The sequence below is a fragment of the Engystomops pustulosus genome, chromosome 7, assembly GCF_040894005.1.
Source record: "Engystomops pustulosus chromosome 7, aEngPut4.maternal, whole genome shotgun sequence".
In the NCBI taxonomy this organism is placed as follows: Eukaryota; Metazoa; Chordata; class Amphibia; order Anura; family Leptodactylidae; genus Engystomops; species Engystomops pustulosus.
In genome coordinates this window covers 141908960-142130263 of record NC_092417.1, presented here as the reverse complement: position 1 = coordinate 142130263, position 221304 = coordinate 141908960, and the positions used below count along the sequence as shown (strand labels likewise).

At 42.2% G+C, this 221304-nt stretch overlaps 4 protein-coding genes across 11 annotated transcripts; 2 read left to right on the top strand and 2 right to left on the bottom strand.

Annotated features, from left to right (window-relative positions):
- Window positions 1-34954: 34954 nt before the first annotated feature.
- Window positions 34955-134103, top strand: MYRF (myelin regulatory factor). Of its 6 annotated transcripts, none has more exons than XM_072118040.1 (28): window positions 34955-35432; window positions 91612-91696; window positions 96246-96569; window positions 99197-99258; window positions 101799-102078; window positions 103094-103188; window positions 106335-106458; window positions 106571-106766; window positions 107047-107123; window positions 107459-107521; window positions 107910-108020; window positions 108177-108267; window positions 108776-108976; window positions 109130-109238; window positions 109338-109447; window positions 110507-110652; window positions 110762-110834; window positions 112570-112658; window positions 113111-113179; window positions 122835-122915; window positions 123000-123073; window positions 123154-123306; window positions 124140-124367; window positions 125449-125536; window positions 126078-126152; window positions 126240-126342; window positions 128814-128918; window positions 132738-134103. In XM_072118040.1, the coding sequence occupies exons 1-28, from the start codon at window positions 35387-35389 to the stop codon at window positions 132819-132821; spliced, it is 3342 nt and encodes a 1113-aa protein (XP_071974141.1). In that variant the 5' UTR covers window positions 34955-35386; the 3' UTR covers window positions 132822-134103. The 6 variants fall into 6 exon arrangements, with proteins under 6 accessions (XP_071974141.1, XP_071974140.1, XP_071974138.1 ...); XM_072118039.1 differs by lacking the exon at window positions 34955-35432 and adding an exon at window positions 59349-59454 and having other exon boundaries at window positions 103094-103167; XM_072118037.1 differs by lacking the exon at window positions 34955-35432 and adding an exon at window positions 59349-59454.
- TMEM258 (transmembrane protein 258) lies at window positions 133920-144828 on the bottom strand. Its single transcript, XM_072118046.1, has 4 exons — window positions 144673-144828; window positions 139251-139360; window positions 135719-135847; window positions 133920-134104 (listed from the first exon to the last, which is right to left on the bottom strand). The coding sequence occupies exons 1-3, from the start codon at window positions 144673-144675 to the stop codon at window positions 135721-135723; spliced, it is 240 nt and encodes a 79-aa protein (XP_071974147.1). The 5' UTR covers window positions 144676-144828; the 3' UTR covers window positions 133920-134104; window positions 135719-135720.
- A 78-nt stretch (window positions 144829-144906) lies between these two features.
- Window positions 144907-148243, top strand: FEN1 (flap structure-specific endonuclease 1). Of its 2 annotated transcripts, none has more exons than XM_072118045.1 (2): window positions 144907-145060; window positions 146935-148243. In XM_072118045.1, the coding sequence occupies exon 2, from the start codon at window positions 146982-146984 to the stop codon at window positions 148128-148130; it is 1149 nt and encodes a 382-aa protein (XP_071974146.1). In that variant the 5' UTR covers window positions 144907-145060; window positions 146935-146981; the 3' UTR covers window positions 148131-148243. The 2 variants fall into 2 exon arrangements, with proteins under 2 accessions (XP_071974146.1, XP_071974145.1); XM_072118044.1 differs by lacking the exon at window positions 144907-145060 and adding an exon at window positions 145158-145384.
- A 16958-nt stretch (window positions 148244-165201) lies between these two features.
- FADS1 (fatty acid desaturase 1) lies at window positions 165202-182971 on the bottom strand. Of its 2 annotated transcripts, XM_072118035.1 has the most exons (13): window positions 182857-182971; window positions 182469-182678; window positions 177388-177498; window positions 177106-177303; window positions 173648-173749; window positions 173395-173523; window positions 172106-172166; window positions 171943-172019; window positions 170345-170442; window positions 169119-169215; window positions 167691-167770; window positions 167487-167612; window positions 165202-165505 (listed from the first exon to the last, which is right to left on the bottom strand). In XM_072118035.1, the coding sequence occupies exons 2-13, from the start codon at window positions 182655-182657 to the stop codon at window positions 165454-165456; spliced, it is 1320 nt and encodes a 439-aa protein (XP_071974136.1). In that variant the 5' UTR covers window positions 182658-182678; window positions 182857-182971; the 3' UTR covers window positions 165202-165453. The 2 variants fall into 2 exon arrangements, with proteins under 2 accessions (XP_071974136.1, XP_071974137.1); XM_072118036.1 differs by lacking the exons at window positions 182469-182678; window positions 182857-182971 and adding an exon at window positions 180032-180181.
- Between the last annotated feature and the right edge of the window lie 38333 nt (window positions 182972-221304).

The window sequence follows — 221304 nt, the reverse complement described above, 5'->3', positions numbered from 1 at the left end:
TCTCTTTTTTATGGCAGAAATCTGTGTAATGTTAAATTTTGTGCAAAAACTTTTTCTGCCCTCACCCCATATGTAACCCTAACCCCCCCCCCCCCCCTGTGTACCTAAGAAGTATATTGACCCCATATAGCATACTGCCCCCTTCTCTCACCTTTGTCTTCTCTGTCACAGCTGTGTGTAGCTCTGAAGCTGGCAGGCGCATTGTGATGACATCATCGCACTGCTGGCTTCAGAACTGCATGCACTGCTGCAGGGAAGGGCGACTATCAGATGAGTCTCCCCCCCTCCCCAACTGTTCGGTTGCAGTCCGAAATGCCACATTTTTGGCCCGGAGCCTGTGGTTGGGGGTTGCTGCTTTCAAACCTAAGAAATGGGCGTCTAGAGTGACGCAAGAGAAAATTGTAAGCAGATTTTGACTACAAAGTCAACACTTTAGTTCCTTCCAGTGATCAGAGGTTCAGTGCACAGAGCGATTTTCACTGACTGGGCAAGAGGCCTTAACGCAGATTTCATGCAAAAGTTTCCTGTCAATTAAGTAAGAAAACTGGTTAAAAAAAAAAAAAAAAAAGGTGGACCTGCCAAAGTGTAGGACCTGCTGTATATTCTGCGGCTTGGTTGCTGTGCAATGAGACATACAGGCAGTCCCCGGGTTAAGTACAAGATAGGGTCCGGAGGTTTGTTCTTAAGTTGAATTTGTATGCAAGTTGAAACTGTATATTTTATAATTGTAGATCCAGACAAAGAAAAATTGGCCCCAGTGACAATTTGAGTTTAAACATTTGCTGTAATGGGACCAAGGATTATCAATAAAGCTTCATTACAGACACTTTACAGCTGATTATTGCAATCTGAGACTATAGTAATAGCATCCAGAAAGCTTCACCATAGGTCAGAGGGGTCAGTCTGTAAGTCGGGTGTCCTTAAGTAGGGGACCACTTGTACTGTGCTCGCCTCACCATGGACTGGTGTAAAAGACCTCTATGGGGCCCCACAAATTGTTAATGTGTATTTGGCCTTATAGAGCATTCCAGAAGGTGTGTTGGCAAGTATGCCTCAGCTGGTCAAAGCTGTTTTTAGGGGACAAAGAAAACCTTCACAATATTACACAAGTTGTAGTGGAACAGCGGCATGGCAGATTAGTATACAGGCAGTCCCCGGGTTACGTACAAGATAGGGTCCGGAGGTTTGTTCTTAAATTGAATTTGTATGTAAGTCGAAACTGTATATTTTATAATTGTAGATCCAGACAAAAATAATTTTGGCCCCAGTGACAATTGGAGTTTAAATATTTTTTGCTCTAATGGGACCAAGGATTATTAATAAAACTTCATTACAGACACCTTACAGCTGATCATTGCGATCTGGGACTATAGTAAAGCATTCAGAAAGCTTCACCAGAGGTCAGAGGAGTCTGTCTGTAACTATGGGTTGTCTGTAAGTTGGGTGTCCTTAAGTAGGGGACCGCCTGTACGTTCTGCACTATGTAACTCTGGCTTCAGTAATAAGGCTGCTATAGAGATGTATGAGCTGCTAATGAATAGTCCTTTAATTAAAAAGTTTTTGGCTTCCACATGAGTGATGTACTAGGTATCTATATTCTATAATTCCTAGTGGTTCTGCCACATGAGTGATTGCATAAACTGTATCTGCTGTTCCAGCATTGGCCAGTAAGTGGCGCTAGAAGCTGAAGTGCATTCACATATCCATAACTGAGTTGTGGAACTGGAAAACCCCTCACACCATTATCATTACTTGTTTCCTTTTAGCGGCTGCAGGAACTTCATGTTCGATACTTCAGTCACATAAACTTCCTTCACATTTTGATATTCATCTGTCAGGGTCAATTAACTCCAGTTTTAAGTGAATATACAGATAATGATTTACTTGTATAAATTGTACATGATGGCCTTGATTTACTGAGGATATACACGGAAACATCTCTCATGACTGAATGAATTTATACATGGAAAAATCCACTATTGTCCAGGTTTCTTTTTTCCTTGTTCTGTTTTACTCAGAACTAAGACTCGATCTTGTTGTTAGACAGGTTAAAGATTCTTTAGGTAGAGAATCTGAGGTAAAATGTAAAGCTATCTGACTGGCTGCCGGTAATTTGGCGGGAAATTTCTCCAATGGCAGCAGATGTCTTTGAAGTGATTATTTGTTAATGTTCCCCCCACTATTGCCTCTTTACATACTGGGATTTTGACCACTAAAGCATGAGAGGATAAGGAATTTTAGAGACTGTCATTTTGAAGTCTTGAATGTTCATAACTAGACCAGAATGTTATGGTGAAACCATAGTAAATTCTGATTATTTATGGCTGTTTTTAAGTAGCCAAGTGCTGTATGCGAAATTCGTCTGTATTGCCCCACAGAAAATATTGCACTGGAATCCAGATTTCAAGCATATTGCTATCCTGAACGGACTGCATGGCATCTCAACCCCCACCTCCTTCAACCTATTTGAAAAATAAGACACAAATAAATGGCTAAAATTAGGCTGCTGTGTGTATTATGAGTTACACAAAGTACTAAACACTAAACGCACCAACATTGGGGGGAAAGAAAAAACTGGACCGCACATCCACACATCATACAATGATCTATTGCCACTGTTGCTACATTTACAAAACAAACATGAGGTTCTTGGTTAACATTTTGATTTTGCATAAGCCTACAACCACTTCACCCTGACCTCGTTTTAGTAAGTCCCTATGCAGCTAAGTGCTGAATCACATGGCATCCACCGCTGCCACAACACCGCACCAGCAGGGACCAAGACCCAGTTGCCCCCCAGCACACCTACTGGCAGGCACGGCTCCGGGTCCCCACCAGCACCACACAGAAGCAGCAGATGCCGTGCAATACCACACAGTGTGAACAGGTCTTGACTACTCACTGTTCCATGTGGTCTCAGACACTAGCTGAGAGGAAGTAGAGGGCCACTATATCTCCTGCTAATTTAAAAACACCTGGATCGAATGGGGCAGACTGCAGTCTAGTTCTTTTTTCTCTCCCAATGTTGGTTTAGTTTTATTCTATCCCCTCATTTGTTTTGTTTTTTTGCTTGGTACCAGCACTCTGTCCCATAAGAACCAGATGTTTTGAAATTAGCAGGAGACTGCATATAGTGGCCACCTACTTTCTCTCAGCTAGGCCCTGTATATATGGTGTAGAATTGCATCATAACTGCTGCTTCTGTGGTGGGGTGCTGGTGGGGGACCCAGGCAGAGCCCTATCCATATCCTAGCCCTGCATATTGCAGCAAACACCCACCCATAACACTGGCACTGACCGTGGGTGTTAACCATGTAAATGCTTCTGGCAAAGCTGCCAGGCGTATTTAAATCATAGCCGGAACTGAGGCTACACAGTTAAGCTACTACACGCCCCAGTAGCCTCTTGTGTTCTGCCTACCCTGACATCTTCAGGTAGCTGCGCGCACTCGTTTCTGCGAAGCTGGGTTCTCCGCATGTGCAGTACACCTGGCTTCTGAGCCGAAACTGCGCAGCTGGAGTTCTGCTCATGCACAGAACCCAGCTTCACAGATGAGTGTGCGCAGCTACCAGGAGCTGCACGCTGAAGATGTCAGGGTAGGCGGAACACAAGAGGCTACTGGGGCGTGGAGTAGCTGGAGCAGAGGTGAAAAAGGCCACTTTTTTGCCATTTTGAAAAATATAAAAAAATTCAAAGACCGTACAGTCCTTAAAATGGTAGCAAAAAAAATTGCAAAAAATGACACCACACACAGTTCCACAGTATTGAAAGTTATTTGCACCAGAAGATGGTAAAATGAATCTGTTTTGTACAGGAGCTTTTAGGTTTTATAATGTTTTCATTTACAAAAATTATGTAAATTTAGTATCTCCATGATCGCACCGACCCAAAGAATAAAGTAGACAGTGAAAGCTGTAAAATACAAGGCCACAAGAAAATGGTGCAAATGCATTTTTCAGCAATTTCATTACATTTGGAATTTTTTTTCCCGCTTTCCAGTACACGGCATGGAATATTAAATACCGACACTATGCACTTGCACTAAGTGCAAATTTTTTTTACGCAGAAAATAAGCCCTCATACAGCTTTTCACATGAAAAAAAAAAAGAATTTATAGATTTTTGAAGATGGGGAGTAAAAGATGAAAACACAAAAACAAAAAATGGCCTCAATGTTAAGGGGTTAAAGGGGCATTGCTATGGACCTTTTATAAATAAGGGGAGACTACTGGACATTTGATTAAAGAGTGGACGCTGCATTTCTGATCCTACGTTTATACTCGAGTCAATACATTTCCCCAATTTTTTGTGGTAAAATCTTGTCTTATACGGTAAGTCCACCCAGCAATGACTGAATGACCAAATCCAACTAATAAACACCAACGTTAGAATAAGAAAATCTCTTTCAAGTGGCTGGGTAGGCGCTGATCCTCTTCTTCACAAGTCTTGACACAGAGGCGGCTAGACCGTGACCATCGTCCAATTTACCATGTTTGAAGACAGGTTTGCCCAGATACTGGAATCTTGTAGAAACCACCTGTACCACATGTACTAATTCTAAAACACCCTTGGAAAAGAGAATTAGCCAAAAATAAGATTCTTACAGTGTAACTTTTTGGGTCGATTTGAGGACTGCTGTTAAAAAAAATAAATAAATAAAAATCTAGATGAACTTATAGGGCCATATGCAGCAAACATGTCCACCAGAAATAACACTGCCATCCTTCTCATAAAGCCTAGAGACCACGATATGCCTTCTAAGGTTACCATGGTCACATGGTGTGCAATGAATGCCTTTAAAACACACTACAAGTATATTGATTAAGCTCCCCCTCCTCAATATACACTTAGACCATATCCTTCCAGGACAGAGTTCCACTCGATGTGCTTGTAATGCAATTCTTTCCAAGTGCAACGTTTTACTGCGGCCTCTAAAAACCAGAAAGCAGACGCATCTTGGGAAAGGCAGAATACACCCTGCCATAACCTGGGCCTGTATTCTTATCAATGGTTTATAATAAACTTCTTTTAAAAGTGTCTCAAGTCCAGAACTTTGCTACAAATAAGTACAGAATGTGGAATATGATACCAATATTTATACACAATGATCTAGGATAAATTAATAAATGGAACTTGAGGTTCTAAATGTTGGAATATTTCTGAATTCTTTCCGTTCTTTTATTTAGTTTTTCCCCTGGCACCAGCACTTGGGTACTGCTTAATTTCTCTGAGACCCTATAGAATATAGAATTTCAAGCCCTGATCACACAGTGGGGTACTGCATGGCATCCGTTGTTGCTGTGGAGCTGTGCTTGTAGGATCCTGAGGACTAGAGCCATGGGAGCTTAACATGTTTCTAAGGCTAGATTCACATTGCTGTTGCCCGGCAGGCACACAGCAGCACACGGGGAGAGGAGGAGGGGCTCCTCTCCATAGGGATGTATGGCGCACGGTGCCGTAATACGGGAAAAGATAGGACACATGCACACGTGGTGGCACCGTACTGCTCCCATAGGGCTCTGTGCGCCCATTGCCGTCTATGGGTAACGTATATCGGCTGTATATACATCGGCCATATATACGTCCCCCATGCCCCGGACATCATCGGATGCTAAAGCCATTACCAAAAGCACCCACTAAAACAAGTTCAACGTGAAGAGGTTAGAGAGATTATGCAATTTTACTAAATATAACCAGCAGCATAGATTCATGTAAGCAGAATGGATTTGTTTTTTTTGTTTTTTTATTTTTATAAATGTTGTCATAGAATGTTGACTATTAGACTCACGTTTCCAAACATTATTGCCCTGATGTAAACTACAGGAGGCTTCTAGAATTTATATGCATTTATATGGAAATTCATACAGGAGTGTGGGCTATGTAGTATGCCTCCCAGCATGTCCCTCCTCATACCTAATGTCATATTCACAGTTAATTATTAATAATGCAGATATTTACCAGAGCTGTTGCTTAGGTGACAAGAGATAACGAACAAAAGTGGAGTGTCTGGGAGTTTTCCACCCCTGAAACCTTTCACCTTCTCCCTGCTACTTATCCCTCTTCCCGAACAATGACATGTCTATCTTCTACAACAATGTCCAAGAATACCCAAACACAGCTCCTATGTGTACAGTGCCTGCCTCTGATTAGTTGGTTTTATCGGTAATCAGACACGTGTAAGTACTGAATGAGCTTGGGTACACAATATTATAACAACAATGTTTTGCCATACGTAAGCAACCGACATGAACATTGTTTAATTCCTGCAGAGACAATCTGGATCTCAGGAGGTAGAGGTCCCAACAGTTAGACCTCCATCCAGAGGTAGATAAAGACTGCCTCGGGCCCTCGGCTTTGCGGGCCCAAGGATGTCTTCAAATTTACGGCCTACATATGGTTCCGTTTGTTTTGAGTGGAGGCAATACAGGCAGACTCCGGGTTACGTACAGGATAGGTTTGTTCTTAAGTTGGAATTATATATTTTATAATTGTAATTACAGACAAATATTTTTTGGTCTCTGTGACAATTAGGTTTCAAAAATGTTGGATTGTCATAAGAACCACGATTAATAATAAAGCTTAATTTCAGACACCTGTGATAACTGTTACAGCTGATTATTGTAGACGCAGGCTAAAGTACAGTAAATTACCAACATCCAGAGGTCCCTTTTGTCACTAGGGGTCTTCTGTAAATCGAGTTTTCTTAAGTAGGGGGCCGCTTGTAGTGTCATCCCCTGTGTTTATAGCCTTCTGGCCTTAGCAACTACTTTAAGTGCAGAAATCAGTGCTGCACTACCACCATCTCAATTCACTGAATTGAAATTTGAGGCCCGTTTTTAATTTTGCCCAGGTCCACACTCAAAAACTAGCTCTGCATAACATCACAATAAAATGTACTGCTCTGGAGACATTTTCAAATGAAGCACTTTTGCCTATGATCACACCAGTGCTTCATGCACAAGCCTTTGATGTTTACAGATGGCAGTTTTACTATTCTATTTTTTATTAAAGACTATCCTCAGGGGCGTACAGGGCCTGCAAAGTTGAACCATCATTATGTACTGTAGTGCAAGTTCACTGCAGGGGCCCGCTGCCCGGCAGAGAGGAGGAAGTGCCTGTCTATATGTTCTGCATATGTATGTATATGATGTATGATATATATATTATACATATATATAATATATATATATATATATACACATACAGTGGTGGCCAAAAGGTTGGGTACCCTGCAATTCTGTCAGATAATACTTGTCTTCTTCCAGAAAATGACTGCAATCACAAATTCTTTGGTATTAATATCTTCATTTATTTTGCTTGCAATGAAAAAACACAAAAGAGAATGAAAAAAAAAGTCAAATCATTGATCATTTTACACAAAACTCCAAAAATGGTCCAGACAAAAGTATTGACACCCGCCTAATACTTGGTAGCACAATCTTTAGACAAAATAACAGCGAACAACCGCTCACGGTAACCATCTATGAGCTTCTTACAATGCTCTGCTGGAATTTTAGACCATTCTTCTTTGGCAAACTGCTCCAGGTCCCTGAGATGTGAAGGCGCCTTCTCCAAACGGCCATTGTGAGATCTCTCCACAGGTGTTCTATGGGATTCAGGTCTGGACTAATTGCTGCCACTTTAGAAATCTCCAAAAGTGCTTTCTCTCAAACCATTTTCTAGTGCTTTTTGAAGTGTGTTTTGGGTCATTGTCCTGCTGGAAGACCCATGATGACCTGTGAGGGAGACCCAGCTTTCTCACCCTGGGCCCTCCTCCATCAGGGAACCTCCGCCATGTTTGACTGTAGCGACCATGTTCTTTTCTTTGAAGGCCTCTTTTTTTTTCCTGTAAACTCTATGTTGATGGCTTTTCCCATGTGGTTTTCCATTGAAGACAAATTAAATGAAGATAATAATACCAAAGAATTTCTGATTGCAATCATTTTTTGGAAAAAACTCAGTATTATCTGACAGAATTGCAGAGGTGCCAATACTTTGCCACTGTATGTCTGTATATTCTATATATGTGTATGTATGTATTCTATATATAGGATGTGTATGTACTGTATGTCTAAGTATGCATATATACTTAGGATTTCTATGTGTATATATAAATATATATTTCGTGTCTAATTTATGTATATGTACTATATGTGTTTATAATGTATATGTTCTATACAGAATGTGTGTAAATATACTGTATGTGTGTATAAATGTATGGATTTGTACATCGTTTATTAATAGTGAGGCAAACTGCACGAAGTGCACTAATGTGCAGAGTGCGCCAGATTATTGTAGACCGACGCATGGTCTTTAATAATCTCATGACACTGCAGGCAACGATCTTGCTTAAACTGAGCGCACCAGTTTTTTTTTCTGGCGCACTCAGTTTAATGGGTGTGCACCACAATTATATCAAACTTTCTACATAAATGTTGCGCCTGGTACGAATCGGCCCCAGGAATGCTCCTTTAGGTTCAGAGTCTTGTGTTGCGGGGACACCATGCAGCCGCAACATAATACTGTTGTATACACTTCATAAATACATGTGCAAGCAGTTTGGACATGTATTTATGTGTTAACTATGTCTGAAAACTGTTGCAGGCAGTTTTATAAATCTGGGCCACTGTTTTAAGAAATAAATTATGGGGCATATTTATCAGGGCCTCTGCGCCAAGTCTGCCCGACTACAAGATAGAAGATTTATGGTCAGATCCCAGGCAACCGAAATTGTGTACAGCGGGACTGATAGAGACAGGTTGGACTAATATCTGTGAAATTCTGTATTTTTGTTAATAACAGTGAATTAGAGAATGTGTTATCTTGTTATCCTGAGTACATATAAGAAACTTGTCTTTATGGGAATACCCCTTTAAATATATAAATTTGTACCTGTTTGAACTAGTTACCGTTTTAAATGATTCCTGTCCACACACTCGTCAATCACACTCCAACCTCTTTACCATGGCCAAGACCAAAGAACTGTCTAAGAACACCAGAGACAAAATTGTAGACCTGAACAAGGCTGGGATTGGGCTACAGGACAATAGGCAAGCAAGAAACACAAGATGACTGTCAATCGGTACATGCAATATCTTGCTTTTTGGAGTAAGGATGATTCTTAGAAGGGTTAGGAATCAACCCAGAACTACATTGGAGGACCTGATAACTGACCCAATGTGACCAGGGATCCCATTTGAAATTTACCACTTACAATCTGGTTGTTCCAGAGGAGGGATGGGAGAAAGTCATGTGGCATATGAGAGCAAAATAGGATGATTTGGTATCAACTCCACTCTCTCTGTTTGGAAGAAGATGAAGAAGAAGGATGAGTACAATCCAAAGAACACTCTCCAACTGTGAAGTATGGTGGTAGAAACTTCAAACTTTGAGGGTGCTTTTCTGCAAATAGGACAGGACAACTGGTATTGAAGGAAGAATGGATGGGACCAAGTAGTGTGACATTGTAGACAACAACCTTCTTGCATCAGTAAGAGCATTGAAGATGGGACGTGGATGACAATGACCCGAAACACAGACAGGGCAACAAAGGAGCAGATCCTAAACAAGCATTTCAAGGGTTCTCCAGACCTGAACCAATCAAAAATCTTTAGTTGGAACTGCAATTCAATGTTTCCCATCGGCTGCTCAAAAACATCTGGAGAAGATCTGTAGGGATGAGTGCGCCACAATGTCTGCTGTAGTGTGTGCAAATTTGGTGAAGAACCATAAAAAAGTCTGACCTATGTAGTTGCAAACAAAGGAACCAAGTAGGAAGTTATGTTATTCTATTGTATCAAATACTTATTTCACACATATTTAGCAGGTGGGAAAACTTGCAAAATCAGCAGTGTACAGAATACATATTTTCCACACTTTATGTCAGTGTGTCAAAAGCCTCAAATGTAGAATTTCTGCCTGAATTTTGTAAATTTGCCATGTTCTAGAAAACATTTACATTTTCGTACTTTTCTTTTGCACACTCTCGCAATGCTGGAAGCAAATTTTAATGAGTTGTAGAGGAAGCTGATTATCTATTCAACCTCATCGTATATTGTGGTATATTCAGTCGCCTTGGTGCCACATTTTATTACTTCCTGTATGCTCTATTCAAGCATAAGGTAGATGTCCTTCTTTGTTGACAAATATGATCTATATCTCCGTCCTAAAGCATTTGAAGAGCAGAGTAAAAACTTAGGGACTTTACATGTTTTCCTAATACATGTTATTCAAACAAATTTTAATACTCCGTTGCAATTGTCTTAAAATATAAAGACTTGCGGACAGTGATACACACCAGGGGCCACCCTGGTCTATGACTGCTCTCTATATGAACTTGAGTACCCATAAGTCCTGCTCTCAACATGTAGAGGAATTACGATATGTCGGCGTATCATTGAATCCCCACTTAGCCCTGATGCCCTGATGAGCCACCCTGCTTGGTGTAGTTTTGTGCGAAAACCTGTGAATATTCAACGTTAAATGTTCACAGACAATTGCCCAGGCATGGGGCAGGAACTCCCTGTGCCAACCCACTCCAACAGCAGCTGTGCCCGTTTCACACATCCTCTACACCCTCTTCACCTGGAGGTGACCTGAAGGGAGTAATAATCACAATTACTGCTGTTTCCCAAGTAATTGCGATTATTTCAGGGCTTGTACACCAAACAACTAGTGTACAAGTCCTGATATTTGTCCTCCATTGTGTCTATTTGGGAAATATGGATGACACAAGTGTTTCTTGAACCCGAACACAATTGTGTGAAACCAGACGGACGCATACATGGTCCTGAACTATGAAAAACCACTCTTATAAAGACTGCATTTTGACAAGAAGCAGTTATGGTGTGGCATTTATATTACAGCGTCAAACCAAGTCATTGGGGCAGATTTATCAAGCTGTTTGAAAGTCAGAATAGATCTAGTTTACCCATGGCAACCAATCACAGCTCCTCTTTAAAATATTCATTAGCACTGCTAAAATGAAAGCTGAGATATGATTGGTTGCAATGGGCAACTAGAAATATTCTGATTTTAAGACAGCTTGATATATCTGCCCCATTATATTGAAGAAAGACACTTGAGGAAAGATGGCATCAGTAAACTCAGCATTTGGTTATTTTTATCCATGGGGAACCTTTGGTAATTACTGGGATTCGCTGTTTCCATTTTATTAGTCAAATGTTACAAAATATATGAATGCATATGAATTAGTGGATACAGATGCTGCACAAGCCAGGGACATTTACTCATAGATCCAGGCACCATGACTGTGGTAATCTTCTTATTTTTCTTATCCATGGCTTCCTTCTTTTTAAAATTATAATTATGCTACTGAGCCAGAAGTGCTATGGTGGGTGTTGCCTTAGCACTTCTGTCTTCACAGGCTGTTGCATTGTGCAAGGAGCACATCTCACTCCCCTCTTCTCCCTCTGCATTTCCCCCTCTCTTTTGCTGGCTCTAATTTGTGGAAGAGGGAAGTGCTCTTGCCCGGTGTAAAAGCCTATGAAGACAGAGCACAGTGTGTGCCAAAGGCTGCTAAAAAAGAGAAGAAAGGACAGCAATCCTGGATATTCCTAGAAGATTTGGGTGGTGCTCGCAGCTGGGGATCCGGTGCTCAGAGTCCCATAGACAGCATAAGAGTGGAGAAAGCCACAGCACTCGGTACGGTTCAATTCCAAGTCGTCTTTATTGTAGCATCATCAGGCATAAAATTGCAACGTTTTGATTCCAAATGAATCTTTCTCAAGCATAAATTTCATTACAAGGGTGAACATATATATAGACAAAGTAATAGTGACATCATTTCCTGTGTAGCCTAAACAGCCAATAGGGTTCATGGTCAATATTTAAATTCACACAATATGTGCATCAAAGTAGCAGTATACATTATATAATACATATCTTAAAATATCTAATGCCCCATGGTAGTATATCTATTATCAGAAAAGAAAATACATTAATATAAACAAACACCACCGCGTGTCACGGCCCCACACATGTGTATCATTAAAGTGATTACTTCCATCCTATTGTCAGAGGTCCGGGAGCTCCACGGCGCTTGCGTAGCTATTGCCGTTGTCATGGTAGTCAGGTTACTCAATCTGACTAGTAGAGCCTCGTAGTTCAAGTTCCGGTTTCGGTCATGTGACCGCTACTCCGATCATGTGATCTCTCCATAGACGTACTATTGCAACGCTAATACACTAAGTTACAGCAGCAGCTCTATCTTTCAAGCCAAGAAATATGGATCACACGGAGGTAATTTTAAATACCACATTTAGAAAAAATATATAAGGAAATGGTTATTTGGTGGTGGGATATTAAAAGACAATCCACTATGTCCATGTGGAACCTGACACAAAGATGTCTATTGGGTCAAAAAAAACATTTTTTTATAAAAAAGGCCAAAAAAGATACATTCGGAGGTCCAAACATTCATCTGGGACATACATCGTTTGTAGGTTATAAATTCTGTAGCCTCTAATCTGGTACCCAGGGGGTGGACTAGAAAGGGTTAACAAAACCAAGAACTGGTAATGTCCGATTCCTGCACCTAATTTTCTAAATGTGGTATTTAAAATTACCTCCGTGTGATCCATATTTCTTGGCTTGAAAGATAGAGCTGCTGCTGTAACTTAGTGTATTAGCGTTGCAATAGTACGTCTATGGAGAGATCACATGATCGGAGTAGCGGTCACATGACCGAAACTGGAACTTGAACTGCGAGGCTCCACTAGTCAGATTGAGTAACCTGACTACCATGACAACGGCAATAGCTACGCAAGCGCCGTGGAGCTCCCGGACCTCTGACAATAGGATGGAAGTAATCACTTTAATGATACACATGTGTGGGGCCGTGACACGCGGTGGTGTTTGTTTATATTAATGTATTTTCTTTTCTGATAATAGATATACTACCATGGGGCATTAGATATTTTAAGATTTGTATTATATAATGTATACTGCTACTTTGATGCACATATTGTGTGAATTTAAATATTGACCATGAACCCTATTGGCTGTTTAGGCTACACAGGAAATGATGTCACTATTACTTTGTCTATATATATGTTCACCCTTGTAATGAAATTTATGCTTGAGAAAGATTCATTTGGAATCGAAACGTTTCTATTTTATGCCTGATGATGCTATAATAAAGACGACTTGGAATTGAACCGTACCGAGTGCTGTGGCTTTCTCCACTCTTATGCCAAAGGCTGCTGACGTCACAGCTCGAGTGACCACACCGCACGGAGAGAGGGAGCCAGAGTTGGAACATCGATGGACAGAAGTGGACCTCCCGGGGGGGGGGGGGGCATGGGGGCAGTTGCCGTTTACTGGCTGAGGGACTGTATACTGTGGCCAGCAGGCTGTATACTAGGGACAGGGGGCTGAAGGCTGTATACTGGGGGACAGGGGGCTGCTGGCTGTATGTTGGGGGCAGGGGCTGGAGGCTGTATACTGGGGGCAGGCTGGGACCAATGCATTTCCAACCCTCAGCTTATACTGGAGTCAATTGTTTTTTCCAGTTTTTTTGTGTTAAAATTAGGTACTTGAGTATATACTCAATTATATATAATTATTATTATTAAATATATATATATATATATATATATATATATATATATATATATATAATATATATATGTATTTATATATATAATATTATATACATATATTAATATTATATATATATATATATATATATATATATATATATATATATATATATATATATATATAATTTTGTATATATATATATGTATATATTAAAATACAAGGGCAACTGCATATATTATTAAGTGGGTAAAATTTATATTTATTGAGGTGCAAACAAGATTATAATTTATTCAGGTAATAAATTTATTATTTATTCAGGTAATACAATAATATATTGAGGGGTTTAAGAGCAAACAGCTATGGTATGGGAAGTATGTATGATATATTTTGGGGCAGAGCAGGGTAGTTGAGTTGTAAGGGGAATATGTAATATATGCCAGGGTACTTAGGTCTCAGTTGTGAGGAGTACATGATATTTAGGAGCACAGTGTGGGACATAGTTGTTATCCAGGTGACACTATACCATTTAAAAAAAAATTATGTATTTCCTTTCACTTCATGTCACTTCTAGAAATTTCCATAATTATGTGATATTTGTAGCTATAATTATAACAAAAAGATCTCTTCCACAGTATTTCTGAGTGGTAACTGTGGTGGGTACACCGGCAGTAGGGTAAAATTTTGGTAGATTCTTTAAGATCATGGCCAGGGTGTGAAGAGTACACATGACTGAGATGACTCTGCTATCCCCATGTAATCACTGGAAAGCTAGCTAATGTTTCAGTGATAAGTTATGGCAGGCAGAAGTCATCATAAAGTTCTTTACCTAAAGAAGAATTGTCACCTTTCAGGAGTCTACAAAGATGTAGACCCCAATGGACGAGTTTAGTAAGAAGGAGAAGTAATCGGCTATTACTAATTTTAACACTAAATGTGTTGGCTGATGGAAGCCCTGGTGTGCAGTACATATATTTCCACTATTTAGTTATCTGTGATATATTTACTGCTGATATATATTTACACATGCAGCATATTCGCTGCTGTTATTTATTTGAGTACAGTATATTCATTTCTGGTATGTATCCATATGATATATTCATACCATTATACAATCTTAATTATTAACAATCCCATAGCGGCTGGCTGAATAGAATTCTTTCCTGATTTAGATTATTTTATGTTTGTGTGCAGCGGGCACATGTCATTTTTCACCTCTTCATGACCATATGTCACTTTTGATGTTAGAGCATTATCCTGCTGGTTGTGTTCTTCTGCATGAAGGGATAAACTTGGTTAGCTCCAATGCAAAGTTAAGTTTTTCTTTCACTTCCATCTTAGACTAAGTCTGTTTGCTTTGTGAGGAGGTTTCCAAACCACCGACTTTTGGAGATCAATATCCTCCAATTCCTGCTGTATGAGGTCACTGCACTGCCCAGGGAGGAGCAGAGTACACTGACCCTATGGTGAGTGACCAGAACCGTAGATCACAGTAGGAAAAGTTTAGTCTGTATGGAGGTCAGAAATGTCCAGTGGTTGTAAGGGTGACTGTTAAAGAATGACGTAAATGGATGGTCAAATTATTATACTAGTATACATCTAAAGATAAGACAAGTTTCTTGAGAATTATTACTTGGTTATTATGGTAATTACTTGGTAATTATTTTATTACACCATGATTAAACCATAGATTTGTTTACTGATGTAATGCTATTTATGTTGAGGAAAATTTTAATGAATAGACCAAATGTTAACTTCCTCCATGCTAACCTTTAATCGCCATTTTACTTTTTCAAAAAACAATTGAATTTCAATAACACCTGAATATGGGGCTCAAAACAGTAAATTGTGCTTTAGTAGAGATGGATGTATTGTTAGGCGCCTTACTGAGACCTCTAGACGATCTCCCATGAAACTTTGCCCCTGAATTCACATTTGGAATCACATTTGGAATCTGGTTGCAGTTAGTGATACAGTCTGCCTTCTGCCATGTCCAAGTGGTCAGTAGCTTGTAATCCTTTAACTTCCTCCAATGTGTACAGTTTCTCTAGAAACATTCAAAGCCTTTTCTATCTTTCTTTCATTCTTTTCCTTGGTTGTATAAGATTTTTCTTTTTAGACCATGCTCTTGATTTGCTGCATATCACCTACTGTGTCATCCATCTTCCTCATAGATTGTAAGCTCTTGTGAACATGGCCCTCGTTGCTATTGATTATTATGTGCAACATAATACAGAATTTTGCCACAAAGCAAATAGCCTAAAAGCAAAACACAATGGAGCACATTTACTAAGGTCCTTGCACCCGTTTTCTGTTGGACTTTGCACGTTTAGGGGGCGTTCCGGCGATCAGTCGGACTGTGCACCAGATTTATCATGCAAAGTCCAACAGAAATGTGTAGCAAGCCCTATGTTAAAGGTGCACCAAAAAATGTTGGGCAGTAGGGCAAACTGCATTTAGTTAATGTGCCCCAATGATGGAGTTTTCTCTTTATTCCATACCTAAAATCCATTATTATACATTTTGGCAAGATACTAAATTGAAAATTAAATATTGTGTAAATCATCCCACAGAAAACAAGCACCTAAATGGCTTTATTGATGAAAAAAATAAAATTGTTATGGCTCCAAGATCGGGTGTTTTCATGACGTGCATTAGAGGATTGCATTGTTTTATGCAAAACTTGAAGTTTTATATCTCCAGCGAGAAATAACAAATGAACTGATTCTTGAGTGAGAAGTAAGAATATACATGTCTGACCTAAGATATTGGCACACATTTATCAAAAGTAGTGGAAACTTCACATGTTGCAGCTTGCCTGTGGAGTGTGCAGAGTGCTCCAGATTAATCAAAAGTGGCATGCGGTCTTCAATAATTTGGCGCACCCTGCACTGCTTGGGAAGTGTGCACCAACTTTTTTTTTGGTGCATCTTTAATATAAAGCGTGCAACACAGTTCTGTCGAGTCGCAGTAATAAATGTGGTGCAAGGTCTGATTCTGCACCGGTTCTCCGCTATAGGTGCAAAATTTTGTTGGGCATCGGGCACAGTGCAGCCGCGACACAATGCTATAAACTTCATAAATACATGTGCAAGTAGTTTGCACGTTCTTTTCAGTGCAGAGTCAGACAGAAGACTGGCACAAAGACGTGGGCCATTAAGTACACAGTATTACAATTTAGGCCATGTCCATTTTCACTGAAGTCTCATCACGTTCCAGGTTTAGGAATAAAAACTGTGTTGTGCCTTCAAGCCTTACTCTTCCCATATTGTTGCCACGAGCCTTAGCTTTGTGAATTGGAAGCTGGACGGCAATCCATCTTGCTTTGCCATTCCTTTTCACAGGCGATGTCAGAGTTAACAGCCTTACAATATTCTTGCATCTGTCTTAGTGGCAGGACACTGGGGCAAGTCATACAATCTCAACTCTTCCTGGCCAGATGCAGAGGGCGATTCATAAAAGATAACAGCCCCTGTAATATCTACTGAAGACACTGCTCCCCCGCCCGTCAGGAGAAGGGAGGGTGAGCGTTTTATTCTGAGCATCTATTCTATTCCCCACAGAAGAAAAAGAAACAATGAGGTTTTGTCCTAGGCCTGAAGAGCACGTGTCCTCTGGACAGAGATATATATATATATTTATATATCTGTGCCCTTCTCACAGCTGTGTGGGGAGGAGTCATTAGGGGTAGTAATGGGTCCATTCTTTTGGATGGGACGCAGTAATTCTTGACAGACTATTGTGTTTCTGTCCTCCGAACCCCCCACCACTGCACTAAACCAGCACCACAAACAGGGTCTTGTATGAAAAGTTCTTCCTTTGTCTTATTGACACAGGCCATCTCCGGAAGACTAAATATTTTATACTTAGTATCATTGGCGTATATTAAAAAAATAAAACAATGGGTTCCCCGACCAATTCTGGAATACTGTACACTTTGATCTTGGGACAGGACAGCTCAAAGTTTGTTGATCTCCACAGCCCCCCCCCCCCCAAAAAAAAATTAAAATAATTAATTGTAGAATAGGTAATATGTTCCTTATATTGTTCCTTCACTTTATTACTACTGTCACTATGAGAAAGGGGGGTCCATGTACAGGTTAACGTAGCATATATACTCAAGTCGATGGGATTCTTAATACTTACAACTAGTCTATAGGGTACCTGTAGGATACATACAGTCTTCAGGATTCATGTGACACACTGACAAATAGTGCAGCTGGATTAAGAAACATATGTGCAAATTGTCTATGGGGTTCTACTGGAAAAGTTGCAACACAAATGTATTTTGAGGTGCTTTGTTCCAATGTGTTTGTAACCACAACCCAATATGTGAATATGGATGTAAGGTCCAGCATTAGGTAGGACCTATTAAAAGCAACCATTTCCTCTGCCAGCTCCTATTGTGGCACCTCTCCTCTCCCCCTCATATTGTGGTTCCTCTTATATCCCCCTCAAATTGAGGCCCCTCATCTCCTTCTTATATTGTGACTAGAGATGAGCGAGCACTAAAATGCTCGGGTACTCGTTATTCGAGACGAACTTTTCCCGATGCTCGAGTGCTCGTCTCGAATAACGAGCCCCATTGAAGTCAATGGGAGACTCGAGCATTTTTCAAGGGGACCAAGGCTCTGCACAGGGAAGCTTGGCCAAACACCTGGGAACCTCAGAAAAGGATGGAAACACCACGGAAATGGACAGGAAACAGCAGGGGCAGCATGCATGGATGCCTCTGAGGCTGCTTAATCGCACCATTATGCCAAAACTATGGGCAACAGCATGGCCATGACAGAGTGACATCCAATAATTGACCCTGACACTATAGGGGACGGCATGCAGAGGCAGCGGCAGCAGGCTAGAGAGTGTCATGGCGACATACCCTAAATGGACTCAGGCTTCAAACCAATGGGTGGCAGTGAGGAACCAAAGGAGGTGAGCAAGAATCGCTCAAATAATATCGGTACATGATAAAAGTTTGCCAGTATATTTTGTGGATTACACAGCAGGGTGGCGACAAAGTTAACATGGAAGCCATGAAAACAACCCAAAATTCTGCCTGACACAGCTCGTTTGATAAGGGGACCATGTATGGAGGCAGTGAACTAGTAGTAGATTAAAGGTGCTGCAGTTAAAACTATGTTAGTTGGATCTTGGCATGGAGCTGGCGCTCCGCTGCCAGGCGAGCTTTCGCCAATCCAAGCCCCTGTCTCTAGGCTACTCCCCAAACAGCACTTCTAAGAACCTTTTGTATAAGATCAAGTGTAGTAGCGTTCTTATAAGTTTGGGATATGGCGGGTGAGGGGAATGTAAACAGATGCGCAAGAAGCACTGAAATAATATCGGTAAATGATAAAAGTTTGCCAGTATATTTTGGGGATTACACAGCAGGGTGGCGACAAAGTTAACAAGTTTGATGTGGAAGCCATGAAAACAACCCAAAATTCTGCCTGACACAGCTCGTTTGATAAGGGGACCATGTATGGAGGCAGTGAACTAGTAGTAGATTAAAGGTGCTGCAGTTAAAACTATGTTAGTTGGATCTTGGCATGGAGCTGGCGCTCCGCTGCCAGGCGAGCTTTCACCAATCCAAGCCCCTGTCTCTAGGCTACTCCCCAAACAGCACTTCTAAGAACCTTTTGTATAAGATCAAGTGTAGTAGCGTTCTTATAAGTTTGGGATATGGCGGGTGAGGGGAATGTAAACAGATGCGCAAGAAGCGCTGAAATAATATCGGTAAATGATAAAAGTTTGCCAGTATATTTTGGGGATTACACAGCAGGGTGGCGACAAAGTTAACAAGTTTGATGTGGAATGCCCTGTAATAGCTCTTGGGCGGTGTGCCTTTTATCGCCTAGGCTCAGCAGTTTGAGCACCGCCTGCTGTCGCTTAGCGACGGCACTGCTGCTGTGCCCAGAGCTACTGACTGATGGCGCCATGGCCACGGATGGTAATTCGGAGGAGGAGGTGGAGGAGGGGTGGGAGGAGGAGGAGGTATAGTAGGCCTTTGAGACCTGGACCGAGGTAGGCCCCGCAATCCTCGGCGTCGGCAGTATATGACCAGCCCCAGGGTCAGACTCGGTCCCAGCCTGCACCAAGTTAAGTGTAGTAGCGTTCTTATAAGTTTGGGATATGGCGGATGAGGGTAATGTAAACAGATGCGCAAGAAGCGCTGAAATAATATCCCTAAATGGTAAAAGTTTGCCAGTATATTTTGTGGATAACACAGCAGGGTGGCGACAAAGTTAACAACTTTGATGTGGAATCCATGAAAACAACCCAAATTTGTGCCTGACACACCTCGTTTGATAAGGGGACGATGTATGGAGGCAGCTATATGGACGACTTTTGGAGGTAGCAATGGAGACAACGTGTGGAGGCTGCTATGGAGACAATTTAATTTGGATAGTGCCTGTATGTGGCAGTCCAAAAAAGTTTTCAAACCAGAGGAGCAGGTAGGTGGCCCTTCAGAAAAATGAAATAGATTGAGTGCCTGTATGTGGCAGTCCAAAAAAGTTTTCAAACCAGAGGAGCAGGTAGGTGGCCCTCCAGAAAAATGAAATAGATTGAGTGCCTGTATGTGGCAGTCCAAAAAAGTTTTCAAACCAGAGGAGCAGGTAGGTGGCCCTCCAGAAAAATTGAATAGATTGAGTGCCTGTATGTGGCACTCCCAAAAATTGTTTAAAACAGAGGACCGGGTAGGTGGCCCTCCAGAAAAATTAAATGCATAAAGTACTATAGCTAGAGCCAGTGGGCCCTGGCAAAAAATAGCCAGTTTCCTCTGCTTTAGTGTACAAAGAGGAGGAGAAGGAGGAAAATGAGGAGGAGGAGGAGTGCATAAATTATTCAGGTTGAGCTTCCTTCACCTGGTGGAGATTGGAAATTATGAGAAATCCAGGCTTTATTCATCTTAATAAGCGTCAGCCTGTCAGCGCTGTCAGTCGACAGGCGTGTACGCTTATCGGTGATGATGCCACCAGCTGCACTGAAAACCCGCTCGGACAAGACGCTAGCGGTAGGGCAGGCAAGAACCTCCAAGGCGTACAGCGCCAGTTCGTGCCACATGTCCAGCTTTGAAACCCGGTAGTTGTAGGGAGCTGTGTGATCATTTAGGACGATGGTATGGTCAGCTACGTACTCCCTCACCATCTTTCTGTAAAGATCAGCCCTACTCTGCCGAGACTGGGGACAGGTGACATTGTCTTGCTGGGGTGACATAAAGCTGGCAAAAGCCTTGTAAAGCATACCCTTGCCAGTGCTGGACAAGCTGCCTGCTCGCCTACTCTCCCTCGCTACTTGTCCCGCAGAACTACGCACTCTGCCGCTAGCGCTGTCAGAAGGGAAATACTGTTTCAGCTTGTGCACCAGGGCCTGCTGGTATTCATGCATTCTCACACTCCTTTCCTCTCCAGGGATGAGAGTGGAAAGATTTTGCTTGTACCGTGGGTCCAGGAGAGTGAATACCCAGTAATCGGTGCTGGAATAAATTCTTTGAACGCGAGGGTCATGGGATAGGCAGCCTAGCATGAAATCTGCCATATGCGCCAGAGTCCCAACGCGCAAGAATTCAGTCCCCTCACTGGCCTGACTGTCCATTTCCTCCTCCTCCAACTCCTCCAACTCCTCTTCTTCTGCCCATACACGCTGAACAGTGAAGGTCTGAGCAATGCTCCCCTCTTGTGTCTCGCCAACATTCTCCTCCTCTTCCTCCTCATCCTCCTCCACCTCCTCCGATATGCGCTGAGAAACAGACCTGAGGGTGCTTTGGCTATCAACAAGGGAATCTTCTTCCCCCGTTGAGCGCAAAGCTTCCGACTTCATGCTGATCAGAGAGTTTTTCAACAGGCCAAGCAGCGGGATGGTGAGGCTGATGATGGCGGCATCGCCACTGACCATCTGTGTTGACTCCTCAAAGTTACTCAGCACCTGACAGATATCAGACATCCACGTCCACTCCTCATTGTAGACTTGAGGAAGCTGACTGACCTGACTACCAGTTCTGGTGGAAGTTGACATCTGGCAGTCTACAATCGTTCTGCGCTGCTGGTAAACTCTGGATAACATGGTTAATGTTGAATTCCACCTCGTGGGCACGTCGCACAACAGTCGGTGAGCGGGCAGTTGGAGGCGGCGCTGCGCTGCCCTGAGAGTGGCAGCATCTGTGCTGGACTTCCTGAAATGCGCACAGATGCGGCGCACCTTCGTGAGCAAATCTGACAGATTGGGGTATGTCTTGAGGAAACGCTGAACTATCAGATTTAACACATGGGCGAGGCATGGCACATGTGTCAGTCTGCCGAGTTGCAGAGCCGCCACCAGGTTACGGCCGTTGTCACACACAACCATGCCTGGCTTCAGGTTCAGCGGTGCCAGCCACAGATCAGTCTGCGCCGTGATGCCCTGTAATAGTTCTTGGGCGGTGTGCCTTTTATCGCCTAGGCTCAGCAGTTTGAGCACCGCCTGCTGTCGCTTAGCGACGGCACTGCTGCTGTGCCTAGAGCTAGCGACTGATGGCGCCATGCCCACGGATGGTAGTTCGGAGGAGGAGGTGGAGGAGGGGTGGGAGGAGGAGGAGGCATAGTAGGCCTTTGAGACCTGGACCGAGGTAGGCCCCGCAATCCTCGGCGTCGGCAGTATATGACCAGCCTCAGGGTCAGACTCGGTCCCAGCCTCCACCAAGTTAACCCAATGTGCCGTCAGCGATATATAGTGGCCCTGCCCGGCAGCACTCGTCCACGTGTCCGTGGTCAGGTGGACCTTGTCAGAAACGGCGTTGGTCAGGGCACGGATGATGTTGTCTGACACGTGCTGGTGCAGGGCTGGGACGGCACATCGGGAAAAGTAGTGGCGGCTGGGGACCGAATACCGAGGGGCGGCCGCCGCCATGAGGTTGCGAAAGGCCTCGGTCTCTACTAGCCTATAGGGCAGCATCTCCAGGCTAAGCAATCTGGAGATGTGGACATTAAGGGCTTGGGCGTGCGGGTGGGTTGCACTATATTTTCTTTTCCGCTCCAGCGTCTGGGGTATGGAGAGCTGAACGCTGGTGGATGCTGTGGAGGATCGTGGAGGCGACGATGGGGTTTTTGTGCCAGGGTCCTGGGCAGGGGGCTGACTATCAGCTGACACAGGGGAAGGAGCAGTGGTGTGCACGGCCGGAGGTGAACGGGCTTGGTGCCACTGATTCGGGTGTTTAGCATTCATATGCCTGCGCATACTGGTGGTAGTTAAGCTAGTAGTGGTGGAACCCCTGCTGATCCTGGTTTGGCAAAGGTTGCACACCACAGTCCGTCGGTCATCCGGTGTTTCCTTAAAGAACCTCCAGACTTCTGAAAATCTAGCCCTCGCCGCGGGAGCCCTCGCCACGGGAGCTTCACTACGTGACACATTTGGCGCTGATGCACCTGCTCTGGCCCTGCCTCTCCGTCTGGCCCCACCACTGCCTCTTCCAACCTGTTCTGCTATAGGACTCTCCTCCGTCTCAGAAGCACTGTGTTCACCCGGCCTCTCAACCCAGCTTGGGTCTGTCACCTCATCATCCTCCGATCCCTCAGTCTGCTCCCCCCTCGGACTTCCTGCCCTGACAACAACTTCACCACTGTCTGACAACCGTGTCTCCTCATCGTCGGACACCTCTTTACACACTTCTTCCACTACGTCAAGAAGGTCATCATCACCCACAGACTGCGACTGGTGGAAAACCTGGGTATCGGAAAATTGCTCAGCAGCAACCGGACAAGTGGTTTGTGACTGTGGGAAGGGTCCAGAAAACAGTTCCTCAGAGTATGCCGGTTCAAATGCCAAATTTTCCTGGGAGGGGGCAGACTGGGGGGGAGGAGGCTGAGGTGCAGGAGCTGGAGCTGGAGGAGTGCCGATTTCGGTGACATGGGTGGACTGCGTGGAAGACTGACTGGTGGACAAATTGCTCGAAGCATTGTCGGCAATCCACGACATCACCTGTTCGTACTGTTCTGGCCTCAACAGTGCTCTACCACGAGTCCCAGTAACTTGAGACATGATGAACCTAGGGAGTGTAGCTCTGCGGCGTTCCCCTGCTCCCTCATCAGCAGGTGGTGTCTCACCCCACCCAGGACCACGGCCTCTGACCCCTGCAGTAGATGGACGCCCACGTCCCCGCCCTCGTCCTCTACCCCTAGCCCTCGGGTTAAACATTTTGAAAATGAAAGTTATATAACTTTAATTTTTTTTTTTACTTTTTTTGTGTTTTTTTGTGTTTTTTAGTTTTTTTTTTGTGTTTTTTAGTTTTTAAAACCAAACAATGCGATCCTATTGCTATGGCTATTTTCTAGCCAAGTATGAAAGCACACTGCTATGCCAGATGAGATGACACTGAGTTATGAAAAAATAAACGTAAAATAAAAAGGAAATGGCAGACTGTGCCTAATTGAAATCCAACCCCTAATAAATTATCCCACTTCGGTCTTTGCGATGGATATGTGCGTCACTAAGCGCTAAACACAGCGGTCGCAAGTCTCACTCCAAATTCCTCACAATTGGCTAGTATATGCACTGCAGCAAGGACAGCCACCAGCAGATCAACCAGAAATAAAATATATATAACGCTATTGTAGGCGTAAGTAAGCCGTTTGGATTCTCCTTTGGCTATTTTCTAACCAAGTATGAAAGCACACTGATGAGATGACGCTGAGTTATGAAAAAATAAACGTAAAATAAAAAGGAAATGGCAGACTGTGCCTAATTGAAATCCAACCCCTAATAAATTATCCCACTTCGGTCTTTGCGATGGATATGTGCGTCACTAAGCGCTAAACACAGCGGTTGCAAGTCTCACTCCAAATTCCTCACAATTGGCTAGTATATGCACTGCAGCAAGGACAGCCACCAGCAGATCAACCAGAAATAAAATATATATAACGCTATTGTAGGCGTAAGTAAGCCGTTTGGATTTTCCTTTGGCTATTTTCTAGCCAAGTATGAAAGCACACTGATGAGATGACGCTGAGTTATGAAAAAATAAACGTAAAATAAAAAGAAACTCCCAGACTGTGCCTAATTGAAATCCAACCCCTAATAAATTATCCCACTTCGGTCTTTGCGATGGATATGTGCGTCACTGAGCGCTAAACACAGCGGTCGCAAGTCTCACTCCAAATTCCTCACAATTGGCTAGTATATGCACTGCAGCAAGGACAGCCACCAGCAGATCAACCAGAAATAAAATATATATAACGCTATTGTAGGCGTAAGTAAGCCGTTTGGATTCTCCTTTGGCTATTTTCTAACCAAGTATGAAAGCACACTGATGAGATGACGCTGAGTTATGAAAAAATAAACGTAAAATAAAAAGAAACTGCCAGACTGTGCCTAATTGAAATCCAACCCCTAATAAATTATCCCACTTTGGTCTTTGCGATGGATATGTGCGTCACTAAGCGCTAAACACAGCGGTCGCAAGTCTCACTCCAAATTCCTCACAATTGGCTAGTATATGCACTGCAGCAAGGACAGCCACCAGCAGATCAACCAGAAATAAAATATATATAACGCTATTGTAGGCGTAAGTTAGCCGTTTGGATTCTCGTTTGGCTATTTTCTAGCCAAGTATGAAAGCACACTGATGAGATGACGCTGAGTTATGAAAAAATAAACGTAAAATAAAAAGAAACTGCCAGACTGTGCCTAATTGAAATCCAACCCCTAATAAATTATCCCACTTCAGTCTTTGCGATGGATATGTGCGTCACTAAGCGCTAAACACAGCGGTCGCAAGTCTCACTCCAAATTCCTCACAATTGGCTAGTATATGCACTGCAGCAAGGACAGCCACCAGCAGATCAACCAGAAATAAAATATATATAACGCTATTGTAGGCGTAAGTAAGCCGTTTGGATTCTCCTTTGGCTATTTTCTAGCCAAGTATGAAAGCACACTGATGAGATGACGCTGAGTTATGAAAAAATAAACGTAAAATAAAAAGGAAATGGCAGACTGTGCCTAATTGAAATCCAACCCCTAATAAATTTTCCCACTTCGGTCTTTGCGATGGATATGTGCGTCACTAAGCGCTAAACACAGCGGTCGCAAGTCTCACTCCAAATTCCTCACAATTGGCTAGTATATGCACTGCAGCAAGGACAGCCACCAGCAGATCAACCAGAAATAAAATATATATAACGATATTGTAGGCGTAAGTAAGCCGTTTGGATTCTCCTTTGGCTATTTTCTAGCCAAGTATGAAAGCACACTACTATGCCAGATGAGATGACGCTGAGTTATGAAAAAATAAACGTAAAATAAAAAGGAAATGGCAGACTGTGCCTAATTGAAATCCAACCCCTAATAAATTTTCCCACTTCGGTCTTTGCGATGGATATGTGCGTCACTAAGCGCTAAACACAGCGGTCGCAAGTCTCACTCCAAATTCCTCACAATTGGCTAGTATATGCACTGCAGCAAGGACAGCCACCAGCAGATCAACCAGAAATAAAATATATATAACGCTATTGTAGGCGTAAGTAAGCCGTTTGGATTCTCCTTTGGCTATTTTCTAACCAAGTATGAAAGCACACTGATGAGATGACGCTGAGTTATGAAAAAATAAACGTAAAATAAAAAGGAAATGGCAGACTGTGCCTAATTGAAATCCAACCCCTAATAAATTTTCCCACTTCGGTCTTTGCGATGGATATGTGCGTCACTAAGCGCTAAACACAGCGGTCGCAAGTCTCACTCCAAATTCCTCACAATTGGCTAGTATATGCACTGCAGCAAGGACAGCCACCAGCAGATCAACCAGAAATAAAATATATATAACGCTATTGTAGGCGTAAGTAAGCCGTTTGGATTCTCCTTTGGCTATTTTCTAGCCAAGTATGAAAGCACACTGATGAGATGACGCTGAGTTATGAAAAAATAAACGTAAAATAAAAAGAAACTGCCAGACTGTGCCTAATTGAAATCCAACCCCTAATAAATTATCCCACTTCGGTCTTTGCGATGGATATGTGCGTCACTAAGCGCTAAACACAGCGTTCACAAGTCTCACTCCAAATTCCTCACAATTGGCTAGTATATGCACTGCAGCAAGGACAGCCATCAGCAGATCAACCAGAAATAAAATATATATAACGCTATTGTAGGCGTAAGTAAGCCGTTTGGATTCTCCTTTGGCTATTTTCTAGCCAAGTATGAAAGCACACTGATGAGATGACGCAGAGTTATGAAAAAATAAACGTAAAATAAAAAGAAACTGGCAGACTGTGCCTAATTGAAATCAAACCCCTAATAAATGTTCCCACTTTGGTGTTTGAGGTGGATATGTGTGTCACTAAGAGCTAAACACAACGGTAGCAAGTCCCCCTGCAAATTCCTCACAATATGGTACTAGCTGCACTACTAGTGCCAGCAAGCCCAGCCACAAGCAAACAAAAAAAAAAAAAGTATAACGTTATTGTAGCCCTAAGAAGGGCTGTTGGGTTCTTGTTAAATCACTCCTGCCTAACACTATTCTAATAGAACACCCTAACGCTTTCCCTGACCAGCAGCAGCTCTCTCCCTAGCGGCATCCAGACACAGAATGATCCGAGCAGCGCGGGCAGCGGCTAGTCTATCCCAGGGTCACCTGATCTGGCCAGCCAACCACTGCTATCGACGTGTAAGGGTACCACGTCATGCTGGGTGGAGTGCAGAGTCTCCTGGCTTGTGATTGGCTCTGTTTCTGGCCGCCAAAAAGCAAAACGGCGGGAGCTGCCATCTTCTCGAGCGGGCGAAGTATTCGTCCGAGCAACGAGCAGTTTCGAGTACGCTAATGCTCGAACGAGCATCAAGCTTGGACGAGTATGTTCGCTCATCTCTAATTGTGACCTCTCATCTACTCCTCATATCGTAGACCTTCTCATGTCCTCCTGATATTGCAGCCCCTCATCTCCCCTTATATTGTGGCCCCATCTCCCCATCTTCTCCCCCTCATATTATGACCTCTCATCTCCCCCTCATTTTGTGGTCCCTCTCATCTCCTCCTCATATTTTTGCTCCTCATATTTTGTCTTCTGATCTTCTCCCCATATTGTGGCCCCTCATCTACCTCTCATATTGTGGACACTCTGATATCCCCCTACATTGTGGACTTTCTCATATACCCCTTATATTGTGGCCTTCTCTCATAACCCCCCATATAGTGGATCCTGTCTCATACCCCCCCCCAAATTGTATCCCATATCTCTCATACTCCACATATTGTGGCCCCTTCTCATACCCTCCATATTGTACCCCCCCCCCCTCATATCCCACCATGTTGATGGCCAACCACTTATAAAACTCCCTTCTTGTGGGCTCCCTCTCATATCCCTCCAAATTGTGGGCCCCTCTCATAGCACAATATATTGTGGCCCCCCTCTCATACCCCCCATATTGTGGGCCCCCCTCATACCTCCAAATATGGTGGGCTCCCCCTCATAATAAAGCTTAATAATGTGCCCCCCATTCTTCCTCTTTTTCCTTGTTTCAAATAATTTAAATATAACATTACTCATTCACCTGTCCCCGTTCCCACACAGATCATCTGAGGTGTAGAGTCATTTTGACTATTGAAATGTATATCTATAGAGGTAGAACCAGACATAAGCGGACACCTTTAGCCACATACACATCCTTCAATTTTCCGTATATTTATTTTTCTGTCTCTGTAATAATTTCTTAGTACTTGTTAGCCATAAAATCCATAAGCACAAATATGTGTAATCTAATGGACATTAGGAAGCAGTGGGGACCCTCTTACTTTCTGGGTCCCTTGTAGCCACACAGATTGCTCTAATTGTGTGTCCTCTCATAATGTATCTGTGTTTTAGGATATAAACAGCCATTTGTAGATCATTACTATATATTTATTGTGCAGAACTGATATTTTACAAGCTTCCTAGAAATATTTCTCAACAAGACATAGAAAAATAATCAAGATAAGACTGTATAAAGGTTTAGTCATCCTCCGAATAGAGTAACAGACCTGTCTGCAGCAGTGGGTGAGATTGTCTGAATTCATGATTCATTTAGAGAAAATCATTACAGTCCCTTTCTTACCCAGTAAATGCTTCATACAGGAATGTACCTTCCACCCCTATAACCATGTTTACAGACTCTCCCATTATAGCCCTAATCGATAAGACAAATAGGACACTCCTTTCATGTAGTCAGGTAGTGAAACAAAGATTTCACAGGGGCCACAAAACTATGGGTCGCTCTGCACCATAATAAACTGACAAAGGTGCAATTTTTTTCTTCATAAGGCACCAGAGTTTACAAAAAACTAGAGACAACTTGGTGAGTGATATTTTAGTTTAGATAATATAGATGCCAGCTTACATCACAAATAATTGAATGATAACTTTGAATAAGCAGTCTAATCTCAGCTTTTCAGTAGTCATAGTTGGAACAATAGTTTATTAGTTACAAGAGGTCCCCTTCTCAAAATATTCCTGCTATTTCATGTCAAATTTTAAGTAAAAGTTAACATAATGTGCATGTCAATCCAAAGCTTCAATCATTTCTATAGGACTCATTTAGAACATTATAGAAGTCCCATAAAGTATCAATAGAGTAGTAACCGAATATGCATCTTATGTTTCCGCATGTTATTTGTGGGGAAAAACCTTTGGCAATGAAGAACCTAGTACTTATTATGCTTGGCTTGCGACACAATTTAAATCCTGCGTTTTGTCCGAATCCATCGGATCGTCCGACGACCCACCCCTGATTTCTGTTGCATGAAAGCCGGCGCTGATGCGCCAAAATCCGATCGCGTGCAACACAATCCCCTGCGTGATCCCCGAAAAGTCGGGAAACCCGACGAAAATGCGACCACGTGAAGGTTTCTCAGAAGCTTTTTGTGAAAGAGGGAGCTTGACTTCAGTGTTACAATCTCTGCCTCCTTGACTTTATGCATCCAATTTTTTTTTTCTGAAACAGCATTTTATTTAATTTTCCAACATAAAATTCAAAATACATAACAATAAAGTGATATGTATAGTTTACAGATATGATCAATGCTTCTACATAACATGAAAGTACATCCATGCAACCAGTTTACATCTCACTTCAAAGTTGATTTTCGGGATTTGTGCCACCACACTGGGTCATGATCTGGAAGGTGTTTAGCTGCTTAACAACATACTGGTAGTGGTTTATTAGGCCAATTTCTGCTGACAGGTTCCCTTTAAAGCGAAACTGTTACCACACTAACTTCTCCCAGCCCACTAAAAGTACCTTCTTCTGTATGTATGTCCCCTGGTGGTCTTTTTAGCAACCCTGGTCTTCAGGGTTGCCGTATAAATGAAAAATCATCTTTTAATCTTCTGTAGGAAGCAGTCAGACTGACTGCAGGAGGTGGGCTTGCCTGACTGTCTGCACTCCCTGCTCCATGCATCTACAATAGCCCCACCTTCTAATTGTGATGTAATTCTCTGGCTATCTGGAGATCTAGGAGGCAGGGCTGGGGAAGATGCATGGAGTGGGCAGAGCAAACTGACTGCAGGAGGTGGGATTGCCTGACTGTAGGGGGTGGAGTTACCTGACTACAAGAGGCAGGGTTACCTGATTGTCTGACTCCTTCCTACAAAAGAATGCAAGAGGATTTTTCATTCATGCTGCAACCTACAAATATACTAATAAGACCTCTAGGGGATGTAGATGTTACAGAGAAAAGTATTGTTTGTAGGCTTGGGGGGCTTAGTGTTGTGACCGGTTCCCTTTAAGGGGTGATTTTTAATACTGTCTAGAAAAAAGAGAAAGTATTTTTTACCCGTAACATTAAATCAAAAGGTTTTTTTTTTTTCAATTTCTGCCTGAAAAAGCCCTCTGGTTCTACCATAACATTCTGGCTTCCAGAGGGGGTGCTAAGGCAGTGCTGATTCAGGGATTCCCTTTTGTAGATATATACACATTTACTAATACAGCACATGGACAAGGGTTGCCTTTACCGACATGAGACAATGCCTTTGATCATTTCTGAACTTCTAATCCATTCAAGGGCAGATAAAGCTGAATATACTTCTGAGTTAGCAAATATGTTTAGTTCATGTTAACAAGGTTTCACTATCTACTGTAGTTGTTATCACTCTCTGAGTAAAAGGTAACTATACACCTTACACTGGCTCTATATTTTAGAGACCTGTAGCAGTTGATTCTACAATCCCCACGCATACCTGGTAGATCAGTACATGTGTCCTAGATGGAGAATGGGGAGACAACAGATCATTTCCATGAGAACAAAAAGAAAAAGGAAGTTGGATTTCAACTGTCAGATCCCTATCTAGATTCTCTCATATATAACACCGGGAGAGTTGGGAGGTTGGGAGAGTTGGGAGGTCCCCATACACATGAGACGTTTAACTCTTCCAATGGAAGTTGTCAGGTTCAGTTGATAAAAGTGTATGGTGTATGGGTAGCTATAGATACCTTTTGACTAAACACTTGTGATTTCTTCTATCCTCTGATATCTGCCATTGATATAGTCACATTAGATCTTTTATCATGCACCTGCTACAGTCACTCATTGGCCCCTATTGACCACAAGCAAGTTTGAGCCTAAAAACTTGCTCTGTGCATGTGTGGGATTTCCCAGACCAAACCTAGAATCAGTGGCGTAACAAGACCCCATTGGAACCCAGAGCAAACATGGAATCGTGGGCCCCCCATACCTAAACCCTTGCTTCCAGCCACATCCCGAACATAATACTTCAGAATACACTCATATATACACTAGAAAGACATATGCACACATACACTATACATGCATAACTCACATATATAAACACAGCACCATATATACTCTACACATACAACTACACTCCCATCATTTATTAGGAACACTCAAATACAGGTACACATAAATATATATATCCATACAGCAATACCCACATATCTGTATAATACTAATAATATTGTAGTAATAAATACACCACATACATAAATATATACCAGCTGGGAATATACTTCATATTACTATACAGCGCCAAAAAATGTATTACACTCCCATAAGGCAGATATAGACATCATTTATTGTATAACCAACCTTCTGCCTCTGATCTGTCCTGGTCTTCATCTTGGAGGCTCCTCACAGATGACGATTCTTCTTTATCAGTTACAGAACTTTGATCACTTTTCAAGCCGTGACTTATTCACCACAAGACGTCTTCAGCTCCATGCAGCACATCTCAAAACTGTGCCCTTAAAAACGCCACAGTCACAGTATAATGTTACACGGAACAGTAAACTATGTCCTAATTTATATACGGGGCCCACTAATTGTTATACAGCTACGACATCCTCTTATTTATTTATGTTTACTACCATTCATTAAAATTTAGCAAAGCAGGACCCCCATTAATTTATATGTGACCCTGCACCCCATCATTAATGAAATTAGCAGAGCAGCCCCCTCAGCAATCTGTATGTAGTCAACAGTGCCCCATTAATTAATAGGAAGCAGCACCTCTTATTAGTTAATTCAATTTATTTAGTTAAGCTCCCCATTTATACATTTTCTGTCTAGCAGCCTCCAATTGTCCAGAGGTCTTTCTTTTTCCGGTCCAGGAATCCAATCCCTGTCCAGAATATTATATGATATATTATTTCCTTTATTTATATAGTTCCAACAGATTCCACAGCACTACACAGAGCTTTCCAGATCAGTCTAAAATATACTGTCTAGAGCATTATTATCCTCTCTTATCATATACTGTCCAGAGCCATTACCCCTCCCTCTTATACTATACTGTCCAGAGCCGTTACCCTCCCTCCTTATAATACACTGTCCAGAAGCCAATATTCTTTCCCCCTCCGTATAATATATTGTCCAGGAGCCAATATCCCCCCCACACACACACCTTATAATATACTGTCCAGAGCATTATTCTCCTCCCTTATAATATACTGTCCAGAGCCATTACCCTCCCTCCTTATAATATACTGTCCAGAAGCCAATATTCTGGTCCCCTGTGTCTTCCAATCTTCTCCAACAGGCAGATACATATCCCCGTATCCCCGTACTCTGCCTGCACACAGTGTATGACGCCATCACGCTACGGCCGTGGCATACAGTGGACATATGCAGCGTGGTGGGATGTGTCTCTCTGAAAGTTGCATGCAACCACGATCTTATGGAATCTCTGAACTAAACTCATTGGGACTCATTTACTAAGGGTCCGCAGAGCGCATTTTCGTCGGGTTTCCTGATGATTTCCGTTTTGCGCCGAATTCCCCCCGGGATTTTGCCGCACGTGATCGGATTTTGGCACATCGGCGTCGGCTTGCACGCGACAGAAATGGGGGGGGCGGATCTCGGCGCAGAAGCGACGGATGCAGGAACTCGGGCGCACAATCTTAGTGAATCGCGGCAGACCCAAATCCTCATCGGACAACGCACCACGGGATCGCGGCAGGACCGGCTAAGTAAATGTGCCCCAGAATGTCTGTTCAGTTTAGTGTTTCAAGGTTCAGTCCAGGAAATCCCACAAGGGCACAGAGCGAACTCACTCATGAGCTTCAGGCTTAATAGTAGTGACTGGTTGGAGAAGTCGTGGGGATGTATGGTATACACTACTGCAAATAAACAAATATACTACAGCAAATAAACTAACAATAGTTGGTACCACCAGATCTGTGCTCAGAGACAGTATTTCAGTGCTTTTACTACTTTATGTGAATAAACCTTTACGCATTTCTCAGGTTGCAGGTGTTAATAGTCATAGCCTCACAATTTTAGTCTGGAAAGTTGATTTTCATTTTCTAATATGAATCATCGTTTCATGTACGGTAATTGTATTATTAGGGGCAGGTGACTGAGATAAAAAGAGGTTTTTAAGACAAGTCATTAAGCATGGACTGATGTTTTTCCGTTTAATACATTAAATAATGCTTTGCAACACAAATTATAGAGGTTTCCAGAATCCTGATATGAATGATCTGTCTACAATCATCTATCATCAATGTTAGATAAATAGTGGTTTGACAATTTTTACTCCTGCTGTTTTGCTACACTAATTATGCAATTGGAAGTCTAGCTCCATTCACTGTGTAGTGGTCAGCCCTGGGAACTGCAGTTGAGCTTCTTATAGACTGACATAAGATCTCATCTGCAGTTCCTGCGGCCGAACACTACACACTGAATGGAGCTAGATTTCTGGCTTCTCCCTTCATTGATTTACTTTTCTTACAATAGACTTTTTCCTTGTGTGTAAAACAGAGTTAGAGGGAATGCAATACTAGTAGGGACAGAGACCAATGTGAGGAAGTACATGTGACATGAGTCTCTGTACAGCATTGTAGAGAATGAGGTTTTTTTTAGTCTTTTCTTTTGTCTTTTTTTACCCTGAGCTTCCCTCCCCACACCAATTCCTCCCCACCCGGCTGGGCTGAAGATTAAAAAAAAATATATACAGGCGATACCCTACTTAAGGATACCCGACTTACAGACGACCCTTAGTTACAGACGGACCACTCTGGCCACTGTGACCATTTATGTAGCTCTTTCACTGGGACAAAAAAAATTAAAATATACAGTTCTGACTTACATACAAATTCAACTTACGGTAAGTATCATCTGCCTGTATTTAAACTTCAAATTTCCTGAAATTTCACCCGAGCCCCTACCATCTAGATCCTCCTCCAGATATGAAGACATCCACGGCAGGAATAACTTAAATCTTAAGTTAACTTAATCTTCTTAATCAAACCTAGCCATTCCAAAAAGGAAGGCCTTTGTGAACCCCAATTCTAGCAATTCCTAATCTGGCCAGTAATAAAATTGTGCTTTTCAGCTTTTTCCCCCAGAGTCCTGACTCTGTAACTCATAAATACCCCACAGAGCCACTTGGATTGATCGTGGTAAAGACATACACATATACATATATAATATACATATATTAATTGCACAAGTGTGACCGAACTGATAAAATTGTGATCATATGATAAGTTAAACTGTTTTTTTTTAGGGGTTTCCCAACTCAAGCACACTGCACTTTAAAAGTGTTCTCTGCAGGTTCTCAGGTGATCATCATTGCAGCTTTGATGATTTTTGTGTCCCAAAACTCACAATCTGAGGACAGGTCACCCCTATGCCAATCACTGATTGACCACTAGATGAGACCAGGATTTTATACTCATAAACCAGTAATTGTTGTGTAAGAATCTGTTCTGTAATTCACACCAGTTTCATCACCTGGATAGAAAACCCACATCAAAAAGTGTCAGGTCATTTATTAAAACAGATTTCAACAAATATTAAACTGCAGATCCCTGGTAAAAACCAGAGGTCAGTTTACTAGATACCAAAATAATACATTTTCATGTGGACTTTATGATATATTGCAGAGTATCCAGTAGGGGGAGACAAAAACATCTTGCTGGAAGCATCCTCCCTTGGGAAGGAGCAGTAGGGAGACAAGTTAATAGACTAACACTGACACTGCCCAAAGAAAGGAGAGAAGAATTAGTTCTGAAGGTCCCAGAGAAAGCAGACCAACAGAGAGCCATGCTGAATGTCCAGCTGCTTTAACATAGACATTTCCTAGAGTCAGTGCTGAAGACAAAAAGTGTGGAGTAAGAGAAGTCCTTTCCTTGCGGTGAAGTGTCCCAGACCTGGGAGAAGATTGTCCCTGCTCAGCTGAGATCCTTCCATTGATCCTTTTGTGTTGAGAGCAGCGCAGTCTAGTTTGACCCGAGTAACCTACTGTCAGCAGCATCACACCTTTATTGAGAAGATCTTCTGCCTGGTCCTGGACAAGGCTAATGAGTTGTAGCTTCATGGCAGCTTGGACTGTACCCTCCTAGGACTGTGGGATAACCTCTAGGACAGAGCCATGGAAGTTGTGGATGAGACAGAGGCTTTACAACGCTTCTTTGAAGGTAAGAACGACTGTCTCTGCCCAAAGTCTGTATCACGTTGAGCATAGTTTTGAAGATGCTTCATAATTTATGATTTAGTAGAGGCACATTTGTGTCTCCAGAGCCGGGACTAACTTTACATTATAGTAAATGTGTCTGGTAACACCGAACCACCTGGAAAAGTTTTGGTTTACAGCAATACTTCCCACCAAAAAACAGGTTTTGGTAAATTTTTCTATTGGTTGAACATATTTCTGTTGGTGCACAACCAGAAGACCTAAAGATTGTCAAATCACCTTTGTCCAAGTTATGTAATTTGTCCTTCAAAAACGTATCTCTATCTGTCTCACATGGTCACTGATCCTGGAACGCAACACGCCTGGGGAAATACGTGACCATACTCTCAAAGGACAAGCAATACAACTCACATTATGATATGAATATTGTTCCTAGCATACACAGCCGCCTTTTATGAACAACCCAAGGTGAATGAGATTATTCTCATAAGAGCTAATGGTGGTGTCAGTTCCATTCCGCATAATAGTTTGGAGGAATGTGAGGAACAACCAATTTTAATATGCTTTCATTTTGAAAAATATAGATCACTATGAAAGTGTGTATTTTTTCAGGACGATTCAGTACTGAGGAAAAAAAAAATACATATAACGGTTTCATATATACATTTTTTAATATATCTATGTAACCTTTTTATGTTTTTATAGACTGGTTAGGGGCGGAAACATTGTGACTGTACTGAAAGAGTTAATCTAGACCTAGCAGCCAAATTGATTTAGCGGAAAAATGGCCACCAGTTCACAAGCAGAAATATCGAAGGATCTTACCTTTGTTTTTCCAGTACATTAATAATGACTTCTCTCACTGCCAGGTGGATCAATAACATAATGTATGTCACATGTCTGTTTTTGGAAAAAATTTGATTTTATCAGTAACGATAATGATTTTGTCACTATTAAAAAAAAAATTGCATGTGGAAAACTGAGTCATTTTTAAATGTTTTTTTTTTGTTTTTTATGCCAGTGGAAAGATATTTTAATTTTAATATAATATTGCTGTAAACGTGCGTAAATGGATCTCAACTACTGTTCAAATCACACAATACCAGGAACTTCACTCATCTTTTTGGTTGGGTTTGGAGGGTTGGTGATATATATTGATTATAAAAGGATTGAACAACTTAATCATAAATTAAATTAGATACTTTGATTATAAAAAATGTTGTATTGAAATAAACAAATTTAGATTTATTGAAGGTGGTGGTCGAGGGAGTTTTAGTACCAAAATACTTAGTGGTAATTATTAGTCTACATTTTACAAATTTGCACAAAATAAGTACAACTTGGTAAAGTTTTCAAGTTTTTCCCATGTGACTACGATACAACTATTTATGTAGGTGTAAAATTATTTTAAAATTTTTAAAAAAAAGATTGAATTCAAATTTTGTAATGACTTTGTTGGGACGTTTTGCAATCATTGGATAGAAACAAAGATTAGGGCTTTGTTATTCAAGCATGGGCTTACACTATGTGCATGTATTGTAACGTAGCAGCATAGTCTTATAGTATACACATCTTCCAATATGTCACAGTCTGTAAAAGGTATAAGAATAGTAGTGCTGAAAGAATGTGTGCTTGCTGCTATAGTTACACATACATTTAGCTATTTTTAAGGCACCTGCTGGTAGATCCCCCATTTTTTACGGCAATCTACAGCAACAATATATTTATCAAGATGACGGACGATTAATTGGCTTAGCACATAGAAATGACAAGCCACATGTGGCACAATGTCTCATCTGTCTATGAGAATATAGTCGCATGCATTGTGCTTTATAATGGAGCATTGTGAGGTATATGGCAAGTAAAGAAGGCGCCATTTTGTACAAGCAACAGTATTTACTCAAGGCCTTTAGTATTTGTACATGAAGTTTGTATACAATATGCACAACATGAAAGTACCATTGTCCTTCGATCATTTGGAAGAAGAATATTCTAGAATTACTCAATAAAGATTTCAATGGTTTTCTTTCTAAAGTACAAAAAAATCGAACATTTTTATATTTTTTTTAGATTTTAGGAAATAATTTACACAAACAGTTTTAATCTGAGGTGAATGAGAACCAACCATATAGTAATAAAAAAAGAGTAGCAGTGCAGGTGGTCCCCTACTTAAGAACACCTGACTTACAGACGACCCCTAGTTACAAATGGACCTCTGGATGTTGGTAATTTATTGTTTTTTAGGCTACAATGATCAGCTATAACAGTTATCAGAGGTGTCTGTAATAAAGATTTATTGTTAATCCTGGTGGACTGGCTGTATCTATAGAGACAGTGTATTGTATAGAGACTGTTGGGGGCATTTATGGTGTGTCGGGGTATGATGTAAGTCCTGCCCCTCCACTACGCCAGATAGATCAGTATGCTCCGACCTCCCGATGTATTAGTGGTTTACGCCACTGGCTTACAATTCGCTATTGAAATTGTGCCATAACCTGTGACTGTTCAGGCCTGATAAAAGGCACAATATAGCGAGTCCTCTGGTGCGAGAAAAGAACTGCAAAAAAACAGTCCTAAACCCCTGATGACGCCGTGAGCGGCGAAACATGTCCGGTGGGCTATGTTGAGCAAGTGTGTATGTGTTTTTTAACACCAACAGGTCTAGCATAGGGAAATATAGTTTGTTACTATTTACACAGGGAAATGCGAAATAGTAGCGTGGGTGAAGTTCACATATCGATAAGCCCAAGGGAGAACTGATCAACTCCCTCTGGGGTATTCATAACGTTCTAACGTTTTGACTGTTGAATTCACAAGCCCCTTAGCATCAGCATTCCCCCATATGCTGGCCTGCTTGCACACCTTTTAATGTGTCTTCTTTTTAATTTTCCTTCGGCACCTCCCTGATGACATCAGTAGCTAGCCGCCATTTTAAAACAATATCAAAAGTGAAGCAGAAGAGATTCAGATTCTCTTCAGTGGATGAAAAATGGAAGAATTGTACCAAATTTACAAACTTAAAAAGAGATCATCCCTAATCACAAGTTACACTTACCGTATATTCCGGCTTATAAGACGTCTTTTGAAGACAGAAAAATCTTCTGTCTTGTCTGGGGTCGTCTTATATGCCGGTAATCGCGACCGCCCGCCGTGTATTCACGGTGGTGGTCGGGTCACGCTGCATGGAGAGGGCTCACGGGCTGAGCCCTCTCCATAGCCGGTAAGTCTTTGCTGCATATTGCAGCAAAGGCTTACCGGTAACACCCGCAATCGGTGCTAGCACCAATCGCGGGTGTTTTCACAGCGATGGCTGCCGGCAAAGCAGCCGGCAGCCTCAAAAAGATAGCCTCAAAAAGATCCCATGCGCCACCATCTTACCTGGGATCGCCGCTCCCCGTGACGCTATTTCGTTTTAACCCCTTGAGGAAAATCCCCATGGGGAAATGAGGAAAATCCCCATATACTGCCATACTGCAGTATGGCAGTATATAGTAGGATCGATCAAACAACCTAGGGTTAAAGTACCCTAGGGAGTCTGAAAAATAGTATAAATAAAAATTAAAAAGAGTTAAAAAAAAAAAAAATGATAATAAAAAAACCTAAAATTTCAAATCACCCCCCTTTCCCTAGAACATAAATATAAATAAACAGTAAAAATCATAAACACATCAGGTATTAACGCGTCTGAAAATGCCTGATCTATCAAAATATAATAACGGTTTTTCAATGCGTTTAACCCCCTAACGGAAAATAGCGCCCAAAGTCAAAAATGGCACTTTTTTGCCATTTTGAAAAATATAAAAAAATCTATAAAAAGTGATCAAAAGGTCGTACGGTGCTAAAAATTATATCATTGAAAATATTATCAAATTTTCGCAAAAAATGACACCACCCACAGCTCCGTACACCAAAGTATAAAAAAGTTATTAGCGCCAGAAGTTGGCAAAATGAAAAAAAAAATTTTTGTACAGGAGGTTTTCATTTTTGTAAATGTATGAAAACATTATAAAACCGATACAAATTTGGTATCCCCGTAATCGTACCGACCCAAAGAATAAAGTAGACATGTCATTTGGGGCGCTCAGTGAAAGACGTAATATCCAAGCCCACAAGAAAATGGCGCAAATGCGTTTTTTCACCATTTTCATTGCATTTGGAATTTTTTTCCCGCTTCTGAGTACATGGCAAACCTGATGCACCCCATTGGGATTTGTTGGAAAAATGTTGTATAGTTATACAATAATAATAATAATTGAATATGGAGCAGATTCTTTTCTTGCTTTAATTGCATTTTTAGGTTTGGACGCTATATCCTTTTGGTGTTTTATACTTAAGGGGCTCTTAGCAATCTGCATGCACTGCATATACATTAAAAGTACCATATCATCAGGATCACACATTTTCACCTAATGACAGGATCCTATAGCCTTTTAGTACTATTTCCTAATCTGATTTTATAGTTACCATCACTGGTCACTTTAAAAGTATACCAGCAAACTGCATCAAGCCATGGGGTTGTCCTTATCCTTATGTCATCATTATAATTATCTCCTCTTTGCTCTGCTAGATTTTCTGCCCTTTTTCTTCCCTCCCTCCTCCTCCTGCAGAGATTTGCTTGGAGCATGGTGTCAGCTAACAAAAGCATGGCGGAGGAGGGAGGAAGGAAATAAGAGCAGCTAGCAGAGCAGAGAGAAGATAATCTTGATGATGACACCAGGACTGGGAAGCACCCATAACTTGATGCAGTTTGTTGACAGGGAGACAGATATACGTTTATGCACATTTAAAAGTAAGTGGAACCATTAATGTTAATTATAAAAGCAGATTGGGAAATCGTATTAAAAAGACTATGGGAACTTGTCATTAGGTGAAAAAGTGTGATCTAAAGGTATTTTACCATTATTTTTTGTGTGTCCTTTATTTTCCTCAGCTTAGTTTGTGTAAGGTTCTTTTTGTTCTGCTGTTGGTGTGATTGTCATTGGTGGAAAGCCACCAGCTTTAATGTTCTGCTAATTGAAAGAGGTACACAGAACAATACCATGTTGTGTCATGTTCCATTGGTTGCCTTGTTACAGAGAAATTCTCCCTACAAAGCATAAAATTGCAATATATGGCAACAACATGTGATGGCAGATTTATGGCTTGTATCTAATTTATCAAAAGGTTTTACATACTATTGGAGACGTAAGTCTAATATATAGGGGTTAATTTACTAAGGGTCCCCGGAGCGCATTTTCGTCGGGTTTCCCAACGATTTCCGTTTTGCACCGTATTGCGCTGTGGATTGTGTTGCACGCGATTGGATTTTGGCGCATCGGCACCGGCTTGCACGCGACAGAAATCGGGAGGCCGGCCATCGGACAACCTGACGGATTCGAACAACGCAGAAGCGACAGATGCAGGAACTTGGACGCACGATCTTCATGAATCATGCCGGACTTCATCCTCGTCGGACCGTCCGAATCGGGGATCGCGACAGGACCAGGTAAGTAAATTTGCCCCATACTGTATTAGAAGGAGCAAAATGTTATTTATTTCCTCAACTAACTAACTAACGGCCTGTTGCTTGCAGCTCAGAAAATGGACATGAGGCCTAAGGGCGCATTTGCAATGCATTTCTAAACACATGTGTTTCAAAAAAACACATGTATTTTTACATGTTACCATGCATTTCGCTGGTTTGAAAGCATTTGTCTTCATTGGTAGAAGTGTAAGCAGCTGTGAATAAAAACACTTAGAAAGTAGCCAAAGCATGGTAACGTGTAAAAATGCATGCATTTTAAAACAACTTCTGCAATACTTTTAAAAACATATCACAAATGCCATGTGTGATCGTTAATAATGGAGATGAGATAAACATGCAATTTACAGCCACAGATAGATTAAGAATAATGTAAAAAAATATTTCTTGTATGCAAATTAGGTAGCAATTGTAGATTATCCCAATATCCACTGGATAGAGGACAGGTGTCCTTTTGCAGGGAGGTCTGAAAGCCTGGTTCCATGGGTGCAACTATTACAGTCTGTCAATCCATTTCAAACCTTGACAACAAAAAAATATTAATACCGTAGTTAGTAAGTGTTGAAACACTGTGACACTAAATTAGTTAGACTTTTGGTTACTCCAATGGCCACAGTCCTGTTGGCTTTATTCAATATGGCAAAATTGTCCAGGACCGACAGAACAAGCTAAGAGTGAGGAAGCAAGCGGGGAAACATTTTGCTCAGGCACCTTACTGTGGGAGAAGCTGTCTTAAGCAGCTCACAAGATTTTCGAGTTACTCATAAAGGGAGAAACAGGTGAGGGAATAGCAACTGGCTTTTCCGCCCTTGGTGGCAAAACCTAGCTCTCTAGTGGGTGTACAGTTTAAGTTTTTCTATACAGCGAATTTCCATAAAATCCCTAATTTGAATCACATCATGTTTTCGGGAGGTGTGTAGGGGGTTTCTATTATTGAAGCAAATCTGCCAGACTTTGAAAAAGTTCAGATGTTGTTTGGGCTGCAATGTCAGTATGGTTGTGTTTGGAAATGCAAGTTATTGTGGCTGTTTATAGTATCTGACTGACTGCATCATATTGGTGGAGAGGTGCGAGGTGAGTTTGGATGACCCTTGGCTGGCATTTCAATAGAAACTAGGCCCTCTGGAGGGGAAGAGTTACGGCAGTCTGCAAATATGTGGCATCCCCAGCTCTCAGTTAATTTATGAGATAAGAGGTTGTTAAAAAAATGGGTATTGGAAAAAAATGTTTAAAGAAAAAGAGGAAAGTTGGGGGAGGTGTACAGCTCGGATATTCCAGGAGAGGCCATGTGTACAAAATGTAACCCGTTCATTCCATAGTCCGTCCCTAACACTGACATCTTTTTCTACTTTTAGATGTTTCAAAACCTCCAAGTTTGGACATTCTAAAATAACAACATGGAATCAGAACAGATTAATGGAATTCTCAATGCCGCCTGGTTATATAAACCATGTAAATCATAGTTTGTTTATAGAACAAAAGCGAGTGGGTATTTTAAATGGGATTTGTCAGATTTAGTGAAATTCTCTCAAGCCAAGAGATTTTGAAGTGTAAAAATATCTCCAAATTCCAGCCGTTTATGAAGCTTTTTGATTTTTTTTTCTGCCCCACAATATACTATTCTAAGAAGTTATAAGAAAATTTAGCGGGATGCATAAAACTATATATTTTTTTTAGCTGGAACCTTAACCCTGCAGTAGGTCAAAGGGTGATATGTCCAATCATTCTTCATTGAATTTCTGGACATTTCCAGTGGGGCTTTATATCCATGCACTTATTCTTTGCCGTGCAGCCTCTCTTCTGCTTGGAAGAAAAAAGAATCCACTTTGTTTTTTGTATTCTCTTTCTATGGAAAGTGCGTCACCGGAGGTACACTGTCTAAACTACTAAGCCAACATCCAAATTTGATATACAGTAAAGGGCTGCTACTATTGCACTATACTGCCACTTCTATACAGTTTTCCTGTTGCATGTTAGGAGTTTATCATATAAGAAATAAAAAGATGAGACTTCCCATTTAACTTTTCATTGCACCTGAAGGACAATATCTGGAACTGGCAAGGTAGACCATATGTTCCTACAATCTTGGGGTAATCTGAGATAAGAGTTAGGAATCGCTTTGAAGCTTTGGCGGTTATAATTGTACTGCCATTTGTTGCCTTAATGTTTGTTAAATAAGTTATTTTATTATTAGTGACCTGTTCACCCTTTGCAGCTGGTCCTGCACGTTCAGATCCTTCACACCGGTCACAACATGGATATCACCCTGTTTAGCTTTCACCCTTTTTAATTCTCGGCCCACCTTACGTGTTCCTTTGTTCTCAGTGCTGGATTATTTACCCTGGTTGTTTAAGATGAAGCATGTTTGATAGTATTTTCTATACAGTTTGGGCTGCTGCAGTGTGGTTTATACTAACTTATTATATACCAAAAAGACACATATTTGGCATATCTGGGCAGTATGGTGGCTGAGTAAGTAGCACTTCTGCCTTGCAGTACTGGCGTCCTGGGTCTAATCCCATCCAGGTCAACATCTGCAAAGAATTTGTATGTTCTCTCCATGTTTGCGTGGGTTTCCTCCGGGTCCTCCGGTTTCCACCCACACTCTAATACATACTGTTAGGTTTTTTAGATTGTGAGCCCCATGGTGACAGGGACCAATTTGGCAAGCTCTGTGCAGCGCTGTGTAATCTGTAGGTGATATTTAAATAAAGAATTATTATTATTATGTGTTGCCCTTAAGGTCTATGGATGATTTTCTTTGAGGCTAGAATTGTATATACTCTGATGATTTGACTTTAGACCTACCAAACAGAGGACTGATGCTATTATAAACTCTCAGTTGTGAGAACTATGATGTCATCAATAATTATTTGTTACAATATTTAAATTTAAATCAGTTCTGCTGGTGTTTGAACCTTTTTATTTTGCCCCCGATGCCTACCAGGTTCTGAAAATAATGCAAGATACATGTGTTTTTGATCTAAAAATTGCAGTCAACTTCCTTACCAGACACGAGGATCACCTGGTATAGCTGGTGTCTCTACACCTTGCTTCATTGTGCATGCTATAGATATCGAGCACATACCCAATAAAGGAAGACTGATCTTCTCTTCATCATGTACAATGTGCCTGAAGCAAAACTGGCACATGGCAGTGGTAAATGTCCTGGCCAATGTTGCCTCCAGAACTTTGTAGCTAGTGATGTACTGCATCAACTAAATATTAATGTAATGTAATATTAATGTAATTTGCTACCAAGCAGTCACATATGTATTGTCAAATAGCATCCAGGTTTAGTATGGTGAAGTTTATTGCCTATATCTCCACATGTATGTGTGGGATTGACCGGACCTAGAATCAATAAATTAATCTCGGCATGTCAGTTTAGTAGTTTAAGGTTCAGTCCAGTAAATCCCGCACACATAAGAAGCAAGTTTACCGAACAAATTCCCTTGTGAACAAGGGCTTCAATGCATTGATTCGTGGATGTTTTTGCAACCAATGCTACATACCTGTTTACCCAACTCTCCATACTCCAGTATTGCCTTTGGCAAAATGGTTTTCCTTCTAGTTCTCCCTGCACAGAGATTAGTGCAGAAAGGAACTAGAGAGGATTGTGAAGCTGGAGAGTTATAAAGTTCTCCCTATCATTTTAAAGAGTGTTTAATGAATGATATGGCTGATCATTAAAGCAAATGCTCAAGTGTGCCAGAAGCAGATATTCACTGTGCTGAGGGAGCATGGGTGATGCAATCAACAGCGCTGCTGTATAGGTGATGGTCACACAGGTACAGTACAGGTTTTAGAGCTCTGTCCCTTTAATCAATGAAAGTTTTCACTGATTCAACTTTTCAATAGGTGGTCATCTTGTCACCTCATATTTTCCAGGTGTTGAGTAATAGCCCAGATGCTCAGGGGTGTATGGGAGAGGCAGAGACCCATAGCAGACTTCTGAATGTGGCCCCCTCAAAAATACATGTTTGTACACTGATTCCTTTATTTTTCCTTTATTTATATAGCGCTCACAGATTACGCAGCGCTGCACAGAGCTTGCCAAATCGATCCATGTCCCCAATTGGGCTCACAATCTAATCAACCTACCAGTATGTTTTGGAGTGTTCTCATTTATGCATTTACACACATTTATATACTTATACTGTGCACACATTTATGCACTGATATATTATACATTTATACACTTACACAGTTCTATCCCATTAGCTGCTGACCACATGGGGGAAGTACATGGAAGAATTAGAGATAAGAGATCACTAGTAGCATTGTTCTGCTGTCCCCTCCCTCTCCCCCGATATTTTCTCGGAGCTGTGCTGTGTACTGTGAAGATGTGCACTGTTACATAGATATTATGCTGTACAATGTGTAGTATAATATGTATATAATACGGTAGTGTGTCTTTAGTGTGTGAGGTCTGATGCCAGGGCCCCCTGACACTGTGGACCCCATAACAACTCCTATGGCTGCTACCCCCTGTAATATCATTTACTATAAATGATGCTATGAATATAGATTTTTTTGCTTTTTTTCTAGCAGGTAAAGCTGTTATATTGATCATTTAGTAAAGTATGAAGCAAATATTAACACATTACATAACATATTACAAAGGCTCAGATTGACTGCATTGTTCCTATTGTTCTGAACATCAATGCCTGTGTAATGTCAAATGATAAACAATTGATCGAAGAGGTAAAGGCTCTGGTTTTATAACAATAGATACACTACCACATGTCTTATAAATTGGCATGATGGATAGATGTTCCATTTCCAGCATGAGCTTTCCATATATAAGTTCAGGAATGATTAGTATAACCTGTTTCATTATTTAAAGGGAACCTGTCAACTGAAATTGGCCTAATAAAGCACTACTAGCATATTGTCAAGCAGCGATAAAACCTTCTTGTTTTTGTTTCTTTCATGACCCAGTGTGGTGGCATCATCCCGAAAATCAACATTAAAGTGAGATTGAAATTGGTTGTATAACGTCAAGGAGGCGAAGAGTTTAACACTGAAATCGAGAAGGGGGCTTTCCGAGGAAGAGAGAGCTTGACTTCAGTTTTTAAACTCTCTGCCTCCATGACTTTATACAACCAATTTACATCTCACTTCAAAGTCGATTTTCAGAATGATACTATTTCTTATGACAGGTTCCGTTTAAAAGGGTTTGTTGGTGTTCTTAAATTGGTGACCTATTCTTAGGATATGCCTTCAATATCTTCATGGTCTGTTTAGGTCTGGCTTATCATAGAGCATGGAGGCACAGACATATGGTGGGGTGTTGCAACCGAAGGGTCGGCTACAATGCAGCGCAAAGAGATGGCCAGTATGAAAAAATGTATTGGCCAATGGACTAAAATTTGTGTGGCCCTTGGGATGAGAAATTATTACTCAAATAATTGTTTATTCATGGGTTGGTCACCCATCTGGCTGTTTTATTTTGTGTTATGTGTAGGGCCACCTTCATACCACATTTTGCTCTTCTAGGTTAAACACATATTACACATAATTCACAGGAGACATTGTAGTGTTAAGGGATTTAGGCTATCTGCCACTCGGCTGTATATCTTTCTCTACAGATGGCAGGTATGATAAGTTAATGGGCCTTTGCAGAATCATTTGTTAGCATTTTGTGACTTGAGCCGAGCAAATGTCACTCTGTTTGTTCATTTTATTGTGTTTTCTTTGCTAGAAAAACAGAGCACTATTTAAGTATATAGTAAAGCCATAATCTAACATTATTGAATAACAAAGGTTGGGCTTTTGCGAGCCATGGATACTTGTAAAATTGTGATCGGTTACTCAGTTACCCTGTACAGGTTGGTTACATTTGTGAAATAGAATAAGTCACCAGGACTTCACCAGTTCACCCACCATAATGTGAAGCTCTGTACTACAATGTGCAAGACTCTCATCCATCTTCCAAACCTTCAATCTTAACCTTGAAAATCCACCTGTTTAGAATTTGTTGGGGACATTTATCAGGGCTTCTACATCCGAAAACTGGCATAGAAGCCCTGAACAAATCACACTTACCTGCAAAATGCCAGTAATTATAATTATTTTCCCCTTCATACCATCTTCCCGCCAAGTAGGTTTGGTCAATGGTAGAGTGGACCTGCCTGCGCACTACCTAGACCATGCTAACGTTCACCTCGAACTTTTACAGTTTTTGTGCAAAACTTGGCCAGCTAGCAGCAGTTTTGGCCACCAGGAGGTGGCGGAATCCAGCGGTACCAGAGGGGCGTGGCTTACATCATACATCGGCGCAAAAGCGCTGGCATATTATAAATCTCCTCCTGTGACTATGTACCCTCCCATACATGTAATGTAAGCCTTTACTGAAAGGAATCTTCTTCCACCAGTTCCATGTAATTTTGTGTCTTTATGTGGTTTCATTTGTTTTTGTCTTGTATGTGAGCCCCTCATTGAATATACAGCGACATTGAATTCTTTGTGTTCTATAAATAAATTATATAAATTTAAAAAAACTTATCTTTTGGGCTTCACCCCTTTATTTTTTAAGAGCCTGGCACTGAACATAGTAGTGCTGCAAGGGTCAAATTAGCTGCTGAAAGTTGGGTATGAAGAAAGGATACATTGGGGCCACAAGCTAAAAAGTTTTTCAGTTTAGTTACAGTATCCACATAATAGGGCCACCATATAAACCCAGTTAGCCACTACTGTACTTCCTTGTACCCCCAATTGAAATCTAGTAACAGTGTTTTGAACTTTTGAATTTCAGGCTCCTTACTTATCATTCACTATAGCATTGAATGTGAGTGCCTTACAGTTTTGGTCCAGGCAGTGGAACAATGTTATTCTTCTTGTATATAATAAACAAATATCAACTTTTTCTCACTATTCGCTAATAGCTCGGTGCGTTAGTCTCAACTGAAAGGTCAATGGGTTGAGATGGTCTCTTGAACAAGAAAATTGCCAACCTACATCATGTGAGTGTCACGACAGCTGGAAGAATATGAAATTTAGTCCATCAATCCTTTCTAAAGCCAAGAGGTGGATCTATCGTCAACATGGTGGCTCATCACAAGGTCTAGTAGTTTTTCTGGGAGAATCATGGCAGTGGCTCGTATGCTTTGAAATAGTGAGATCATACACATCCATGCATGAAACAAAGTATGGAATAGTGGTCTCAAATAAGGTGAATAAACCTCAACTTGAATATTGTTACAAGAATCTCAAGTTTGCAAAAACATAGGAAAAGTAAACAGTAGAAGATTTGAAATGACTAATTTGGAGATATGAGATGAAAGTCAATAGACGGACTGGAAGAATCAAGGGAAAGGGGGCTAATGAATTGAGAAATCTGTCAAGATCAGTGGACGAAGCCTGATGATATGAGGTTGTTTCACAGCCAAAGGAATTGAATATTTGATCAGGATCAAGGGTGGTCTCAGTGCTGAGCTATATGTGAATATCCTTCAAGATGAGTTACTTGGATTGGTCCCCAGACCTCAACCCAATCACACACTTCTGGGTAGAGTTGAAGAAAAAACTGTATTTGTACACATGTGATTCCACCGGTATGCATCAACATTGTGAATTTACAGAAGAAACCTGGGATTAGAATTTGATGGAGACCTGCTTTATGATTTATCATGGCTTGTACGCCTAAATGCTGGCATACAATCATGCTTTAGTTGCATATTCCGCTGCATAAATGCAGGAATTGCACCCATTCTGCCCTCCTATTCTAGATTTGGTCTGTTCCAGTTTCAGCCACCGGAAAAAGTGCAGTTCTACATCAGGCCCAGCCTCCTGATCTGCGATCTGCGAGTGTCAGGGGTCACGGTTTGAATCATGACATACCACCCCAAAAATAGTGAAATACTAAATTTAGATTTAAAACAGTATCAATTCAGTTACATAGTTACATAGTTGAAATGAGTTAGGCTTCAATGGAGCACATGAAGTGTAGAAAACTTGCCAAAAGAAGCCAATCAGATTTCAATGTATAACAACATAAGGAAAACCTTCTAAATCGATTTTTAGCACCATATAAACTACAAAAAAGTATGATAAGCTATACCCAAGGCCATCTTGTCCAATTTTTCTACATGTGTTTGGGAATTAATCCTGTTACTAATAGCTTGTGTAGACTCTATGGTGCAGTAATAATCAGGGGGCGTACATGTGCAGTCACTCCTGGGTTTCATGGTCTCAGAGACACCTGTTTACTTGAACCCAGTTGAAGTTCTGCTGCCAATGTTATAAAATGGTATAAAATAGGTAGGGGGAGGGTTTACAGATTTTGAATAATTGGGGTTGTAAATTATGACACTAACTCTAAAAAGTGATCATTTCTATATAATATAAGGATCAAGATGAAAAGCAAAAAGTTGTCCAGGAGGTATGATTTTCTTAAAAAATAGAAAAATGAAGCTAAAAATTATTTTAAGGCTTCCTGGGTCATTGTCGGTCACTGCCTTCTGCTCCTCCACGACACGCAGGGCATACCAGATCAGCCAATCACTGACTGCAGAGCAATCCAGTGCTAGAATACATTGGAACAGGAGGGGCAGGGGTCATTAGGTGTTCTCACTTTGTTTTTTTTTCCATTTTTTTATTTTAGAAAAATTAAGGTTGGCAGCCCCTTTAAAATTAGAATATGATATATGTAGTGATATATGAAAAATGACTTTACCATCAGCAGTACGGTCATTATGAGTACTGTCTTACTCACCACATTTTCCATCCTCAAACAGGTAAAATTAGTGGCAGTTGTGATTTGGTTGTCAGCAGTAAACAGATTCCATAGTCCGGTAACATACTCCAGGTGGCTTTGTTTGATGTCAATGTCTTAGGAAATGGTGAGTGTATACAGAGCCATGATTGAAGAAGCTCCTGACAGACTATTACTTTGAGGGTCTGGATTCCTTGCACATTCCTTGGTGTCATGGATGTCTTCTAGGATGTAAACATTGTTTTGAAAACATGCAAAGGTGCTCAGGATCAAAATGCATTCTACAAAGTCAGAAGACATTTGGTCAGCTTAATTTTCATGTATTTTATTGGAGATTTATTTTGCCATTTAATGAGGTGATTGCAGATAGTAAGAACAACTATTTGTCTTACGTCTGAAACAGTAAACCTTACTTTTAACTACATTGGGGTTTCGTGTATCTTATAAGAATGTTCTAGCTTGCCAAAAGTTTTCTTAAACCTTTCTTTTTTTACAAACAAATGTATGAGTTTGTGCTGTTACTTCGGGGTACTGTTACTCCACAGGAAATTATTCTTTTTTTAATGCGGTTCTCTAACTAATAATGGTAAATATAATACCACACACAACGTCTAAACAAGTGTGATGCTATGTCTGAGAGAAGGCAGACATCTTTTTTAGCATTTGAGATGAACGAATCATTCAAGATTTTTGTACATTTTTTTTTATTTTCAGTTTTAATTAAAATGATAATAATGGAAGCCTAATGGACGTGGCAGAAACAGTCAAAAAGGGAAACCTTGAAAAGTTGGAATTCGTGAACATTAAAAGGAAAACAATCAATGCTTAATCCAAACGGCACTATTCTCTTCTCACTCTTCTAGATCTCTCGGGAGCATTTGATACTGTGGACCACTCGCTCCATTGGCCTGAAGCACACTGCATTCTCTTGGTTTTCTTCTTATCTCTCTGACTACACTTTCAGTGTCTCCTTCTCTTGATCTCCCTCTTCTCCTCTTCCTCTCACTGTCGGGGTTCTACAGAGCTCAGTCCTAAATCCTCTTCTCTGTCGCCAATGGACAAACCATTTAGTATCATCTCTATGCTGATGATACCCAGCTGTATAATATACATAATATCAGCTTTATAACATAATATAAACCCTGTCTTACTGCGGAACACCAGTGATTGTTTCTCTGCTATCTCTAACATCATGTCCTCTCTCTTCTTGAAATGTTATCTTTCCAAAGCGGAGCTTCTTGTCTTTCCACAGTCTACTAACCAAACCAACCCTGACCCCTCCATTTCCCTCTGTGATGTCACCATAACCCAAGGGAAATAGGCCCACTGTCTTGGGTTTGTACTGGGCTCTGACCTCTCCTTTGCACCGTATATATTCAATCTGTTGCTCGCTCTTGCCGGAAGCACCTTGAAAACGTTTTAGAATCCGACCATTTCTTATAATGGAAACCTCTGCAATGCTTATTATCCCTCGTCTAGACTACTGTAACTCCCTACTAATCGGTCTTCCACTTACTAAACTCTCTCCTCTACAATCCATTCTTAACGCAGCAGCCAGGCTTGTCTTCCAGACCAAACACTATGCAGATTCCTCATCCACAAAGCTCTGCACAGTGCTGCACCTCCCAACCTCTCCTCTCTCATCTCAGTCTATCACCCAGCCCTTGCTCTTCAATCTGCCGGGCAATCTTAGATAATTCTCTTCCTCGAACCTCCCACTCCTCTCTCCCGAGCTGCAGCAATTATCCGGAATGCCCTATCCTGGTCTAATACCAAACCTCAAAATCTTCATGAAGGCTCTTAAAACCCACCTCTTTAAGCAAGCCTATTACGTTCCTTAATTGCATGCAGCTATAGCTCACTTTTTGCTAGCCCATCCTGTGTCCTCCTCCCATCTGTTATCCAGCATAGACCAGATAGCAAGCTCCAGGCTTCTCTGTGGTCCCATTAACCTTGGTCTTTGTATATAAGATGGTGGCTGATGGCTGGTTCAAGCTGCAACATTTTTATTTATAAATTATTTTTATTCCATTCCCTTATAAAGAATGGCTGGACCGTTATAAAAGCTCTTGTCACCCCCTCATCCTCATAGACTGTAAGCTCTTGTGTCACCCCCTCATCCTCATAGACAGTAAGCTCTTGTCACCTCCTCATCCTCATAGACTGTAAGCTCTTGTGTCAGCCCCTCATCCTCATAGACAGTAAGCTAGTGTCACCTCCTCATCCTCATAGACTGTAAGCTCTTGTGCCCCCCCCTCATCCTCATAGACTGTAAGCTCTTGTGTCACCCCCTCATCCTCATAGACTGTAAGCTCTTGTGTCACCCCCTCATCCTCATAGACTGTAAGCTCTTGTGTCATCCCCTCCTCCTCATAGACTGTAAGCTCTTGTCACCCCCTCATCCTCATAGACTGTAAGCTCTTGTGTCACCCCCTCATCCTCATAGACTGTAAGCTCTCATGAACAGGGCCCTCACTCCTATTGTTTATATGATAATTCTATTACTTTGTAATGTCTTATTTTATTTTATTTGTATATGATACCCATAATCTGTAAAGTGGAACAGAATTTGATGGCGCTATATAATTAAAGATTATTATTATTCTGTTATCATTGTTTTTGTAAGATTCATCCTGAGAAAATCTAAAAATATTTGGATTCGATTAGGAGCCTGAAAATCACCATATTCATACTGAGTGTATGAATTGACTAATAGTTTCACTCATCTCTATTTATCACGACACCTTTCAATTTTAACCCTGTAAAACTGCAGACAATGTTTAAGTGAACCTGTCACTATGAAAATGCTATTTAATCTGCAGGTAGTGTGTGTGAGCACATATACATAGCATTGTGAAAAAACTTGTATGTTATAGACTTATATATCTGGAAGTACAGTACTAAACAACAGAAGGTCAAGCAATGATATTAATGTTTGCATTTGTAAAGTTTGGGCGACAAATGTAATTAGATCAAGATGTTTAACATTCCGATCCGTTCATCCTGATAACCCTGAGCTCTAGGGAAACCTTTCCATTGTGTGAAGCCAACAAAGCCAGCCTAAAAGGGGTTTTCCCATTAAAAAATGGTGGTTTTAGAAGCAGGATCACATGACCCTGGCAGTATTGATTTTATCAGGAAGTGAGTAGTACTGGCATTTTATTTAGTCATACCATGCAGAATGATGCCTACTTTGTGCTGCTCACCCTTTTCTTTCCAAAGTTCTGGCATTTTCTGTTCTGAAAGTGTTTGACAAAAATCTTTCTCACTAGAGGTGAACTGAGCAGAGACTAATATCTGTCAGTCTATTCCCTCAAGCTGAGGCTAGTTAGCTTGCCCATAGATCCCATAATGCCTTTTGTGCTCTCTCAAAGTAATTTAGCATTAAATCTTTTAGTTTCCCATAAGTAAATCCACTGCACAGTGCACATACAGGATGTATATGGTGACAGCCTGGCAGCTTCCATCACATGGATGAGCAGGAAACATGTCATAAGAAATCCAAGTAAATCAGTTACATGAAGTCTATAGCCTGTGCTGTGTGAGCACTAAGAGCTAATAGCTTATCTGCACAGAACTTATAGGGGCAGATTTACTTACCCGGTCCATTCGCGATTCAGCAGCGCATTCTGTGTGGAGGATTCGGCTTCTGCCGGGATTCACTAAGGTAGTTCCCCCGATGTCCAACAGGTGTCGCTGCTGCGCTGAATTCCCTCGCAGTGCACTGAAGTTCACCAAGCCAGGCCGGGTGCAGGTGAGCGCGTGTCCAGCGACACATTTTTTTTAAAAGTAAGGAGGTTTCTCCCAATCCGACGGGTTTTCCGTCGGCCATGCCCCCGATTTCCATTGCGTGCATGCCGGCGCCGATGCACCACAAACCGATCTTGTGTGCCAAAATCCCGGGGAAATTCAGGGAAAAACTGCGCAAATCGGTAAAATTCAGGCGATTTGGGCCCTTAGTAAATGACCCCCATAGTGTTGAGTAGAAGCTGCAGGAAGGGAGTAGCATAAGCAGTACAGAGAAAGTGATGTAGAATCACAGACTGAGATGGAGGGACTGATAAGGAACAGGGGAGATCTTGTACCTCACTATCTGTGAGCAGGGAGCAACATGAAAGTGACAGATAAACAAACTACAGACTCCAGGGCTTGTCAGCACATAGAGAGGAAGCAGCCACTGAAGCACTGAGGTAATCTGGGGGGTATAGCAAAGAAACTACTGCATATAGGTAACAAAGATAAGAGGCAAAGTTGTTTTAGATCCCAAGAGCTATTGATTTGTGGGGTAAAAAAAAAACCTTAACAGTTACTATTTAAAGAGGAATTATCATGTCCTTAAAGGGAAATTATACTCCGTAAATACACAGGCACACCTTCATTTTATCAAGTGCTTTTTTTCATTTTCTTGCCTCTAGTTTTAGCATCCAATAGTAGTCAACCATCAAGTGTGCAGTGTCTACCGCTCAGTGTTAACGGGAAAGTACATCAGCCACTGACAAAGACATTGCCCACTTGGTACTGAAGTAATATTTGGCATCAAAACTACATAAGGGGTTTCCAGTTAAAGTAAATAAAGTGCAGTCTCTGTATAGGACTGTCATATCTCAGAAACAATGCAGACACTCAACTTCCAAACACTCACAGTATATCTAAATCCAATTGTTATGAAGCTGGTCGGCACCCGGTGACTCTTCCCTCGTGCTCGTGGATAAGGGTAAAATTTCCAATAGAAGAAATGATCCCGGCACTTCAAGGTAGGTCAATCTTAAACAGGTTTTTAATTAACAAAATTTCCAGTGTGGTACAAAGCATATCGCGAAAACGCGTTTTTCGGCTCTCCCCGAGCCTTCGTCAGCTGTCGAAGGCTCGGGGAGAGCCGAAAAACGCGTTTTCGCGATATGCTTTGTACCACACTGGAAATTTTGTTAATTAAAAACCTCTTTAAGATTGACCTACCTTGAAGTGCCGGGATCATTTCTTCTAGTATATCTAAATCCATTAAAGTCCCCCAGTGACCTCCGGTAATCATAAATAAATTAAATTAGTGGATCCATCTTCAAGCTTAGATGAAATCCCTTCTTAATTGTTTTTCTTTAAATCTTGATATAACCATATTCCTTATAAAGGTTGGGAAATAAGGGTATGACCATCACATTAAATTTTACCCTCTAATCACAACCACAGGCTCAAGGGCACCAACTACACTGCTGTTGGCAAATTTAATCACCAGCCAAACCGAAGCAGGATATAGATTGTATTGGGAAACCTACCACCACTGCCCCAACAGTTCCAACAACTCCAAGGACTTTCCCCTCAACCCACCACAGCTGCTATGACTAAATTCGCTAACCAACCATAAATAAGGCTGGGCAGGTGGTACACTACTCACTTCTTCCCTTCACCATTAACTCCTCCTCTAAGAGACTCCCACCATAAATACCCACACCCTTAGTCTTTTTATTCCCCTCGCTCAGTACTCACTCCGTCTCCTCTTATAAAAGTGTTTTCTGGGCACATAACATTGGTCAGTAGTAGATGATCAGTGGGAGTGCTCAGCATTGATTTCGGTGCACTTGGGTCATAGCAGGAAGTATCTCAATCCATAGTGTGTTGGATAAAAGGCAGGAGCAGTTTCCGCCCACTTCTTGTAGTGCTGCCCTCCAGGCGTTACACTACAGATGGAGCTATATGTATCCTGCAGCTACGTTTGGCACTGTTCATCAATGATGGCTCATTGGAACTTTATGTGCCTTTAAGTCTGCCACACGGATGCCTCAAGTTTGTGTCAATCACTGCATTGGCTGCCTGTCTCCTTCCGAATTCAGTTTAAAATAATAACTCTCAATCACTAAGCTCTGCATAATGCCGCACCTCCCTACCTCTTTTCTCTCATCTAAGTCTATCGACCAACCCGTGCTCTTCGATCTGCCAGGACTTCTCCCGAGTCAAACCAATTCTTTGGAACAACCTTCCCCGGACTATCAGACTAATACCCACACTCCAAAGTTTCAAACATGCTCTTAAAACCCATCTTTTTAGACAAGCCTATCACACTCGCTAACTCCCTGAAATGTCAACTCTCTCTTTACTAACCCATTCTGTGCCCTCTCCCGTCTTTTATCGGGCAAACACCAGGTATATACCAAGCTCCAGGCTTCTCTGCAGTCACTTTCACCTTGGACCTTGTATATAAGATGGCGGCTGATGGCTGGTTCAAGCAGCAGAATTCTTATTTATTAAATTATTTTATACTGTTCCCTTATAAAGAATGGCTGGATCATTATACAAGCTCTTTACCTCTTGGGTCACCCCCTCATCCTCAGACTGTAAGCTCTTGTATCACCCCCTCATTCTCATAGACTGTAAGCTCTTGTATCACCCCCTCATTCTCATAGACTGTAAGCTCTTGTGTCACCACCTCATCCTCATAGACTGTAAGCTCTTGTGTTATCCCCTCATCCTCATAGACTGTAAGCTCTTGTGTCACCCCCTCATCCTCATAGACTGTAAGCTCTTGTGTCACCCTTCATCCTCATAGACTGTAAGCTCTTGTGTCACCCCCTCATCCTCATAGACTGTAAGCTCTTGTGTCCTCCCTCTTCCTCATAGACTGTAAGCTCTTGTATCACCCCCTCATTCTCATAGACTGTAAGCTCTTGTGTCACCACCTCATCCTCATAGACTGTAAGCTCTTGTGTCACCTCCTCATCCTCATAGACTGTAAGCTTTTGTGTCACCCCTTCATCCTCATAGACTGTAAGCTCTTGTGTCACCCCCTCATCCTCATAGACTGTAAGCTCTTTTGTCACCCCTTCATCCTCATAGACTGTAAGCTCTTGTGTCACCCCCTCATCCTCATAGACTGTAAGCTCTTATGTCACCCCCTCATCCTCATAGACTGTAAGCTCTTGTGTCACCCCTCATCCTCATAGACTGTAAGCTCTTGTGTCACCCCCTCATCCTCATAGACTGTAAGCTCTTGTGTCCCCCTCATCCTCATAGACTGTAAGCTCTTGTGTCACCCCCTCATCCTCATAGACTGTAAGCTCTTGTATCACCCCCTCATTCTCATAGACTGTAAGCTCTTGTGAGCAGGGCCCTCACTCCTATTGTTCCATGTGACTGTTTGTAATGTAATATTATATTTGCATATGTTCCCTATGATTTGTAAAGCGCTACAGTATTTGATGGCGCTATATAAATAAAGATTATTATTATCTAAGTCTTTAGAAGTATAGAAATGGTGAAGCATGTAGGACCAAGTAATTCTTCTAGTAAAGGTCCCATAGAACTTATGGAGAGAGCTGAATGTGTTTGGCACAGATCACCTATTCAGCCATTTCCAAGTTTTTTATCTTGGTTTCTGACGTGCACACACATAGGAAAGTGTAAATTATAGGGAGACTTGAGGTCACTGCTCTGTAGAGTACTCTTTGGCAGTGAACACAGTTGCTCAGGTCACTGGGGGGATTCACTGTATATTTTCTCAGCAAACTTCTCAGCTGTTTAGATTTAGTTAGGAGCTTTGTGCCCTGTTTTCATTTCTCACATTCTTCAGCTTCTGGCTGTAATATTCATAGGAAAGTATCATCCAAAAGAATTTACATGCACATTATATAGAGTTTATTTCCCCCTGGAAAGGTGTAACATGAAAGTCCTTATAAATATTACAGAAAAAAAGAAACATATACAGGCCTACTAATGAACACCCGACTTACAGACGACCCCTAGTTAAAGGCAGTGCCCTTTCACCATTTTGACTTCTGGTGAAGCTCTCTGGATACTTTACAATAGTGCAAGACTGCAATGATCAGCTGTAAGGTGTCTGTAATGAAGCTTTATTGATAATCCTTGGTCCAATTACAGCAAAAAAATGTTTAAACTCCAATTGTCACTGGGGAAAAAAATGTTTTGTCTGGATCTACAATTATAAAACTTTTCTGTCTGAGTTTTTTAAAGGGGGGGGGGGGGTTCATTAAAACTGCTGTTTTGAACACCAGTCTTTAAATTTCCCCCTGCTGGCACTCCGGAGCCCGTATCCGCAGGGAGGCTCCAGATGCCAACGCCGCCAATTTCGACTTTTATACCAGGTCTGATCTGGTTTTTTGCTATAGTCACCGGTTTTCCAGAAAATGTGGCGAGCTGATCGTTTAGCCTTCACATGATACTGTTAAGTCTATGGAAACTCACCTGTATGTTGACTGATCCCACGGACTGTCCATATTGCATGGGACATTTGTCCTATCATACAAAAATATGATGCAAGGACTCCTTCTTAATCTGCAGCAGAAATAGACGTTACTCAAGCAGCCTCAGGAAGTGGTGATTGTAACGCACATGCGCAAGACTTGCTGAGACTACAGTCATGTTAACTGCTAGGGGAAGCTCTAGAGCAGTGATGGCGAATCTTTTAGAGACAGCGTGCCCAACTTACAACCAAAACCTACTTTTATGTTGCAAAGTGCCAACATGACAATTTAAGCAGTAATCTGCTGTATCACAAGTTTCAATTGTATTGGCGCCCTGAGGACAACAATACAATAGAAAGAAGATGGAGAAATTTGGATTGCAGCTTCCTTCCGGGGTCCCATAAAGAGGAAGAATCAGGGGACCCAGAGCAGGAGCTCCAAAGATAATCCATCTCTGTCCACACATTCTCGCTTCTTGTGTAGTCCTGGCAGCCAAGGAGGTGTCACTTTAAAATAGTCCTGAGCATAGCATGTCCATGGCTGTCTTGGACCGCAGGAGGAAGACTTGAGTCACGTTCAGCAAATTCTGTGCTGGGGTGAAGGCTTGGGTGTCCACAGAAAGAGCTCTGAGTGCCACCTCTGGCACCCGTGCCATAGGTTTGCCACCACTGCTCTAGAGGAAGAACATGGTATGTAAGAAATTCTGTAGGGGACATGCGTTAGCCAGTGAAGGCGGAGCAGGAGGGGCTCTGGTAACACCCCCTAAGCACTTCTGCTTTATTTTCATAACTATAAACCAATATTTTCTAACATTTTTTAAATATTTATTTCTATTAAGCATGTCATCTCTTTTACACATATGATGTTTGCATATACACAGGTTGATTAGTACAGGTGACCTGGTACTATAGGTCACCTGTAACCTATCTGAATTGGACTATCATGTAATCATAGAAAAATTTTGGAAAAAAAACAGAAATCCAAAAACTTTTTGCTCTTTAAAATATTAGTCTTTTACGGGTTAAATGCAAACATTTAGGACATTGAAGTTTTAAAAGTTGGAAAAGAAAAATGCATTTTCTTAATGTATAGATTATATCAACAAGAATTACCAAATTACCTGTGTTTATGGCTCTGAGGACATAAAAAATCCCTATGACTCAGTCAGGTAAGTTAGATAAATGGCAAGAGCAGCAAACTAAGATTTCTTCCCTGGTAGAAGAAGGCCTTGCTACCCTGCAGTCACCCTAGTGCCATAGCTTTCTTTTAGCAGTCTACTACACCAAGCATGGTCACCCAAAGCTTCTTCTTAGGGAAGTAAGGTTTTGCTCTGTCCCTAAGAAGCTTGTTTCAGAAGTTGTAGTCCCGGCGTGAGCTGGTGACAGAGGGAACCTGGGCGTCCTGGTACAGCTGTAACACATGACTGCCCATAATGTAATCCCCTCCCAAACCCAAATCCTCTCCCAGGAACAAGTGGCAGCAGCAGTAGCAGCACTACCCTCTGGAGGGGGCCTCCACTGGATGATAGAGCTGAGAGCAGGTGTGGGAGAGAGGTCAGAACCTGATGAGGAGGCCAGGATGCTTTGGATCAGAGCAGGTAACAGAGGTCAACGACCTTCCGGATGGGAATTTTTATAGGATTGTTTGTTTCCATTACTTACTTTGATCGACGTGTGTTGTTTTATAAGCCACTGCCACATGAACCATTGCCCTTCATTGTATTCATGCTTTAGCTCCAGAGCAGACCTTGTGTTTTGATCTTTATGAATTTTTGGGGGCTATTTTTTGTATCCCTGCATCATAAAATATATAAAGACATAACAGAGCTAGACTTGTCACTATTTTTAGCTACTGCATTGTGTTTGTGTTGTATTAGCTCTGAGACCAGTAGGTTGTAAAGCCACAAATAACAGATCCTGATATTACAGTCAATAATGGAAAATGATAAACTTCACCACATCTGTGTATGTACATGTGTGTATTTATTTTGCTTGTTTTATTTATTCGTATAATATTTTTTTATTTTTCTTGTTTTTTGTAGTCAGACTTTAATTTGTAGTACTTTATACAATAATAAATAGTGGCAGATTACTAAATTTTGCTTTTCTATGTCGAAAATTTCTGCACTTCTACTTTTACAAACTCACATCGTCCACCTTTAGATTCATTATGTGACAGATTTTTTAAAGAATGAACATATCTCCCTGTATTATTGTTAGTGCTTTTTCTATTATTTCATATATTATATTTTATATCTATCATTGTATCTATCATTTGCTGTTACGTTTGATAAATCGATTAACGGGGTTGCACAGTGAAATACTTTCTTGGACATGTCTGCTAAAATGTGTACTCTTTGTGGTCAAGGAGCTGGGAAACCATTGATACCAAGAGAAAAGTAGTCCTTTCCCTGTTCCCAATGATGATGTGATCTAAATAAGTTAATAGGAAGCGTTAATCTACACTGAACTGAAGGCTTCATACTTTAGTTGTTGGGATAAGGAGATAATCCAGCTACCAGACCACCACCAAACAGTGCAATGGCACTAGTAAAGATTGGAAAATTACACCTCCAATCAGGGGTGTAACTACAGTGGTAGCAGTCATAGCAGCTGCTATGGGGCCCCCAGTTTAGGGGGCCCCGAGATCTGTGGTATTGGGTGTATGCTGAGTGTGTGGTGTCTATAAAATGTATGTTTGTGTGTGTATATTATTGTATATATGTGTGTATTTTCTGTATGTGAGTGTATATGTGATGTTTATATGCACCATGGATGTATATGATGTATGTATATGTGGTGTGTCTACTGTATGTATATTATGCTGTATGTGTGTATACAGTGTGTATATTTATTTATGGGGGAAGGGGGCCCAATTCAGAAATCTGCTATGGGGCCCAGTCTCTCCTAGTTACGCCCCTGCCTCCAATGATTGGTTGCCTTGAACCCAATTTGGAGGAGATTTATCAGAAGTATCTGAGAGCAAAACTCTTCTAGTTGCCCATGGCAACCAATCAGAGCTCAGCTTTCACTTTACCACAGCTGCTTATAAAATGACAGCTGTGCTCTGATTGGTTGCCATGAGAAACTAGAACTGTTTTGCTCTCAGACACTTCTGATAAATCTCCCCCAATGTGGTATATTTTCTAAAAACTGCCTAGAAGAAAAACTGTCATTGTTGCTCAAAATGACCAATCACAGTTCAGCTTTCTGTTGTGAGAAGCATGGGGAACCTGTCACCAGCTTTTACCCCTCTAAGTTAGGTGTACCCTCAGGTAGGGTATGATGTAACATTTCTAGAATTTTTTCTGTTATATTACATTCACAACCATGTCCCTATTAAAAGTATCTTCCATAGTCATATGCAAATGAACAGAGAATGGTCCATTTCAGGCCCCTTTCACAAGTTCTGCGCATGTTTCTGATGCGCAGAACTCGCATTGTGCTCTAACATATTGGGGCAGATTTATCAAGCAGTCTGAAAGTCAGAATATTTCTAGTTGCCCATGGCAACCAATCACAGCTCCCATTTAAAATATTCATGAGCACTGGTGAAATGAAAGCTGAGCTGGGATTGGTTGCCATGGGCAACTAGAAATATTCTGACTTTCAGACAGCTTGATGAATCTGCCCCATTGTAATTAATGGGTTTTATTCAGACTTGTCAGACACACACACGCTCTTTTTTTAATGCATGTGAAACTCTCAACATGGTGTACAAGTCAAGCGCATGAAAAACACACCATTCAAGTGCATGGAGGTGCATCACATCTATGACAATTGATCAGTTAAAGAATGCATTGCACTTGCATGTGTCTCAGAGTGTAATGCATTTTACCTTTTGAGGTGTTTTCTGGTGTGGATACTATATTTTGGTGATATTAAGTGACATTCACTTTACCAGTCCTCTGCCACTCCTGTGGAGGTCACTGCTGGAATATACTGGAAATACCAATAAACCTCATCATTTGTTAGTTTTGGCCAGGAACACACCCGGGCAATCACTACAAAATATTTGCTTCAGACACAATTTTGCTGTGTTGCAGAGCTAAACTTTTATTTTGGATTGCAACTATAAAAAACTAGTCGCTAGCCATTCTGCTGTGCTTATGCTACTGTGATTATCCCACGTGAATTCCCACCATGATTAAATTTCCTCATGGACCCCAGAAAGTAGAGACCATGATTAACTCAATGGGGGGAAATCACGATTGGGTGCAACGTCCCAATCGTACTCCACCTGACGTTTCTGGCACAAGCTATAGCTAATGCATCAGACCTGGCCATCTCTAGCATTACCTACTCTCTCCGCCTACTCATCCCTTTCTCCGCCTTCTCCAGCCCTCTCTCCACCTACTCCCCGCCCTTTCTCTGCCCACTCCCCGCCCTCTCTCCGCCTACTCCCCGCCCTTTCATGGGTTGAATCCCAGAAAATTGGTGTCTGGGCCATGATAAAAGGATTGGACTCCATGTGGTCAGTTGAGAGTAACTTCATTTATCTTTTAACCTTCTAAACCTTTTTTGTTGGTAATGAAACTACATATAGTGAGTAATGCTCTGATTATGTGGATCAATTACTTTTTCACGACGTCCGTTGTAATTATTATTCTATTTGTTATATTATCGCTCTGCTTTTTCCTTACCTTTATGTATTCTGTCATGTAATAGTATATTTGTTCAGTATTTCCTTCATGGAGTATGACTCAGTATTTGTGCATATCATACAGTAGTTTCATGTATGATTCTCAGCTGTATAAAACCAGAAAAAGCTACTTAGCAGCTCAAAAAGCTATTTTTTCATTGATCAATGTTATTCAAAGGTGTTCTGCAGGAGAACATACATGGATCACCTGTTTTTATCTTGTCATTGGGCACAGGACTGTACATCACTCATATTAGTCACAATCTGATGCACACAGTGTGAAGCTTCCATTTATATTTTTAACACAAGTGATACAGTGATAGGGTGGCACGGTGGCTTAGTGGTTAGCATTACAGCCTTGCAGCGCTGAGGGCCAGGTCAACATCTGCTAAGAGTTTTTATGTTCTCTTTTCGTGGGTTTCCTCCAGGTCCTCAAGTTTCCTCCCACACTCAAAAGCATACTGGTAGGTTGATTAGAGCGTGAGCCCCATTGGGGACAGAGACTGATCTGACAAGCTTTGTGCAGCGCTGCATAATCTGTGTGCGCTATATAAAGAAAGAAAGAAGAATACAACGTAACAGGGCTTTACCTGAATGTTGGATAGTCTCCAAGATCCAGTAACAGTGTCTATTAAAATATGGTCCTCAAGGGCCAACATCAATGGGGAGAAAGTGTAACAAAACTGCCATCAGCATTTCATCAATTAATAATTCAGATGATAAGAGTAAACTTTACAAAATAGTTTCTTGTAGAAATATGTCCCTTTTTACTGCTTTTTTCTTTTTCTGGTATCATTTGGTTGTATCCACTATGAACTGTTGTATAGTTAGCAGAGTATTTTTCTTTATGTATTTTTTGGTTAGAGTTAAGCATTACCTTCCTTATCTGTCTGAAGTTGATGAACGTCAGAAAGCCTTGAAATACACTGCTCACTACAAGAGGAAGAAGCAGAAAAAGGCAAAGAAAAAACACTTTTACTTAATGAAGTATATTACTGTGATTTGTATTCTTTTCTAAAATAAAAAATAATCTCTTCAAAGGTTCAGTTACGGTTTAGCTTGCCTATTGTTTATATGGAAAGATCCATACTAACAACATTCAGGTCCATATAGCATGTAAATAGAAAAAAAACAGATTACAATTTCTACGATACAATTGTGGATGTACCATTTTCTCCAAAACTTCAGCATCTCTTAATCTTAATAAGACAAATGAGCTGACAGACACTAGCAAAGAACTTCACAGTGAGGAAAAGTTGAGTTGTTATGTTGAATTATTTTTTTATTTGTCAACCAAAAACAACAATCTTTAGACAATAATGTGAATATAACATCTTGTTCGGCCATGTGTTGAGCCTTTTAGGTAGCCCTCCAGTTGGCTGCAAAAGATGACTCTGATACGCAGAACCATACAGTGATATAATATTATGGTTATCGTTCACATCTAAAAAACCTAACATAAAACCTAATCTATCATCAAATCTTCTTTTATGATGTTAAACAAAGTAAAATTGAGGCCACTATAAGTGTCATGATCTGCAGGGTGATCATTATGTACTTCTTTGATGATTATCATTTCTGATAAAGTAGTTATAAAGTAACTTAAATATGTTCTTTAGGGGAATATTTTTATCTTCACCAGGGGTCCTAAAAAGCAATAAATTGATTTAAGCAATATCTGCCTGGACCAATCCACTTTTCTCTATTCTCTAAAGCATTGATGACATTTTGTTTATAGGAAATCTACCACCAGGATGAAGGATTGTAAACCAAGCACACTGACATACTGGTGTGTGCTGCCTTTGACAGGATCTTCTTTTAGCTTATTATTCCCTGGTTTTTACAAAAAAAAGGCTTTTAAAACTATGCCAATGAGCCTGAGGCGCTCTTGGCTCCATAGGTGTTAAAGTAACCTGGAGCCCCTCAGACTCATTTCATAATTTTAAAAGCCTTTTTTTTTTCTTAAAAACAAAGGAATAGGAAGATTAAAAAAGAGCAAACCCTGCCAGAGGGGGCACACACCAGCATGTAAGTGTATTTGGTTTATAGTCCTTGATCCTGGTGGTAGATGTCCTTTAATATCAATGGCATGAGGCATTGGCCATATAGGAGTTGCCTAGAAGAGCGTTTTTTATTTGGTTAAGTTTTGAAGATCTTAAGCACAGTGGTTTCTTCTTAAATGAGTAAACACATTTGGCAAGTAATTCTGAAATAGCTTTACTGTACAAGAAAAAGCACCATGTAGTCCAGGACCGGAGAAATCTATCCTACATCTAACCATTACCCAAATCTTACATTTTTGATATTTCTGCATTTTACACTGATGGAAAGTGGCTCTGTTGTCTTGTCCTGTTGCACTTGGGTCACAAATTCAACCTCTGCAACAATTTTTTTTTAGTCAGAATTTTTGTGATGCTTCTTCCTGACAGTATAGATTGTTTTGTCTGTTAATACATATGAGGTAAACCAGCCTCAAAAAAACCATTGAACCATTGAATGTGAGCTGTGGTTGGGAGTCTGAATACCAGCACCCCCTCTGATCACTTGCATATAAAAGTGGCAAGGACAATACCTAACATAGAGAACAATACCCATATCATAGCTCCATTTTCTGTGTACTGGCCAGGCCAGGCTACTACAGCACAGCTTGCATTTACTTAATTGGTTCCTGTTGTCAATTGGCCCATTTTGTCTCATTGGGGAAGGTTTTATAAGACTGGAACCCAGGGTACAATCCTCTATCATCACCTATGGTTCATCTTATCCTCCAACAAACCTTTACGTCATTATACAAAAGTTGTTGGGGTAAATTGTGGGTCTTCCATAAATATAGGTCTCTCTTTGTTATTATGCATCATGTTAATTGACTGAGAAATCATTATGTAATATACAAATTTGAAGGGCCACGGGTCAGTGATTGGCCAAACCAACATTTATAAGAAATGTGGTTCCAATCATTGCCTGCATTTGGCCAGCATTTGAGCAAACGCATGATTAAAATTATTGCTGGTCAGCAACATACTGTCCTGTGTAAAAATCTGTACAGTATATGTATTGAAAAGGAGGTCTACACACAGTTGGTGCACACTAGTTAGTTGGTAGTTATTATATACAGGCAGTCCCCTACTTAAGAACACCCGACTTACAGATGACCCCTAGTTAAAGACGGATCCATCGGCCTACTGTGAGCTCTGGTAAAGCTCTTTGGATGCTTTACTTTAGTCCCAGGCTGCAATGATCAGCTGTAAGGTGTCTGTAATGAAGCTTTATTGATAATCCTTGGTCCAATTACAGCAAAAAATTTTGAAACTACAATCTTCCCTGGGGCAAAAAATTTTTTTTTGTCTGGATCTACAATTATATAATAGACAGTTTCGACCTGCAAACAAATTCAACTTAAGAACAAACTTGCCTGTACATCTTAGAGAATCTTTTGTTACCTCCCCCTACTCCATCGATAGATGCACCTTTCAATAGACGTTGCTACATCCATGATTTTGGTACCTCACATGCTATTTAGATTTTTGGGCACTACCAACCTAGTTGTTGGCTAAACAAGTGTCCATCTAACTTAAAGTTCTCATCATCAATGATCATCAGATATAAGATTAACTTTATGACTATGGAATTACTTTTAGCAACATATTTTATAAAAACAAGAATCAGCTTTAATGCAGTTGAATGGAAAAGGTCGGTTATCGGTTTAATCCATGTAATAGCAGAGTTTATCTCAGCACAGTGCGAACCACTGATAATATATCTACTGAATGAGGAATGTGTCCTTGTAGAGATACTGATGATAATTGGGAAACACATGAATAATCACTATTTTACTCTATGTTTTGTATTAACTATATCTGTTTCCGGAAAACATTCACGAGCAGGCCCGCTGCTATTTATGGAGCTTATTATTAATTTGTTTTATTTCTACTTATGGAATAAACAACGTAGCTTATATGACTATTCAAATGAGGAAAACAAAATATATATTATATATATATATATATATATATATATATATATATATATTATATTATATTATAATTCTTATTATATTTTTTTAATTAATAATTTCTCAAAAATAGACAAATATAAAGCAAAACACAATGATTGACTTAATTAATTAAAAGGGATGCGAGAAGAGGCCTTGACCACACTCGAAGGGTCGACGAGGATCTGCTATAATCAATATATTCAGCAAAGTTCTGGAATATGAATCCGTACCACTTTCTGGATTTACTAAGCTTTAGTAAGAGGGTTCTGGGCATCTCGGCAATATTTTTTACATGGTACCCAAATGTTTTAGTTTTGATATCTGGCAAGTTATAGACGCATTTTGCAAGTTGCGCCGAATTGCCCCGGGATTTTGGCGCACGCAATCGGATTGCACCTGTCAGAAATCGGGGGGCGGGCCATCTGACAACCCGACGGATTTGGACAAACCGCAGAATTTAAAAAAGGAATTGTGTCGCAAGATCAAGCACTCACATGCACCAGGAATAAGAAGGTGAACTCCGGTGGACCTCAGCGCGGAAGCGACGGATGCAGGAGCACGGCGCACAAGCTTAGTGAATCGCGGCAGACCCGAATCCTCGTCAGACAAGGCACTGCGGGATCGTGACAGGACCGGGTAAGTAAATCTGCCCCATTGAATCACATACTGGACCATGGACTCCTAGTGTTTTTCCTTCAATGTAGATATATACCACCTTTTACATATGGGTTCTTACAAGATAGAATCACAAATAGTTGACTTTGTCTGTATGGTTGCAGTGGTCTTAGGGGAACACACTTTGCTATAGATGTGCTTTTATAATGTCTATGACCCAACCTTTGTCAAATTCTATATTATCAGTAGGTGTAGATACTGCTTTGATGCATGTTCTTGTAGGTATATCTGATTATGGGGAATAGCTTATAAAAATTATATTTTCTTCCCTTTTTTTGACTAAGTTGCGTAAATAATAATGCAAAGCCCTATGTACTGGGTAATACCGGCCTAGCTACCCGCGCACTTCCTGAGCCCGCCTCGCCCTTGGACTTTGCACCCTACTGATAACAGGCGCCCAGGGAGTATTACACAGTGAGAGAATTATTAACCACTCTTGTGTTTACTGCCGTGGACGGGTGTGCATGAGAACACGGAAAAACTGTGTGCCCGTCCCCCCACCTCTTCGCCTCTTTGTAATCATGATGTCACAAATAGAGGATATTGGGTATTTGGAAAGCCACAGATCTTATACCTTTTCATTTCTTTGGAATTGTTAATAGCGCCATCTACCGTTTATTGAATATTCCTATCCTGTACTAGCTAGGTGGATTGTACTTACTGCTTATTGATGTTGGTGATTCTGTCTTGATAAGGATATTGTTAACAAATACAAAGTATTTGATCTATCACAATGCATCTGGTAACTGGTAATATTTGACTTTGTCCACTGCTTTTGATTGTGTAACCTTAACCAGAGATTTAACTTGAAGCCCAGGGGCCCTGGTGCAAAATATTCACCAAGACCCACAGCAACCTTGTCTTGTCTGATAATTGTCTGCTATTGTCCTCTTACATGATAAAAAGGTATTTGAGTTCCCTAACACATCAGGTATGGATTCTACCCTTACATTCTCTATAGCTATACACTTGATAAGAACCATTCAGAGAAGAGCTCTACATTAGGGTGCACCCACACATCATTTTGCTTAGGGCCCGAGATCATCCATACTTCCAAAAGTGTTGGTTGGTTATGGTGTGTCATTACAATGTTGTTGGTTATCATATGTTAATTAACATGTAGAAATGACCCTTGCCTACCTGAGTCATCAACAAGGGACATTCAAAAATACTTTTAAAAGAAATCCAACATGGTGGATCCATCATCAGATTCTTACGGTAGCCATATACTTTTACTGGCTGACATTTATGCTTATTTATCTACACAAACATATTCAGGTTTGGGTTGGCTAAGGATGTATTAGTTTGCAGTGGAGGAGCTGAAACCATCAACAGTTCAAAGCAAATGTTATCCCCTAAAATGTAAAGAATTGGGTTTTAAAATTCAACTTGCATTTTGAAATTAATTACAACAGCTTAGGAGAGGATTATAAAAACCAATAGTATTGCTGCACCTTCTCTCCTATGAGCTATCCACAACGGTCCTAGATGGATCCAGCAAACATCCACTATTAAGTAATCCAGTAGAATAAAAGTTCTTCTTATGACCGGAGCTCAAAACCCAAATGACGATCCATGCACAATTCCTCCTTATTAATATGCCAAACACAAGGGATCACTTTCAGGGATAAGTCACCGTTCAGAACGATGACTTATCCCTGAAAGTGATCCCTTGTGTTTGGCATATTAATAAGGAGAAATCGTGCCTGGATCGTCATTTGGGTTTTGAGCTCCGGTCATAAGAAGAACTTTTATTCTACTGGATAGCTTAGGAGAGGTGATTTGCCTTATTTCATTACTGTTAACATTTGTGTTTACAAAATGCAATATAAATTCCGCGTTAATGCAAGTGTTAACATTGCGTTTACTATGCGCTTTTTTAAAATCATATGTTAACAGTAATGAAATAAGGCAACAGCTGTTGTAATTAGTTTCGAAATGCATTAAAAATGCAACATGTTAAATCTCAAATTAACAGTAGTGTCCACTCCTGCATATAACCCCCTCACGTGGCTTGTGTCCATGTGGATTTGAGACATTTGCAACAAAAGTCTCAAAAAGAAGCCAAAATTTGCACCTGCCAGGATAGGAAAAACTGAACATGTATCACAAGTAAAAAGACAGGATCATGCATAAGGCACAAAAACTAAAGCCAAAAGTCTCGAAAATTCACCTCAGAGAGACCAAACTATGATACATGTGGCCCTGAATGTTTTTTGCTGGAAAAGGGATGATAGAATCTCAGAATATGGAAAGAAGTGGCTTTTGGATATATGACAAAGTGAGATTAGTCACGTGCCATGAATACCCTCATTGAATTAACTTCTTTTGATTGTATACTTAATGGGAAACTCAAGGCAAACATCAAAAACTTGAACTAAAAACTTGAACTAAAGTTTGGAGCTAACCCCCGCCTTCTCTAACTTATTTAACTAGGATACACAGCCAGACATTACAAGGGATTTTCTGGTCAACCCATGGGTTTTCCGTAAGTCACCCACATTTCATTTTTGGACACTTCTTGCGATTCATTACACATATTTTTGGATTCCCTTTCTTCTTTCTGCTGGAAATTCCCAAATCAGAGAGAAAAGTCCGGTCATGGCCCTGATGACGCTGCATTGTGTAATTTTCAGAGCTCAGGATCAATGATCTTGAATGTTTATCCTGTTAGTTAAAACCTGCTGATGGTGTCATCTGTAGTCTAATAGATAAAAGTATGTGAAATCATATCTACATTACAGATTAGGCTTCGTTCTACATCCTGCTTAAGTCTTAAATTATAAGTAATAATTGTGACGATTACCTATATTTACAATGGAAGACTGCAAAACTGAGTTTCAAGTAATATTCCAACATTTAGTAATTAGACGCAGTTTGACACATGTCCGTGGACTTGTTTAGCATGTACATCAGTCCGCAATCCCAACTATGTCATTATCATTCATATGAAACTAGAACCAGGGTTCTAGCTACTATAAATCCCAAGATACATTAGGGTCATCTCCTGCTCCAGTCCAAATTTGACTCATCACAGGCAAAAAGAGACTCTCTTCTGTTCATTTGCAAATGACCCTGGAGGTGATTTGAGGTAAATCAGCAAGATTTTGTATGAGGGAATTCTAGTAAGGATATTTTACACCCCAAGGCACCTTTCACTTATCCATGTGCACATCCAGGCCATAGCACATAGGGAGCGTCTGCACGCAGGTAAATGGATTGGACACGGTGCACAACTATGGCAGCCATGAGCTGGTTGCCATTTTTGTAGCTAGCTCACAGCCGCCATATACGGAGGTGTGAATGGAGTCAAAGATTGGCTGCTACTAGTCTAGTGGGGTAAAATATGATGAAAGTGTATTAAAAAGGAGCTATACTCAAATTGCGTCTTTTGGACACATTGGCCCACATTTATTAAAAGTGTTTGCATCAGTTTTCTGGTTGACTTTGCATTGAAAAGAACGTGGAAACTGCTTGTACATGTATTTATAAAGTGTCTGCACCAGTTTTGTGTCACGGCTGCACTATTCCTGAAAAGATAGAAAACAATGTGAACCTAAAGGGGCGTGTTACCGATTAGTCCCATTTATTACTGACGTGCTCCACAATTCTGTCTGCGCCACATTTCTGCAGCATGAACAAAGTACAGCAAAAAAAAGGTGCCCAGATCCAGAGCAGTGCAGGAGGCACCAGATTAATGAAGACCTTGGGGCACATACCCGGTCCTGTCGTGATCCCTGAGGTGCATTGTCCGACAAGGATGAAGTACGGCGCGATTCACTAAGATCGTGCACCCGATATCCTGCATGTGTCACTTCCCCGCTGAGGTCCACTGGAGATCACCTTCTTCTTCCCGGTGTATGTGAGTGCATGTCATGCAACACAATTTGAATTTTAAATTCCCGCGCTCAGTCCGAATCAGTCGGATCATCCGACGGCACATGCTTCCCAATTTGTGCCACATGGAAAAAAATTCGATCATGTGCGCCAAAAACCCCTGTTAAATGCGGCGCAAATCGGAAATAGTCGAGAAACCCGACGGAAATGTCGCCATTTATTGTGAGCCATTTATTGTGCACACAAGGAATGTTCCATGCTAAACATGTCCATTGACTAATGCTGGCTGATGGAGGCATCCTTTTTGCCTAAGCCTGCTCAGTATATGTTGCATTCAGCAGTAAACACTGGGTGCATTTTTTCATAACAGGTAGATCACTAGGGAAACACCCACAATATACTCAGCGGAGGCCAGGGGTGCATTCAATACAGTTGCAGCCATCCCTGACCTCTGCTGAGCGTATACTGTGACTGTTTCCCAGGTGATGTAACTGTCCAAATAAGGACTGTTACGTCACTCAGGAGACACATGAAATATTGGCAGCAGTCAATTAATAATGGCAGCCCTTAGCGTTTTTTGGAGAATTCACTTTTTCTTACCTTGGATTTCTTAAATAGTGGGGGGTGGGTGCACATTTATGCAATAATTTATTTGGTTAGTTACTGGGTTGTGTAAAGGTACCACAATTATTCTCTCTTTCTATCTCTATTGTAATTTTAGCACTTAACCTTGTTCTATGAGTGATGTCAATCGATCAGTACTGAGTCTTGGTGAAGTCCATTACAACCATTAATGGCACTTAATAAGTTAAACATTTCTGTAGACATAAACAGGAGCTGGGTTCCCATATATCACCATATGTTTATCCTCAGCGGGGATTAAGTCCCAGGTGGAATTCTCGCACATGCTTTTACCTCATAGCACAATTCCCATCAAAGGTTAAGAATATTTGTCATGTTTTCCAACCCCTTGCTGTGGTAATAGTGGAATTTTAACTGTTCTTCATTCTGATATGTAAAGTGCTGCAGAATATGATGACACTATATAGATAAAGATTTATTATTATTCTGTGGTTGAGAAAATATTATAGAACTACAAGTACCAGCAAGGAACATTGTTCTTCAAGAAGCTGCAGGCGGGTGTTCTATCCGTCCATCGGCCTCCTGATTCCAAGTCACCTAGAATAGAATCGCCAAATAATGTGATAGAGCAGATATCAGAGTTCAATGTTTTAATTATACTTACAGTATATACATATAAAATGGAATTAAAGCTGCAGCTTTCAGTAGTAAGCAAGCCCAACTCCTCACCAAGATTGGCGTCCATAATACTGAGAGAGGCGCTGCTTTTAAACTGTACACCAGCATATGATGAAACCCGCCATTCTGGATACATTAAGCGGCTCCATTCTGGCCCATTCCATTGTTGGCTCCCCATTTACGCCCACATGGTGTGAAGGTAGAATAAAAGGAAAAAATAATCGCAATTCATGGTGGTTTGCATAATTAAGACAGGGCTGAGAAACTGGTGTTCAAACCTTGATAAATGTCCTTACTTAGCATGTAAAATTGTACAAGGTGGGCTGTCAATCACTGATAGGACAGATCCAATAACAAGATACCTGTTACTATACATAGCAAAAATAAAAAAATAATAAATGGAAAGAATATATTAAAGGAGTTTTTCCCATCTAACCTAATTATTATATACAATATCCACAAAGTATAATTTCGGCTATTGTGTTAACTCCACTACAGTTGATTGGAAAGAGGACAAGCATGCGCAGCACAATTTCTGCTCAGTGCGGCAGTGGGGTGAGGCTCAATGGTCCTCCATTCGTGCGATAGGCTTTGGTCCCAGAATTTTTTTGTGGCTTTGTCACAAATAGGCTAGATGGGAAAAGCCCTTAAAGTATATAATAATTACTGAATAACAGTTTTAGGCGTAAGGTGACAAAGCAATAGGTTTTGTGGTGTTTCATCCCTTTAAAAATACAGGCAAAGTGGCATTAAGAAGAGAGGAGTTTGTTGAGTGAAGGAATGTCATTGGATTTGTGCCATTAACTAAAGGCATCGTAGGCAAGTAGCAGTGGAAGGCACCCAGCTAGACGATAGTAAGGAGAAGGAGATCTGAGAGAAGAGAGGAACCTTGTTACTGGTGTGACCGGAGCTTTTATTGACAATTCCGATATTCCCATTAGACGGAAGCTGGTCTCTTTAAGCTGCCTACCTCCCCAGAAACAGGTACGATTCCATTAAAAACTCCAGTTACATGCAACTAATTTAACAGAGCGGCTGTATATTGAAAAAAAATGTAATGCTCAAAATGTCAGGACAGTTTTGCATTTGTTCTATACAAGGCCATAAAATATTCCAAAGAAGATGTGGGAAGTGCTGCATAGTAGGAGAAAAACATATAAAACATTCCAGTCCTATAAAAGAGCATTGATAACCTTTATCTGTTTAGTACCTAAGCAAATGGTAGCTGAAGTGTGCAAATCCTCCCTCTTTAGACACCTACGAGGTAAAAAGAAGAACCTCATGGTATAAACATGACCTTACATCACTTGTACAACGGTCACAATTGACCCGAGTGAATTTTATTCCATACCGTTTCTTTACTTCTTGGTTTTATCCTAAGTTGAACCAAAGTTTGAATGGTATGTGTGATGGCGATTTTCCCTTCAAGTTGTAAATAAACCGAATTTTTCAGCAGTACCGCATTTGTCAGAGCTTGTAGTGATGTTTGTCAACAGGGCCTCATCTCAAACCTCTGCTTACACTGCCCTCTTTCATGGCCAACTAAATAGATGCTGTCCTGATGATAATGCCACATTATGGCCCAATACTAAGAATCTTCTCTTTTACAGAGCTTCGATTGGGCACATTTCACAAACAAGCCTCAGTGTTGTCTCTTCTGCTGAACACACTGCTGGCTGACCAAGCAATTCACTATCACAGGACAGTGCCAACCCACACAGCTGGACTGGGATGTGGGGCCAGGTGGTGGCGAAGCAGATGCGGAGCAGTTCAAATATTTCAATGTCCCCAACATTAGAACAATGTGAGATAAACTTTTTAATAGGTTTTACCTCTGTATATATGCTGAAGGTATATGCCTGTAATTTCACTCTAATACAACTATAGTGGGAACATAACAAAACAAGAGAAGGACTTGACTACTCTGATTACAAGTAAGTGTTGGTTCCTATATATACATATATATAGTCTTGGCATCATTTTCCCTCCAACACTGGTGAGAAATCTAACATCCTTTAGTTTTTTCTGGGATCCCTGTTGGCATCTCTTGTATCAGTTACTGGACTATAGAACTCTGCTTGCAGTGCTTTTTGATCTATTTAACACTAGAATCAACTGTGTCCAGCCCCACCATGAAGCTTCTGGCCTGCCACCTAACTAAACAGAAATTAGCTAAACCTTTGGTGAATAGAGCAGATGTTAAGAGTAAACTTTGTAATATACTTCATAAAGAAAAGCAGCTTCTCTGTGCCTCTTTTTTGCTTCTTTCTCCTGTAGTGAGCAGTGTGTCTGACAGCATTTTGTTATCAATCGACTTCAGGCAGATAAGGAGGCTTATGATTATCTCACTCCATACCTAGAGAATATTTCCCTTTAAGGAGATTGGACTGTCTGTAAAGAGTTAAGACAGACTTTATCAGGTTCCTTTATCTGTCAGCTTTTAGTGGATATAGGACAGAAAGTTGATTTACACAAACTTATTTATGAAATGTTATTGAAAGCCCTCAATATCAAACATCAGTTTTATAAAACCGTATTTTTTTGTTATTTCCTTTAATACACCTTAAATGCCCCAGGTAATATATTACCACTATAATTCTCTAGTACATAAAAAGGTTTGGGCTCCACATTGATAAAAATAAATAGGAGGGGGAGGATTCTAAGGTATACAGCTGCATCCTTAAAGAGGTTGTCCCAAGTTTATAAGTTATCCCCTATCTAACTGCCGAGACCCCTACTGATCACAAAAACAAGACCCACAGGGCTTGGCATCTCTGGCTCTCCCAAAGAATAGAATGGAGAGACAGGATCCATACCCAACACCTTAATATCTGAAATCCTGTGAATAGGGGACAACTTACTGTATAAACCTAGGAAAACCTCTTTAAATAGAATAAAGGGTATCTCTTACAACTGGAAGGTAGAAGACCAAGCTTGTGCAGATTGGGAAATACTTTAGAAGACCTTGTATATAAGATGGTGGCTGATGGCTAAGCTCTTGTGTCACCTCCTCTTTCTCATAGACTGTAAGCTCTTGTGTCTCCCCTCATCCTCATAGACTGTAAGCTCTTGTGTCACCCTCTCATCCTCATAGACTGTAAGCTCTTGTGTCACCTCCTCTTTCTCATAGACTGTACGCTCTTGTGTCACCCCCTCATCCTCATAGACTGTAAGCTCTTGTGTCACCTCCTCTTTCTCATAGACTGTAAGCTCTTGTGTCACCTCCTCATCCTCATAGACTGTAAGCTCTTGTGTCACCCCTCATCCTCATAGACTGTAAGCTCTTGTGTCACCCCTCATCCTCATAGACTGTAAGATCTTGTGTCATCCCCCTCATCCGGATAGACTGTAAGCTCTTGTGTCACCCCCTCATCCTCATAGACTGTAAGCTCTTGTGTCACCCCCTCATCCTCATAGACTGTAAGCTCTTGTGTCACCTCATCCTCATAGACTGTAAGCTCTTGTGTCACCCCCTTATCCTCATAGACTGTAAGCTCTTGTGTCACCCCTCATCCTCATAGACTGTAAGCTCTTGTTTCACCTCCCCATCCTCATAGACTGTAAGCTCTTGTGTCACCCCCTCATTCTCATAGACTGTAAGCTCTTGTGTCACCCCTCATCCTCATAGACTGTAAGCTCTTGTGTCACCCCTCATAGACTGTAAGCTCTTGTGTCACCCCCTCATCCTCATAGACTGTAATCTCTTGTGTCATCCCCTCATCCTCATAGACTGTAAGCTCTTGTGTCACCCCTCATCCTCATAGACTGTAAGCTCTTGTGTCACCTCTCATCCTCATAGACTGTAATCTCTTGTGAACAGGGCTTCACTCCTATTGTTCAATATGTTGTATATGACTGTTTGTACTCTGTAATGTAATATTATTTGTATTTTTACATGTTCTCTATCATTTGTATTATACATTGGCACATCATTAAAAAAGTACTCTTTATGAGAACTCTACTAGTGACCAGGGTTATTTTTAATAACATGATAGAAAAATGATTCTTTATGGTGAGAACATCCATGGTAAGAGGTAGTAATGTCAGAATATAAAGAAATGGGATAGATTCTTATTATTCTTATAAATGTCAGACAGCATTGAGAGTCATCCTTAATCTAGTAATGAATGATCTATAGTGCTTCTTAGGTATCCATGTATAAAGGACACTTGTATGTTCTCTATTAAAAGCATTATAATGATAAATTTTAATAATGCTTCTTTATATAGCACTGTCATATTCCACAGAACTTTACACATCATGGGATATATACAAATAAAATAAGACATTACAAATGATAAAACAATAGGAGTGATGGCCCTGCTCACCAGAGCTTACAATCAGGACAAATCAGCTATGATTTTGTAAAAGTTTATGTTGTTATTTGCAAAGTATCTGATAATGAAACCTACAAATGACTTGTGTATTAGGACACATACTAGTGGGTGCAAGAAATCCACTTAAAAGCTTAGAAGTGTCTATTGTGCTATTGTACAAAAGGGTACAACATTTTTCTGCCTCTGTATGTAGGTCCTCTCAGATCTTGTGATGTGACAAGAATGTGGCACAATGAGAATTAGGTGTTAGGTAATAATTAGGTGTTAATTTGAATTCTACTCTAATTACAGCACTTTTCCCGTTTTGTATACAGAATATACTATAGAAAGAATTATCTCTACCATGCAGAGTTATAGCTTGTAGGAGTTATAGAAAGCCAGTCTTAATATTCCCCACACTGGAGCTCTATTAAGAGGTTATGGCCTCCTAGTAATTACAAGAGAAATCTATGCCAGGTTGGGCCTTCTTAGACCAGGTCTGATCTGGCCAAATTTTCTGCTAAAACTGGCAGAGACTTTAGTAAATGCGCAGACTGGGAGTTTAAGCGCCTGCTGCCTGACCGTTTATGCCACTCCCCAACATGCCCATAGGGAAGAGAAGTCAGAAAAGTTTTGGGGAGGGTTAGATTCATGTGCCTTTCCACAAGAAAACTGGCAGAGAAGGCATAATAAATCTCCCGCAAACATTAATGACCTTCACCCAAGAACTTCTTGAGTCTTTAAAGGGCATCTACCAGCAGGATGAACGACTGTATGCAAATGAGCCTGAGGGGCTCCAGGCTCCATAGGCGTTAATGGAGACTGGAGCCCCTCAGGCTCATTTGCATACAGTGTTTCATTCTGGTGGTAGATGCCCTTTAATCTTCTGCTGTTCCAATGTTCCCAGTGGTCCTGCTTTTTATTCCTTCTCAACACGTTCTTCTCATCAGGTTTTCCTTAATATCATAGTAATATATAATAATTTGTACATCATCTGAGTGTGTGTGTTAGATTCTAGTAAGCCATGAAGACCCGGTCTGTACACAGAATACAGGTTTGTCAGATGTTGCATTTCACAATGTGCATACATCTTGGCCAGCTGATGTCTCATTAGTCACTGATCTGTACAGGGAAGTATCCCGAGAGGCACCCAGTATATAACGCCAGCAGGGATTCCCGTAGACATGTTGATGGGAATAAAAGATGAGGTGTTTATAAGATGGACAGATATGTAGTGTCTGTTTACAGAAGACGTCTGTTCCAGCTGTAACTCCACATTCCAATGTCCCCGACACAAGATACTTTGCCTTTAGAGAACATGTGCCCTGGTTATACCCTGTATACCATGACATCACAATGGAGTCTAATCAGGCTGACATTACTGCCCACACACACTCCACCGTGGGATACATTTCTACTAAAAGCAAGTTCTAAAATGACTTTTTTCATATTGCTGCCATCCATGGTTTGCATATGAGCTGTGACTGATAACACTGATAGTAGAGCTGGTCATACACAATAGATATATGTCAGCTGGACCTGCCATGAATGAATGTGTATGGGGGTGAGCTGACTCTTCACAGATGTCAATGGACAGAAGTAAATGTGTAGGATTTCAAATTCACTTTCACTATTTAGAACTCATGCATGCTCGTCCAGGCCAAGTGTTCATGTGTATCCATTATTGTATGGACTTCACCTTGTAGGGATAAGTGGATTCCAAGGAACCCTCAGATGTGTGTATTTGTGTCCCTATACAGGCTGACATTGTCCTATCTCACAGTATCAGATTTAACAGTATCAGATATTTGCAAGTTATTCCTACGTATCTATAAGAAATTAAAGAAGAAGGGAACAATTCAAGTTCTAAAAATAAATGATCCCAAATTAATATTTCTCAGAACACACAAGTATTTATTTATTTTTTATCTTTATATTGAGAGTAAAAGCTTGGAAAGCAATGTACAATTTTTACAATCCGACACGCGATACAAAGCGCCTAGTATTGTTCTATTTTACAGTAAAATGGTACATTGCAGTGATACATTCAAGCTAGACCCACCCTTTTAATAAACAGAAAGATGCTTACAAGAATCTCTAGGAACTTTACAACATATAAATGCAACAAAAACAAAATAAAAGGTGTCTAGTACCAATTTTGTTAAATGTCCATTGTGCGCCCCATTGAAACAAAGGTGAGTAGTTATTGCAGCAAAGAAGGCATTATATTAATGTGGGATTCTATGTTTACCTGATGTTCCCTTGTAATGTTCCATTAAAGTGTTATTTTCGTCTTGGCATATACATTCACATGTTGTCCTTGGATACGACCACCTCTGCTAGAGTGATTGCACAAAGAAACAAATATTTTTTGCATATTAAATGTCTGGGAGTCATTGTATGTCTGACAGCCATCCTGTTGTAATGATCACTGAATCCAGGTGATCGGTCAGGCCTCAATGGCGCATATGTGGCCACTGCTGTCAGAGTGGTTGTATCCAAGGACAGCTATCTTGTTTCGAAAGGGACAACATGGCTACATTTATGGGAAATTATCTTCACATAGGTAGGTTTTTTTTAAATACATCCAATTGATGAAATATATTTATATATATATGGCAGATGAATTGTGAATGCCCTGATGGGAGTACCCCTTTAAATACCAATGTGTGTGTAACACACAAGTATTTACTAATAGGTCCTCTTGGCGGTAAAATATTTTAGGCTGTGGTGTAGTACTAGTGACCTGTTGGATGAAGCACAAACAACAAAATCAAGGAAACCACAACTATTTTTTTAAGTTGCAATGAACCTGCAAAGGATGACCAAATATTCGGAACCCCAGAAGGCATTGCAATAGCTGAGTGGTAAAGGACTAGGAATCTTCTGAGGTTCGACCACCTAGGCCTAGGCTAAACCATTCAGTATAATAAAATATGGCTGATTGCCCAGTCTCTCTGGTTAGAGTATGTCTACCCTTATAGTGTTCACTGTCCATTTTGTCTTTGTTGACCTTGATTAACATTTAAGCTCAAAGATGCCTCCAAAATAATGTACATGTCGTGCTGGGCAGAAGGTGCATTTCTTTGATAGAACTACCAATCACATGTATTGGAAAGTTGCCATTGCTGTTATGCAATAACTTTTTCTATGGAACTTTTGAGTAATGGACACATTATATTACACTTGAAACTGTTTTCTTTCTGAATGACGTAGTATGAGAGGGGAGTTCTCCCTGGGGGTTTCTCCGCATGCTGGGGTCTGTTAGAGGACTGGTGCGGGGGGGGGGGGGGGGGGCTTTATGATTGGTGGCGGTCTGAGGTATGTATATCTCTTGTCTGTGAGCAACTGGTCTTTGTTAGCAGCAGATAATAAAGAGGCCAATTAAGCTGGAATGCTAAGCGTGTGTGAAGGGGATACATGTGCCCTTGACTCCAAGAAATATATACTATTAGTTTATCTTTGGCAAAAGAGAATACAACCTTGAAAACTGAAACATGGGTTAAATGAGTTTTCAGAAGTATAGATACTGCAGGGTAGTAATACTTCCTGGTGGAGTCTACTCGATGGTGTGCCATCCATGTCAGGGCACATTTATCCATATCAACTTGTCTAAAACAGATACTAAAGTACAATATGTTAGGCTATAATTTACAGCATAGCTTCTACATAGTGAGCACCTTGCTGACTGTACTCACAATATATAGTATAGTACAATACTTTTTTAACTTATTTGGAGTGGGTACCTTTACTACAATAGTCATTCCAGTTCAGGATATTTAAAATATCTTTAGCCTCAGAACGTAGTAGTCATGGAGCATCTTTACTGACATCATCATTACAAATATATCATTGCTCTGGAACGTCATGGAATGATAGAGGTAACTTTTTCTGAAAAGTTGGAATTCCCCTTTAATACTTATATCTAAGTAACTTTCCAAATGTGGATAGCACAAAACGTTCAACTTATGTTTTATACTGAATATAGTCCCTATCACAGTGTTACTGCTACCAAATGAAAATCTCAGTGGGAATGAATTTGTTGCTATAAGAGTTTGTATGTTCTCTCTGTGTTTCCTCCGGGTACTCCGGTTTCCTCCCAAACTCCAAAACATACTGTTAGGTTGTTTAGATTGTGAGCCCCATGGGGACAGGGACCAATTTGACATGCTTTGTGCAGCGCTGCGTAATCTGTGTGTGCTATATAAATAAAGAATTATTATTATTATTATTATTAAAGGGAAAGCATAGCCTTTTATATCCTAAATGATTTGGTATCTTTATACTTATATTTTAATAAAAGGACACAATGTATTTGCTGTAAATGACATTAAAAGTGGAAAGAATGGATAATTTGGGGAAAATCAACATCAGTAAATCTTTGCTTTGGCTGCTCTGATACCAACCCCCTCTAGGCTAGGGGCTTACTAAGTGTTTGGATAAAAAATCTCTCTGTACCTTCTTAAAATTTCTGGACTAAAGTGTCTAAACCAATGGGTGCAGGACGTAACATAAACACATTAAGTGAAGGGGGAGTAAGGGATGAGATTAGGAAGGGGTTGGGGGTGGGTTTGGGGGACAGGGCGACGGTGGAATGTGCAGATGTAGCATTTTTAAGCAGAATGTCATATTATGCTGAACATATCCATGGGAACAATGTGCCAGCCAGAAACATTCAGGCATCACAGTGACCAATGTAATGTCCTAGGACCGGCTGTATTATCCCTGGAGACACTGCACAGAGCTAATAATCTTCAGGAATAAAATAAGGATCTTATTCCATATTAACATATTAGAACCAATTTTGTCCTATCAAACTAATATTATGACAATAATAAAAATAATAGTTTTTTATATACTTTTTTATATAGCACCTACAGATTACGCAGGGCTGCCTAGAGTTTGCCAAATCAATCCCTGTCCCCAATGGGGCTCACAATCTAATCAACCTATTAGTATGTTTTGGAGTGTGGGAGAAAACCCACAGAAACACAGAGAGAACATACAAACTTTTTGCAGATGTTGACCTGGGTGGGACTTGAACCCAGGACCCCGGCACTACAAGGCTGCAGTGCTACCCACTGAGCCACTGTTCTGCATAAGTTGCATGTATAAAGTATCACAGAAAGATAAGATGTATGCTGGTTAAACCTAACCACCTCATGTCTATGGGGTCCTCTTGACACTCTCCAGATGTATTGGGGGAGATAAGGGTCTGGTAAAGCCTTTACTTTTTGGGGATATTAACTGCCACCAGAGGTATCTAAAAGGACCATGGATTGCAAATACCGCCCACAGTGCCAAGGACAGGACTCCAGGAATCATAGTGATACAGTGATATATGATGCTAGGAGTCCCTTCTTATTGATATTGATCTTGCTTGTGACCAAAATCTCCAGACTGTGAGGGTGCCCGTGACCCCTCAGTAGCGGGCACCGATTTTACCTCACTTCACCGCCAAGTTTTAGGGTTAGAGTACAAGAGAATACTTCTGAATACTTTTTATCTACCAGTGAAAATATAAATGGTTGTGTCTGAAGAGGGGGAAAATTGGCAGAAACCATCTTGTGATATGTGATCATCCACATTAACTTTATATATGATCTGAAAACCGAGTGTGTAGCTATAGTGGTTACAGTGGTTGTAGTCACACCAAGGACTCTTACTTTAGGGAAACCAAAAGGTTTCTACACCCCATAAAAATGGTTGAAGGGGGATAGGGAGAAGCTCATTCAGATCTTGCTTCCTTGTGAGCCTTTAGTAGGTAATAATGCACTTTTGTTGTGTCTAGACCATGAGATCATAAATTACCATTGACAAATGGTTAGTGTAAATGGGAAATGAACTAATCATTCAAGATTTGATTAGCTGCATTTGCATGCTAAACTTCATTATTACTTTTTATTGGTAGAAAGAAAGTTTTATGTGACCTTACAAAATATCTGATATACGGTAATCATGCCTTGGCAATGTGGATTTTTTACATATGCTGCTTGAGAGGGTTACGAAACTTGGAAAGCTACAAGAATTGAAGATCCATTCGTCAAACCTTGGATTGATGCTTTGTGGTGGTAACGGCTTGTGGACATATATGTTCTAGAACTGGAACTTTTGATTCACTCTTATCTACAACTGTAACTCTCATTCCTATAGAATGTCTCATTTTTGTTAGAAGTCTACCTCTCGTCTGATGTCTCACTGCTTGGGAAACAAAAGAATCCTAAAAATCCTTGTCAAGAAAGGCAGGAGCCTCCTTCTCACCACTACTCCTCAGCTCATTAAAATGCTTGACCTGGCTCCCCTCTCGCATTCACACATCTGCTTCTTGTTAAGGGGTTCCAGGGTGGGATGAGTTGCGTCTAAGGGGTGACTGCATGGGGATTACTCATGATTATGAGATATGGGAATGCCATGGCTTGGAGGGCACAGGTGACAGTCTGTACGGTGGTATATAGTCTGCATGATGTTATAAATTACAGGAAGGGAGACTGCATAGGGCATAAAGCAAAATGATTCTCACTAGTTGAGCTTCATCTGTTGGAAATTCATGAAAATAAATGAAATATTGCAATTTTGGAGAACTTGGAGTCCTTGTTGAGCCATATACACATCTGGCTTAGTTGCAATCATGGTGAAAAGTACCAGATGCCACATCTCATTCCAATAATATGCTGGATAGGTTAATAAAATTGGTTTGTCTTTACTAATCCTGTAAATAGCTGGCAGCCCGTAAAGAGCTCTGAAAGATTGTGTACATGGAATGAAAGGCTGACAGTTAAGAGAACCAGACCTGCCCGATCTCATGAAAACAGATGATGAGTTTAGACCTGGCAGACAGGTCCTACTAACTCACATCCAGGCCTCACTCTGCCAGACGTTGTGGATAGTATCTATCTTACTACATGTAGATCACAACTTGACTTCTTTTGGATAGTTTGAATAGACATGTGTATGTAGCGCTATCATCCTACTAAGTTTTCTTCTAAACAAGAACTTAAAGGGATTCTCCATGTAATTACACTTATCTATCCAAGTGCTGAGGGTCCATCTACAAGGAACACAAGAAATGCACAGCTCCAGTTACTTCAAAGGGACTGATGAAAATTATTTAGTGCGACAGTCATGTGTTCCCCATGTAAATAGACTGGTGCGGATGTGATCTCCATTCAGGTCTGCAAAAATAGAGTCCATGCATGCATGCCATCACTTAGCCTCACAGGAGCTGGATACATTGGGGCATATTTACTAAGGTCCCGCAGCCGCATTTCTGCCGGGTTTCCCTACGTTTTCAGGGATTGGGACGGGGATTGTGTCGCACGCGATAGGATTGTGGGACGGACGGACGATCTGACGGATTCAGACAACGTGCGGGATTTAACATTTAAAATTGTGTCACAAGTTAAGCGCTTACATGCACCGGGAAGAAGGTGTACTCCACCGGACCTGATTGGGGAAGCGACAGATGCAGGATATCGGGCGCACGCTGGTAGTGAATCCCAGCAGACTTCATCCACGACAGACATTCTGGATCGGGGATCGCGCAGGGACCAGGTAAGTAATTGTGCCCCATTGGGCTCCAGATGCACTTTGTATTCTTGAAGCAAAATAACATTAATGGTTATGTTATAATAAAGAATTGTGTTCCCTTTCCCCAGAAACTAAAACAGTCTCCTGTTCCCTAAAATATTCCCAAGTTTATCATCCCAGACAGCCCCCTCATGCTTATTTTATATACAGCCCCCTCATGGTTATTTTATATAAGTCCCCCTATCACCCTATGGATTCGTTAGATAAAGTACCGCTCACTTCTATGGATTCCTTGTGTACAGCCTTATGTGGGCCCCCCAGCAGCTCTGGCCCCTGGCACCTGCCCAGTTTTGCCCAGTGCTGGCGCCGGCCCTGCGTTTCTCACAGCCCAGTCATTTGCTTTCCTTGGTTAAGCTTTATGGACATATGTTTTTTTCAACCATTCAACCATGTGGGCATCTCTGGCCAGTGACCAGTACATGGAACATGTAGTATTACCCAGTGGCCATTCAGTCTTCTCCTTGTCTATAGTGGTCCTATGGGCAGATGGTCAGCAATGGGTTTCTGGTTTCAATGTTGTCACCTGCATGGTGCTTGTATGCTCTTCCTTGGTTTCCAATATGTTCTTTGATTTCTTCCAACACTTCAAAAACATACTAATAATTTGCTTCCAAATGAATTGGACCTAGTGTGTATGTACATGGTAAACAGATCTGGAGTCCTGTCCAGGAGAGGGACTTGCCTATTGTGCAGTCAAGTCAAACTCAGTCATGGGCTGAGAAACACAGTCCATTTCATGTGTATATTGGAATAGGGCTAGCCTGCGAGGTGTCCCTAGCACTGCATGTGATGGCTATATGGAACGTGTGCTCTATAGTATAAAATCTTAGAAAGCCATGTTTCTATAGAGTCAATAAAACATCTATTGAACCATGTCGTTGCTCTCCAGGACTGAACCTTGGTGGTCTTGCAGAGTCAAGTTATTTTGTTAGCCCTGCTGTGCGACTTGATCTTGGTCATCCCCTAATGTGACCTAATCCTGGTGGTCCTGTAATATGACTCTCTCTGGCTGGGGCTTCTACTGCTTGCTCTAAAGTTTTTGTTTTTCCCCTAATCCTTTGGCTGAGTCCCGTGACCATCAAGCGATGTATTAGCCTCTAATCATGTAAAGCTGGCTTTAGGTGAGAGGGAAGGCTCCGTCTGGTAATGTGCACAGTCCCTGCATTCCTCACAAACAAAATCTCAGGAACAAGTATCAAGGACAAGAATATGCAGACTAGTTCCACCTGCTACATATAAAGGCAATGAAGAGCCATGGAGACACAATGGAGGAACACATTCATAAAAAAGTCCAGTCATAAGCAACTTTTGTGAAAAATACAACACTTTAAAATTTGTAATATAGTCTTATTAGCAAAAACATTTTTACAAAATGTTACCATCTTCTTTATTTCATCTACATTTCTTTCACACAGTTAAAAGGACACAATTTTACCCGACAATACTAACAGCCCCCTCAGGTTGGGTTTAAAATATACTTTCTAGAATTTCCTTTTTGCTTCCAAAGTCTTATGTAAATGAGCCGAGAAGAGGCATATTCGTCTGAGATGAGTCACTTTTAGAGGCTGGAGGGGGAAGTGTCACTTCAGACGGCCCTATCTTCAGAACCTATGAATATACTTATGGCATCATATTAAAAATGCTTTCTCGGCTTTCAGACAGCATCAGACTTGTGGTCAGGGGCGTAATTTGAGGGGGTGCAGAGGTTGCGGTCGCACCAGGGCTTAAGAGGTTTAGGTGGCCCTTATGGTGTCACTTTCCCATATGAGAAGACTATTACTATAAACCATACATTATAGTTGGGGGGCCTGGCGCAGACTCTGCACTGGGGCCCATAAGCTTCTAGTTCACTGCTTGTGGTTCTAAGAACTAGAGATACATGTGATCTGAAAGATGACATTATTATAGAATAATCTTATTCTTCTGAACTGACACTTCAACCTCTAAATATGACTCTTCTCTGCTCAATTTCACATGACTTTGAAGGTGATTTTTCTTTATAGGTAAATGGCCAGATATCACATAAAAGAAGGACATTTCAAACCCTATTTGCTGACAAAGTCCCTTTAAATTGACATTGCCCTGAGTTCCTGTCACTTAAACTTTTAAATGACCACATTCACTTAGCCATATTGCCTTTACAACAAAAGGTAGGGAGGCCATGAGTAGTTTACTTTTGTCTTATAAAGTATAGTTCATTCTTACATTTGCTGAAACGTGGCTGATAACAGGCCGGGGAGAATGGAGAGGTTTCCGGCTGTCATAGCAAATGACAGGATCATGTGCCACCACAGCCTGTGGTCCTAGGACCAACCATATTGGGTGGAGGAACTACAGAAATGCTTGCTGGGCAGTGGTGGGGCTAAAGAAAAATTCTAAGTACGTCCAAGGAGGGGAGACTAATAGAGCAAAAAGTTGGAGTTGTTGAAGTTTGCAAAAGGTCCTCTTTAAAAGATTATGGTTAAAATCATGCATACTTTAATAATAGTCTTTATATATCGCATACAACTATAATATTACTTTACAGAGCACTAACAGTCATATGGAACAATAGGAGTGAGGGCCCTGTTCACAAGAGCTTACATTCTTTGCGTGGGTTTCCTCTGGGTCCTCCGGTTTCCTCCCACACAAAAACATATTGGCAGGTTGATTAGATTGTGAGCCCCGTTGGGAACAGGGACCGCTTTGGCAAGCTCTGTGCAGCGCTACAGAATCTGTGTGCGCTATATAAATAAAGAATTATTATTATTATTCTATGAAGGATGTGACACAAGAAGTATAAGTGGTTGTATAATGGTCCAGCCATTCTTTATAATAGAACAGTATAAAATAATTTAATAAATAAAAATTCTGCTGCTTGAACCAGTCATCAGCAACATCTTATATACAAGGTCCAAGGTGAAAGTGACTGCAGAGAAGCCTGGAGCTTGGTATATATCTGGTGTTTGCCGATAAAAGACGGGAGAGGGCACAGAATGGGTTAGTAAAGAGAGAGTTGACATTTCAGGAAGTTAGCGAGTGTGATAGGCTTGTCTAAAAAGATGGGTTTTAAGAGCATGTTTGAAATTTTGGAGTGTGGGTATTAGTCTGATAGTCCGGGGAAGGTCATTCCAGTGAATTGGTGCAGCTCGGGAGAAGTCCATGAAAGGTTTGAACTAAAGTAGACATTAATCTAATAATACTGGCAGATCAAAGAGCTTGATTTGGGCGATAGACTGAGATGAGAGAATAGAGGTAAGGGGGGTGCAGCATTATGCAGAGCTTTGTGGATGAGGGTTATTATTTTAAACTGAATTCGGAAGGAGACGGGCAAATAGTGCAGTGATTGGCACAAACTGGAGGCATCCGTGTAGTGTTTGGTCTGAAATACAAGCTTGGCTGCTGCATTAAGAATAGATTGTAGAGGAGAGAGTTTAGGGAGTGGAAGACCAATTAGTAGGGAGTTACAGTAGTCTAGTTGAGAGTAAATCAGAGCAACAATTAGCATTTTAGAGGTTTCTATTGTCAGAAATGTGCAGATACTTTGCAAGTAATGTTGGCTTAGCAAGAACTTGGCAACGTGAATTATTCTATGTACTAATATATATATACACCCCTGGTAAGAGGCTCCATTATACGAACTGACAGTATTCAAAATGGAAGACAAACTGACTTCATTATAGCCAATAGGATTTTTGGGGCTCTGTTGCTGCCATTTTAAGCATTTTGGGTCTGCATTATTTTTGTTGTTTTGGAGTAGGACAGTGGAATCCTACTGTAGATGTATTTATGACTTATAAGTTATTGTCAGAAACTAGGGTCCCTCATTTTAATCTTATCACAGCCGATGACTTTATATACGGTGATAACATGAACTTTCCCATAAACCCTTTGAACCTGCTGCAGTAATATTTATATTTGATAAATAATGTATGTTATCATCACTTGTTGTGTACATAGCCTGTGCCTACCATCCATCATGTAACACCTGGCAGTCCACAATAGTGAATGTCATGGTGTATGTACTTCTGGTTTATTTTATTTTGTGCATATACCTATATGTGTGTTCACGGCCTATAGGAGCTACAGTAACTAAATAAATTCAAGAGATCAGAAGTTTATTGGGGTTGTCCACTTTCATCAAATAATTGATAAAGTTTGTTGTTTGTGTGCACCCTAGGAGGCAGGGACGTGCCAGACCACAGGTACTGTCGCTGTAGCATGGACGGGTGAGTAACCCTGCAGCCGCTGTGTAGAGATACACAGGGGGTACATGGGTGCACCTGCGGCCCAAGCCATGCGTCACAGGAGCACCTGTGACAGCTGCCACTCAACAGGAAGCTTCATTGTTTACAAGATAGAAACTGGTCCCTTGTCATGTGATGTCACACAGGTGCACAGCTCCCTGTATCACCAAGAGTAATCAGAGCTGTACAATGTGTGACCTCACATGATCATGGACCAGATTTTATCCACTGGAAGTGAACAATAAAGTTTCCTGTTGAATGACAACAAGCAGTGATCAATAAAACAGTGAGGAGTTGATACAGTATCAGTAAAGAAGATTGGAAAATTGTGTTTTGTTTAACAAACAATATCAATTATTTGCTGAAAGTGGACAACCCCTTTAAGTCAAAATCTGAGATGTTTTGTGTGTTTCCAATTAAGTTTCTTTAGGGTGTTCACTCACTTTATAGAGGTATTACTCTGTATTAAATACATGTTCTTTTATCACTATATGGCAGTATTATTTTAAAATGGTCCCTCTGTGACAGTATTATTTATATTCTATATGGCAACATTATAAAATGCTAAATTCCTGTTAATGGATGGTAGTATTATTTTGCCATAGACGGTTACCTTTATTTGTCCATTGTATGGCCATGAGCCACTAAAGAAATACTGGCAGGGTCATTGGAGCATTGAAACTGACACAATAGGGGATTGTCAAGTTACCATATATCTGAAACCCTTTTAATACTATAGAGGAGGAGACTTACAGGAAGACCATTTAGAATGAATATATAAAATATGTCATTCATAATGTTTCGCTGTGATTTGGTATATATCCACTAGGACCTACAGGTAGATATTTTTTACACAATGTGATAAAATGTTTAGTAGAAAAGCATTATTTTGAAGAATGTCCAGTAAATTCATGACTGATTTCATCTATTCCCAGTGGTCCAAAACATTAGTTAATTACTATGGGAACATAGAATAATATTCTACTAAATGGAAATTGGACCCAAATGACCTTCTTGTCTTCATTGAGATATGTCAGATGTTAGTGCTGATGGGTGCACAGAAAGTCTGAAATATATTGGTTGTATTTTGAGCATAACGTGACAATTCGCGAGATTTTGGAGCCAAACAGGCATTCTTACTGGCACCAGCACATATTTTATTTGTTTAGTTCTTGTATTTATCACTTTGAGCTGACTTTTATACCTACACCTCATTGGCTGCTAGCTCTCTCTTTGTGCGGAGAATTGGGACACTTTCCATAACTCTTGTGGGGGAGGTAAGCCATGCTCTCTGGAAATCAGGAGGTATCCAGGGTTGGCACACGCCCTATGAGGATGTAAACATCCCACACACGGGAGGCAGATAAAACAGAGCACATTGTATCAACAACAAGAAAGAAAACACAGTGGAGAAGAGGCTTCTAGAACATTTGCCTCCACCTTAGTCTGATAGGAAAACAATACAAAAGGGTTAACTTATATAGATTTTTTTCTTTTTTTATTTCGGCACTAAGTTTTATTTGAATCTGCATTGACGTAATTAACCCTAAATTTTTAAAATGTACAACTGTAATTCGACTAGCACTTTTTCACGTAGTTGTTACTCTATATAAGATGTATATATATATACGCCATGCTAACCCTGCCCACTTTATCACCATACTTTTTGATGGCCCGATTCTGGAGTGCAGGATCTGATAACACACCCCATCCCCCCCCCGTATTGTCACCCCTTTTATGATCATTGCATATGCACTATTTGCCAAGATTAACATAATCACATTAGACACAATACAGTTTACGGCGATTTTCACATGGAAGCATTTTAGTCAGTATTTTGCTTAAAGGCTACCACTTGAAGTGGCAGGTTTCAGAAGAAAACACCGAGCACCAGCTCAGGCTGAGCTGGTGCCGGTGCTTATTTTTGTTAGTGTTTTAAACCGCGGTATCGCTGTTTAAAACACTTTTTAAACTGTATAGCCGGCGCAGGGAGGTACGCGCTCGGCGCTTACCATGCGCGCGGCTCTCCTTCACTTCCTATGTAGCAGCGTGCACAGTCGCGCGCATGGTAAGCGCCGAGCGCGTACCTCCCTGCGCCGGCTATACAGTTTAAAAAGTGTTTTAAACCGCGATACCGCGGTTTAAAACACTAACAAAAATAAGCACCGGCACCAGCTCAGCCTGAGCTGGTGCTCGGTGTTTTCTTCTGAAACCTGCCACTTCAAGTGGTAGGTTTCCTTTAAAGGAAATCTACCATCTGGAAACTACTTACCCAAGTAGCTTCCATGGTTTATTCCCCAGGACAACAAGATGCTGTATTAGTTGTTTATTAGAGAATTTACAGCCTCCTAATTGCTTAAAAAGCACCTTTTTAATTATGCATATTAACTGCAAGTGCTACGAGGGGTGTTACCATAGCTCCTGCATGCTCTGACTGAGGCATCCGCAATGTCCCCTGAAGCTTCAGAGACAAAGGAGTGTGTAAATTCATTAATAAACAACGGATACAGTGTCACAGTGTCCTGCGGAATGTGCCACTGGAGTTACTTGGGTAAGTAGTTTCCAGAGGATAAATTTCCTTTAACAATGATAATGCAATTGCAGGTAGAGTAGCCAGTCGTCTTACAGCCTAAGTGAGGAGAATAGTAATTGTTCGATATTGAAAGAAATATCAATAAGAAGGAATAAATTAAAGATCCCTGTCCCAAGTATTTTTGTGTACTTATAGAGAGGGGCAGAAGAGTCATTTTGTACTATTGAAGGCAGGGCAGCGGGGAATATCCTGCGCTGACCAGTTGTCTTACAGCTTCAGTGAGGAGGAGGGAGACATGGCCGATGTGCTGGGACCCACAGTTGTGTTTAAAGATTTAATTGTTGTTTTAGATCAAAAGAAAGATTAAAAAAAGAAAGAATTAGAGGTCACTTTTCCAAAATGTTAACTTGTCACTAAACTTGAACCAGATACATTATTGGTATCTCTCAATTTTCAATACTTTTATGAGGTTTCTTACTAACAATTGACTGTTTTGGGTAAGGTCACCATCACCCTTAATACTTAATCCATGAAGACACCTATCAATATGTTTTGAGTTATACATTTTTGTCTTTTTAATTCTTGTTTTGCTTGCTTAATGTTTGCCGACTTCTAATTGTCTTTGTGTTATGAGCAAACTGCTGGTTAGATGGATCTAAGTACAGTAGTATATTCTGTATTTCAGGACATGATATAAATGGCGCTCTGGAACCATCGATTGACACAAGTATCCTAGAGGAATATATCAGTAAAGAGGATTCTTCAGAAATGTGAGTCTCATATTCATTACATATATATATATATATATATATATATATATATATATATTACATATATTCTTTACATTCTGTTTTATGACTAACATTCCATACTGTGTTGTGTTGGGACCTGCATTATTATCATCCGTCATATACTAAGGCTTGTTATTTGGCCGAAATGTGTCAGAGAATCTATTAATTATGGACATTAATAAAGTTCAAGTATTTTATTGTAGACGTGAGTGTAATAAAATAATAAATGTACCTAGAAGCCGCACTATTAGACATTGGACATGCTGCAGCGAGGCATTTCTTCTCATATCTAGGACATTAGGTTATCGGTATAATCACATACGAATATCCTATAATGACCTTTATTAGTGCACAGTATACAAGAAAAAGCATCACGGAATGGAAGACTAGATTATTCCATAATATGTTATTATTAAAATTTTGGAAAATATAATAATACATCACCTTCTTTCTTGATATTGTGGTTTGTAGCCCATGTTCTCCATCATTGTTATCTGAGGTCAGTAACTCAGTCATAACTTTACACCTAAAATTTAATTGGAAGCACAATATTACTAATTTTTTGCCATTCCTATTTATTAACTGTGTTAGATGCACCTATCAACATAAAAAGGTGCTCTAATCCAATGGTGTGATATAGAGCAGCAGTATTGATTGAAATCCAGGGGTTTTTTTGTATTTAGGAGTCAAGTGGGTGGTGCTACCTTTTTAATTATTTCCTTTTTTTTACCGACATGTAAGAGCATTGTCTTGCGACACAATTTGTAAATCCTGCATTCAGTATGAATCAGTCGGATCGTCCGACGGCCTGCCCAACGCCCCCCCCCCCAACGATTTCTGTCGCATGGAAGCCAGCGCAGCTGTGACACAATCCGATTGCATGCGATACAATCCCCAGTTAAATACCTGTCACAGCAACGCAAATCCCGAAAACGACGGAAAACCAAACGAAAGTGCGTCTGCGGACCCTTAGTAAATAAGCCCCAATAGGTCTATAATTGTGTACAAATGCAGTGCACATTAGGAGACTGCAGACTAGGCATCTGACCAGAGGGCTGAGGCCCTTCCTTACCCCAATTATGACAGTCATCACATAATCAGGATGTATTTTCCCGTATAACAAGGGCTCCTGTGGACGCCATGAAATTAAAGCTTACAAAAACAAATACAATTTTAAAAAATCTAATAAAAATGTATTGTGAAAAAAAATCCTTACTTCTCCTGCCTATTGTATGTGAATCACCATTGGTGACTCTGCGTAACTGACCTGTCAATCAAAACAAACAGACTATGGCTGTAAAAATATATGGTTTCTTTTTTATTTAGAGCTCTTTATAAATAATAATCTTTATTTGTATGCTGCCATCATATTCTGTAGCACTTTAAAGATAATGGGGGACATCTACAAATAAAATAAGATATTACGGGGTAATAACATGCTCAATTGAAACAATAGGAGTGAAGTCCCTGCTTGCAAGAGCTTTCAATCTATGATGTAGCTAATTAAAAAAAAAATTAAAATTGGAAAAAGGGAAAAATGAGAATTTCTTTGAAAAAGGATTGCTGTGAAGCGTTATTTGTGATAAAAAGAATGCTACAAACTCACATAAAAAAACTGATGTAGGTTGTTGCCATTTCAAAAGCAAATCCCAAAATGTCTTTTAAAATAATAATAAACCATTTCAATAAAAACAAGATCCTTGGTATTGCTATGTAGTGTTCGTCCAGAAACTCCTTACATACAGTAAGGTCAACAATTCTAATAATCTGCAGTAGATTCATATTTGTATTATGTAGTCGCCCTCTAGTGGTAAAATTGGATTTCACATTTATATATTCATTCTGAGCCGAATGAATGTTCCATGAAAACATGGACTGACCTTCCTCCAATCACCTATTAAACATGAGTAAACTTGGTGAAAATAAATTCAAATTTTAACTTTCAACAATGGGGCTCAATTACTAAGGGTCGCATGCTGCACTTCTGTTGGACTATGCACCTTTTTCGGGGCTAAAACGTCTTGCACAGGTATTTAAGAAGTGTCTGCGTTGCGATTGTGACGCACGTGATCCTTTTGTGGGGCAGCTGCACTGGCCTCCATGCAACACAAATTAGGGGGCGCGTCATCGGATTGATTTGGACTGAGCGCCATATTTACCTTTTAAATTGTGTCGCACGCCCCATGTTTAAAATGCACCACAAAAAAGATGGTGAACTCTGCTGGACCTGAGCAGGTAAGCGACACATTCATGATTTCTGGCGCACGATCTTAGGGAATTGCCGCACACATGCTGCATTATAGACGGGCAATGCACTTTTAGTAAACTCCAGTGAGCTTGAAAGTAAATGTGCCCCAATGTATGTAATGACATCTATTACTTTCACCATACATGTGGCACTCAGAATTGTTCATTACTTTCATAATAAGTACTTACATAATAATTTCTTCTACCTACCAGCATGGAAATCCTAACCTGGATTATCAATATTTGTTAAAGGGAACTTGTCAACCAGGAGGTTGTTTTTTAATATTTTCTTCCATGTTGATTTTAAAAATACTTTCACTGCTTTATACAAGCAGCATATGGCGAGCCCTAGGTGGTAGGATGCTCCAATGGTCCCAATCCTGCTGCCAGGTTATGTAAAATAAAGTTTTATAAAGTCATGGAAGTGCTCTGAAAGCAGATAAAGGCATTTTTAAAATCAACATGGCAGAGGCTATTGGAACCTGTCATAAAAACAACTGCCTGATGACAGGTTCCTTTTAGTGTGCCCTTCCCACTAAAAGTTTGATAGAATCCTGGGAAATTGCAGACTATGGGAAAGTAAACCACATTCATACTTCTGCATTAGGATCATATTTCCTATAAGAAGAAAAGGTTTGGGCATGCGCAATGCAAGATTTTGTCATTCATGCATTCTTAAGAATCCTCTATACACATAATAGAGTTGATCAGGCCAAAATTGGTGAGTTTGGCTGAGCTTTGTTTTATGCGTATGCGCGCTTTAAAGGGAATCTGTCAGTAGTTTTGAACATACAAAGCTGAAGACAGTATTCTGTATTGGTTTGTGTAATACCTCATACCTCAAAAATGTGATAGGCAGGATGTCAATTTGCTACCGTTCTGTTAGTGATAACATATTCTAAGGATTTTAGTCCTGTAAAGGCAGTTACTGATCATTAAGATCAATTTCTATGAATGGATTGGACTGAAGAAAAGTTTACTTTGTAATAAATAGTGTTTCATGTGAACATACCCAATGCCCCAATATATGGAAGGATCTGCCATGCTAGCATTGATTATGCAGTATTTTTTAAATTTATTTTGATATTTTTAAAATGGTTGTCCAGTAGAGTAAAATTCTAGTAAAATGATATGCATCTGCACAGATATGCCTAGCTGAATATACTGAATATACTGAATATGCTTAGTGTATACTGCACTGTCAGAGACACTAAGACACTTTCTTCCCTCCGGGGAAAGGCTGAATTCTTGTATATGCTCTGAATGTGAAGACTATAGGAATGATAGTTAACCTTTTAGAGACTGTGTGCCCAAACTACAAGAAAAAACCTCACTGCCCTGTCATAGCTTTATATGGTACTGCCATCCCGAGGACACTAAGGAAAGTAATATGTGGCCGGGATGGGGCTGCTTAAAACAATAAACTTAGCGGCCGGCCGAGGTGACTTGCCATGTTGTTTAAAGCAACCCCAGCTCGCCACATATTACTTTTTTTTAGTGCTCGGACAACCAAAAATTTCACAGGCCTCCTGTCTGTGCTAGGGTGACAGCCTGAGTGCCCACAGAGAGGGCTCAGAGTGCCACCTCTGGCACCTGTGCCATAGGTTTGCCACTACAAGACAAGACAAGTCATTTTGAAGGAATGATCCAATTTTATTACACTGTATTATGCTAAGCTTGGGGTCCTATAGTGTAGCAGGAAAGGACATTACCTGGCTCTAGGATACTCTCTTTGCTGTGTCAGGTATTGCTCTTTTAGGACCGGTTCTAGGTATATGGGTATATCTCCCTGTGCTGGATATAGTATACCGATATGTATATTCTTAGCTTAGTGAAAAGATAGAATGAAATCCACAGCAACTAAATACACTTGTAGAAATATAAGAATATAAAAATATTCTTTTTTCATTTCATCTTAGATGTTATGTGCAGCTCCAGTGTAGTTTGTTTTTTTGATGTCTCATTAACGTCTATGTTTAACGTCTATGTCTAATGCTATCCGTCCATTTTCACATGTAATAGAATTCATACAATAGATGTGACGTTACCCTTAGAGTTGTGATAGCTGTGTTAAAATTACAGTTTTCTATCCTAGACGTTAGACAAAGCAAGTATAAGACAGTTTATTTTCCTATGTAGAATTTATGTTATATTTATTTGAAATTATACTTTAGATTATTTATTTGTAATGTTCTACATTTTTAAGTCTACTTTTTTCTGTATATTTTATAGCATTTTCCGTATACATTGTAAGATATATTTCTTACTTTTTCCTACGCAGCTGTTTCCCCGAAATCCCTTCTTCCTCCGGCTATGCAAACCATGGTCAGCCTTGTACCTCCAGCGGAGTCCATGGACCTGGGGTCATTTCAAATATAGGCCATGGTGGGACAGCCAACTCAGGCGGGGTCCTCCACATGGGTCAGCAGATGCCAGTGAGACCTGGTATGAGTGGCACATGTGGGGGGCCTCCTTACCAACAGCACCTCAACTGCAATAACAACAATGCCATGGTCAATCCTAAAGGTTACCAGGGTCCCCCCATGTGTATGAGCGGACCTGATCTACCCATCAAAGCAGAACCTAAAACCAGCTATGCAGCCGGGTAAGTTACAAGTAAATTATGAAGGCGAAATAGGGGGATAACGTAGGATTGTGACATGCATGAGAAAACCCTTTTTTACAAAAATGTTTAGGGTCCTGATTACTAATGGACCCAGCTACCAAGTGCCATTTATAGCATTGGTGTTTGCTTATGTGGCCATATTTTCTACAAAGTGTTGGAGGGCCTTTGTTTTAAGGGTCCAGTTTTGTTGGGCAAGACCACTTCCAAAAACATAAAGTAATGAGGTTTATAATTAATCATATATGTGTGGGCACACAGGTCAATAGTTTATGAAATACAGTGTCTTATAGTATTTATAAGGAGATCATAGCATATACTTTTGTGACACTATGGGGGGCATGTATCACTCACATTGCATACTTTTTCTTTTTTTGGTGCGACTCAAGCAGTGTACCAGTGGGCTACCTCAAGGCCCAGATGTTTATACAACATTCATGACTTTTGGTCTCTGAAATTGTCCCATTCCTGTCGCAAAACAGAGGATGCTAGACCCAGACTTACTTTCAAAGCTGCTATTTGGGACTAAAAAGTCGCACACCAAAAAAAAAAGTTGCAAAAGTGAGACTAAACAGGCAACTCATCACATGCATCACAAAGGGAAAAAAGTTAAGATACATTGCAATAATTAAGTAGGCCGACTTCAGGAAACTTGAAAAAGTGTCAGCCGAAAAACTATAATACATGCGCTCTAGTGAGTTATGTTCCATAGGCATGGATGAAGTGAGGTCCCATGTGTGACAAAACAACATATATGTTCAGTGTATATAGAGAGCGGAGTTTAAGATCTCCATAAATATCTGTATACCCTTTGTATGGATAGGTCATCAATATAATTATGCTGACAATACCCTTTAAAACTCTTCATTTTAGAAAGGATCTGCGACTCATGCAGTTCCTAATCTACCTGCCACATGTTTTTACTGTTGCTTATCAATAGTCAGTATGTCTTCCCTAAATTGCTTGGGTTTGATCTCCCACACATTTGACTGTATTGTACATCAAGATTTTAAAGTAGCCTGGTATCAGCAAGACTTTTGTACCCACTCCCCTTGAAGTACCATGATATCAGGGGTGAGCGTTAAAACAAACTGCAATACTTATACCATTTTCTGTGACTGACATTATAGACTGAAAAATCTCAGATGTGTATCAGAGTAGCTTGCCCGCTCCATCTGCTCCATTGCATAAGGGTGAAGGGGGTGACACAAAAGCTTGCAGTCTATGAGGATGAGGAGAGGACGCAAAAGCTTACAGTCTATGAGGATGAGGGGGTGACACAAGAGCTTACAGTCTATGAGGATGAGGGGGTGACACAAGAGCTTACAGTCTATGAGGATGAGGGGATGGCACAAGAGCTTACAATCTATGAGGATGAGGGGGTGACACAAGAGCTTACAGTCTATGAGGATGAGGGAGTGACACAAGAGCTTACAGTCTATGAGGATGAGGGGGTGACACAAGAGCTTACAGTCTATGAGGATGAAGGGGTGACAAAAGAGCTTACATTCTATGAGGATTAGTGGGTGACACAAGAGCTTGCAGTCTATGAGGATGAAGAGAGGACGCAAAAGCTTACAGTCTGTGAGGATAAGGGGGTGACACAAGAGCTTAGAGTCTATGAGGATGAAGGGGTGACACAAGAGCTTACAGTCCATGAGGATAGGGGGTGACACAAGAGCTTACAGTCTTGAGGATGAGGGGGTGACACAAGAGCTTGCAGTCTATGAGGATGAAGAGAGGACGCAAAAGCTTACAGTCTATGAGGATGAAGGGGTGACACAAGAGCTTACAGTCTATGAGGATGAGGGGGTGACACAAGAGCTTACAGTCTATGAGGATGAGGGGGTGACACAAGAGCTTACAGTCTATGAGGATGAGGGGGTGACACAAGAACTTACAGTCTATGAGGATGAGGGGAGACACAAGAGCTTACAGTCTATGAGGATGAGGGGGTGACACAAGAGCTTACAGTCTATGAGGATGAGGGGGTGACACAAGAGCTTACAGTCTATGAGGATGAGGGGGTGACACAAGAGTTTACAGTCTATGAGGATGAGGGGGTTCCGCCTCCAGGGTAGGAACCTCTGATGAGGATTAATATGGAGAGTGGTTAACAGACTAAGGATCAGTTTACACCTGCATTGGGTGTAATTGAGAACGGAATGTGTGTGGAAAGTCTCAGTTCACCTTCTGTTCCCCATTGACATTCATGTACAGAATACTGCTTTCTATTACCATTCCTTTATAATTGTGGGAAAAAAAAGATGCCGGCTGCTGTGCTATTTATTTCTTCTACCACATAAGGAAGGGGGTACGGACCCCCCCCCCCCCCCCCGAGAGAAGGTGTGAACTGATCCTATGAGAAAAAAAAAAATTAATGATGTTTTTGGAAATGACTTTATGCTTCTATCATCCATGTTGGTGAGAACATGTTGTAGCTATGTTACCTTTATAAAATAAAATGTTTCAATCCAAGTGATGAACGAGAGAATAGGTTCCTTCTTATGAAAACAGCCGTAAAGCTCCATGTTCTGAGAACTAGGGGGAATATATGAACAATGCATGAGATAACTCAGAAACATTTTCTTCATCTTCCTCCTCGTCAGCACTTTACCTGACTCTCCCCCAGACTCCGGATCAGAGGCGTACTCCCCCCAGCAGCTGAATGGTAAGTGCCTGTGCAGAATTTTCCCCTCCTTCATTATTGCTTTTATCCAGCTGGTGTTATCGGTCAGGAAAGAGAGAAGGTAAGAAACATATCAAGTGTAAATATACCGGCTATGCTGTTGTGTGTGCAAATGGGAGAGGAACGAGGAGAGTGCGGAGACTGTGTCCGGGGAAGGGACCTCTGATTATTATGGAGAGTGATGTTGCCTGATGAGAAGGAGAAACCTTCAAGATAGACTTTTTGGTAACTTAGTGCAATGAGATCTAAAGAGGTGAGCTGGGGGAGGGGTGACGGTGAAAGTGATGACTCGGATGCTTGGATTCCAAAAATGGGAAAGGCAAAAGATTAAGCTGACCTCTATGTCGTGGAGCTTCGGAAATAGTTTAAAGGACCTTCTAAGGGGAAGTTCACCTTAAGTAGCTTCTGTGGGATTGATATTGCCTATGAACCCACCATAGAGGCAATTCTTCCAAAGGTGATTTATAAAGCGGACAGGTGACTGATGACAGGTGAGAGATCTTCAAGAAGGCATTGGAGGGGTTGTCTAGTGACTCTTCCATAGGTGTTACCGCATGTCCATTGTTTGGGTATGACAAGTGGGAGGGTCTCGGCTGACGGGTCTTTGGGCTGTAGAGTACACACTGCGACAGGTGACACTGTTTGGGTTGGTGTCTCTGCGGAGTAAGTCCAGTGTGTGCAAACTTGAATCTTTGTTTATCAGAGGAAAAAAATGTCTGGAATTCTTTTCCTGCCCCTCCCTAAATTTATCAGGAGAAACGGTCTGGCCCCACACACATTCCCGCTGTTGAGTATTCTCTAACTACTGCTGCATTCATGTTCCCAGATAATATAGGAGATGGGGTCCTGTAATCATCCTCAAGATAGTTATGTATTTGTAACACTGTCACAGTAAAATATTCCATTGTATGCTAGTAATTTATACAAGGTGGACTGTATGTAAGATGCTATGAGAGAGCTGGTGCCTTTTCATTCTGAAGATTTTACAAATTAGCCTAATATATGCTTAAAAACAACACAAAACTGTGAAATCTACCTATTGTTATCTTGTATCTATCTACTTTTTAAAATATTTATCTATTTTCTTTCTATTATCAATTTATCAATCTATTGATCATCTGTTCATGTATCTATCTATTTAATCTGATATACTATATATGTTAATCTATTTGATTTTGCTCTGTCTATGGATGGTTGCTTGATGTGTTGTATACCCAAGACCAATTTACACAGGTCAGTGACCAGAAACATTAGCACATGTAAAAAGAGCACTGATAACAAAACAGATGATCAATCATCACTGTGAGTTATATCAAAGTTAGACCCAAATTGAAGCCTAGTATGGAATCTTTTAATTTCAAATGGAATCTTTTGATTTGTTATTTTCATGTTTTGTTCTTGAAGCTGAACAACAGAGCAAGGGGTTCAGATGTCGACCTAGCCATAAAGGTTTTGGCTAGATATAACTATTGATGGGCTATCCTCCCAAAATATTTTTTACACTGGACATCATCATAATTTATGATCATAATATGGACTTAAGGAGGAGAGGGGCTGGTGCTCCCTGTAGTGATGGGAAGTCTTTATAGTGAACTGGATCATCAGGCTCTGCTCACTATAACGAGCCAACTCTTTTGGCTCCTGAATGGCTCCCTATGTAATTACATAGGGAATCGTTTTAGGCAGCCAGCTACCCATTCCCACTTCACGTTTAGCCCGAAATGCTCGGTTTAAATGGGGGTATTGTCCCAGAATAAGGGCGGGGCTAAAATAGCTGTTGACTCTTAGCGTAGAGCTGACTTCTCTCATTTGTCTGAAAGAGCAGGTTCTTGGTACCGGCTCATTCACAGCCGACCCATCAGTAGCCCCCTGCTCACACAGGAGGAAGGATATGGAGGTGATGTAACAGTGCTCTCTGTGTGTAGCTGAGACAAATAGCAGAGTTGAATATGTTGCTTTGTAGATTAAAAAGTCTCCTACACAGAATAGTGAGGTACAAGATCTTCCCTATTCCCTATTCACCTTCATACCAGTCTGCGAATCTACAGAACATTCCCTTTCCCCACTTCCCTACATGTTCAACGCAGTGCAGAGAAGTTATTAACCCGTAGCATTCACACAGAACAGACTATATACTTCATGTAACTGTTTCACTGCTGGTTTCTACTACTTATTACGTACTGGATGCTCCTCCATATAATGAAAAATGTTCAAGTATCTTCAGAACAGAAAATGCCATTGAAAGAAAAGGAGCAAGGAATGCAATATTGGTAGCGATCTGTTTTTAAAGGAGGAGTCACATATGACATAAGTTATACTTAAAATTCTGTATTTTATCACAGATTCAATGATTTTTACCCCTTTCTTCTAGATTTCTCATAGCGTAGCAGATTACTACCATTAACTCACCAAAACTAGAGCACCTCCACATTTTTGCGTGTGTTGCTATAGGATGGAGATATTTTAATGCTGGTTGGACAAATAGCTTATATTTACCAATGTATTTTCCTTGTTCCTCATAGATCCTCACCTGCTTCGCACTATGACCCCAGAAAACATTTGTCACATCACCCCACCTTCTCGCTTGGAGCACCCACCACCTTCTCACCTTCAGGGTCCACCTCCTCCACATCCTGCACATCAGCAGCACTATCCTAACATGCAACGTGATTTGTACCTGAAAGTGGAGTCCTTAATGCCCCAGTACCCACCAATCGGACCTGGTATCCCTCCTACAGTCCTCCATCATGCACAGCAATCTCAGATGCTTCAGCAGCTTCTCCAGCAGCAACATGGATCAGAGTATGTACCACTATACTGGTCATAGCATTCATCATCCATTACAGTTAAAAGTGGAGACTTCCTGATGTACCTGCTTTAGGACTAGGAGCTTTTCTAAGTTTGCATAGAACATATAGTGAATCTGTAGTATTATTATTCCCTTTAAAGGGAACCTGTCACCAGGGACCTTATTTTCACTAAGACACATTACAGAAACCCATTAACGCTGCATTGCAAATATGCCTTTCTGCTTTCTCTAAGCATTTGCATTACAATATAATTGTGTGTTACCTTGCACCCTGACAGAATCCTCTGTGTAGTCCCAGGGGTTGGGCTTTGGTTTGGATGCATTTCAATAAACAACAAGTGACATACTGTGCTGTGAATATGTACTGAAAAAACTTCAATAACTAAATGAATCCAGACACTGTATGCCTAACCCCATAATCAGCAGGTAGAGGAAATTTATAAATTTGCTACGCTCTTCCTGCTCTAAAACAAGCTGCCTGTGAATAGGACATTCTGTATAATTTTCTCAGCTCCTTCTGCTCTATAACATGCTGCCTGCAAATAGGTTATAATGTACAATCTCCTCAGCTCCTCCTGCTCAATAACAGTAGGCAGTATTATATAGAGATGGAGGAGCTGAGCAAACTGCACAGTCTCCTATCTGTAAGTAGCATAATACACTGGCCTGCAGATAGGAGACTATACAATCATCTCAGCCTGCTCAATAATATGTACAGTACATGTATAATCTTCTCCGCTGCTCCTGCTCTATAACATGCTGCCTGCAGATTACATTTCATTTTCATAGTGACGAGTTCTCTATAAGCTTTGTAAATATAACTTCCATACATCAGTGCTTCTACGTCTGTACGTTTATGTATGTTAATGACTGTCATTATGATGCTAATGTGAACAGACCCTTACACAAAAAAAAGTCTAACAGACAGGAGCTGACAATTAGAAGGAGCTTGTATTTTCTAATTGTCTTAGTGTTAATATATTAACATATTTTTGTTCTTTATTGTAGGCTCCCAGTGCACCCTGCAAAGAAGAGGAAACACTCAGATTCTCCTAATCTGAGGGATCAAGTACCCAGTGGAGGCATGGTGAAACAGGAGCCGGGTACTGATACACACTGACATAGACACACACACATATGTTAGAGCAGGCACATGAGGGTATGGGGGAACATTTCCATATAATAACGGTTACCACTCCCATACCAAGGCCTTGGCTGTGGCCGCTGCCATTTACATATATTAGTACTAAGAAAGACTATGTTTCACAATCAGTCTTTTATTCACTAGGCCATGTGTACACACTGCATTTTGTAGAAAAATTTATTTTTTCTTTACTTCTCTGAAATTATTGCCAAATGATTGGCATTGCCCTGGCAACATTAAGTCAATGACAGTGAAAAGAAATCTGTGCATCAGATAGGAAATTCCCTAACCATTATTAGAAGGCAGAGCATTGTTTAATAGTTATCTGTTCTCAGAAAATGTAAACTGGGGCAATTTGAACATGTTCCAGATTTATCATAGCGGCTCAGGATGATACATTTGAAAATACAGTGGGTACAGAAAGTAATCAGACCCTTTGTTTCATAACATCCAATTGGTAAGATGAAAAAGTTACATTATTACCCCATCTTGACAGAAAATAACAGAACTATATTCAGCCCCTTTGCTCAGTATTGAGTAGAAGCAGCTGTGGAGCCGGTACAGCCAGGAGTCTTAATGCAACAAGTTTCTCCCCCCTGGATTTGGGGATCCTCTGCCTCTTCCTTGCAGATCCTCTCCAGTTCCCTCAGGTTGGATGGTGAACGTTGGTGGAAGCCATTTTCCAGTCTCTCCAGAGATGCTCAATTGGGTTCAGATCGGGGCTCTGGCTGGGCCAGTCAGAAATGGTCACAGAGATGTTCTGAAGCCACGGCTTTGTTATTTTAGCTGTGTGCTTAGGGTCATTGTCTTGTTGGAAGGTGAACCTTCGGCCCAGTCTGAGTCCAGAGCTGTGGAAGAGGTTTTCATCCAGGATATCTCTGTACTTGGCTGCTTTCATCTTTACTTCAATGACAACCAGGTCTCCTGTCCCTGCAGCTGAAAAACACCCCCATAGCATGATGCTGCCACCACCATGTGTCACTGTTGGGATTGACACCAGAAAAGAATTAACACCAAAAAGTGCAATCTTCATCTTATCAGAGCAGAGCATTTCTCATAGTCTGGGAGTTATTTATGTGTTTTTTTGCAGATTGTATTAGGACTTTCATATTGCACATATTGCAGAAGAGGCTTCCATCAGTAGACTCGCCATAAAGACCCGATTGGTGGAGAGCTGCAGTGATAGATAACTTTATGGAAGTTTCTTCCATCTCTGGGGATCAAGGGATCTTGGGGTTCTTCTTTACCTCTCTCACCAAGGCTCTTCTCCGACAATTGCTTAGGTTGGCATGACGGCCAGATCGAGGTAAAGTTGTGGTCTTCCATTTAAGGATTATGGAGGCCACTGTGCTCTTAAGAATCCTGAGGGCTGCAGAAACTCTTTTGTAATCTTTGCCAGATCTGTACCTTGCCACAATTCTGTCTATGAGCTCCTTGGACAGTTCCTTTGACCTCATGATTCTTATGTGCTCTGACGTGCACTGTGAGCCACAAGGTCTTATATAGACAGGTGTGTGCCTTTCCTAATCAAGCACAGTCAGTTTAATTAAAGGAGTAGAACCATTGCAAGGGATCTGAAGGAAATGGACAGCATGTGAGTAAAATATGAGTGTCACAGAAAAGGGTCTGAATACTTATCACCATAAAAATAATGGTAATAATCTTTATTTATATAGCGCCATCATATTCCGTAACACTTTACCAATCATAGGGGACATATACAAATAAAATCATACATTAGTACAAACTGAATGTTGAACAAGAAGTAAGGGCCCTGCTTGCAAGAGCTTACAGTCTATGTGCATGTGATATTTCAGTTTTTCTCTACTTTCTGTACCCACTGTACACTGCCTGTCTACACCAGGTGAGCATGGTCTGTTCCTACGTTTTTTTACTGGAATTGTGCTGTAAATTTGGTGCAAAATGTGATTCTACACCATATCCGGTTTCATTAATTCACATCCCTGTTTTATGTAAGATGTGGATCATACAAGAATTACCGAAAACTAGACACAACATTTTTGCCAGAAATGTGACAAACTTTTGTGCATTTATCCAACATTCTAAATGCAAACACATTGGGGGAGACTTACAAAGTTACAATTGGCCTACTTCCATGGTTTAGACAGTTTTGAGATACTCTTGAGACGTAAGGGCCTGCACCAGCTCCATCTAATATTGTGGTTTCTCATCACCCTCTCACACTTTACTTCCTCAGAATTAGGTAGAACCTTTAACTAAAGGCCTCCCTTATTTCTACCTTATATTGTGGCCTCTCCACTATGTGTCCAGTGCTACCTTAAATACACCTCTCTCTATCAATTAATGCACAACATTAACAAGCCCTGTGATAGAAAAGCTCCAGCATGTATGCCGAGTGTATTCATAGACATATACAAGCAGATGGAGGCAAGCAAGCTACAGCTATCAATTCCACTCCATCCTGCTGAGCAACGTGTACACTCAGTAGAGGCCATTAAAGTATATGGGAAATGGAGGCAAAATATTGTATCCATCCTTGGCCTCTGCTGAGCATGTGTTCAGGGAAGTCCTCAGTGATATAACTTTCCATATAAGAATGCTTACGTCACTTGGGGAAACACCCGGAATGATCTAAGGCCTGATGGGAATCCTCCCAACGTATCCTTACAACAGAGGGCAAAATTGTGGTATGAATGTACCCGAAATCTCTATCAAAAGAAAAAGACACTTGCATGTTTGTATCCCATATATAACTAAAATATATTCCAATGTTCAATAATGTCATTTTTATGACACCAAATAAACCTTCTGATGCACAATGATACAGATTTTGTAGCACAGAATGTCATTTTGAAACATATTTTTTCTAATATTTATTTAAAATGTATTTTTGTCTATTTTGTTCTCACACAATGCTTTGTGTACAACATCACATACAATTTTCACAAAGCCCCTTCATAAATACACTAACATACACCTAATACAGACAGCACTGACTAAAGTACATGTTACTACCCACTGTAATGACATAATATCCAATAACAAGGGTGGTATTTGGGTTTGGATTATGGGTATGACAGTAATTGTCATAGTTTAATTGACTTTCTCTGAATTTGAATCCAGGTCTCATGCAAGATAATGACAGTCTGAATGGTTCCTACCTGGATCCGAATTATCAGTCTATAAAATGGCAGCCGCACCAACAGAATAAGTGGGTGGCCTTGTATGACAGTAACTACAAGGAACTGTAAGTCAAAGCCATTAATTCTAGCTGTACATATTACATATACTGTACAGGAACCTTCCATTTGTTTGCTGAACTTGAATAACATTGTGAGTGATGGTCTTGTTTCTTGCAGCCCAATGCCCACATATAAGGTGGATGCAGATAAAGGCTTTAACTTCTCAGTGGGGGATGATGCTTTTGTGTGCCAGAAGAAGAACCATTTTCAAGTTACTGTGTACATTGGTATGATCGGGGAGCCTAAATATGTCAAGACTGCAGAGGGAATTCTACCTATTGAGTGCTTCTACTTAAAACTTAATGGTGTGAAGGTGAGAATTGTATTAAAGTCTCAATTTTTACATTCTCATTGCAATGCTAGGAAAACTGGTCAAAATGTTTGAGCATATAGAGACCATGGGAGATTAGAGCCCAACTCCCGACGCTTCTATCCAGTAGCCTTTGGGCCAAAGTTAGATATCGTTGTATACTGAAGTATCCTCTACAATCCTGGCCTAAGAGAGGACATAGACATGAAACACCAGTTAGCAGTTCCAATTCTGCAATACAAGGATCATTTGGCCATATAAACTTTCCCTTGTACCGTTTCAGCTGGAGGCGATAAACCAAAGCATCAGTATAGAGCAATCGCAGTCCGATCGCAGCAAGCGTCCTTTTCATCCAGTTACGTAAGTAAAGGGAAGGGCAATAGTTAAGCTACACGTGAAAATGGGTGATATTTGGGCTATTCAGATGGCTGGGGGGTGGTTCAAGTTTGCCATCCAGATCTGAAGCACTAGACTAAGACCGAATTTGGACCCATTAATTTTAATGGAGCCGTGCATGCTTCAGTTTTTTCACATGAATCCCCGGATCTCGTAGAAACATAGAGTTTGTGCTATTCAGACCCGTTTTACTGGATCAGAATAGCACATTTCAGTGGGCAGTCCAAGATTTCTCGGACTGCACTCTAAAGATCACACGGATATGCATCCGTTTCTTTTTTATCCCACTTTGTTCCCAGGGGCACCACAGAGACTAAGGGGCAATGTTTTCAGAAAAACAAGGGCAAACTTGACTGTGTTCAGTAAGTAAAAACGGAAAATTTTACATCACTATTGAATTATTTTTTTCAGTTGTTTTAGTTTTGGTTATTTTTTTAGTTTGTTCTCTCTTTAGTTTTTTTTTTTTTCCGTTTTTCACATTTTTACAATGTTTTTTTCAATGCTTCTTAGCAACTTTCCATGAAAATGAATCTACCAGCAATTTTTTTACCCACCCATTGACTTGAATGGGCAAGTCTGATGCAAGGCTAAGATTCTTTGCAGAAAGTCACATATGTATATTGCCGTATTGATTATTCGGTCTGGTTTACACTCAGACATCATTTAGATGTGAACATCATTTGTGTGAATGGGAACTTTTTTTGATAATGTCAATGGTCTACATTTTCTTTTTCCCTGTGCTTTTCTCAGGTTGTCTCTTCCACCAGACCAGGTCACTAAAGTCACAGTTGGGAGACTCCATTTCAGTGAAACTACAGCAAACAACATGAGGAAAAAAGGAAAACCCAACCCAGACCAGAGGTCAGTATAGCAGCCCAGATACACATAAATCTATAGATTAGAAGGTGGAATACAATGGTCAGATATGATGGAAAAAATTCTGCATGCCTCCACATGAAAACCCAAAAATATTGCATTTTTATACTCACATGTGATTGATGTTTCCATCTTTTTTAGGTATTTTCTCTTAGTGGTGGCTCTCCAGGTCCAGGCACAGAATCAAACATTTCTTATTGCAGCGCATTCATCCGAGCGCATCATTGTCCGGGTAAGTATTGTAAGAGAAGATGACATAAGTTCTGTCAAATGTGAATGCAAACCCTCTACTCTCCAAAGTTTACAAAAGCACAAAAGTTTACAAAAGTGTTGGTGCACAGAGATAGAGGCAGCATTGGCCCAGAAGATGTAAAAAAAAAAGACTTGGTGATTGTTCTCCACATCAGAAAGCTCTATCAGTATTTACCGTAGTTTATGAAAAACATTCTTAATGGAAGGCACAATCTGACAGATATAAAATTACTAGATGCTAGGTAAAGATCCAATGGGCTTCACAAGTAGATTGTAGATCTCCAGTCATTGCCTGTCTAGGTTTAAAGAACCCAATGCACCAAATGATGTTCCATGATAAGAATATTCAGGTTTTCAGGTGGTGAATATGTTGAAAGCAGGTATCCACACAGGAGAGCATATACACTGATTGGGTGCTTATGGTAATAGTAAGCTATTTATTACATTATGAAGTTCCTCCTCCTCTCATTAGGTTACTTTCTCCACAGGCCTCAAACCCTGGTCAGTTTGAGAGTGACAGTGAGGTGCTGTGGCAACGTGGTCAACTTCCAGATACAGTCTTTCACCATGGACGTATTGGCATAAACACAGAGCGACCAGATGAGGCCTTGGTGGTTCATGGCAATGTCAAGATCATGGGGTCACTTTTACACCCTTCTGACATTAGGGCTAAGGAGGACATTGAGGAGGTGAGCTGTATAGATATGGTGGAGCTCAGTACTCAGCATATTGATTCTGTAATGTATACAACTTCTGTAAAAAAGTCATTTTTGGGTGTAAACATTTTGGTGAACTTTTTACCAGTCTTGTGTCATTTGAATTGACATATCCTCTTGTCTTAGGTTGATACAACAGAGCAGTTGAAACGGATCTCTCAGATGCGCCTCGTTCAGTATCATTACAAGCCTGAATTTGCCAGCACAGTTGGACTGGATGACACTGCGGAAACCGGTATATTCAGTAAAGAAAACTGTCTCTCTGTATTCAATGTATCTTGTTATTAGTCAGATGCCATGGCTTTACTTCGGCTTAATATTATCTTTCTTGTAGGTGTTATTGCCCAGGAGGTTCAGGAGATACTTCCTGAAGCAGTCAAAGAGACTGGAGATGTGGTGTGTGCCAATGGAGAGACTATAGAGAATTTCTTAGTAGTTAACAAGGTATGGCCTTTAATAATAATTCTTTATTTATATAGCGCACACAGATTACGCAGCGCTGCACAAAGCATTACAAATTGGTCCCTGTCCCCATGGGGCTCACAATCTAAACAACCAACCAGTACGTTTTGGAGTGTGGGAGGAAACCGGAGTACCTGGAGGAAACCCACACAAACACAGAGAGATCATACAAACTTTTTGCAGATGTTGACCTGGGTGGGACTAGAACCCAGGACTCCAGCGCTGCAAGGCAGAAGTGCTACCCACTCAGCCACCGTGGTTTGGACAACTGCAATCTGTTCTGTGCAAAAAGTTGTGTACAACCAACTAAACATATCTATTATTCCTTATAAAAGAATACCGTTTTTAAATATATAAATTGCAACCCATTTCTTAATAGCAATAACACCAGGCAAAAAACTACTCGGCCTACCTCTATTTCCACTTCTAACCAACAGATTGTTCTACACAAGAATTTTAAGTAACTAAACCTTTGAAGCTATGTTTTTTATTAATTTTCAGAAATGAATATGGCAGGTGATTGTAGTCAACTTTGTAAATACTTCAGCTTTTTATACTCATTCTCCTGCAGTGAGCAGTGTATCAGAAAGCCTTCTGATGCCTTTACACTCCAAAAAGATAAGCAGGCTAATGATTAACTCTATCTATACCTGGAGAATATTATATATTAGAGATTAGATCATCCAATGACTATCTGTAAAGAGTTATGTCATTAGATTAGACTTTATCAGATTCCCTTATCTCTCAGCTGTCAGTGGATATAGGACAGAAAGCTGATTTACACAAACTACTTAAGTAAGGAACAAAAGCAATGGAAAAAGGACACAGGAAAAATGATTTTAATAAATTATATTACATAGTTTACCACTATCATCTGCACTATTTTTTTATAAAAATTGTTAAAAGTTTAGTTACACTTTGACCTATACCTTATCACTTACAAAATTGCTTTGTGGTAGATGCCATCAACATGATTAGATCATAACAGCAATAAAATTTAGTAAAACTGAAGTGACATTGTACATTCTCTGCACCTGACAGGAGAGGATATTTATGGAGAATGTGGGTGCTGTGAAAGAGCTCTGCAAGCTGACAGACAACTTAGAGAACCGCATTGATGAACTGGAAAGGTGGAGTAAGAAGCTGGCCAAACTCCGGAGGCTCGACAGTATGAAAAGCACCAACAGGTTAATGTCCCATCCTTTTTATTTCCTAGTTTGTAGAAATAATTAACTATTTTATTGTTTTTTTTATTTTGATGTACCATAATTTTTTGTCTTCACCCTTTTTCTTTAGTCACACTGGAAGTCAGTTCAGTCGTGCCGGGAGTATCCCTTATAAGCAACGTCCCTCCAAAGTTATTGGCAAGGTTGGTGCATATATAGAGATCTGTACGCTTTCTGGCAATCAATCTGTTTATGTGCAAGAATTAATGTGTTTCTAAAGCTTCTACACAAACCCATGAAATCCTGTGCCAAAGCAATAAAATACCTTTTTGGGTTGCTCTTTAAAAGGTTATAAAACATGGGTGTTTTGTTCCAAAAACATCACCACATCTGACCTTGGTTTGTGCTGGTGCTGCAGCTCAGCTGTATAGAAATCAATGGAGTTTAGTTGCAGTACCACATGATAGCCATTGACAGATGTGGCACTGTTTTTTTAGACAAAAGCAGGCATGTTTTTCAACCTCTGTACAACCACTTTGAATTATTTTGTTGCAAAAAGGTTACCATGAGTTCTTCTGTCTTAGGTATGAAGCATCAGCCCTTTTTGATCTTTTTTTTTCCCTTTCCAATAGTGGGTGTAAAAATTGTATTCAATGAGTGTTTAAAGGACATTTACCACCAGGATGAAAGACTGTATGCACATGAGCATTAGGAGCTCGAGGCTCCATTAATGCCTATGAAGCATGGAGCCCCTCAGGCTCATTTGCATACAGTCCTCCAACCTGGTGGTAGATACCCTTTAACTTTATTCAATGTAGGACATGGAAATGACAAATAGATAAAATGTATACTTTTTCCTACAAAAGTACCAAATTATCAGACATTGCAGCTTAGGAGGACCATTGGCTTAGGTAAGTGGTGGTGAACCTATGGCACGGGTACCAGAGCTAGCACTTCTCGGTGCACTGCCTTCTCGGTGGGCACCCAGGCCATTACCCCAGCACAGGAGTTCACCAGGCAGGAGAAATCTTTGTGCAGTCCCATGCAACATTAAGAGATGCTGCTCTCACTATAAAGCGACACATTCTTGGCTGCTTGGGACTGCAGGAAGAGTGAGGTGTGAACAGGGCTGGATTATCTTTAGAGGTCCTCACACTGGCCCCACAAATCTTCCTGTACCTAGGGAAGATAGCAAAAATGATAGTCCAAATTTACCTTCCTTCTTTCAACTGTATTGGCATCCTCACAAGGCCAATATGATTGAAAGTTGTGGAAGAGCAAGGAGCAATACGTTACTGCTTAAATTGCTGTGTTGGCACTTTGCGATAAATAAGTGGGTTCTGGTTGTAGTTTGGGCACTGGGTCTCTAAAAGGTTCACCTTCACTGGATTATGTGGTCTACATCAATCATTGATAGACTACATACTAATGATAATAGGGTTTTCTCACCTACTCAACATCTGTACATAGTTTGGTTTCCTAGCATGGTCAGTTAAAGCCCCTAAAAGCCCCACGTGACCCCTGGGCGGTAGGATTTCCGGTGGCTTATGGCAGGTGAAATGGGCTGTGCAGACGTTACAGTATGGACACCCCTTCTGTCATACAATATTTCATACTCCCATAACAGTGGTTGGAGGGAAGTGTGGATACATTACCATTATGCCTATTGTCTAAAATGAGAATTGCGGTACATTTTCTTAGATATGGATGGTTACACTGAGATATTTTTAAATGATCATATAGTCCTGAAAAACTTGATTTAAAAATAGGGAGCTACCCAACTATGTGAATGCCTAAACAAGTAAAAAAAACTGTAGATTTAGATAAGCCTACCAGCTGCTTCAAGCTATGTATGTCCATGTTTCTTTAGACATCGTTTTACTCTTCTATAGATTTTTGGGTGACATTATACATTTCATTTACTTTCTTTTTTTGAAGACGGTTCCAGCCCCTGCAGACCAGAGCTGTGTCAGTCAGCGCTTCCTTCAAGCAACCATCATTGCCCTAGTTATTGTTATGGCATTCAGGTATGTAAATTTATAATGTTCAATTATATGTTATCCCTCCAGGGCACTTTTGCAGGGAGTATAGATAATAACTTGGCCACCATTTAGCCTAAGCTTAAAGTCTTATTTAGTCTAATAAATACAATCTGTTAACAAATTTACGGACTTATTCACTTTTCAGTACAAGACAATACTCTCACATGATGCAGGACTTGTCGCATCACATACCTATGTGTGATTACTATGACGCTCCCAGCATACTGTTTGGTCGATAATATACAGCTGCCACATTGTTCTTGTTTTACTTTTATTGGTTATTTGATGCAATTATTTATAGAAGGATTATTATTATTATTATTATTATTACAATGATGTAGAACATACCATAAAAAACGACAAGTAAAGAAACTAGATGCTAATAGTATTTGTATCAATAAGTTTTATTTAATCAACCTCATTTTTATCTGTTGCAGTGTTATCTCTATGACAACCCTTTATGTGTTAAATTTGCGCAGTGAGGATGACATTCTAGACATGGAAGGGTAAATACATTGTTTCTCTAAAAGTTGACAATTGTTAGTGAGCTATGTATAAACTATATTTTGAGTGCTTCACTTGTTACAAACACAGCAAGCAAAGCATGGCATTTAGGCCACATGCACACAAGTGTTGTCTTTGTCCTTTATCCATTTTTTTGTGGCTGGCAGACTAATGCATTCTTTTCGAGGCACTACTGATAAGCTAGGAAACACTGCACTACGTGGCAGTCCAATTGTCGGACCTAGCTTACAGAGGTCCGGCGTATTCATGAAGGGGCGGTCCAAGGAGGTGGTGACTGCAGCATTGTGCCTGGCAGTGACATCCGGCATATGGTGTGGGAGTTGTGGTTCGGGGGAGAAGCTGAGGAGAGGGGAGCGCCTTGGACCACCCCCTCATAAATAGGCTGGACCTCTGTTAGCAAGATCCGCCGATCGGACAGCTTCGTAGTGAAGTGTTTGCTAGCTTATCGGTATGTTCCGATAAAGTCAAAGATTTAACAATATTCTTACTGGGGGAGGGCTAGGGAGCTGCTTACTTTCAGATGAGCAGCTAAAGCGTTTTAATGACCTGACAGGTCCTTTTTAAAGGACATCTACCACCAGAATGAAGGATTGAAAACCAAGCTTGCTGGTTGTGTCCCCACTGGAAGGATCTGCTCTTCTTTTAGCTTCTTATTCTAAGATTTTTTTTTTTTAATGGCTTTTTGAAAGTATGCAAATGAGCCTGAGGGTCTCAGGGCTCCATGGGTGTTAAGGAAGCCTGGAGCCCCAACTTTTCAAAGCCTTTTTTTCTTAAAAACAAGGGAATAAGAAGCTTAAAGAAGAGCAGATCCTGCCAGGGAGGGCACACACCAATATGTCAGTGTGCTTTGTTTACAATTAGAGATGAGCGAACATGCTCGTCCGAGCTTGATGCTCGGTCGAGCATTAGGGTACTCGAAACTGCTCGTTACTCGGACGAATACTTCGCCCGCTCGAGAAAATGGCAGCTCCCGCCGTTTTGCTTTTTGGCGGCCAGAAACAGAGCCAATCACAAGCCAGGAGACTCTGCACTCCACCCAGCATGACGTGGTACCCTTACACGTCGATAGCAGTGGTTGGCTGGCCAGATCAGGTGACCCTGGGATAGACTAGCCGCTGGCCGCGCTGCTCGGATCATTCTGTCTCTGGATGCCGCTAGGGAGAGAGCTGCTGCTGGTCAGGGAAAGCGTTAGGGTGTTCTATTAGCTTACTGTTAGGCAGGAGTGATTCTCAAAGAACCCAACAGCCCTTCTTAGGGCTACAATAACGTTCTACTTTTTTTATTTTAATTTGCATCTATTACCATTTTGTGAGGAATTAGCAGGGGGACTTGCTACCGTTGTGTTTAGCTCTTAGTGGCACACATATCCATAGCAAAGGCCGAAGTGGGAAAATTCAGTAGGGGTTGGATTTCTATTAGGCACTAACTCAGTGTCATCTCATCTGGCATAGTAGTGTGCTTCCTTTGATACTTGGCTAGAAAATAGCCATAGGAGAATACAAATAGCTTCTTGAAGCCTACAGTAGCGTTCTATATATTTGATTTCTGGTTGATCTGCTGGTGGCTTTAGTTTCTGCAGTGCATGTACTTGCCAATTCTGAGCAATTTGTAGTGAGACTTGCGACCGCTGTGTTCTGCGCTTAGTGGCGCACATATCCATAGCAAAGGCTGAAGTGGGAAAATTCAGTAGGGGTTGGATTTCTATTAGGCACTAACTCAGTGTCATCTCATCTGGCATAGTAGTGTGCTTCCTTTGATACTTGGCTAGAAAATAGCCATAGGAGAATACAAATAGCTTCTTGAAGCCTACAGTAGCGTTCTATATATTTGATTTCTGGTTGATCTGCTGGTGGCTGTAGTTTCTGCAGTGCATGTACTTGCCAATTCTGAGCAATTTGTAGTGAGACTTGCGACCGCTGTGTTCTGCGCTTAGTGGCGCACATATCCATAGCAAAGGCTGAAGTGGGAAAATTCAGTAGGGGTTGGATTTCTATTAGGCACTAACTCAGTGTCATCTCATCTGGCATAGTAGTGTGCTTCCTTTGATACTTGGCTAGAAAATAGCCATAGGAGAATACAAATAGCTTCTTGAAGCCTACAGTAGCGTTCTATATATTTGATTTCTGGTTGATCTGCTGGTGGCTGTAGTTTCTGCAGTGCATGTACTTGCCAATTCTGAGCAATTTGTAGTGAGACTTGCGACCGCTGTGTTCTGCGCTTAGTGGCGCACATATCCATAGCAAAGGCTGAAGTGGGAAAATTCAGTAGGGGTTGGATTTCTATTAGGCACTAACTCAGTGTCATCTCATCTGGCATAGTAGTGTGCTTCCTTTGATACTTGGCTAGAAAATAGCCATAGGAGAATACAAATAGCTTCTTGAAGCCTACAGTAGCGTTCTATATATTTGATTTCTGGTTGATCTGCTGGTGGCTGTAGTTTCTGCAGTGCATGTACTTGCCAATTCTGAGCAATTTGTAGTGAGACTTGCGACCGCTGTGTTCTGCGCTTAGTGGCGCACATATCCATAGCAAAGGCTGAAGTGGGAAAATTCAGTAGGGGTTGGATTTCTATTAGGCACTAACTCAGTGTCATCTCATCTGGCATAGTAGTGTGCTTCCTTTGATACTTGGCTAGAAAATAGCCATAGGAGAATACAAATAGCTTCTTGAAGCCTACAGTAGCGTTCTATATATTTGATTTCTGGTTGATCTGCTGGTGGCTGTAGTTTCTGCAGTGCATGTACTTGCCAATTCTGAGCAATTTGTAGTGAGACTTGCGACCGCTGTGTTCTGCGCTTAGTGGCGCACATATCCATAGCAAAGGCCGAAGTGGGAAAATTCAGTAGGGGTTGGATTTCTATTAGGCACTAACTCAGTGTCATCTCATCTGGCATAGTAGTGTGCTTCCTTTGATACTTGGCTAGAAAATAGCCATAGGAGAATACAAATAGCTTCTTGAAGCCTACAGTAGCGTTCTATATATTTGATTTCTGGTTGATCTGCTGGTGGCTGTAGTTTCTGCAGTGCATGTACTTGCCAATTCTGAGCAATTTGTAGTGAGACTTGCGACCGCTGTGTTCTGCGCTTAGTGGCGCACATATCCATAGCAAAGGCTGAAGTGGGAAAATTCAGTAGGGGTTGGATTTCTATTAGGCACTAACTCAGTGTCATCTCATCTGGCATAGTAGTGTGCTTCCTTTGATACTTGGCTAGAAAATAGCCATAGCAATAGGATAGGATTGTTTGGTTCTAAAAACTCAAAAAAAAACAAAAAACACAAAAAAAAACAAAAAACACAAAAAAACACAAAAAAAAACAAAAAAAAGTAAAAAAAAAAAAAAAAGTTATAACTCTCATTTTAAAAATGTTTAACCCCAGGGCTAGGGGTAGAGGACGAGGGCGGGGACGTGGGCGTCCAACTACTGCAGGGGTCAGAGGCCGTGGTCCTGGGCGGGGTGAGACACCACCTGCTGATGAGGGAGCAGGGGAACGCCGCAGAGCTACACTCCCTAGGTTCATGTCTGAAGTTACTGGGACTCGTGGTAGAGCACTGTTGAGGCCAGAACAGTGCGAACAGGTGATGTCGTGGATTGCTGACAATGCTTCGAGCAATTTGTCCACCACCAGTCAGTCTTCCACGCAGTCCACCCATGTCACCGAAATCCCCACTCCTCCAGCTCCTGCACCTCAGCCTCCTCCCCCCCAGTCTGCCCCCTCCCAGGAAAATTTGCCATTTGAACCGGCATACTCTGAGGAACTGTTTTCTGGACCCTTCCCACAGTCACAAACCACTTGTCCGGTTGCTGCTGAGCAATTTTCCGATGCCCAGGTTTTCCACCAGTCACAGTCTGTGGGTGATGATGACCTTCTTGACGTAGTGGAAGTGTGTAAAGAGGTGTCCGACGATGAGGAGACACGGTTGTCAGACAGTGGGGAAGTTGTTGTCAGGGCAGGAAGTCCGAGGGGGGAGCAGACTGAGGGATCGGAGGATGATGAGGTGACAGACCCAAGCTGGGTTGAGAGGCCGGGTGAACACAGTGCTTCTGAGACGGAGGAGAGTCCTCGACCTGAACAGGTTGGAAGAGGCAGTGGTGGGGCCAGACGGAGAGGCAGGGCCAGAGCTGGTGCATCAGCGCCACTGTCAACTAGTGAAGCTCCCGTGGTGAGGGCTCTTGCGGCGAGGGCTAGATCTTCAGAAGTGTGGAGGTTCTTTAAGGAAACACCGGATGACCGACGGACTGTGGTGTGCAACATTTGCCAAACCAGGCTCAGCAGGGGTTCCACCACTACTAGCTTAACTACCACCAGTATGCGCAGGCATATGAATGCTAAGCACCCCACTCAGTGGCAACAAGCCCGTTCACCTCCGGCCGTGCACACCACTGCTCCTTCCCCTGTGTCAGCTGCTAGTCAGCCCCCTGCCCAGGACCCTGCCACAAAAACCCCATCGTCGCCTCCACGATCCTCCACAGCATCCACCAGCGTTCAGCTCTCCATACCCCAGACGCTGGAGCGGAAACGCAAATATAGTGCAACCCACCCGCACGCCCAAGCCCTTAATGTGCACATCTCCAGATTGCTTAGCCTGGAGATGCTGCCCTATAGGCTAGTAGAGACCGAGGCCTTTCGCAACCTCATGGCGGCGGCCGCCCCTCGGTATTCGGTCCCCAGCCGCCACTACTTTTCCCGATGTGCCGTCCCAGCCCTGCACCAGCACGTGTCAGACAACATCATCCGTGCCCTGACCAACGCCGTTTCTGACAAGGTCCACCTGACCACGGACACGTGGACGAGTGCTGCCGGGCAGGGCCACTATATATCGCTGACGGCACATTGGGTTAACTTGGTGGAGGCTGGGACCGAGTCTGACCCTGGGGCTGCTCATATACTGCCGACGCCGAGGATTGCGGGGCCTACCTCGGTCCAGGTGTTTCAGGCCTACTATGCCTCCTCCTCCTCCCACCCCTCCTCCACCTCCTCCTCCGAACTACCATCCGTGGGCACGGCGCCATCAGTCGGTAGCTCTAGGCACAGCAGCAGTGCCGTCGCTAAGCGACAGCAGGCGGTGCTCAAACTGCTGAGCCTAGGCGACAAAAGGCACACCGCCCAAGAGCTATTACAGGGCATCACGGCGCAGACTGATCTGTGGCTGGCACCGCTGAACCTCAAGCCGGGAATGGTTGTGTGTGACAACGGCCGTAACCTGGTGGCGGCTCTGCAACTCGGCAGACTGACACATGTGCCATGCCTGGCCCATGTGTTAAATCTGATAGTGCAGCGTTTCCTCAAGACATACCCCAATCTGTCTGATTTGCTCACGAAGGTGCGCCGCATCTGTGCGCATTTCAGGAAGTCCAGCCCAGATGCTGCCACTCTCAGGGCAGCGCAGCGCCGCCTCCAACTGCCCGCTCACCGACTGTTGTGCGACGTGCCCACGAGGTGGAATTCAACACTGACCATGTTATCCAGAGTTTACCAGCAGCGCAGAGCGATTGTAGACTGCCAGATGTCAACTTCCACCAGAACTGGTAGTCAGGTCAGTCAGCTTCCTCAAGTCTACAATGAGGAGTGGACGTGGATGTCTGATATCTGTCAGGTGCTGAGTAACTTTGAGGAGTCAACACAGATGGTCAGTGGCGATGCCGCCATCATCAGCCTCACCATCCCGCTGCTTGGCCTGTTGAAAAACTCTCTGGTCAGCATGAAGTCGGAAGCTTTGCGCTCGTCACAAGAGACGGGGGAAGAATATTCCCTTGTTGATAGCCAAAGCACCCTGAGGTCTGTTTCTCAGCGCATATCGGAGGAGGTGGAGGTGGAGGAGGATGAGGAGGAAGAGGAGGAGAATGTTGGCGAGACACAAGAGGGGACCATTGTTGAGTCCTTCACTGTTCAGCGTGTATGGGCAGAAGAAGAGGAGTTGGAGGAGTTGGAGGAGGAGGAAATGGACAGTCAGGCCAGTGAGGGGAGTGAATTCTTACGCGTTGGTACTCTGGCGCATATGGCAGATTTCATGCTAGGCTGCCTATCCCGTGACCCTCGCGTTCAAAGAATTTATTCCAGCACCGATTACTGGGTGTTCACTCTCCTGGACCCACGGTACAAGCAAAATCTTTCCACTCTCATCCCTGCAGAGGAAAGGAGTGTGAGAATGCATGAATACCAGCAGGCCCTGGTGCACAAGCTGAAACAGTATTTCCCTTCTGACAGCGCTAGCGGCAGAGTGCGTAGTTCTGCGGGACAAGTAGCGAGGGAGAGTAGGCGAGCAGGCAGCTTGTCCAGCACTGGCAAGGGTACGCTTTACAAGGCTTTTGCCAGCTTTATGTCACCCCAGCAAGACACTGTCACCTGTCCCCAGTCTCGGCAGAGTAGGGCTGATCTTTACAGAAAGATGGTGAGGGAGTACGTAGCTGACCATACCATCGTCCTAAATGATCACACAGCTCCCTACAACTACTGGGTTTCAAAGCTGGACATGTGGCACGAACTGGCGCTGTACGCCTTGGAGGTTCTTGCCTGCCCTGCCGCTAGCGTCTTGTCCGAGCGGGTTTTCAGTGCAGCTGGTGGCATCATCACCGATAAGCGTACACGCCTGTCGACTGACAGCGCTGACAGGCTGACGCTTATTAAAATGAATAAAGGCTGGATTTCTCAGAATTTCCAATCTCCACCAGGTGAAGGAAGCTCAACCTGAATAATTGATCCACTCCTCCTCCTCCTCCTCATTTTCCTCCTTCTCCTCCTCTTTGTACAGTAAAGCAGAGGAAAATGGCTATTTTTTGACAGGGCCCACTGGCTCTTGCTATAGTACTTCATGCATTTAATTTTTCTGGAGGGCCACCTACCCGGTCCTCTGTTTGAAACAATTTTTGTGAGTGCCACATACAGGCACTCAATCTATTCCATTTTTCTGGAGGGCCACCTACCCGGTCCTCTGTTTTAAAAAATTTTTGGGACTGCCACATACAGGCACTCAATCTATTCCATTTTACTGGAGGGCCACCTACCCGGTCCTCTGTTTTAAAAAATTTTTGGGACTGCCACATACAGGCACTCAATCTATTCCATTTTACTGGAGGGCCACCTACCTGCTCCTCTGGTTTGAAACATTTTTGGGACTGCCACATACAGGCACTCAATCTATTCCATTTTACTGCAGGGCCACCTACCTGCTCCTCTGGTTTGAACAATTTTTGGGACTGCCACATGCAGGCACTCAATCTATTCCATTTTACTGGAGGGCCACCTACCTGCTCCTCTGGTTTGAAACATTTTTGGGACTGCCACATACAGGCACTCAATCTATTCCATTTTACTGCAGGGCCACCTACCTGCTCCTCTGGTTTGAACAATTTTTGGGACTGCCACATACAGGCACTCAATCTATTCCATTTTACTGGAGGGCCACCTACCTGCTCCTCTGGTTTGAAACATTTTTGGGACTGCCACATACAGGCACTCAATCTATTCCATTTTACTGGAGGGCCACCTACCTGCTCCTCTGGTTTGAAAAATGTTTGGGACTGCCACATACAGGCACTATCCAAATTAAATTGTCTCCATAGCAGCCTCCACACGTTGTCTCCATTGCTACCTCCAAAAGTCGTCCATATAGCTGCCTCCATACATCGTCCCTTTATCAAACGAGGTGTGTCAGGCAGAAATTTGGGTTGTTTTCATGGATTCCACATCAAAGTTGTTAACTTTGTCGCCACCCTGCTGTGTTATCCACAAAATATACTGGCAAAATTTTACCATTTAGGGATATTATTTCAGCGCTTCTTGCGCATCTGTTTACATTCCCCTCACCCGGCATATCCTAAACTTATAAGAACGCTACTACACTTGATCTTATACAAAAGGTTCTTAGAAGTGCTGTTTGGGGAGTAGCCTAGAAACAGGGGCTTGGATTGGCGAAAGCTCGCCTGGCTGCAGAGCGCCAGCTCCATCACAAGATCCAACTAACATAGTTGCAGCACCTTTAATCTACTACTAGTTCACTGCCTCCATAATAATAATAATCTTTATTTATATAGCGTCATCATATTCTGCAGCGCTTTACAAATCATAGGAAACAAATACAAATGTAATGTAACAGAGCACAACATTTGTATGGAACAACAGGAGTGAGGTCCCTGCTCGCCAGAGCTTACGGTTTATGAAGATGATGGGGTAACACGAGGTAAAAGAATATTTAATGGTCAAGCCATTCTTCTTAGGGAATAGAACAAAATATAATAAATGGATTTGCTGTCGCTTGAACCACTCAGCCGTCATCTTATATACCAGGTCCAGGGTGAATGGGACTGCAGAGAAGTCTGGTGCCTGTTGGTTGCTGGATAACAGATGGGAGGACGACACAGGACGGGTTAGTAGAAGAGTTAAAACTTCATGCAGTTAATGAGTGTTATAGGCTTGCCTAAAGAAATGGGTTTTAAGAGCACGTTTGAAACTTTGGAGGTTAGGTATTAGTCTGATAGTCCGGGGCAGAGCATTCCATAGAATTGGTGCAGCTCTAGAGAAGTCTTGGAGACGCGAGTGGGAGGTCCGCACTAGGGTAGAGGTTAATCTAAGATCACTGGCGGATCTAAGAGCACGGGTTGGGCGATAGACTGAGATAAGAGAGGAGAGATAGGGGGGTGCAGCATTATACAGAGCTTTATGGATGAGGGTTATTATTATTTTAAACTGTATTCGAAAGGAGACTGGCAGCCAGTGCAGCGACTGGCATGAACTGTAAGCATACATGGTCCCCTTATCAAACGAGCTGTGTCAGGCAGAATTTTGGGTTGTTTTCATGGCTTCCACAACAAACTTGTTAACTTTGTCGCCACCCTGCTGTGTAATCCACAAAATATACTGGCAAACTTTTATCATGTACCGATATTATTTGAGCGCTTCTTGCTCACCTCCTTTGGTTCCTCTCTGCCACCCATTGGTTTGAAGCCTGAGTCCATTTAGGGTATGTCGCCATGCCACTCTCTAGCCCGCCGCTGCTGCCGCTGCCTCTGCATGCCGTCCCCTATAGTGTCAGGGTCAATTATTAGATGTTTTAGATGCTATCTAGCTTCATTCTGTCACTCTGTCATGGCCATGCTGTTGCCCATAATTTTGGCATAATGGTGCGATTAAGCAGCCTCAGAGGCATCCATGCATGCTGCCCCTGCTGTTTCCTGTCCATTTCCGTGGTGTTTCCATCCTTTTCTGAGGTTCCCAGGTGTTTGGCCAAGCTTCCCTGTGCAGAGCCTTGGTCCCCTTGAAAAATGCTCGAGTCTCCCATTGACTTCAATGGGGTTCGTTATTCGAGACGAGCACTCGAGCATCGGGAAAAGTTTGTCTCGAATAACGAGTACCCGAGCATTTTAGTGTTCGCTCATCTCTATTTACAATCCTTCATCCTGGTGGCAGATGTCCTTTGAAGTTTTGAGTTTAAAAACTCCTCCTGTCACTATCTTTTTACTAATATTAGGGAAATGTATCTCACCACAGAACCCATGAACTTTGTGGATCAAATAGCTTTATGTTTGTGAGCACCTTGAAGCACCGCTGTATCTTGTCTAGCACTGATGTCTTCTACCTTCTTCTCTTTCCTTCTATTACTGTATTACTGTCTCCTCTGCTTGCTTGCTTTCCTGGCAGCCCTCTCAATACATCTGGTACCTGCACTCTGACTTTGCTCAGGCAGATTCAGCTCACTCTCCCTTATGCTCTCTGCAAACGGTACGTCTCCTCCTTACAAGCCTTCTTATTTATTGGACCAGGTATCATTCATTCATCTTACATAGTTCTCATTTTCTTCTTCAGCTCCAGTCAGAACTTTGATACCACACAGCTGAGAAGTTCCACCACTCCTCCGGTACAGGCCACAGAGGGCACAGGTGATCTATTGGATTTACGTCTTTTGGTAATCCTATCTGTATGGTCTGACTAATGGTTGTGCATTTCTTCTTTTATTCAGACTGGTCGCGTAACCCGGATCCTTCCACCATAATAGACCTGTGCCTGAATCCTCCATGCAATGCCTTTTGTTGTTCTAGTCCTGATAGCTCCTCCATTTCTCCAGCAATTACATCCGGAAAAGCAGCTACACGTGTGGAAACCTCAATAACAGGTAGAAATCCACGATAACGGACATTTTGGTCATGAATCTCATTGTTTGACCAAAGATTGCTAAAACATACTGGTGACACCTGTAAGTGATGTAAGTGGTTGAGGTTACTGCAGCTGAAACTATGAGTAGCAAAAATCTAATCAGTGCCCTATCTTTCTCAGGCCACGTCAATTTTTCAGGACAAATTTGCTTTTCTATTGCTTTCTTCTCAGACCAGTCCATCCGTTTTTAACTGATGATTTTTACAGTAAACTTTGTAACATTCAAGATTGTTTGTTGATAACCACACATTCTTTACAGATAACTCTTGGATCGAGTGCGCTCCATTGTTTTAAAAGACCCATTGACTTCTATTGGTTGATGTAGCTACCATCTGCATTGATGCGTTAAAAAATATAGGGAAGACAGTATTAAGACTGGTGCATTGTGCACAACATACTGGAATTACTAAGAGGTTGTGGCTTAAATTAAATTGGTCCGACCCGTGCAGGCTATAGCGAATTTAGCGGATCGGGTTGTCCCTGTCCCGCACACATTTCAACTGGCGAGAGGGGTAAAAAAAAGTCACAAATTCTGGTCTGTGCACCAAGAATTTACTTTTTTATGCCTTTTACACAAGAAAACTGGTACATGCCCTCCATTGCATTTAGTGCAGCCATGTGGCAACATTTCAAAAAAAGTCAAAAAACGTATTTTATTGCTGTAAGAGCAAATCATGGGCCTTAAAAGTAAACGATAGAATATGCCCCATACATTTTGCACACTTCATTTTATTCTCATAGTCAGCCCTCAATGTCTACTTGACTGATGAATATTATCAAACTCCATCGCAGATAATGCTTCAGCTACAACTATCAGAAAGGGTAAATCCAGAGTCCTGGACAAGAGTCGGAACCATCTCCAAACAGCAGCCCGCCCTGTAAGTCCCCCACCTCAGTATACCCAAGGAAAAACCAAACACAGTCCTAACAGCCTGCCCGGACAGGACCTGCGTAACAGGCGAAACGTGGAGGAGGAAGAAACAATATCAACCACCGTGTCTGATATTACCTATGGAAATGGTATGTCGTACTGTCCTCTTTAAAGGAAATGTTAGCAATCTAACTTCTTAGTAGATCCAGGCAGTAGATTCCCCAAATATGCCTCATTCCTAATACCTTTTACTATTTTCTGAAACATAGCCTATGTGCTAATTACCTGCAGAAGCTACTCAGGGTGTGTTATAGCCTCTCCCAGCTCCGGGGGCTAAGGCTACTCCACGCCTGGGTAACCTCAGCAGAGCCGCCCCCTGCGCTGTCTCTTTAGCCCAGCTCAGCCCTTTCCGTTTTTGCATTGCCATTTATTAGCTTTTGCTATTCCAACAGCCTTTCTGTTGAATTGTAAAAAAAGACGCTGTAGTGCAATTTTGTTACAGATTTCGGTTTTACGTCCTAATAAGAAACGGTACCAGGGTAAGTACAAGGTCCAAATAGGGTCACCTATTGTGTACTTATTCCAGTACAGTTTCTCTATAATATGCGTGAGCCATGGTGTCCTGTGTCCTGAGGACTTCCAGCGAATTAAGGGGGCACTCCATGATAACCACTCCCATATCATACAGTGCACAGACCCCTGATCCACTGGAAGCCAACAGGACACAGGACTAGGGTATGTACAATAGTGATGTCCCATTAGGATCTTGTAGTTACCCTGGTCAACGTTCTTATTATTGGTTGACTGCTTTAACTGTGTGGTAATAATGATGTGTCTTTAATAATCACAGGTATACCAGACTTATTTATCACACATTTATTCTGTTTCCTTTACATATAGATTTTATTAACTTTATTTTTGTAAAGAGAAGGCGGAATAAAAAAAATAGTAGTCAGAGATTGAAATTTTACAGTATAGTTAATAGCACAAACTATAAAAAAAAAAATTTATTTTCAAAACAAAAATAACCTTTTTTTTATATTTCCAAGTATGGAGAAATGTAATAGGTAGTTTTTTATATATCAGTTTGGAAAAACTGTGCTGTGATTGGAAGCTTTGGCAGTAAAAAGTTTTTTCCTTCATACAGATTAGTTTTATAAAGTGTTGCCCATGGGAGCTGTTCTCACACATTACTCCACGATACTCAGTGACTCACCATATGTTTTACAGGATCCCGAGCTTCTCTCTCTTCTGTTCGGCTTCTGGAGACTGATACGCTCATTACTGATCGATTATGTGCCTCCCAAGACACCTGCAGGTGATTCATCTCATGCCAGGCATAAGCGATGACTATACATGGCAGTATATATATGGCAGTATGTTTGGTCCATGAGCTGTGGGTACAACCAATGTATGCAATGTACACAACCATTTTCCTCACAGATCTAAGGCCTACATGAAAAATACATTTACATTTCAGTATTGTACTGGGCTTTAGCACTGCTTTACTGTTGTTTTTTAGATGCAAACTGTTTTATGGGTGACTCCAAGTCCAGCTACAATCCTGGAATATAAATCTATATTATATACAAATAAAACACACAAAAGTATGGTCACATAGTGCTGCTAACTAACACTAACAGCTTTGAATGGTTAAAACTACTGCCTTTTAATTTGTATTGTTGTCTTACACCATGTTCTCTGTGTTCATATACACTGAATTAACCTTTTAAAAATCATTTGTTAGTTGCCTTAGGCAAATCCCCCCATCGGACTTGCAATCATAACACAGGAGCAGAATTGTGTCCACAAATTATGTGAGGTCATGTGTAACAATGCATTTTTTTGTATCTTCACAGGTCAGGGAATTACACATATTCACTCCCACTGAAAAAGTACAGCTCTTTAACAGGCCATTTTACACTGGAGTTCAAGTAAGTGTCCTAAACTCAGTTTCAAAATGGCCGCCTTCCCTGACTGCTTTTAATGTGAAGCGCTAATTCAATGTCTGTCTATCAAAGCTCCTCCACTCCAGTGTCTGTGAATCTGTGTGAGTCATCAGCTGGAAAAAACTGTGAGACAGCTGTAACCCGGGGAACTTCTGAAAATCAGAGCTGTTCTAAGGTAGGTACATAGTAGATAGTATCAGTATATATTGCTTTATTATTGTGCTTTGTATTTAAGCACCAGGGATACCCTTATTGTACCTTAGTAGTTAAAGATTATAAGGGTTGCCATAGAAATACTTTTCAACTAAAAGCTCATTAACCCCTTAAAGCACTATGCGTACATGTTGTTCATAATGCCATTAAGGGCTCATTCACATGAACGTATTGGGGACTGATATGCGGCCGCCTGTGGCGCCCAGTCACTGTGCAGTGAGCACCCTTCATCTTCCTGCACCGTGACCGGCCACATATTTGACACGTCCTATATTTCGCCATGTTATGGCTCTGAACGCTTGCTTCTCTATGGAGAGGAGAGGGGTGAGCAGCACTCATCCCTCCTCCTCTCCAGCGCACGGCGTAGCCAGGGAAAACATACATCATGTGAATGTACCCTAAAGATATATGAAGAGGGTTCAGGGATTAGCTTTCTTCATACATGGTGGGCGTTTGCTGCATTATGCCATTATTAACCATTTAACTGCTGCCTGTAAAAATGCTGGTGTGTGGGCACCGCCATCTTGGATGGGATTGTCGCTCACTCTGACATTAATAAGACTCCACCTGTCATTCGGTGAAATCTGTAACAGCATGCTGTATGCATTGTGGTGATGCTTAAAGTCAAAGAGGCAGAGAGTTTAGCACTGAAGTCAAGTTCTCCTTGCTTCTGGAGTCCTCACTGTAATTGATTGTCCTCTGTCCTGGGACATAGGTAACGGTCTTGCTTAATGTGTTGTGTGATGTCAATGACAGCAGAGGGGACATTCTCAGGTGAAGAGAATTTGTCTTCACTAAAAAAAAAAAACTCTCCAATCTCAACTTTGAAGTGTGATGTAAACTAATTGCTTTGATAGTCAGGGAGAAAAAGTTTAGCACTGAAGTCAAGTTCTCCTTATCTGAGAATGTTCTCTCTGCTGTCATTGACATTATGCAAGATATTCAAAGTGATTGTTACTTATGAGGCAGGACCATCAATCCCAAAGAAGGAAATGTTCTGTGGCAAGGAGAGCTTGACTTCAGTGTTAATCTCTCCACCTGTGTGACTTTATACAACCAGTTTACATCTCGCTTCAAAGTTGTTTATCTGGATGATGCCACCACCCTAGGTCAAGAAGGAAACATGAACTTGAGGGTGTTAATTTGCTTGACAACATACTGGTTGTGGTTTATTAGGTTCATTTCCACTGACAGGTTCCTTTTAAACTAATGTTACAATAGGAGTATAAAAGAGAAATGTGTCTCACATACCCGTCTTTCCCGAAAAAGTGGAGTGCACACCGATCGCTGGCCTTTACAAAGGAACGATAGGAAAAAAGTTTGTTGTGGCACATCCATAGCATCTCTTTGCCGCGACAAACTTTTTTCCTAACTATCCTATTGTTACAATAATTTTCCATTAAATTAATAGCACAAAGGAAATTAGGATTCTGTAAAAAAATATATTATTTTTAATTTGTCAGACTTCTCTCCTGTTCCCTGCCTCCTACATTGACCATTTACCATAAGGCATGTGACCTGATTTCACAGACCAACAGCAGCACAGGGGATGGGACTCCATGCAAAATTTCATCCGTGTCCTCTGCACAGTGGGTGGTCAGTGGAATCTGGCCAGCACACAATGGACTAACCATGGTTGTGTGCGCCACTGTCCTTTCGCTAAAATTCATTGTCATTGAGGAGACTATCAACTCATGTTATAACTCCAGTGGAGTGGAGGATGGAGCAGCTGGAGGGAGAGAGGTAACTCAATTGGATACATTTCAGAGCTATTTGGGTAAAAAAGGTATCAGATCTGCCAGTGACGCTGAAGAGGGACTGAAGATGTTTTGAGATGTACCACTACCATATACAAGTTTGTGTTTTAGGCTTGAAGGCTTTCTGTTAACGGGAACCTGTCAGGACGATTTGGGACACTAAACCACCCAGAGGCCCTAATGAACCAGTGGTTTAGCATCCTAAATCTCCCTGTATGATTTTTAGGCACTTTGGGTAAAAATAAATAAAAAATTTCATATTTACCTCGGCCGTGCGCGTGCTGTCAAGTGAAGATGCATGTGCAGTGAAGCAGGGATACTGTCCCGGGTTTCACTACCCTCATTGTAGCATAGGATCTCATCATGTGAGTCTGATGTGATGTGCCTCCTCAGACTCAAAACTAGGTAAGTATTAAAGTTCATTTTTGACAGTTTTTTCCATTTAAAAACGTAAGAAAGGTCGATTTGGGACCCTATACCAAAGGCCCATAAAGACCTACAGTTGGTTTAGGGTCCCAAATAATTCAGACAGGTCCTCTAAGATAATTGTGTTAACCACAAAAAGCCCTGGACAGAACATGGTATATTTTTCATATTGAAAGAACCCGGACAAACATCTGCCGGCTTTAAAAGTTTGGGATTAAATAATTGATTGCCAATTGACACTTTTCACCAGGTCTCAGGAGTCTGCGCTGCACCAGCCCCATCAACATATCATCTGTGGTCTCTACAACTGTTTCCCTCCCAGGACTTCTCATTTCATCTGCGAGTATCTCCTCCGGTAAGAAATCCATCATCCTGTAGAAGTGTTATTCACCAAATCCTGTGCACCTATTTCTCATAATTTGTTCATTACACACTATTGGCACATAAAATAACAAACATTAAATGCCCGAAGCCTTCAACAGGAACGGGTCAATTGCAGGCGCATTGTTTCAGAAAAGATGTTTTAGTTCTGGAAACCCCCTGTAAAACATCTGTAGCCAAAATGCTCTATAAACCTACATCAGAAGCAGTTCTGGGCTCCTAAAATGCCAAATTCAATAGGGACTGCAGCATTTCTAGGGTATTTTCTTTCTACAACGATTTTCATTCAGAAATTCCACTGCATATTTCTGAAGCATCAGAGGTTTTCCCACAAAGCAAAGTAGTCCCTATCCACAAGATAGGGCCTAACTTGCTGATCATTGGGGGTTTCAGTGATGGGACCCCCACAGATCATCAAGAACGCACCCCGAGATGACCGAAGCAGCTGGTTGTTCATGGGCGCACTGCCCCGTTTCCCCCAATCTCCTCAGCTCAATAGAGGTGAACGGGGCAGCCTAGCTATTTGCAACCAGCTGCGCTGGTTATCTTGGGGTGCGATGGGTGTACATTGGGACCCCGTTCTCATGATCTGTGGGGGTCCCATCACTGAGGACCCCATGAATCAGCAAGTTAAGCCCTATCCCATAACTTTTTGGGAAAACCCTTTTAAAGTAAATGTTATTTGGAAAAATAAATGTGTATGTAAACTTACTGTAATAATGCAGATTTTTCTGCAAAACTACAACAGATAAAAGGTGGAAATAAAAAAGCTCACAAACCGCATACAAATCTGCACTACCCAAAACACAAATCAACATGAAATACAGAGGACATAGAAAGTATTCAGACCCCTGTACATTTTTCACTCCTTGTTTCATTGCAGCCAATTGATAAGATCAAAAAGTTCTTTATCTGCTCATTAATGTGAACTCTGCCCCCATAATGATAGAAAAAAACAGAAATGTTGATATTTTTGCTAATTTATAAAGAAAAACTGAAATATCACTTGCTCATAAGCATTAAGACCATTTGCTCAGTGTTGAGTAGAAGCAGCTTTGGAGCTAGTGCAGCCAGGAGTCTTCTTGGGAACAATGCAACAAGTTTTTCACACTGGGATTTGGGGATCCTCTGCCTCTTCTTTCCAGATCCTCTCCAGTTCCCTCAGGTTGGATGGTGAACATTAATAGAAGCCATTTTCAAGTCTCTCCAGAGATGCTCAATTGGGTTTAGGTCAGGGCTCTGGCTGGGCCAGTCAGGAATGGTCACAGAGATGTTCTGAAGCCTCTGCTTTGTTATTTTAGATGTGTACTTAGAGTCATTGGGGCACATTTACTTACCCGGTCCTGTCGCGATCCCCACTGTGCGTTGTCCGAAGATCATGGACTCCAGCGCGATTCACTACGATCGTGCGCCCGATATCCCTCATGTGTCGCTTCCCCGCTGAGTTCCACCGGAGTTCATCTTCTTCTTCCTGGTGCACGTAAGAGCATTGTCTTGCGACACAATCTAAATGTTAAATCCTGCGCTCAGTCCAAATCCATCGGATCGTCCGTCGGCCCGCCCCCGATTTGTGTCGCATGAAAGCCAGCGAGATTGCGCCAAAATCTGATCGCATGCTACACAATACCCTTTTAAATGCAGCGCAAAATGGTAATCGTCTGAATATCCGATGTTTGTGCAATCCGCGAACCCTTGGTAAATGAGCCCCATTGTCTTGTTGGAAGGTGAACCTTCAACCCAGTCTGAGGTCCAGAGCTCTGGAAGAGGTTTTCATCCTGGATATCTCTGTACTTCAGTTGCAGCCGTCGTCTTGTCCCTGCCCCCATAGCAGGATGCTACCACCACCATGTATCACTGTTGGGATTGTATTTGGCAGGTCATGAGCAGCGCCTGGTTTTCTCCACACACACAGCTTAGAATTGAGAGGGGAGGCTTGTTGGCCCACTCTGCCATAAAGCCCCACCTGGTGGAGGCTGCAGTGATAAGTGACTTTGTGGAACTCTCTCCCATCTTCCTACTGCATCAATGGAGCTCAGTCACAGTGTTCCTGGAGTTCTTCTTTACCTTTCTCACCAAGGCTCTCCTCCCACAATTGCTTAGTTTGGCTGGATGGCCAGGTCGAGGAAGTTGTGGTCATCCAAAACTTCTTCCATTTAATGATTATGGAGGACGCTGTGCTCTTAGGAAACTCGGGGCAGTTGTATCTCCCCCCCCCCTTCACTGTTGTGTTTTGTGCCATATTAGAAACTTTTTTTGAGACATTTTTGAGACTTTGGAAATGTAAGATGCACATGAATTTTAGCCAAGCACACCTTATTTAACTTCGGAATACTTTCCTAATTTATGATATGCGACTTTTTAAAATGGTGTCAAAAAAAGTCTCAAAATTACTCCTCTACAGAAGAGGTGTAGATAACAAAAAAAAAAAACAGACATGTAAAATTCCAACTTTAAAAAAAAATATATATATATATATAGGCAAAACAAATTCCTGTGTGTTAGTTAGGCTATCTGCACACATTCTGCTTGTTACATGAAAAATCTGCATCAAATTTATTCGATTTTTATATGCAATTTTCATGCAGATTTTCCACATACGGTTTTTCCCTTTTTCTCCATCCCTTTTGCCTGATGCCATTGATGCACATTTGATAGATTTTCACTCTCCCATAGACTTCAATGTAAAAAAAAATCCATGCAAAAATTTGTGAGGAAGCACAAGAAAAGTAATATGCTTATTTTATTTTCTGCACTGAAAAGTCCCCTAAAAAAAAAAAAAAAAAAGTCTACATGACTTTTTACAAAACTTTATTACACCACAGATTTTCTGCATCCACACGGTCCACAAGGTGTGGAAATAGCCTTATAGTTATCTGATGACGTTTTAAATGTTGACAATTGGTTAATTGTCAACATTTCTAAAATCTTTGTTTAAAGGGGACCTGTCTGAAGAATGTTCAATGACTGTATGTTGCTAGCAGAATGTTGTCAGCTAATTCTGATCTATAGTTTTTTTTCTCATTGAGACTTTTTACAAAAGGTTGCAAAAATATTAAAGTCTCAAAAACAATCCACCTAGAACAAACCTATCTAACCAAATTTTTACATTAGATAAATATGGTGCAAAATAGAGGGAATTCAGGTGCAAAAAAACCTGCTAAATAGAAAAAAAAAATGAAGATAAATACCCTCGAGTGCTGCAGAAATTCTTTTGTAACCTTTGCCAGAACTGTGCCTTGTCCCAATTCTGTTTCTGAGCTCCTTAGGCAGTTTCTTAGACCTCATGATTCTCCCGTGCTATATGAGCTGTGAGGACTTATATAAACAGGAGTGTGCCTTTCATAATCAAGTCCAAATCTTTTTAATTATACAGTTGGACTTCAATGAAGGAGTATAACCAACTCAAGGAGGATCAGATGGAAATGAACAGCACATGAGTTATATATTAATGCCACAGCAAAGGGTCTGAATACTTAAGACTATGTGATATTTCAGTTTTTCTTGTTTAATTAAAATAGCAAAAAATGTACATTTGTTTTTATTTTCAAGATGGGGTGCAAAGTGTACATTAATGAGCAAAAGAAATAACTTTTTTGATCTTACTAATTGGCTGCAATGGAACAAAGAGTGAAAAGTTTAAAAGGGTCTGAATACTTTCTGTACCCACTGTATGTGCAGATTTACACGGTGCCTTCAGCATTACAATACAATAGTGTCATTTGCCTTAGTGGTTTCTACTCAACCCATGGACCTTTTCTTTAAAATGCCTTAACTGATCCCTTCTCTGTTCTAGGGTGCATCTGGATGTTATGACATTTCGGTGGATTCCTCAGAAGTTACAGACTATTATTTCAATTTTTACCGACTCTGCAAGTGACATACTTATTGATCAGCTGGAAAACCCCAGATTTCCCCCAATATTTTGACGCATCTCATGCGTCTTCCCTCACCCCCATCCCCCCAGACTGCAGGCAGCCACGGGGTAATCCCACCCGTCACTGGATGTGCAACACTGGACCAAACCAAGCAGCACTGGATCCTACTGGGACCAACTGGAAATCAGAAGGCATTCACACTGGAGACACAGGGAATGATCCCCAAGCAAGAAACATGGGATTTCTCATGTTCAATGAAGAGGACATGTGGAGTCTTCTCCATCCTGATGATTTTCTGTATGTTTTACTATTATCCTTCTGTTACAACCTTTCCACCTACTGTTGACCATCCCAATACTTATTCGAAGTCTCAGCCCTGCAGTCTATGCCGGAGCATCCTGAACTGATAGATGCCACCACTAAGCCGCAGGCTGCAGAAACTGCTTCAAGTTACTGAATAATGGAACAGGTTATGTGTCTTATTGTATTTTATGTGAATCTTTTTTTTCTCGTTTTTTGTGTTTTGTATTTAATTCCCTAACCACAGAAGTGCACTTAAATCTTAACATGGCAGTCGAGGACCAAAATCTTGGCCTATGATAGGGGCAGCCAAGAACGCCTTATGGTGAGGCAGCACACCAAAGACTTTGAGCACCCAGCGTGCGTCTGCTGTCCAAAGAGATGAATTGGTGACTAAGAAGGAAACATGGACCTCCATCCCAACCCTTGCAAATCCCAAAAGGAAAAAAAAAAAAAAAAGTTTTCAGCTTAATGTTAAAATCCTGTAAATACTTTTTTTTCTTATGATAATTAAGACACTAATCACATGATATTGCTTTAACCCTTTCAATACACGACACTAGTACTGGAAGGGGTAAAGTTTCATCTCAAAGCATTTTTAATATTTTTTTTAATGTCTGATTTGTATTTATATTTTTCTTCCTATGACAGCACTGTTCCCCTACCCCCTCCTCTACGGGTCCGAAAAAAAAATTCCTTTCTACGTATAAATACCACAATATAAATATATGGATAATGCTTTGTATTCTGGCTGGTGTTGTGTGACTGTAGAAACCTGGAAATATAGACAGACGCGAAAATAAATGTAATAAAGTGTTTTATTGTGACTGGTGAGCAAAGTCACCACGAGAAAATCTCCATTGCAGAAATGACAGTGCAACGACTGAGTGGACGCCGCCATCCACGGCCAGTACTGGTCCCCCGACAGAGTGAAGTAAACAAAAAAAAAAGGATCCAAAAGCAAATCTTATCCTCCAACTACAATCTGAAAAGAGAGAAAGACAGAAAATAAGTAGCAGCACAGGAATAACATCACACTCTGAAATTGAACTTGTTTAAAATGGGGATTTGAAGAAAATTAAAATAAAGCTGTACGTCCTCCGTCACTCCTGATGTCCAGCGCCACAGTCTGTCTGACATGTGCCCGTTTGTTTACAGGAGCACAGAAGCTGCCCTCGGGGAGCTGCCGGCCACTCCCATTTGACACCATATCCAAGCGCTTACAGTGCTGACAGGACGGATGGGAGTGGCCAGCCAGAAGCTCCCTGAGCGCAGGACATCAGGAGTGAAGGAGGCAGGGAGTACAGCTTTTTTTCTCTAAAAAGCCCATCCCCAATTTATTGCCACCTGCGGATAATCCCTTTAAAGTCAATTGTTAATCCATCTATAAATATCTTACACAATTATGAGTATCTCAGAAACAACCGGTTGCCCCATATTCACTAGGTAGCAGATAAAGGCTAGATTTTTTTGGGTGTGTGACAGCTTGGATCCTCTCCATTCCTAAGAACATGGTTTCTGTGCAAAATCCGACACCCATCCTTCCCTCCAAATCAATATAGTGGGGGCAGGCGTCTCAGCTACTTCTTTCAATTCTCTGACATTGTGTGCTGTAAAACATGCAAATATATTTTCCAGGGTGGGTCTTTTAGCTACCTTGAAAGGCAGCTCCCTTAATATCAAACATGACTTACAAGAAGCCTGATAACATGATAAGGGATTCAGCTAAACCAGTATATCTATTCCAGAAGGAACAGATTATGCAGCCTCTTCAGCAGTCCTACATAGGGACTTTCTACTCTTAACTGTAGGGCAGCAATGGTTCTCGTCTATTAGCTTCAGTGTGTAGGGAGTTCAAAGAGTGCTTAGCTCACCTCTGTATTAGGCACGCTGCACACAAATGTGTGTAGCCCATGTATATGGACCTGTATGTTGGTCAGATCCCACAGGCTCCAAACAGCACAAGACATTAGTCCTTGCATCATATAGAAATATGATGCAAGAACTCCCTATCCTGTGCAATGTGTGCAGTCCATAGGATTTGAACAACAGGGGTTCTAGTATGAGAGCACAGGTGCAAATGTTTATTCTCATCTATTTTATGACACTTTTGATGTAGCTGTCCTGTATAATTCCCAAAGTACCAAGGAAGAGAATAAGATTCACAGATCAAGCATGCACATACACGCACCGCATACATGAATAGACAATTGTACTATGAGCATCTTCTGCACTTTTCAAGTATCACACATACAGTATACAAGTTATGTGCCAAACGGGAGTGGATACAAAGAAGAGGTACAAATGGTACAGTCTATAAGGATTCTTTTCAGTGGCTTTTATGATCTGCATATTGTGCTACTAGTTTTGATAGACCTGCACCAGTCTATGGGAACTGACAAAACTGCTGATATTTATATAGTGGTGGTTCTTGTAATGCATTTACTAAGGAGTGACACAAGACGAGCAGAAGAATGACGGGACTGGGAAGGTCATCAGCCATAGCAGATATATTCTGGGGAGGAATACGGGTGGCAGCATATGGATAAAGAATGGTGGAGGATGAAACACGTTTGTAGTCCACTAACAAACTACTTACCATCACACGTAGATCCCGACCCATAGGAGGAGAAACAAAACCCCGAATCCCATGAAGAGCGAGGCTACTAGCGAAATAAGGAGCTCCTTGTATATGTCCCTAGTGTATTTTGTGGATGTCACCTCGTAGCTTTAGGGAAGTATTAAGGAACAATTTATGAACATAACATGAAGATGACATAAGAGATCGCCTCATGTAAATCTTTGTTCCAGAAGCAAACCGTTGTGACAGCAGCGTGCGAATATCATACTCTATAATACTTTTTATTTTCAGATTGTATTATATGAATTTATAGGGTATTTCAACACTTTTTCCTGTACTGTAACAAGTATGACACATAACCGAAAAGTTTTACACACAACACAGGCATTAACAGAATTGTTATAAAACCCAGGCCCTTTCAGTTTAAAGAGAACCTGTCACCCTAAAGAAATGCACTATCGCTACCACAGATGTAGCAGTTTAACACTGCTACATTTATCAGAACCTTCCGATAAAGCTAGAAAACACTACAGAACCGTACCAAGCTTACAGCAGTCCGGTGTATTCATGAGGGGGGCCGTCTGAGGTGCTGCTCCTCTCATACTATAGGTCGGCAGTGACTGCCGTGCTTCATGCGGCAGTTACCGCCTCCTCATGAATACTGATGGGTAAGGCGCTGCAGTGTCTTCTAGCTTTAATGGAGGGTTCTGATAAAGCAAGCAATAATTGGGTAGCACTAGGAGCTTTAAACTACTGCATTACCAGTAAAAATGCATGAAATGGCCGTTCTCTGGTTCTGTGGCTCATAAAATCTCAACCTCATTGGATTTTAAAGATGAGATTCTCATTTTTAATATGAAGCCGGCAGCAGGTTTCTAGGTCCTATAGAGCCGAATATCAGTGTGTCTGGAGTGACAATACCCCTGCAGTTTTTCCTTTCAGGTAATACAATGGGATAAAGTCTTGGGACCCCTGAGTCCCTTTGAAGCACCCAACCACAGCTGTGGTGGTTTCATGAAGTCTGATGTCTGGATTGTGTATGGAAGTTGTAGTAAAACCTTTTGATCTTTATATACAGCTTTTCCAAGAGTTCCGATTGTAACTTTAAGGGTGCATTCACACACAGTATGCCTGTCGTGCGGGCATACCGCCGTGTGCTGGAGAGGAGGCCCCTCCTCCCTCCATAGGAAACAGCGGGGTAAAGATAGAGCACGTTCACAGACTTGAGAAAGCGCGTTATGCGCGGAACAGCCTGTTGTTTGTGGCGTGCCCGACACCTCTCGATGTTACCCTGCTGGTTTGAATAAAGACTGCATTTTGGTGAGTGACCAGTCTTCCTTTTTCTTCCAATTTAAAAGATAGAGCATGTTCTATCTTTTCCTGGTCTGCGGCAGAGAGCGGTGTCACATGTGTACCGCCGCCTATGGGACCTGTATGCGGCCGCATGTACGTCCCCACAGAGGGCCATGTGAATAAACCCTCAAAGGGGATATTTCCAATCCATCCACATACAATCTTGATATCATATAAGGGGGCAGTCCTATATCCGTATGCTGCCATAGGCAGAAGAGCGGCCAGGTCACGCCTATACTTTGCGGCAAAGCCATCCGACCCGCCACAGTGCAGTGATGCACCATGTTCCATGCCGTTCCTCCCATAGAAGTCTTTGGGAGGGCCGTGATCCTCTCGCATGATCACAGCTCCCTTAGGGGCCGTGTGAATGAGGCCTTAAAGTGTACATTCTACTGTTAGATATGACACCAAAATTGGTTTTTGGGTTTTTAGGTACCAGGGTTCATAAGATAAAGGTGTTTGAAATGTTCCTTCTGTCAGCTGAGGGCAGAATGTAGAAGAAGCTGCAGGAAGAAATTTACATATTTAAAGAGCTTACAGTTTGTAGAAGTACATGCATCCTCTGCATCTATAGATAAGACTTGGGGGAAGGATAATGAAATTATACTGTACATAGTATACTTTATATTTTGGTAAAATTAAAATGTATTATTAAAAAAAACCTTTAAATCAGAAAAATGACAAAAAAAAACTTTTTTTAATATTTGTAATACCGGTAATTTCTTGGCTAATTTTATAAAGAAAAAAAATAAAGTATAATATTATATTATAAAGTTAAAAAAAACTACCCTATTGCGTTAATGTCTCACATGTCATGAAAAAAAAAAACACCTGTAAAATTTGGTTGTTAAGCTTTTCAAAAAATACCGTCATTTAGAGAAGCTCATAACCGAACTGCAAAAATTGACCGGGACATTCAGGCATACATGACCCTTGGTCAGGAAGGGGTTATTAACCCCTTAAGGACCAGGCCCTTTTTCGCTTTTGCGTTTTTATTTTTCACTCCCCACCTTCAAAAATCTTTTATTTTTCCATGTACAAAGCTGTGTGATTTCTTATTTTCTGCGTAACAAATTGCACTTCGTAGTGATGGTATTAAATATTCCATGCCGTGTACTGGGAAGCGGGAAAAAAATTCTAAATTGAAAGTGAAAATGATGAAAAAACACATTTGTGCCATTTCTTGTGGGCTTGGTTTTTACAGCTTTCACTGTTCGCCCCAAATGACATGTCTACTTCATTCATTGGGTCAATACGATCACAGGGATACCATATTTGTATAGGTTTTATAATGTTTTCATACATTTACAAAAATTCTGATAACGATTGCAACGCTTATATTTTTAGGACTGTGCGACCTTTTGATCACTTTTTATAGAATTTTTTCTATTTTTCAAAATGTCTACCCGCTATGGGGTAAAATGCAGTGAAAAACGGTTATTAAATTTTGATAGATCGGGCATTTTGGGACGCGGCGATACCTAAAGTGTTTAGGATTTTTACTGTTTATTTATATTTATATCAGTTCTAGGGAAAGGGGGGCGATTGGAATTTTTTTTTTTTAATCTAATTTTTTTTTTACTATTTTTCAGACTCCCTGGGGTACTTTAACCCTAAGTTGTCTGATTGTTCCTACCATACACTGCCATACATACAGCAGATCGCACATTGTAATAGATAGCCTCGATCATGACAGAGCTTTGTGTGATCCGAGGCTGTTATGACAACGGATCGCCGCTCCCCGGTGACGTCACGCGGAGTGATGATCGGAGGCAAGAGGGCAGCGCCCACGATTATAAAGCAAATGCCCGGTGAGTATGAAGAGGGCTCAGCCCGTGAGCCCTCTTCATACTCCCCCATGCGCAGCAAGACGTAAGGGTACGTCTTATTGCGCTATGGGGTTAAAGGAAGAGATGTTTTTATTCCATTGGAGTACTGGAGAAACTTCTCATCTTCAAATTTCTGAAGATCAGCATTGTAAATACCAAAGTGTATGTGACTTGCGTAAATAGTGCTCAAAAATGTATCGCTTCCACCTCTGACAATGTGACCCAACATGCATTACCCTACTATGACATGTGCTGGAAGTGTCAAAATATGGAGGGGTACAGTATAAAAAATTAATTATGAAGGTCTTCTATAATGTCTCTTGGCTGGTGTGTAGCGCTTGATGATCTCATTGTCAGTAAAAGGATACACAAAGAACCAAGCCGTGAAGAACATGCCGATTGCCAGGAGCACAACCGTGAGGTGTGGGAACACGGCCGGATTGACCGGGCTTGTGTATCTGCTCATTGCTTCCAGCTCCTGTGGAGAAATGAAGAGGCCTGAGATAAATAATACTGCACACTTAAAGGGGTTTGCCTATGGAATAAAGTTCTCAAAATGTAATCCCCTAGCGATAATTACACAATAAAGATCATTTTTAACTGAAGAAAAATTTAAGGAGTTTTGGAACTGGACTAAAAAAAAAAAGACTTCAATTTTATTAGGTTACATTAAAAGAGTGACTACATACATAGACAAGCAGACGCGTTTCGGGGAAATAGAACGCCCTTAAACCGCATTCACATTCACATTGGCCACACGGAGCAATACGTTCCGCACACAGGGAAAAAGGTAGAACATGTCCCATCTTTCCCCTCCTCTCCATTGCGGTGGACGTATGTGGCCCAAGTCAGATCATTTTTAACTTCCTGCCTTTATTTTTTTTTTATAGCTTAAGATTGTGGGCATGGGCTCTCTAAGCATACACTTCATGATTCCTCTGTGCTGTGAGATGCTGTGATTGTGTGAGACAATGTGCTTAGATTATAAGGGTACAGGTTTGTCTACACTTCTATTTAGCTTCCGAACATACACTAGCATCTGACACAGAGATGATGATGATATAAGACACAATGACACTCACACCTATAACACACACAGACTCAGATGTGCTATATGCCTCCCTCACAGATAAAGACCTTATCTTGCCTGTAGTTTGTAGAGTAAGTTTCTGCACACTGCTGTTTGCTGGCAGGAAGTGCCTGTGCCTGAGCTGGTAGGGGTGGCAGGAGGCAGAGAGCACTGCATTGTGCAAACAAGAGAAGCTTTTCATGAGAAAAATCCAAACAAAGTCAGAACTTTACGGTTGTATACAGGGGCAACCAAATTGTAAACACCAAGACTGATAGAGAAAGGATGGAATTATATCTTTGAGATGCTGTATTTTTGATAATAACCTTGTATTAGAGAATATGTTATTTTGTTATCCTGAGTATATTTAACCCACCCACCCCTCTCTTCAGGACTCAGCCCTTTTTTGGTTTTGCGTTTCAGTTTTTTTACTCCCCTCATTCCTAAAGCAATAACTTTTTTATGTTTACGGAGATGTGTTAGGGCTTATTATCTGCAGGATAAAATGTACTGGAAAAAAAAATTCAGAGTGCAGTGAAATTGACAAAACAAAAACCATTTGTGGCGTTTTCTTGTGGGTTCTGTTTATGGGTTTTATCCTGCTCCCCAAATGATACACTCTTTATTCTGTGGGTTGCTACGATCACAGTGATACCAAATTTATATGCAAGTTTTATTAGGCTTTAATAGATTTAAAAGAATAAAAATCTTTTGTACCTAAAAAATATTTTCCAATTTGCCAAATTCGGAGGCCAATAACTTTTATATACTTTACAGTATGTGCTGGCGTATTAAAGGGGTTATCCGGGTATAAAAATTATACCCTGTGCGTGTCTTCTGTGACCCTGTAAACAAACAGGGGCACGGATCAAACTGACTGCGGTGCGGGACATTGGTGGGGCAGGAGGAGGTAAGTACATGTTTATTATTTTTAAATAGCTTGCCCCAGCCTGGCCCTAAATAACTTTTTATAACCAGATAAGCCCTTTAATTTATATCAATTTGGGACCTATATGACCGATCATTTTTTATTCAAATATTCATGAATGGAAAAATGGGGGAAAAGTGGCGATTCGGACATTTGGGTGCTCATTTCCATTGCGGTGTTCACAGCCGTGAATAATCTTTACAATAATTTAATATAACAAGCATTTTGGGACGAGGCGATACCTAACATGTGTATGATATATGGTTTATTTTTATATGTGATCTAGGGAAAGGTGGGGAGATTTAAACTTTTACCATTATTTCAGACCCTCAAGGGTACTTTAACCCTGCAGGGTCTGATTGCTAATACTATATAGCATTGTATTATAGTATATAATATATAACAGTGGTGGCACCTCTCTGTGGGCACCCAGGCCATCACCCCAGAATGGAGTTCACCAGACAGGACTCAAAGAATGCTGGCCAAACAATTCTTCCTGTAAACAGGGATCCTGGAGAGAAGCTGCAATAGCCCAAATTTGCCCTCCTCTTTTCAACTGCTTTTGTGGCTTCAGCAATTACTGACGAAATTGCTGTGCTGGCACTTTGCCATAAATAAGTTGCTTTTGGTTGAAGTTTGGGCATTCAGGCTTTAAAAGGTTTGCCATCACTGATATATAGTATATAGGAATATTACTTCTGATGTCTAATAACCTACCGTCTGCTGGCTATTGGAGATCATTTCGCATGGCAAGCCTACAGTTCTCAATGAGACTGTAGGCTGTCATGGCAACAGATTCCACCATCCAAGAGAAAAGCTATTCCAAGATGGCAGCACCCATGCAATGGCAAGTTAGGTGCCACGGTCGGATTTGAATGTGGCACTTAACAGGTTAACTGCCACGATTGGTGCCAAAGATGGCGGCAGTAACAGGTGCGTGTCACACTCGTTATAGTACGTCCTGGTGTGCGAAGGGGTTAAGAATCTTGTCTTCGTTTGAATACACCTTTAAGAACAGTAAAGAGATACATTAGTTAGTGCACATCCGGTGCTTTAGGATCACTATAGCACCGAGGCAGCAGGCCCGCTGTCTTGGTGTTGTGCTGGACTCTTTTTCACCATATATTCAATCTCTTGCTCGCTCTTGCCGGGTGCATCTCAGAAACATCTCCAGAATACGACCATTTCTGACAAATGAAACTTCTAAAATGCTAATTGTTACGCTGATTGACTTGACTACTGCAACTCCCTACTAATTGGTCTTCTACTCCCTAAACTCTCTCCTTTACAATCAATTCTTAATGCAGCAGCCAGGCTCGTCTTTCAGACCAAACGCTACACGGATGCCTCCAGTTTGTGCCAATCACTGCACTGGCTCTTTCAGAATTCAGTTAAAATAATAACCCTCAACCACAAAGCTCTGAATAATGCTGCACCTCCCCATCGCTCTTCTCTCATCTCAGTCTGTCGCCCAAACTGCGCTCTTCGCTCTGCCAGTGATATTGGATTCATCTCTACCTTAATTCGAACCTCTCATGCACATCTCCAGCACTTCTCCAGAGCTGCACCAATTCTCTGGAATGGCCTTCCCCGAACTGTCAGACTAATACGCACCACCCTCCAGTTTCAAACCTGCTCTCAAAACCCATCTCTTTAGGCAGGCTTATAATACTCGCTAACTGCATGAAATGTCAACTCTTTACTAATCCATTCTGTGCCCTATCTCCCATCTGATACCCGGCAAACACCAGATATAAACCAAGCTCCAGGCTTCTCCGCAGTAACATTCACCTTGGACCTTGTATATAAGATGACGGCTGATGGCAGGTTCCAGCAGCAGAATTTTTATATGTTAAATTATTTTATACTGTTCCCTTATAAAAATTGGCTAGACCTTTATACAAGCTCTTATACCTTGTGTCACCCCCTCATCCTCATAAACTGTAAGCTCGTGTCCCCCCCTCATCCTCATAGACTGTAAGCTCTTGTGTCACCCCCTCATCCTCATAGACTGTAAGCTCTTGTGTCACCCCCTCATCCTCATAGACTGTAAGCTCTTGTGTCACCCCCTCATCCTCATAGACTGTAAGCTATTGTGTCACTCTTCATCCTCATAGACTGTAAGCTCGTGTCACCCCCTCATCCTCATAGACTGTAAGCTCTTGTGTTATCCCTCATCCTCATAGACTGTAAGCTCTTGTGTCACCCCTCATCCTCATAGACTGTAAGCTCGTGTCACCCCCTCATCCTCATAGACTGTAAGTTCTTGTGTCACCCCCTCATCCTCATAGACTGTAAGCTCTTGTATCACCCCCTCATTCTCATAGACTGTAACCTCTTGTGTCACCCCCTCATTCTCATAGACTGTAACCTCTTGTGTCACCCCCTCATCCTCATAGACTGTAAGCTCTTGTGAGCAGGGCCCTCACCCCTATTGTTCCATATGACTGTTTGTACTCTGTAATGTAATATTATATTTGTATATGTTCCCTATGATTTGTAAAGCGCTACAGAATTTTATGGTGCTATATAAATAAACATTATTATTGGGAACTGGATCTTTATCTGCAGCTCACATTCCCAGCTATGGGAACCACAAGCCTGATGTGATCTGAAGACCCGATTCTTACTTTTAATATAACACAAAGGCAATGGTACTTTAGGGTCAAAAATATAAGCATCCAAGGTGACACTCCCCCTGCAACCTCAACTCATCTCTTTTTCATACGACTTAGGAGATTTTTTTTTATAAGTAAACAAGCAAGATTTCTTGTAAATTAGGGAATTTTAGAAAGAGCATTTCATACCTCACCTGAGGGGGCTGCTCATTTAATTGAATAAAAATCTAGTGTAACGTCTTCCTTTTAAGGCCTCAATGCACACGACCGCCATGGACGCCTATATCCATCCGGATATATGTCCCCCATAGACAGATATGGCACTCGGGTTCGGTAAGGTCTGCACAACGTGTGCTCACCGTTCAGTTCTTTGGCCGTAAGAACGGCCGTGCAGTGCGAACTCCTATGCAGAGGGGAGGGGCGAGTCATGCTCTTCCCTCCTCCTGCGCAGCACGCCAATGTTTTCTCACTAGGGCGAGCACACGTCCATGTAAATTCACCCAAAACTTTCAATTCCATACTTCCTCTTAAAAGACATCTACCATCAGTTTAGGGTCAGTAGACATGTCCTTCTAAGAAGTTCTAAAAAAAACTCTGCTCCTCTGGAACATCCACAGGACATATAAATGTTAGATAAGTGTCAGATCCCCCCACCTAGCACCATAATGGGGGCCCGCTAAAAACACAGTGCAGGCATCTGTTGTGTCAGCCAGGAAAGGGGCAGTGGGGACCCCTCTACTACAACAGGTATGAGGGTCTATAGGTGGTGACCATTGATATAGGTCATTTCTTGCATGTCAAAGTGTCTAGACTAGAATTATCACTTCAAAACTGCTCGGAGAAGTGAAACATCTCCTTGTTTCTTTAAAATCTGCCGTGCTAAAGAAAACGCACAGTGTGAACAAAGAAGCGCTGTCTACAGGATGTCTGATGCAAGACGAGCGTGGACACGGCTCTGCTACATCTGTATGGAGATGGTGTTTCAATTCACTGACAGACAGAGAACTTTTCAGTGTAGGAACATTTCTATACAGTGGACACAGCAGAGAAGGTGATGCTGAGCACAGTATTAGGGACACGTATAGTCACATTATAGCGTCAGACTGCTCCTCCTAATACACAGTGATAGACAACCCGCCACCATCACCCCGGCGCCGCTCTACTCTCATTCTCACCATGTCTTCCGTGACAGCGCTCCCGGTTCGGCCACGTCTGTAACAATCAAATGGGAGGTCAGGGGGCAAAGCAAGGGACTCTGGGAGCGGAAACACATTCAGTAAGGACACGTGGCACAACCAGCCAATCGCGATGAGCTTTACATCCAGTGACCAATCACTAACCCAGGAACAGTGTCAACTTGCCAACCACATTATGGCTCCTCAGCCCGCCTAACAACCATAGTATGACGGTTTTTCTACTCAACCAATCCGCATGCGGTTTTGCACAGGCGGTCCAATCAGATCGGGTCTCCGGTCTGCGTTGGGAGGTTTGGGCGCGCGCGTCAGAACGGCGGGAATTTGAGCGATGTCATCACAGTAGCGCGCGAAGAGCCGGAGGAGGAGGGTGAGTGCGAGCGCTGCGAGGAGAATCTCCATAATAATAATAATAATAATAATAATAATTATAATAATAATAATAATGAGATGTCTTTGGGCTGTGGCTCTAATTTCCTGCACGTTATGACTACTGGAGTGTAGCGTCAGTGTCTTAGGCCTGTCTGCGGATCCTTGTAGGAGCATGAGCATATCCATTGTGCTGGAGCTTCTTACAGCTCAGCAGAGTCACAGGGGCCTCAGGCAGCCATGTATAATGTCATATCTATATCTCAGGCGCTATTCCGGTCACACCCCAGTGGTCATTGAAAGTTGAAGCCGCCATAGAATGCAGGTACATGTGAACGGTACCCTAAGCTTAAATTAAAAACGCAGTGTTCCCCATAGACTTTAATGGGCAAACTATTATTCGTCAGTTAATAGCAGTAAATAAAGACTGCGGGGCTATTAAGGGTGTTTTCCCACTAATCAAGTTGGGCCCTATCCCTTTAACTTGCTGATCGTGGGGGTATCAGTGATGAAACCCCCCCACAGAGCACAAGAATGACGCGATCTCCATCAGCTCCATCCCTGTGGATAGGCCCCAACTTGATTGGTGGGAATCCCCTTGGAAGGAAACCTACCACTTAAAAGTGGTATTTCTAAGACACAGATATATGGCACCAGCTCAGGGTAAGTTGGTGCCGGAGCAGTAGGGCCCGGCGCACCATGCGCACGCCTGAGCGTGCGGCGGATTCTGGAGAGCCAGTGACGTCACTGAGCCCTCTGGCACACTCGTGCCTGCGCAACTTCACATGGGGAAGTTGAGTAGAGTGGTTCACTTCACTCCCGGGTGACAAAGGGTAGTGGTAAACCCTTTATTATTATAGACATAACACTGTTGGCATATTCTACAAGCCATTTTTTTTTTTTTCATTTTATCCCTTTGTTGTAAGGATTCCAGACATGCAATGAAGGGATCTGACGTATCCTATTGTATGCTCGTATGCCTCTTTCCATCCTATGTTACTTGATGAAGTCTATGGCTAGTTAAAGGACACCTGTCATCAGGTCTGTGTCACTTGTCCTGTCACTACTACCTGTTGGAGCAGCTCACAAGGATCCATCCCAGCCTTTATCTAGTTATTTCATACATTGTTCATTGTAAAATCATCATTTCTTTATCATGTAAATGAGGCTGGTCACATGGTCAGAGGCAGTGATGTTCCCCCTCCCCTCTCCTCCCCCTGCTCATGTCTGTGTGTAATGTATAGTAAAGCATGGCTGGTGTGAGTGCTGTATCTGCTGACATGCTGCATCCTCCTAATACACAGAGACACAGACATCAGCTACACATGAATCTGACATGTTCTGCTGTAACATGGCTGCATGGAGCTGCTGTATCTCTCCTATACACACACACATGCACAGACAGGCTGCAGGGGGCGTGGCCACCAGCACCAGGAAGCACATCATTATACAGCCTCACATCATTATACAGGCTGTCAGTCATGCACTGGGGGTGTGGCTGTGCCTCCCACTCATGAATAGAGTGGACAGCTTGAATATGCTAATGCTTCATTGGACATTTCACAGGTCATTTGCATACAGCTTTAGGACCTCATTGCTCAGGTTTACAGGCATGTCCCTCTACAATGAAGGGATAGAGGCAATGCTCTCTAATGGCAGTTTATGATAATATATTTAGTTTAGGAGGGTTATTTTGCATGATGGGTTCTCTTTAAGTTTTCACAGCTGTTGTGGCAGCATGCATTTTTTTTTTTTTTAATTAGTTTTGGAGAAGTGGAATGAACAAAGACAATAATTGTGACTTTTTTTTATTTTTCAGTACACATAATGCACAGCAAAAAATATGTTCATTACATGTCCCTTCTTGTATTTCAGGTTTATTTTTTTCCAGTTGGCACATCCCTACTTTTTACTGTTCTACAATGGGAATTCAAGGACTAGCGAAGCTGATTGCGGATGTGGCACCTGGAGCCATAAAAGAGAATGACATAAAGAGTTACTTTGGACGCAAGGTGGCGGTAGACGCTTCTATGTGCATCTACCAGTTTCTCATAGCTGTGCGGCAGGATGGTAACATGCTTCAGAATGAGGAAGGTGAAACCACCAGTCACTTAATGGGCATGTTCTATCGTACGATACGTATGGTGGAGCACGGCATCAAGCCCGTTTATGTGTTTGATGGAAAACCACCACAGATGAAGTCTGGTGAACTGGCTAAGCGCAGCGAAAGGAGGGCAGAAGCTGAAAAATTGCTGGAAGCGGCACAAGAAGCAGGTGAAGTGGAGAATATTGAGAAGTTTAATAAGAGGCTGGTGAAGGTGACAAAACAACACAATGAAGAGTGCAAAAAACTGCTTTCTTTAATGGGAATCCCCTATGTCGATGCGCCTTGTGAGGCTGAGGCCACATGTGCTGCGCTGGTAAAATCTGGAAAAGTGTACGCTGCCGCAACTGAAGATATGGATGCGCTGACCTTTGGCACTCCTCTGCTGCTGCGTCATCTCACCGCTAGTGAGGCCAAAAAGCTGCCCATCCAGGAGTTCCATCTCACCCGGGTACTGCAGGACATAGGTATCACACAAGAACAGTTTATTGACCTCTGTATACTGCTGGGCAGCGATTACTGTGAGACAATTCGTGGTATTGGCCCAAAGAGGGCAATTGAACTGATCCGACAGCATAGAAGTATAGAAGAGATCATGGATAACATTGACCTTAAGAAATACCCTGTTCCTGAAAACTGGCTGCACAAAGAAGCCCGCCAGCTCTTCATAGAGCCGGAGGTGATCGATGTCAATGGGGTGGAACTGAAGTGGACGGATCCTGATGAGGATGGTCTGGTGGCCTTCATGTGTGGAGAAAAGCAATTCAGTGAAGACCGGATACGTAATGGGGCCAAGAAGCTGGCCAAGAACCGCCATGGCAGTACACAGGGCCGACTAGATGACTTCTTCAAGGTCACTGGATCCATCAGCTCCACCAAAAGGAAGGAAACTGAAGCTAAAGGATCAGCCAAGAAAAAGGCAAAAACAGCAGGCACCCCCTCTGGGAAGTTCAAGAGAGGCAAGTGATGAGAGCATGTGGACTCTGTAGGAGAGAGAGGACTATTGAGTAGTTGTATGTGTATAAGTGACTTTTATGTGTTCTGTCCATTGAAATAAAAGAGAAAAATAATTTGCTTAAAGTTTCTTTCGTGCATCACATGTATTCCATGTCAATACATTTGGAATTGTTTATTAACATGCAATTTTCACTTGAAGGGATATTTTAGGGAATATATAACAAAGCATATAATGCTATAAAAGTATCATCTATCCTCTGACTAGCAGATACATCATCATTATGGGAAGATCCCAGTGTGAGAAGAGAATTACAATGACAGACATTGCCCTCAGTGCTCTAAGTAGATGCCAGTTTTCCCCTTCACCTTTAAAGCATCAAACCGAGGGAGTGTCGTCCTCCCTGGGACAAGAAACCTGAGCAGATAAGTACTCCATCTCTCTAGCCTCGGTGGTTTCCTTTCTTACCTTTCAGGTAAAGAGGACAGAAGATATTTGAATTACCTTGTCAGGTCCCATGAGGAGGGGCATGTCCTGTGACACACTGGCCAAACTATGGAAGCAGTTGTGCAAAGATGCATCTGGTGATTTGAGGCAGGTTTTGGAGTTGCGCGCATGAAGCACCTCGCTAATCGCAAGTTTACCAACACTGGTGTCCTGCATAGCACACGCTGATCCTGTAGGACTGTGTTGTCTGTTGGATTGAGTCGATGAGCTGAGGGGCACAGAAGCTGCGCTGAGAACAGCTTTCAGCCGACCCGGGGAGGACATCCACGCCCACCCTTCCCCATATCTAAGGGTCTGATACACTGCTGACATATGGGGACGGCCGGTCAGAAGCTGTTCACAACGCAGCTTCTGTGCCCATGTAAACAAACGGGCATGGACCAAAGAGACTATTTTTTTTTATACATCTTTATATGTATTTTTCTTGACTACACCTTTAACCCCTTCCCGCCGCAGCCCTTTTCATTTTTGCTTTTTAATTTTTTGCTCCCCACCTTCAAAAATATATAACAATTTTATTTTTACACTTAAAGAGCTGTGTGACGGCTTGTTTTCTGTGTAACAAATTGCACCTCATAGCGATGGTATTTAATATTCCATGCCATGTACTGGGAAGCAGGAAAAAAAATTCCAAATGCAGTAAAATTGGTGAAAAAACATTTGTGCCGTTTTCTTGTGGGCTCGGATTTTATGGATTTCACTGTGCCCACAAATGACGTCTACTTTATGCATCCGTAACAATCTGTGCAATAACTCAGAAACATTATTGGAACCGCTTGGTGAGCACTGTAAAAACAAAACCCGAAAAGCTCGTTAAAAAAGTGATCAAAAAAAGTTGTGCGCCAAAATGTTACTACTGAAAAGGACAACTCGATAAGTAAAAAATAATCCCTAAACCAGCTGTGTCAACCAAAAAATTTAATTTTCTTATTAGTTTTTTTCCAGTAAAAATATATAGAAAACTATATACCTGAGGCATCACCGTAATCGTAGTGATCCATAGAATAAAGATAATATTTTTTTTGGTGTATGGCCCCCAAAAAATAAAAAAAGGAGACCAAAATTGACAATTTTCTTTTCTTCCATACATTTAAGAGTTAATAAAATCGCATCAATAAGCAACAGACCCACTAAAATGAAGTATTTGTAAAGTGCATCTCATGTTGCAAAAAAATAAGCCCTTATGTGTCCAAATTGCCAAAAAAATAAAGATTGTATAGCCAATAAAAAGTGACAATGCATAATCTGCTCTGAATGGCGCAGCTTCTCTTCGATGCCCTGGCGTGTGCCCATACAGCAGGTTACTACCACATATGGGGGATTGTTATACGTGGGAGAGATTGGGTATCAAACTTTGGAGCGTTTTGGTATTTTATCCACTGAGAATTTGTACATTTTATGAAAAACATAATTCATTTAGCCAAAAAAATGTTAATTTCAAAATTGCATCAGATCTTGTTTTATTCCCTGTAAAACAATTAAAAGGGTTAACCTCTTCACGCTCAGCTCTGATATATCGGACGCTGAGCTCAATGACTTAGCGCTCAGCGTCCGATATATCGGACGCTGAGCTGATGCCGGTTCAGCTCAAGATCTGAGCCGAACCGGCATCGGGAAAGACGGGGTGCCGGCTGTGACTGATAGCCGGCACCCCAGTGTAACACCCGCGATCGGAGTTGTCTCCGATCGCGGGTGCTTAACCCGTTAAATGCCGCGGTCAGCGCGACCGCGGCATCTAACATGTATCTGGGGGGTCTTTCCCCCACGATCGGCCCCCCCGAACCGTTTTCGGGGTGCGCCGATCGTTGCTATAGTAACTCTGGGGTCTGATCTGGACCCCAGAGTTACCTGCAAGAATTGCCAGTAAGATGGCGTCTGTGACGTCATCTTACTGGCACAGTGCCAGCCTATGCAAGTGTATAGGCTGACACTGATAATACTCTGCAATACATGAGTATTGCAGAATATTATCATGAACAAGCAATCAGATGATTGCTTCTTCATGTCCCATGGTATAAAAGTGAAAAAGTAAAAAAAAAAGTTATTCAATAAAAAAATAGTCATAAATCACAAAAAATGCCCCAAACCCCCAAAACATATAAAGAGACATATAACTCAAAAAAAGTCTAAATCATAAGACAAACCCCACATATATAGTATCACCGCGTCCGTAACACCCCGTAGAATAAAAGTAAATCATTATTGAACCCGCACGATAAACGCCGTAAAAAAAAACTGTTATAAACCCTCCAAAAATTATGATTTTTACCTGTTCAATCCCACAAAAAATGCTATAAAATGTGATCAAAAAACCATATGTACTCACACATGATACTGGTGCAAAGTACAACATGTCCCGCAAAAAACAAGCCATCAACCAGCTCCGTAGCCAAAAAAGTAACAATGTTATGCCACTTGGAAGACGGCAATACATAAATGATAGATTTTTCCCCACGTTAGGGTTTTGTTTGACAAATTTAGTAAAACGTAAGAAAATATATTCATGTCTGGTATCCCCGTAATCGTATCAACCCATAGAATAAAGATAACAGGATTATTAGGCTATACGGTGAACACCAAAAAAAAAGAAGTAAAAAATCCAGTACAGAATTGATGCTTTTCTACTCCTGTCCTCAAAAAAAGTTCCTAAATTTTCAACAATAGGTGATACAAACCCCAAAATGGTAACACTGAAAAAAGCATCTCATCCCTCAAAAAAAATGGCATCACATGGCCCCAATAACGAAAAAGCGAAAATTTTATAGCCTTCAAAAGGGGCCAATGAGGAAACTAAAATCCTGGCAGCTGCAGCGCCCTCCTTCCCTTCTGCGCCTCGCTGTGCCCCCATAACACAAGTCACAGCCACATGTGGGGGGTCTTTGTACTCAGGAGAAATTGCAGAACAAATTGTATGGTGGGTTTTCTCTTTTTATCTTTTGGAAATGTGTAAATTTTAGGGCTAAATGAACGTATAAGGGAACAATATGACCATTCTAAATTTCACCTCCATTTTGATTCAATTACTATGAAGATCTCAGGGGGTTAACAATCTTCGTAAAAGCTGTTTCTGATAGCTTGAGGGGTGCAGATTTGAAAATGGGTTGGTTATATAGGGGGTTTTGATGCTAAATATGTAAAATTTCATTCAAAACTGTATTTATCCCCAAAATAGTCAATTCTGAAAATCCGGAAAAGCGATATTCTATTTGTAAGCCGCGTGACATCAAAATAAATTATCCAGACATTTCAGAAATTATGAAAATGTAAAGTAGACAAATGGGAAATGTTATTCAGCAACTTATTTAGGTGGTAAATCTATCTGCCTGAAAACGCAATGATTTTGAATTTCGAAAATGGCAAATTTTTCCAAAAATTTATCATATTTTCTTTTTTTTTGTAAATAAACGCAAAACTTATCTGCCAAAATTTACCACTAAAATGAAGTACAACATGTGGGGAAAAAAACAATCTCAGAATCGCTTTGATAAGTAACAGTGTTCAAAAGTTATAACCGTATAAAGAGACGCAAGTCAGAATCCAAAAAATGGGGCGGAGCCTTAAGCTACAAAATGGCTGCGTCCTTAAGGGGTTAACAAACTTCTTAAAAGTTTTTTAATGTACGTTGAGGGGTATAGTTTCCCGTACTGTGTCTGATCATACCCTGCAGCTCTGCTTAACCATTACAGACCTGGCGGCAGTGAAGGAAGAAGGCAGAAGCAACAATACACCACTTCTATCTTCTCTGTAGGGTCTCTGGCGGCCTCGTGATTTGGGTGGAAGCTTAAAGAGAACCCGTCAGGCAAAATAACCCCCCTAAACTAAATATATTTTCACAAACTGCCATTAGAGAGCATTGCCTCTATCCCTTCATTGTCCCTCTACATGCCTGTAAACCTAAGCAATGAGGTCCTAAAGCTGTATGCAAATGACCTGTGAAATGTCCAATGAAGCATTAGCATATTCAAGCTGTCCAGCTTATTCATTAGTGGGAGGCACAGCCACACCCCCAGTGCTTGACTGACAGCCTGTATAATGATGTGAGGCTGTATAATGATGTGATGGCTGATCCATGTGCTTGCTGGTGGCCACGCCCCATGCAGCCTATATGTGTATAGGAGAGATACAACAGCTCCAGGCTGCAGCCATGTTATAGCAGAACATGTCAGGTACTTGTGTAGCTGTTGTCTGTGTATTAGGAGGATGCAGCATGTCAGCAGATGCAGCACACACACTAGCAATGCTTTACTATACATTACACGCAGACATGAGCAGGGAGAGGGGAGGGGGAACAGGATTGACCATGTGACCAGCCTCATTTACATAATAAAAAAGATGATTTTTATAATGATTAATGAATGAAATAACTAGATAAAGGCTGGGATGGGATCCTTGTGAGCTGCTCCAACAGGTAGTAGTGACAGGACAAGTGACACAGACCTGATGACAGGTGTCCTTTAAACTGCAGCAACGTTTAAATATTCAGATCTTGTGCGGACGCCGGGGCCTGAACCAGCTGGCGTCCATAATCTGAGTGCAGTCCAAGAGAGGTTTATAACCACGTGTGTTACAGAACAGATGTTCTTCCCTCGGTGACCTAAATGTGAATTTCCTGCAGATGCTGTAAGACTTGCAGCCAGATCTGCTGACCTTTTAAGCTCAGCCGTAGGACATCATGGCTTGTGTTGGGAGACTTGGTCATTCTAACAATATGTTGTGTAGCCTCCTATCTGAAAGAAGTATTTTGTGTACATTCTACATGGATTACTAGAATAAGCCAGTGACTAAAGGAAAGGGTTCTTGTCTAAAGCTTTGTGGTCATTCTGCAGGGTTTTTTGGCTTGTTCAATTCTAACTTTCCCAAAAAGATAAGGGAATTTTCTTCTCCCAACTATCCAAATCCTCACTGAGACTGGCTTCCAATAGGGGGCAAGGATTAATCTACTTCCTTCTAGCATGGGAAGGAATGTGTGGGGGATAATTAGTTTTAATCCAGAAGAATTTTCAGTAGAATTGTCCTTCCTAGGCTTGGGGGGTCAGGATGGTTAATGGCACAGTGATACATGGTACATGCTATGAATGTGCATAATAGAGGCCAATGAGCGAGATTCAATTTGTAGCTTGCCTACAGTTTGTAACAAGGGGGAAGGAAAAAAAAAATCCTACATCCACCAGTTCCTCCATTTTGTAGGTTAGCACTTTATTTTGGGGCTCTACAATTGGTATACACCCAAAATAAATTCTCATTACTTCATCAGCCTCTTTGTATTTTATATAAATTGGCAGTGTTACCCCCGTCACTTTCTCTGGGCTTCTTCCGTCCCTGGCACTTGACATCAAAGAGGCAGGCCAGGCATTTATTTCTCCTCTGGTCACAGCCCTCACTTCTTGTACTGTATTTTTCGGACTATAAGGCGGCCAAAAATATCCTATCATTTTATTGCACATCAAAAGTGCGCCTTATATTCCTTGTTTAACAAGAGCTCCAGGCCACGGTAGCAATATCCTGCACACACTGTAAACGGGCACAATACCCCACACCGGCTCCTGAAGTGCCCTGGCACCGCGATACCAACATCGTGCGTCGGAGCAGGGCAGTTGCATGGAGAGATTGGAGCCGCAGCAGCGACCTTGCATGGCCGGCAGTACCAGAGGGGGACTCGGCAGTGACTGGAGGGGGTATGTCAGAGGAGGGCAGCGGACTCTACTTACGTGGGTCCCCAGGGACGGCCCATTCACAGCAAATCTCCAGCAGGGACTGAAGACCACGCGGGCGCGAACCACAGGCGCCTTAGTGCGAACCACGTGGCTTCCTCATTTGCCACCCGCATGGACCACTTTCTAACCCAAGTAGCCACCAAGAACCTGCCTGCGCCTTATAATCCGGTGTGCTTTATAATCCAGTGCGCCTTATATATGCACCTAGACGTCTTAGCAGGCCTTTATTCATAATGCGCCTTATAATCCAGTGCGCCTTATCGTCAGAAAAATACGGTAATACTGTGGCTTCCATTTCACCACCCCTATGGGTTTTTTCCACTTTAGCTATCAGATAATTTCACACTTGATGGAGACCATACCCCTTGTGGATCTGGCTCCAGGACAGACACAAAGGTTATTGGAACTAGCGACTGTTGGGACTGTACTGTAACAGTGGAGTTTACTTTCTGTAAGATGTCTCTCCCAGTAAGTGCTTGACATGTGAGTTTTAGCAAAGGCTTTGACTTCTGTGTTCTTTGATGCTGAGCCTGTGGATTCTTTCCGCTGCTTAGTCTACACAAGACTGTAGGAGGGCCTTGCTTCTGTGAAGGTCTCTGAGGGGATTCCATTACATTACTATGTTTTGGTCCATAAGTGCTGATTGGGATGACACCTGTAAGGGACACATTTACTTTCCTTAAAAGGACATCTATCACCAGATCAAGGATGGTAAACCAAACATACAGACATACTGGTGTATGCAAATGAGCCTGTGGAGCTCCAGGCTGCATTAACTCCTACGAAGCCTGGAGACTCTGACTCATTTGCATAATTTCAAAGCCTTTTTTTCTTAAAAACCAGGGCAAAAGAAGTTAAAAGAAGAGCAGATCCTCCCAGAGGGGGGCACCTACCAGTATCTCAGTGTGCTTGGTTTACAGTTCTTGATCTGATGTCCTTTAATTGGGGGAAAGGGGGGAGTGAACAGACAGCTCAGTCACCTTTCTTACTCTACCACGTGAAACTCCATCTCCTCCCCCTTTTGTAGACCATGATGATACTGCTGCATGTCATGCTGTTACATAGTGGTTAGAGATGAGCGAGCACTAAAATGCTCGGGTACTCGTTATTCGAGACGAACTTTTCCCGATGCTCGAGTGCTCGTCTCGAATAACGAGCCCCATTGAAGTCAATGGGAGACTCGAGCATTTTTCAAGGGGACCAAGGCTCTGCACAGGGAAGCTTGGCCAAACACCTGGGAACCTCAGAAAAGGATGGAAACACCACGGAAATGGACAGGAAACAGCAGGGGCAGTATGCATGGATGCCTCTGAGGCTGCTTTATCGCACCATTATGCAAAAATTATGGGCAACAGCATGGCCATGACAGAGTGACCGAATGAGGCTAGATAGCATCTAAAACATCCAATAATTGACCCTGACACTATAGGGGATGGCATGCAGAGGCAGCGGCAGCAGCGGCAGGCTAGAGACTGGACTCAGGCTTCAAACCAATGGGTGGCAGAGAGGAACCAAAGGAGGTGAGCAAGAAGCGCTGAAATGATTTCCTATGTGAACAAAAGGTTGACGATATATTTAGTCGATAACACAGCATGGTGGCGACATAGTGACCAAGTTCCATAACGTATCTGGTGAAACACCCGAAAAATGAGCCTGACACAGCTCTTTTGATAAGGGGACGACATGTGGAGGCAGCCATGGAGACGACTTCTATGATTAAGAGGGCATTCATATTGCGCTGCTATGATTGCAACTTCAGGTCTCCAGAATGGCGGCGACAGATGGGCCGAGTTCCACTATGTATCTGGTGAAACACCTGAAAATTCTGCCTGACACAGCTCGTTTGATAAGGGGATGATGCGCTGCATATCCTCTCGTGCTCCAGCGTCTGGGGTATAGAGAGTTGAAAGTTGCGCATGGAGACATTGGTGGACGCTGTGGAGGATCGTGGAGGCAAAATGGACAGGAAACAGCAGGGGCAGCATGCATGGATGCCTCTGAGGCTGCCTAATCTTGGGATGGAGCTGGCGGTCCACTGCCAGGCGAGCTTTCGCCTGTCCAAGCCCCTGTCTCTCGGCTCCTCCCCACCCAAAATGGGCCTGTGGGCCAGAAGCGTTTACTTTTATAAAAAAATTATAAAAATTATAATTTTCAAAGCAGGCCGGGTCGTTTGAATATTTCACCTAGGAATAATGGAATAGCATAGTGGTTCTATTTTTAATTGTTTTTACGGAAATGGTTCCATGATTAAGAGCGACAGTATGGGGCATCCATATTGCGCTGCTATGATTGCAACTTCAGGTCTCCAGCATGGCGGCGACAGATGGGCCGAGTTCCACTATGTATCTGGTGAAACACCTGAAAATTCTGCCTGACACAGCTCATTTGATAAGGGGATCATGTATGGAGGCAGTGAACTAGTAGTAGATTAAAGCTGCTGCAGTTAAAACTATGTTAGTTGGATCTTGCGATGGAGCTGGCGCTCCGCTGCCAGGCGAGCTATCGCCTGTCCAAGCCCCTGTCTCTCGGCTCCTCCCCAAACAGCACTTCTAAGAACCTTGTGTATAAGATCAAGTGTGGTAGTGTTCTTATAAGTTTGGGTTATGGCGGGTGAGGGGAATGTAAACAGATGCGCAAGAAGCGCTGAAATAATATCGGTAAATGATAAAAGTTTGCCAGTATATTTTGTGGATTACACAGCAGGGTGGCGACAAAATTAACAAGTTTGATGTGGAAGCCATGAAAACAACCCAAAATTCTGCCTGACACAGTTCGTTTGATAAGGAGACCATGTATGGAGGCAGCTATGGCGATGACGTGTGGAGGTAGCAATGGAGGCAACGTGTGGAGGCAGCTAAAAAGACGACATGTGGAGGCTGCTATGGAGACAATTTAATTTGGATAGTGCCTGTATGTGGCAGTTCAAAAAAGTTTTCAAACCAGAGGAGCAGGTAGGTGGTCCTCCAGAAAAATTAAATGGATTGAGTGCCTGTATTTGGCACTCCCAAAAATTGTTTAAAACAGAGGACCGGGTAGGTGGCCCTCCAGAAAAATTAAATACATAGAGTACTATAGCTAGAGCCAGTTGGCCCTGGCAAAAAATAGCCAGTTTCCTCTGCTTTAGTGTACAAAGAGGAGGAGAAGGAGGACAATGAGGAGGAGTGCATACATTATTCAGGTTGAGCTTCTTTCACCTAGTGGAGAATGAAAATCCAGAGAAATCCAGGCTTTATGCATCTTGATAAGCGTCAGCCTGTCAGCGCTGTCAGTCGACAGGCGTGTACGCTTATCGGGTGATGATGCCACCAGCTGCACTGAAAACCCGCTCGGACAACACGCTAGCGGCAGGGCAGGCAAGAACCTCCAAGGCGTACAGCGCCAGTTCGTGCCACATGTCCAGCTTTGAAACCCAGTAGTTGTAGGGAGCAGTGTGATCATTTAGGACGATGGTATGGTCAGCTACGTACTCCCTCACCATCTTTCTGTAAAGATCAGCCCTACTCTGCCGAGACTGGGGACAGGTGACAGTGTCTTGCTGGGGTGACATAAAACTGGCAAAGGCCTTGTAAAGCGTACCCCTGCCAGTGCTGGACAAGCTGCCTGCTCGCCTACTCTCCCTCGCTACTTGTCCCGCAGAAGTACGCCCTCTGCCGCTAGCGCTGTCAGAAGGGAAATACTGTTTCAGCTTGTGCACCAGGGCCTGCTGGTATTCATGCATTCTCACACTCCTTTCCTCTCCAGGGATGAGAGTGGAAAGATTTTGCTTGTACCGCGGGTCCAGGAGAGTGAATACCCAGTAATCGGTGCTGGAATAAATTCTTTGAACGCGAGGGTCACGGGATAGGCAGCCTAGCATGAAATCTGCCATATGCGCCAGAGTCCCAACGCGCAAGAATTCACTCCCCTCACTGGCCTGACTGCCCATTTCCTCCTCCTCCAACTCCTCTTCTTCTGCCCATACACGCTGAACAGTGAAGGTCTGAGCAATGCTCCCCTCTTGTGTCTCGCCAACATTCTCCTCCTCTTCCTCCTCATCCTCCTCCACCTCCTCCGATATGCGCTGAGAAACAGACCTGAGGGTGCTTTGGCTATCAACAAGGGAATCTTCTTCCCCCGTCTCTTGTGACGAGCGCAAAGCTTCCGACTTCATGCTGATCAGAGAGTTTTTCAACAGGCCAAGCAGCGGGATGGTGAGGCTGATGATGGCGGCATCGCCACTGACAGTTACTCAGCACCTGACAGGTATCAGACATTCACGTCCACTCCTCATTGTAGACTTGAGGAAGCTGACTAACCTGACTACCAGTTCTGGTGGAAGTTGACATCTGGCAGTCTACAATCGCTCTGCGCTGCAGGTAAACTCTGGATAACATGGTTAATGTTGAATTCCACCTCGTGGGCACGTCGCACAACAGTCGGTGAGCGGGCAGTTGGAGGCGGCGCTGCGCTGCCCTGAGAGTGGCAGCATCTGTGCTGGACTTCCTGAAATGCGCACAGATGCGGCGCACCTTCATGAGCAAATCAGACAGATTGGGGTATGTCTTGAGGAAACGCTGAACTATGAGATTTAACACATGGGCCAGGCATGGCACATGTGTCAGTCTGCCGAGTTGCAGAGCCGCCACCAGGTTACGGCCATTGTCACACACAACCATGCCTGGCTTCAGGTTCAGCGGTGCCAGCCACAGATCAGTCTGCGCCGTGATGCCCTGTAATAGCTCTTGAGCGGTGTGCCTTTTATCGCCTAGGCTCAGCAGTTTGAGCACCGCCTGCTGTCGCTTAGCGATGGCACTGCTGCTGTGCCTAGAGCTACCGATTGATGGCGCCTGATGGCGCCATGCCCACGGAGAAGGAGGAGGAGGCATAGTAGGCCTTTGAGACCTGGACCGAGGTAGTCCCCGCAATCCTCGGCGTCGGCAGTATATGACCAGCCCCAGGGTTAGACTCGGTCCCAGCCTCCACCAAGTTAACCCAATGTGCCGTCAGCAATATATGGTGGCCCTGTCCGGCAGCACTCGTCCACGTGTCCGTGGTCAGGTGGACCTTGTCAGAAATGGCGTTGGTCAGGGCACGGATGATGTTGTCTGACACGTGCTTGTGCAGGGCTGGGACGGCACATCGGGAAAAGTAGTGGCGGCTGGGGACCGAATACCGAGGGGCGGCCGCCGCCATGAGGTTTCGAAAGGCCTCGGTCTCTACCAGCCTATAGGGCAGCATCTCCAGGCTAAGCAGTTTGGAGATGTGGATGTTGAGGGCTTGGGCGTGTGGGTGGGTTGCACTATACTTCCTTTTGCGTTCCAGCGTCTGGGGTATGGAGAGCTGAACGCTGGTGGATCCTGTGGAGGATCGTGGAGGCGAAGATGGGGTTTTCGCAAGGGAGGTGTTTGGGCCGGGGCCCTGGGCAGGGGGCTGACTAGCAGATGACACAGGGGAAGGAGCAGTGGTATGCCCGGCCGGAGGTGAACGGGCTTGGTGCCATTGAGTAGGGTGTTTAGCATTCATATGCCTGCGCATACTGGTGGTAGTTAAGCTAGTAGTGGTGGAACCCCTGCTGCGGCGTTCCCCTGCTCCCTCATCAGCAGGTGGTGTCTCACCCCGCCCAGGACCACGGCCTCTGACCCCTGCAGTAGTTGGACGCTCACGCCCTCGTCCTCTACCCCTAGCCCTCGGGTTAAACATTTTCCAAATTAAAGTGTAAATTTTTTTTTTTTTTTTTTGTGTTTTTTTTTATTTTATTTTATTTTTTTAAACAAAACGATGCTATCCTATTGCTATGGATAGTTTCTAACCTACACTGACAGCACACAACTGGATTTTGTGCTTTACCTGATGACTTTGAGTTATAAAAAGAAATAAACGTAAAAAAAAATAAATCAGCAGACTGTGCCTAATTCAAATTAAACCCCTAATAAATTGTCCCACTTCGGTGTTTAAGGTGGATATGTGTGTCACTAAGAGCTAAACACAACGGTCGCAAGTCTCCCAGCAAATTCCTCACAATATGGTACTAGCTGCACTACTATTGCCAGCAAGCCCAGCCACAGGCAAACCAAAAAAAAAGGAAAATAAAACGTTATTGTAGCCCTAAGAAGGGCTGTTGGGTTCTTGTAGAATCACTCCTGCCTAACAGTAAGCTAATAGAACACCCTAACGCTTTCCCTGACCAGCAGCAGCTCTCTCCCTAACGGCATCCAGACACAGAATGATCCGAGCAGCGCGGGCAGGGGCTAGTCTATCCCAGGGTCACCTGATCTGGCCAGCCAACCACTGCTATCGACGTGTAAGGGTACCACGTCATGCTGGGTGGAGTGCAGAGTCTCATGGCTTGTGATTGGCTCTGTTTCTGGCCGCCAAAAATCACAACGGCGGGAGATGCCATTTTCTCGAGCGGGCGAAGTATTCGTCCGAGCAACGAGCAGTTTCAAGTACGCTAATGCTCGAACAAGCATCAAGCTCGGACGAGTATGTTCGCTCATCTCTAATAGTGGTGCAATGGACAACTACATCCTTGTTAGAACCTATAACACTGAGGAAGCCATACTCCTTATACGCATCAAACCACTTTGCTGTTCTTTTTACTTGCCCATTATGTTCTTTATAAAGAGCCTGGCTAATGATACGGCGTTCCTGATAGGTAGGCCACCCTGAATTTCACTTCATAACTTAGTCCTATTTTGGCTGTTCTTACTGGGTCTCCTCTTTTGGATTCTTCTTGCTTGACAATAGTTGTGACTTTTTATGTCCCCTTGAGCCCAACCGTCTCTGGCAAAGTGTCCAGGCTGCTTGCACTTCCAGCATCTGTGAGATCCATCCATGTAATGTCTGGGGCTACAGGCGAGGCTGCCATTGCTACTGCTAGAAAGCTTTTAACAAGTCTATTATAATCTCCTGAAACATTGTCATGTGTCCAGTGGTCCTACATATGAACTGCTCAGGGAAGGGGAAGAGGAATACAACATCAAACACCCATAAGTTCCTTCTTATACATAAGCACTTTATTTTAGGGCTCTACATATGTTATACACCTAAAAATGATTTCTTAGTACTTCAGCAGGCCAGACTATAGCTCCTCCTCGAGGCCTGCTTATGACAGAGGAGACACTTGCAGCTTGTGATCTCTAGTCAATTTCATAAGACGATTCGATTGGGGCCAGTTCTAGACATAGGTACACACCGGCATCTACTGTAACCCCTGCACTGTACTGCACGCCAACTAATAATGTCTCCTCACAAACTATCCCTCTCTCCAGTAAACTGTGCTTCATCTTTCTTCTCCAAGTCCCCATCAGAGGTGCCCACAGATCTTGTACTGGTCTGCTAGGTCCGAATGCCTGGATGATACAACATATACCTCTGCCGTTATTTGCCCAGCAGTTAGCCCCACCGAAATCAGACATTTCTATCCTGTCTTTTCTGGAAGTGTTCACTATTGCAAATTCCTGTAATAACAGGCCACGGGTGACCTGATGCTCTATTGTTTTATATAAGCAATAATCCCACTTGTTGAAAGTCCTAAATATTTTAAATGTTCATTTTTTTTTATTATCTGAATGAGATAGGGAGGACTTTGGCATTACTAGAAAAACAATTAAGCCATAATATATATATCATGTACTGTAGATTAATAAATGTAAAACTTTTTACCTACCACTAAAGTAACAAAAGAACTGGCCTGCTTTCTAGACCATGAAGATAGCATTAATTGTGGAGGCATGGCACATAGGAATGCCAATTAAGACCCCAGCTTATTATATTCTGGAAAATAAATCTTTCTAAAGCTGCTTTGGCATTTTTGAATGGTGGTAATTGTTCAGAGTGCAATATAATATTACACCACCAGATGGCAGTATCACACACTACATTAAAATGTTCTACTGCTTCAAAAAAAAGTTACAATAAACTTTTAGACAATTTTTCCTATAACATTGTTCACTTTTCCCTTGTTGATGCTATCGGAGTGTTATTTTTTGATGTGACACAGCATTTGGACATTTTTAACAGCTAATTTCGAAGGGTGCATTACAATACCGCACCACCAGATGTCAGTATCGCTCCATAGTTGAAAACCATTTTTTCTGCTACTAGAGCAAATTGATCAGGCAAAATAGCACGATTCTTAACATGCTTACCTTAACCCCTTAACGACTTGGCCTTTTTTTAGTTTTTTCACTTCCATTTTTCACTCCCCACCTTCAAAAATCTATAACTTTTTTATTTTTCCACATAAAGAGCTCCGTTATGGCTTATTTTCTGCGTAACAAATTGCACTTCGTAGTGACGGTATTTAATATTCCATGGTGCGTCCTGGGAAGTGGGGAAAAAATTCCAAATGCAGTGAAAAAACACATTTGCGTCGTTTTCTTGGATTTTACAGCTTTCACTGAGCGCCCCAAATGACATGTCTACTTTATTCTTTGGGTTGCTACGATTACGTGGATACTAAGTTTGGTTTTATAATGTTTTCATACATTTAAAAAAAGTAAAACCTCCTGTACAAAAAATTATTTTTTTATTTTGCCATCTTCTAGCGGCAATAACTTTTTCATACTTTGGTGTACTGAGCTGTGGGTGGAGTCATTTTTTGCTGGCGTTTTCATTGCTATCATTTTCAGGACTGTGCGACCTTTTGATCACTTTTTATTAATTTTTTTATATTTTCCAAAATGGCAAAAAAATGGCATTTTTGACTTTGGACGCTATTTTCCGTTACGGGGTTAAACGCAGTAAAAAAACGTTATTATATTTTGATAGATTGGACATTTTCGGACGTGGCGATACCTAATGTGTTTATGATTTTTACTGTTTATTAATATCAGTTCTAGGGAAAGGGGGGTGATTTGAATTTTTTAGGTTTTTTTATTATAATTTTTTTTTTTTACTTTTACTATTTTTCTGACTCCCTAGGGTACTTTAACCCTAGGTTGTCTGATCGATCCTACCATATACTGCCATGCTGCAATATGGCAGTATATGGGGATTTTACTCCTCATTCATTACAATGTGCTGATAGCACATTGTAATGAATGGGTTAAAACGAGACAGCTTCGGGCCTTCGTGAGACCCGAAGCTGTCATGGCAACGGATCACCGCTCCCCGTAACGTCATCGGGGAGCGAAGATCCGCGGCAAAATGGCGGCGATAGCCGTGAAAGCACCCGCGATCGGTGCTAGCACGCGGGTGTTACCGGTAAGCCTTTGCTGCAATATGCAGCAAAGACTTACTGGCTATGGAGAGGGCTCAGCCCGCGAGCCCTCTCTATGCACCGGGGCCAGGCGCGCGCCGTACTGGGAAGGGGTTAAAGAGGACCTGTCAGCCTAAATTAAACATAGTCACCTAATTCAGCTTCCGGACCCTTTCTATTGATGTTAAATTTCTTCTCCTGTCTTCAGGAAAAAATTAGGAAAATGTACCTTGATTTAATGACCTCTTACCAAATAAGAGGTCAGATCCGCTGACCTGTGTGCCTGCGGTTGGGTATATTCATAAGGGGGGAGGGTGCCAACACTCCTCTATGTATTGCCCCCCCCACCCCCGGGTTCCAGTTCTCGCGCTTGCGCACTGGATGCTGGTGATGATGGCATCCAGTGCGCAAGCATTATGTTTGGGGCCATACAAGTCACTCAGGACAGCAGCATTGCTTGTATTGCGCAAGCGCAGCCAGCTCTGTCATGCGGCCTGCGCGCTCCCTCATCTTCCTGGCTGCGCTCGTGGGAGAATTACTGCATATGCTCCGCCCAAAAGACACCGGCATCCAGTGCGCAACTGCATAGAGGAGTGCCGGCACCCCCCCCTTATGAATATACCCAACCACATTTGGTAAGAGGTCAGAAAATCAAGGTACGTTTTCCTAATATTTTCCTAAAGACAGGAGGAGAAATTTAACATTGATAGAAAGGGGCTGAGGAGTGGAATAGGTGACTATGTTTCACTGGGGGCATAATTTAGGCTGAAAGGTCCTCTTTAAAATTTGCCAATGGTATTTGATTATTATCTATTAAACTTTCCACCTTATTTTAGCAGTAGTGACATGACAATACCATTCACATGTGGCTTGCTGGAGAAATGTCTGCATTAGATCTGAATCAGGTTGTTTCGCTGTCTGGTGCATAGACTTTCACAAGCCTCATGTCATGTGTGAATACATCCCAACAGGTGCAGTTTTCCTGGAGTTGGGGAATCTTAGTTGCTGGTTGTTTCGTGTATCTGCAATGACCACGTGGAATCCATTTTATTTTATTTTTTTTCAGCTGGTAAACTGAAACTTTAATTTTAATGGACACATGAATGCGTTTGTCACATATCCGTGTGGAAGCTGTGGAAAACTCAGAGCAGGTCTTTTTCCTGTGTGTATTTGTGGCTCTGGACGTCTGATAGAAGTCTATGGGAATGTGAAATATGAACGCTATAAATAATATCCAATTTCTTGGACACCCATCTACCTAGAGCCCCACAGATGTTGTACATATGCAACTTCTTCCAGATACTGTTACAGGACTGAGAATAGTTGAAGTGTTCCCATAAAAGTGAATGTTGTGGGCAGTGTATGTAGTGGCCACATGATAACAATTGTCGGTCAGTGATTCCCCAACCATCCATGGCAAATCTTATAATCATATAGAGATTTATCAATGTCTGAGGTAAAACTGCTCTATTTGCCCGTAGAAACCAATCAGAGCTCAGCTTAAATTTCATTAACAGCTGTGGGAAAATGAAAGCTGAGCTCTGATTGGTTGCCATCGGAAATTAGAACAATTCTGCCATCAGAAACCTTTGATAAATCTCTGTACAATACTTATAGGGAAGAGATTGTTCTGGATTATGCCAGTCCATGAGTAATCGCAAGACACCATTATAAAACACGCTGCTTTCATCATTCATTTTATAGCCAAAGTGAAACAAATGCAGGATACAAAATGTTAGTGTCTAGTGTTATATGCACTCAGTTGTCATTGCTTTGATGACCCTGGATCTCAGTCCTGAAGGGCCCAAATGGAGCCAGTCAGACACAAGGAATGTTCAGAAAGACAACTGCAGCCATATCCAATCTCAATTCTACTTCTGCCCCCGTCCATCTTGCTAGTAATTCCTGCGCCATCAGATAGAGGGCGCTCTTCTTATTTGTGTAGATAGGCATCCAGCCATAGTTCACCAGACTCTTTTAGAGAGCTGCGGAAAAGAGAAAGATGGTGAATGTCCCATACACATTGATCAGCCAAAAACATTAAAGCCGCTGCCTATTAGGTGCGTCCTGTTCATGCTGAGTACAGCTCTGACCCATTGAGAAAGTAATGGGGTGTCTGGCAACAAGATTTTAGCAGTGGTCCCTTAAAGGAAATCTACCATCAAAATCACACGTGATAAAACCACTTACTCATAGATCCAGGCACCGATACTGTGGTAATCTTCTTATATTTGTTATCCGTGGCCTCCTTCCTTCTAAAAAGGATACACTAATGAGCCTGAAAGGCTCTGGGGGTTGTTACCAGATCACCTCTGTGCTGTAGCTTCAAAGGCTGTTACACTCTGCAGGGTGCCCCGCCCCCACTATGTCACTGTGTCAGATTAAATCTGTCAGAAGGAGGTGGGAGTAAAAGTTAAGATGCAGCACTGAGCAACTCTAATAGCTCCCATAAGCTCATTAGCATCGTTTTAAGAAGTGATTTTAGAAGGAAGGAGGACAAGGATAACAAATATAAGAAGATTACCACAGTCACAGTGCCTGGATCGATGAGTAAGTGTCCCTGGTTACAGAGATGTATGAGGGTTTGTTATCTGCGGGACAAATTGTACTTTTTAGTGGAGCCATTATATTACATGCAATGTACTGGAAAGCTGAAGTAAAAAACACATTTGTGGAGTTTCCTTGTGGGCTCTGTTTTTATGCCTTTCGTTTTGCGCTCCAAATGACACCTCCCCTTTATTCTTTAGGTCTGTACAATCTCTGAGATACCAAATTTTATTACGTTTCAGTATATTAAAATAGTTTTTAATCTTTTGTACAAAGAAAAAAATTGTGATTTTGGCAAATTCTGAGACAGACTTTTTCATACTTCAGTATGTAAGGTGTCGTTTTTTGCGGTACGTGGCGGCGTTGTAATTTATGTCAACTTGGGACCTATATGACTGTTTAATCATTTGTTTTTTTCAAAAATTTATCGATGGAAAAGTGGTGATTTGGGTGCCATTTTCCATTACGGTGGAAAGCTGGGAATAAGCTTTTTTATACATTGATAGAACAGCATTTTGGGCTGTGGCGATACCTAACATGTTTATGATTTTTAGTGTTTATTTTTAGGAAAAGGCGCCGATTTTAAACTTTTATTTTTTTTTTTACTATTATATCATGCCCCCCCTAGGATACTTTAACCCTGGAGGGTCTGATCACTCATACTGCAATACTACTGTATTGCAATATATAGTAATTTTCCTGCTGTAATTGGCAGGCTATTAGCAATCAGTATCCATGGCAGGCCTATGAGTCTCTATGAGACTGTAGACTGCTGTGGCAACCGATTGATAATAATCTTTATATATGTAATGCCATCATATTCCAAAGCCGTCCTTTGGTGAATTCACGGGGGAAATCCATGATGGCGGCACCCACCAGACGTGCTGACACCCACTGTGTATGGAGGGAGCCCAGCCTGTGCGCGCTCTCCATAACCCCTTGCAGCACCACAACGTTATACTACCTTGTGGTGCACAAAGGGGTTAAGTGCAGGTGGGTGCTGCTTGGATCAGACTTGTTTAGAACACATAAGTTTCATTGGATTAAAGGGGTCATGTAGAATATTGCTTACATATCTACAGGTGACAAAAGTCATAAATAGATGAAAGATGTGGGTCCTATCTTTTGGGCCTGCATATATTTCTGGAACAGACGTCCACTGCCCCTGTTCCCGCTGCCGGGCTGAGTGGGGAGTGTGCGGCGCATGTAAAGACAATAGCCTAGACCACATGCTTGGTGCTCCCATACATTTCAATGGAGAGAGGTAGCGCATCCACAACCTCCTTTCAGCCTGACTGTGGGAAGGGGATCCACAAGGTTATCAGTTTTATAAACTTCATTTGTCAGTTTTGGCTGATTATTATTATTATAGTACATATAATATATTAGGACTAGATAAACCCAAATAAAGACACTTACTGGACTATGTCAGCAAACGCAGTGAACAGCGGTTTGGACTGGTAGTCAATGCCGTACTTCTTGCAGAGGGACAGGACTAGAGGAGCCACTTTTGAGTAGTTGTGCCGCGGCATTGTGGGAAATAAACTGAAGAAAAGAGAAAAATGGTAACTATCATAAAAAAATGGTTTCTATATCAGCTTTATTCCTGTGTGTTTTACTTACTGATGCTCGATCTGAAAATTGAGATGTCCACTAAACCAATCATTAAAGAAGGACTGGTCCACGTTACAGGTGGCTTGTAGCTGAGCGAGAAACAAGACGTGTGAATGCAGATAAAGTGGTGGCGATGGATCAAAATAGTGGAGGAATTTGCACCCGAAATGCTGTGCACCACATTTATCGAGGGTTTTAGACCATTTTTAGGCTGTTAACCAACTTGTGATAAAAGGGGGGTGACCTCGGTAAAAGGGGTGTGGCCACGCCTGAAAAAAGCCAGTGCCCCATAATATTGAATATTTTGTCGCAACAAACTAGACTGACTAATAGGAGATGCAAAGTACAACTCTCCAGTCTTATACTGGACCAGATTTATCATCCAGCATCAGACACAGGGAATACTCTGGGGCAGCAGAGATCTATCTAGTTCTTCTATGCACTGGTCTTAGGCTTATCTGCACACTGCAAACTGCTTAATATTCTTTAATCTGGCACCTCCTGCACTGCTCGGGAGGTGGGCACCATTTTTTTTAATGCACTTTGTTCATGCTGCAGAATTATGGCACCCCTTTAGGTGCAGATTATTTTTGGACACAGCGCAGCCACGACACAAAACTGGCGCAGAGACTGGCGCAGATACATGTGCAAGCAGTTTGCTCGTTCTTTCTAGTGTAATGTCAGACAGAAAACTGGTGCAAACACTTTAATAACATTTTAAATTTCATTGATCTATTTACTGTTGCATTTTCTGTGCGTTTTTTATGCTGATTTTCACCTGATCTGAGGTCATTTTAAGAAAAAATCTGCACAGATCCAGATCATGGTGTCGATACAATGCAGATTTGCCCTCTCTGATAGACTTCAATGTAAAAACAACACATTCAAAAATAGTCGAGAACAAACAAGAAAAGTTTTTTTTTTCCACACTGAGGAACAATTTTCATGCAGAAAAAAACGCAACATCTACATTACATTTCCAAACCACATTCACTTTAATGCTACAGTAATTGTACACTGCGGATGTAAAAAATCTGCAACGTGTGCACATAGCCTAAAGACCAACACATTAATACATCTCCCCCAATCTGTTGTCACTACTGGATGCAATGGTGGGGTCTTCTTTAAGAGATGTTTTCTTCTATTCAGTCTGTAATGTAAATTGACCACTGCATACAAACAGCCTCCAAAACCAGCAAGTTTCAGTCTATTGGCCTCGTCAATCAGTGAAGACTGCAAAATCTTGTACTTTATTAAAACTTACGAAAAATGTTTTTAAATGTTAAAACTTTACAAAAAAGATCAATTTCTGGTGATATTTTTTGTGAGACCAAAATAAAAAAAATGTGATATTGTAAAGTTTTCCTACTGTGTTTAACAGAATATATGAAATATTAGGGACTTTATGAAGATTTTTACTGTTCTACTAAGAATTACCTGTGTCGACATCCATTCTTTGTTCTCGTCATAGTTTATGTGCATGGGGATATGGTTCATCTGTGTCACCCACACAAACCAGTTACTCTCCAGGAATCTGAAACAAATGGAGATTACATTATAGAAGTGGCCAATGCTGATGTGATCTCCTGAAACGTATTGAGCACAACCCCCATCCCGAAGATTCTCAACAAATACCTGTTTACATCTTAGGCTACATTCACACAAATGTATGGGGAGACGTATATACGGCCGTCCCATACACTTCTATGGCCTTACGGCGCCGTATGGGGGCAGCACCGCACTGTTCCATAGCCCGTTCCGTCCTGGGAATTGCGTCTACTCCGCTCTCTGTGCCAGTTGGTCGGGGCGAGGGTTGTGCTGGATTGTGCAATGGATTGGATCAGGGTGTTCCTGCCCCGCGCCTGTGAACTGCCAATAACCTGCAACCGTTCAGGCGCATGCTAGGCCACAATTGTACACCAGGACTAGAAGCCTCCTGATAGATCCCACAGGGGCAGCATCATATGCTGGAACATTTAGCCCCAGTGTATGCCAAATGTGTCCAATATGATGTTATTTACATAACATATATCAATGATACACAATGGGGGGCATCTATCGGTGCTTCTACACCAATTTTCATATGTCAATGGTAGGCATTGAGTCCAATATGACCCCATTTACACTCCAGAGTACTGTATAAGCCAAATAGGTTTTTAAAAATTGTCTGTGTTATGTGGTGTTTGAAAAGAAGTATGTGAAACTGTACCTGGCTCCCTGCCAGATGCCTCAGCCTGAGTCCCAGAGAGGAAAATGACAACTGTCTGCTGTGTAATATATTCACTGCTCTGCTGCAGGGGCTCCTGCCCCTCCCCTGATGACCTGTCAGTTCACGGCAGACAATCTCTCCCTCCGGCATCTCAGTGCAGGGAGATGATGTGGGAGGGAGGGAAGGGAGCCAGAAGAGCAGGGAATATATTATAGAGCAGATGGGCGTTGTCATTTGAAATTTTCCTCTCCGGGACTAAAGCATCTGGCAGGGACCCAGGTAAAGTTTCCCATACTTTATTTCAAACACCATATAACACAGACATTTTTTAAAATCATATTTGGCATATTTAGTACTTTGCCTATAGTAACCTGTCCCCTGATAAAAATAGCACTGTGGTGACAGGTTCCCTTTAAAATTGTTATTCTGTAAAACAGCAATAGATCTAAGGTACCTGACTAAAATGAAGATACTGATGGTGCCACCGATTCCGAGCAGAGGTATGTACGTCATACCAAACCTCACATAGAAGGAAATCATCCAGGCCAGATCCTGTGGAAACAATACATCAGATTATTTATCATATCGATTGTTAGCTATTTTTTTAATGCCACTTTTAATTCATCATCCGGGATAAAAAAAGAAAAAAAACCCTTAATATCCCATGCGAGTAAATGCACACAGTTGGCACATGCTCTAAACTATTAGACTGTGCACTGTACACCACAACCGCACCACAATAACAACTAACCAATAATTCCTGCTACAGAGGGTGCAAGTACTTACTGGTACTATTCTGCAAACTGTAAGCAGCTCCTACATTCTGCCTTCAGCTGACTGGCTGGACGGGGCACATTTCAAACACCTGTATCTCCTGAACCCTGGCACCTAGAAACATTCTGGTGTCATATTAAACAGAAAAATCTCCCCTTTAATATGATATATGGGTTCTGCATGAATGCTTCAAAGACCCCGAGATATCCACAAGTTACAATCAGACATCTCAGAAATGGATAGCTGCCTATATAAATCACGTTTTTATACTACTACTGTAAGGGTGGGTACCTCTGATTCTATGAAGCGTCCATACACAATCTAGGTGCCAGGGTGCAGGGGATATAGACAATGGCGACTATCATGACGTTTATAAACGTCCTTTCTGCATGGGGAATGTGCGAATAGGAGGTATATAGGAGTATGGCAGTCGTGAAGGGGTTGATCATTGACCATTAATGGACAACACAGCCCACTCCCTTATAATGTCCATACATCCTAATAGAGCACAAGAACATGGAATCCTGTCTTATGTCTACTCTACATAGATCTTAAAGGGAACCGGTCAGCAGAAATTGACCAAATAAACCACTACCGGTATGTGATCAAGCAGCTCTACACCTTCCAAGTGATCTTTTTATCAGGACCTATCGTGGTGGCATCATCTAGAAAATCAACTTTGAAGAGAGGCGTAGATTGGTTGTATAAAGTCATGGAGGAGGAAAACTCTGCACTAAAGTCAAGCTCTCCAGGCTCCAGGAGACCTGGTTACTAATGTTCTTGTACACAGGAACTTCAATTTCAGCAAGTGGGGCAGAGAAAGCTGGACGTCACTGCTAAACTCTCCACAACTAATTTAAGCCGCACTCCAAAGTTGATTTTCTGGATGGTGCCACCACACTGGGCCATGAAAAAAAACATATTCTGGAAGAGGGCAACATATTGGTAGTGGTTTGAAAGGCCATTTTTTGTTGACAGGTTTCCTTGAAGATTATGGAAGCTTTAAAAAAAAAGTCAACACCACTCCCCAATTTAAAAGAGCAAAATAATACACAAGACAAGTCCAGTGTATTCATGAGTGGAGCTCTGTATGGTCTCCTCTGGCTCTGCAGAGAGCACTATCCTCATGAATACACTAGACTCATAAACTATGTGTATTATGTATTCTTTCAGTACTCCCAGTAGCCAAAAGATCAGCTTGACTAGGACTAAAATTATAAAAATATATTACTATGTCTTTTCAAGAACATCTAGTAGCCACAATGAAACCACACTCACCATCCACTGCCTGCGCTGCACAGCAAAGTAGAAGATATACCACTGGAAATAGAGTGGGATAAGTGCTGGAGGCCCAACTAAAGAGGAGACAAATGATAGTGTAACAAATCAAGGTCAGGACAATCATCTGCACGTCTTCAGGGCTACAGTATCCGATACTTACTTAAGAAGAAGTACTTGTGCTGGTGATTGTACGGCATGTATTTCTTCTTTTTAACTCCAAGCTGTGGGAAGCGACAGGCAGGATTATTACAGACCAGAATGCTAAACTTTCCTATACAGTGGGGCATCAGTATAACTTTGTATCATAATATAATCTGACGCACTTCACTATAGACAGAGCCATTTATTAAGTACTTTGCCTTCTGATGAATGAAAACACATAAAACATTTTTTTTAAAACTCTAGACAGAAGTATAAAAAAGTTATAGGTGAAGTTTGAACACCATAAAAACAAGACCTAAAATTGTAGAATTGTGTTTTCTTTCCCATTTTAACCCAACAAATCATATTTTTCACCAGTTATTAATACATTATATAGAACAATGGTGCATTAAAAAGTATATATGACTTGTTTGTCCATCAATTATAGATGACAGGGGACTTATGGATTGAGCGGTAGGATTTCAACGTTCTGCCATAGGACACTTGCATTTCTTGGCAGAGCCAAGTGTCCATGTATATGCAGAAGTCAGTGGAGAAATCTAAAATGTATGAGCAGCTTCAGACTTATACAATGTTTAAAGGGGGTTTTCCCACGAACAAAAGTTAGGCCCTATCCACAGGATAGGATCTAACTGGCTGATCAGTGGGGGTCTCGGAGATTAATAGAGCAGAACGGTCATGTCCGGCCGTCTGCTCCATTAGTCTGACGGAGCAACAAGGGGTCTGACGGAGGTACGTGGGACCCCATAGGACAGTGGTGGCGAACCTATGGCACGGGTGCCAGAGGTGGCACTCAGAGCCCTTTCTGTGGGCACCCAGCACAGAATTTACTAGATAGGACTCAAGGCTTCCTCCTGCAGTCCAAGACAGCCCAGGGCGCGTCACGTTCAGTGCCAGGACTACAGGAGGAGCGAGAAGGTGTGGACAGAGATGGATTATGGTTGGAGCTCCTGCTCTAGGTCCCCTGATTCTTCCTCTTCAGGGGACCCCGGAGGGAAGCTACAATCCAAATGTCTCCTGCTTTCTTTTGTATTGGTGTCCTCAGGATAGCAATATGATTGAAACTTGTGATACAGAAGAGATCAATAGGTTACTGCTTAAATTGTCATGCTGGCACTTTGCGACATAAAAGTAGGTTTTGGTTGTAGTTTGGGCACTCTGTATCTAAAAGGTTCGCCATCACTGCCATAGGAGACAGAGCCTTACTTTTGTTTGTGGGAAAACCCCTTTAAGAGACACATACACATGTAGTGAACCTTTCTTTTCTACTACAAAATCTGTTCTCACCTCCACTGATAGCTTCTTGCCCAGGGCAAAGAAAAGAGGGTGCATGTTAATGTCGGGGTCCTTGCGGAAGCAGTTGGGTTTGGCATGATGCTGGAAGTGTAAGTGATTCCACCAGCTGGCAGGAGCACCCTGAGGGTGGAAGATATAAAGAGATGAACGAATGATCCACATGGGATAATCACCAAGCACAGTGATGTCTAAGACTCAAAATCATCATGTCAGATGTCATATCTTGGTTTTAGATAGTTCTTACCTTTAAGTGTCCAATCACAAATTTATGTACAAGGTGATTCCATTTTGATTTACTGAAAACTGATAAATGGCCAAAGTCGTGCTGTAACCATCCGGCTTGTGCCTGAGACAAAAGACAATCATGAGAGGCTCCAGAAGTTCTAAGCTTGTTCCCTACAAGTGAGTTATTTCCAAATATGCTCATGTGTGTGCAGGATTTACCAGACCAAACATAGAATCAATGGACTGAGATACTGGGGTGGATTTATCAAGCTGTCTAAAAGTCAGAATGTTCTTAGTTGCCCATGGCAACCAATTACAGCTCAGCTTTCATTTTACCAGTGCTCATGAATATTTTAAAGGGGAGCTGTGATTGGTTGCCATTCTGACTTTTAGACAGCTTGATAAATCCGCCCCAGTAACTCAGTTCATGGATTCTAGGTTCAGTCTGGTACATTCCAAACGGAGTGAGTTTTCCAGACCAAAATCACTCATGGCAAAGGTCTTAACAACAACACTTTCCCAATGGTCACAATGTTTAAAGGAGTTGTGTGTATATATCAGGCCTGGATGGCTCTAAAAACGTAAAAAATGTATACTTACCTCTTCAGGTGTCATCCGTCACTGCTGCGCCCTTGTTTGTTTACAGTGGCAGACGCTCCCATCCGACAACTGCCTGATACAGCAACACTTTCAATGATGAGCGGAAGTAGTCAGGATGGGAGCACCTGCCTCGGGAGACAAAACGGGCAGCGGCACTCGACAACGGGAGGAGCAGAGGAGGCAAGAATATGTTTTTTATTGTTTTCATAGCTATTGTATTGTTTTTCCACATATATTTTAACCCCTTCACGCTCCGTGGCGGATATATCCGCCACGGAGCGCAGTGACTTAGCGCTCAGTGGCGGATATATCCGCCACGGCGCTTATGCCGGCTCGGCTCTGGATCAGTGCCGAACCGGCATCGGGAGACACGGGGTGCCGGCTGTAACTAATAGCCGGCACCCCAGTGTAACACCCGCGATCGGAGTTGTCTCCGATCGCGGGTGCTTAACCCGTTAAATGCCGCGGTCAGCGCGACCGCGGCATCTAACATGCATCTGGGGGATCTTTCCCCCACGATCGCCCCCCCCGAACCGTTTTCGGGGGGCGCCGATCGGTGCTATAGTAACTCTGGGGTCCGATCTGGACCCCAGAGTTACCTGCAAGAACTGCCAGTAAGATGGCGTCTGTGACGTCATCTTACTGGCACAGTGCCAGCCTATGCAAGTGTATAGGCTGACACTGATAATACTCTGCAATACATGAGTATTGCAGAATATTATCATGAAGAAGCAATCAGATGATTGCTTCTTCATGTCCCATGGTATAAAAGTGAAAAAGTAAAAAAAAAAAAGTTATTCAATAAAAAAATAAAGTCATAAATCACTAAAAATGCCCCAAACCCCCAAAACATATAAAGAGACATATAAACTCAAAAAAAAGTCTAAATCATAACACAAACCCCACATATATAGTATCACCGCGTCCGTAACAACCCGTAGAATAAAAGTAAATCATTATTGAACCCCCACGATAAACGCCGTAAAAAAAACTGCTATAAACCTTCCAAAAATTATGATTTTTATCTTTTCAATCCCAGAAAAAATGCTATAAAATGCGATCAAAAAACCATATGTACTCAGACATGATACTGGTGCAAAGTACAACATGTCCCGCAAAAAACAAGCCATCAACCAGCTCCGTAGCCAAAAATGTAACAATGTTATGCCACTTGGAAGACGGCAATACATAAATGATAGATTTTTCCCCAAATTTTACTAAATTTGTTTGACAAATTTAGTAAAACGTAAGAAAATATATTCATGTCTGGTATCCCCGTAATCGTATCAACCCATAGAATAAAGATAACATGATTATTAGTCTATACGGTGAACACCAAAAAAAAAAAAAGTAAAAAATCCAGTACAGAATTGATGCTTTTCTACTCCTGCCCTCAAAAAAAGTTCCTAAATTTTCAACAATAGGTGATACCAACCCCAAAATGGTAACAATGGAAAAAGCATCTCGTCCCGCAAAAAAAATGCCGTCACATGGCCCCAATAACGAAAAAGCGAAAATTTTATAGCCTTCAAAAGGGGCCAATGAGGAAACTAAAATCCTGGCAGCTGCAGCGCCCTCCTTCCCTTCTGCACCTCGCTGTGCCCCCATAACACAACTCACAGCCACATGTGGGGGGTCTTTGTACTCAGGAGAAATTGCAGAACAAATTGTATGGTGGGTTTTCTCTTTTTATATTTTGGAAATGTGTAAATTTTAGTGCTAAATGAACATATAAGGGAACAATATGACCACTCTAAATTTCACCTCCATTTTGATTCTATTACTATGAAGATCTCAAGGGGTTAACAATCTTCGTAAAAGCTGTTTCTGATAGTTTGAGGGGTGCAGATTTGAAAATGGGTTGGTTATATAGGGGGTTTTGATGCTAAATATGTAAAATTTCATTCAAAACTGTATTTATCCCCAAAATAGTCAATTCTGAAAATCCGGAAAAGCGATATTCTATTTGTAAGCCGCGTGACATCAAAATAAATTATCCAGACATTTCAAAAATTATGAAAATGTAAAGTAGACAAATGGGAAATGTTATTCAGCAACTTATTTAGTTGGTAAATCTATCTGCCTGAAAACGCAATGATTTTGAATTTCGAAAATGGCAAATTTTTCAAAAAATGTATCATATTTTCTTTTTTTTTGTAAATAAACGCAAAACTTATCAGCCAAAATTTACCACTAAAATGAAGTACAACATTTGGGGAAAAAACAATCTCAGAATCGCTTTGATAAGTAACAGTGTTCAAAAGTTATAACCATATAAAGAGACGCAAGTCAGAATCCAAAAAAATCGGGCTGAGCCTTAAGCTACAAAATGGCTGCGTCCTTAAGGGGTTAAAGCCCAGACAACCCCTTTAAGATAGTGTAGTATTCGCTTTACTACAGTCAGAAAGTCAAAATAGCCATGAACTTTACCATCCCACTGTTGAATCGGGATATAGGATCAGTAGTGGGACCCGGTTAAAGGGATACTCCCGAAGTTGAAAAACATGGCTGCTTTCTTCCAAAAACAGCGCCACACCTGACCATGGTATGTGCAGGTATTGCAGCTCAGCAGTATGGAATGAATGGAGCTGAGTTGCAATATCCATGGTCAGGGTGCGGTGCTATTTTTGGAAGAAAACAGACATGTTTTTCAACCTTAGGAGAACCCCTTTAAGCAATGTTATAATGATGATGAGACCACTCTTTGAATCATATGGATGCCCTAATACTTCATTGCCGAGTTATGTATCCAACATCTATCCTTCTATCGGGAACGTCCTATCCAATGATGGCCAGCTGTTCAACACTGTGCACAGGCTGGATAAACATACATGTGCGAGAAACTTTGCTACCAAGATTTACTTTTATTTCACCTACCTGGACAGTGCCAAGAAGTAGAGCTGTGATGAGAAATGGAATAAGAGAAGGTCCAAAATAGTAAAGATTCAGCCACGCCAGTACATCTATCAGCAGGATGTGCACCAGAACAGCAAAGAAAAATAATTTATTGGGTTTAAGGAGACCCATCTGCTCCACCGTGGAACGCAGAGCACGGAAATCTTCCACTAGAGCAGCCTATTGGAGAGAGAAATTGCCAAAATTATGAGCAAAGACGGACAAATTACAGGCCACAGACACTTCAGGACGTCAGACGCTTACATTCTTGCTGGGCTCCATACAAGGCTCTCCCGGCGCCAGCTCCCCGATTAAAAGGCATTTCATATGTTTCTGTACCAGCTCCTTATCAATGTGGAACGCGGTGAACGGATCCTGTGCAGGAGACAAGGATAAAACTCATACCCGCTATTCTTCGTATTACCTATACTTCAATGTAATTCTTAAAATCTGTTATCTTCAGTTGCTATTCATTATGATTAAATCTATTGTTCCCTTTTATCAGCCATTTCAGAACTGGGGATGGTGATCGTGTTATCTCTTGTTCAGCAGCAATTGCATTGCCTACTCTCTGCGTAGCAAGACTTTCTAAATTAGGCAGGACCCTCCCATCGAGCATGTGAAACGGGGTTCTGTTCCCCATAACCAATATAGTAAAGTATCAGGTCCATCATGTGTCAAGGTTCTCCATAATAATAATAATAATTCCTTTATTTCTATAGTGCACACAGATTACACAGTGCTTCACAGAGCTTTCCAAATCGGTCCCTTTCCCCCATGGGGCTCACAGTCTAATAAACCTACCAGTATGTTTTGGAGTAAACCGGAGAACCCGGAGAAAACCCGTGCAAACACGGAGAGAACATACGAACTCTTTGCAGATGTTGACCCTGGGACCGATGTTAGCATTACAGCCTTGCAGCGCTGGGGACCTGAGTTTAAGTCCCTAGGTTCATTAAGCCACCGGGTTGCCCTCACAATCTGCTCAGCTCCATATAATGTCTAAGGGACAATGGAAAGATAGCCGAGCACAGAGTTTAGCAGCAGAACCTGTGCTCAGCCTGTCACTCCAACGATTAATGGGAATGGGTCCCAGCAGCTGGACTTCAAATGGATCCAAATAATGAAATATGGACCCCTATGAGGCAAGAGTGTGATTGTCACTTCTATACCCACTATAGGGATTCCGAATGAGACTGAATGTGGAAGTAAAGTCGGGTCTGCAGATTTTTAAGGCTTGTGTAATATCGCTCTATTCATGCACGGAGATGTACTGAAGAATGTGACTTTAATAAAAATGTTAGGTTCAGTACTTTTATTTGAGAGTATACAAAATGGAAATGCTTTGCAATGGAAAAAAAAAAAAAAGATATTTTTAATTGGTTTTGCCTGTCCCCCAGCTTCCTGTATAGCAGCATTCTCCTCCAGCACAGCAGAGGTTAATGAGTGCTGGATGTGTGTACTCAGGCCCTCCCCCGGGGGATATGGAGGAGATGCTGGTGGCGGGAGGGAGTGGGCTGAGCAGATAGTGGAACCACAGTCCTGCACCAATCCTGTGAATGATATTACAGCCGGCGCTTAAGAGGCCAACACCTGACACTGTGCACCGCGCCAAATCCCAGCTCAGGCTGCACCGATGTTACATTCATACATGAGAGAGATACTATATATATATCTGTATATATGATCTACTAGACTGCACGTACTGGAGAAAAATTACAAATTTATAGTTAAAAAAAGACTCACAATATTCAGGATATATATGACGCATGACCTTTCTATAAATACACATAGTTACACAGCTACATCCTATAATCTGTGACATGGCACAGACCACACAGGAAATGACTGCACAAGCCGGGCCCCAACCGCATCAGTGGCCCGGGGGCTACCAATTATATACTAGGTTTTACAAGCCTTGACAAAAGGTGTGAGCGGGATGGATGCATCTATTCCATATCATCTATCTTCTTATCCATCTATTTCATATCATTCTATCCATTTCATATCTATTTAATATTTATGTACCTTATATCTATCTATATATTACATATTTTTGGACCTCACATAATCCATTATCTATTTATCCATCTAATATTGGTCTATGCATCTATTTCACATCTACCTATCTATCTGTGTTTATCCATGGACGTACATGATGGTAAAGTAGTACAAGAGCCTCATGTACGTCATCACAGTTTGCTCGTTCTGAAGTAGACATCTCCTGGGCTCCTTTCTATCATTAAATACCATCTTAGGGCGTTGGCACGAAACGTATGAGCTTGCCAAGAAGTGACCTGCAGTATGGTATTCGTTTTAACTAAATATGTACACTATCTATATCTCTATCTACCGGCATCTACTTACCTAAACATGAATGGAGTCTTGCATCTCCTGGACAGCAGACCAGTCCGTTAAAAAACGCACATTTTTTTTTGTCCGGTTTTCCCAATTATCTTAATTAATAATGCATGCGTTTTAGAAACACGTTCGTTTTTTAAAGGACTAAAAACAGACTAAAAGCGTGCTTGACCACTCTTAACCTGATTTTTAATGAATTAACGCCCCAGAGCTACATCAATGTATATATACTGATAGACAAGAAGAACACTAGAACTATCACACTGCACGTCTCTACGGTGACTAATGTCAAATCCATTATCTTGCCTATCACACAAACACATTGTTGTAGTCGGGGCTTCGCTTCCTGATCTCATGTCATTATATTGTTCTACATCAGGGTTTCTTAAAGGGGACACATCCTAAAAGACAAGGGGCTTCAGTAATCAAGAAAGCTTATTACTGAGGCAAAGTATTATTTGTGCATCACATATATCACCCGTGCAGAAGTTCTGATAGATATTTAGTATAATCCAGCATTGTCACTGAATAGAATAATCTGTAATACCTGTGTAACATCTGTCCAGTGCAGAACATCCCAGGACCACATCAGGAATGGTGTGAGCTTCTATGCAAGAATTGTTTGCAGCAACAATGATATATATAATGCTTATAGATATATCACTGGGCATCTCCGAAAAAACGTATCCCTACTGGGCACTTCGCAGCAGAACTCTGCCCACTTTTGTGGCCTGGCGTTAGATCACGTGCATGCATTTACCAATCGCACATCCCTTTCTCATGCTCCATGGGAACGAACAGAGAAAGAAACTTCCGCCTGCACAGCTGAGGCGCGTTTGGTTCCCCCTAGGCACCAGGTATGACTGTTACCATTACACCCAACCTGTTGATCCTCCATTGACTTAAGCTATATTCAGACGTGTCTGATACTTACCTTCCTCGACTGAGGGTGCGTTCACACGTAGCCGTAACGCATGTGTTTTCAAATGCATCAGAACAGCTGAGAAGAGATTTGCCTGATTACATGGCTGTTAACATTGCGTTTACAAAACGCATGCATCAACATTATATTTTGTAAACACAATGTTAACAGCTATGTAGTCAGGCTAATCTCCTCAGCTGTTCTGGTGCATTTGAAAACACTTGTGTTATTGCCACTTGTGACCGCACCCTGAAGGGTGCCTACAAACATTTCTCCTTCTCCCCCATGGACATGCATGCTCAGCATAGTCTAACATGTATGTGTCCTAAAGGGAGAAAGCTGCTACCAAGCATCTCACCCAGCACCTCATCTTACCCAGAATGAAAGGATCAAGTATGATGAATTACAGCTGCCGGTTCCTTTCAGTTTGCACCCATGGATGTCAGGTGAGACTTGGATACCCCCTGTATACTTATTCCATGGTCAGGTGCTTCCACCAAAAAAAAATCTAAGATATAATGTGAATATACACCTAAAGGCAAAAATGTTAGCAGTTGCTCATCTTTTATTCCATTGGATCACACAACTTGCCTCTTCTGCGCTCACAGTGTGAAAACTCCTTAATAGCGCGGCCTATTGCTATGCTGTATTATATATGTGACTAGTTATATAATACTTTATACACTAGGGATCAGCCATTATATCCATGGACATTATACTGACTAGGGATCAGCAGTCGGATCAGTCATTATATCCATGGACATCATACTGACTAGGGATCAGCGGTCGGATCAGTCATTATATCCATGGACATCATCCTGACTAGGGATCAGCAGTCGGATCAGTCATTATATCCATGGACATCATACTGACTAGGGATCAGCGGTCGGATCAGTTATTATATCCATGGACATCATCCTGACTAGGGATCAGCGGTCGGATCTCACATTATATCCATGGACATCATACTGACTAGGGATCAGCGGTCGGATCAGTCATTATATCCATGGACATCATACTGACTAGGTATCAGCGGTCGGATCAGTCATTATATCCATGGACATCATACTGACTAGGGATCAGCGTTCGGATCAGTCATTATATCCATGGACATTATACTGACTAGGGATCAGCGTTCGGATCAGTCATTATATCCATGGACATCATACTGACTAGGTATCAGCGGTCGGATCAGTCATTATATCCATGGACATCATACTGACTAGGGATCAGCGTTCGGATCAGTCATTATATCCATGGACATTATACTGACTAGGGATCAGCGTTCGGATCAGTCATTATATCCATGGACATTATACTGACTAGGGATCAGCGGTCGGATCAGTCATTATATCCATGGACATCATCCTGACTAGGGATCAGCGGTCGGATCAGTCATTATATCCATGGACATTATACTGACTAGGGATCAGCGTTCGGATCAGTCATTATATCCATGGACATCATACTGACTAGTGATCAGCGGTCGGATCAGTCATTATATCCATGGACATTATACTGACTAGGGATCAGCGGTCGGATCTCTCATTATATCCATGGACATTATACTGACTAGGGATCAGTGGTCGGATCAGTCATTATATCCATGGACATTATACTGACTAGGGATCAGCGTTCGGATCAGTCATTATATCCATGGACATCATACTGACTAGTGATCAGCGGTCGGATCAGTCATTATATCCATGGACATTATACTGACTAGGGATCAGCGGTCGGATCTCTCATTATATCCATGGACATTATACTGACTAGTGATCAGCGGTCGGATCTCTCATTATATCCATGGACATTATACTGACTAGGGATCAGCAGTCGGATCAGTCATTATATCCATGGACATTATACTGACTAGGGATCAGCGGTCGGATCTCTCATTATATCCATGGACATTATACTGACTAGTGATCAGCGGTCGGATCTCTCATTATATCCATGGACATTATACTGACTAGGGATCAGCAGTCGGATCTCTCTTTCTACTGCATGGACAATGGATTAGAGGCTTATTATTATTATTAGAGGCTATGAGGACACTTACCGTGGCATCTTGGCCGGCATAGTGGCTGATGACCCGTGACCCGCCAGGATGCTTATAACAAAACCTTGTGATGTCATAGATCTTGCGGTTGATGACCAGCCATCGCTCCTCACGTGTGCTGCGCTTCTGGACCTCCTCCCAGGTATAGTGTGGAAGTTCTGCTGCACAACCTGTGGCTTTATCAGCCATGGTTATCTCTGTGCACCTTCCCTACAATGTACAATGATCAGACTAGTGCTCATTCATAGTCTATGTGCAGCCCTATAGCAGACCCATCTATGTCACTCCATCCCCATTGTGTGCACCGCCTGACAGCTGCTCCCTCCCAGCTACTACAACTCCCCGGTACCTTTATATACCGTATATACCGCAGTATGTGCGCAACTACCTGTCCCTACAGCAATGTGTACATGCAGCTCTCCAGTCCCCGTGCCCGGCTATACCGCTCTGAGCTTCAGCACCAGCAGTACTTGGACTGCGGCCGCATATCACACCCACCTTGCTATCTATTGGTTCGTTTATTAGCCTATCAAACTTCCCCTTTTCCTAAAACCCTCCTCCTCTCTATGATTGGCTGGATATCTTTGCTTGCACCAATCAGCACTAAATAAAAAGGACCCGCTTTTTGTCGAAAACCCGTTATCTCCAGGATGGATAAAACAAGCTTTATTAAAACAAGCAGCCATAAAGAATGACATTACCGTGGTCGCCGGCAGGTGGCGCTGTGCCTTATAGTCTAGAAGAGCGGATATAATAGAATGCATACGTACAGCGCTGTCATGGAGCTGCAGGGTCCTGTAATGTCCCAGTGCTGGGTGCAGGGTCCTGTATTGTCCCAGTGCTGGGTGCAGGGTCCTGTAATGTCCCATTGCTGGGTGCAGGGTCCTGTAATGTGCCAGTGCTGGGTGCAGGGTCCTGTAATGTACCAGTGCAGGGTCCTGTAATGTGCCAGTGCTGGGTGCAGGGTCCTGTAATGTACCGGTGCTGGGTGCAGGGTCCCGTAATGTCCCAGTGCTGGGTGCAAGGTCCCGTAATGTCCCGGTGCTGGGTGCAGGGTCCTGTAATGTAGCAGTGCTGGGTGCAGGGTCCTGTAATGTACCGGTGCTGGGTGCAGGGTCCTGTAATGTACCAGTGCTGGGTGCAGGGTCCTGTAATGTACCAGTGCTGGGTGCAGGGTCCTGTAATGTACCAGTGCAGGGTCCTGTAATGTACCAGTGCAGGGTCCTGTAATGTACCGGTGCTGGGTGCAGGGCCCTGTAATGTACCGGTGCAGGGTCCTGTAATGTACCAGTGCTGGGTGCAGGGTCCTGTAATGTACCAGCGCAGGGTCCTGTAATGTACCGGTGCTGGGTGCAGGGCCCTGTAATGTACCGGTGCTGGGTGCAGGGTCCTGTAATGTACCGGTGCTGGGTGGAGAGTCCTGTAATGTACCGGTGCTGGGTGGAGAGTCCTGTAATGTACCGGTGCTGGGTGCAGGGTCCTGTAATGTACCGGTGCTGGGTGCAGGGTCCTGTAATGTACCGGTGCTGGGTGCAGGGTCCTGTAATGTACCGGTGCTGGGTGCAGGGTCCTGTAATGTGCCAGTGCTGGGTGCAGGGTCCTGTAATGTCCCGGTGCTGGGTGCAGTGTCCCGTAATGTCCCAGTGCTGGGAGCAGGGTCCCGTAATGTCCCAGTGCTGGGTGCAGGGTCCCGTAATGTACCGGTGCTGGGTGCAGGGTCCTGTAATGTGCCAGTGCAGGGTCCCGTAATGTCCCAGTGCTGGGAGCAGGGTCCCGTAATGTCCCAGTGCTGGGTCCCGTAATGTGCTGGGTGCGGGGTCCCGTAATGTGCCAGTGCTGGGTGCGGGGTCCTGTAATGTGCCAGTGCGGGGTCCTGTAATCTGCCAGTGCTGGGTGCAGGGTCCTGTAATGTACTGGTGCAGGGTCCTGTAATGTACTGGTGCAGGGTCCTGTAATGTACTGGTGCAGGGTCCTGTAATGTGCTGGGTGCAGGGTCCTGTAATGTGCTGGGTGCAGGGTCCTGTAATGTGCTGGGTGCAGGGTCCTGTAATGTGCTGGGTGCAGGGTCCTGTAATGTGCTGGGTGCAGGGTCCTGTAATGTACCAGTGCGGGGTCCTGTAATGTGCCAGTTCTGGGTGCTGGATCCTGTAATGTGCCAGTGCTGGGTGCAGGGTCCTGTAATGTACCAGTGCTGGTTTCAGGGTCCTGTAATGTACCAGTGCTGGTTTCAGGGTCCTGTAATGTACCAGTGCTGGGTGCAGGGTCCTGTAATGTGCTGGGTGCAGGGTCCTGTAATGTACCAGTGCTGGGTGCAGGGTCCTGTAATGTACCAGTGCAGGGTCCTGTAATGTGCCAGTGCAGGGTCCTGTAATGTGCCAGTGCTGGGTGCAGGGTCCCGTAATGTACCGGTGCTGGGTGCAGGGTCCCGGTGCTGGGTGCAGGGTCCCGTAATGTCCCGGTGCTGGGTGCAGGGTCCCGTAATGTCCCGGTGCTGGGTGCAGGGTCCCGTAATGTCCCAGTGCTGGGTGCAGGGTCCCGTAATGTCCCAGTGCTGGGTGCAGGGTCCCGTAATGTCCCAGTGCAGGGTCCCGTAATGTGCCAGTGCTGGGTGCAGGGTCCTGTAATGTGCCAGTGCTGGGTGCGGGGTCCTGTAATGTACCAGTGCTGGATGCAGGGTCCTGTAATGTGCTGGGTGCAGGGTCCTGTAATGTGCTGGGTGCAGGGTCCTGTAATGTACCAGTGTGGGGTCCTGTAATGGGCCAGTGCGGGGTCCTGTAATGTGCCAGTGCTGGGTGCGGGGTCCTGTAATGTGCCAGTGCTGGGTGCGGGATCCTGTAATGTGCCAGTGCTGGGTGCAGGGTCCTGTAATGTAGCAGTGCTGGATGCAGGGTCCTGTAATGTACTGGTGCAGGGTCCTGTAATGTGCTGGGTGCTGGGTCCTGTAATGTGCCAGTGCGGGGTCCTGTAATGTGCCAGTGCTGGGTGCGGGATCCTGTAATGTCCTAGTGCTGGGTGCAGGGTCCTGTAATGTCCCAGTGCTCGGTGCAGGGTGCTGTAATGTGCCGGTGCTGGGTGCAGGGTCTTGTAACGTATCTATGCAGGGTCCTGTAATGTGCCAGTGCTGGGTGCAGAGTCCTGTAATGTCCCATTGCTGGGTGCAGAGTCCTGTAATGTCCCATTGCTGGGTGCAGAGTCCTGTAATGTGCCAGTGCAGGGTCCTGTAATGTCCCAGTGCTGGGTGCAGGGTCCTGTAATGTGCCAGTGCTGGGTGCAGAGTCCTGTAATGTACCGGTGCTGGGTGAAGGGTCTTGTAATGTACCTATGCAGGGTCCTGTAATGTGCCAGTGCTGGGTGCAGGATCCTGTAATGTGCCAGTGCTGGGTGCAGGGTCCTGTAATGTCCCAGTGCTGGGTGCAGAGTCCTGTAATGTCCCATTGCTGGGTGCAGAGTCCTGTAATGTGCCAGTGCAGGGTCCTGTAATGTCCCAGTGCTGGGTGCAGGGTCCTGTAATGTCCCAGTGCTGGGTACAGAGTCCTGTAATATGCCAGTGCAGGGTCCTGTAATGTCCCACTGCTGGGTGCAGGGTCCTGTAATGTCCCACTGCTGGGTGCAGGGTCCTGTAATGTCCCACTGCTGGGTGCAGGGTCATGTAATGTCCCATTGCTGGGTGCAGAGTCCTGTAATGTGCCAGTGCAGGGTCCTGTAATGTGCCAGTGCTGGGTGCAGGGTCCTGTAATGTACCGGTGCTGGGTGCAGGGTCTTGTAATGTACCTATGCAGGGTCCTGTAATGTGCCAGTGCTGGGTGCAGAGTCCTGTAATGTCCCAGTGCTGGGTGCAGAGTCCTGTAATGTCCCATTGCTGGGTGCAGAGTCCTGTAATGTGCCAGTGCAGGGTCCTGTAATGTCCCAGTGCTGGGTGCAGGGTCCTGTAATGTCCCAGTGCTGGGTACAGAGTCCTGTAATGTGCCAGTGCAGGGTCCTGTAATGGGCCAGTGCTGGGTGCAGGGTCCTGTAATGTCCCATTGCTGGGTGCAGAGTCCTGTAATGTGCCAGTGCAGGGTCCTGTAATGTGCCAGTGCTGGGTGCAGAGTCCTGTAATGTTCCATTGCTGGGTGCAGAGTCCTGTAATGTGCCAGTGCAGGGTCCTGTAATGTCCCATTGCTGGGTGCAGAGTCCTGTAATGTGCTGGGTGCAGAGTCCTGTAATGTGCTGGGTGCAGGGTCCTGTAATGTGCTGGGTGCAGGGTCCTGTAATGTGCTGGGTGCAGGGTCCTGTAATGTGCTGGGTGCAGGGTCCTGTAATGTGCCAGTGCAGGGTCCTGTAATGTCCCAGTGCTGGGTGCAGGGTCCTGTAATGTACCGGTGCTGGGTGCAGGGTCCTGTAATGTGCTGGGTGCAGGGTCATGTAATGTGCCAGTGCTGGGTACAGGGTCCTGTAATGTACCGGTGCTGGGTGCAGGGTCCTGTAATGTGCTGGGTGCAGGGTCATGTAATGTGCCAGTGCTGGGTGCAGGGTCCTGAAATAATTTTTTTATTGGACAATTTTGTCACTGTTCGGTTTTTGCAGGTTATTATGTGACAAAAATCCAAGGAGACCCTGGATGTCCCGTAGAAATGGATGGAGTTAAAGGGAACCTGTCACCAGCTTTTACTCCTCTAAACTACTAGTCCCCTAAGGTAGGTTATGCAATGTCCTTTCAAGAATTCCATCTTTTAAAGGGTACCGGTCAGCAGAAAACCGCTCCCAGTATGTTGTCAAGCACCTGAACACCTTCCAGTTCATGTTTCTTGCGTTGCCTAGTGTGGTGCATTATTCAGAAAATCAACATTGAAGTGAGAAGTAAATTGGTTGTATAAAGTCAAGGAGGTGGAGATTTTAACACTGAAGTCAAGCTCTCTCTTCCTCAAAAAGCCCCTTTCCCTGTAATTGATGGTCCTGCATCCAGAGACCTCACTAAATAGATCTCCGATGCATGACCTCAGTCACAGAGGAGGAGGCGTTTAGAGCTCCCCACCTTGACTTCAGTGTTAAACTCTCCGCCTCCTTGACTTTATACAATTTACAGCTCACTTCAAAGTTGATTTTCAGGTTGATGCAATCACACTGGGACATGAAAGAAACAAAGCTAGAAGGAGTTACACTGTTTGACAGTATACAGGTAGTGGATTATTAGGCCAGTAGCTGACATGTTTCCTTTAAGTGAAATCTCAGCTATTTACTTATAAAGAATTTCCTGTGAAAGTGAGCAGATAAGAGTCATATTTTTGCCTGAGGTTAGTAACTGGAGGGGTAGTGTAACTTTAGACACACCTATCTTAAAAACATTCTCCTGGTATCCTATTAAACATAAAATTGCATCAGCTACAAAGCCAGATATACAAGCAGTTAATGAAATAGGTGGGAATTGGATTTTCATCTGCAGCTTGAATTTTCAACTATTTCTCAGCCTGTATTACCAGTTATGCTTCCAGAACCTCAAGCTGTCTGAAAATACAAAAAACCCACCAACAGCATGTTTCTAGCTACCATAGAACCAAAGATAAGGACCACTGAAGTGACACCCCCCCTGCAGCCTCTAAAAGTGGCTCATCTCTATGACACTTCTTTGCACATTGAGGAGTATGAACATGGAGGAGATATCGTATAGGTAGAATTTGTGAGGATTCTAGAACGGACATTTCATTCGCTGCCCCTTTATTGGGCTATAATCTAGCGACATAGTACCTTTAAGGTCGGCTCTACTACGCAGGCATCCAACTTTGTGGGACACTGAAAAACATGGTTGTTTACTTCCAAAAGCAGCACCACACCTGACCATGGGTAGTGTGTAGTATTGCAACTAAGTTCCATTAATTTCTATACAGCTGAGCTGCAGTACCTGCACAGACCATGGTCAGATGTGGCGCTGTTTCAACATTAGCATTCTCCCAGCCGAATCCCACAATGAATCAAAACAGGCACAGGTACTTGGAGCCAGAGGGAACTAAGTGCCTACTGTTTTTCATGTACACTGACCAGCCGCCCTGTGATTTTCCAGTTAACAGGTAAACCCCTTTAAACCCCTTTTTCAGGAGATATTTTCAGAGATGGCTACACAACCTGAGAGCATTGCCACCTATGAATAGAAACTCTGGCTGCATTCACCAGACTGTGAAACAGTAAAATGCATTGACATAAGAATTAACACAGACTGGAGGACCAACTGATCACGTGCACCCTCTGTTTGGGGACTCTATTTGAAGGATGCAATGCTACATTCAATGCCTGATGGACTGATGGAAAAAGCTTATAGACCTACTTCATTTTGGGAAAATCTGGGAGATTTACCAGGACACATACATTTGAAACGGGGCAAGCTGAATTCTAGGAATTTTACAGGGAAATTGGGACAATCCTGGCAAAATTAGGACCATTGTCTACTTTGATCAATCTCTATGGGGTTGACAGAAATAACTGAGTGGTAGGGGTATATGTGTACACCACTCCATTCAAACAGGGGCAAAGAGCTCCAGTTTTCTGATAGGGGGGAGTCCTGTGATCGGGTTTGTTTGGCTCCAAGTTGACTGTTCTCCAACACCCCACGTTGCATTCTCAGTTTAATGTCACAGGCCTACAGTACAGGTCAGCCGATTGTAGTTCTTTAGTGGAACCTCTCTCTATCTTATATATATATATATATATATATATCACTCACCGGCCACTTTATTAGGTACACCATGCTAGTTACGGGTTGGACCCCCTTTTACCTTCAGAACTGCCTCAATTCTTCGTGGCATAGATTCAACAAGGTGCTGGAAGCATTCCTCAGAGATTTTGATCCATATTGACATGATGGCATCACACAGTTGCCGCAGATTTGTCGGCTGCACATTCATGATGCGAATCTCCCGTTCCACCACATACCAAAGATGCGCTATTGGATTGAGATCTGGTGACTGTGGAGGCCATTTGAGTACAGTGAACTCATTGTCATGTTCAAGAAACCAGTCTGAGATGATTCCAGCTTTATGACATGGCGCATTATCCTGCTGAAAGTAGCCATCAGATGTTGGGTACATTGTGGGCATAAAGGGATGGACATGGTCAGCAACAATACTCAGGTAGGCTGTGGCATTGCAACGATGCTCAATTGGTACCAAGGGGCCCAAAGAGTGCCAAGAAAATATTCCCCACACCATGACACCACCACCACCAGCCTGAACCGTTGATACAAGGCAGGATGGATCCATGCTTTCATGTTGTTGACGCCAAATTCTGACCCTACCATCCAAATGTCGCAGCAGAAATCAAGACTCATCAGACCAGGCAACGTTTTTCCAATCTTCTACTGTCCAATTTCGATGAGCTTGTGCAAATTGTAGCCTCAGTTTCCTGTTCTTAGCTGAAAGGAGTGGCGCCCGGTGTGGTCTTCTGCTGCTGTAGCCCATCTGCCTCAAAGTTCAATGTACTGTGCGTTCAGAGATGCTCTTCTGCCTACCTTGGTTGTAACAGGTGGCGATTTGAGTCACTGTTGCCTTTCTATCTGCTCAAACCAGTCTGCCCATTCTCCTCTGACCTCTGGCATTAACAAGGCATTTCCGCCCACAGAACTGCCGCTCACTGGATGTTTTTCCTTTTTCGGACCATTCTCTGTAAACCCTAAAGATGGTTGTGCGTGAAAATCCCAGTAGATCAGCAGTTTCTGAAATACTCAGACCAGCCCTTCTGGCACCAACAACCATGCCACGTTCAAAGGCCTAAAATCACCTTTCTTCCCCATACTGATGCTCGGTTTGAAGTGTCTTGACCATGTCTACATGCCTAAATGCACTGAGTTGCCGCCATGTGATTGGCTGATTAGAAATTAAGTGTTAACGAGCAGTTGGACAGGTGTACCTAATAAAGTGGCTGGTGAGTGTGTGTGTGTATATATATATATATATATATATATATATATATATATATATATATTGGATAATCGACTCAAGAAATATGGCTTTACAATGCTCAGAGGATACTGCAAAACTGTCTGAAAAATTAAGCTCTAATAGAGAAATCCTGAAATTTGTTTCTGAAACACATAATGAATGTATTGAGTTCTGCTAGATTCGGGTTTCTATAGAATCTCTGGCTGTGTGCAGTGTTAAGCAGAACTCATCGCTTCCTCAATTACAATAGAAATTCCAATTATATAGCTATGCAGTATAACTAGATCATGTGTGCTGGATATTTGCATGTAGAGATCTTATCTAGATACAGTATTGGACAGTAGTGAGCACGCCCCTCATATATTTGGAAATATTTAATTATCTTTTTTCGTGGGACAATGCTGAAGATATGACCCTTTGATACAATGTGAAGTAGTCAGTGTACGGCTTGTATAACAGTGTAAATTTGCTGTGCCCTCAAAATAACTCAACAGTCATTCATGTCTAAATCACTGGCAACAAAAGTAAACCCTATGGTTCCTTTCAGCTTTCGTATTGGACGTTGTGGTCTGGCTGCACAAATTGCAGGCAGATTACTGCCCCATAGAGGTCTATGACGCCCGGTCACGTTGCTGTACACATGCCACAAGAGCTGGGTGGCCAATCCGCATTTTGGGACAGTCCTATCTTTGGACTGATTTGCGACGTGGCAGCTCTGCTTCCTATAGGGAAGGGTGAGTAGCGCTCACACCCCCTCCCTTCGCCACCCAGCCATGTGCTATGCCAGGAATCTGGCCTGGGTGAACACATAGTTGTATGCAATGGACCTAAGTTAAATTGGCCAAATTGTCCCCAATATAAAAGTCAATATGTTCCATGGCCACCATTATTTCCTAGAACTGCCTTAAGTCTCTAGAACAGTGATTTTCAACCTGTGTGCTGTGGACACATGGTTGAGTGTGCCGCAGGGAAAGTTCCCCGAACCATGGTGCCCCTGTGTAGTGCTGCCGCCGCGCCCCCGTGTTTCTGCCCCATACTTACCTACAAGCCCCGCGTCGGCAATCCGCCCATCTTCTGTAGCTCCTGCACCGCGCGGGCCATGTCACGTGACTGACGCGACCTGACGTCAGGTCGTGTAAGTCACGTGACCAGAGGCGCGCGGTGCAGGAGCTACAGAAGATAGGATCGCCAACGTGGGGTGGGCGGATCGCCATTAGGAGTGAAGATACGTGGAAGAAGACATCAAGGGTAATTATATAAGGTTATTATTTGTATAGGGAAGGCAGCTAGTGTCTTTTTTTTATTAGTAAAGGGAGGCTGGGGCTTTTTATTAGTAAAGGGGGGCCTCTAGGGCCTTTTAATTAGTAAAGGGGGGGCTCTAGGCCCTTTAATTAGTAAAGGGAGGCCGCTAGGGTCTTTTAATTAGTAAAGGGAGGCCCCTAGGGTCTTTTAATTAGTAAAGGGGGGCCTCTAGGGCCTTTTAATTAGTAAAGTGAGGCCACTAGGGGATCTGAATTAGTAAAGGGAGGCCGCTAGAGGTTTTTAATAGTAAAGGGATGCCTTTTATGACTGTTTTAGTGTCATTTTGTGCTATTTTGGTTGGTGGTGTGCCCCAGGATTTTCTAAGTATAAAAAGTGTGCCGCGGCTCAAAAAAGGTTGAAAATCACTGCTCTAGAATATTGAGTTCAAGCTGAATCCTCTTCCACTCCCTCCATGACAATATCAGGGAGCAGGTGAATGTTTGAGACCTTGTGCTGCTCCACCTTCTGTTTGAGGAGGCCCCAGATATGCTTGATGGCGTTTAAATCTGGAGACATGGTTGGTCATTTCAGCAGCTCCTACGTTTCTTAAGCAAAGCAGTGTACAGTCATCTCGTGCGCCACATTTATCATACAGAATTGTGTCGCACGCCCTATGTTAAAAATGCACCAAGAAAAGGTTGGTGCACTCTGTGTGAGCAGTGCATGAGCGCGCCAGATTCATGAAGAACATGTGCTACATGCTATAAATGTAGGGCATTGGCCCACCAACTTTTTTTGGTGCACCTTTAACATGGGGTGTGCGACACAATTCTGTCAGACTCTTCATGTTAAAGGTGTCACATGATAAATGTGTGCAGAGTTTTGTGTCGCATAACACATCTTTATAACAGATGTAAATAACAAAACTCCATAGATGAACGCAAGTTAACCCTTGTTTTAAAATAAAGTAAGAAGTGCTAAGTTCACATAGGGGATATATGCAAATGTCCAAAGTCTAATGCTTCTCTGATCCAGGTCACTACTTCTGCGTATTACTCAGGTGTTTCTCACATCTATGTATTACTTGGGTGTCTTTCTTATATCTATGTATTATTTGGATTGCAGTGCCGGGTTAGGAGTGTCCCTTATACATTTATATATTACTAAGGAGTCTCTGCTCTATTGACAATAACGTGTTTCCCCTATGCACAGCATATGGTACTTAATATTACTATCTCTTTCTTGTACCCATTGCCTATTCACTGCAATAGAAAGTGCAAGCTATCATATCAGCCTACTAAGCTTTAGTCATTGTGTAGTCTTTAGACTGAATGTGACCACAGACCAGAGCCAATGAACGTGTAATAGACTATATAACCTATATTATGTCTTTTTATCTTTCCTATATAGTAAATATTGAATGACACATAGTTTTATGACCTTTCATTATGAAAATTTGCTAGTCCCTGATAAGAATTAATATTCTTAGAACACACTGGCCCTCATTTATTAAAGTGTTTGCACCATTTTCTGTCTGACTTTGCACTAAAAAGAACATGCTCACACATGTATTTATAAAGTGTCTGCTACAGTTTTGTGTTGCGGCTGCACTATGTGTCCATCAAGTGCACCTAAAGGGGAGTGTTTGTGCTTGTGCTGTGTCGGAGTACTGACATGTGCCACAATTCTGCAGCATGAATAACGTGCACCAAAAAAAAAAGTAATGCATCCTTCCAGAGCAAACCGTGCACCCGTTTTGATTAATCTGGTGCACTTTTCACACTCCACAGGCAAATTGCACATAGTACAACTATAATAAATGTGGGCCGGTGCCTGTGAAGTGTGCAGGTTGCGCCAGATTCAGGAATTGTGGCGCCCGTTCTTCATGAATCTGCCGCTCCCTGCACAGTACACAGGCAAACGGCATATAGTACAAATTGCGCTTGTCTTAGTAAATTTGCCCCTGGGCGTGCAACACAATTCTGTTGGATACCTCATGATAAATGTGGCACAGGGTCTGACTCTGCACCATGACACCCTTTTTGTTGGGTGTAGTGCAGCCGCAACAAATGTTTTGCGGGCACTTTATAAATACATGTGTAAGCTGTTAGCACCGAAAAGTATGTGCAAAATCAGACAAAAAAAATGGTGCAGGTCTTCAAAAAAATGTGGGCCATTGTCTTTGTACAGAAAGGTTTACTTGTGTCTACCTCCAGAATAATTCTTCAAGGCACATTGGCATAAACTGCTCCTTCCACTATAGTTGGCCACATAGATGGCCTCAACCAGACTATTGTGGAGAGTAGACAAGACTGGAGCCGCTTATATGAACACTTTAGTGCCAACATTGCTGCTATTCCCTATAGTTGCCATTATTTTGTGGGGCATGTGGTATATAAAGGATGAAATGATATGCATATTATTCCTCTTCTGCTTCATAAAGTTGTATTCTCTTTTTAAGAGGTGTACATTGAAATCCATGGGCCTCAGTGCAAAATCTATTACAGGCTCATCAACTACAATATATTATGTAAAATGATCTTTTAGCTGTACCCCTTCTAATCTGTAGACTCACAGCATTACCCTGACCATAGATACAATACACAATACAATGGGGGGTATTTATCATATGATGGCCCCGCTTCCTCTCCAGCGCAGCAGGACACATGAAGAGGCTTTGGCCTCTCGATTTATCCGGTGTCCGACTGCGCAGTATGTTTTTTCCATGTCAGGTCCTACATGGCGTAGAAATAAGCGCAGCCTGCGACTTCTCAGATTTTAAACCCTCTCTCGACGGCCGCTCCCCTCTTTACGCCACCCTGGTGTGGAGGTGGCGCACAAGGGCAAATAATTGCAATTGCTAGCGATACGATATTTCAGGGCTTTTGGCCCTCCTATATACCTCCTATATCTTAGTAAATCCAAAAAAGATGCATTGGGGCGGCACCGTGTAAAAAAAAAAAGCAAAACAATGGGTGCAGGTCTTCTTCAAGTTTTTGAGAATGCCTTGAGAATGCCTTGGTTGAACAGGCGAAACGTTGCATCACTATGGTGGAACAAAAACTTGAATTTTTGCATTTTATGGAGTGCTGCTTCCTATATCTTAGTGGTGTTTCACATCACTGGAGATGAGACTGATATCATTTAAATTGTTCCATATCAAAATGCTCCTTCTTTAGCTCTAAATAGTGTCCACTTATGGCATATTAAAATAATAACATACTTAGAAATGGAGTGGACAGGAATAGTCAAGCAGTATAATAATAATAGAATATTAAGGGTACATCTCTTATGTGAAATGTCTGATAATGAGCCTCCACTATACACATTAGATTGTTAGTTGCAATCAAGGACCAGGGTTTCATGGGCCCAACAGATAAAATTATCTCTCCAAATTGGATTCTCTTCTCCTGCACCTCTAGGTTCCAGTATAGGGTTGGAGCCTTTGCCAACTGGACGATCCTCCTGTCCAAGTCTGACACTGGTTGGTTGGGTAAAATCTTGTGTGGGCAAGACCAGGATACATGCACAGTAAAGGCATAACAAGCACAAAAAGACACAGGACTGCAATGATTGGTAAAAAAATCGGTGGGTTAAGCTTTACTCACTGTATGGTCTTTCGACTGAATGTGACCACAACCTAGAGCCAATGAATGTGTAATAGACTATATTAACCTCTGTTATCATATGTCTTTTATCTTTATTATATAGGAAATATTGTATGTCACAGATTTATGACCTCTCATTAGGGAAGTATGAAACTTTCTGATAAGACTGAATATTTCTGATAATTGTACATAATTCTTCACACATATTTAGCATAAATAGAGGAATGGGCCTCAAGACAAAATCTTAATAGGTCTCTGATTCTTGTATTACTTCATCAGCTTGTGCCCCTTTGTCTGCAGTATGTAAGTGACTGTTGTCCCCCTCATTTGAACAGTGGGGCTGTTGCTTGTTGTACATATGTGCATGTGTAGTTGTTGTCTTAGGCACATGACTGTTGATTGTTTTGCTGTGTCTTCGCTGTTATGGCTAGCATATAGTCCCATGTATTTCTATGGGTACATACACATGGTCATGGTTTACATGGCCTCGTGTATGAGCTGCTTGTCCGAGATGCAAAACTCAGAGAAGGTCCTATATATTAAAAAAAAAAAAAAAAAGATGTACTAGCCGTAATTGGTTATATCCGTCAGTCCAAGAAAAAACGGAGTAATGTAAAGTCGCTTCTTTCATACAGGGTTATAGGAGGCCTCTGTTCTTGTGATCTGTGGCTAATTTCGCTGTCAATCCCCACTGGGTGGATAATAACTTATTACTGGAATACCCCTTTAAAGTGAGTCAGAGTTTCTGATTTTCTTTTCTTTTGAAGTAAAGCTATCCACAGCATTCCTCTAAATATTTCCCAAACCATAATCAGCCATACAGTTCCCCACAAGATCTTCTCATTCACTATCCACTTCCCTCACAAACATCTCCAGGATTCTGGAACTTTCTACCAAAACATTGAAAACTGTCCCCCACCTTTCAAACCTCCAAATAAAACCTGAAAACCCTGCTCCTACACAACAATGTTCAACTAATCTACTCTACCATATAGATTGTAATCCCTCACAAGCACGGCCCTCCTTCCATTTGTACTCAGGTCAAGAAGTTAAAATTATAGTCATTGATATACTCGGAAATACTGGAAAAATATGTAAATAAGCTTTCCAGGACGGGCTAAGAAAAACTTTGTCTCTTTAGCTACCCTTTACCATCAAGCATGGCCTTCATGAAGTCTAATGAGATGATGTGGGATTAAAACCAAATCATTATAACTATTCCAAAAGGAAAGGATTCCAAACTGTAGACATCATTGAATTACTGCTGCTCTATAAATACATAAAAATAATAATAATAAGGGACTCTCCCAGATTTACTCCCCCAAGGACATATTTTGCCTTTGGATTATTGGCCCCCAGGTGCATAACATTATATTTATCCACATTAAACCTCATTTGCCAAGTGGATGACCAAACATTCAGTTTGTCCAAGTCACCCTGCAGCCTATGAACATCCTCGATAGACTGTATTACACTACACAGCTTGGTGTTATCTCCAAAAATAGACACAGTGCCATTAATTCCTACCTCTATATTATTAATAAATATATTAAATAGTAGTGGGCCAAGCACAGAACCCTGGGGTACACCACTCATAACTGGTGACCATTCCGAGTAGGAATCATTGACCACAACTCTCTGGATCTGATCCTTCAACCAGTTTTCAATCCAATTGGAAATTATTTCTGCCAAACCAATATCCCTAATTTTACCCATTAGGCGTCTATGAGGGACAGTGTCAAATGCCTTTGCAAAGTCCAAGAACACAATATCCACAGCTGCTCCTCCATCCAGGCATCTGCTCACCTCTTCATAGAAGCAGATAAGGTTAGTTTGACAACTTCTATTCTTAGTAAACCCATGCTGGCTGTCACTTATTATTCTATTTGATGTCACATACTCCAGTATGTAGTCTTTTACTAACCCTTCCAATACTTTAGCCACAATGGAAGTTAAACTTACAGGCCTGTAATTGCCTGGCGAACTTCTAGAGCCCTTTTTATATACTGACACCACATTTGCCTTGCGCCAGTCACTTGGCACCACACCAGACATTACGGAATCCCTGAAGATTTTAGACAGCGGTACAGCAATAACAGAACTGAGTTCTTTAAGAACTCTGGGGTGTAACCCATCGGGTCCATATACAATATGAGTTGTGTTTGTAGGTGCCAGGGTTCAGAAGATATATTTGTTTATAACTTGTGTTCAGGTTAGGGCTTATATTTCAGCCCATCTCTAAAAAGGCTGAAAAATCATGCAATGGTTTATATCCAAGTTAGGTCTTATTATCTGAGAAATGCAGTCATTTACCAAGCCAAGTAATAATGTGTGGTCTACAAAGTGTTAAGGGACCCTTGTGTGAAAATATTCAAAATAAGAAGAATGTATGGAGCTCGGACAATAAGGAGGGTTCCTCATGGAATTATTAGACATCTATAATTTACCTCACAAATAGTGTGGGTGGGAATTGGTTTTCCCGCTTGTAAGCTGTTGCCACCCTGGCTAGAATTCTGCCAGGAGGATAGCAGCTCTAATTGGTAGGGACAATGGCCATTTGTTGCTGGTGAGAGTTCTCTCCCCCCCAGTGACAGTGAGTAATTGGCTACTTGGTTAATTGTGTGTGTCACATGACTGTGGTTTGCTATGGTGCTCAATGACCTTATCTCCTCGAAACCCCGGACATCTGGACCGAGTCGTGATGGATTCTTTAATGGACATACTGCAGTAGCTTTTTGGATCTTCTGATGCTGCCTGGGTTGCCCCAGCTTTTCTGAACTTTTTCCTCTTTTTTTCATGTATCCTGCGGTGGTTGAAAGAAAACTTGTCGAAGCGATTCAGGCGGCTAGAGTGGCGGGTTCTTTTTGAGCACCTCCTTTTCATGATTTTCGTATTTCACCTTTAGGGGTGGTGCCTATAAAGGAGCCCAATTCCTTTTGGTTAATTCATCACCTGTCTTTTCCGCTTGGTTCTTCTTTGAATGATGAGATTGATAAGGATTTGCCATCTGTATCCTTTGCATGATTTGAACAGGCTGTTGTTCAAGTTTGTTCCGTGCTGGTGCTTCGTTAGCTAAGGTTTTATTAGTTTTTGTTTTAAGAATTTTTTTTCTTTTTTTGGCATGTTTGCCCATGGGATGCTCATTGTCTTGTTTATATTTTGAAGCATTTTCTTTCTTTTTGTTATGAGAGGGTAGCGGTCAAATGTACCAGGGGTGGAGTAACCCACTATTTAGACAATTTTTTGTTTATTGGTTCAGCAGAGCCTTCTTCAGTCTGTTTTGAGTTGCTTTGATGTTCCCAATTTACTTGTGTTGAGTTTGGCGTGCGGTTGGCAGCAGAGAAAGCAGTTTCTCCGGTTACATGTATTGAATATTTGGGCATAGTGATTGATACGGTATCGTTGGAGTGCAGAATCCTTGTGCAAAAGATTCAGAAGTGAGCGTCCAGAATTATGCCCATGGGTCACATTTTCTCTAAGAGGTCATCTTGGAAGACTTCAGCTATGGTTAGAAATTTGGTTGTTTTAAAAGGACTGTTCCCGGTGGTTGTAGTGGTTGCCTTATGGGGTCACCAATTTGCTAATAGGATGTAACTGTTGCACACAGATAACAAAGGTGTTATGTTTGCCATTAACTGCTTAATGTCTAAATCTATCCCAGTGATGAATTTGCTTTGACATTTGGTGTTGCTGTGCTTGCGCTTTACTATCTGGTTGAAAGCAATGCATATTCCTGGTACAGGTAATACTATTGCTGATGCATTGTCGCGTTTTCAGTTTCAGCGGTTTCGGGAGTTAGCACCGGAAGCGGATTTGGTCTTGATGATGTCGCTGAGGGCTTCGGTTTCTCGGGCTATATGGTCTGGTTATGGAGCAATAAGTTGAGTTACTGCCATGTTGACTCTTTGGTAAAAGTTAGTGGGTTTCAGGTCACATTTTGGGCACTTGATCTCAAAAAAAGTTTGCAGCACCACTTTATGGCATTGAGGGCCTAAAATACTTTCTGTTGAATGTATGTTATTTATCCCATCACATTATATTTTACATTACCACATGGCACCAATAAGCTAAATTGTCATACTGTACCTGTTGTCCTTGACTACATATGTTAATGTAAGGACTAGTCTGTATTTCTGTGCTCTTCAAACAAAACTGACATACAGGTCGGTTATCTGCTCTCAGTAGGTATATAATGATAGTAGAGGCCAGATAATGTCCATTATCTAATCTGAGGGATGTTTGCTGCTCACACATCGGCACGTTTGTCTCATGATCTCAGTCCACTGTGATAAGCATAGGGCAAGTACATAGGGAGAGGATCAGGTGAGGGGCGCCCTCTTAATCAGCCTACGTGAAAAGACAGGGTGCAAAAAAACAAGCTTATCTGTACTGTGCCAAAGCAGACCCCATGTTATTGACCTACATGTAACATTAGGTCAATGACTTTTGGACCAAGTTATCTGTAATATTGTACAGTCTGTATACCTAATTCTACGCACAGCCCAATGTATACCATCCATAAGAGGGAAGAAAAAAAATCATGCGAGACCTTTTACCTTCAAGACGCAAAAGTTCAATATTTCTGCCGAATATTGCCTTGACTTTCAGGAGATATCAAGTAGAGCCATTATAAAAACTGAAAATCTTCCCAACCCTACAACCTACATCTACCCCTTCTAACATATAAGCATGACATATCACAACATCATTTTGATGGGGGGTGGAATCCCCAATCCTCTTTTTTGCTTAATTTTTAGCAATTGCCAAGTTATCACGTCAGCTTATTATATATATTTTTTTTAATTCAATTACTAATACTTAGGTGTAATACTACACAAAAACAGTGTCACTGTCAATAAAGGAAATCCTTGTGCTCCTTGGTGCTACTAGTGTCCAGGTGCCAGGGATCCAGCCCAATTTGCTCTCATGTCCGTATGGCTTTAAATGAGAATCAGCATACAGAAATAACAGCTCTTTGAAGGGTTTGCCTCATTGACTTTTCTAGTCATAGATTTTACATATATTCACAAAACTCCTAATTGTAATGTAATTTATTGTCGCTTGACATACAGTATTGATGTATCAGTATTCCAGATTTTTATCTCCTTCTTTATTACTTTTGTCATTTTGAATTTCCTTTGCATTAATATTGTTACATATTTCTTTACATAATATATTACATTCTCACTTTAACATGAATCTGTACAGATAAGTGAGAATTTATCACACTGTAATGGGAATCAAAGTGAGACACATCTATCATATTTTGACACATACAGTATTTTCTTCGAGGAAGTGTTTTGTTTAACCTCTGCAGAACCTCAGCAAAGAAATATTTAAAAAATCACAAAACTGGGGCAGACCATGTGGGTTGTTATGGAATCAATAGAGTAAAAGGGCATTCCCACGTCCGTGTGCACTGCCGGACCAGATCCTAGACGAGCACAGGGCCAGGAGGAGGAGGGGTCAGGTGTGAACGCTTGTCACCCCTCTTCCATCGATAGGGTGTGACCTGGACCCACAGAAATCTATGAGGGCCGTGATCTGGTTGCATAATTGTGGCCACCATTGCAGCCGTGTCAATGAGCCCTTAATTATATGAGGACTAGAGTCCTTACCAGCAGATTATAGTGACAGAGTAGTGGATGGGATGTCTACAATGTCAGTTATCGCTGAGGATTTTAGGTGCAAAATCCAACCATAGCCACAACGGGAATTGTTGGGGAATGTCCGGTCAAAAAACTCCACAGCGATTCTGTCTAGTTTGTCCCTTTCCAAACAGTAAAACAGCTTTCAGTAACAGAAATCTGATGTGAAGTTAAAGGGAACCTATCACCAGAACACTGTTTTCAGGTTCTCTCACATCCCCACAGTCAATACCAAGCATATCCGAAAACGTTTTTTTATCAGATTTCTAGCTTTTCTCTTTCAAACAATAACTTTTATAAAAAATTTTCCTTGCTCCCTGCCTGGTCGTCCCCTGGGTGTGGTCATCCTTGCTCAAAGTAAGTGCCCCCCTCCACAAACAGCTTGTCGTCCTCCTCCATTTTTAATTTAAAAACTTTTCCCACCCCTCCTCCCTTCCATACATTGCTCCTTGCCCCCGCCTCCCTGCATCCTCTCACGGACCTGTTCATTCAACTGGTTGAGCACTAGGGAGAACCTAAAAACAGTTTTGGGATGACAGGTTCCCTTTAACAAAGGTTCTGTTTTAGAAAGTTTTCCAAATCTACAGCAGGGCTCCTGGTACCATAAGAGTCCAAGGCAAGGGATAGAAAGCAAGCTGTTGGTCAGCTATGTTTTAGGACTTTGCAAATGGATTTCAGCAGAATCTGACAGTGATGGGTAGCGCCATAGATGAAGAGGAGCGCCGAAAGAGGTAAGTATACGATTTTTTATTTGTTTGTATAGCCTCCCAAAGCCTTATATAATTTTTTAATAGTCCCGGATAACCCCTTTTACCTGGAATAGTCCACTTCAGACAGTACACTTGTTTTGTGTTACGCATTGTTGTGTGATTCCACGGAAACAATGTACTATTCTAGAGTTGGACTGCTCTTTTTTTTGTGTCTGGAAATGAGTCCAAATATTTAGAATTTTTTACAAACAGCTGTGGACTGAAGAAGGGAAATCTGTAACGACCTTTGTAACTCTTTATATCCCAGATCTGCAACATGAGAGAATACACATCAGTAACATTCTTCTTCAGTCTGTATATTATATGTGACATAGATTTTTCTTGAATATTCCATCCATATAGCCACAGTAAGACCGTATTACTTGTCACATGTAAGTCCCTCAACAAAATTTGATTGTGATTTTTATGCAACAAGTTTATTAAGTCAATAAGGAATTCTTGTTTTGTGTGTTAAAAGCTACATTTTTCTTTTTGAAGCTAGATACAGAATAGCATTCATATTTAATATGCATCACAGTGAGGAGAAATGAATGAAGGTACTTATTACCAGCTTTAACCCCACCAAATGGACAGTTCCCCCAAGTAGGTCATGCAATGTCTTTTCTAGAATTCCCTCTTTTATGTGATATCTCAACTATTTAACTATTTAAAAAAAATCTCCAAATTTAAGAGAGAATGAACAGAAAACAGTAATCTAAAAATTAAAGAAGCTAAAAACATTGTTCTGATATCATATTAAAGAATACAATTGGATCTTTCAACCTGCATCAGGTTTGTGGATCTTTTAGTTACAGAACCCGCGGCAGTTGGGAATGCAAACTGCAGATAAAGATCCAATTCCTTACTATTTCAGTGCTCTGTAGATCACTGATTTGTAGATTTTTAAGATGAGATTCTCATCTTTTATCTGATACCAAGACCATGGTTATAAGTACAATAAAGCCCAATATATGGGCATCTGTATTCACCCCTCCAGTATCTCAGTCTGACTAAGGGAAAGACTAGTCAGGTTCAGAGGCTGCAGTGGATGCATCACTTTAAAGGAAAATTACCAAGAGGTTACATGATTACTTACTATTAACCAGCAGCGTTAATAGTGCTCCTTTGCTTTACTTGGAAACCTAACTTTATATTTATTATAATCAAGCCAAATTTTCCAGAGGGCATCACCAGAGCCCCTCCAAGGGTTCAGGCTATTACACACCCCTAGGAGGTGCCCCACCTCCCTGCCTGGCCTCTTGCTGCGGTGTCCAAATCTCACTGCAGCACAGAATATTAATAGTTATTAATCTGGATATGTCATGGTAGATTTCCTTTAAACGCCTATTTCTTGGGTTCTATGGCAGCTAGAATCATCGTTCTGGTATTGGATTAAAGAATTTCAAATAGGATAAGGCCTGTGATTCTGTCAGCTAGAGAAACATAGATACCGGAGATGACTTTACCTGCATGTATTCACTTCTCTGGCAAAAGATGACAATTTTCTGCTTATTTTCATGAATTTCGATTATTTTTTTAATAGGTAAATGGGTGAGATTTCCCACAACAGCGAATTCTAGAAAGGATATTTCACCTGTGGGGCTGCTATGTTAGTGGGGTAAAAGCTGTTGACAGGTCCCTTTAAAATGCATAGAAAGCTTATTGATTTTTGGGGTGCAAAGTCCAAAAGAAAGCCACAGCTTCTCTGGTATCCTCAATATAGACTGAATATTTACTATAGACTTACCATGGAAGATAATAGGGCACATTTACTTACAGGGTCACCAGAGTTCACATAAAGTGCATTGTCCGACTATAATGCACTGTGCCGCGATTCACTAAGATTGTGCGCCCGAAGTCGTGAATGTGTCGCCTCCCGCCTCAGGTCCTATAGAGTTTATGATCTTTTTAGTGGTACATGTAAGTGCTTGGGCTTGCGACACAATTTGAAAGTCCGAATGTTGTTTTTCAATTTAACTCAAAGCTGCCTTCAAGATACATGACATGTGACAATTAAGACAATAAGTTTTATTTTACTTGGATATAGTTTATAACACATATACACAGGGCCGGGACAAGGGGTAGGCGAGGGTAGGCAATCGCCTAGGGCACCACCCTCAACAACCAACCTGGGGCACGCGATCCTTACCAGTGATTACTGGATGTTGATCCAGCACGATGCTACCACAATGTTGCCTGTGCCTTCTGTGTAACTCGGGTAGCTTGACAGCTAAACAATGGCTGGATCGGTGTCATCTGTATCATAGAGAGGACACCGGCAGTGTGATGATTTCGCTGGCAGCGCCAATGGCGTAATTGTTTAGTGGATACCACAGCCTGAATTATACAGTGGGAGAAACGCAGGACAGAGGAGATATCTGCAGGGAGCACAGGTAGGTGAATATTTTTATTTTTTTACTGTCCACCGTTCTGCGCTATATATTAAGGGGGCTCTACTACTTATGGGGGCCCTGTACTCTAATACTAAAGGGGGGAATTGTGCTCTACTACAAAGGGGGGCCCTTTACTACTATGGTGGTCCCAGTGCTCTACTGCTAAGGGTGGGGGCTGTGCTCTACTACTAAGGGGGACCCTGTGCTCTATTACTAAGGGATATAACCCATTACTATTGGGATATACTGAGCTACATTATTTAGGGGAGGCTTCTGTTTTTTGAGAACTACTCCAGGGGCTAAAATCACGATGGAGGCACATACTGCAGTGATAAGTTGTGGCAGGAAAAGTCTTGATTACATTCTGTACTTGATGGAGAAGGATTGTGACTTGTAAGGAGTCCTCCAGAAGAAACCCGGAAGGACAAGGCCAGCACAAAGAGATATATATTTATTTGTGCTCTGCCATGTTGCCTGCTTTATCAAAGACTTGCCGCTGCTCTGCATGGACTGATACCTATGCTTGCAATCGGACACAGCCCAGTAGCCTCCTAAAGGTAATTTACATAAATAACAGATAAAGATTTACATTAGTTACATTGGGTAACATGATAATCAAAGAACAATGTAGAGGTGAGTATAGAAGAAGGAATCTACCATCAGGAATATCTCAGATAGTGTATTCCTGATGATAGGTTTCCTATAAGACAAAACATTGGAAATATCCAAATTTATTAATATGGCTGTTTCTTATAGTCCTATTTAGAATCCCATAAGCAGGGATGTAACAAGACTCCAGTTGGATCAGGGCAAACATATACCAAAATCCTCCGTTGCATCCCCATCTGGCACACTATAGTTCAGAATACACATACAGGTATATTCCATACCGACTTATAGATACATGCACAAAAAATATGGTGGATAAATATTTCTCCACACGTTAACAGCAATGAATATACCACACATAAATGTATACCAACAGTTAACATACTGCACATAAATATATACCAGCAATGACTGTACTGTACATAACTATATAACTATAAATGTCCTGCACAACAGAATCAGGCAGTTATAGACATCACTGTATAAATATCAGTCTTCGCTGCTGTCTTCTACCTCTGTGCTTCAAAATCTCTTTGTAACTATTAGAAAGTATAAAAAGTACCCAAAAAAGTATATAACACAAGAGGTGAAATATTAGCACATAGAGACCTTGACTGCAATTTCATTGTTAATAACCATTGACCTTGAAGAAGTGAACTAACCAATTCCAAATCAAATATGTAGCAAAGCTCAAGTGTTTATTTTGAGTTGCCCAATAACAAAAAACTCATGAGGCTTAACCTCAAAATAGGTTTAACCACAATACAAAATTCTATAAACTCAGAACTGTTACATCTACCTGCAGTACTTAACTCAAAAAACTTCTAGTGGGTTGCATAAGGAGACCCCTAGAACTTTTCATTACTTCTAAGTGTGACAGCCACTTACCTAAATATATTTTCTTGATCATAGTGTCAAGTATTTCTAAAGTATAAAGAAAATAAGTTTTGCAAATTAAACAAAACAAAAAGTGTTCCGTACATATGTTTTTAAGACCACCTTTTGCTACAACGACAGATGCAAGTCTGTTGGAATGTCTCTACCAGCTTTGCACATCTAATTGCTGCATTTTTGGTGGTTCTTCTTTGCAATATACAAGATATATGAAATATATCAAAAATAGTAGAAACTGCACCATATGCAGTTTTCCTGTGTAGTCTGCAGCTAGCGACAGATTCATGATTTGTGTTGCACGTTCTTCATAAATCTGGCGCCCCTTGCACTTCTCCGACAGAGTGCACCAACTTTTTTTTAACATTGAGCATGCAACACAATTCTGTCAGAAACTGCATGATAAATGTGGTGCAAGGGCCGACTCTGCACCGGTGTAGAATTTTGTGTCACGTCTGGCACAGTGCAGCCGTAACACAAATGTGTCGTGGACACTTTATAAATACATGTGCAAGTAATTTGTAATACAAACAACATGCAAAGTCAAACAAAAAATGGTTCATAAATATTCAGGAAACCCGACGAAAATGCGGCGTTCTGACCCTTAGTATATGAGCCCCAATGTTTGGGAAATATTTCCGGGATGAGGGGCGCAGCCCTCAGCTCCCACCCTGGATGCAACATCTGACTCGCAATATCAATCAGCGCTATGTGCCTCTTTTAGACTGCCTGCGCCCTTTGTGCGACCCAGGTGCTGCCAGCGATATTGTTGTTTGGGCACAGCGCCTGCGTCATAGAGAGGAGGACGCCAGTGCCTGACATAAAAAAAGTGCAGGAGCGAGGAGGAACCAACTGCAGGGAATGCAGGTAGATGATTTTTTTTTTTTTTTTCTTGCTGTGCTGCATATAAAATGGACTCATGTTCTGGGACTATCTGTATACTGGGGGGCATGTGTGGTGGCTACCTAAATAATGGGGGCATATGTGGGGACTGCCTGTATACGGGGGGGGGACTACATAAATACTTGGAGCATGTGTGGGGACTACCTATACACTGGGGGCATGTGTGGGGACTTCCTATATATTCTGGGGGTAGACATGTGCTTGCCTGGGCCACCTATATACTAGGGGCATGTGTGGGCCTGGGTTAATGGTATAGTGAGGGCATGTGCTGGGCTACCTATATATTGGTAGAATGTTCTGGGCTACCTATATACTTGGGGCATATGCCGCCTTGGCTACCTATATACTGTGGGCATGTGCCGCCTTGGCTACCTAAATACTGAGAGCATGTGCTGGGCTACATAAATACTGGGGATGCTGTTAGAGATGAGCGAGTATACTCGTCCGAGCTTGATGCTCGTTCGAGTATTAAGGTACTCGAAACGGCTCGTTGCTCGGACGAGTATTTCCCCTGCTCGAGATCGAGCATTTAATTAAAAAAACACAGTGAAGAACAGTGAAGAATAGAATAAAAATAGTGAACACAGTGAACACAGGATCATTTAAGTTAAAAACACAGTGAAGAACACAGTGAAGAATAGATTACAGATGTTCGGCACATCTGCTTGTCGGGAGATATGCGCGGAACGGCAGCAGGGAGACATCAAGCAGCAGGGAGACATCAAGCAGCAGGGAGACATCAAGCAGCAGGGAGACATCAAGCAGCAGGGAGACATCAAGCAGCAGGGAGACAGACATTGGGCAGCAGCCCGGGGGACACAGACATCGGGCAGCAGCCCGGGGGACACAGACATCGGGCAGCAGCCCGGGGGACACAGACATCGGGCAGCAGCCCGGGGGACACAGACATCGGGCAGCACGGGGGACACAGACATCGGGCAGCACGGGGGAGACTTCAGTGGAAGAAGAGGAGCGGATCCCGGGACAGCGTATCACCCCGACAAGTAAGCAGATGTGCAGAACATCTGTAATCTATTCTTCACTGCGTTTTTCACTTAAATCATCCTGTGTTCACTGTTTTTATTCTATTCTTCACTGTTCTTCACATCTGTTAACTTGTCGGGAGATAATATACGCGCGGAACAGTGAAGAATAGATTGCAGATGTTTGCATACATCTGCTAACTTATCAGAAGACATTCTTTTTCAGTTAATTAACACATTTTATTCCCGAACCATGGTCCCTTTGAAAAATGCTCGGGTCTCCCATTGACTTCAATGGGGCTCGTTATTCGAGACGAGCACTCGAGCATCTGGAAAAGTTCGTCTCGAATAACGAGTACCCGAGCATTTTAGTGCTCGCTCATCTCTAGATGCTGTGCTATCTGAATTAATAAGGAGGTGCTGATGTTAAATATGAATTCATGAGGGGAAAACTATATGGTATTATACATTGTAATATAGTGAGAGGTCTCTGGGCCGAAGCACCTTCTACATGCTTGCTGTTTCCACTTCATAACTTTTTGCAAACTGCAAAAACACACATGAAACATTTATACCATATTCATTCATTATATTTACAGATTTAAACAGTGCTAGGTGAGTTGTTCAGAGCTTGGGCAATTTTTTAAATCCTAACTCTGCAAAACACTTTGCCACAATTTTATCTCTGAACTGCCTGGTGTTTGTTGTATGCTGCTTGTTCTCTAATGTTCTCTAGTAAATCTCTAAGACCTTAACAAAACAGTTGTAGTTATACTGAGAATACATTACAGGCAGTCCCCGGGTTACATACAAGATAGGGTCTGTAGGTTTGTTCTTAAGTTGAGTTTGTATGTAAGTCGGAACTGTATATTTTATCATTGTAATCCCAGCCAGAACTTTTTTGGTCTCTGTGACAATTGGATTTTAAAAATGTTGGGTTGTCATAAGAATCAGGATTAATAATAAATCTTCATTACAGACACCTCTGATAACTGTTACAGCTGATCATTGTAGCCTAGAACTAAAGTACAATAAATTACCAATATCCAGAGGTCCGTTTGTAACTATGGGTCGTATGTAAGTCGAGTGTTCTTAAGTAGGGGACCGCCTGTACATACAAATGTACAATATTTGGTGACTACTAAAGGCAGCCAGACATAATGCACGCAGCAATTTTTAGTTTTTTAATTAGCAAATATTTGGAAATTATTTAGCTGGTGACAACTTCCAATAGCCTATTCTGTGCACTACTTTATAAAAATTTATTTCACAGTACCTACTCCCCCGCCAGTAGCAAATGGTGAGTCTTGGGAGGGAGGGAGACAGCTGTCTGTGGAGCCTGTCTGCCTGTGTCTCAGACTGCACGAGGAGACTGAGGCAGAGGCAAATGCTTCTCAGCCTGTACCAAATTTTAAAAATGTGAATGTATAATATTACTTGTTAAAAGCTAGTTATCTAGTTAAACATGAGAACAATAAGGACTTCTAACACAGTGATACATCCTATAGTAACCTATTTAAAAAAAAAAAGTGTGGTCATTTTCCCCACAGTTTGTAGAAGCATGAGAACTCTAAAAAAAGAAAACCACTTACAGACTTGAGGTTATGCATCTGCTAGATTCACATCATTATCTATCCACCTCTTTAGAATCAGTCTACATAAAGTTATACTAGATGCAACCCCCAAACATTGTTGTGTAACTTTTTGAATTAAGGGGGTTTGCCCAGAAAGAAAATTCTCAAATTTTACACAATCTTTTACACAAAAAAAGATTTTTTTAACTCCTTACTTTAGAATTTTACTCCTATCACTCAGTGATGGACAGTATAAAATTCGAGAGTTTGGACAGGGACTTTCTAAGTAGACACTTCATTATTCCTCTAGTGCTGTGAGCTGACAATGTGGTTAGATTGTCAGGGTACAGGTTTATATACACTTTCATTTAGCTTTTGAACATTGTACTAGTATCTGACACTTGGAAAGAGAGATGAAACAGATCAGAGATGAGATTCATGACGTGCATATAACATTCTCAGCACTTCTACATCTCAACACTTTGTTGATGGTTGTTGAAAGTCAGTCCTCCACAGATCTTGGTCCACAGAAAGATGGTTAACCCAAATCAATAAATATGCTAGTGCTGTACACCCTATCAAGGCTATTTAGGAGTCTAAACCCCACACAGGTTTCCATGTAGTGATGGCTTAGTCAGGGCCGCATCTGCCATGAGGCGAGATGAAAATCTCGCTTCAGGCGGCAGAATGCGGGTCCCTGTAAAGGGCGGCGAAATTTTCCGCTCTAAAGTGGGCGATTCGGGCGTCCATTAACGCCCGAATCGCCCACCAGCTAAATAAATCGCGCCTGTCTCTTTAAGACACAGGCACGATTTATATGCGGAGCGACGCAGCGCCTTTCCGGCAGCTGCGTTGCTCCGTTCTAAGCAGTGACACAGGCGTCATGACGTCATGGCGTCTGTGTCACTGTGCGGAGCCGCAGGTCACAGGAGAGCTGCGTGAAGACCGAAGCCGCGCCGAGGGAGCAGCTGCCTGAACGTGAGTATGTATTTTATTATTTTTAATGAACTTGATTAAATGTGGGGAGGTTTTATGTTATACTGGGGGGGGGTACTATATGGGGCTAGAAAACGTTTAATACTGGGGGGGGGGGACGCTGTAGATATCATATGGGGCTATAATTATTTTATACTGGGGGGGGGTGCTATATATATTACTTGGGGCCATCATTATTTTATACTGGGGGGGGAAGCTATATATATATTTTATTTGGGGCTATAATTATTTTATACTGGGGGGATACTATATATATATATATATATATATATATTTATATATATATATATATATATATTATTTGGGGCTATAATTATTTTATACTGGGGGGGATGCTATATATATATATATTATTTGGGGCTATACCGTAATTATTTTATACTGGGGGGAATGCTATATATATATTATTTGGGGCTATGATTGTTTTAATACTGGGGGGGGATGCTATAGATATTATTTGGGGCTATAATTATTTTATACAAGGGGGGGTGCTGTATATATTATATGGGGCCATAATTATTTTATACTAGGGGGGGTTCTGTATATTTTATTTGGGGATTTGGGGCTATAATTATTTTATACTGGGGGGATGCTATATATATTATTTGGGGCCATTATTATTTTATACTGGGGAAGGATTCAGTATATATTATATGGGGCCATAATTATTTTATACTGGGGGGGATGCTATATGGGATACAGTATATTACTAAGCTGGGGGGCTGTATATGGGGTACAGTAGATTACTAGGCTGGGGGCTGTATATGGGATACAGTATATTACTAAGCTGGGGGGGCTGTATATGGGATACAGTATATTACTAAGCTGGGGGGCTGTATATGGGGTACAGTAGATTACTAGGCTGGGGGCTGTATATGGGATACAGTATATTACTAAGCTGGGGGGCTGTATATGGGATACAGTATATTACTAAGCTGGGGGGCTGTATATGGGATACAGTATATTACTAAGCTGGGGGGGGCTGTATATGGGATACAGTATATTACTAAGCTGGGGGGCTGTATATGGGATACAGTATATTACTAAGCTGGGGGGATGTATATAGAATACAGTATATTACTAAGCTGGGGGGGCTGTATATGGGATACAGTATATTACTAAGCTGGGGGGCTGTATATGGGATACAGTATATTACTAAGCTGGGGGGATGTATATAGGATACAGTATATTACTAAGCTGGGGGGGGGCTGTATATGGGATACAGTATATTACTAAGCTGGGGGGCTGTATATGGGATACAGTATATTACTAAGCTGGGGGGCTGTATATAGGATACAGTATATTACTAAGCTGGGGGGGCTGTATATGGGATACAGTATATTACTAAGCTGGGGGGATGTATATGGGATACAGTATATTACTAAGCTGGGGGGGGCTGTATATATGTTATAGTATATTACTAAGCTGAGGGGGCTGTATATGGGATACAGTATATTACTAAGCTGGAAGCGGACTGTATATGTGGGGCAAGATTTTATTTAAGCTGTAGGGGATCTGTATATGGGAGCTGTATATAATTTAATTGGGGGGTGAATAACGAGGCCTTTAAATATATGAGAGCAGGGATATATAAAAATAAATTTATTACATATATATATATATATATATATATATATATATATATATATATATATATATATTCATTAGGGGTGCTATATATTTATTAGTTATAGGATACAGATTACTTTGCATCATGTAAACCAAATGTTGGGGGGGGTCTGTATTAATAAATAGGGGGTGTTGTATATTGATTGGTGCTTAGCATGCTATAATTCCAGTAGACTAATATATATATAATGAAGGGATGTTTTGTATGTGGGGAGAGTGCGGTCAGTTGTGTTGTGAGGTTGTGTATATATTATTTAGGAGCGCAGTGCGTTATCCAGGAGACTTTATACTGTAAGTGACTGTGGTATTTTTAGGGACGCCGGGTGGAGATGTGCTGCACGGAGCTGAAGGTATCCGGCCAGGAATTCAGCAGTGATACGTCAGCACTTCTACATCTCAACACTTTGTTGATGGTTGTTGAAAGTCAGTCCTCCACAGATCTTGGTCCACAGAAAGATGGTTAACCCAAATCAATAAATATGCTAGTGCTGTACACCCTATCAAGGCTATTTAGGAGTCTAAACCCCACACAGGTTTCCATGTAGTGATGGCTTAGTCAGGGCCGCATCTGCCATGAGGCGAGATGAAAATCTCGCTTCAGGCGGCAGAATGCGGGTCCCTGTAAAGGGCGGCGAAATTTTCCGCTCTAAAGTGGGCGATTCGGGCGTCCATTAACGCCCGAATCGCCCACCAGCTAAATAAATCGCGCCTGTCTCTTTAAGACACAGGCACGATTTATATGCGGAGCGACGCAGCGCCTTTCCGGCAGCTGCGTTGCTCCGTTCTAAGCAGTGACACAGGCGTCATGACGTCATGGCGTCTGTGTCACTGTGCGGAGCCGCAGGTCACAGGAGAGCTGCGTGAAGACCGAAGCCGCGCCGAGGGAGCAGCTGCCTGAACGTGAGTATGTATTTTATTATTTTTAATGAACTTGATTAAATGTGGGGAGGTTTTATGTTATACTGGGGGGGGGTACTATATGGGGCTAGAAAACGTTTAATACTGGGGGGGGGGGACGCTGTAGATATCATATGGGGCTATAATTATTTTATACTGGGGGGGGGTGCTATATATATTACTTGGGGCCATCATTATTTTATACTGGGGGGGGAAGCTATATATATATTTTATTTGGGGCTATAATTATTTTATACTGGGGGGATACTATATATATATATATATATATATATATATATATATTTATATATATATATATATATTATTTGGGGCTATAATTATTTTATACTGGGGGGGATGCTATATATATATATATTATTTGGGGCTATACCGTAATTATTTTATACTGGGGGGAATGCTATATATATATTATTTGGGGCTATGATTGTTTTAATACTGGGGGGGGATGCTATAGATATTATTTGGGGCTATAATTATTTTATACAAGGGGGGGTGCTGTATATATTATATGGGGCCATAATTATTTTATACTAGGGGGGGTTCTGTATATTTTATTTGGGGATTTGGGGCTATAATTATTTTATACTGGGGGGATGCTATATATATTATTTGGGGCCATTATTATTTTATACTGGGGAAGGATTCAGTATATATTATATGGGGCCATAATTATTTTATACTGGGGGGGATGCTATATGGGATACAGTATATTACTAAGCTGGGGGGCTGTATATGGGGTACAGTAGATTACTAGGCTGGGGGCTGTATATGGGATACAGTATATTACTAAGCTGGGGGGGCTGTATATGGGATACAGTATATTACTAAGCTGGGGGGCTGTATATGGGGTACAGTAGATTACTAGGCTGGGGGCTGTATATGGGATACAGTATATTACTAAGCTGGGGGGCTGTATATGGGATACAGTATATTACTAAGCTGGGGGGCTGTATATGGGATACAGTATATTACTAAGCTGGGGGGGGCTGTATATGGGATACAGTATATTACTAAGCTGGGGGGCTGTATATGGGATACAGTATATTACTAAGCTGGGGGGATGTATATAGAATACAGTATATTACTAAGCTGGGGGGGCTGTATATGGGATACAGTATATTACTAAGCTGGGGGGCTGTATATGGGATACAGTATATTACTAAGCTGGGGGGATGTATATAGGATACAGTATATTACTAAGCTGGGGGGGGCTGTATATGGGATACAGTATATTACTAAGCTGGGGGGCTGTATATGGGATACAGTATATTACTAAGCTGGGGGGCTGTATATAGGATACAGTATATTACTAAGCTGGGGGGGCTGTATATGGGATACAGTATATTACTAAGCTGGGGGGATGTATATGGGATACAGTATATTACTAAGCTGGGGGGGGCTGTATATATGTTATAGTATATTACTAAGCTGAGGGGGCTGTATATGGGATACAGTATATTACTAAGCTGGAAGCGGACTGTATATGTGGGGCAAGATTTTATTTAAGCTGTAGGGGATCTGTATATGGGAGCTGTATATAATTTAATTGGGGGGTGAATAACGAGGCCTTTAAATATATGAGAGCAGGGATATATAAAAATAAATTTATTACATATATATATATATATATATATATATATATATATATATATATTCATTAGGGGTGCTATATATTTATTAGTTATAGGATACAGATTACTTTGCATCATGTAAACCAAATGTTGGGGGGGGTCTGTATTAATAAATAGGGGGTGTTGTATATTGATTGGTGCTTAGCATGCTATAATTCCAGTAGACTAATATATATATAATGAAGGGATGTTTTGTATGTGGGGAGAGTGCGGTCAGTTGTGTTGTGAGGTTGTGTATATATTATTTAGGAGCGCAGTGCGTTATCCAGGAGACTTTATACTGTAAGTGACTGTGGTATTTTTAGGGACGCCGGGTGGAGATGTGCTGCACGGAGCTGAAGGTATCCGGCCAGGAATTCAGCAGTGATACGTCATGGATTGGAGAACCCAGAATAAAGTCCTCCTGATGGAAGAGATTGTCTATAAGGTACTAGATGCCACTAATGTCTCTCAGATCCTGTAGTCAGTCACACAGTGTCAGGGAGCTGTCTGTAGGGTTGTTAATTGTTAGTAAAGTTTTCAGCATTTACTTAACAGGGAGCGGGGGGGGGGGGGGTGCAGCATTTTAATATTCGCCTCAGGCAGCAAATATGCTAGAATCGGCCCTGGGCTTAGTGCAACATCCCCAACTGGGGCCTAGCCTTTTCTTGTGGCCTGAAGGCAGCCAGGGCCCAGAATACCGGAGGGCTGACCTACAGCCTGGCAGGTCTCCAGCAGATGGTGTGTGCAAGAAATATGGAGGAAGAGGCTGATGCAATGGTTTCTCCCTGGGGTGCCTGTAAGATGAATCCCTGGGTGATGGATGGGGAAGCCTGTGATGGTAAGCACCCTGTATCCAGTGTTTAGACAGAGGCAATGTTGTGCAAATCAACTTACTGTTCTTTATTCAACAGCAGGCAACAGCCAAACGATAACACCAGGTTTAGCAAGTTAAAAGAGTCATGGAGAGCTGGTCCACAGGAAAGTTGCACGCAGCCTGGTAGTAGCTTCAGGCTGGTAGAAATGGAGCTAAGTCTGGGTGGTGGATCTCAGCTCTGGGGCTTAAGTCTCCTGAGGCATCTGTGGTTCTTGGTATTAGGACGCTGGCTGTTGCAGCACTAACATGTGCTGTTCACTCTTCTGCTTACTGGAGCTGACATGTGCTCCAAGATGGAGAATCTCACTCTATCTCATGAGGCATACTTCCAACCATCAGGGGTTTATATACTCCCTTGGTCAGATGGTAGCACTCTCCAATCAGCTCCCAATCAGCCTCACAGTATCACAAGAAACCTAACTGGACAATAACATTAGGTATTGTTAACTCTTGCCTTACCAGGCATTGGCTACAAGTTTTCCAGCACTTGGAGACCTCCTAAGGTGATCAGTTTCCCTAAAAGCTCCTCACATGGAGAGGACGCTATTCAAAACAACCACCTTGCCTCTGCATTGGCATGGGTGTTGCATTAGTGTCACACATAGCCCTATATAAATACTATTCGTGACCAAAACAAAAACATTTTTTTAACTGGGGCGCTCCTGGTGTCTGTGAATGGTATTGTGAGGCCTGGGACGTCCACCAATGTAACAGTTAATACTGCAGTTCTGCCAGCAGAAGGAAAGTCCTTGCTAGTGATGAGTGGAGATGAACTACAATGTTCGGGTTTCGTGGCCATGGATTAGGACTTCAGTCAGAAGTCCAGGTTTGGTTCACCCCTCCACCGGAAACGCCTACGTCACCAAATTTTGATGTCACAGGGAGTGACAAGATCCCTGCCAAAATCCTGCAGATTTACACGCTGCATGAAAAAGAATAATACCCGCGGTCTGTGCCAACACCGGACACGGAGTATTCGGGTACACTCATCAGTAATTCTTGCATCATATTTCTGTATAAGGTGTGCTGTCATGTGCATTGCTTTCTTAGGATTTTGTTCCCCTTCACACAGAGGTGTAATTTTTGTGCACGCTAAAGCAAGATGAGGTTTTCATAAGAGTTAATACTGCATTTCATCTGTCACAGCAGCTGTCTTATCTGGATTATCTGGACAACAGGCACCGCCTCACAGAATGATGCGATGATGATTACATGATATTTTGTGAGAAGCATTCAATATTTTTTAAAGGAAACCTACCACTTCTGATGGTAGGTATGAGATGTAAACACCGGGCACCAGCTCAGGGTGAGCTGGTGCCGGAGCTTACCTTAGCGAGTGTTTTAAACCGCTATATCGCGGTTTAAACACATTTTGATTTACATCCCCGAGGTAGCTTCGGCGCTGCGCGCGGCCGTGCGCGCGCGCCTCCATACGAAGTGCCAGAGGCGTCACGCGCGCACGGCCGTGCGCAGCGCCGAAGCTACCTCGGGGATGTAAATCAAAATGTGTTTAAACCCCGATATAGCGGTTTAAAACACTCGCTAAGGTAAGCTCCGGCACCAGCTCACCCTGAGCTGGTGCCCGGTGTTTGCATCTCATACCTACCATCAGAAGTGGTAGGTTTCCTTTAATAACTTCATATACATGCTGCAAACACCTTCATTTTCCAGATTTATACAACCTATAGCTACAGCTTCAGCTATATTACAGTATAATGAAGTCAGTTATCTTATGACCTCTGTGCGTTCACCTATAACACTTTGTGTACTCTAGAGCAAGGCCTTTTACGTTGGAGCATGTGCATATGGAGTTCATGCATATGTAGGGGGAGATTTATCAGTGTGTTAGAGCATAACTATTCTAGTTGCCCATGGCAACCGCATGGCTTTCATTTTCTCATAGCTGTTTATAAAAATAAAGCTGAGCTCTGATTGGTTTCCTTGAGAAACTAGAATAGTTTTACCTGAGAAACATAAACTCAAGGAGGAGAGCTGTCATGAGTCACCTAATTTGAAGGTGAAACTTATTATTTTACCTATGATACCTATGGTGCTTAGAATCGCAAATCAAGCGCATTGAAGTAACTGACAAACGCAGATGCGTTTAGATAAACACTTGCATTCAGAACTAGCAACCAGGGGCGTCACTAGGTCAAATGCCCTGGATCTCCCTGGGTCAGCAGGACCATTATCCCACTGCCCGGGCATCCTCCCCTGTCTCATCACGATTTGTGTCCTCTGGACATAGATCGTGATTAGAAGCTTCACAATGCACAGTGTACATTGCTTTCCCTACAGGACCTGTGATGATGTCACGATCACATGACCTGCAGGGGGAAGCAGTGCACGGAGCTGCAGGAGTGAGGTGAGAGGGAGAACACAGGGGGATCTATATGGGCACATTACAGGGGGTATGTGTGTGGGGACATTACTGGGGCACATTACAGGGGGACTGTGTGTGGGGACATTACTGGGGCACATTACAGGGGGACTGTGTGTGGGGACATTACTGGGGCACATTACAGGGGGGCTGTGTGTGGGCACATTACAGGGGGATCTGTGTGTGGGCACATTACAGGGGGATCTGTGTGTGTGCACATTACAGGGGGATCTGTGTGTGGGGGCATTACAGGGGGGCTGTCTGTGGGGACATTACAGGGGGCTGTGTGTGGGGACATTACAGGGGGGCTGTGTTTGGAGACATTACAGGAGGACATTACAGGGGGGCTCTGTGTATGGGGACATTATTGGGAACATTACAGGGGGACTGTGTTTGGGTACATTACTGGGGGACATTACAGGGTGGCTGTGTGGGGGAGACATTACTGGGAGGATTTGTGGGAGACTGTGGGGACATTTCTTGGGGCAGTAGGATGGGGCTTCGGTTTGCTCACACATGAGTTTCCAGTGATGGTTATGTGATGGATAAGAGCACCTGGTGTCTTGTATTTGTTTAGATGCAAACGTGTGAGCGCAGCCTTACAGTATTTTGGGAGAGTGTTAGGGCAGCAGCAGGATAACACTGTCAGGGTGTGTTCACATGTTGCAGTTTTGAGGTGGTTTTAGGTGCAGTTTTGTCAATATAACAGGTGAAAGACCTGATCTGAACGGGTGAATATGAGTTTGAAGGGGAAACCTGTTTCACTTAAAATAACAAAATGCACCTAAAACCACCTCAAAACTGATTGTGATGCATTTTTTTTTAAACTTTCATTTTTATTAAAAAATTTTTTTTGTAGTTTCATCTGTTACAGCATAACAATAAGCGTACTAGTACATAGGACATTCTTTTTGTGTACATTAGCAATCACAGTTGCAAGATGTGTAGAAGATACACAAAATACCCGTTAAGGTTCTCATTGGTGGAACGAAATATGATGTTACATCTCTATGCGGTATAGTTCCACGTTACATCCTAGTGAAGCTACATGCACTTCCCAGAATTCAATATTAGATCCACCCTTATATACAAGCTCGCTTCTGAGCTTCTTTGGGTTGCCCAGCCACACCTAACTATTGCCGGGCCTTCATATAAAACTAGCAAAATAAGAAAATAAAACTATGTATTAACCATATATAACTTGGTAACAAAACATAAAGAACAAGACTGGGGTAGACAGGACATTAGATACAAGAGGAAATGGAATAGACTCAGAGGTGAGTTTCAAAGCTGTACTGATTGGTGCCCGTTAATATAAAGCCTGGGGAGGGGGGCGTGGCCAACTGCCGTAGGAGATGGACGCACTGTGTGCATGCTCCTCTGTCCAGTGAAATATCCCCAGCCATCCTACCCTTGAAGGGGGTCTGACACCCCAGAAAGAGTCACCTCTATCTCCAGGGGGCTTATCGGGTCCCATACAAGTACCTCTGTCCGGGGAACTTTGTTGCTGACTGGCCCCCACGGATTCCCGGGCCTCATCCACTACCAGAGGACTTCTGGCTCCATCACAGCAGGGCCGGTGACTGCCGCTCCCCATCGCCGCCCCACCGGAGCGTAAGGTGGGCTTTTGTGACTGTGGGGGGGTCTTTTCAGGCTGCGGCCTACCTGTGGCCCGAATCCCCGGCCTCGCCTGGTGGCGGCTCCCGGCGCATGTGCACCCTCACCCGGACCGGAAGTCGGAGGTTCACCGCTGGCTCCTACATCAGCCCAGCTCTGCCCAAAGCCCCATCTGGCCTCCGGATCCCTGTAGGAGCCTCCGCAGCCCGTTTCCAGCACCCAGCAGGCCCTGAGGCCCACAAGTTCAGCGAGGCCTACTAGGCCTCAGAAGCCTCGGCCTCGAGTAAATCTGCTGCCCGACCTTAGGGCTCTGCATCTGGGGAGGTGATCAGGAGCCTTCCCCAGGGACTACACTGTGGATCCCACTATTTGGTCCCCAGGACTATTGTCAGTAAGGGCCCCTGGACTCTGCTATACCTTCTGTTAAGGGGCTAAGACTGTATACTGCTCTTCCAAGCATAGGGGCATCTTCCCGGCGTCCGTTACGCATTCATCAGGACGGATTGCTGTGGTGTTCCTCCCCATTGTGTGCACCCTTTGCCTGGTTCCCCTGCTGGCAGCTGAATACCACACTCTGATACTCCAACATCAGGTCAGTTGTGCTGGCGAACGGCTTGTCTGTAATTTACTACCTCTATGCACCAGAGCGAGTGTGACGAGGAGCGTGGCTGGACCTTGAGGAAGATGGCCGCACACTGAGTGAGCTCTGCTACCCCGGTGCCAGAATTACCCTGAAAGAGAGGAGCTACCCTGGCCCCTAAAGCTAAAAAGGCCCCTGGAAGGGGAGTGAAGACCCCTGGACCACGACCAGCCACACCGAGAGGAGATACGGCACTCACCCGGTACCTCCGCTCCGTTCCCGCCACTGAACTACCGGCGGGGCCTGCGCACAGTCGCAGAATGCCGGCGAAAACGGCTCCACCAGCATCACCGGGAGTCACGCCGGCGCCCGCAGCCTCAGCGGGTAAGCGCGGCTCCCCGGCCACCTCCATATTGCCCCCGCAGATACGGCGCCATGCGGTGGCCTCCCCGCAACACACGTCTTCCGGTAGCCATCTTGGCGCCCATGCGCCACAAGTGCAGCAGGCTTCCCCTCTGGCGCAGCAGCGACAGTCCTCAGGCGCATCGACTAAGGAGAAAAGACAGGGATCTCCTAGGCAGCAGCATGGAGGTGAGCAGATGTCCCAAACTATTGACCCTCTGCTTATTGATGATGGCTTGCCCCCTGCGGCATCAGGACAGGGAGACCTGCAAACACAGGCGCCGCCTCTCAGATCCCCGAATATATCGCAGCCAGGAGTGTTCACACCTGGGATTCCATATGTGCCGCTATCGCAGTCACTTGGTGACGACATCAGTGCTACTCCTGCTATGGCACGCTATGCAGCACCTTCCCCAGAATGGGAGTCCTCACCCGAGCAACAATTTACCACCTCTGCTGAGGACAGGAGATTACCGGTCCCTGATCTCAACTGGCATGCCCACTTACAGAACCTGCCCACTAAAGAGGACTTTAAGTGTTTGATGGCTGAGGTCAAAGAAACCTTTAAAACTGAATTTTCGGAGATGAGACGTGACATCCAGTCCATGACGCAGAAAATTGACACCCTGGAAGCTGAGCAAGCAGATACAAAACGCCAAGTTTCTCATACGCAACAGGTTCTGCACACACAGTCCTCCATGCTACAGGATATGGCCAGACATCTGGAAGACCTGGATAACAGGGGCAGGCGCAACAATATTCGGGTGAGGGGCATCCCTGAGGTTGAGGGTAAGGAGGATGTCCGTTCTACTCTCCAAGCCTTGTTTTCTGCACTGCTGGGGGAACCGGAGACGCAAGTCAAACTAGACAGAGCACACCGAGCACTAAGGCCTAAATTGATGGGGACGAACCCGAGAGATATCATCTGCTGTGTCCACGATTTTGAGCTAAAAGAGCGTATTATGTCCCTGGCAAGGAAAAAGAGAGATTTCACTTTCAATGGCGAGGAGGTGCAGCTCTATCAGGACTTGTCAGCAATTACCCTTCAGAAGAGGAGGATTATGCGTCCGTTGCTGAATGTGTTACGTGAGCACGAGATCTCCTACAGATGGAACTTTCCATTTGCTCTATCGGCGACCAAAGATGGAGTCACGACCACACTATCTGCAAGTGCGGATTTGCAGGAATTCTGCAATGTCAGGGATATCCCGACTCCAGAGATGGATGATTGGGACCTTCTCCCTCCACCGAGGTTTCAGCGGCTAGATGGCAGCCAACCTCAGCAGAAACGAAGAAGACCACGGAATAGAACCTCCTCTA

Coding starts and splice junctions, on each gene's coding strand:
- TMEM258 (XM_072118046.1), bottom strand. Junction 135,848..139,250: donor TTCACGGCTTGGTTCTTTGT/GTATCCTTTTAC, acceptor ACTTCCCTAAAG/CTACGAGGTGACATCCACAA.
- MYRF (XM_072118037.1), top strand. CDS start 59,379: ATGATAGAGCTGAGAGCAGGTGTGGGAGAGAGGTCAGAACCTGATGAG. Junction 123,074..123,153: donor ACAGGCCACAGAGGGCACAG/GTGATCTATTGG, acceptor TCTTTTATTCAG/ACTGGTCGCGTAACCCGGAT. Junction 126,153..126,239: donor CATTTTACACTGGAGTTCAA/GTAAGTGTCCTA, acceptor TGTCTATCAAAG/CTCCTCCACTCCAGTGTCTG.
- FADS1 (XM_072118035.1), bottom strand. CDS start 182,657: ATGGCTGATAAAGCCACAGGTTGTGCAGCAGAACTTCCACACTATACC. Junction 177,304..177,387: donor GTATGGAGCCCAGCAAGAAT/GTAAGCGTCTGA, acceptor TCTCTCCAATAG/GCTGCTCTAGTGGAAGATTT. Junction 165,506..167,486: donor GCGTTTGCTGACATAGTCCA/GTAAGTGTCTTT, acceptor TCTTTTCCGCAG/CTCTCTAAAAGAGTCTGGTG.
- FEN1 (XM_072118045.1), top strand. CDS start 146,982: ATGGGAATTCAAGGACTAGCGAAGCTGATTGCGGATGTGGCACCTGGA.